At 39.8% G+C, this 206,387-nt stretch overlaps 7 protein-coding genes and 2 long non-coding RNA genes across 12 annotated transcripts; 4 read left to right on the top strand and 5 right to left on the bottom strand.

The window, feature by feature from the left end:
- Positions 1-24,565: 24,565 nt before the first annotated feature.
- Positions 24,566-34,452, bottom strand: LOC311087175 (uncharacterized protein). The gene is made up of 2 exons (XM_084120448.1): positions 34,019-34,452; positions 24,566-27,627 (listed from the first exon to the last, which is right to left on the bottom strand). The coding sequence occupies exons 1-2, from the start codon at positions 34,128-34,130 to the stop codon at positions 26,393-26,395; spliced, it is 1,347 nt and encodes a 448-aa protein (XP_083976574.1). The 5' UTR covers positions 34,131-34,452; the 3' UTR covers positions 24,566-26,392.
- Positions 34,453-39,520: 5,068 nt separating this feature from the next.
- Positions 39,521-40,917, top strand: LOC311087178. 2 transcript variants are annotated; one of them, XR_014607178.1, is made up of 3 exons: positions 39,521-39,607; positions 39,753-39,853; positions 40,270-40,917. It is a non-coding gene; the product is annotated as an uncharacterized lncRNA (long non-coding RNA). The 2 variants fall into 2 exon arrangements; XR_014607179.1 differs by having other exon boundaries at positions 39,753-40,496; positions 40,646-40,917.
- A 145-nt stretch (positions 40,918-41,062) lies between these two features.
- Positions 41,063-46,187, bottom strand: LOC311087176 (uncharacterized protein). Its single transcript, XM_084120449.1, has 2 exons — positions 45,772-46,187; positions 41,063-45,557 (listed from the first exon to the last, which is right to left on the bottom strand). The coding sequence occupies exons 1-2, from the start codon at positions 45,866-45,868 to the stop codon at positions 44,554-44,556; spliced, it is 1,101 nt and encodes a 366-aa protein (XP_083976575.1). The 5' UTR covers positions 45,869-46,187; the 3' UTR covers positions 41,063-44,553.
- Positions 46,188-49,989: 3,802 nt separating this feature from the next.
- Positions 49,990-53,904, bottom strand: LOC311086971 (uncharacterized protein). 2 transcript variants are annotated; one of them, XM_084120216.1, is made up of 3 exons: positions 53,844-53,904; positions 53,424-53,592; positions 49,990-52,143 (listed from the first exon to the last, which is right to left on the bottom strand). In XM_084120216.1, the coding sequence occupies exons 2-3, from the start codon at positions 53,476-53,478 to the stop codon at positions 50,987-50,989; spliced, it is 1,212 nt and encodes a 403-aa protein (XP_083976342.1). In that variant the 5' UTR covers positions 53,479-53,592; positions 53,844-53,904; the 3' UTR covers positions 49,990-50,986. The 2 variants fall into 2 exon arrangements, with proteins under 2 accessions (XP_083976342.1, XP_083976343.1); XM_084120217.1 differs by having other exon boundaries at positions 53,809-53,871.
- A 629-nt stretch (positions 53,905-54,533) lies between these two features.
- LOC311086883 (uncharacterized protein) lies at positions 54,534-66,891 on the bottom strand. Its single transcript, XM_084120070.1, has 2 exons — positions 66,021-66,891; positions 54,534-57,926 (listed from the first exon to the last, which is right to left on the bottom strand). The coding sequence occupies exons 1-2, from the start codon at positions 66,103-66,105 to the stop codon at positions 56,746-56,748; spliced, it is 1,266 nt and encodes a 421-aa protein (XP_083976196.1). The 5' UTR covers positions 66,106-66,891; the 3' UTR covers positions 54,534-56,745.
- LOC311086884 (uncharacterized protein) lies at positions 66,747-70,184 on the top strand. Its single transcript, XM_084120071.1, has 2 exons — positions 66,747-67,254; positions 68,900-70,184. The coding sequence occupies exons 1-2, from the start codon at positions 67,170-67,172 to the stop codon at positions 69,769-69,771; spliced, it is 957 nt and encodes a 318-aa protein (XP_083976197.1). The 5' UTR covers positions 66,747-67,169; the 3' UTR covers positions 69,772-70,184.
- A 9,078-nt stretch (positions 70,185-79,262) lies between these two features.
- On the top strand, positions 79,263-108,660 carry mep1bb (meprin A subunit beta b; the record flags this gene model as incomplete). Its single annotated transcript, XM_084120860.1, has 12 exons — positions 79,263-79,341; positions 79,452-79,495; positions 79,641-79,719; positions 82,019-82,136; positions 82,228-82,406; positions 85,367-85,585; positions 86,344-86,496; positions 87,749-87,964; positions 97,569-98,036; positions 101,054-101,233; positions 104,468-104,723; positions 108,411-108,660. 12 exons carry the CDS (start codon positions 79,263-79,265, stop codon positions 108,655-108,657), a joined length of 2,238 nt encoding a protein of 745 aa, XP_083976986.1. The 3' UTR covers positions 108,658-108,660.
- A 4,224-nt stretch (positions 108,661-112,884) lies between these two features.
- On the bottom strand, positions 112,885-161,000 carry phlpp1 (PH domain and leucine rich repeat protein phosphatase 1). Its single transcript, XM_084118826.1, has 17 exons — positions 159,501-161,000; positions 141,252-141,448; positions 140,421-140,546; positions 136,728-136,876; positions 135,642-135,788; positions 133,557-133,784; positions 131,328-131,530; positions 130,027-130,087; positions 129,811-129,906; positions 124,407-124,562; positions 122,440-122,640; positions 121,726-121,888; positions 120,199-120,329; positions 118,468-118,584; positions 118,187-118,381; positions 117,858-118,086; positions 112,885-115,198 (listed from the first exon to the last, which is right to left on the bottom strand). Exons 1-17 carry the CDS (start codon positions 160,669-160,671, stop codon positions 114,098-114,100), a joined length of 4,671 nt encoding a protein of 1,556 aa, XP_083974952.1. The 5' UTR covers positions 160,672-161,000; the 3' UTR covers positions 112,885-114,097.
- LOC311086109 lies at positions 160,957-168,325 on the top strand. 2 transcript variants are annotated; one of them, XR_014607012.1, is made up of 4 exons: positions 162,231-162,283; positions 162,888-163,032; positions 163,243-163,424; positions 167,151-168,325. It is a non-coding gene; the product is annotated as an uncharacterized lncRNA (long non-coding RNA). The 2 variants fall into 2 exon arrangements; XR_014607013.1 differs by lacking the exons at positions 162,231-162,283; positions 167,151-168,325 and adding an exon at positions 160,957-161,097.
- The last annotated feature ends 38,062 nt before the right edge of the window (positions 168,326-206,387 follow it).

The following is a 206,387-nucleotide window of genomic DNA, read 5'->3' as shown; positions in this document are numbered from 1 at the left end:
CTGGCGCTCCTGCTGAAGCAACGACGGTCCAAACACGGACGCTCAGGGTGTTGTAGAGGAGGGAGACGACACTCTTATCGGACAAGGTAATGGAAAAGATGCCTCCCGCCCCTGCCCCCGGCGGATGTTCCCTCACCCACCCTATGAGTGGCCGTGTCGTCTCGAGCCCAGGCCCGAGTGGAGCGAGACCCGTGTGTAGGGAGCCTGCGCATCGCGGTTCACCGTCCGGGGGCTTCTCGGTTGATCCCGAGGTAAAACGTATGCTTGTCGAATGGTCGGTCTGGATAAACGGCGAAGCGACTCCAGGGGCTTGAGACACCCCTGGAGAAAAAGCGGTGGAGGAAGGTCCTCCGAAGAAAACAAAAACGGACAGTGTCCGTGAGGTTGCAGATGGACGAGATTCCCATGCTGACTTTACTCACTAGCAGGCTCCCAGGGAGAGTGCGGAGCTCCTGTCGGAGTGACCTCGGTCCTAAAACGGACCTTGGGGGTTTTGTCGAGGAGGGGACAAACGCTCCATTCGGACAAGGTGAGAGGGAGAAGGTGCTCCACCTCTTTGCCTCAGCTACTGCACCCTAGGCTACTGATTTTTACTTCCCCTTCTCTTTTTGATGGCTTTTCTACAATGTTTATGACATTAAAAATAAAACATATGTCATGTAATATTACGTAGTAATATGTTTAAGACTAAACTTAACTTGCCTCATGTCTCACTTTACCCCACAGCATTTGTCTCACTTTACCCCACCGCCACATTTTAGAAAAAAACGATCTTTCTTAGCAATTCAGGCTTATCTTCAGCTAGCATCATCACATGGTTTTATATGTTGGTAGTTCATCAACATGTATGATATAAGTTTTTCTACCTGAATCAATTTGCTTTGGCACAACAGTTGATTAAGTTGACAGCAAGAAAATTTACTTTTACATGCAACAAAAAAATGTTTGTGAAAAAAAACATGCTTACTACAGCACCATGAGGTCCTCTCCTTCATGGCCAAGGGGAAATGAGAGGGGCTTGAAAACATAATGGTCAAATGACCGAAATTGTGTTCCATAGCCTAGATACAGGGGGTGTCTCACATTACCTGATGTCTCACATTACCCCATTCTCCCCTAATTCATAAAACTCATTTTGTGTCTTCTGGATGTAGCGTATAATGGAATTGGAAGCAAGTGAACCACCGCAGCTTCATCTACATGGATGACGCTGGCTTCAACCTAACAAAACGCAGAAGGCGTGGGCGAAATATCATCGGACACAGAACTACAGTTGATGTGCCAGGCCAACAGGGCGGGAACATAACCATGGGTTATGAATGTGAATGGTGAATGGCTATCTCTGTGAATGGTGTGCTAACGCATATTCCCATTATTGGGCCATACAATACAGAGCGTCTCGTCACCTTTTTAGACACTCTCTACAGCAGGGATGGGCAACTTCGGTCCTGGAGGGCCACTGTCCTACAGAGTTTAGCTCCAACCCTGAACAAATCACCTGCCTGTAATTTTCTAGTAATCCTGAGGACCTTGATTAGCTTGTTCAGGTGTGTTTGATTAGGGTTGAAGCTAAACTCTGTAGGACAGTGGCCCTCCAGGACCGAAGTTGCCCATCCCTGCTCTACAGGGATCTCATCTCTGAACAAGAGAGGGGTCAGATTGGAGATGACCTGCCAAAGGATGTGATAGTTTAAATCTATCAAGATCTCATCAGAAGAGAATTAAACAACTCCACAAACAGCATTACCACCTTCACTTATTACTAACCAGAATGACTTTATCAGTCATTCTGGATACTTTATCACTGGATATGTCAGACGTCTACAAAGGTTTTTGGTTTCATATTCTGAGAGTGCAAGCATGATGTTGAACCAACATCACATTGTAACATTGACTCAATACCATTACTATTGATTTATCAACATTTTCTCAACATTAATTGCAGGAGCAACAGAGATGTTGATTCAGTGCAGTTAACATTGACACATTAATATTATGTTGATGGTTGCTATCTATCTGGGACCCTAATCAAATGCACTTGAACCAGCTAATCAATGTCTTCAGGATTACTGGAAAGCTACAGGTAGGAGAGTTTATCAGGGTTGGAGCTAAACTCTGCAGAGCTGTGGCCCTCCAGGACAGAGTTTGCCCATCCCTGCTTTAGAGGAACTTGATGAGCTTTTGGCACTCCATTTTGTGCCTGCGCACTGCCATTGGATGGTGAGAGATTTTCTTTTCCATAACAAACATGCCATACAAACACAGTCACACCAACCAGAAAAATAATAATAATGTTAGGGATTATTTCTGTGCCAGGGTTACACCCTTTATTCAGTACAGTTTATGGCGACTGTACTGGGGCATTGGATGTTATGTGATATAGGGACTATTTTACACCAGGGGTACCCTTTATACAGTACAGCTTATTGTGACTGTACTGGGGCGTTAGGACCCACTAAGGCCACAGGTTGATCAGACCTGCTGGCCTCTCTAACACCTCTTCCAGCAGCTACCCAGTCTCCCAGGAGGTTTCCCATCCAGATAAAGACCAGGTTCAACCCTACTTAGCTTCCATGGGAGTGCATGTGGAAGCTTTAGGTTGACCACTGCTGGCTAGTACTGCTTTCTTTGCAAGAGTTAAAAAGACCAACTAATGGAAACAATAATCACCATTATGGTGATTTCAAATGAAACAGAGTTAAACCCCTGTTAATTCTCAGTAACAACTTCTGTCGACATCTGACAGAAATAAAGTAATTCTGGTTAGTAATAAGTGAAGGTGGTAATGCTTTTTGTGGAGTTGTTTAATCCTCTTCTGATGAAATCTTGAGAGATTTATTGTCGTCTTTTATCTTCAGTTGATTTCATCTAAGGCTGTGGCTGAAGTCAGTTGTAGTTGTTGTGTTTATGCTCGTCTCTTTTTCTGTTATCTTCTTTCCTTCAGTGATTCTGCTTGTTAACAGGCTTATTAAAGTCCGCGTGAACCGGAAGTTGCAAACGACTTTTCTCCAGTGTTGTGACGTATTTCCCAGTGAAAAGGAATATTGAACAGAGGGCAGGGTTTTACTCTAGTGCTCCTCCTCTCCATCTCTCGCTCATAACAGACTAACGGTTTGAGGGGAGTGGTTAAGCGTTTCCCAACCCAAGTCCTCAAACCTACGTCATCAGGGAAGGTCCTCCAATGCAGAGGGGAGGGGCATTTTCAGATTTTGATTAAAGATTACGAAGCCAAAAAAATTTTTTGTGTGGATTGACTTGCATGGATGAATTGTTCACCACAAAACGATCAATTTAGGCAAACAAAGTAAATATGGTCAATTTTGATTTCATGTGGACTTTAAGGCTGAGATGACTCAATATTTAATATACACACATTTTGTGGCTCAGATGAGGTCCAGTTCTGGTTTATTTCTTTGCTCTTGGCTGACATGTGTCATTGCTATGGCCTGCTTGTGGCCCAGATCTGGCAAACAGGAGTGAGCCACCCAAGGGCTGTCATTCCACGCTGCATGTGGGTCAGATCATCTTTCCACGTGTGCCAGATGTGGGCTGGATCTGGGACATCAAAATGTTGCTATGTGGGTAAATATGCACATTCTTTGCAATTCATCCATTGGGTTAAATCGACTGAAGCGATCCCTTGATCAAAGCACAAACACAGCGAGTTACGCAATACTCGTTCTCTCATCTCAGGGAACCGAGGTTACGTTAGTAACCGAGACGTTTCCTTTCGAGAGGTCTCTCCTATTGCATAAGTAGCTTAAGATATGGGGAAAACTCCTTTTCTCAAGAATATTGAATGGCGACTTTACTGGGGCATTGGATGAAATGCGATAAAGGGATTATTTTACACCAGGGGTATCCTTTATACAGTACAGCTTATTGTGACTGTACTGGGGTGGTAGGACTCATTAAGGCCACAGGTTGATCAGACCTGCTGGCCTCTCTAACACCTCTTCCAGCAGCTATCCAGTCTCCCAGGAGGTCTCCCATCCAGATAAAGAACAGATTCAACCCTACTTAGCTTCAATGGGAGTGCATGTGGAAGCCTTAGGTAGACAACTGCTGGCTGGTACATATGGCAGGACTTCTACTTTCTGACCCCTAAAAGTCCTGCCATATGTTTATTCCACCCATAAACTCAGTCAGGTGATTTCACTAATTAGTTATATCTCCTGGCTGAATTAGCAAATCCAGGTGATTGGAACAAAATAAAAAGCAAAAGAAAAGCAATAAACCAGAATTGGACCTTATCTGAGCCACAAAACCTGTGTATATTAAATATTGAGTCATCTCAGTCCAGTGATGTAGTACTCGAGTCCGTTCTCGGACTCGTCTCGGACTTGTTCCTTCAAAGACTCGGTCTTGACTCTGTCTCGACCCTTCAAAGACTCGGTCTTGACTTGGACTACAACCACAGTGGGAGGAGAAGGACTCGTAATTTCAGACCGAGTCCTCAAGATTTTTTTTTCCAATGCATTTTTTTTATGTTCATATATTTTTATGTTCATATGAAAAAAACACACAACACATAACAACAATAATAATAAAATGCAATGTTGACGGGCATTATATGAAAATGACATCCCATGGTGCAATGCAAGGATACTGCCGTCAGAGCCGTTTATTTATCTCTATGGCTCTGCTGCCGGTGAATGTCTGTCAGTCGGTCAGTCGGTCAGTGTCAGTGTCTTCAGTTGCTGCCTGGTGTGAGCGGCGGCAAGATGAGCAACGAGTCTGCCATCATCAAATTCGCCTTTCAGGACCACAAACCGTTTACCGGAAAAGATTTGAAGAAAAAGCACACTGCGCGGTGCCAATTCTGCAACACATCGATAACTGAAACCTATGGCACAACTTCTAACTTCCATCGCCACGTTAGAAGAAATCATCCTGACAGGTGAGTGCAGTAATATATTTGTTGAGATATGCTATGCTCGCTAACATATTTGTGCTTCACCTAACCATGCCTGAGTAGAAAGTGTGTTTGACATAAAGCTGTTAGTTTTAGTTTTACATTATAATGCTGGTCTCATTGTTAATACGTAGGTATTAATACGTAATTTTCAAAGATAGAAAGCAACAGACAGACACGTATAATCACAATAATTTATTTATTGAGAAAATGTCAAAACCGGTACCAAAAAACATTCACATGACGATGTGTCGCAGTCCTCTATGGCAGTATATAATAGTTTTGTATGAGGTAACGTTACAGAGCAGAATTAAGTTATTAATCCATGAAAATGTTGATTTGAGGCGCACGCGCTTCTCCATTTCAAATGTAGCACACACGGCATGTCGCAATCTGTGATGAAGCATGCGAGAGCCAATGAGCGTTTGATAACGTCGTAACGCTTCAGGCGCAATTTTTTAATTTGAATTCACTACGAGCGCGGGATTTGACGTTTACGGTCTCTGCTGAGAATGGAGATGGAGATCACTGGATAAAGGGCTGAATTTGGATCTGTTTCTTGCAAACAACGTATGGATTCTAAAGATTTGGATTACATCAAGCTAATAAAATTGATGTCTTTTGTGAATTTATGTTGTGTTGTAGTGTATTATGGGTCTATAGGAGAAAACGCTTTTGTGTCTCACGGTAAATAAACCAAATATTACAAAATGGTTAAACGATTAAAGAAGGTATTTTTAAGGTTTTAAAGTGTATTCTTGTTTAACACCATGTAGGCTAATCCTCCGAAACGAGTTTGCAGCAGAAGGCACGAACAGAGTGAAATGTTATTATTTATGAGTAGCCTAACGTTATTATATGAGTAACGTTAAACTATTAATGAATGTGACTGAAAATTTAATTGATAAGACAATTGAATGCAATAGAGTCAAAACATTAATGCGACGATTTTAACATGCATAAGTTAAATAGGAATACGTACAAATTTGTGTGTCTGTAAAGTTGTTTATACGTAAATAAATTACGTTTTTGTGCTGTCAATACGTAAATGTTATACGTTTTAGTGCTGTAAATACGTCAGTATTATACGTTTCTGTGTGTATAAAACGTAAATACGTCAGTATTATACGTTTCTGTGTGTATAAAACGTAAATAAATGTACGTATGGTAGAACTACACTTTACGTAAAAATACACACATATTTTCATGAGATCGTGTTGCATAATAACATAGAAGAGATGGTATTTTGAGTTGCTAAAACAAACAAAACAAAAAAGCTACGAGCCACCCACCACTGGTGTCTTTTTCTGACGCCCAGAGCTATCGATACGATAGCTATCTAGCCTACTTGACCAAGTAGTCCAACTTGAGAGCAGAGATGTGAACTGTAAGTTGTCTCATTAACACAGTTAGGGGAAAGGCTTAAGCAGGAGAATACCATAAACAAATTTCTCTTAGATGGTGTCAGGGACATTCTATTTTATCAGTGAGAAGTGTTGAATGTTTAATGTCAAGTGGCCATTTAGCTAGCTACTCAATTAGTTTGTTTGTGAATGCTAACCGTCAGCATCTATATGGATTTCTCCATAGGCGTTAGCTAAGCTAACCAATCGGTTTCAATTAATTTTTAATGTGTCTAAATGCACTCAGGAAATGAATACCAAGATATATTTTGTTTGTCTGCTTTACAGTTTTACAGTGAGTCTCAAGTAAAGCTTTGAAGAGAATTTTGGCGTCCTGCTTTTCTTGGGAAACGTTATCTATCTGCCGAGCTTGTAGCCACACACACAAGAGCAGGGGCAAAATACATTAGTTGTTCGTCTGAGCTACACACTTAGTAGTTGTCTTGAATAGGGCACTCAGTGTCGTGTCGAGTTGAATATTACTTGAATTATATATTAGGCTACATAGGGAGGTTATTTTAGTGCTTGTGTGTAAGACAACAAGAGAGACTCTGCTTCCTCTAATGTCCACATACAGTGTTGATTAAAATTAGTCACATCTACAACATCTGCATCTTGTTTAATTGTTAATCTACATTAATATTGTTACATAAAGCCTTTGTTACAACATTCAGCAGTATGTAGACATAGGCTGATAATTTCGAGTAGGTAGCCTAATATAATTTCCACCATTAAGATTGCTCTGCAGTGAAAGGAGTTGTGGGCTGGCTAGGTGGCTACAGGTGGTTACAAATTTGAATATTAATAATTTTGAATAGTAATAATAGGCTGTCCTTGGTCATTTTCTTTCACATCAGGAATGTGGAAATGACCTTGCATGTATTAGCCTAGGCAATTTTGGATTAGAAAAGAAGGTGACCTAGTTCCAACAGACATTAAGAGAGCTTATGCCTTTAAAACGTATAAATGATCTCAACGTATATAGTTTTGCAATGAATAGTTTATAATAGAGAACATTATGAAGTTTAAAAAATGCTGATATATAATAATTTGTGGATGTTCCCTCTCTCTTACAGGTTCCTGGAGTACAAGGCAGCACAAGACCAAACTGACGTTGCACAACCATCAGTATCTGCGTGCTTCTCCAATGTTTTGGTCTACAGTTCTAAATCCCCTCGGCAGCAAGCAATCAATGCATCCATCATTAAGGACTTGGTAATTGGCTGTGGACTGCCACTGGCTTTGGTGGAGAATTGCTACTTTAGAAAATTTCTGAAAGTCATGGACTCAAAATACACCCCCATCTCGAGAAGTACTATCTCCGAGAAAAGAATCCCAGTACTGGTGAACCAAGTGAAGCAGATTATTGTTGAAAGATTGCAGAGTCAACCATCTGTCTCTGTAACCGTTGATATCTGGTCTAACAACAGACTGCGGCCCTTTCTTGGCATCACTGCGCATGCAGTACACTGCTCTAATGGATCCTGTGTGCTTGAACCGTACCTGCTTGAATGTCGGCGGTTTACAGGACGGCACAGTGGTGAGAGAGAGGATTTCTGCAGCTTTTGAGGAAATACTTGAAGAATATGGCATCACGCAAAAAGTTTGTTATATTATAACAGACAATGCCGCCAACATGAAATGCGCTTTCAAAGTGCAAATGCCCCTGCAGCAAGCCTCTGATACAGAAAGCGAGAATGATTTTGATGATGAGGAGTTATGGGAGGACACTGATGAGGACACAGAACTTGGGCTATCGGGGGAGCGGCTTTCTTGTTTTGCCCATTCTCTTCAGTTAGTTGTCTCAGATGGAATGAAAGAGGTCAAATCAATTAGTCTTGCCATTGCTAAAGCATCTCGCTTTTCTACCCTCTTACACACCAGCTCGGCTTTCAAAGACACATTTGAAAGCACATGTGGAACAACAAAAACTGTACCTGCAGCGAACAACACCAGATGGAATAGTACATTTAAACAACTACAAGCACTGACTTCTCTGGATCACAAAACATTGACCGAAATGTGTCTTAACGACTTTTCAGATGTTGTTTTCACGCCACGTGAGTGGAACCAACTCAGAGACTTAACCTCAATTCTTGCTCCTTTTGCTGAGGCTACTAACTTAACAGAGGGGGAAAAAGTCGTAACTATCAGCATCATTGTGCCGACTGTTCTTGACCTGAACACCCATTTAATAAAATGTGAAACAACTCATATCCTGTGTAGACCCATCGCAAGGGCACTACACGGATCACTGAAAAAACGCTTCCAGGGGATTTTTGAACAGTTTGACATGGCTGGGAAAACTGGGAAGGAGGAGCCATTCAACAACAAAATCTACACCCTTGCCACAATGCTGGACCCACAGTTTGGCCTAAATTGGGTGGATCTCGATGTGATGTGCAAGCAGGGTGCAGCATACCAGAGGCGATACAGAGAGGACCTGAAAAAATCACTGAAAGGTTAGTCCATAAACTGATGTATGAAAACTTACTGTAAATTCGTATCATATTTGCGCACCAGAACATATTAAACTGGGTGTATTACATTTAACCACAGAATGCAAGGGTAATAACATACAACAGTGATCAGTAAAAGAGTCAGTATCGTTATTAACTGCATTACACAGTGCAGTTGTGTTTATGTAATGTTTGTGTGTGTTATGGGGGAATAAAGTTTTAAAAGATACTGAATTCGAGTGTATTGTCAAAATATTTAAAATTGGGAAATATTGGAAAATGTTATAAAGTAGCTAAGCCTACTAATTTAGACATGCCACTAGAAAATTTTAATTTGCTCTGCATGTCCTAACTATGATTAAAAAAGTCAGGGTGGGCTTAACATGTTGATGACAGAGCAGCACTGTTGAAGCAGTTTAGAAAAATAGGCAGAAGATGATGCATGTGGTAGGGATTTTTTTAATGATAGTAAAAGCATAGTCCATATTAAGACGTTAAGACTGCTCCTCTAAACAATTACCAATCTAGCTTAGTCTGTAGGCCTAACTGTTGATTATTAACTGGGGTGATATTAAATCATGAATATCAAAACTGACATGTTGAGACAAAATCTCGACTCGGACTTGCTTCCTCAAAGACTCGGTCTTGACTCGGACTCGACTGTATTTGAAAAACAACGGACTCGGTCTCAACTCAGACTCGACCCTTCAAAGACTCGGTCTTGACTCGGACTCGACTGTATTTGAAAACCAACGGACTCGGTCTCGACTCGGACTCGACCCTTCAAAGACTCGGTCTTGACTCGGACTCGGCATAGGCGGTCTCGTCCCCATCACTATCTCAGTCTTAATAAGCCTGTTAACAAGCAGAATCACTGAAGGAAAGAAGATAGATGATATAAACACAAGAACTACAACTGACTTCAGCCACAGTCTTAGATGAAATCAACTGAAGATAAAAAACAACATTAAATCTCTCAAGATGTCATCAGAAGAGGATTAAACAACTCCACAAAAAGCATTACCACATTCACTTATTACTAACCAGAATTTATATTCTGTCAGATGTCTACAGAAGTTGTTTCTGAAAATTAACAGGGGTTTAACTCAAATCTGTTTCATTTGAAATCACCATAATGGTGATTATTGTTTCCATTAGTTGGTCTCTTAACTCTTGTAAAGAAAGCAGTACCAACAAGCAGTGGTCAATCTAAAGCTTTCACATGTTATGCAATAGAGACCTCTCGAAAGGGAAAATCTTGGTTTCTAACGTAACCTCGGTTTACTGAAATGAGGGAACGAGTATTGCATAACTTGCTGTGCTTGTGCTTTGATCAAGGGATCGCTTCAATCGATTTAGCCCAATGAATGAATTGCAAAGCAAGTCCATATTTATTCTCTGGAAGACAGGTTACACAAATAAACAAGGTATGCAAAGGGCCGAAATGGATCGCTGGATCCTACCACCTTGGTGAAAACTTGCTGGGACCCAAGGGCTATATGTGCCTCTTGCAAAGGCTTCAGCAGATACCATTGGGGAACAGGCTTTGACCCCATAGGTGATATATTTTCCCTTCAAGGTTTAGTTACAGAACATCACTGGAAAAGAAAAATACATCCAGACAGAGCAAACTTGAACAAATCTAAACTTCTTCTTACGATTAATTTTCACACTTCTATCATATGTCGATTTATCAAATACAAGTGGCATACATGTAAGTGGCTACATGTGGTGTGATAGAACTTCAAGACCCTAGGCATAGTTGTCTATAAAAATCTCATACAGCAATCATGAGAACAGCAACATGAAAACAAATAAGAAGAACCCTAGAAGAAGTCTAGAACTCTTGATTAGTTTGATTCCATAACAAACCAAAGGATGAATTGCAAAGCAAGTGCATATTTATTATCTGGAGGGCAGGCTACACGAATAAAAAAGGTATGCAAAGTGGAGCAATGGATCACTGGGTCCTACCATATTGGTGAGAACTTGCTGGGAGCCGAGGGGTACATATGCCTCTTGCAAAGTTTTCATATGATTATTTTTCATACCAAGCAAACTTGAACTAATATAAACTTATTCTTATGATTAATTATCACACTTTTATCATGTAGTGACCAGTGGTGTTGTAAATACATAAAGAGTTACATATGCCAAGTACGAAAACATGTAAGTGGCTACATGTGGTGTGATAGAACTTCAAGACGGTAGGCATAGTTGTCTATAAAAATCTCATACAGCAATCATGAGAACAGAAAAATGAAAACAAATAACAAGAACCCGTCAGAGTCTAGGGGCCCGTTCTTCGTACGTTGCTTATTACATCCGAGATCAAATTACACATCCAAGATGATATCATCGTGCGAATCATGATCTGGCTAACTCGATTCTTCGAACACAATTGCTGGATATGATTAGTATCGCTGGATTGAGTTATCTGAGATAACTGCGCGTTCATGCGCTGGTTGAAAAGGGGATATGTATCGATAGTAGAAACATTGATCAGCAACGCTGCTATTGGCTGCTCAGCGTGGCCAAAGAGCGCGCTCAGTTTTTCTCCTCAGCAGAGCAAGAACTAATAGTCGAAGTTTATTCGGAATTTTAATGTTTAATCAAAACGCCAGGGAACACCTCAAAGTCTGCAAAAACCAGGAGAGAGGGCTGGCAAAAAGTAGCAGACAATTTAAATCCGTTGGAAGTGGCCATGTTAGATGTTTTTATCACTTATTAGCCTATATTTTTGTATTTAAATAATTGCATAATTACTTTGTGCATTGTAATGTCAGTCATCACACTAGAACATGGGAACAAATAAAAATGAAGCACAAAAATATTCTACATAATGGTAATTTTTAGTTATATTATAGTCTCTTTTATAAAAGGCACTGTTAAATAAATGGTTGTCTGTTTATAAAAGCAACCAAGAAAAAGGCTGGAAAAAAAAAGATCTTAGTAGCCTACACTGTAAAATAATTTTTGCTGCATTAAATAAAGGCCGTATAGTCATTTCAACTGTTAAATCTTGAGTAATGATGAATTGCTTTGACTTGTGAAAGTGAAAACTGATAAACTTATTATATTTTAAGATAACTTATTGATAAACTTAATATTTTGCCATGAGTTATTGATCACATTTTTCCCCAGTGTAGTTCATTGTAATGACATTGTGTTTTCCTCTTTTGTGCACTTTTACATAATACACCAACACTTGTATCTGTTCATAAGAAAGTGGTGGCTGAAATATGTGCAGTAAGTGGACATTTTCTAACTTTCCAAAGGAAAGAAAGTATAAGACTTTGTAATGTCCATTTGTTTCCATTGCACTGGACAGTGAATAAACCCTCTCAGATAACTGTCATATGGAGGAACTAGCCTACCTGCAAGTGCATAAATAACTTTACTTAATTTATACTTGTATGCTTTATGGCTGCAATATAAGTTGCAGGATTCCACATCTACAGAAAGGCCTACAGAAGAGTCTGCACAGACAGAGGAGACATAGGCCTACAGGTGGGGAGTGTATAGCCAACTTTTCCTTTTTATTTGTTGAATGAGGCATGTGTCTATATCTCTTGTTGCAGGCACTTGACCACTGGCTTTTCTTTACAAAGAACAATTGAAATAAAACTCAAGGAACTAAGCATATTTGTCTTTTATTAAACATTTAATGAAAAGTGTTTTTTTTTTTTTTTTTGGCAATGTTGTGTAATATGGCACATGCAACAATGTCACAGGCCCTGTCAAGTGTGCAACCCTCGGACTTTTCAGACACTGAAATCTTCCCTTTAGTTAGCCAAAGTTAATTTCATTGTGTGCCCTTGTCCTGGCTAGAGCTGCATTGTAACTGGTTTGGGTCAGGGAATGGGGTCATCATCTGCAGGCAGGAACATGTCATAATCACCTATGAAAAAAATGCAGTTCTGTTAGGATCAGCATAAGTGTATGTAATACAGTGAGCTTGATATTTAATTGTGGAACTTTTCTTACCACTTTCAAATAATGTGCATAAATGTGAATCTCTGAAAATTCTTAAGTCATGCACAGATCCTGGCCATTTTGCTTTCACATTTGTGATATGGAAGATTTTAGTCAACTGCCTTTTTTATTTGATATAATATTACTAATCTGGAATATTAAGAATCACAATAGTAACTGGGCTGCACATTTACATTGTGAACCCCCTTTCTGTTCACATAATCCCCTTCATTGAGGCCTTGATGGCAGTCTATGGTAGCCTATAGTCTATGGTACCAATCACGTTAGTGAAGCCTGATCTGTAATCGGCATGGTCATGATTGCATGATCTTCATAAAAAATTATGATAGCCTAAAAAAAAAAAAAAAAAAAAAAAACTGCTTTACAACATTGGGTCTTAAGTGGCTTGGAAATGCCACAAAAAAATCCTGTTTTTTAAACCTAAAAGCGACAAAAAACGACAATCTCACGAATCACGAGAAAAAATATATATCTCAGAAAGTGCACTATCGCGCTGCGCTGGACTTCCCGTATCAGCTCCGCTTATGAAGCCGGGATCTAATCCTGTTAACATGAAATAAGCCTGCTCCTGAGCAGGTTTAAGTTTGCGCACCTGTTGCTATGACAGCAAGTCCCGGATGAGCTTCGAAGAACCAAACAATCCAAGATCATGCCAAATCACCAACAATCAAATCCAGCTAACTGAGTTAGCGACATACGAAGAACGGACCCCAGAACTCTTGATTAGTTTGACTCCATGATAACCCAATGGATGAATTGCAAAGCAAGTGCATATTTATTATCTGGAGGGCAGGCTACACGAATAAACAAGGTATGCAAAGGGGCGAAATGGATTTCGCTGGGTCCTACCACCTTGGTGAAAACTTGCTGGGACCCGAGGGATATATATGTCTCTTGCAAAGGCTTCAGCAGATACCATTGGGGAACAGGCTTTGACCCCATAGGCGATATATTTTCCCTTCAAGGTTTAGTCATAGAACATCACTGGAACAAGTCAAGTCAAGTATATTTGTATAGCGCTTTTCACAATACAGATTGTATCAAAGTATTAAATTAAAATAATACAACAAGTTTTGTTTCTAGTGGAATTTATTGATTGATAAAATTAAATTAAATATCCCCAAAATATCCCCAACTGAGCAAGCCAAAGGCAACAGTGGCAAGGAACCGAAAAACTCCATCAAGTGACCTAATGGTGACCTGAAACTCCATCAGGTGACCTAATGGAGAAAAAAAAAAACCTTGGGAGAACCCAGGCTCAGTCGGGGGCCAGTTCTCCTCTGGCGTTTATGAACTAGAGGCCGGATTGTAGTTTGAACTGTAAGATTAAAAATATTATATGAATGCCTGGCTGAAGAGATGCGTCTTTAATCTAGTTTTAAACTGGGAGAGCGAGTCTGAGCAACGAACAGTATCAGGAAGGCTATTCCAGAGTTTTGGAGCTAAATGTGAAAATGCTCTCCCTCCTTTGGTGGATCTGGATATCCTAGGTATGACCAAAAGCCTTGAATTTAGTGATCTTAAAGAGCGTGATGGATTAAAGGGCGATAGAAGATCCATTAAATAGACTGGAGCTAAGCCGTTTAGGGCTTTATAAGTCAGTAGCAATACCTTGTAATTAATACGGAACTTTATAGGTAACCAATGTAGTGATGATAAAATCGGTGTTATATGATCATATTTTCTTGATCTAGTAAGAACTCTAGCGGCTGCATTTTGGACTAACTGTAGCTTGTTTATTGAGGATGCAGGACAACCAGCTAATAAAGCATTAAAGTAATCTAGTCTCGAGGTCATGAATGCATGAACTAACTTTTCTGCATCAGAAACTGATAGCATATTACGTAGCTTAGCAATGTTTCTAAGGTGGAAAAAGGCTGTTTTTGTAACATATGAAATATGATTCTCAAAAGACAGTTTGCAATCTAGTATAACACCCAGGTCTTTTACTGTAGAGGATAAAGTAACAGGACATCCTACTATGTTAAAGTTGTATTGTGAGAGGTTTTGTGGGCGGTTTTTTGAACCGATAAGTAGTACCTCTGTCTTGTCTGGATTTAATAAAAGAAAGTTACGCGTCATCCAATCTTTTATATCTTTTACACACTCTGTCATTTTGGATAATTTTGCATTTTCATCTGGCCGTGATGAAATATATATTTGAGTGTCATCAGCATAACAATGGAAACTAATTCCATGTTTCCGTATAATATTTCCAAGTGGCATCATATATATTGAGAATAATAGAGGGCCCAACACAGATCCCTGCGGCACTCCATAGTTTACTGAAGTTATGATCGATTTTTCTCGATTTAAATAGACAAAATGGTAGCGGTCAGATAGGTATGATTTGAACCAGCTTAATGCTTGTCCTTGAACACCAGTATAATTTTGTAGTCGATCTAAGAGTATTGTATGATCTATAGTATCGAACGCAGCACTAAGATCAAGTAAAACTAGTATTGAGATACAGCCTTGGTCAGAAGCTAAAAGTAAATAATTTGTGATTTTAACGAGCGCAGTTTCAGTGCTATGGTGCGGCCTGAATCCAGACTGAAACTTTTCATAGATGTAATTTTCTTGCAAGAAAGAGACCAGTTGAGCGGACACCACTTTTTCTAATATTTTAGACATAAATGGAAGATTTGAAATGGGTCTATAATTTGCTAGCTTATTATGATCTAATTGTGAAACAGTACAATACATCCACACAGAGCAAACTTGAACTAATATAAACTTCTTCTAATGATTAATTTTCACACTTTTATCATATAGTGACCAGTGGTGTTGTAAATACCTAAAGAGTTACATATGCCAAGTAAGAAAACATAATAAGTGGCTACATGTGGTGTGATAGAACTTCAAGACCCTAGGCTTAGTTGTCTATAAAAATCTCATACAGCAATCATGAGAACAGCAACATGAAAACAAATAAGAAGAACCCGTCTAGAACTCTTGATTAGTTTGATTCCATAATAACCCAATGGCTGAATTGCAAAGCAAGTGCATATTTATTATCTGGAGGGCAGGCTACACGAATAAACAAGGTATGCAAAGGGGCGAAATGGATCGCTTGGTCCTACCACCTTGGTGAAAACTTGCTGGGACCTGAGGGATATATATGTCTCTTGCAAAGGCTTCAGCAGATACCATTGGGGAACAGGCTTTGACCCCATAGGTGATATATTTTCCCTTCAAGGTTTAGTCATAGAACATCACTGGAACAGAACAATACATCCACACAGAGCAAACTTGAACTAATATAAACTTCTTCTTATGATTAATTATCACACTTTTATCATGTAGTGACCAGTGGTGTTGTAAATACATAAAGAGTTACATATGCCAAGTACATAAACATGTAAGTGGCTACATGTGGTGTGATAGAACTTCAAGATGGTAGACATAGTTGTCTATAAAAATCTCATACAGCAATCATGAGAACAGAAAAATGAAAACAAATAACAAGAACCCGTCACAGTCTAGAACTCTTGATTAGTTTGATTGCATGATAACCCAATGGATGAATTGCAAAGCAAGTGCATATTTTTTCTCTGGAAGGCTACATGAATAAATAAGGTATGCAAAGTGTCGCAATTGCTTGCTGGACCCTACCACTTTGGTGAGAACTTGTTGGGACCCGAGGGGTACAAATGCCTTGAGTGGGCCAGGGGGCTTTTGGTGGCTAAAGCTTCAGCAGATGCCATTGGGGAACAGGCTTTGACCCCATAGGTGATATATTTTCCCTTCAAGTTTTAGTCATAGAACATCACTGGAACAGATCAATACATCCACTCAGAGCAAACTTGAGCTAATATAAACTTCAAGACTCTAGGCATAGTTGTCTATAAAAATCTCATACAGCAATCATGAAAACAGCAACATGAAAACAAATAAGAAGAACCCGTCAAAGTCTAGAACTCTTGATTAGTTTGATTCCATAATAACCCAATGTATGAATTGCAAAGCAAGTGCATATTTATTATCTGGAGGGCAGGCTACACGAATAAACAAGGTATGCAAATGGGCGAAATGGATTGCTGGGTCCTACCACCTTGGTGAAAACTTGCTGGGACCTGAGGGATATATATGTCTCTTGCAAAGGCTTCAGCAGATACCATTGGGGAACAGGCTTTGACCCTATAGGTGCTATACTTTCCCTTCAAGGTTTAGTCATAGAACATCACTGGAACAGTACAATACATCCACACAGAGCAAACTTGAACTAATATAAACTTCTTCTTACGATTAATTTTCACACTTTTATCATATATGCCAAGTAAGAAAACATACAAGTTGCTACATGTGGTGTGATAGAACTTCAAGACCCTAGGCATAGTTTTCTATAAAAGAAAACTAGACTTTCTAGACTTTGACAGGTTCTTCTTATTTGTTTTCATGTTGCTGTTCTCATGATTGCTGTATGAGATTTTTATAGACAACTGTGCCTAGGGTCTTGAAGTTCTATCACACCACATGTAGCCACTTACATGTATACTTACTTGGCATATGTAACTCTTTAGGTATTTACAACACCACTGGTCACTATATGATAAAAGTGTGAAAATTAATAGTAAGAAGAAGTTTATATTAGTTCAAGTTTGCTCTGTTTGGATGTATTGTTCTGTTCCAGTGATGTTCTGTGACTAAACCTTGAATGGGAAAGATATCACCTATGGGGTCAAAGCCTGTTCCCTAATGGTCTCTGCTGAAGCGTTTGTAAGAGGCATATATACCCCTCGGGTCCCAGCAAGTTTTCAACAAGGTGGTAGGACCCAGCGATCCTTTGCGCCACTTTGCATACCTTGTTTATTCGTGTAGCCTGCCCACCAGGTAATAAATATGCACTTGCTTTGCAATTCATCCATTGGGTTATTATGGAATCAAACTAGTCAAGAGTTCTAGACTTTGACAGGTTCTTCTTATTTGTTTTCATGTTGCTGTTCTCTAGCCTAGAAATCTAGATGCAACCTAGCGGCAGCAAAAATTATTTTGCAGCCAGGGTAGTCTAGCAACTGTCCGTTGACTTTCGGAGCTCTAAAAACCTAAATTGGGTCAGGCCAATCACATCGTGTATAGAGTAGGCGGGGCGGGCTTAACATGATGACAGAGTTGCGACGGTTCCCTGCTAACGTTACTTGAAAACAAAGAATGGCGGCTGCTGGAGAACAGTCTTTCGAATCGGCTTTGGCCGCGAATCTGTAGGACTTGGAGTTAAGTTTTTCTTTGAGAAAAGAGCAAAGAACGGCACTTAAGTCATTCTTAAAAAAGGAAGATGTGTTCGTAGGTTTGCCGGCCAGATTCAAAAGTTGAATCTATCAACTAACGTCAGCTGTTGAGAAAACGCTCTGGTTGGTTGAAGCGCTGTCCTATTGCGTGCAGAGGGAATTTGAAAGACAGCTGTTTATCCCGCCCCTCGGATTGAGCCGTGTCTATGGTGAGTTGCCAGACCTAACATCTTGATGTAGGTCTGGCTTGCCAGGCTAGCTGTTCTCATGATTAATGTATGAGATTTTTATAGACAACTATGCCTAGGGTCTTGAAGTTCTATCACACCACATGTAGCCACTTACATGTATGCTTACTCTCACCAAGTCCATCTCTGTATGTGCAGTGAGTTTAACGGGAATTTAGGGAAGGCAATATGACCTATAGGTTTCCTTTATTTACACGTTCGCATTTCGCACAATATCCGACATTTCTGTGGAGAGAAGTTTGCAGCTTTCACCAGTATACTACGGTGGCCGGGAAGTGCAAAGCAACATTACAAAGAATGTGACACTTTTACAAAGCTCGAGACAAATTTACATTTTGGAAAACATTTTTACCTACCATAAAACACAATTACATGGGCAAAACACTTTTACCAAGGACAAAACAAATTAACATTTTAGAAAACAAATTAACATTTTAGAAAACAAATTAACAAGATGCAAAACACTTTTACCAGTCCCGAAACAAATTTACAAATGATAGATTCTTCACGGAAAGGGAATGTATCATATACCGGAAGTGATGAGGTGAAAGCGGGTGATAGGTGTTGTTGGTGAGTGCGGTCAATTCGTGTTGTCAATGTGGAGTAAATGGCGTGAATGAAGTTTATGGTGACCGAACATGGACTGCGGCCGAGGGATGTTTTGCCCGTTTTGTGGCAAACACATGAACAGCTTAACGCGGTTTTGCTTTACGTGTGGTCGGTGTTTGGAGTTTTTAAAGGACGCGGACCAGACGGAAACATTGGAAACACAGGGGACTAAAGGGCCAAACTATGGACTTAACTATGGGCCAAAAGGAAGATATAGGCCTAAAGAAAGAAAACACATCCAGGTAAGTTGTACTGACCGCCCTATACAATTTTGCAATGTTCTATATGTATTTGTGAGTGTGTATATTTATTTTACCCATACATTAATTATATCTTTGTTATTTTACTAGATAAACGTAGGATTGATGGGGCCACATGGAACTGATTTAAAACCTCTAAGAGGGAAAACACTCCTGTTATTTACAGACCCAGAGGTAGCAGCACCTGATCTACTGAAACAAGCTGTCCAGAAAATGAGAACATTTAACAAGGACATGCACAAAGGACCTTATGTCCTTTTGTATCCAGACTGCTCAGAGGTGGTCCATGTGCCTGGGTCAGAAAGGGCATTTAAATTGGCAGAATATAAAAAGGAAATAGGAAAGGCATATTCCAGGATTACTTTTTTCATTTGCCTAGAAAAACACTATAAAAGAGGTTAGTGGATCTCATAATTCAATATTTTTACATATTTAGATACTCTGCTGGAGGATAAATAATGGTTGTTTGATTTTATTTTTTTCAGAGTACGATACCTCAGACTCTGATTCTGAAATTGTCATCACAACAAGGAGCACAGCTGAATTCAGTCGAGCTGACACTTTGGTACATCAGTTATTTCTCTTTTTTAAAACATTTATGTATGTTTGTATTTATTTATTTTCATATAATTTATTAGATGTACATTGGATTTTAAGCATAACATCAATGTCCTGGTCAATATCTTAGTGGAAAAAGGCTTGTTTTGATTATTTTGCAGTTACTATTATTCAGCAACACATACAACCATTCAGCATTGATATATACTGTATGTGGTAATGGGAAAATAATGGAAGCTGTTGAAAGTTGTTGATCACTTTATCCATTTCCTCTCAGGTTTTTGAACCACAAAATAGAAGTACTCCCAAACACAAACTGGAAGATGAAAGGTAGGTGTTGCACACTTGGACACAAAGGAACTTTCAGGCGTGCATGGGTTGAAATTATTTCTTTACTTCTTGACAGGAAATGATAATAATAATTCATATTTTATTGGGCTACAGTGCTTTCACTACCAGGTAAAGTGCAATTTCATTTTTTTTTTTTCATTTAACTCTCAAAACTGATAAAACTACTAGCAGATATTTCCCTACTTATTCACATACACATTATACATTTATATTGCTGCACATAAGCATTAACTTGTGCGAATGTGATATTTCAGTTTTAAATTTTTATTAAATTTGCTACAATTTCTAAAAACCTGTTTTTGCTTTTTCATTATGATGTTTTATGTGTAGACTGACGAGGAAAAAGATTAATATTACTATTTTAAATTGAATATATAACACAACAAAGTTTTGAATAAGTGCATGGGGTGTGTAGACTTTCTGAAGGCGTCGTATGAGTGCTCAAGCCACCCAGCCGTCTGTGTCATTCCAGTCTTTTGTTTCTATGTGTAAGCATCTTTCAGGTCGACCGATGTGAACCAGTCGTTCTGTTTTATGGCGCACACGAACACGAAGGTCCAAGATAGGGCGGAGAGAGCCGTCCTTCTTTGGGACCAGGAAATAACGAGAATAAAATCCCTGATTCATCAGACTGGGGGGCACCACCAGATGGTTAGATGGTCTTCCAGCCGCGGCCAAGGCGGGAGTCGATTTTCCACAGTGCTTAGCAGGCGGTGGGTTATTCTGCCAGGGGGGGGGAGGGGGGGGGGGGGACTGGGTTGTTGCGGGGCCTTTCCTTGCCTTGGTGGAAATGTCGTCCCATGGCAGGTGGGTTAGGCAAACGCGCAGGGGGTGCAACATTCCTAGGAAGGCATTACTTGAAGGCCTCATCCTCCTTCTTTTTGTCGTCACACTGTTGTTGTATCAATGCGACAGCGGGGCCAAAGAGAGCCCGGCCGGGCTCCACCGACGCACCCGCGATGCGCCGCTTCTCGCTGTCAGGAAGGCCCGACAGGTTAAGCCAGTGCACGCGCTCTCCCACCACAGAAAGCGCCATAGAGCGCCCGCAGGCTTGGGCGGCCTGCCGAGTGTTACGGAGGACGAGGTCGTTCACCGTGAGGATCTCCTTCCACAAGGGTAGAGAAGGAGTTCCCTTTTTCAGCTGTTGCCCTAATTCGTCCAAAATCTCCGCCTGGTAAGCGGAGAGGAGTGAAGAAACGTTCAGGACAGCCAAGGTCACTTGTATGCGGCCTGGTGAACTGAGGCAGAAAAACGGTCCATCTTGTTGGGCAAGACCGGTTTAGGGGGAGCGAGCAGAGTGAACCCTGAGTGGGGTTAAGGTGCCTGGCGATGGAAGGCTCGATAGTGGGGGGGTCACCCATACCATGACGCTTCTGTCTGTCTAGCCAGACTTGGTGCAATTGGATGCTTCTGCAGAGGTCAGGTACGGATGCCCTTCCCATAGGTGGATCTCGAACACGAGATGATGAAAGAGAACCTGACCTCAGTCCTTCGGGGAGTAATCGAAGACTTAAAGAAAGTCAAACCATGGCCTACTGGGCAGACTATCTCCTTGATTTTGAAGGTTTGTTAGTTCATTTGTTTTTTATAACTAGTTAAGAAAACACATGGCAATGATGTATCTGAATTGTTTTTCTTTGCAGAAAGCCAGGCTGCTGTGTCTGTGGAAGATGTTTTGATGTTTGCTACTGGGCTGTCTTCACTTCCCCCATCTGGCTTGGAACCACTGCCACAAATAGCAAATAGTTCCCAATGGCAAATACATGTTCAAACTCCTTGAGATTACCACTCCTAGACTCATACACTTTGTTTAAGTCACAAATGGACTTAGAAACAGCCGAATCCTGGATTATTTTGAATCCTAAGCTATATGATTGATGACCCCTAGAGTTAAGACTCTGAAAAAGTTGTTGTTAAAGGTTACCAAAGTTGCCAAAGTTGTTTTTATAATGTTACATTATGTGAGCATGTTCTTTTCTCAGTTAACATTTTGAAAATGTTTTAGATCGATGACTCTCAAACTGGGATCCCTTTGTGAATCACTGTTTTAGATAAAGAAACAAGAACTTTTGTTTTCTATACTACAAAGTGTAATAAATACTCATTACTCATTACTATTTTTGAAACAATTAAGCTTTGGGTACGTGACAGATTCATAAATATTGTGTTCAGACAGCAGTGTTTCACCACTACAAAAAAAATCATTTCATAGCTGAGCCATTTCTTTTAGTTTCATGTACAGTTCTGATGCAGACTCCCAGTTCTCTGGCTTCTGTAACTGATTGTGTTCCATGGCAAAGTCATAAACCTTCTGCGTGCTCTGCTCACACCCTCGAGGATTAAGCTCCCGGAGGAAATCCATCACATCATCTCTCTTCACTCAAAGATTGCACTTTTGTTTAAGTACCTGCCACATCGTGCGGTAGCCAAATAGTTGTCCAGGTCCAAGAAGTTCAGATCTGATGGCGTTACTCACAGCATTTGGAGAGGAATAATCCTTTCTGCGGTACAACCCGGCTTCGTTCAGTTTACTTTTAAGAGTCCTCAAGCTGATGTTTACACCGTGTAGACTTGACATCATGTCCACGATTACAGCGTACGAGTGGCTCTCGTTAAAATATCGAACGCAATGATGCAGTATGTCTGGTCCGCGTCCTTTAAAAACTCCAAACACCGACCACACGTAAAGCAAAACCGCGTTAAGCTGTTCATGTGTTTGCCACAAAACGGGCAAAAAATCCCTCGGCCGCAGTCCATGTTCGGTCACCAAACAACTTCATTCATTCTAAAAAACTACAGCCACTGAATGTTATTCTTGGACTTCTTGGAGATCAGGTGAATTCCCTCCAGGACATTGGTGATGTCATAGATGCGCCATTTCTTGACTTCCAGAACCTGAGAGTTCAAGTACCGCCAAGCTCCATCTCCAGACTGCTTTTTTAAACACAGGCTTCTGGTATTGATGCCCTACCATATGTAGAAGTTCAGACTGTCCTGTCCTGCATCTGGGAAGCAGGTGACAGGCGATGGCATCCACAAAAGAGCACGGAAGGTCCTGGACATCAACAGGTACATTACAGCAACAGAGACTCTCAGGTGTACGGTATGCAGGATCAGATTAAAGGGATAGTTCATCTAAAAATGAAAATTCTGTCAGTAATTACTCACCCCTTAATGTTGTTCCAACCCCGTAAGACTTTTGTTCATCTTCGGAACACAAATTAAGATATTTTTGATTAAATCAGAGAGCTGGATCATTCCTCCATAGGCTTCTAAGGGATTGAAACTTGCTGGCCCAGAAAAGTTATTAAAGACATCGTTACTATAGTCCAAGTGACTACAGTGGCTCAATCTTAAGTTTATCAAGCGACGAGAATACTTTTTGTGCGCTGGGTCTCGAGTGAGTTCACGTAGTAAAACAGCGCAGCGCTTCTGTGTTGTACGTCACACGCATCACACATATGACCAGCGTCGGCCAATAGTGAGCCTACGTGTGATGTACAACACAGAAGCGCTGCGCTGTTACACTACGTGAACTCACTCGAGGCCCACAGGTGTGCTGCTTGCCAAAACCCCACATATTAAGCACTGTTAAACCGTGTAATAAATTGATCATTCATACTGTATATGAGAAATATATTTCCTTTTCATAAGGACCTGAGATTCCTCCTTGAAGATGAAGCTGACTGGAACCCACCTACAATTCAGCCTGCTCATCTCTCATCCCAGTTTGCCTCATTTAAAAAGTCTCTTCACCAAGGCTGTATTTATTTAATTAAAAACACAGTAAAAACAGTAATATTACAAAATATTATAACAAATTAAATGAACTGAAAATCATTCAGTGTGCCTGGGTAAAAACATTATCATTATTATAAATAATATATATATATATATATATATTTTTTTTTTTCTATATATATATCATTAGTATAGCTCATTTTAAGCAATCTCACATTCATATGGGTAATAAATGAATATAAAAAAATGTATCCCATACAATGAAAGTGTTAAGGCATAAAAGCATATGAAATGTAAAATAATGCATATATTTTATGCAGTTTCCAGTGAAATATTAGTATCAGTTCACAAAGAAATTAATCTCGGTGACAAGTGACTTATTTTCATTCACAGTCAGCATTCTTTGTAGACTATTGGGTGATTTCAGCCTTGTTCGAGGTGGGACTCAAACCAACGTAATTCACATCAGCGATTTGCCCTGTGTAATAAAAGGCAATTTTATCTACAAAATATGAATATCAAAGATTTGACATTTTTCCTTCTCCCCTTCCTCAAATTATTGCACATTATATATACATGTATTTATTGTTTCCTTAGTTACTTTTGGTGCAATAAACAATTTCAAGTAGTTGTTTTATCTTGCCTAAATCACATTTCTAAAATTCAGTTATACATATTTTGAATTGTTCCAAGTTTGCAAAAATTTACCAAAAACCTATGATTTATAATCAAAAAGAGTATACACAATTATTTCACACCCACTCTTTGTTTCATAAATATTACAAACACACACAAGATGATTTTGCTCCTTTTTATTTCTATTAACTTCATTATGTACAGTTTGCACACTACATATTTGTGGCCTTGGTTATAATGCACCTAAATAATGTAATTAATGCACCCTATCCAACCATAAACTCACACACACCTGGGCTTGACTGATTTTTGTTATCCAACAGTGTGAATGCTAGTATACTCAAAACAACCTTATTTTATTAGTAATATGTTGTGTTCATTTTGAAACAGAGATTATTTCTTTTTGGATCTGACTGGCTGCATTTACACTGCAAGTCTTAATGCACAGATCCGATCTTTTGACCAGATCCTTTTTTTTTTTGGCCCGACTGTTTACTCTCACTTTAGACAGGACTTGTATCTGATATCCGTGTTTACATTAATTCCCGCCCAATATGATTTTCGGTGATCGGTTTACTATCACACGGTAGCGTGAATGGCCGTGATATTACAATTATTTATGTAATTCATGTTGGATGGTCGTGATTATTTGCCAGCATGGACAGCGCAAAATCTGACAGAACATATATATAGTCCGGAGAATATTTTAGTTTATCTACAGCTCAGATCTAGAATTCTGAAGTGAAATAAAGTAGCCCAATTTTTAATGAATTAACCAGAGAGAGAGTTTATAAAAACTCTCTCTGCCCATGACTTTTATTGTTTATAAAAGTCATGGGCAGAGGTTGAAAACCAGCTCTTGAATGTTTCAGTGTTCGCACAACTTCTTTTCTTTACAAAGATAAATATTAAGTTCCCACTTCAATAAAAAGCTGTGAGCGAGCGCATACAGGCACGTCTGTCTCATAATACAACATTAAAAAGCTATCTTTGTGAATAAATGTGTCTTCCTCGCCTTGTGGTGGCTTGGAATTCAAAGGGGAATCGGATATGCGTGTTTAGACGTGGGTCGGATGTCCAGATATCGGATATCTGATTTAAAACCACATTTGGAAGTGGAAGATGCGAAAAAAATCGGATCTCATGCGGATTTTTTTGTTTACACATGGGCAACCAATTCTGATCTGTGTCAGATGCGAGTAAAAGATCAGATTTGTTGTGCCAGTGTAAACGCAGCCACTGATCATAGGCCTCAGTGATCTGACCTCAATTTTTGAATGAAAAAGTTCACTCGAGTATTAGAAAAGAAAACTTAAACTGCATGAGCGCAGATCACTAGCTATGTTTCCATCCAAAGTTCAATCAGATCCAAAAAAATAATACTTTTAATGACCAAATTTGCAAGCTATTCCAAAGTCATTTTTGACCGGGAACACCAAATTAGTGAAATGATTTTCAGCACAGCACAAGGATTGAAGAAATAGTTAATCCATTGTTTTTAAAAACACACCAGCTGTGCCATTATTTACGAGACATGCGAGAACCAATGACATTTTTGACATCTCTGATGCCAAACCTGATGTGACATGCCATACTCCAAAGGACAGCGATTACTTTAGAGTTTTGAGAGCTACAGTAGAGAAGAAAATTTACAGTAAATAACAACTATACTCTTTAACACTGGGTTACCTTAATGGTGCTTTTTTTGGCTCTTGTTTGGAGCTTGCCAGCCCCAGTTCCCATTATAACAAAGAACACTCTGGACAATCTGCTAAAAATCTCTGTGTTCCACAGAGGAAAGTCTCAAGTTTGTGAGAAAGTTCCCAGTTTTTTGGAAACCAACTATTAAAGCTTCCAACACCATTCTTTCCATGCATCACCTTACAACAAATATGATAAAGTATGTAATTGTTAAGCATATTAATGCAGATATAGAACTGCTAGTCCCCCCCCCCCCAAAAAAAAAGCCTGCAAACAAATCACAACCTTTACTTCGGCAAATTTGGACAATGCTTTTTCTTATGAGTCAGCAGAGTACTTAACCGGCCGAAACACTTCTCACATGACGGGCACTTGTACGGCTTCTCTCCAGTATGCACTCGCTCATGGGCTTTCAGGGAATCAGAAACCGTGAAACACATTCCACATTGTGCGCACTTGTAAGGTTTCTCGCCAGTGTGAATTCTTTGGTGCCTTTTCAAGTATATGATTCTCGTAAAGGCTTTCCCGCAGTCAAAGCACACGTGAGGTTTCTCGCCGGTGTGGATTTTCTGGTGCTCTTTAAAATTGTGGAGCCATAGAAAACCTCTGCCACACTCAGAACAAACAAAGGGCCTTACGGTCTCATGAGTTTTCTCGTGCTTCTGGAGATGTCGATTCTCAATGAAACTCTTTCCACACTGAGAACAGTGGTATAATTTCTCTCCTGAATGCTTTTTCATGTGACCTACTAGGTTCCCATGATAGATGAAACTCTTCCCGCATTGAGGGCATGTGAAAGGTCTCTCTCCGGTGTGAAGTCTTATATGAATCTTCAGGTTTCCTTTATGTGTGAAATGCCTTCCACACTGACGGCAAGTGAAAGGCTTCAGTCCGGTGTGAATTTTCATGTGATGCAGAAGGCTTCCTTTGTGTGTGAAACTCTTTCCACACTGATCACATGCAAAAGGCTTCTCTCCAGTGTGAATCCTCATGTGATCAGTAAGATTGTCTTTATGTATGTAACTCTTCCCGCACAGCTGGCATACGTACGGCCTCAAGCCAGTGTGAACTCTTAAGTGATTCTTAAGGCTTTGCTTATGAATGAAACTCTTCCCACACTGATCACATGGGAAGGGTTTATCTACAGTGTGAAGTCTGTAGTGCTCCATCAGGTGTTCCTTACACAAAAAACTTTTCTGACACTGTTGGCAGGTGAAAGGCATATTGACCGTTTTTTGAGCTCCAGCTCGCACTGGAAACACGTTTGCTGTAGTCTCTGAGCAATTTTCTCCAGAGTGAGTTCTGAAGTGATCCATCAGGTGCTCTTTAGACTCAAAATTCCTTTTACATTCAAGACAGGAGAAGAAAAATCCACTTCTATGAGCTCTTTTGTGTCCAAACCTTCTCCCAGACTCGGAGCAACTTAAAACCTGCTGTCCAGTAAGGACAATCTGAGGCTCCTCATTCTGATGTTTCTCGTCCACATTCTGTTCATCATTTTCCTCTTTCACTTCTGTCAGCCCTAATGTGAACATAAGAAGAAAAAGTTAAAATCACAAACTGATGATTGTCAAGAAAATGGAAATAAAATTATGGAATATTCCATGCTCAGTACAAGATTACTCAATCGACTGAATCTGTGGTGCAAGAGGTATATCCACCTGTCCCTACTTTACTTTTAAAACACCCCCCCCCCCCCCCCCATCCTTTAAAAAAAAAAAAAAAACATCTGGGTTACAGTGAAGCACGTAAAATGTAAGTGAATTGGCAAATTTTAATAACCATTAAAATGCTTACTTTTTTGTAGTATAGCCATGAAACGTAAACCATATGGGGAAAAAAATGCTTCATAACTATTTTCTGTGTAGTTACACGATAAATAAAAGTTGTTGTCTCCCAAAAGGAAGAATCGACTCTGAACCGCCTAAACAAGTCATTTTCCCACTTCGTTGTACATCACTAGAAAATGCATTTGCATAATGGCCCGCCTATGTTGTTCGTTGTCCACCTGCAAACAACTTGACCAGCCCTCAAACATGTCATTTTACTGACAACTGCGGGATTTGCAAAACGCTTGCTCTTGAAAGATGAGTTGGTACATTCCTCCAGTCTTCAGTGTCACATGATCCTTCAGAAATCATTCTAATATGATGATGATTTGATGCTCAAAAAACATTCATTAATATTATAAATGTTGAAAACAGTTGTGACCATTCAAAATAACTTTCCATTCATCAAAGAATCCTGATTTTTTTTTTTTTTTTTTTTAACATTATAGGCTAACTTTTTTCAACACTGATAATAATCAAATGTTTCATGAGCATCAAATCAGTATTAAAATTATTTCTGAAGGACCATGTGACACTGAAGACTGGAGTAATGATGCTGTTGTTGTTGTATTTTTAATCAAATAAATGCAGCCTTCGTGAGCATAAGATACCTCTATTAAAAACATTAAAAATCTTACTGATCCCAAACTTTAGAACGACAGTGAATGTTGAGTTTTGATATCACAGGGCTTGTTTTGGGCTATTTTGGATTGGCCTTCGAGCGTAGTACCCCAGAGTGTAGTCTGGACGATGGGGCGGGGCGACACACAAATGATGATAATTCACTGTATTAAATCGGACAAACCCAAACGCAAGCAGCTAATTTTAAATTTTAAAGCACGACCGTTTGTGTTGTTGATTTTTTTTCTTTTTTACGAGATTTGTTGTCAAATGCTTGCATTATTTGGTACAAAGTGCAAATAAAATGTTTAATGGCAAACTCATGTTTCAATGTTTACCTGTTAATAAAATATGAGGGCCTATTGGTTTTGTATAGGCCTATGTTATAGTGTTTAAAGGTTCCTATTTTCCATTAGGCCTAAAGTGTCAACCGGTTAACATACGTCTATCTGTGACCGTGACATCAGGTATTAAAAATCAAATATTTTATTCATCCACTCCCGCATTATGTGTTCATGTTATAAACTGTGTGTACAGGATTAAAATAGTTTCTAATATTGACACTCACATATAGCTGCATAGTAATAAAAAAATCACTACTGTAAATCTGTACAATATAACGTGCAGTACTTCAAAAAGTTATAAAAATACCCAGCAGAGAAATTATATGAATTTTTATTGCTTAAATAGGCCTACGCTCTTGAGCACATAATAATATTTGCTACAGATCAATATAACATCTGTTTTAGTAAAAATGTTTTTTTTTTTTTTTTTTTACTATTATCCTATAAAATATCTCTTCTTTGCAATGCTAGTAATTTCGTCATGCTCATTGCTCACTAAAAGTGGCACTGACTTATCTGCTGGCTAAATCAATAAATATAACATAGCTAAATCTCAAACAGTGTATCATTTATATCAGAACATATTTCTTTATATCACCCTACCCTAAAACTGCTCAATATTAAAGCTTATATGACTTTTTGTAAAGCTGCTTTGAAACGATGTGAATTGAGCGCTATACGAATAAATTTGACTTGACTTCACTTGATATAGACCTAGCCTATATATATCTTGGCCACGAATGAAGAATTTGTTCCCCATATTTAGCAGCACGTAGCCTATATTACACGGTGTTCTGCCTGAAGCGATTGTTTGTACAGTAAATTCATCTACCTTGATTTGTGTTAAGTTAATCAAAACATTATCCAATTGATCGTTAATGAAATCGCCATAGTTATCAATTACTATAAAACGGACAGTTCCAATCTTTGATTCTGATTGGTCAATAGCTGTGTTCAGTTTTATTCACGATTAAACACGGCTATGACCACTTCACCCAACGGTTCTATGTATCATTACACAACACCCCTAGCAACCACTCTTAGCAACTTATGGCTCATTTCCACTGAGCGGTACGGTACGGTACAGTACAGTTCGGTAAACCATGAATCGACAAGCGTTGCCACCGCCAACAGTACTCTTATGGCGCTTTTCCACTGCATGGTACGGTACGGCTCGGTTCGGTACGGCACGCTTTGTCGCTTTTCCACTGCATGGTACGGTACGGCTCGGTTCGGTACGGCTCACTTTTGGCGCATTTCCACTGCATGGTACGGTACGGTACGGTACGGCTCGCTTCGGCTCGCTTAAATGGTACCACCTCTGTTGAGGTTCCAAGCGTACCGTACCGATACTAAAATGTGACGTAAAAACACTGCAGATCACTGATTGGTCAGACAGAATCATCACTACCAGCGTCATTGTATTTACGACACGAGACACTAAACCCGCTAGATTTAAATAGCCAGTACAACAGCCACCGCTGTAGCGCCTTTTTTAAAAGTATTTGCTTTAAAAAAAAATAAAAAAAGAGTATAAACTTCAAAAAAAGAAATGGCTGAATCGTGGTCAGTGGACGAGGTGCAGACGTTCCTCTCGTTGGTTGCCGAGTAGTGGATGGGGAAACACGGAATGAAAAATTCGCATTTAATATGATGATATCATGGCAGTAGAGACGGCAACTATAACGATCAGTCCCACCCACTTTGAAGCGGTACTAACTGCAGTGGAAAAGCAACCGAGCTAAAGCGAACCGAACCGTGCCGTACCGAGTCGAGTCGTACCACGCAGTGGAAAAGCGAAGCGAGCCGAACCGTTCCGCGCCGAGTCGAACCGTACCGAGCCGAACTGAGCCGTACCATGCAGTGGAAAAGCGCCATTACTGGATAGGTGGTGTAGCCTATGCTGGAAAGAAGCGATCGACATTTTCGTGCAAAGAAGAAAGCGACATAAACAACAATGGATGACATACAGCAGATATTGTTCTTGCTTCTCTGCATGTTTGTCACACAAGACAAGCGCCGACATTGGGTGTTTCTCAATACCAAGTACGCAAAGTTCGGACTTGCCAAGTCCGACTCAGGAGAAAGACTCCCGAGGATGTGAGTCCGGTAATTCTGCAAATGAAACAGCGTGTTCTTGAAAGCGTCACTCAGCTCGCTCTGCTACTCCGGTTATCTCTGTATGTACATTTTAGGCAACAATAAAACGAAATATGTTATAAAACACCACTCTGCCTCTTTACGTTTTCATTTAAAGAAATCTTAAAGCTGCCGTCGGCAAAATTTTTTTGATCATATTCAGTGAAATCGACACTATAATCCGACAGAACAACATAAATAAGGTGGTTTTAGAAAAAAACCCGAGCTTCTAACTCCACCTGGAGCGTGTTATTTGTTTTGCAAAAATCCAATGCTCCCGGATCATCGGGTCCAATCAGCGCAGGGGGGTGTGAGATCTGACTGTCAATCACAGGTCGTGCACACGCCACAGATTCCCCCTCCCTCGCGCACGTTACAATATCACATGCACACGACACGCCTGAAGTTCGCCTGAAGATTGCATGAAGCGTGATGGCGGAGAGAAAATCTACTAACAAGCTTCCAATTCCTCGGTTATTGCTATCTATGGGTAGATTAGGCAGGGCAGCCTACCTCCGAGTCCATGGTGTTGATCGATGCTGAAGAGACGGACGCGTTCACAGAAAATCAGGTACACACGCACTGACGAGCACGACCTCGATGGGAGGGTGCTCGCTGGTAGTGGGGAGGGGCTTGAGAGTTGTAAACATTCAAAATTTTGGCTAAGTCGACTCAATCTGCCAGACTTGCCGACTGCAGCTTTAAACATTATAGCCACACAAATATGGTTCAGGCAACGCGTACTGATTATATTCACTGCATGTAACATGTAACGTAACCTATTTATAACAAAACTAAATATAAAACTCAACCCTGCCTCTTTTCGTTTAAATTTAAAAAATATGAAACATTAATATGGTTCAGGCAATATGTGCATTTGTACTCTGATCATCTTCACTGTAATAAAATTAAAAATGACAAAAACTCAGCCCTGACTCTTTCTGTTAAATTTCAGTTTTATCATTATTAGCCATTATAAAAGTATAAGTAAAAAGTACACGAATCTATACAATAAGAAATAAAGCAAACAATTCAGTCAAACATACGCTCTAGTCAGACGTTACAACATTAAAGTTAAATAGCCTAACGTTAAATATAAAGTTATGAAACTTCACTTAGCCTTCAGCCAAAACAATTGGCCAGGGAACAAATTATAGATTCACGAGACCAAAGATCACCCGTTAGACGAATTATCTCATGTTTAACCACTACAGAGATGTCAGAGTCAGTGGCAAACATCAGAAGGACTAGCCGAGGAAAGGCTGTTCCAGGCGGGGTACATGAGCGCCCGGTGATCGCCTGGAATGGATCTCACAACTTAAATCTTCCAATAGGAAATCTCGAAGATAAAATTTTCATAAATCATAAATTAGAAATAAACCACAGATTTGAGCTTTAAACAACTACATTCTCGCCTGAAAAACTCTTAAAATTACATTTCATGACACAATAACAGTAGTATTATATTTCAGCTGTATATTAAAAAATGGCGCTTCTTATGTTGTCATTCCCCTTGTAGCACGCGCAAGTGACGATTCTCTGTCAACCAATCAACGTCCTGCAGTGAGTCTAGCTCCACCCTTTAGTACCGTACCACTGGGCTAGGTACCCCAGCGGAAGGGTACCGAAAAAGTGGTACGGTACGGTTCGACATTTTGGTACCATTCACAACTTTTGACAGTGGAAACGTAAATAATTGCGTACCGTACCGGTCAGTGGAAAAGAGTCATTAAACATATGTTTGATCTCATTGATATTGTTCACTGAAGCTAGATTAGAGCATTGTGAGAGATCGAGTAAGCGAGTGTACCTTGCATTTACAGTAGACATAGCATTTTCCTTCAGGTCAGTCCTATATTCTTTCATAATAAAAAAAAAACAGTTTGTCCGCTGCGATATCTTGTCCTTTTAACAGTTAAGGGGTTTTCCCGTGCCCTAGTCATTTGCGTCTTACTTCTCCGTGTTCACAAGTTTGAGTCCTTTCAATGTAAAAGTCTTCTCTACTGACTGACTCAGTCATAAAGACAGTTTTTGCCGCCATCTAATGCCGAAATAATGTATGTAACTTCTGTTGCTGTTTACGGTCAGGGACTATTTTTTCCACCGGAAGGAAGGTGTTTAGTGATTTTACTTCATGAAAGTTTATGAAAAATAAACCGCCTGATAAACGCCCTTCAGCCGTGACTTATTCACAATACAGGACAGCCTCTCGTACCTTATTGCTTACATATTTCTGTAGTACGGCCAAACAGCGTAGTAGATCATTCATAAACTCACATAAAGGAATGTTCACGCCTCAAGCGTCTACGCCAATAAGATTACTGTATTATATAAACCAATGAAATTTGGTGTGGGCGGGGCGACACACTCTGGGGTCACTCCTTTGGGCTGTTTTTTTTACACAGACCTGGCAACCCTTGTCCGGTTGTGTGTTTTGGCCAATATTCCATTAGGATTTAATGTTTTTTTTTTACATTCCACCAACAGAAGGCAAAAAAATAACCAGTAGAGACCCAGAGGGACCATTACAGTTTCCATTAAAACCAAAACAATTCCCATTATAACCATTAATTTTTTTTCAGCAGGGTAAGTTAATCTTGTTTTATCAAAATGGTGCGCGTGGGGCTTTTCCTAGGCACGTCGCCGCGAAGTGCTACTCTCATGAACGGTCTATTATTATTTTTATTTTTTTTAATTAGATGATTTGTTTTCCGCCTAATCCTAACGTGTGCCTTCAGAAATGGATTATACTGAGTCACATGGTACTTTCTCGATCGATTATGTCATTCTTGTAATATTGCCGCCAGACCTGGCACATTACTAGCATATAAAACTATAGTCATGTAACGTTATGCCATGCATCTTCCCTCTAAAGTTACATGTCAATGTATGCCATCTAACGTTAACTGTTTATTTCTCAGCCACCAAAACTAGCAGTGAAGCTTTGTTACCGAACGCAGTAAATAATGAAGCATCAAACCTCTTTGTTCATCAGTCTGCTCAGTTTTCACTCGCCATGGCTCTGGGATCGTCATTTCTTCACTCTCCTCTTTTATAAAGTCCATCTTTACAATTGTATGTGACGAAGACATAATGTGATAAAGCTTGAGTTATTTGGGCCTGTTCAAACGCGGGTCTTCACATTCAGAGTAACAGTAATATATGAGATATTTTGTATCCGATTCGCATAACTCCTTCTATTCACTAGATACACGCGTCCTTCTGAGAATATCCAAAGTCAGACGTTGTATATGTTTACTTAATACCTGCTGCTGTCCACTATAAAGTGTGCTGTTGTTGAGCGATACACTCACTGGAGATAACGCTAGCGGAACAAGATGGCAACGCTACTTTCTTCTTCTCGAGTTTCAGTGTTTGTTTGTTGCTGTGTCGCTGCCTACTGAACTGGAGACTGGCGTGAGGAGACATGAAGGCGTGGTGACGCAGGGATGACGCAGACAACCCGAAAGTTAGTAGCGCCATGTTTTTTATTTTTATATAGAAACAGATGAAAATATAAAAACATCTTCAGGGGGATATTAAGGAGTGTCAACAGAAATGTTCACATACAACAGACAAGAGAAACAAATACAATAAAAGGGTAAACACAAGCAAATTTGATTTAATCTAAAAAATAAAATAAAAATAGCTAATGTTACATAATAAGAAATTACCCGTATTTTCCGGACTATAAGTCGCACTTTTTTTCATAGTTTGGCTGGTCCTGCGACTTATAGTCAGGTGCGACTTATATATCAAAATTAATTCAGACTGAGATGAATCAAGAGAAAACATTACCGTCTACAGCCGCGAGAGGGCGCTCTAGTTGGCGGAGTTGTTCAGAAGCGACACCAAGGATGAAGAAAATGATGTGGAATGAGATCGCGGGAGCTTGTGAACTTGTTTACTGGTAACTTGCTTGTTAGACTCCCTGGCTTATGTTAATTTAGCCTATTCAGCCTCCCAGGTATATGTTCTTTATGCTATTGTGTAGCTGAAGAACTGTTAATGTGTTGCGTTAACATACCGGACACCTACTCAGCCTGTTGTTCTGTGTGCTACTGTGTAGTTGAATAACTTGCCTTTCCAGATTAAATGTATTTTCTTGGTCTTGGATTTTCTGGAAAAAAATTCTAAATAAATGCGACTTATAGTCCAGTGCGACTTATATATGTTTTTTTCCTCTTCATGACGCATTTTTTGACTGATGCGACTTATACTCCGGAAAATACGGGTAATAAGAAAGCAGAAACATTAATAAGCAGAGGGAAGCAAACTAAGCCTCATCAATAGAATCATTACAGAAATTATCATATTGTTTCAAGAACCTGTCACATTCTATTTATTTAAATACAAATATTTGAGAATCTCCCTAAATTAAAAAAAGTGAGCCTGAAAATATTGGCTTATAGATAAAACCAATACCAAAAAAAAAAAAAAAAAAAATGAGGCTATATTCCTTAGACTTGTTGTAAGCATTAGTATAGTAAACAATATCTTTTAAATTAAAACGTTGGGCAAATAAGCCCTTTAGTGAACTGGAGTTAAATATTGTTTCACAAAAAAAAAAAAAAAAAAATGAATTATTGGAAATTGAATGCCCTATTTTTTTAACATGTTTGTTTATTAATTTTATTCTTTTAATTATTATTATGTCATATATTTATTTAGATTTTTTAAATTACTTGCTGGACATTTTTTTCAAGGCACGTAAATGCTTTAAAAAATAATGATTTTTTATTTATTTTTCTGTAAGAGCTGTTAAAAACTGGAATAACTTACCAATTGTTATTAGACAATGTCATACATTGACACAGTTCAAGCTGCATTTGAAAATGTGGTTAAAAAGGAGTCAGGTCTGTAATAATTAAATACTCCTGTTTTGTCAAGGTTTTATAATTATGGGGGATTGATTTTGTAATATTATGTGATTTTATAGGATGTATATTGAGATTTTTTGGTAGTAATATTGCTGCATTTATTGTTAAATGATAGACAATAATGTGTCGTATATTTTTCTCTTGTGGGTTATTATATTGTATGTAATGTGATTTGATACTTTCTGCCCAGGGACTGCAGATGAAATTTAGCCCTGTGGCTAATTCTGGGACAGTTTTTTTACTGTCCATTGTCCCTGTCAAATAAAATAAAATGAAATGAAATGAAAATGAAATGAAATGGGTATTACTGATGCATTTGATTTTGCAGAATGAGAAAATATCTTGAGCTTGTGTTCACCTTATATTTCAGACATTTTCAAAACCGACAAATCGACTTCAGGATGGAAGCAGAAAGTCTAAATGCAAACTCGTTTCTGGGTTTCAGGATTCTTGTGGATTCCTGTGGCGCTCTATTACCTTTAGACTATAAATTACACACACAAAAAATACATATGTAATTATTACATTTATATTGTCTAATACAGGATCTCTTGTATGTAACCCCTCTTGTTTTTACCCAATAGATTTCTAGTGGTATAATTTGAATGTTAATAATAATAAATTGTATGTTACATACATTGGATTGCCTATGTCAACTTCATAAGTCCTATCATGATCAAAATGTGAGATATTAACATTTTATAGAATATGATATAATAGTGTGCTTACTTACTCATTTGACAATGTTGAAGTATGGAAATTAGTGGTGGAAATGGCCGATAATTAATAATACTAAAAATAATTAATTAATTAATAAGTAATAAGAATAACAATAATAATTATTTTTATTTAACAATAATATACATAGGCTGCATTTCAGCCACTCATAAAAAGTTAACATTATACACAACTACAGATGCAGACGATCCCACTACAGAATGGATGGAAGATACAAATAATTTTAATTGTCCCCATTTTAAGTGATAGTAGGGCTGAGCAAATGTGGGTGCAGTACAGCCCTCTGTATCTACCGTAATCCCTTTAACAGTATACATGTGAATTGATCATGGAACAATGCTCTTGATTGCCACAGTATGCTAATGCCTATCTGGTGCAAGAGATCATTTATATACGAATTGAGGACTTTTCGTGACCATTCAGGGACAGGACGGTCCTGTCTAAAGAAGCAGAATAACACCTCTAATACATACCTGTGTCACATGCTTCACAATGCCCCATTAACTACTGTGTTAACTTTGACATGTTTGGTCTCATCTGGCAGCTTAAAAATGAAATCGAATTTTTGAATTTCTACAGAGATGTCCAAGAAATGTTCTCATATACAATTTTAGAACTATGGCTTAAGATGCATTGAGTGAGGAGATTATGGTAATGTGTTTCTTATCTCAGTCACTATCCATTTGCCTAAAGGCTTCGTGGTCCTTGTGTTTTTGTTGTTGTTGTTTTCAGTTGGTTTTGTTGTTTGCATTCCATTTTTACAAACTTTCCTGACATATTTTGCTTAGGGTGTAATATGAAAAAGGAAACAGTTGCGTAACGTAACCTACTAGGGGAAAGGCTGTTACTCCTGAACACCAGCACGTTTAAGGGTTTGCTATTATCACTAGAAAGTTAGTAGTACAAGGGAATGTCTCCATCTAAAGGCTTTCAGAATCACAAGACGACGTTGTGAAGCAGTCATTTTGAATTGCCTTTGCTTTGGTATAATAACACTTTTTGAATTTGTGCCACTCTGAAGAGAGTAAAGAGAGTGATAAGATTGACTTTATTCAAGAACCATTTTATGGTTTCTTACAGCATTGCCACCTACTGGCATAGGCCTACAGAAATAGAGTCAAGTCGCGTTTCCACCAATCCGGCCGATCTGTTCTAAGACTGCATGTCCACCAGAGTGTTTTTATCCAGCTGAAAACGCTTAGCTGTGGGCGCTTGAGAGCTTTTTGGCATCGCAGAGTTTTTTCAGTTGAGACGCTTTGCTTGTTATGATACAGAATATCCACAGATGTGTTACTAGTACTAGTTTGTTTCTGTGTTGTTTATATAAAAATGTTGATACAATGTAAAGTATTTGCTCTGGCTCTTGTTTTAAATAATTTAGGTCCGTTATAATGCTTCTTTTTGTCATCTGATGACGTTGTACAAGCAGAATGTGGCGATCGGTCGGTGTTGTATTTGTCACTTATAATAAAATAAGTGTATATTGTCTCTTATGGGGTATAAAAATAACTGTTTTAGTTCCTTTGGCATTGCTGGCCTTTGTCAATTTCCCAATGGTTTCTCTTCCTTCAGTTGCCAAGAAATTTGATCTTCCTACAATGGATGTAAAAGTCTTTGACTCAAAGACAGAGGTTGATGAGGAAGCACTTGAATATCTGCTGACATGACCAGACACTGGTGTCCTAGAAATGTTCATCCCAGGCACAGCAAGCCTTGATGGTAAATTGTTTGACATGCTTATCAAGTTTTGTTTATTCTCAGCTAGGGCTGGGTATTGACAAAAATGTCACAATTCGATTCGATTTCGATTCACAAGCTTGCAATTCGATTCGATTTCGATTCGATTCAATATTGATTATTTTGGATATTAGGTACAATACATGGCAAATTTTCTCAAGGAAAATAAATCTCTTAACTAATGCTGTAAACTATGGGAGTCAGTTGTAGCCTACTAGGCTTCATTAGCCTAATATTGAAGGTAAAAATTAACTGATTTGTATACAAACACTTAAATTACACTTTTATTTATTTTTATAATAATAAAGTTAAATGAAATATAAACATTTAAATGGTGGCTGTCATAAAAACTTGCCAGATTTATTCAAACATGCATTAAATATTGAAGGACATTAAAAATTACAATGAATATGTGATATGGTGCATATATTTAGCAAAATGCTCCTCTCTAGACTTATTTTTTCTCATAAAAATGAAAATCGATTAAAATCGAGAAATCTATATTTTTTACCCAGCCCATCTCAGCAATATTCACCAATATGTCTATTCGACTAATTCTCAATAGCTGTTATAGCATGCAATCAAAGTAGTATAAACAGATCTTCAGACCATTGATATGGTTTATATTGCAGATTCTTTAAGCTTAAGCTCATATTTAGGAGATACTGAGGGCACGTCAGAGTCTGATGACACAGCAATGTTGATTAGAAGTCCTCCTGAAAAAAATCGAGCTGGGGAATGTCGTCTTGCCCAAGTAAGGATCGCCAATCTTTGAATTACATTTATATCTATACAATCTATACAGAATGACTTAAATAGTAAATATATTTGGAACTATATACACTTGTCAGTTGTTAATAATTTCTCATCTCTGCTCAATATTACATAATTAGAGAGGATTGAAGATATCCTAAAGAGCAGCCCTGGGGGTGAGAAGGTCATAAACGAATACACGCGCACTAAAAGTCTGTCAGATGGCAGAAGACGTGACTTGGGGAAAATATTGGTTGCCCAGTTATCAAATGAACATGGGTAGGTTGTTGTTCATACGTTAATTTGTAAATTGATGTTTATGATGTTATGGGTTGTAATTGGTTTGTGTGTGTGTGTGTGTGTGTAGAACAAATCCTTGCCGGCGTTTGAAGGGAGAATATGCAAAGGGAATCATCTCCCCGTTCCCATACTTGGCTGACCCCAGGAGCAAGCTTGGTTATGTAAGTAGCTGTTGCCTCTCAATCTTTTTGATTTACAGGAGGAGGATATACTCTGTATACTGCAGAGTAAAGATTATCTACATTATAATTAATATGGTATTTATTTCCTTAGTTGTGTAATTTATAACTATTGTTCTGGTCATAGGAGCATTATTACAATGCAGAAGATGGAAGTGGATATCTGGCATGGAGAATAAAAACTCTGTGAAGCATCAGAGGGACGGATAAAACGGCAACCACAAACAGGTGCGAGATTTGATGTTTAGTCAGTGCTTTTATTAGCTTGGCTGGAAGGCTTGATAAACTTTTTTATTTATTTATTTTTTACATTTTATTCAACATACAACTTGCTTATTTTACTCTTCTCACTCACATTTGTGACTTGTCTTTGAAGTATTATTTTGTTCCAGATTGGTCTGTCATTAAGTCATAATGTAAATAAGGTCAAGTGTTACATAGTATCTCTTGAAAATATAATTGCTGTTCTTTTTAAATGCACATTTTTTGCATAATCATCCATGTTGGGCAAATTTAAAAGTCACTCTGGGATACTGTATATGCATGTTTTTTCCTGTCATGTATCTAGTTTTGGTATTTGTGTTGTGCTTTTGAAAGAAAAGGAACTAAATATTTGGTTTTCATATTGTCTTCAACACTCTCAGGTGGCCCAACTACTGACAGGGATCCCTTCAAAGAAGACAACTGGTTGAATGATGAACGTCAGTGTCAGTAAGCAATTGCCCTGATGAAGCATACAGCTGTCGAGGCAGTGGTAAAGGAAAAGATGAGGTTAACACTGGCCTATCGCCAGAAGATGCTGCACGACCCTAAAGAGTCATCTGACTCTATTTGATCTATTTTCCCACAATTCATGGATATACCACGCTTGGTATGTGAGACTTCAAATCTTTAAACATGAAAACATACAAATATGAAATTGAGTGCTATTGTTGTTGTGCAGTAACCCAGACTCATTAGGTAAAAAAAGTGAGTTACTACTATGGTTCCTACTTTAAATATCTTTGACATTTTGTACAGATTGATCAAGATTTTGGACTTCTATCTGGCGATGCGACCTCTGCAAAGTTGTTGGAGAAGTGGTCTACCAACATAAATCCAAAGGAATACAGGATGAGGCAATAGCTAATGTTTATATCGATATACAGTAGTTTAATATTATGAGCGAAAATAGCGGAGGACACAAAATGAGCTTCTGCAGTGAAACTGCATAATCCAATTTATCCTAAACATGAAATATGCTTTATAATAAAGGGTTAGTTCACCCAAAAATGAAATTTCTGTCATTGATCACTCACCCTGGTGTCCTTCCAAACCCACAAGACCTTCATTCATCTTCAGAACACACATGAAGGTCTTTTTAAGGAAATCTGAGAGCTTTCTGTCCCTCCATTGGGAGCAACGCACTTTACACATTCAAGGTCCAAAACGATGGGAAAGATTTTTGAAAGATTTTTATTTTTGGGTGAAGTATCCCTTTAAGGGCTTAAAAATAACTTGTGAGACATAGTTGATGTGTATAGTTTAAAGCAGCTTGCCTCGACATGTGCTGTTTATTGTGTTTGAGATGTGGTGTTTTCTACAGTGCATAACTTACATTTCACCGGTATATTCTCCATCTGTAAATGTTAGAAGGTCATGCAAATATTTACTTTTTGCTGTCAGGAGTGGACAAGCCTTATGCAAGCCAAGCAATTCTCCGCTGACCTTCACAGACATCAGTAAATGAGCACCAAACAGGCGGAGCGCAACAGAGTAGGAGCGCAGTAATCCTGACTAAAATCTAATGGGTCATTCCATGTCAAATCAACCAAATTCGGAAACTTCCCCAGCTCAAATTTTAGATTTTGTTAATATTTTTTTTTCTGTAGAAAGACGAACATAAATAGTGAAGAAAGCCAAAATATTAAATGTCACAGATGTATATTTACTGAGTAATCCATTATTTTGTGGAGAGGGGTCAAAATGACAATTTCACCTAAGATTTGGAGCCAAATTAGAGGTGTAAAAATGATTTTAGAAAGATGGCAGAATCCATATTTTATTTTTACACAAGAGATTGGTATGTCTATTAGTTAAATCTGTTTACTTTAGCAATCTTTGTCTCATTATATGCACTTCTTGTGTTTTTTTGCCTCAAGTTTGCATGCTTGTAACTCAAGAAGTATTAAAGATATCTGAATATCCTTTTAGATTCTGGTTCTTAACAAACTTTCCTTTTGTTAACTTCATTTTATGGAGATCTTAATGTGGCTCCATGAGTAAATTGGTAAATTGCACACATTTTCAGTGGTCAAAAACTGTGGGTCACTTTGCATACAGCAGATACTTTTTTCTTTAAAAGAGGAATATCTGAAGAACAAATAATGTTGAAAGTAGAAATGTATCTTTAATAATTCTTGGGTTACAAGCATCCTAACTTGAGGCAAAAAACACAAGAAGTGCTTTTTGCCATTTTTGAACTGTCATCGTTGGCATATAATTAGACAAAGATTACTAAAGTAAACAGATTTAACTAATAGACCTACCAATCTCTGTGTAAAAATAAAATAATGATTCTGCCATCTTTCTAAAATCATTTTTACACCTCTCTAATTTGGCTCCAAATCTCAGCTGAAAATTGTCATTATTCAGCCACATAACCCCCCTATGAGTGAGGGATGGAGAGGAGGCGCGCTACAATAAAACCCTGGCCTCACTTCAATATTCTGTTTCACTTGGAAATACGTCACAACACTAAAGTAAAGTCGGTTACAACTTTCGGTTCACAGGGGCTTTAAGAACATTTTGAAATTGCGATGAACAACAATTTGCATATTTAAAAACATTTGTATGCATTCTCCTGTGTTGGCATAGATTTACAAATGAGTTGCGTTACAAATCTTGTGAAATGGCGCACACTGCGTTCCCTGCGTTATAAGCAAACCAAACTCACAGCATGCAGAGATGGGAGTTTGAGAAACCCGAGTATAATGCTCCACGCATATAAATGATAACAGTGCAACTATCAAACACAAACTGCGTCCGACTTTTTGCATTCACTAACGCACGTTATTGGAAACCTAAACAAACAGCACATGCAGAGACCGAGTTCGTGTGGAGCAGCGTTAACTGTGAACGGATCTGAGGTAATTTTAACGTAATCTGCACGCATGTAAATAATTAAAGTGTCCTGCTTCTCTGTGAAAAAAATAAAAACTATAGCACTAAGCTATATTATGATTGTAAATGCTTATATCGCGTAGCCTTATTAAACAGTGTAATAATGCAGTTCATGGATTCTCGTCCTTGGAAGGCGCCACTTCCGGTATTTTACCGGATACTCGACATGGGTAAATTGCAATCGTGGATTGTTTCAAATTGAGAACTCGACTTTAAAGCTGCCTTCGGCAACATTTTTTGATCATATTCAGTGAAATCGACACTATAATCCGACAGAACAACATAAATAAGGTGGTTTTAGAAAAAAAAGCGAGCTTCTAACTCCACCTGGAGCGTGTTATTTGCAAAAATCCACCGCTCCCGGATCATCGGGTCCAATCAGCGCAGGGGGGTGTGAGATCTGACTGTCAATCACAGGTCGTGCACACGCCACAGATCCCACTCCCCCTCGCGCACGTTACAATCACATGCACACGCCTGAAGTTCGCGCAGTAACGAAGAGTGATGGCGGAAAAGATTCCAATTCCTCGGTTAACCTCAAGAGCTAGGAGGTCAGAGCTTGCAACATTTCTTCTCGACAGGTAATTGTGCTTTATCAACCATTTACTTTATGAGTACTCCATGGTGTTGATCGATGCTGATGAGACGGGCGCGTTCACAGAAAATCGGTGGTGCACACACACTGACCAGCACGAACTCGATGGGAGGGTATTAGTTGATAGTGGGGGAGGGGCATGAGAGTTGTAAACATTAAAAATATTGGCTAAGTCCACTCAATCTTCCAGGGTTGCCGACGGCAGCTTTAATCGAGGAATCGTCACAGCCTTAGTTCACAGTGAATGAATCCAGTGAACTCTATCTGTGCATGTGCTGAGTATATTGTTGACGATTACAGCATTTCACTAGATTTGTAATGAGACGCGTTTGTAAACTTGTTTTCCTCTAAAATAAAAGCTCGACTGCAGTTTACGTCAAAATAAAAGTTCACGGGTTTATCTCTTGCATTTAGCAATTAAGGCAAAACTAATTATGAACGTTTCATTTATTTTTCAGTGCATTTGTTTTACAATATATGGCTATTACTGTCATATGAATAATACTATATTATTAGTAGTATTATATAGTGTAATGTAGACTGAGACACTATGTCACAACTAAGGGTTGTGTCCCATTTAAAGTTCAGGCACAAGTCAATGCACTGACTTTGTTCAAGATGCACAGTGATTATGGGTTGGAGCTCTTAATATCGTAATCTCAAAGTGCACCAGATTTATGAATTTAACTTTAAATTGTACAAAATTGTCTTCCTTTGAGGCCTAGGTCCATCCATCACAGTTTCACTAAATCTTGTGGGAAACGCTGTTAAATGTTGATTTTGTTTTCGGTCGTGATTGTAATGCATTGCAGTTCTTCTGATGATCGTATTAGGCAAGTTATAGCTCACGGCTGGCTATGTGTGCCACCATGCTTGTTTAAACGCTCAAGCTGAACACCCCTATCCACATTGTCAACATTATGTGAAAAAATTATTTGACAACTGTTAAACAAAGACAGAAAACGAATAGAGACAGAGAATGGGGGATCCTAGTGTTCTCAGCAATGTCAAAATAAAAGTCCTGCTTCTAGTGGCCAAACTGAAAAATTATTGGCCAATGAAAAAAAAATAATGAAAAAAAAGGAGCCACATTTTGGCCAGATGAAAATGTAAATGGAAACAATTAAAGCATTTTCAATTATTCATAACAGGCTTATTCCTGAGGGTGAACTCAGTTTTTCAACTTTGGGCAAGCATTTTTTAAATGTTTCCCTAGATTTCCATATCGGCTGAAAGTCTTCCCACATGAAGGGCAGAGGTACGGCTTCTCTCCAGTGTGCACTCGCTCGTGCACTTTCAGGGCTCCTGAAACTGTGAAACTCTTTTCACAGTGTGAGCACTTGTAAGGTTTTTCTCCAGTATGGATTCGTTCATGCACTTTCAGTTCACCGGCTCTAATAAAAGTACTTCCACAGTCCAAGCACTCGTAGGGTTTCTCACCAATATGCGTTTTTTGATGGTCTTTAAACCCGTTAAGCCACAGAAAACTCTTCCCACAAAAAGAACACACGTAACGCTTTTCTTCTTCGTGAATCCTCATGTGTGTCTTTAAGTGAACGGCCAAAAAAAACTTCTTATCACAGCGCTCACAGCTAAATGGTCTTTCTCCAGTGTGAGACAGCAAGTGAGTTTTGAGATTGCAGGCCTCTGAGAATCTCCTGCCACACTCAGAGCACTGGTGTAATTTCTCTCCAGAATGAACCTTCATGTGCCTTTTTAAGCTGTTTTGATGTGTGAAACTCTTCCCACACAACATGCATGCGAAAGGCTTCTCTCCCGTGTGAATTTTGGTGTGTTCCTTAAGACCTTCCTTCTGCGTGAAACTCTTTCCGCACTGAGGGCAGGTAAAAGGCCTCTCACCGGAGTGAATTCGCAAGTGCCTCTTAAGGTCTCCTGAATTTGCGAAACACTTTTCGCACTGAGAGCATGTGAACGGCTTCTCTCCAGTGTGAATCCTTATGTGTCTTCTAAGGTCTCGTTTACATGTGAAACTCTTTCCACACTGTGGGCAGGTGAAGCAGTTTTTCAGTTCTGTTCTTTCTGGTGAAAGATCATTTTCAGATTGGGAGCAATTAAAAGATTTTTCTCCAATTATGAAATAATTAGGTTTCTGAACCTGCTTTTTCTCCTCCACTTCATTCTGTTCTTCACTTTGCTCTTCACCTTCCACCAGGTCTAAAATGAACACACAAAATAGTTAAAAATCAATTAAACTGACTGTTAGAGACCAAGTGTTTATTTTAATTTATGTTTCATGTGCTTAAAGTTATTTATGCCATTTTCATGGTGATGACATTAGACATGGTTGAAAAACAAACTTGGTGACCATGAAAACTTGTTCTCCTTACTTAATTTGTTAATCATGAAAGAATAAAGAATGATCACCAACCTCTTTGTTCCTCTCCATCTTCATCTTTTATTCTGCATGCTTCTGCATCACTCATGTCTTCACTATCATCTTTAACAAACTCCATCTTTCTTGCCATTCACAAAACAATCTCTATTAGCACTTCACATAGAGCTGTGCAATACTACATTTAATAATCTACAATAATTTCACGTTACTAGCACATAACAAACTTAAAACCAAGTCAAAACTTCCTTGCAGTTTTATATACGACCAATGCATTTGCGTTCAAAAGCACAAATCACTCCTTCCGCATTTCTCGAGCCGGAGCCGCGTACGACGCATGCGCGAATGACGCCACAACACCACAACGCGAAAGATCAAAATAAAGGTCCGCCAAAATGCATACTTGTATAGACTTCTTATACGAAGAAGAAAATTTCATCCAATAACAAAAAATAATTGATTAACAAATATATATACTTCTTTTTTGTTGTTGTTGTTGTTGAAAAAATGAGAAAATGTTCAAGATCCTCCAGATGTAGCCTACTGTTTGCACTATTGACATTTCTCTTGCAATATTAAATGCATTTACATTTAATCATTTAGCAGATGCTTTTGTACAAAGCTACTTACAAATGAGGAGAACAATAGAAGCAATAAAACCAATAGGGCAACAATATGCAAGTGCACATACAACAACATACTTTATAAAAAATAATTATATATATATATATATAAATAAATATATAAAGGTCTGCCAAGGCAGAACACCAGGGAACAAATGTGCTCTAAACGGCTCATAAATTCAGCTCATAAATTCAGCTCACTACAGTTTAAAGTCATGAAATCAAAACTGACAAACTCTTATTTGCTATGGAATATTGCAGTGTTTATTATAAGTGAGTTATCCATAGACATTTTATCTTCATATTTCTTTCAGTAAATTATTTGGTCAAGATCTTCTTTTAGACAATGCAAGAATCAAGCACTCTGTAAAGAATGAGTAAGAATCGCTAAAATGTTTTTTTTTTTTTTTTTTTTTTTGTCCCAGAATAAAGAGAGTAGCCTACACAAGACAGCAGAAAACCAGCAGAAGCTGCACAGCAGGATTTACAAGACCAGAATTGGCAAAACAAGCAGTGCAACTTTATGATGCAAATTCTCCATTGGCTGAACTTTACCACTGTCAACTGTTGAAAATCAGCATTTCTTGAAAGTAATGGACAACAAATACACACCCATTGCAAGGAAAACAAATGTGAGAAAATGTCACCACCCAGCAAGCAATAGGCGTCATTTCACCGCCTCGGTTAACTATAGACGCGATATAGTCCGGCTATGAGTAAACCGCTTCTAGCCAAAATAACCTTGAATTTGGTTACATGTCGTTCTTGCCAAAATAACTTGCGAGATGTATGACATTCTGTCATATAAGCAAAGTCAACAGTGATTACAATGTGTTTGGTTTCATTTCTTTGACATGTGCTATGCGTGTGTCTATTCTTGGGATGGTTAGACATCTATACAATTTTCACTGACAGCCCAAATTTTGCCTTGTTTTAGCCTAGACGTCAGGGCTGTGTTTGGACGGCTATTAGATGTCTTTTAAAAGCAAAATTGCTTGCTGGGTATTAGTATGGTGGTCCCCACTGTACTGGATTTAAACACTCATCTGCTCCAAATATCAGAGTCAAGAAGTCACTGCCGGCCATTAGCCAAAGCCCTTCGCCAATCACTGTTAAAGAGCTTCTCTGGGATCTTTGTGAGAACCAAGATGGTTGAGCAAAATGGGAAAGTGGTTCAACCATAATGTCTATTTCTTGGCAACAATGCTTGACCCTCAGTTTGACCTTAACTGGGTTGATTCAGATGTAATCAACAGCGAGAATCCAGTTTCCTGGCAAATGCCTACAACTTCTAGCTCGCTATCGAGCACACAAGCAGCTGAGCCTCTCTAAGGATGCATGCATTTAAGCTCAGACACACATTGATGCCATTCAAGACACAAATACAACAATTCAATTTTGGTCTACAAACAGGGAGAGATTCCCACAGCTCCATTCTCTGGCAGTAAAAGTGTTGTCTCTATACCAGTCTCCTCTGCACAGGTAGAGCGTGTCTTTAGCAAAAGATGCCCTCATCGTGAGACCACATTGTGCACACTTAAACTGGTCACAGCGCTTGTATTTCTGAAAAGCAATATGGCCCTGGCTTAGTGCTTGATTGTGTTCGCCAGTTCATTACAGCATGTTACAAGATCAGAGCTGTGTTCAGAAATGAGTTTGTAGTCATTGATTCATAGACAGATTTAGCACAGTAATAAAGCATGAAGCTTGCTGTTATGACTAGCTAGATTTAACTCTCTCAGCCGATATAAATGTGGGGGAGAGGCGTCAAATAATTGAAATGTCAGCTTGAACTGGAGGACTCAATATAGTGTGATACAATAATAAAACAGGTTAATTTGTATTTTCATACACTTTCCCTTCTTTGAAACCATTTTTTGATGGGAAACTAGTTGCGGTTCTGTTGATGTGTAGTGAAGTGTAAGGTTATTTGGGAGTGTGACCACTAGATGGCATGCTTGTGCAACAGGCGGCTGAATCTCTGAGTTAGCAGTGTCGTTTAGCCATAGACAGTATATAAACTGGACACAGCGACCCCATTGGATTCAACGGAGACAAGTGAAGTCAATTAAAAGCACTCACTTCCTGATGGTCGAGCGTACTGCGCAGACTCAAACTGAGCTTGACGACGTAGATGTGACGTGAGCAACCCGCCTGTCTTCTAGTAGCTGTGCCAAGCGAAATCTCTATCATTCCCTTCCGAATCTTGCAGAGACGGAGAGCGTGAGTATTAGCTGTCCATGAGCTAGGAGCAGGAGAAACTTTTGCTAAGTATTCTGATTAATTACTTTGCCATTTTGCCTCCACGTCCCCCCGACTGCCCGCAAGCTTCTCCTCCTGTCCATACGGTAATCTCCTTACTGTGCGACAGAGAGTCGCGTGGTTATGACGCAATCGTTAGCCTATTTTTACAAAAACTGCTTCTACGGGGCCATAACGTAAGATACAAGGTAATGGAGCCTTTTATACATTTTTGTGTTTCTTTAGAAATAAATAATGGACAAATGGAGTCTTTAAACGCCTCAGATGTAAAGTTATTCGCTGTCAAAGTGACGCCAAAGTGAATGGGAGTCAATGGGATGCTAACAGCAGGTGATGGTCTGCTAATCAATGGCGGCGCACGGGGAAACTTCAACATAATATGAAACGCTGCCCCCCTGCGTTTAGCCCGTGTTTGGTGGCAGATCCATCTCGTGTGTTCCTGTGTAAACATCTCAATAAAGACACCTCAAATATACAATACTGATACAATAATAAATCGGGTTAATTTGTATTTTCATACACTTGTAATATAATAAAAGTTCTACATATACCTCTATATGTCATATTTTCATTGAAACTATTGTTTGATAGGAAACTAGTTGAAGTTCTGTTGACATGAAATAAAAATATTAAATGGCAATGGCAAGATGTATTAGTGGTATTTCTTTTATTTGTTTATTTTTATTGCCATTGGTTTAATGGGTTGAAAGGTTAAAATATTAATGGAAGGTTAAAATTTACAATTACAATTTCAAATCTTTTTTCACTTTAATGACTTTCTGGACTCATAGGACCCCCATGAAAACGAGATGTTTCATCTCATGGGGTTGATCCTCTAATAAATGTTCATAAATAAATAAATAAATAGTTTTTGAGACCTTCTCTAAAATGGTTGGTCAATTTATTGCTCCAGCCATGTAGACAGAAATTTTACGGGTTGTTAGTTGATATGGTAATCTAACAAAATCCCAGTCTGATGTTATCGCTTTCTGATCACTTCTTGCTAGGAGGCTAATTTTGTGTAAATGGAAAGACTCTTCACCTCCAACATACAGACACTGGATTAAAGATGTCATGTAAAGCTAGTGGGTGAACCAATGAACTCAAATGACAACTGGAACATGGTATGTTCTTATCCCAAATATCCCAGTCACTTAAAATCCTGGGAATATCTGCCACCAAACTCACCATAGCAGAAACCCACATAAATCAACACATCAACTACAAAGCCAGTCTTGGTTCGCAAAAGATCAAGCTTACAGAAAGTTTTTATTAAAGTGACTGTCAAATATTTCAACACGAGCCATTCAGAGCAAGAGTCAGAAGGCAAGCAACATTCATAAACACAAGCCACTGAAGAAAGACAGACAAGGCAAACAAATCCAAAAGAGTGCTCTCTCTTCAAGTGACACAGGCAAGATACAGATGACTGTGAATATGACAATAGTAAATCGGATAGTAGGAAACAGCGCGCTTCCGGTTCAGTTTCAGGCTTGAGGTGAGGGCTCCATCTGGTGGTGTAAAGGGGAATTTAAAGGCACATTTATTAAATGGTTCCACTTTACAGTGTTGCAAAAAACCAGCACAGGTTAATTAAATATAAAACGACGACATTTAATGCTTCCATCAAGGCAGGAATCTACAGTATTACAATAAAGTTAAAATGAAGATACCAATGTTAAAAAAACAACTTAATTTGAAGTAAAATTGTGCTCATTGCATGCTCCTTTCTTTAGCTGGTAATTTCATACATGGCTAGAAACACTAAAACTACATCTTAGTTGCTGGTTTATTAGTCCATTAAGTGACAAATATACATGATTAATGTACCCTACTAGAGCACAAACTGACACATTTCAAGCATGCATGTTTTTGCAATAAAAACAAATGATACTTCAATCATTTTCAGTACTGAAGAGCTATAATTTACAAAATTACATTTTAAAGATTTATTAAAGATAAATAAACTGGGCAGAACTTAACAATAAGGTCACACTAGTTAACCTTATGCATTAACTAACATTAACAACGAGCAATACATTTGCTACAGTATTTATTTATCTTTGTTAACGTTATTTAATGCAAATTCAACTGTTCACGTCAGCTCAGGTCCATTAAATTATATTAACAGATACAACTTTTGAATTTAGTAATGTATTAGTAAATGTTGAACTATTTTTTTTTTTTAAATGAACATAATTCCATTGTTAGTTCATGTTAACTGACGTAGTAAACCAATGTTAAGAATAGAACCTTATTGTAAAGTTTTACCGCACACTGATATCAGTATAGTTGATAACTGCTACCACGTGCAAATAATAGTAATAATTTTTTATATTTCTATACAACTTTAAGGAGAACTTGGCTCACTTTCTCAACTTCGGGCAAGCCTTTTTTAAATGCTTCCCTAGACTACCATATCGGCTGAAAGTCTTCCCACATGAAGGGCAGAGGTACGGCTTCTCTCCAGTGTGCACTCGCTCGTGCACTTTCAGGCCTGATGACTGAGTGAAACTCTTCTCACAGTGTGAGCACTTGTAAGGTTTTTCTCCAGTATGGATCCTTTCATGCACTTTCAGTTCTGCAGCTCTAGCAAAGGTTTTCCCACAGTCCAAGCACACGTAGGGTTTCTCACCAATGTGTGTTTTCTGATGATCTTTAAAGCCATGCAGCCACAGAAAACTCTTCCCACAAAAAGAACACACGTAACGTCTTTCGTCTTCGTGAATCCTCATGTGTGTCTTTAAGTGAACGGCCAAAAAAAACTTCTTATCACAGCGCTCACAGCTAAATGGTCTTTCTCCAGTGTGAGACAGCAAGTGAGTTTTGAGATTGCAGGCCTCTGAGAATCTCCTGCCACACTCAGAGCACTGGTGTAATTTCTCTCCAGAATGAACCTTCATGTGAACTTTTAAGGTGCTCTGTTGTGTGAAACTCTTCCCACACAACATGCATGCGAAAGGCCTTTCTCCCGTGTGAGTTTTTGCGTGTTCCCTAAGAACTTCTTTTTGTTTGTAACTCTTTCCGCACTGAGGGCAGGTAAAAGGCCTCTCTCTAGAGTGAATCCGTATGTGCCTCTTAAGCTCTCCTGAACTTGGGAAACTCTTTCCACATTGTCGGCAGGTAAAAGGCCTCTCGCCTGTGTGAATACGTATGTGCCTCTTAAGTCCTCCTGAATTAGTGAAACTCTTGCTACACTGAGGGCAGGTGAAAGGCCTCTCACCTGTGTGAATCCTAAAGTGATCCTTAAGGCTTCCTTTGCATGTGAAACTCTTGGCACACTGAGGGCAGGTGTACGGTCTGTCACCTGTGTGGATTACCATGTGAACCTCAAGGTGTCCTTTACGTGTGAAACTCTTTCCACACTGAGAGCAGGCGAAAGAGCTTTTAGCTTCAGTTCTTTTTTGTGAAACGTCCTTTTCAGTCTCTGAGCAACTTGAAGACTTTTCCCTAATTTTTAATTTATGAGGCTTCTTCTTCACCCCATTCAGTTCTTGACTTTCATCTTTCACTTCCATTGGGTCTAAAATGAACATAGTGGGAAAAAAAGAATAAAAATAAAAATAAAACAAGACGGATAAAAAACTAAACAAAATAATCCCAAATAGATTGACATTTGATGTGTTCCATCAGATCAGGATGATGAATGATTTATAAATATTAGGGCTGTCCAAATGAAAGCGGAAACGTTCGATTCAAGCGCGATAAGACACAGAAGAGAACGCAGTGCAGTATTGGCGCACGTCGGTGAATCTCCTGTCCGTGTGACACACACAAGACTCGTGCGCACAGAAAGCCGCTTCAGACAGCGCTTGAACGGACAAAAACACACAAAATTATTGTTTATTATTATTATTGTTTGCTTCGAGTATCCTCGCAAGCTCAGTCTTAAATTAGTTAAATGAAGTCTTGACTTAAATCAATGTAAAGAGTTGTGAGAAAATGGGATGCGTGTCAGATCCGCGGCACGTCTTAACGTGACATCAGCCTAATAACTCCTGCTGTCTGTAATAAAAGGATAATCAAAGAACAATAGAAAAATAGAAAACCACTCACTGCTCTTGACTGAATAACTTTTGTAGCTTTAATTAGAATTTTAATTATAATCTATATTTAATTTAATAATTTATGCAGTGAAGACTGTGAAGTGTTTGACAACTTTATTCAATTTCTGTTTATTTCTGTTTATAACTGTTAGACCTACCTGAAAATCTTAAAGCACTGTTTAGAAGGTTACATGGGTCAAAAACAACGAAAACAATATATGTTTGTGCATTTTGACAGTTCAAGTAAAAATCTGAACCAGTCTGACTGGGCCAGTAGGAAAAAACCTCAGTGTTGAGCCTTGATATGTTGAAGCTCACAGGTAAATGTGGCATTTATTACAATGGGTTTATGGGAAGATTGTTTTAAGTTCACAAAAATGAAAAGCTGTTATAGTTTTTAAAGCCTAATAAATGTTAAAATGATACTGTCATGCTGAATGTCTAATATACTGGCCTTCTTTCATAAAAGGATACCATTAAACAAACATTTAAAATAGGCTACTGTCTTTATGTTGAGATTAAATGTTAAATTATTACAATATAAAAGTATATTAAAAACTTTAATGTTAGGTGCGATTAATCACAATTAATAACAGAATAATTTAACTTTTATTTATCGATCCATTTTTATGGATTGACAGCACTAATATTTATTTTACACTATAATGGAGGTTTGTTGTATTTTTATGCCATTTTGCCTCTATGAGGCTTTGTTACTTTAATGTTAATAATTTATTAATCAAGAATGATCACCAACCTCTTTGTTCCTCCGTATCTTCATCTTTCATTCTGCATGCTTCTGCATCACTCATGTCTTCACTCTCCTCTTTAACGACCTCGCTTACAGTATGTCAGGAAGAGCTGTCAAAACTCAAGACTTTCGCGTCTTCGTCACGTTTAAAATGATAATATCACTGGTGATATTACTGGTGAAAGAAAATAAACCACGAAATATATCAATCTGTTCCACGTGAGCAGGAATGAAAAATCAATGCAAGTTTCGATATTTATAAGAACTCAACAAATAAAGCATTACAATATTAAAATCGAGAATAAAATCTATTTGTAAATTAATAATCGAGAATAATAATGCATCTTGGATACTTTTCTAAAACATAAATCATTTAATGTCATTTATCCACCTTACGTGCATATTATTCCGCTCAAAAACACAAACCTCTTCTCGACCGATTTTCAGCAGACCTGGCGCAGCCCTGATGACGTCACTGGCAAGCGACCGAGGTTCTTCTAAATACCTTTTAACGGCGGTTTGCAAACTAAAACAGTGCATTGCCGCCACCGTCTGTTAGCCAAGACTAGAAATAGAAGAAGATAGTAAAAGACTAAACGAGATTAAACGAAAGAAATCAGGTCATATTAGTCAAAAATGGAAAAATTCTAAAAATCTACATGCATTTTTTTAAGTTTCCAGAAATTGTTAAAATTCTCCAGAAAATGTCACACTTGATAAGAAAAACATACAAAACCATATAAGTCTATTAGAACCTATGATCAAATATTACCAAAACCCTCTATACTGCTACTTGGTCAGGTGACACAGTCTTAACACAGTGGCAGTGTTTATGCAGTTCTCACTCCTAGTTAGTCTGGTTGGGGCTACAGGTCTCTATGCTTGCAGCTGAGCTGAGTGGTGTTGAATTGTAGGAAACACTGAGTGTATTGCAGTACAAACAGCTTCAGACGGAGCTAGAAGATGCTGATCATAAGTACACTCCTGCAGACTGAACTGCTTGACCACTAGCTGTTGCTGTTGCTAAATGCTACAGCAATTAAAACAGGTCTCTCTCTTTTAAAATAAAAAAAATAAAAAATAAAATAAAATTGAAATAAAGAAGAAACTATAAACTTCAAGGTGAAAGTATTTATTATGCATTTGTTTTTGTACAAAAATGAAAGTGATTGCAGCGCATCAAATCTCTGACCAGCCTCCTATCTCTTAAGTCTGTTGGGTTATTGTGTCCAAACTTGGCCTTCACCTGTAGAATAGATTAAATTAGGCTTGTGCTTTAACTTCAGTGTCAGTGAAGGAGATTCTTCAGTGAGGGAGGGCAGTGTAGTCTTTGTAACCAAAAAATAATCAATCGTCCTTTAACTGCACAGGGAATGAGATTACATATAATTATTTAAAATGCATAATTATTAAAATGCATATTCTTCCTACAGGTAATTCTGCATCATGTATTGATGACCATTTTGCTTCCAAATTTGAGATGCATGACAATTATATAGTGGATAAAAGTAACGAGTTGCATTTTATTGTATAACCATTGGACTATTAGACAAATTATTACATCACTATCCAAATTGATACAAAATGTTATTTTACTATTAGCATTAATAGTAAGATGGAACTAATACATTCACACTTCTGATGATATGTACAGTTCTACATCTAGAATTGCATTGAATTTAATTACAGACATACCGACAAACATCACACATCTAATGAGATTATTTACAAGGATTTACAAAATTATGTAAGAATGTAAATTCTATAGAAAATTTTGCTGTGAAAAAATAAATGTGTGAGATGATGTCAAGCTGTAGAATATTTCTGATGGGAAGTAATGACTGCTGTGTATCATAACAATGCTTTACAGTCATGCATATTCACTTCACACCCATTGGATTCTCATGAAAAGCACAAGTGCGCTGAAAACCTCTGAAGCTTAATGACGTTTCCATTAATTAAATCTCTTCTATGCTTTCACTATTTCTAAAGTGCCTCACAGTTATAGCCTGTATACTATTCTAGACAATGATTGGAACTTTCTATTGTAAGCACTTCTTGTGTTATTGCCCCCATAAGATGAATCACTGTATGTATTCCTCATTTGTAAATCCCTTTGGTCTGCTAAATGAATACAAGGAAGAGTAAATCAGTGAATTGGTAAAAGTACTCTGGTGTACTTCCACAATCCAAGCACACGTAGGTTTCTCACCAATATGTGTTTTCTGATGGCCACAAAAAATATTCCCACATAAAAGGGAGAGAAAAGGATGCATTTGACTGGCTATGAGTCATTCAAATGTCTGATTGTACACATACACACTTTCACATCACTTTTTTCCACCTTAACTATATGCATTTGTCATCTTTCCATGATTTATGCAAATAAAAACAAAATAGGAAAACTGAAGTCACCTCGTTTCCTTATAGACCCTTTTCATCCATACAATAATAGTAGTCGATGGCTAAGCTTACAATAGGACACTGATTACAATAGCACTCAATAAAAAAAAAATAATAAAAAAAAGTATTTTCAGTTCTTCTCTGAAGAACTATGATGACCAAAATGACATTTTAAAGATATGATAGAGGATATAAGAATGAATAACAGGCTTATATTGGCATTGTTTGACCAATGATGTGCAAAAAAAGTAGTCATTTAGAATATTGCTATTCTCTTAAAGCATCCCTACAAATTTTGTAGCATTTCACAGAAATACACTTTGTCCTCCATTAATATTCCTGTCTAAATTTCCAAAAATGCTTTTTGGAGGATATTCTGTCCAAGTATTTGACTTAAAGTTAGAGCTGCATGATTAATCGTTAAAAGATCTACAAGCACCCACGCAATCTCATTCCTAAACGACAACGATTCGCCTGTGTCTATTAAACCTTTGACAAAATCACACTGGAACATTCAGATTTGTGTTGGTGCTGCTGCTGATCCAGAGAGAGCAGTTGTCATGTGTGAAACAGCTTCACAAAGAGTCTTTTCAACCACACAATATTTGTGTTGCAAATTTTCAAATTATCACAGAAGTACTGGGATAAAAGTTTATAATTCAGATATAAACACTTCCGTCTACGGAAGCGATCAGAATAGCGCAAATCAACTTTTGGAAGTAAATAGGCACTTCAAATAACAATTTGTGTCAAACATTTTAAAAAGACTGCAGCAATTAACATTTTGTCAGAACCTCTAGTAAATTACATGTTATTTTGTTATTGTGTTGTATATTTAGAATCGTGATCTCTATTTGAAACAAAAAAAAATTGTGATTCTCAATTGATCAAGAATAGTGCAGCTCTACTTCAAGGTGAACTTTGTTCAGTTTCTCAACTTTGGGCAAGCATTTTTTAAATGCTTCCCTAGATTTCCATATCGGCTGAAAGTCTTCCCACATGAAGGGCAGAGGTACGGCTTCTCTCCAGTGTGCACTCGCTCGTGAATTTTCAGGGCTCCTGACTGAGTGAAACTCTTTTCACAGTGTGAGCACTTGTAAGGTTTTTCTCCAGTATGGATTCGTTCATGCACTTTCAGTTCACCGGCTCTAGTAAAATTGCTTCCACATTCCAAGCACTCGTAGGGTTTCTCACCAATATGCGTTTTTTGATGGTCTTTAAACCCGTTAAGCCACAGAAAACTCTTCCCACAAAAAGAACACACGTAACGCGTTTCATCTTCATGAATCCTCATGTGTGTCTTTAAGTGAACAGCCAAAAAAAACTTCTTATTACAGCGCTCACAGCTAAATGGTCTTTCTCCAGTGTGAGACAGCAAGTGAGTTTTTAGATTGCCAGCTTCTGCAAATCTCCTGCCACACTCAGAGCACTGGTGTAATTTCTCTCCAGAATGAACTTTCATGTGCCTTTTCAAGCTTCTTTGATGTGTGAAACTCTTCCCACATAACATGCATGCAAAAAGCTTCTCTCCAGAATGAATTTTGGTGTGCTCCTTAAGACCTTCCTTCTGCGTGAAACTCTTTCCGCACTGAGGGCAGGTAAAAGGCCTCTCACCGGAGTGAATTCGCAAGTGCCTCTTAAGGTCTCCTGAGCTTGTAAAACACTTTTCGCACTGAGAGCATGTGAACGGCTTCTCTCCAGTGTGAATCCTTATGTGCCTCTTAAGGTCTTCTTGACGTGCAAAACTCCATCCACACTGAGGGCAGGTGAAAGGCTTCTCTCCAGAGTGGATTTTGAAGTGATCCTTAAGGCTTCCTTTGCATGTGAAACTCTTCGCACACTGAGGGCAGGTGTACGGTCTCTCACCTGTGTGAATTATCATGTGAATCTTCAGGTGTCCTTTGCGTGTGAAACTCTTTCCACACTGAGAGCAAGTAAAAGAGTTTTTGGCTTCTGTTTTCTGCACTGTTTCTTGTGAAAGATTATTATCATTCTGTGACCAACTACAAGACTGTTCTTCATTTATGAAATGATGAGGTTCCTCGTACAGATCTTTCTCCTCCACTTCATTCAGTTCCTGATGTTCCTCTTTGACTTCTATCAGGCCTAAAACATGTTTAATTGTCCAAATCAATTCAAGAATGACACATTAAAATGCAATCTAACAATTTCCCAGCTAACAGGGGAACATTCTCAGAACTTTAGCAAACCTTATGGTTTTCTCAAAGTTATGAACAAACGTTCTTCCAGTAACGTTAATAGAACATTCGTCAAAACGCTAGCACAAATATATATATATTTATAAATCGTTAATGGAACTTTAAAAAAAAAAGTTCCTAATTGGTTCAAATATGACATTCCAATAATGTTTGCAAAATTATGAATGCAATATTCCCTTAAAGGGATACTTCACCCAAAAATGAAAATTCTGTCATTCATTTCTCACCCTCATGTTGTTCCAAACCCGTAAGACTTTCATTCATCTTCGGAACACAAATGAAGATCTTTTTGATGAAATCTGAAAGCTTTCTGCCCCTCCATTGACAGCTACTCAACTACCATTTTGACGCTTCAAAAAGTTCATAAAGATATCGTGAAACTAATCCATATGAATTGAGCGGTTTAGTCCAAATATTCTGAAGAGACTTGATAGCTTTATATGATGAACATATTGAATTTAGGCTTTTATTCACATATAAACATTGATCAGCAAACATAAACAGAAGCTCAACTGAGCCTGCTTGACGTGCGAGAATGAACCTCATTGGTTCTTGCTGGAGCTCAAACGTGCTGTGTAACACGAGAATGAACCTCATTGGTTCTTGCTGGAGCTCAAACGTGCTGTGTAACACGAGAATGAACCTCATTGTTTCTTGCTGGAGCTCAAATGTGCTGTGTAACACGAGAATGAACCTCATTGGTTCTTGCTGGAGCTCAAACGTGCTGTGTAACACAATAATGAACCTCATTGGTTCTTGCTGGAGCTCAAACGTGCTGTGTCACACGAGAATGAACCTCATTGGTTCTTGCTGGAGCTCAAACGTGCTGTGTAACACACAAGAATGAACCATGCTGTGTAACACAATAATGAACCTTATTGGTTCTTGCTGGAGCTCAAATGTGCTGTGTAACACACAAGAATGAACCTCATTGGTTCTTGCTGGAGCTCAAACGTGCTGTGTAACACAATAATGAACCTTGTTGGTTCTTGCTGGAGCTCAAATGTGCTGTGTAACACACAAGAATGAACCTCATTGGTTCTTGCAGAAGCTCAAACGTGCTGTGTAACAAGAACGAACCTCATTGGTTCTTGCTGGAGCTCAAATGTGCTGCGTAACACGAGAATGAACCTCAATGGTTCTTGCAGAAGCTCAAACGTGCTGTGTAACAAGAACGAACCTCATTGGTTCTTGCTGGAGCTCAAACGTGCTGTGTAACACGAGAATGAACCTCATTGGTTCTTGCTGGAGCTCAAATGTGCTGTGTAACACACAAGAATGAACCTCATTGGTTCTTGCTGGAGCTCAAACGTGCTGTGTAACAAGAACGAACCTCATTGGTTCTTGCTGGAGCTCAAATGTGGTGCGTAACATGAGAATGAACCTCAATGGTTCTTGCTGGAGCTCAAACGGGCTGCGTAACAAGAACGAACCTCATTGGTTCTTGCCGGAGCTCAAATGTGCTGCGTAACACAAGAATAAACCTCATTGGTTCTCGCGGAAGCTCAAATGTGCTGTGTAACACGAGAATGAACCTCATTGGTTCTTGCTGGAGCTCAAACGTGCTGTGTAACACACAAGAATGAACCTCAATGGTTCTTGCTGGAGCTCAAACATGCTGCGTAACACAATAATGAACCTCATCGGTTCTTGCTGGAGCTCAAACGTGCTGTGTAACACAATAATGAACCTCATTGGTTCTTGCTGGAGCTCAAATGTGCTGTGTAACACACAAGAATGAACCTCATTGGTTCTTGCTGGAGCTCAAACGTGCTGCGTAACAAGAACGAACCTCATTGGTTCTTGCTGGAGCTCAAATGTGCTGCGTAACATGAGAATGAACCTCAATGGTTCTTGCTGGAGCTCAAACGGGCTGCGTAACAAGAACGAACCTCATTGGTTCTTGCTGGAGCTCAAATGTGCTGCGTAACACCAGAATAAACCTCATTGGTTCTCGCGGAAGCTCAAATGTGCTGCGTAACACACAAGAATGAACGTTATTGGTTCTTGCTGAAGCTCAAACGTGCAGCGTAACACAAGAATAAACCTCATTGGTTCTTGCTGGAGCTCAAATGTGCTGTGTAACACAAGAATGAACCTCATTGGTTCTTGCTGGAGTTCAAACGTGCTGCGTAACACAAGAATAAACCTCATTGGTTCTCGCGGAAGGTCAAACGGTGCGGCGTAACACAAGAATGAACCTCAATGGTTCTCGCGGAAGCTCAAATGTGCTGCGTAACACACAAGAATGAATGTTATTGGTTCTTGCTGAAGCTCAAACGTGCAGCGTAACACAAGAATAAACCTCATTGGTTCTTGCTGGAGCTCAAATGTGCTGTGTAACACAAGAATGAACCTCATTGGTTCTTGCTGGAGTTCAAACGTGCTGCGTAACACGAGAATAAACCTCATTGGTTCTCGCGGAAGGTCAAACGTGCGGCGTAACACAAGAATGAACCTCAATGGTTCTTGCAGAAGCTCAAACGTGCTGCGTAACACAAGAATAAACCTCATTGGTTCTCGTGGAAGGTCAAACGTGCGGCGTAACACAAGAATGAAGCTCACTGGTTCTTGCGGAAGCTCAAACGTGCTGTGTAACACGAGAATGAACGTTATTGGTTCTTGCTGAAGCTCAAACGTGCAGCGTAACACAAGAATGAACCTCATTGGTTCTTGCGGAAGCTCAAAAGTGCAGCGTAACAAGAATAAACCTCATTGGTTCTTGCTGGAGCTCAAACGTGCGGCATAACACACAAGAATGAACGTTATTGGTTCTTGCTGGAGCTCAAACGTGCAGCGTAACACAAGAATGAACATCATTGGTTCTTGCTGGAGCTCAAACGTGCTGTGTAACATGAGAATGAACCTCATTGGTTCTTGCGGAAGCTCAAAAGTGCAGCGTAACAAGAATAAACCTCATTGGTTCTTGCTGGAGCTCAAACGTGCTGTGTAACACGAGAATGAACCTCATTGGTTCTTGCTGGAGCTCAAACGTGCGGCATAACACACAAGAATGAACGTTATTGGTTCTTGCTGGAGCTCAAACGTGCAGCGTAACACAAGAATGAACATCATTGGTTCTTGCTGGAGCTCAAACGTGCTGTGTAACATGAGAATGAACCTCATTGGTTCTTGCGGAAGCTCAAAAGTGCAGCGTAACAAGAATAAACCTCATTGGTTCTTGCTGGAGCTCAAACGTGCTGTGTAACACGAGAATGAACCTCATTGGTTCTTGCTGGAGCTCAAACGTGCTGTGTAACATGAGAATGAACCTCATTGGTTCTTGCTGGAGCTCAAACGGGCTGCGTAACAAGAACGAACCTCATTGGTTCTTGCTGGAGCTCAAATGTGCTGCGTAACACAAGAATAAACCTCACTGGTTCTCGCGGAAGCTCAAATGTGCTGTGTAACACGAGAATGAACCTCATTGGTTCTTGCTGGAGCTCAAACGTGCTGTGTAACACACAAGAATGAACCTCAGTGGTTCTTGCTGGAGCTCAAACATGCTGCGTAACACAATAATGAACCTCATTGGTTCTTGCTGGAGCTCAAACGTGCTGTGTAACACGAGAATGAACCTCATTGGTTCTTGCTGGAGCTCAAATGTGCTGTGTAACACACAAGAATGAACCTCATTGGTTCTTGCTGGAGCTCAAACGTGCTGTGTAACAAGAACGAACCTCATTGGTTCTTGCTGGAGCTCAAATGTGCTGTGTAACACGAGAATGAACCTCATTGGTTCTTGCTGGAGCTCAAATGTGCTGTGTAACACACAAGAATGAACCTCATTGGTTCTTGCTGGAGCTCAAACGTGCTGTGTAACAAGAACGAACCTCATTGGTTCTTGCTGGAGCTCAAATGTGCTGCGTAACACGAGAATGAACCTCATTGGTTCTTGCTGGAGCTCAAACGTGCTGTGTAACACACAAGAATGAACATCATTGGTTCTTGCTGGAGCTCAAACATGCTGCGTAACACAATAATGAACCTCATTGGTCCTTGCTGGAGCTCAAACGTGCTGCGTAACACAATAATGAACCTCATTGGTTCTTGCTGGAGCTCAAACGTGCTGTGTAACACAATAATGAACCTCATTGGTCCTTGCTGGAGCTCAAACGTGCTGCGTAACACAATAATGAACCTCATTGGTTCTTGCTGGAGCTCAAACGTGCTGCGTAACAAGAACGAACCTCATTGGTTCTTGCTGGAGCTCAAATGTGCTGCGTACTGTAACATGAGAATGAACCTCAATGGTTCTTGCTGGAGCTCAAACGGGCTGCGTAACAAGAACGAACCTCATTGGTTCTTGCTGGAGCTCAAATGTGCTGCGTAACACAAGAATAAACCTCATTGGTTCTCGTGGAAGCTCAAATGTGCTGCGTAACCATAGACTGTAAAAAAATATGGACGTAGTGTCCGTGACGTCACCCGTAGGTTTCTGAAGAGCATTTTTGAAGCCTAAAGTAGGCGGAGCCGGCCGTCGCCATCTTGGCCTCGCGTCACTCCCGGATAACAGAAAATAGGCAAACAGGCTGAGTGGAGCTGAGGAGCCGAAATCACCTAGCTCGACGTCATAGATATAAACACTGTTTTATATCTATGATATATCTATAAACACTGTTTATATCTATGGCTCGACGTGATCGAGTTAGCTGATGATGTAAAGCCAATTAAAAGTTCCTGTTTTTGCCCTTCGAAATATTATATTATAATATTTAAAAGACACGGCTACAAGTGAGACTGTGTATTGTGATTCTGTACTATTCTGCTAACGTTAGTTGAAAATGTATTATGCAGTAACTTAATATTACTCTGAGAGTGTGTGTGTGACAGTGATTTATGTGCACATGTCAGTCACTCTTTCTTATGGTCCGTCAGCACGGCATCGCTCGTCAAGTTCGTAGAGAGCTTATTCATTCCATTTTAAATTCTGATTTTGGCCGCCTCTCAAATGGGTTATAGATATATTGCCTATGAAGTTCAAGTAAATGCGCTAGAAAATCCGCGCTCATTCATGGATGTGCATTTATAGCATGGACGGAGAAAGCGCCGACGCCTGCATGATTTCATCAGACGGTAAGTTACATACATAAGCATATTATAATCTATATCTGTTCCGTGAGAGCAGAACGAACGAGCCTTTATTGACGTTTTTAAATCTGAAAACTCCAAAAAGCAACGAAATTGTCAGACATCCATTAGTGCATGTTCACAGAGGAAAACTGAAATACAGCGCTGGTTGTTCTCTCGAACGATACTCGACGACAACAATCCTAAGCCGTGGGCAAAGTTAACGTTACTTAATGGGTGTATTCAATTGTATGAAATAATCCCGACAAAACACGCCAGAGATGGCAAGTTCAGCAGCTAACATTTGCTGAGGTGAAGTGACGGCTAGTAACAACAGACAAGCGGCTAGCATTGACATCAGCGACAACCCACCTGTCATTCAAGTGGCCACACCCTTAATTATGCAGAACTTTAAATATTAATCAACTAAACGGATGAGTTATAAAAAAATTCACCCCCCTCACAGTTGTCATGAAGGGCAAAAATAGCTGTATAGACCAAAGCCACATACAGACACCAGGCTGTAAACACGTTTTTTCCTGCTGTAAAATTTGGTATTTTAACATGGGGGAGATACAGATTTGACTCACTTTTGACATCAGCCTCAAGCGGCCAGTCAACGAATTGCAGTTTAACTCACTTCCGTGTTGGTTTCAAGAAAGAGACGGGGAGGTTGCCGCTTCTGCATAACACAAGAATGAACGTTATTGGTTCTTGCTGAAGCTCAAACGTGCAGCGTAACACAAGAATAAACCTCAATGGTTCTTGCAGAAGCTCAAACGTGCTGCGTAACACAAGAATAAACCTCATTGGTTCTCGCGGAAGGTCAAACGTGCGGCGTAACACAAGAATGAAGCTCATTGGTTCTTGCGGAAGCTCAAACGTGCTGTGTAACACGAGAATGAACGTTATTGGTTCTTGCTGAAGCTCAAACGTGCTGTGTAACACGAGAATGAACGTTATTGGTTCTTGCTGAAGCTCAAACGTGCTGTGTAACACGAGAATGAACGTTATTGGTTCTTGCGGAAGCTCAAAAGTGCAGCGTAACAAGAATAAACCTCATTGGTTCTTGCTGGAGCTCAAACGTGCTTTGTAACACGAGAATGAACCTCATTGGTTCTTGCAGAAGCTCAAACGTGCGGCATAACACACAAGAATGAACGTTATTGGTTCTTGCTGGAGCTCAAACGTGCAGCGTAACACAAGAATGAACATCATTGGTTCTTGCTGGAGCTCAAACGTGCTGTGTAACACGAGAATGAACCTCATTGGTTCTTGCTGGAGCTCAAACGTGCTGTGTAACACGAGAATGAACCTCATTGGTTCTTGCTGGAGCTCAAACGGGCTGCGTAACAAGAACGAACCTCATTGGTTCTTGCTGGAGCTCAAATGTGCTGCGTAACACAAGAATGAATCTCATTGGTTCTTGCGGAAGCTCATATGTGCTGCGTAACACAAGAATGAACGTTATTGGTTCTTGCTGAAGCTCAAAAGTGCTACGTAACACACAAGAATGAACGTTATTGGTTCTTGCAGAAGCTCATATGTGCTGCGTAACACGAGAATGAACCTCATTGGTTCTTGCAGAAGCTCAAACGTGCGGCATAACACACAAGAATGAACGTTATTGGTTCTTGCTGGAGCTCAAACGTGCTGCGTAACACAAGAATGAACATCATTGGTTCTTGCTGGAGCTCAAACGTGCTGTGCAACACGAGAATGAACATCATTGGTTCTTGCTGGAGCTCAAATGTGCTGCGTAACACGAGAATGAACCTCATTGGTTCTTGCTGGAGCTCAAACGTGCTGTGTAACACACAAGAATGAACCTCAATGGTTCTTGCTGGAGCTCAAACGTGCTGCGTAACATGAGAATGAACCTCAATGGTTCTTGCAGAAGCTCAAACGTGCTGCATAACACACAAGAATGAACGTTATTGTTTCTTGCTGAAGCTCAAACGTGCTGTGTAACATGAGAATGAACGTTATTGTTTCTTGCTGAAGCTCAAACGTGCGGCATAACACACAAGAATGAACGTTATTGGTTCTTGCTGGAGCTCAAACGTGCAGCGTAACACGAGAACTCGTCTCATATTGACGTTAAAGGGTGCCATGTGCGTTCGATGTAGACGAAATGTCAAAAGCGTCAGTATATGACGCCTTGGGATGAGAACGGGCTGGCATAACACACAAGAATGAACGTTATTGGTTCTTGCTGGAGCTCAAACGTGCTGCATAACATGAGTGAAACTCATTGGTTCTTGTGCCTCAAGCGAACATGCTTGAGCTTCCGTTTATCATAACTGATTTGTGCATTGATGAATGTTTATATGTGAATAAAACTAAGCCTAAATTCAATCTGAAAATCATATAAAGCGATCAAGTGTCTTCAGGAAATTTTGGACTAAACCGCTCAATTCATATGGACTAGTTTTATGATCTCTTTATAAACTTTTTGAAGCGTCAAAGTGTCAGTTTTATAGCTGTCAATGGAGGGACAGAAGCTCTCAGTTTTCATCAAAAATATCTTCACTTGTGTTCCGAAGATGAACGAAAGCCTTATGGGTTTGCAATGACATGAAGGTGAATAATTAATGACAGAATTTTTGGATTGACTGTACGTTTAACATTTATATAACCAAGAAAAAAACGTTTTTAAAGCAAAAATGTTTTGAATGTTCATAGTCACATTCAGAAATAAAGTTTTAAAAAATAAAGAACATTAGCAAAACGTTCTTTGAACATGTTTTTGTTAGCTGGGTTAATGCCATCTGATCTGTTATGATCATTTATATGCATTTTGTAACAATTTTCACTAAAACACCGTTTGTTTGTTTTTTACAGCTCCTGTGAACTGTTCAAGAATTTATTCATTGTCAGCAGTCATTAATGAATAAGAATTGACACCAACCTCTTTGTTCCTCAGTATCTTCATTGTCCATTCTGCACGCTTCTGCATGACTCGTGTCTTCTCTCTCCTCTTTAATAAACTCCATCTTTACAATAATATGTCACTCAGATCTCAGCTGGGGTTTTACTGCTTGTTTGGAAAGGAGACTTTGTCACGTTTGAGACTATAGGAAAATTTGAATGGAAAGATCAAAGCTAAATAAATATACAAAATAAATCCCTGTTCCATAATAACACTCATAAATGTTGCGCCATTTGAAAGAGACCAACAGCACTTTACAAAAAGCATTACAATAACACATATATGGCGATAATCTACGTTCACATTACATTACGCTAAATGCAGCAATACTTCCATGTTGTTTCAGAACATTTGTAAATAACATGAACTACTTTCGAAGGTTTCGTAACTATTTACACCTTAAACCATAAACACAATACAAATTTCACAGCAGTCTGAGTGCGCCGCAGCTCGTGTGACGTCATTTCAACTACGCAGCAAAATAAAGGTCTTTAGAAAATAATACAAACATGTAAGTCAGAGGGTAATTTTGGTGACATATATTTAAAAGCCACATTTTTTATCCAGTGGTATGTTGATATATCAGCGTTATAAGAGCATACAATGTCAATTTAGTCTATACGTTTTTTTTTTTTTTTTTGTTTTTTTTTCAACGTCCTCACTCCATCCCTGTAGATGGCGGAAATGCACCGAGATCAGTTTGCAAACCTCTAAAAATATAAAGAATTAGAAATACGTTTTCGCATATTAGAGGAGGAAGGATTTGCAAAGCATCTCCGATCTGGATAAGCGACAAAGGGTCGATCCGCTTAAAGATGTGACAGTGCTGGATTATCATAAGCTCGGAAGTGAAAAACGTAAACAAACGCGGCACGTGCTTTTAGCGCGTAATATATGTGTGTGTGAGAGTTGGCATTCAATCAGGCCAATAAATGGCACGAATATTTTCATCTCCGTAAACGTGGCAAAGTCTCGTTACCAAACAAACAGGAAAAATTCAGGTGTAACAGCTCATATTTGATAAAGTTAGCATCATTGCTCGTTATTTTCCTGTTTATTACTGTGAATCAGCTTTGAAACAATCTGTATAGAAATAAATGCTGATATCTGCCTGGCATTCTCGTAAAGATGGAGTGTATTAAAGATGAGAGTGAAGACATGAGTGATGCAGAAGCATGCAGAGTGAAAGATGAAGATGCTGAAGAACAAATAGGTTGGTGAGTTTTCACTAATGAAACGGTGTAAAGTTCAAATAGAGCTTGTTTAGAAAACCATGGCAGTAGTGGAGACTGGGGAGTTTTTGTCCATGCTTCTATTGCTCTCAGTGTTTTTGCCAGCTGTCTCAAACTCAAACTTACATTTGGAATTTCTCCTTTCTATTAGTTTTACATGCGTGTGCATGAATACTTTGTTAAATGCACTCTCTCACAATTGTTTTTGTGTCAGCCACACACCCCATTTCAATTGAAGCATTTTAATTCAAAGTAAACAAATGGGAGGAATTCCATTTTAATTTCAGGTTGCAAAATACTGAACTAATTTATCAAATATTTAAAGATTAAAAAACAGCAGTGTTAGTTACTCTCACAGTTGTGGCAAATGTAGAAACACTAAACGTTTTTATTCATGCTTTACGGTTTCAGTAAATGTACATTGGAAAGTGTTACATATTATATCAATCGCAGTTGGTCAACTTAAAACTATATAAAAAAAAATAAAAAAAATAAAGTCATTATCTTAAATTATAAATAAATGCAAATGCACATGCACATTCTGTCAAATAAAAACCTACAATTGTAACATCAAATTATAGCACAGAAGTGATTTTTTACCTCAAATTGAGTTTTGTTCTGAAAATCATTTCAGATACTTACAACATCTGACGTTGTGTATGTGATTTAATCCATGTAGCTCATTTATAACTGGTTAAACTGTTTCACTTTACCATTTGATACAACACTCCCTGGTCACCTACTAAAATAACATTGTTAAAGGGTTAGTTCACCCAAAAATGAAAATTTTGTCCTAATTGGCTCACCCTCATGTCGTTTAAAACCCTTAAGTCTTTCGTTCATCTTCGGAACACAAATGAAGATTTTTGATTAAAACTGAGAGCTTTCTGCCCCTCCATTGACTCTACTCAGCTACTCAACTGACACTTTGACGCTTCAAAAAGTTCATAAAGAGATCGTAAAACTAATCTATATGAATTGAGCGGTTTAGTCCAAATTTTCTGAAGAGACTTGATCGCTTTATATGATGAACAGATTGAATTTAGTCTTTTATTCACCAGCTCACACATCAGTTGTGGGAAACAGAAGCTCAAGCATGTTCACTTGATGTTTGGTTGAGCTTCTGTTTATGTTCACTGATCAATGTTTAATAAAAGCTCAATCTGTTCATCATAAAAAGCGATTAAGTCTCCTCAGAAATGTTTTGGACTTAACTGCTCTATTCATATGGATTAGTTTTACGATCTCTTAATGAATATTTTGAAGCGTCAAAGTGGTAGTTGTGTAGCTGTCAATGGAGGGACAGAAAGCTCTCAGTTTTCATCAAAAAGATCTTCATGTGTGTTCTGAAGATGAACGGAAGTCTTACAGGTTTGGAACGATACGAGGGTGAGTAATTAATGACAGAATTTTCAGTTTTTGGGTAAATTATCCCTTTATAATATGAGGACAGATACTGCAATGATCATTACTTTGTATATTAGCAGTGCATCAATCAGCACATCAAATATCTGATATAAATAGATACGTGACAGCTCTTGCTTGTGCCATTAAGCTTGGATCATTGTTGTTTTTGATTTCACCTTTTGTGAATTGATATTTGACCGTATACTGTTTTCGTTTTAGACCTGGTGCAAGTGAAAGAAGAAGGTCAAGTGAATGACACAGAGGAGACTTGTCTGTATCAAGAAGCTCATAGTTTCAGAAGTGGAGAAAAATCGTTTAGTAGTTCAGAATCGAAACAGAATCTCTCACAAGAAACGAAGCAGAGAACAGAAGCCAACAGTTGTTTCACCTGCCCTGAGTGTGGGAAGAGTTTCACACATAAAGGACACTTCAATGAACACGTCAAAATTCACTCCGGAGTGAAGCCTTTCACCTGCCCTCATTGTGAAAAGAGTTTCACATGTAAAGGACACCTTAAAAGGCACATACGGATTCACACTGGAGAGAGGCCGTACACGTGCAGTCAGTGTGGAAAGAGTTTCAAATGTGCAACGAACCTCAAAGATCATCAGCGCTCGCACTCTGGAGAAAGGGCGTTTAAGTGTGATCAGTGTGGTAAAAATTTTATTTTGGCATCAAACCTAAAGGCCCACATAAAAATTCATACAAATGAGAAGCCTTACGTGTGCGCTGTGTGTGGAAAGGGCTTTTTGCGCTTGGGCTGTTTTAATGATCATCAGAAAATACACACTGGCGAGAGAGCTCACATGTGTTTTGAGTGTGGGGACACGTTTACTAGATCCAGTGCATTGAAACAGCACCAAAAAATCCACACTGGAGAAAAACCTTACAAGTGCTCATATTGCGGAAAGGGTTTCACTCATTCTGGAGCCCTGAAAAGACACGAGCGAGTGCACACTGGAGAGAGGCCGTATCACTGCGCTGCGTGTGGGAGGACTTTCACCCAGTCCAGCGATCTGCAGAATCATATAAGAAAGCCTTGTCCGATGCTGTCACACAGTGAGCAAAGTTCATCTTCCGTTGCAGTTTAAACAGTGAGAAGTTGCAGTTTTGCTGAATGAGCTGTCCTTCTGTGTAACAACTTGTTTGTACATGCTCTACAAAACAAACTTTTCCTTTAGAAAAGTAGGGTGTGTTGTCACTGTCAAATGCCTCAAGTTTGAAGGAACTATTTTCTTCTGTGATGGGAGCAGAAATACTACTAAATGGATTGTTAATGCACCACTGTTCTTTCCTTTCATTTGTCGTAGTTAATCAGTTTGGCTGAAAATATTTCAAGAAATAAAGTTAATTTGGTCATTTCGGTTTTTTAACTGTGGGCAAGGGGTCATGTTTGAATAGGGTAGCCTGTCTCGTACTGCATCTTCTAATTGAAGACAGACACTAACGTGTAGTGTGGTGGTGACTACATGCCATTTCCAGAAATAAAAAAGGTACACTAATCTTCTTCTGTGTGTGACTTATTTAATGAGCACAGAAGCGGTTTATGTCAGTTTTAATCAACATGAATGTAAATGTTGTATCTCAGTTCTGCATTAAATAAAACATTATTTTAGGAAGTGCTCCAGGGCCTGTTTTCCATTCATATAAGATCAGCTTAAATTATTTAACTGTCAATGATTTGACACAATTCTTGTGTCAATTGTTTCGTTATTCGAAGTTATTCCTCACAGACTTGTAGTCGTAGCCCCAGGTCCATCATCTCAACCTGTTTAATGTGAACAGAATTAGGGTATGTTTACATGAGGACGATGTACTAAAACGTACAGACGACAACATTGTCAAAATGATCCCCTTTCAACACAGTATATTGTATTAGACCAAGAAAGGCCACACAAGTGCTTTATTATTTTTGTGAAAAAAAAAAAAAAAAAAACCTGTTAACATTAAATAGTGTAACACAAATGACACTTAAATAAAAATAAACAAAAAAAAGTTAAATATGGTTGGGAATTAATGTGCACACTTGAGTTGTCCACTAAACTATAATTTCCTCTGGTCAAATTGAACAATAATTCATTACAGTAAATGAGTTAAAATAATTGTGGGAAAAAAAACTCAATTGGTTATTCAATACCAATCATTGTAATTTTGGTTTGATATATTTTTTTTTCTAAAAAATAAAAGTATTTACCTATATGCTAAAGTAATTTTTCAACAGAAATGTAAACATCATTTATGCAACAAATTAATTCATAGGATAAGCTACAATCACCTTTAACTAACAATTTGGATGAAACTGTTTCCTTTTAAGGGATGTATGTTTTGTGTTGTGTTCAGCAGAATTCTCTACATCTTTAAGACAGAGATGCACAGACACAGATGAAAGGAAGTTCAAAAGAAAGTTTTATTTAGAAAATATTTGCAGATTCATAAGTGAAACTAGTTTTTGATGCCAAGGGCCCCCAAATATGACAATCCGATTGCAATACCTTCCTAAAACATAAAAGACCCAAAACATTATGAGCAATCACAGGTGAAGTGAACAGTGTTGATCAACTCCTAACAAGGCCACACATTAAGGTCTTCATATTAGATGGTAAGCAAACAATCAGTTTCCATAATCAATGCGTTTGATCCAGGAGAAATGGGCAAAAATAAAGATCTGGGTGACTTTGACAATGACCAAATTGTTATGGCAAGGCAACTGGGTCAGAGTATCTCTGAAACGGCAAGGCTTGTTAGGTCAGCAGTGGTGAGAATTTATCAACACAGGAGGGACAAACCACAAACTGGCGACAGGATGTTGGACGCCCAAGGCTTGATGCACAAGGGCAACGAAGGCTATCTGGTCCGAGCCAACAGAAGGTCAACTGTGGCACAAGTCACACAAAAGTTTAATGTTGGTTATGGGAGGAATGTGTCACAGCACATTGCACTATGAGGCTGTGAAGCCACAGACCAATCTGAGTGCCTATCATGACCCCTGTCCACCGTCGAGAGTGCCTTCAATGGGCATGTGAGCGTCAGACCTTGGAGCAATGGAAGACGGTCGCCTGGTCCGATGAGTCTTGTTGTCTTTTACATCACATGGACGGCCGTATACATGTCCGTCATGAAGCTGGGGAAGTGATGGCACTTTTTACAACAAAAATGAATCATCACTGAACTTACTTAAGCTGGACTATGACACTATTTTCTTCTAGAGCTGCTGTACAGTTGAAACAAACTTTGTTGCATTATTTTTCTGTTATCTCTGTAAAACTGCTTTGAAACAGTCTGTATTGTTAAAAGTGCTATTTAAATAAAGGTGACTTGACTTGACAGGATACACTGTGGGACGACAGCAAACCGGTGGAGGGAGTGTGATGCTCTGGGCAATGTTCTGCTGGGAAACCCTGGGTCCGGCCATTCATGTGGACGCAAGTTTGACACGTGCCACCTACCTAAACATTGTTGTAAACCAGGTAAACCCCTATTACAATGGTATTCCCTGGTGGAAGTGGATAATACACCCTGCCACACTGCACATATTGATCAGGAATGGTTTGAGGAACGTAATGAAGTGTTGTCCTGACCTCCAAATCCCCAGATCTCAATCCAATTGAGCATCTCTGCGATGTGCTGGACCAACAGGTTCAATCCATGGCGGCTCCACCTCGTATCCTACAGGACTTGAAGGATCTGCTGCTGATGTCTTGGTGCCAGATCCCACAGGACACCTTCAGGGCTCTCGTAGAGTCTATGCCTCGGTGGGTCGATGCTGTGTTGGCAGCACACAGAGGACTAACAGAATATTAGGCAGGTGGTCATAATGTTTTGGCTCCTCAGTTATGTTATAAATGGTTATACCCATTGTGGAATAACAAATTTAAGAATCTATTTCAAATATGCTTCCGTACATAACATCACGGTAAAGAATATTGTATTTAGCTTTTAAGGTTAAGATGATGATATCACACGAATGATTCTGCTCAGCAAAGTTGCAATTCTTGTTTTCTCTTTATTGTCTTTAATGGCTCTTGGAGCCAGAGCCACAGCCCCAGACGTTGAATGGTTGGGCTGATTGGATTAGCATATATGCATTTGAATAGTTATGCTGATTGGATTGAGACTGGTAACACGCTGGAGTCTAGGGTGGTTCAATAACCTGTATACTTCATTTACATGCTTTGTTCAACCTCAATGTAAATCCCTCCCCCTAAATGTATATAAAAGTGCAAGGCAACTTTCTTTAGATTAGACTTGAGAAAAAAACTACAGCCGCGAAGATCTCAATAAAGAATTTCTTCTGCTTAAAAGATCCAACTCAAGCCTCCTGGTTTATGCTTCGATGAAGGAATAAAGTTTCCAATAATTTGGTGCCGTGTGACCCGGATGGAGATATACTCACTGGAATCCAGATTTGAAACTTCAAGCTCAAAGATCTCAACAAAGAATGAACTTTTCTGACTGAATTTTTCAGACGAAATTTTTCTGTAAAGCAGAATAAACAAGAGGAGTGGCTAGCCGCACACTGATCCACTCAAGACTAGAAGTCTACAAAAACATATTTTATTTTTCAAATTGCATCGTGCAAAAAAGTGCAAAGTGCATGTGGGTTAAAAACAGAATAGACACCAGCAAACGTTTCAGCACATTGCTATCTTCAGTGCTCATTTAGCAAACAACATTCACCCTTTTTAAGCAAGTCAGCAATTAAGGACAATTAGCTGAATGCAATTATCTCAAAATCTCAATTGTCTCAAGTAGAATTACAAACAAGTATATATATATATGTTTCAAATGAACAGCTTCCAATGATAATACAGCATTACAGACACACACACAAAAAAGAAAGAATGTATTTTACAAAAAACAAGAAAATTCAAGTTCTTCATTCATACCCTCAGGAAATAAAGATTTAAGTTCAAAGATCCAAAAAGCCTCCCTTTGCAATAATTTTCTATCTCTATCTCCACCTCTCCTGTGAGGTAGAATCCTCTCGATGCCCAGGAACTTCATGTCAGACAGAGAGTGGTTAGCAGACTTAAAATGGTGAGAAATTGAAGATGTATCATCCTGTCTCCTAATGGCACTTGTGTGTTCAATCATTCTTGTGCGTAATGCACGTGTAGTTTTGCCAACATATAGTTGTGAACATGGACTAATGATAATGTAAACAACATGTACTCTTACAAGTAATCAGTTGTCTAATCTTATACGTTTTTAGTGTACGAGGATGTGTAAATGATTTACATTTGACATACTTAGTACAAGAAGAGCAATTGTGACATGGAAAATTACCCTGGGCATCGACAAGAGTAGTAGGAGAGGAGATGTGGGTGTCAGCATGGACAAGCTTGTCCCTCAAATTAGAGCTCCTGGAAGAGACAAAAAGTGGTTGTTCACTAAATACATTCAATAACTGGGGATCACTTTGAATAATGTGCCAATGATTCTTGATAATGGTTTTAATATCATTACTCAGTGGACTAAATGTGGATTTTTTTCATAGTCAAATTTCTCTCCTCCTGTTTTTGTAGGATGGAAACCTTCTCAAGTGCAGTATCAAGCCACTGGTTGGGATAGCCTCGTGATTTAAAGTCCATGTACAAGCTCTGGGCTTTAGACTCAAAGTCTTCTCTCCCAGAACAAATGCGGTGAAGTCTCAAAAATTGGCTGTAAGGTAAACCACGTTTTAGGGGCATTGGATGAGCACTGTTAGCATGAAGGAGACTGTTCTTAGCTGTATCTTTTCTATAAAGAGAAGAGACTATTTTATTATCCACAATTGATATAAAAGTGTCCAGGAAATTGACATCAGTGAACCCCACATGATATGTAAATTTAATGGAGGGCCTAAGACAATTCATGTACAAAACAAATGTTTCAAAATCACTTGCAGAACCTTTATAAATGACAAAGCAATCATCAATCTATCTCTTAAACAAAATAATATTGTCCAAGAAGGGGTTATTGTTGAAAACATATTGGTCCTCTAGAAAACCCAAATATAAATTGGCATAGTCAGGAGCCATAGTGGCCCCCATGACGGTGCCCTCAACCTGCAAATAATATTGATTTTCAAATAAGAAATAGTTTTTAGTAAGTACCATTTCAGCCATTTCAGTGATAAATTTAGTCGGAAGACCCTCATCATCAATGCGCAAATCGAGAAAATGTTCTAAAGCCAGTAGGCCCTCATGATGTGGGATGTTAGTATACAATGAGGTCACATCCATGGTTGCTAAAATAGCATCACAACAAACATTTTGCAGAGTTGCTAGACATTGCAGGAAATCAGCGGTGTCTCTCAAATAACTAGGAAGGGAAGTGACTAAAGGTCTCAAAACAGAATCAACAAAATTTGAAAGAGGTTCAGTAAGACTATTGTTTCCTGCTACTATAGGTCGTCCCGGTGGATTGACCAAACTCTTATGTACCTTAGGTAAGATGTAAAAGACAGGTCTAGTCGGAGAACGATTTAGCAGATATTGCTTCTCTTTATCAGAAATTAATTGATGAGCATGTGCTTCCTGAACAAATTTCTCGACCTCACCTTGAAACCGAGTCGTAGGATCTGATGGCAAAAATCGGTAATAATTAGTATTATTGAGTTGACGAAGAGCCTCATTATTGTAGAGTGCTCGAGGCATAATCACCAAACCACCTCCTTTATCAGCAGGTTTGATGACAATGTCTTTATTCCTACACAGTTCATCAAGAGCTTCTTTTTCAGAATGTGTCAAATTTGACTTATGGTTCCTAAATGATGTCTGCTCAAATAAATTAGTCACATCCCTTTCCACTAGCCTACAATAAGTTTCAATAGATGGATTAGACACAGGTGGACAAAAAGTACTTTTAGGCTTGAATTTCTCTCGACCATTGTGATTGTACACATTCAATTGATCAACTTTGTCATTTTTGTACCAACATTTCAATCTTAATGTCCGAAAAAACTTAAACAGTTCAATTTTGGTGACAAAAGGATCTGTAGCTTTAGTTGGAACAAAGCTTAGACCTTTGTTCAGAAGACTTACTTCATGTGGATGTAATTCTTGACCAGTAAGATTGAAGATCAGATTGTCTTTAGGCGAGTCCCCCTCTTCCGAACTGGTTGTTGAGTGACTCCTCTTACTCCCACGTCTCCCACGACGGGTGGTGGTGGTCTTCTGCGAAGTGGGTATTTGCGTGGCGTTCTTAGATGCTTTTCTGTCTCGCTGGCATGGTCTAAAAAATCCACTTCACTATCACCACTGGATGCAGAAGTATGCCGAGCCTCATCTTCAAACCGTACCCTCCTTGGGGATCTTGAAAACGTGCTGTTGCGATTAAGCCAGGGATAAACTCTACTTTCTTTATAATCTAAAGTGTCTCTGCGGAATTTACGGATCTTCTTCTGTTGTATACCTTGTTTAAATTCCACCAAGGAAGTGTCCAGTAATTCCATTTGTTGGTTAAAATTAACTTCACTATGAGATGCTATAATTGAGGCTTTGGTTTCTTCAATTTCTTCTCTCACCTTCTTTAGTTCCCTCTGTGTGAACTCAACAACAAGAAGAGTGAGGTCCAGTGAAGCCTCATTCATGATCTCACACCATTTCTTGCAGAACTCAGAATCTCCATCACCAATAGTGGGTGCCTTTTGTATTCTGAGACCTCTGGGAATTCTGCTTGCTCTCCAGTATTCACTTAGAGTTGAACCATGTAAGGTGTACCGGATCTCTTTCTCCAAAAGGTACTTGTAATGTTTCATTGAGTTTTGAATTGTCTCTGAATGCAAAACATTGGTTTCAGCTCTAGGAAAAAGGATATTCTCAAAATCTTCAGGGTTGTAGGTGAAGGTGGTAGCCTTGGAGTCTGTGATTAAATTGATTTCAGCAAACGACGACATCTTCAATTGGAAGGGCAGCATACATAAAAAATAAAAATAAGATTAGACAACTGATTACTTGTAAGAGTACATATGTTGTTTACATTATCATTTGTCCATGTTCACAACTATATGTTGGCAAAACTACACGTGCATTACGCACAAGAATGATTGAACACACAAGTGCCATTAGGAGACAGGATGATACATCTTCAATTTCTCACCATTGTAAGTCTGCTAACCACTCTCTGTCTGACATGAAGTTCCTGGGCATCGAGAGGATTCTACCTCACAGGAGAGGTGGAGATAGAGATAGAAAATTATTGCAAAGGGAGGCTTTTTGGATCTTTGAACTTAAATCTTTATTTCCTGAGGGTATGAATGAAGAACTTGAATTTTCTTGTTTTTTGTAAAATACATTCTTTCTTTTTTTTGTGTGTCTGTAATGCTGTATTATCATTGGAAGCTGTTCATTTGAAACATATATACTTGTTTGTAATTCTACTTGAGACAATTGAGATTTTGAGATAATTGCATTCAGCTAATTGTCCTTAATTGCTGACTTGCTTAAAAAGGGTGAATGTTGTTTGCTAAATGAGCACTGAAGATAGCAATGTGCTGAAACGTTTGCTGGTGTCTATTCTGTTTTTAACCCACATGCACTTTGCACTTTTTTGCACGATGCAATTTGAAAAATAAAATATGTTTTTGTAGACTTCTAGTCTTGAGTGGATCAGTGTGCGGCTAGCCACTCCTCTTGTTTATTCTATATGCCATTGGCTCTATGCACCTGAAGTACAATAACTTTTTTTCTGTTTGGAGCGCTACATATTTTTTCTGTAAAGCAGAAGAAATTCTTTATTGAGATCTTCGCGGCTGTAGTTTTTTCTCAAGTCTCCTGGTTTATGCTTCAATGAAGGAATAAAGTTTCCAACACCATTTATACTGTGTGAGAAAAACATTTATTTGACTAATGTTTTTTTTTTTTTTTTTAAGAGCACAGAATGTGGTTATATCACATCCGTTGCAATGTCCAAAGTAGACTAGCCATAATATCATCATTTTGACAGGTGTACAGTACCACTTACTATAAAGACTATATGGTCTAGCCTTGATGTTATATCTCATAAGTAATGATGTGGAATAATTATTTTTCATCTTTACCAACCCTCCTTGTTTGAAAATGGTTCCTCAGCATCTACAGCATTACAGAGCCTGTGAGGATCCATTGCACATATAGTTGTCATTGAGACATGTGATCTTGTCCCTTGTGATTTATCTTATCTCAATGAGCAAAGAACAGAGTAAGTCTCATCCATTGCGGTGTGGGAAATATTCCCCACTTCTTCCTATGAATAATATCTTATAGTTTTACATTAACTGCTGAACATAATGACTTTGCAACTCCATCCTCAAGGTAACCCATTGATTCAGAATAAAGTGGCTGTGATATGTCTTTGTCTAGGGTGTTGTTCACTTATGACACAGTAATGCCCTGCACCAAGCGCTCTGGCCTCCAGAAGTGAGTAGAAACGCTCTCTTTCAAATGGACTTTGCTGATATAGTAGTAAAAAGGCCCTCGTGCCCCCCTCAGTCATGCTAAAGACAGGCACTTTCTGAATTAGAAAACAAATGTGCACTGTTTCCGAAAAAAACAAGGGGTTCACCCAACTTACCCACGGGCTCATTTTACCCCAGCAATGTCCCGTCTGATGTCCGTCCTCATCTTTGCCAGATCGGAATGATTCTTCACCAGCCGCATCATTCATCCTTCTTGTAGGAACTGGAACTCAGGACTAACAAATCTGCCTCTTTTTTCCCCAAAAACTAGACTAGACAACCTTCTGTCACTGTTACGTGATTCATTTACATATCCTTGTTGTTAATGATCACCTATACCTAACATTATTAATGTTAATTAACACACGGTCAGTTTTCTCATATGTGCCAGAGAAGAATGGGCTTCCTCTGCTGAATCTTGGTTCTTCATTGAAAGAAAAGAAAACAAATTATGGTGGGATTGTTTTTAGGAAACAAACTCCCTAAATTTATGGTTCTATTTCTTATTTTCTAACAGCCATGTTTTGCAATGCTGTTATCTCTTAAAGTACATACTTCACTCATCTTGTTTCTGATCAGATCTAACATAACTCAATTATCAGATTTGATTTTGAAAAGAGAACCAATCAGATGAACATGTAGCATTTACTGCTCTGTCAATTATTGATCTGCTGTTACTCTCTATCAGGTCCATCATGCTAGCTTTGAACTTTTTTATCATTTTATGCATCTTTTACAACATTGTTGGGCTGATATCAGATCAGAATTCCTCTGTCAGTCGTTCTGTGCTTCATAGCTCAAACATGTTTCGCATGTTTCTTTTTCTTTTGCATTTCTTATGTCTCTTTGGCTGTCAAGGTAGATGTGAGGTGAGTGACTCTTTTACACATATCATTCATGTTATAATGGATATTTCAGTTTTTGTGCAACCAAACAGCAAACAGAAGTTATATTTATTAGAATAAGTTTTGGCATGTATCAATGTGAAGTATTGGTTGTCACCTAAAAAGTTGTATATATGACAATTGATATTTCACCACATATTTTGAATGATTTCTCTTATCATGTTTTGCCTATTAGGCAACACAACGAGTGATCGGTAAGTGTGCTTTCCTCCTCTCTTCTTTGCTGAGAAAGTATTTTAATGTACAGAATGCAAAAACTATGCCTAACTGCATTGACATTGATTTCGCAGAATATAATGTAGATGGTGGAAAAGAAGATCTGTTTGATGTTAATGAAGGTAAGGTGAACATGTCATCACTAGGTCTATAAGTGTTTGCTTTGCTTTGCATGATAGTCAGTCTCATTGACCATGGCCTTTCTGTCTTGTCTTGTTTGTCATGTTTTCAGATGCGGGTCTTGATCTTTTCGAGGGAGATATTTTATATGATGAGGTAACTAATTTGACCTGAAAAACAAAAACAATCTGTTTGTGTGTGGTTTGCTGTTCTCATAGCATTAATGCTGTATGTGTGAATAAACATAATTCAGCAGTGAATTGCATATGTGACAGAATGTAACGTCCTGTTTCTGTCTCAGAAATGGGGGAGGAATTCTATAATCGGGGATGAATACAGATGGCCAAAAACGATTCCTTATTACCTTGAGGATGATTTGGGTGAGTTTCTTTAGTCCATTTTTTGATACAGATACAGTATCACAAATATAGTAAAACAGTACAACAATAAAATAATAATATAATATAAAACATGTTTTTATTGTAATATATTTTAAAATGTATTTTATTCCTGTGATCAAAGCTGAATTTTCAACATCATTACTTGTCTTCAGTGTCACATGATCCGTCAGAAATTATTGCTGAAAATATGCTGATTTGCTGTTATCAATGTTGAAAGCAGTTGTGCGTTTTTATATTTTTGCGGAAACTGTCATATATTTTTTCAGGATTCTTTTTTTATGAAAAGAAAGTTCAAAAGAGCAGCTTTTATTTAAAAAAAACAAAACAATTTTGTGACAATTTAAAAATCTTGGCACTTTTGATAAATTTTAATGCAATTTTAAAGCAATGCAATTTTAAAGGGATAATTTAAATCTACAAATCTGTAATTACTCACCCATCTTTGTTCATCTTCGGAAAAAGAAATTAAGGTCTTTTTGATTAAATCGTAGAGCATTCTGTCCCTCCACAGTTACGCAACTTTGACGCTTCAAAGAGTTCATAAAAGGGATCGTAAAACGAATCCATATGAATTAAGCGGTTTAGTCCAAATTTGCTGAAGAGACTCGATCACTTTATATGATGAACAGATTTAATATAGACTTTTACTCACATATAAACATTGATCAGCAAACATAAACAGAAGCTCAACCGAACCTGCTTGCTGAAGCTCAATTGTACTGCGTAACTCGATAATGAATCTCATTGATTCTTACAGAAGCTCAAACGTGCTTCGTAATACGAAAATTAACCTCATTGGTTCCTTTGGAAGCTCAAACGTGAGCTTGGTTTAAAATGTCTGTTAGAATGTGTTTACACATGGCAGGTTGGGTTTGATTAAAACAAACACTGGTGCGATTGCTCTGTTAGTATGGATCATTTGAGTATGTGTGAACGCTGCCATCTGAACCCTGGTGCGCACCAAACAAGCAGACCTAGACCGCTGAAACGATGAGTCTCGGTCCGCTTCCAAACGAACTCTGGTGCGGTTCAACTGAAATATGAATGCAAAGACAGGACTTGATGTCACAAGATCCAACCCTAAAAAGGACAGAATGCCCAAACACACCTGTTTTTTTCTCGTCATAGTCGCAATGTTGCCCATCACAGTTCGGTACAGGGATCAGAACTGCGTCACCTCGCAACAGATCTTCGTTTGTGTGTGTGATGGAAGGATTCCTGTCGCTGTTTTGACTACTTTAAGCCAGGGACACACCAAGCCCACACACACCGACATTTTTTTTCCCGGTGTTTATTTTTTATTTTATGGCAGATTCAACATTCAGGATTTTCAACATTCGTCAACATTTTCGGCGTCAGGATCGGCATCAGGCCGTCTGTGAGACAGAGAACTCTGATTGGCTGTTCAGTTTAGCGAACGAGTCAGTGCACGAGAATAAGAGCAAAAGTGCTGAAAGCGAGCAAAGAAGTCAAGACGACACAGACAGAATGCTGTTATAATTTTACTTCATCTTACCTGAGCATTCCACTGCGCGAATATTTCATAATAACATGAGCGGAGTGGAATAAAGAATGTGTATTCAAAATGGTAAGCAAGCGCTGCTTTGTTTGTGGTTTACCTGCAGTCTTAGTTTCACTTTCCCCTTTTGAATGATGAATATAGACAAATATATCTGCTTAAGTAGACAGTTATCTCTTTTACACGCAGGCGCAGACCGCGTGTGCGAGCTGACAGTCGGTTGTAGTCCTTTCGGAGTGTTCAAACACAGATTTTCTTCCCTGACCCACGCTTTCAGCAGCGCTAGTTCTTTATTGTCAGTTTGGTGTGTCCCTACCTTTACACATTTTATAAGCTCTTCACAAGTTCTCAGCTGGTCAAAATACCATCAGTTGTAGGCTACGCACATACAACGAGTGGATTTAGCCCAGCACACAGCATAGTTTTCGATGTTCGGTAAGTTCAGTCGCAAGATAAGGCAGGGAATGTATCCCTATGCATTTATGTTCGTTATCTTTAGGTTCTGGACCATACAAACCAAGTAAACCGAACTACAAGTGTGAACACACCCTTATTGAAGCAACATTTACCTGCCCCTATACATGACGTTGAACAAAACAAAATGTTATAGGTCACTTTACATGTCAGTCAGATGACCTCTTCCTGTCTAAGTGGACAGTCATTGGTATTGAAGCGGCCGGAGAGGCCATATCTTATGTTGTCAGTCAAAGGCTATGCCATATTAATTAGGCCCTAACAAATCAATTTCTCTATGGACAGATATCAATGCAAAGGGGGTTATCCTGAAGGCCTTTGAACAGTATCGGTTGAAGTCATGTATCGACTACACACCATGGAATGGAGAAGAAAACTATATCTCTGTATTTAAAGGCAATGGGTGAGCAACTAAACACTTATATACATGCTTCTCCACACAATATGAGCTGTGTAGAAACCATGATAAAATATATATGTATGTGTGTGAATAGCTGCTTTTCATCAGTTGGTAACCGGCGAGTTGGCAAACAAAGGCTGTCCATTGGCAGCGGATGTGATCGTATCGCCACCATTGAGCATGAGTTTCTCCATGCATTGGGCTTCTGGCATGAGCAATCCCGCTCTGACCGTGATGACTATGTCTCCATCATCTGGGACCGCATTTCAGAAGGTATTTTTTGATTCAATATATCCTATGCACAAAAAATATTGTATTAGGTCTGGTATTCTGTCACAGTATTGGTGGCTGTAATGACCAAGGAGTAAAAACCCCTTTAAATAATAATTCCAAGAGGAAACACACAGGAGAACAGAATAAATCAACCACATCCAACATAAACAATACCAGACAATGAACAGAGGAAACTAAAGCCCTATTCGGACGGGACTAGTTTAACATGGAGAGGTGGGGTAAATTAATAATTACCAGAGCTTCTCTGTGATTTTAGTCCCGTCCGAAAGTGCATGTTAGTAATCATTATGGACAATGCCAGTAAAAATTACGGCGAGTTTTACCTCCAGTAAAAAGGTCTGGAAAAATTACCTCAGGTAATACTAATCCCATGCGAATAGACCCGCTGTAAATATGTACATAAATATTTTGTCATTTCCTGTTTAAAAGTAGTTTTCCGCGTTTTTTCAAGTATGGAGATGCTTGAAAAAGCATTCAGTTGCGTTCTAGACGCTGGGACAAGTCTGTGGCAAAACTCAAGTGTTTTCCACATACCATTCAGATCAGAAAGAAGATCGAAAGCACTTGTTAGAGGCACGAAACACTTTTAGCATTAGGTAAGTGCCTATTACCTACACAATCCAATCTGAAGTTAATGAATTAATCGTTCGACCGGACATAACTGTTTTATAAGTATAGGTTATGTGTTTGTGCACGTGATATCAGAAAGCAACGTAATCCGGGTGACGGTGACGGCGATACGCAAATCGAGTTACTCCTCCAACTTCTGCTAGTTTTACTGAGATATCTTATCCCGTGCGAATTGGCCATTAATATTACAGACATCCTGTGGTAAAATTACATTACTCCGTCTACCCTTGTAAAGTGAATCCCGTCCGAATGGGGCTTAAGAGTTTAAATACAGAGAGATAACGAGGTAACTAAATAAACAACAGGTGAACATAATCCAATCAGAAACCATAGAAACTAACTAGCAAACAGAACTCAGGCAAAGCACAACAGGGAACAGAATGAAAACGAAACCAAAACAGAACAGACCAGGGGTGCGTTTCCCAAAAGCATTGTTATATGGTCGCTAGTTCCGTCGTTATCAGCATAGTTCAACGAGTCTGTGTTTCCCGAAAACATAGTTCCAACGAACATTCGCAAACAGCAGCGTAGAGTTGTGAGGCTGGAACGACAGTCATTGTTTGCATGACATGTGGACTCAATAAATCTTTATCTTGAGCCTAATAAGCAAACTGACATTCAGTACAATCTATATATTTTATTTAGAATGCATACAAATGTAATTTACGTCTTTTAGTTTGTCAAGAGATTTAAAGCACCGTTTTTGAAAAGTGTGCATGTGCGAACGTGCTCTAGTACGTAAGAACGAGCCTATGGATGAATCTGGAAATAAAGCAAAATAACTGAGAAAAATGAGAAATAGTCCTCAGATGGCATGTCTGTAATTTATAGCAAAACATCTAGCATTAATTCGATCTCAAACAGATTCATTAAAAGGAGTTATTACTCCACCACCTGTGTGAGGTCAACCAACATGGTTGAACGACCTATTTGCGACCAATTAGCGAGTTACGTCGTTTTACGGAAAACGTACCCCAGAACGATACCGTTACAGAAACAATAGAGCATGTAATAATAAAATGTAAAAAATATGAAAAATAAAGATTATAACTGGAGAAAGTAAGAAACATGGGTGAAGAAGCATTCAATATGCAAAGTCTTCTGAAAGAGCATGCAAAACAATGTAAAAAATATAGAATATAGAATAAAATATCTTAAAAACAGGACTAGAATCTAGTTTTGTTTTTTGTTTTTTTTACCTGCTCCACACTCTAGTCCAGACGGTAGCGTTAGTGACTGACGCTGGTAGGTCACATGATAATGACAACATCTCGAATATAGTACGTCCAGATTACACTCATACTACACACATTCATACTATATAGAACATACTTTTTTAGCGGTCGTGAAGTAATTACTTATTCAAAATAAGTACCTACTCAAGAGAGTATGCGATTTCGGATATAACCAGTGTTTAAGTGAAACATTAGAGACCTTATTCCTAAGTGAATTATTCCCAATATTATTCCCAATTTTGGATTGGTGGTACCAATCGTAGGTGTCTAGAAGACACAACTTAAGTCAGGTGTACATAGGGGAATATCTACCACACCACACCATCCCAACCCTTTTCTCTTTCTTAATTTCGACAAACAACAATAAATAAGACAAAACATTTAACATATAGCACTTCCTGAAGACAAAGAAACTGATGACGTCTAATGCAGGCACAGTTTTATAGTCATAATGGAGTGCCATTTCACATCATATGACTGCTGTCGGCCAATTGAATTGGTTCAATTTCACACATACTTCAGAGGTCACGCTGAAGCTTTGAGTTCCCTTGAAGGGGAACCACACTATACATGATGAAGAATACACACTCTATAACAGACAAAGAACTGAACTGGTGGTATTATTACACAGGGCAAATGAGGGAGAAAATGAATAACTATAACAAATAGTCAAGTCAAGTCAAGTCACATTTATTTATATAGTGCTTTTTACAATACAGATTGTTTCAAAGCAGCTTTACAGAGATAACAGTAAAATAATGCAAAAAAGTTTGTTTCCAGAAGAAAATAGCATCACAGTCCAGCTTTTGTTTTTAAAAAAGTTATTAATTTAGTTCATATATATATATATATATAGCCGCTCTGGAGTAAACCGTGGTTAAGAAACTAAACTCAAAGAACCAAAACACAAACAATATATGACATTTACATTGTGTATCACATGTGTATTTACAGTATGAAAAAATCATAATTTAGAAGATTATTAACTAACAGATTATTGTTATGCTCGTTTGAAACAAGGAGATATTCTCTGGGATGGATTTACAGTATTTTCGAAACACTTTCATTTCACAGACAGGAAGCATAACTTCGTCAAATACGACGACACTACATCCAGTGCCCTGAACGTACCTTATGATTATGGTTCCATGATGCATTACAGCAAGAAAGCTTTCCAGAACGGCACTGATCCCACCATAGTCACCAAGATCCCTGCCTTCAGTGACGTCATAGGCCAGCGTATGGAGTTCAGCGACAGCGACCTGCTCAAACTCAACAGACTCTACAACTGCAGTAATGCATTTTACACACTATCACATCTAAAATGAGACAAAACCTCTCTCCTTCATAAAATGTGCTGTTTAGTTTATGTCAGTGGTTCTCATCCCTGTTTCTGGACCCCCCAACACTGCACACATTGAAGGTTTCTTTTGTCTGACACACACATTTCAGGTCCTGGAGTCTCTACTAATGAACTGATGACCTGAATCAAGTGTGTTTGACTAGGGAAATGTGCAGTTTACACGACACCATTTTCATCCAAAAACTGAAAACTTTTTTTCACATGTGTATTACGTGTTCAGTCTATATGCATGTAGTGTTTTTTTTACAAAGTGACATCGCCAACTACTGGCCTGGCATGAATGATATAGTATTTTTAATAGTTTTCGTGGATTCGTGTGAACGGGGATCGTTTTGACAACATCGTAGTCTGAAAACGCAAACGTTTCCATTTTTAGTACACTGTTGTCATGTAAACGTACGCTAAGTAGGGCTCCAGGAACAGGGTTGAGAACCACATCACAGTCATGAACCTGATGTGCTTTTTGCTTAGGGCTGGGTGTAGATACAAGTTTCAAGATTTGATTTGATTCCAATTCTTGCTGGTATCAGCAGGAGGGACGTTCTCAACATTAAAAAGTTGACAATGGTCAAGTGTACTAAATACCTTGTTTGCAACAAGATCGTACAGAAGAAAATTATGAAATGTAGGAATGTTTAAAGTTTGCCTGTACTACTGGTTCACCTGACAGCATGTGATTACTTCACAGAAAGCTCCTCCACATTTCTGGACTCCTGCAACTTCGAATCGGAAAATATCTGCGGAATGATCCAAAGCCATGAAAATGCTGCAAGCTGGCAGCGTGTTTCCAAAGCTACAGGTGGACCAGACACTGACTACACCAACATGGGACGTTGTGATGGCAAGTCTTGTTGATTTTTAATATTTAAAAACTTCAATGCATTCTTTATAATTGACAAGCTTTAAAGGGATAGTTCACCCAAAAATTTAATTTCTCTCATAATTCACTCACACTTGTATCATTCCAAACCAGTTTGGCATTATTGATGTCAAATCTATCATTACAGCAATGACCATTTTTCATTGAATAACAACTTATATTTTAGTCTATTTTACAATTTTAAAACTGTTATGGTGCTTTTTAGTTCACTCATTCACTCTGGTTGTATGGAAAAGAGCACTTCACTTCGGCTTCATTTTTCTTCATCTTTTGTCATACAGAAATGTATATATGACAGTGCAGTATGGCATTTGCAATATCAGTTTCATTTGTAACAATCCCTTTAAAACAATAATTTGTGCATGAAGATTAATGGAATGCAGAATATTTAATCGGTTAAATTAAGTGTTTTGCAATGTGAATGACCACTCTGAACAGGGTGCTGATGTAGAACACAGATTAAAGACCCTTGCACACATGGACATGTGAAAGACACTTCCGTTTCAAAATCCAGCAAATTTATTCGGATAACTTTGAAAATTTTGCACATGAATAACTTACCTGGCATGTGAATACTGAAATCTCTCTTGGAATGTGATGATTTTTTTAATGTTTTCACAGATATATATATGAATGTTATACGTATAATGTTAGTTAAAATATTTGGCATTCACAAACAATCACAATACAATTTACTACTGTTATTAATGAATGCCAGTGAGATGTTAACTTCAGCCTGGTACACACTTAACGACTGTCAGGCCAATTATGAAGTACTTTGATACTTACGACTGGATCATGCCCAAATGCGCAGAGTCAGAGACAGTTGCGTTCGATCAGTGTTCACAGTCGGTGTTTAAAATCTGCTCCAGTCTTCTGTAAGTGTGTTCAGTTCAGTCTTAGAATGTTTCAGCTAGTCGTAATGATAAACAACTCAAAAGTTGAACGATAAAATCAGCTGCTGCAGAATTTCACGTTAAACATTTTCAGGTACCAGGTTTACTACATGGTTAAACAGGTAAATGTGTTAGTTACATTAATTATAAAATCTCTAAAACTCTAACAATGCAGAAAACGTTTTCAGTACAGTCATACACTCCTTTACTTTGACTACAAACACCTCTCATAATCACTCAACTTGAGCATTTTTGAAACGTGGAAGGCTTTGCAATTGTCAGTTCATATACTATCTGTATAACCATCATGTTTTCAGGAAAGGGTTATTTCATGCACTTGAGCACAGCGGTTGGGATGGAAGGGAGCAAGGCGCTGCTGGAGAGCAGGATTCTTTACCCCAAGCGAGGATTCCAGTGCCTGCAGTTTTTCCTCTACAACAGCGGTCATGCAAGTGACCAGCTCAGGATCTGGACGCGAGAGTTCGACATGGCAAACCCGAACGGGACCCTGCATCTCATTCAGCAGATTGAAGGTACAAATGTTCAGCCTTGGATTAAGGAATATCAGACGTTATTTTAAATGTGACTGTTGTCAAAGATTTTTTATTTGCACCACACAGGTTTTTATTTATTTATTTTGCATTAGTCTTATTCCACACCTTAAATGTCTTGAATGAAATTTGAGCGTCTCATTCCATTTTCAGGGAACTGGGGTTACTTGCATAGCCCTAAGATGTTCCCTTTTAGGGCTAAGCTGTGAACTGTGCACAATCATAGTGAGCTAGGTATAACAACTCTACTGACAAATTTGGAGGTAAACGTCAACACTTTACAGGGTGCATCCCCTGCGACTTGTATAACAGCCTCTTTCCCTAACAGCCAGTGACAGTAGGTGCTAGGGAATACATGCTTAGCCATACACCAAGCCAAAAGAGGAATTTGGAGTATAACTCTACGAAATACTCTTTTTCTCTGCTGCGGAAAGCAACTCTTAAACAGGGGAGCATAACCCTACTTAAAACCGTATTAACTTTAGAGGAGGGGGACGAAATTAAGGAATGAAAACTGGAGAACCCTCCCAGATAACTCTCATTCTTCCAGCTCTAACCACTTTCACTTAGGGAGTGGCTCTACAGACTGGTGTGCACAAGACATATCTCTTTTTGCCTAGAAAGATGCCATATACTGTAGCAACCCATCCACAGGGGAGCATAAGATCCTACTTACAACGCAACAATAATTTGGGAGGAAACAGAATGAGAACTTGGGACAGTATGAACATGCCCAAAATAATTCCCATTCGTCAACTCCAACCTTGGGAAAGAATAAAGATACATACGAAGTAAAAGTATCGTTATTGACGAGCGTGACTGTTCCCGGTGCTCCCTGCATCACTGGTCAGCATCGCATGGCTTTCACATTCATGCGAATCACACCAAAGTTCCAGTGCAGCCGAACCCAGACAAGATGGTCTCTGCATAACAGCTTTCACATTTAAAATTTTGAATGCGAATCATACCCCGTTTTAAACTAAACTGCCAGTTTAGCTTAACTTTTGTTTGCTTTAGCTCTAGTATTATCTGAAGTGTTAGCAATGAACTGCTGAAGTTGGAGTTTATTAAAGGAGTTTTCGCAGTTAGATGATGTGACGCGCTTTACAAGCCATAGAGAGGGCGGGCACCTGTCCTGCGATAGTCCTTCTCACATCTTCATCATAGCCCTCCTGGCGAGCAATTGCACTCACATCCTGCTGGAGGGAGGGCAATCACAACAAAGAGGTAACATAACAACCGTACCTTCTGTTAAAAGATCAAACTACAATTTAAGGGGTTGCATCATCTCACTGAGACCACTCCTTCAGTAGGCTGCCACCTCACCTCCATATAGAGGGTGAGCGACCGAAAGTGAGGTGGTTGTAAGGTTCTACTGCCACCAACCCTATTAAGAAATAGTTGTCTCTCAACAGTTTCTCCAGCTGAGCTGTAAGAAGCGCATCTTAATTGTGAAGGGGTCACATCATCTAACTGCGAAAACTCCTTTAATAAGCTCCGACTTCAGCAGTTCATTGCTAACACTTCAGATAATACTGGAGTTAAAGCAACCAGAAGTTAAGAGGTCGCATCATCTCACCGCGATCACTCCTTCAATAGACTGCTGCCTCAGAAGTTCACTGCTAACAACTCCAGTCAAACCGGAAGGAAGGCAACCGCAAGTAACAGGGTCATATCGTCTCACTGTGACAGCTCCTTTCATAAATGTTTGACCCTCAGCAATTACTTTATGCTGATTTCTAATGCTAAACACCTGTGCTGAAATAATGAAGTGAAAGTGAAGGGGTCACATAATCTCACCATGGCCAATGATTCAGTTATGCTGAAAACCAAATAAAGAGGGGATTGGATCATCTTTATTCTTTTTCACGCAACCACACCCTCGAATGCAGAGCGTTAGCAACAAAAGAACGTTCTACTTTAAGACTGTGTCTGCTTTGACCTCCAACTGGAGAGGGAAACAGGGCTACTTTTTTTTACTCTGTCTGCCTCTTACTGGCACACTCGGGGTTCGTAAGCTATATACCAACATCAGCTGATTAATGCTGGAGGAAGGAGGAGGAGCCTTAGCGCTCCTGCCTTTACAAAACTCCCAGGGTGTGTGCCAGTGGCATTCACTCATACTAGCATGTTAAGCACAAACGATCTAGCTTGTCCCTAAAAAAGCCAGAATGCAAAAGCAAATATAATAAGTTTTCCACTAATGATTCTGCTTCAAACAACCTACTGTGCCCCAACACCGTCCTCTGAGGATGAAGGAAGGTAAGGGAGAAGGGAAATGGTGGAGGTGGCGGGAAGGTGATGAATTATATATTTACTTTTTAATCCTTTTTAACCAGTCTTTCAGACAGTTGTCAATTTGTACCTCCCTCAAATCTTGGCTCCTTGTCTCGTCAACGTGCCACCTTTGTCCCTAGCTCCTGGATTTTTAACAGAAGGAGAGGGGACCTGGCCGAGTCAGGGATATATCGCCTGAATGCTTCTGACTGCACCTACGCCTCTCTGAAGTTTCCCACCACTGTCTCAACGGCAGTGTCGAAAAGTCTAGAGGGTGATAACGTGGCATCAAGGAGAAAAGATTTCTCCCTCTCCTTGTTCCCTAACAGACCGAGCCTGAGATGCCTCTATGAAACCACCATAGTCACCATAAAGCAGCCAATGGCAGCAGATGTCTGTTTAGTTGCCTAAGAGAGACAGATCCGCAGTACGGCGCAGTTCAGCAACTGCTTCAAGCGACAATGTCTGCCCATTATCCAGGTCCTTCAGGAGGTCAGCCTGATAAGCCTGCAACACTGCCATTAGCCGTGTTTCCACTGTCGGGCCAAAAGTGAGCGTGCTAGTGCATGCCAGGGCTTCTGGGCCAATGGCCAGTGGTTTTTGGCCCGCTGAATACCTTGGTCCAAAGCGGGCCAACTGGGAATTGAGGAGTGGTCATGAACAAAGGTGGTGTCAACACTGCTGTTCATTTCCCATGTTATCATATCAGGCTACCAGCTAACCCTTAGCATTTAAGAAATTTAAAACAATTTTCAGCTCAAAACTCACTTTCAGACACCAGCAAGTGTTTGAAATAACTTCCGATTGTGAACCCTTGGGGATTGTGATCACCATATGAGGAAAAAATATACCTAAAATATGCCAGCGTCAGTATCTGCGAATGTAGTAATGGGTTATAACCGGACTTATATCCTCCATATGTTGAGTAATGATTGGCTAGATTGGCTTTTCCGGAATTCGAATGCGCATGCGTCGCGTCTGAACGCGTTGTTGTCTTTGGAGCTCTATCGATTTGATTTATAATTCTTGATTTTTCCCTTTAAACTCACTTACAACGAACATTTTCTACTTTTCCTCACTGAGAAGCACTACTGCTCAAACCTCATAGTTACAACGCGGACTGTTGAGCAGACGCGTCTCAAGCCTATTAGTGATCCAACGCCGGATACTCTTATAGGTTACGTCCGTGGATCACGGCTGAACGCGTCTTCTCCACACTCACTTACAAACAAACATGGCGAATATATCAGATGTAAGTAGTCTACCTCTTGGTGCAGGTGAAGATACATTTGAGCTGCACGCGTTGCAGTCTGAGCTGGAAGCTGTTGAGAAACAAATCCACGACCTTTTAGTGAGACAAGCCGAGCTGATAGACCAGCGGTTAGCTCTTGAAACATCACGCGCCGATGCACACAAATCAGTGATTAACATTACTAACCCGCTGACTCCGACCTCGCCTACTCCGTGCGTTACTCAGCATCGGTCCCGAGCGCCGAGGTCGCGATCAGCCATGGTCTTGTTCACTCCGGCTCCAACACGCCACCACGAAGCCTGGATGGTTCCGCAGCGGAAGACGCGAGTCAGGTCTAGACCAAGAAGACTCTCTCCGACCCTCCCGGTTTTCGAGTTATCCACACAAAACCGCTTCTCCCCTCTTCGCGAAACCGAACGCGATGCTGTGATCATCGGCGATTCCATCGTTCGGCACGTACACGCTACGTTAGGTAAAAGTAAGGTGCACAGTCACTGCTTTCCTGGTGCTCGTGTTTCTGAAATTGCTGCTCGCGTTCCCGAGATTCTGAACGGTGACGAGCACGTCGGAACTGTGGTCTTGCACACGGGAGTGAACGACATCAGGCTGCGCCAGACAGAGGTTCTGAAGAAAGACTTCAGGAATCTGATCGATACGGTACGCAGCACATCGCCTGAAACAACGATCATAGTGTCAGGACCGCTTCCCACGTACCGACTAGGACATGAAAAGTTTAGTAGACTATTCACGCGCTAAATGAATGGTTAATGTCATGGTGCAATGAGCAGAAACTGCTCTTTGTAAATAATTGGAATCTGTTTTGGGAGCGTCCTAGGCTTTTCCGTGCTGATGGCTTACACCCAAGCAGATTCGGAGTGGATCTTCTGTCGGATAACATCTCCAAAATGTTAAATACCATTAAATGACTAGTAACCAAAAGTCCAAATCATAGTCTCTCCTGCACCAATTTAAATGATATAAATACTAGTGTAGAACATTGCATAGAAACTGTGTCTATTCCTCGTTTAGTGAGATCAAATAATAATTCTACTGCAGGATCTAGGAAAAATCTAATTGTTATTAAAACAGAAAATGTTGCTATTAGTAAACAAAAACAATTTTTAAAGCTAGGTCTTCTAAACATTAGATCACTCACACCTAAGGCAGTTATTGTAAATGAAATAGTCACAGATAATAACTTCAATGTACTTTGCCTTACTGAAACCTGGCTTAAACCAAATGATTATTTCGGTCTAAATGAGTCTACTCCATCTGGATACTCCTATAAGCATAAACCCCGTCTGATTGGTCGTGGCGGCGGTGTTGCAACAATCTATAGAGATATTCTCAATGTTACTCAGAAAACGGGTTATACGTTTATTTCGTTTGAAGTACTTGTACTAAATGTTACGCTCTTAGATGTTAGAAAAAAATCCATATTATCTCTAGCCTTGGCTACCATATATATAGACCGCCTGGGCCTTACGCTGATTTCCTAAAAGAGTTTGCAGATTTTCTCTCAGATCTATTGGTCAATGTAGATAAAGCATTAATTGTTGGAGATTTTAACATACACGTAGATAATTCAAATGATGCGTTAGGGGCTGCGTTTATAGATTTATTAAATTCCTTTGGGGTCAAGCAAAACGTCACCGGACCAACTCATCGTCTTAATCACACACTCGATTTAATTATATCATATGGAATCGATCCAACCAATATAGATATCATTCCACAAAGTGATGATGTCACTGACCATTACTTGGTAACTTGCATATTACGTACTGCTGTAATATGTCATGCTGCGCCGTGTTATCGACCAGGCAGAACAATCCTTCCATCCACCATAGATAATTTCTCAAATTGCTTATCTAATCTGTCTCAGCTGCTGCCTGAACCCAAACAAACAGATGAACTAGAAGAACTAACTAGCACTATGAGCACCATTCTCTCTAGAACATTGGATGTTGTTGCACCCATTAAATTAAAAAAGATCAGAGAGAAAATTAAAGCACCATGGTACAATAATACTACGCATGTTCTAAAGAGAGAAACCCGTAATTTAGAGCGTAAATGGAAACAAACTAATTTAGAGGTCTTTAGAATCGCGTGGAAAGACAGTATGTCACGTTATAAAAAGGCCCTAAAAGCGGCCAGGGCTGAGCACCTCCGCAAACTAATAGAAAATAACCAAAACAATCCTAGGTTTTTATTTAACACCGTGGCTAGACTAACAAATAAACAGACGTCACCCGAACAAAATATCCCGTTACAGTTTAGTAGTAATGATTTCATGAAGTTCTTCACTGAGAAAATAGAACACATCAGAACCACAATTGTAAACGTTCAATCCCCAATCGCGCCTTATAATTCAGCCTCAATTATCCCCCCGCAAGAACAATTACAGTGCTTTACAACTATAGAACAAAAAAGTTAAATAAACTTATCACTTCATCTAAAACAACAACATGTTTATTAGATCCTATACCAACTAAACTACTGAAAGAAGTGTTACCTATAGTGGAAGAGCCTCTCCTCAATATTATTAACTCATCTTTATCTTTAGGTCATGTTCCAAGAACATTTAAACTGGCAGTTATGAAACCTCTCATTAAGAAACCACAATTAGATCATAATAATCTAGCAAATTATAGACCCATTTCAAATCTTCCATTTATGTCTAAAATACTAGAAAAAGTTGTGTCCGCTCAACTGGGCTCTTTCTTGCAAGAAAATTATATCTATGAAAAGTTTCAGTCAGGATTCAGGCTGCATCATAGCACTGAAACTGCGCTCGTTAAAATCACAAATGATTTACTTTTAGCTTCTGACCAAGGCTGCATCTCAATACTAGTTTTACTTGATCTAAGTGCTGCGTTCGATACTATAGATCACACAATACTCTTAGATCGACTACAAAATTATACTGGTGTTCAAGGACAAGCATTAAGCTGGTTTAGATCATACTTATCTGACCGCTACCATTTTGTCTATTTAAATGGAGAAAAATCGATCATAACTCCAGTAAACTATGGAGTGCCGCAGGGATCTGTGTTGGGCCCTCTATTATTCTCAATATATATGATACCACTTGGTAATATTATAAGGAAACATGGAATTAGTTTCCATTGTTATGCTGATGACACTCAAATATATATTTAATCACGGCCGGATGAAAACGCTAAATTATCCAAATTGACAGAGTGTGTTAAAGATATAAAAGATTGGATGACGCGTAATTTTCTTTTATTAAATCCAGACAAGACAGAGGTAATACTTATCGGTTCAAAAAACCGCCCACAGAACCTCTCACAATACAACTTTGACATCGTAGGATGTCCTGTTACTTTATCCTCTACAGTAAAAGACCTGGGTGTTATACTCGATTGTAACCTGTCTTTTGAAAATCATATTTCATATGTTACAAAAACAGCCTTTTTCCACCTTAGAAACATTGCTAAGCTACGTAATATGCTATCAGTTTCTGATGCATTACTGTAATGCTTTATTAGCTGGTTGCCCTGCATCCTCAATAAACAAGCTACAGTTAGTCCAAAATGCAGCCGCTAGAGTTCTTACTAGATCAAGAAAATATGATCATATAACACCGATTTTATCATCACTGCATTGGTTACCTATAAAGTTCCGTATTAATTATAAGGTATTGCTACTGACTTATAAAGCCCTAAACGGCTTAGCTCCAGTCTATTTAACGGATCTTCTATCGCCCTATAATCCATCGCGCTCTTTAAGATCAATAAATTCGAGGCTTTTGGTCATACCTAGGATATCCAGATCAACCAAAGGAGGGAGAGCATTTTCACATTTGGCTCCGAAACTCTGGAATAGTCTTCCTGATACTGTTCGTTGCTCGGACTCGCTCTCCCAGTTTAAAACTAGATTAAAGACGCATCTTTTCGGCCAGGCATTCATATAATATTGTTAATCTTACAGTTCAAACTACAATCCGGCCTCTAGTTCATAAATGCCAGAGGAGAACTGGCCCCCGACTGAGCCTGGGTTCTCCCAAGGTTTTTTTTTTTTTCTCCATTAGGTCACCTGATGGAGTTTTAGGACACCATTAGGTCACTTGATGGAGTTTTTTTCGGTTCCTTGCCACTGTTGCCTTTGGCTTGCTCAGTTCGGGATATTTTGGGGATATTTAATAATTATTCTATCAATCAATAAATTCCACTAGAAACAAACCTTGTTGTATTATTTTATTATAATTTAATACTGTGAAGCTGCTTTGATACAATCTGTATTGTGAAAAGCGCTATACAAATATACTTAATTTGATTTGATTTGATTAGATCTGTGGTTAATGAATGACGTGACTTCCCGGTAGAACTTGCGCTGGAGCTCCCATTTCTGGCATTAAACTCTAGATGGGGCAGGCTGATAAGTCTTTGACTCATTTGGTAGCGATCCCATTATCTACATGGCACAGCTGATTGGTTGCTGTTGCATCAATGATAAATGAGCGTTTAATTCATGTATGTTATATGTGCAGCAGCAGCAGCAGCATGTCTTACCTGCTCACAGCAATGTCTGTGAATGTATTGGCAGTAGTAAGTCTCGGTATTTGCCCTGCAGCAGCAGCGTAGCAGATCTTTTCCACCAAGACCAAATACATTAACATTGCATATCCATTACCATGCCAATCTCTATTACCAGAGATTTGTAATGTCCCGAGAGTTGTCATGATAGAAATGAGATATTAACTCATATAACTCCTGTATTCTTCTCATGAGCTCCCTCTGTTGCTCTGGCTGAAAGGATAACATTATAGTGACATGGGAGAGATTGCTCAAACCTTGCCAGATCACATAATATCGTGGAAAATTAATAGAAATGCTCACACTTTCTAAATAAATTTACAGTAACAAACATATGATATTTGATCAATATTTTTCTAAATGTGTAAGCCTTTGGACTTAAGAGACTTAATGGAGTTGTTTTGTGCATTCCTCTGATCACAAATACATGGCAGCAGGTGCAACTGAATAGGTTCTCTTTTTATGTAAAATGGTAAAGACCAGTTTTATTCAACATAATTGATGTGCACTCCTGACACAAATTAATAAATTACTGTCACTGGCTCAAGGTCCGAGGCTATTGGCCCAACCTGGCATGTTGTTAGTCCTGGCTCTCACTGGCCCAACAGTGGAAAAGTGTGCAGGGCTCCACCAGCCTGACCTGCTGATATGCTTGGCCATGACCTGCCCTGAAGCGCTCATCCAACCTTAATCCTAATCTAGCTGTGGCACAGGCCATGACCTCTAATAATTTGTGTGTTGTGGCGTCATTACCAGGAGATGGGAAAATCAAAGTAAATTTCACGCTTTTAGAGATTTCCTTATTTATTTTAATCAGAAAAAACATCTACTTTTAAATGGGTATCTAACCAGCTGATGCATCGTTTTCACAAACTATAGTTGTGAATGGAAACTATATTTAACTTTTGTATTCCCATTTAGCAAAAGAAACAATCCACTATAGCTGGATGACTTGGCAAAAAAGGAGGAAAATTTCGAGAGATTGATTACATTGGCCATAATACAGATATATGTCAAGTTTGCAGCTGTATTAGAAACACCCAGGAAGCAGTATTAACAAGTTTTCTGTAATTCAATGCTAAGCCGCCAGTATAACACAAAGTACAGTGTAATGAATGCATGTACTGTACAGAACTTTTTTTAATAACTGTGGAAATGTATCATCAGTGTCTGTGAAAAGGGTCCATTGGTCCTGAATACACAGGAGCTTCTCAACAGAAAGAACAGCACAAGAAAAGTGACTTGTTGTTTTTATAAAACAGATACTAACTAAGAAATCTATTTAGGAGAAAAAATGTTGTGAATCAGATAGATTGGATTTGTCCTTCCACTAGCAGGTATAAGGATAATAGTTGGGCTCTATGAGTGCTATGCAGTAACATACTGTACAGGGTAGCTGTTACTAGATAACCACTGGGACACTAGGTTGACTGAATTAACAACACAACCAGCTGCTTTATTCATTAACAGTGACTCTTTTATGTCTTTTATTTGAAAGCTCCTCCCGGTGGCCTGTGGCAAATCCACCACGTGAGCCTGAACGTCTCCAAAAAGTTCCGTGTGGTGTTTGAGGGAATTAAAGGGAGTGGAAACACAGGCGGACTCTCACTAGACGACATCAACCTATCAGAGACGACTTGTCCTGAACATGTATGGATGATCAAGGACTTCAGAAGCATTCTGGAGAACACGCCAATGGACACTGCTATTTATAGCCCGCGTTTCAGATCTAAGGATGGCTACACCTTCCAAATGGGCCTGTATCCCAATGGCACAGCTGGATACCCAGGCGAGTTGGGAGCTTATGCTCACTTAACGTCGGGGGACGATGCCGTGAATGACAGTCTGGTCTGGCCTGCTCGCTGGAAGCAGATGACCATGATGCTGATGGACCAGAACACAGACATCCGCAAACGTATGTCCAACCAGAGGAGCGTAACAACAGACCCCACAATGAAAGTGGAAGGTGAGGTGTTGTTGATTTGGGTATATGATTCCCATCAAGTCCTGCTAGATTTCTGAAATGTTTACATGCCAAATTTAGTGTTTCACATTAATTACATAGACTAATCTAACCACAGTGTCCCACAACAGTGTCATAATGAACTGACAAATATATTTATACTCCCCATAATAACATAAAAGATCTCAAATATTGTGTTTTGCTCAGTTGAACCAAAATCAAAAGTGCCTTGTGGCTTAGTGCCCTTATCAAATCAAAAGATTTAATCAAGTGAAGTAAAGTCATCTATAGCACTTTATAGATAGAAATAGAAATTGTTTCAAAGCAGCTTCACAATAATAATTAAAAAAGCTAATGATACAAACGTAATCAAACATGAGAGAAGTTCAAATTCTACTGTAAAGCAGCTGTAGCAAGACAATAGTGAATTCAACTCAATAGTGTCGGTCAAATCAATAATATCACTGAATATTAAGTCTCACCAACTAAGCAAGCCAAAAACAACAGTGGCAAGGAACCCAAACTCCATCAGGTGACAGAAATTGAGAAAAAGAAATGGAGAAACCAGGCTCAGTCAGGAGACCTGATCTGCTCTGGCCTAGATGAGCATACGGTTCGTCACATAGGCATTAGGTGGGAAGGAAAATTTGTAGTCTGTCCGGCAGGTTGAAACCGTTTAGCCAGTAGCACGATGAGTTTAGATTCCAGCTGGTCCTGACATGACACATTCATAGCTGTCCATAGGAATCTGTGCAGAGGGCTCATCCAGTTGCCCTCTAGTTGAAATAAATGTATACAGTCATTTGAGAAAGAAAGTACATCCTCTTTGAATTCTATGGTTATACATTCAGGACATAATAAAAAATCATCTGGTCCCTAGCAGGTCTTAAAATTAGGTAAATACATGTGTCATTATTTATTTAACAAAAAATAGGTCAAAATGGAGAACCATGTGTGAAAAACTAAGTACACCCTTACTGCTTCCATAGGAATTATGAGAGTAAGTAGCATTCAGACGCTGCTAATCAAATGCCGCATTGATTGATCGATCATCAACAAATGTGATCACCTCTATAAAAGCAGAGGTTTTGGAAGTTTGCTGGTCTGGAGCCCTCAGGTGTGTGTTAACACAATGCCATGGAAGAAAGACATCAGCAATAATCTTAGAGAAACAATTGTTGCTGCCCATCAAACTGGGAAGGGTTAAAAAGGCCATTTCCAAACAATTTGAAGTCCATCATTCTACAGTGAGGAAGATTAAGACAATTGCCAAATCTTCCCAGGAGTGGACATCCCAAATTCACCTAAAGATCAGACCATGTAATGCTCAAAGAAACTGCAAAAAGCCCAAGAGCCACACCTCAGAATCTACAGGCTTCCATAAACATGTTAAATGTTAAAGTTCATGATAGTTCAATTAGAAAAAGACTCGACAAGTTTGGAAGGGTTGCCAGGAGAAATAATCTTCTCTCTAAAAAGAACATGGCAGTACGTCTTAGGTTTGCGAAGTTGCATCTGAACCACAAGACTCCTGGAACAATGTTCTTTGGACAGACAAGATCAAAGTGGAGATGTTTGGCCACAAAGCTCCACGTTTGGGAAAAACTAAACACAGCATATCAGCACAAACACCTCATAGCAACTGTCCATCACGCTGGTGGAGGTGTGATGATTTGAGCTTGTTTTGCAGCCGCAGGACCTGGGCAACTTGCACTCATTGAGTCGACCATGAACTCCTCTGTATATACCAAAATGTGAGGCCATCTGTCCGACAGCTAAAGCTTGGCCGAAACTGGGTCATGCAACAGGACAATGAAACAGCAAATCTACAACAGAATGGCTGAAAAAGAAAAGAATCAAGTTGTTGCACTGAGCCATCCTTGCACTGGCCCAATCAGAGTCCAGATCTCAACCCAACTGAAATGATGTGGCAGGAGTCGGGACCTTAAAAGAGCTGTGCATAAACAGATGCCCACAAACCTCAATGAACTGAATCAACAGAGAAATGTGGGACAAAATTCCTCAACAATGATGTGAGAGACTGATAAAGGCATACAGAAAACGATTACTTCAAGTTATTGCTGTTAAAGGTGGTTCTGCAGGCTATTGAATCATGTGGTGTATTTAGCTTTTCACACATGGCTTCTCCATTTTGGCTTTATTTTTGTCAAATAAATTGACACGGTGTAACATGTAATGTGTTTTTATTATGTGCTGATACGTAAAACCATAAAATTTAAAGAGGGTGTTCTTTCTTTTTCACATGACTGAAGTCTGTTGCACTGCATGTTTTAAAGTAAAGTGTGCACTTTGCTCACGCGATCAGCTCGTGATCCAGTGTTATCAGAGTGGCTGCAGTGAACTCCATCTCTGCATGTGCTGTGAGTTTAACTTGCATTTGGGAAAGCAACGGGCACCAGTTATGCATTATTTTCGCATTATATCCAACATTTTTCTAGACAGATGATTACAGCATTTTACTAAGAAGAAGTTGTTTTATTTATATAGCACCTTTCCGTAACTCAAGGTCGCTTTACATTTTGTGGTAAAATAAAAGCTTGAAGGTTTAACTCTAGCAAGTAAAGAAAAAAATAACAGTATTGTAATTTTACTACTGTAATGTAAAGAAAAAATATTAATATACTTATGAGAAAATAATTATTTCGTATTTACATTTATTTTACAGTGCTGTTGTATTAAAATAGTAACATATTAGTGTCTTAATATAAAATTATTATTATTATATAAAATTGTTTGGCTTCCTAAAACAGCAGTGTGAATATAATGTGGACTGAGACACTATATAACAACTAAAAAGATAGTCCATTTTAAAATTCAACTACAAGTTAACTCAAAACATTTTACTCTGTTCAATTTGGTCACTGAAAAGGGGTTATATGTCTTAATTTGGAGCTCTCTTGATCCCAAGGTGTAGATTATCAGATTAATGCATTTAATTCTGACAGAATTCTTTGGAGAAACCCAGAATCATCACTCTTTTGTTCAAATTTCCTCTTTAGGGACTGAAGATTTCTTCTGGGATGATCCACGTAAAGTTGGGATGAAAGTAACAGAAGACGACAGGACAGAGTACTTCCGTGGTCCAGGTGCCGGGACCCCTGTTTACCTCACCCAGGCCAGAGCCCTGAGCCGAGACTTCATCAAGGGCGGAGATGCCATCTTCCTCCTTACAATGGAAGGTGAGCACTGAGAAACACAGGGCCATTGCACAACTCAGTGGAACTTATTTCTCATTAGCTGATAATGTATTCAAAAAGACTTTAAGTGCACAAAGGAATAGAATTAAATCTCGTTTACTTACTCTCATTTCGATCTAAACCTACACTCTTAAAATAAAAGGTTCAATTGAGTTCTATATAGACTTTACGCCAAAAAGGTTGCATATAAAGAGAAATGTTGTAAATGATTGCGTATACTTTTATGTTTAAAGTTTTTTTTTTTCTAGTTATAAAGTATGTTTACAAGCTTTTTAATACAAACAATGTAATCAAAATCAAAAAAAAAAATCAAAACTAAATAATTAGTTTTAATCTAAATCCATAAAATTATCCCATGATGGGAACCTAATTGTCATGAAACTGCTATGACAGGGTTGAGTATCCAAATGCAGTCGTTTAATAAAGGGAAATCCAGAATCGAAAATCCATACAGGCAAAAGGTCAAAAGCACAAGGTCAACAGTCCAAACAATGACAAAGTCCAAGGTACAGGCGAAAAGAGAAATCCAAAACAACAGGAAAAGAATTGAAAGCCAAGACACTGGGAAACAGAAATGCAGTACACAGAAATGATATAGAAAGACTAAACCAGTCTTTTAAACTCCTTGATTTCACTTTTCTAACTTTAGTTAGTGTGTAATGTTGCTGTTTGAGCATAAACAACATCTGCAAAGTTACAACGCTCAAAGTTCAAAGTAAAGGGAGATATTTGCTTTTAAAGAAATCACTTTTTAAGGACTACAACAAACGGCTGGTCGGGACTACACAACATTCCTCCCGGGTTAGTGACATCACCAACCCTAAAATTTACATAAACCCCGCCCCCGGGAACACGATTTATAGATTATCAAGACAGAATATGCTAATCAATGACTAGAAGATAACTACACATCAGCTACATAAATTCATCAACTATCCATTCAGAAACGTCCCGTTGCTTCTACATGTCACTTTTTCTTGAGTCTCTCCATCATTGTCTGACTCCGGCTTGAACATAAAAGGCTAAAAGTTTTTGAAATTTCCAGTGCATGTCTGTGTGAGGTAAAAGGACATGAGCTGTTGAAGCTCCGCCCCCTGTGCTGGGAGCAGCAGCTCATTTGCATTTAAAGGGACAGACACAAAACGGTGCGTTTTTGCTCACCCTCAAAAATTTACAATTTTAACATGCTATATAAAAATATCTGTGGGGTATTTTGAGCTAGAACTTCACACACACACTCTGTGGACATCAAAGACTTATTTTACATCTTGTGAAAAGGGATTTATACCACCCATTTAACAATTTAAAATATAATCTGAATGCACAATAAACTATAGAAAAATGTATTTACATCTCTCGACAGAAAGGTTTTTGCAGGTTTAAAAAAATGTTATTTAATAACAGTAACAATAACAATAACAGTAGTCATAATAAGCATATGTCCAGTACGTGCCTCAGGCTTGCATAGTATCGCCAACTCACTCATCAGACTCCTCAGTAATCCTCGGCAAACTTCGACAGCTTGTTGAACCAACTCATTCGGTTCTTTTTGAGTCAGACGTGCTACTTCGGCTTGTGCGTCTTGCGTCATCAACCCAGAACTAAAGTTCGATTTAGTTTGATTAATGAATCGGCTCAACCGGTTACTTCCTATGAATCAGCTCAAAAGAAGGATTTGTTCAAGAACCGAACATCACTAATGTGTGCTGGAGCAGGGTTGGAACTAAACTGTGCAGGGCTGCTGCAGCTCCAACGTTGGCCAGACGTCAAATTTTGGTTGAAAATTAAAACTGGGTTGACGTCTAAACCCAACATTTGTATCATGTCAAGCAACATCATTGGCAAGGCATGAAAGTTTTATTGAAAGTTTATATTGATTTGATATCAAAACCTGATGTTGTCTTTACATCAAATTCAAACGTTGGGTTGGAATAAACACCAGAGATCTATCAAACCCCAACCTTAGCTGTCAATTCCAACTTTAAAGAAAGATGATTACATATAGTTAGTATGGAATTTGTTGGCATGACACCAAACTTTTAACCAAATTGTAAAGGAAAAATCAGCAAACTGTGAAACTTGAATACCACAGTCAGACAAATGTCAAGATCCACTGTCAGCCTGACCCAAAGTATTTATTTTAAGACATCAGCAGAGAAAGTGAATGACCCAACGTCTGCTAAACGTCATAACGTTAATGTCCACACAACGTTAAATTAAAACATCATTACACGTTGATATTTTGTTGGTCTTAAGTTGTGGTAATAAGGAAAATCCAACATCTTCCAAACCCCGGCGACATCTAATTGTCTCATGCTGACACAGTACTGACAACAAACACTGACCTTCTTCTAAAATTCTCATAGCAACGGCAATATGTCATTTGCATGAGACATTTTGAAGATGTTGGATTTTAATTACAATTTGATTACGATCACAATTAAAAACCCACATAATATCAATGTCTAATGATGCTATAATTTGACGTTGTGTGGACGTTAGTCTTGTGAATTTCAGCAGACGTTGGGATTTGGTTACTTAATACCCTAACTTAATTAACTATATTCAACCAATTTGCAACGTCTTATGATGTCCATTGCCTGCTGGGTATGAAGGTATTTCTTCCATGGAACACAAAAGAAGATGTTTAACAGAATGTTCACACTGCTCTATTCCATACAGTCAAAGCTGACAATGATTGTCAAGAGGCACCAAAAAGTATTGTAACATCCAACGTCACGTTTTTAGGGCAGTCGTGGCCTGATGGTTAGAGTCAGACTGGTGACCCGAAGGTTGCAATACTCTCAATACCGGCAGAAAATGACTGATGTAACCTTGAGCAAGGCACTTAACCCCCAATTGCTCCCTGGGCGCCACAGCATAATGGCTGCCCACAGTGTGTGTGTGTTCACTACTCCTAATGTGTGTGCACTAACTTGGATGGGTTAATAGTTCACTTCAAAATGAAAATTCTGTCATCATTTACTCACCCTCAAATTGTTCCAAACCTGAATGAGTTTCTTTCTTCTGCCAAACAAAAAAGAAGATTTTTTTGAAGAATGTCTGTAACCAAACAGTTGATGTACCCCATTGACTTCTATAGTATTTTTTTTTTTTCCTACTGTGGAAGTCAATGGGGTAAGACCTCAATGGAAGTCAACTGGATGCTATGTTACTTGTGTGCTTACGTTTGTCCATCTGTTTGTGTTCTTGTAGATATCTCTCATTTGGTTGCTTCACAGCCCTTCCCTTCCACAACCATGACTCCAACAAACTCAACTCTTGGAACACCCGGTCCAACAAATCCAGACAACAACACGTCAACCAACACAACTACTGAGACCTCCCCTACATCTGCCACCACCACTACATCTGCCACCACCACCACTACACCTCACGACCCATGTGTGTCAGTAAAATGTGAAAATAATGGCGTGTGTGTGCTGAACGACGCAGGAGAGGCGATGTGCAGGTAATACATGAGAGGCCAGTTCACTGGACTTTTTTAGTTTTTTTTAAACATTGATTAGTGTGTGGTACAGTTATAAAGTGGAGCCGTGACCAACCACTTTGGTTCTTGGAAGTATTTGTCCAGTTCATTTTTTTCCACTGGGTTTTCCAAAAATTCTACACTAAATAGTGTAAGCCATGAATGAAACCAACCAGCTCTCAAAACATGAAAATAAGGTTTAAATAAATCAGACAAAAAGACACTAAAATAAAAAATGACAATATGAAGCTATTATAAAGTATTGTTTTTTATGAAGTATTTAATTATAAAGTATTTGATTTTCTGTATAAAAAAACACTAAAAGATAAATGAGACACTAAACTACACAACCCAAGAAGCGCTGCAAATTAAGTAAAATAAAAATATAAAAATATAAAGCTATTATTTGAAATGTTATTATTAATTATTTTATTGATAGTATAAAGCAAGTATGTGATTGTAAGAATAAAACAATGTATTTGCAGTTGATTTCAAAATAGATCTCAGTGCTCAGATCTGTTGCAGTGATTCTCTGTTACCAATGCACAGTTTATATCGCTGCGTCTCAGTTGATATACTTACACATAGTGCCCTAAAGGTATGCACTGCTTTTAAGAAAAAGTACATTCTTTTGAGTGTGTAGCACAAGAGTAGGCAAGCTTTTGGACAAACTACTTTGTCATAATTTCATCTTTAACGGATCGCTCTGCATCTTAGTTACATCCTGTCACCGTTTAAACTGCCGTCAATCATCTTGTCAAAGTTAAAATCCTCCACATTCAATTTAATTTCCTACCGTTTCGGAGAGAAATGTAGCAGCACGTTGATCTGCCAGTCATGGGAGACTCTCCCCATGTGTTTGCAATTTACATGATGATGCATTTTAAAGTTAATGACCAAATGTATTTTTACAAAAGTCCACCAATCTGTTGCAGATGAAATATTATGTGGATAGCATTGAATACATATCTTTTCATCAGGTTAGATGCTGATTATTAATCACTCAAACCCCTTTATCTAAACCCCTTTTTTTTTATACGTTTTTGTGTTTGTAGTTCTAATCGAAATCGAATCCAGGGGGATGCGTTGTTGCTAATACAATGCTATATTAGATATGTACAAAAACAATTGTAGAAAAAGTAACATTACGACATCCAGAAATCAATTTCAATAGTACATTTTGTTTAATGTATCGACATTTCATGTTTAATGTATCGACATTTCATGTTTAATGTGAGTTTCATTCTTACATTTACTATATCACAACATATCATTAGTCCCGAAATTCTTTACGTTAGTGAATGAATATATAGACACGCAATCAGTATTTGTATTCACTAATGTCTGGTGGTGGAACTTTTGGTAGACGTTTCAGAGCGTTTTTCCTCATTAAGATCAAAGATGTTCATTAATGATTGTATATCGAAAGCAGTCATGTCCATGTTGTGTGCATTTTGTTTTGTGATTTCACCGGAAAGAATAGTACGGTGGCCCAGTAGTGCACAACACAACAAAATTTAAAAAGCATACATAAGTTCACAACACAACAAAATTTAAAAAGCATACATAAGTTCACAACACAACGAAATTAATCCACAACACAACGAAATGAATCCACAACCCAACAGAAATAAGCCACAACACAACGAAATGAATCCACAACCCAACAGAAATAAGCCACAACACAACGGAAAATAGGGCTCTCTGAGCGCGATAAAGTTAGTTTTCCTTGCCACTGTTCTATAGAGTCAGCAGTCTAAAAAAATATATCAACAGCACGATTAGTTTTAACAGTATGTAGCTAACCATTGTATATCGACATTTATTAATTCAAAATCACCTACATGCATTATAGCTGTATATTTATAGTCTAGAATGCTTTGACACGCTACCACAGCTTAATTTCGTTATGTTGTGAAATTTGTTGAAAATGAGTTTGCTTTTTAAATTTCGGTGTGTCGTGCACTACTGGGCCACCATAGTATATAGTCTCCACAGCGGCATTAGGCGATAGATTGACGCGCTCGTCTGTGTGAAGACTGCGCACGAGCCACAAGAGAACATTCGTCCACTGATAACATTGGCAACTAACACTCAGCATGATTTCAAAAACAACACATTTCATCGCCGGATCGCCTCTTATTTAACACAAATGAACGTCAACTGGACATGTTTCGTTTGCATTAGATGTTTAAAAAAATGGTGGGGATAATATTGACCCTGGCAAAAAGTGCTGGGGACATAAAAAAATTACCATTTGCCTGAAGAAGACCCAGTAGGGTCGAAACGTTGCTTTTTTATTAAAATATGGGAGTAAGTAGCAGTGTTGCGGACATTACAATCTTTTCAATTCAGTAGTCTTTTTTGTCCAGCACCTGCCAGAAGGTGGGATGGGATGGGCAACTTTTTTGACATAAATTATCCCTATGCATGTTGTCACATCATGTGACCTACCAGCGTCAGTTACGTCGCTTCACTGCCGTTCATTAATCCTCTCCTGTGGCCTCATGGGACAGTAAAGTGTTCATCGTAAGCACACTTCAGAATCTTGCTGAAAGTAGTACGTGATCCGGGTACTTTATGCCTTCTCTTTTATGAGTACTATGAATTCAGACATACTTATTTTGTCACATACTGTTTTTTGCCTACTATATAGCAGGGAAGTATGCGATTTCGGACCAGCCCAGGATCTCATACGTGTGTTTCCTGACAGTGGAGTCAGTCTCCAGGACTGGTTTGGAAAGCTGGACTAGACTATACCTCAGACTACACTGAAATACATGAACGCTTTCAATACTCATTTCCCACAGAATAGACACACAATACCAGCTGCACTTTCTCATCTCTCCAACAGTGAGTTACACACAAACCCGCCTCTCCACACTCACTCGTTTCATTTGCTCCGGATGGATATTGTTGGTGTTAAAGCGCTGGAATTTCAGTGTGGGATTGCGCGTATTGTGCATAAATTGACTCATTCCTGCACCCAAAGTGTGAGACCATAAAGCCACCTCTCAGTACTAAATTTAATTATTTTTCGCTGCTTATTGCGCTTAAACAGTCAAACACACACATTGGACATGGCGAGTATTCACAAACACATTCAGTTGTGTTTTAAGTTTAAGAAATTGCATATGTAACAGTATAATGAATCCGTGAGTCAGGTCAGTGACAGTAGCCTAATAAACCTGCTGCCAAATTATGAGATAATATTAAACATATCTATATGGCAGTTTTCCCCCCATGGTATTAATGTCACTAGTAGCAACTATGGAAAACCACTAGCCACAGTGGCTGGTGAGCAAAAAAGTTAATGTCAAGCTAATGTTTGCTAACATGAACTCCAAAGAATCTGCGCATCACAACATCATCCATGTACCAGAAGCATGTGCACACTTTGGTCAGAGCGGAATAGATGCAATTAAATATTTACATGCTTATTGTTTTTTTTGCGATTAAAATTAGCATACGCCACATATTTACGATTATGAGTTCAATCATATCAGTTTGATCAAAGTATTGTGTTAACATGAGGTAAAGTTTAAATGCAGTATTGCCTAAATCTCATTATAATCGCATTATGACCTGGATAATTGAAAAGGGATGAGTGTTTATGTCATGATTAGTTTAGTCTTAAGTAGCAGAAGATGTTTTTGTTGTCACGAGCAGCGTGTGTGTTGTGTCTCCCTGCAGGTGTGCGGTGGGTAACGACTGGTGGCATTACGGCGACAGATGCCAGTTTAAGAGCTCTGCCCAAAACAACATCATCACCGCCGTTCTGGCGTCTGTCGTGGTGTTTGCCGTCATGCTGATCGTGACGGTAGTCAGCGTGGTCTGTGTGAAGAAGCACCAGAGAAAAGCACAGCTTAATGGAGAGGGAATCACCATGAAAAACATGCACTCGTTCAAAGCATGAGGATCTGATGTGTTCTCTAAAGGCCCATTCACACCAACACAGAAGACTATACAGATAACGGTGACCATAACTGCACTAGCGCACACACTAGCGGACGACGTCGGCGTACGCTGCAGTTTTGTCACCTTCCGCTTTAAATGTTCAAGCTCTTTAAATCACGAAGGATTCTGAATGGCTGTCAATGTTTTTATCGTTCATCAGTAGGAAAATGCTGTTATAGTTGTGCTGTGGACTCTGATCCTCGTTTATATTTAGAGTGATTTTTAAGTCAAGTCAAGTCATGTTTCTACAGCGCTTTTTACAATACAGTTTTTTTCAATGCAGCTTTACAGAGATAACAGATAAAGTTAGTTCAGTGCTGATTCAGTTCCACTGTAAAGATCATCAATTATTAAATTAGTTCATTTCATCTATAAAGCAGTTCTGGAAAAATTATGTCATCGTCCAGCTCAGTTCATTTCTCATACAACAGTGTGTCAGTGCAGTCAGATCAATAATATCGTTGAATATTAAGTTTCCTCAACTAAGCAAGCCAGAGGCGACAGTGGCAAGGAACCAAAACTCCATCAGTGACAGAATGGAGGAAAAAACCTTGGCAGAAACCAGACTCAGTCACTCAATTATCCTCTGGCCAACGTACGACAGAGTATGATTATGATTCAGGCTGCTTTTAGAACTACATCATTATCAGTATAGTTATCGTCCTTGGTGTGAACGGGCCTTAATGTGTGTCTTACACAATAATGCTCTGAGAATGATTCATGAAAAATGCTTTTATAATTGATTCGTTGATGTAATTAATAGGGCAAGACGTGGTTTGTTCATTGGCCCCAAACAGCATTTGTTCACTGTCTGAATGTCATAACATGCATGAACACACTTATAATAAAACGTCTGATAAAGAACCAGGGTAAGTCACTATTAGAAACACATTTCGAAATCCAAGAAACCTGGTTGATTGACAATAAGACCGTATTAATTCTTGGTGAGGTTTAATTGTGGTTTTCCAAATAAAATAGAACAACTAAAGTTTAAGATGTTTCACATCTGTTCCATTGAGACTTGTAACCAAGTTTTGGTTACACTTTATTTTAAGTTGATACATTGTACTTACTCAAATAAGCACTGAGTAATATTAATTAACTTCAGCATGCTTGGAATAGACCGGAATTAAAAGAGTAAATGTTAAATTATGTTATAAATGATTATTTTATGTGTTATGGAGTAAAGGGGAAAACCTGTTCGTTTTGAATGTACAATTATGTTTGACATTTGAAAAAGTTTCTGTTATTTTGATGTTTTTGTGGTTACCAAAGAGTAGAGGGAAAACAAATCATTATGCACCAAAAAATAAAATATAATTTGTTACAGCCAAATTTATTAGTTCTCAAATTATATTGGTTCAGACATTAAATTGCTATGTAATATTAATAAAAAACATTTTTTTCTAAAGACAAAGAATTACATTCATACAAATTATAATCAAGAAAATAAACTGAAAAAAGTGTTTATTACATAATTTAACCATGCACATCAGTAACAAACAATGTTTCCACGTACCTTCAATGAATTAAGCTATTATTAAGTGACCAAATTAAGTGTATAATTCAATTAAGTACATAATTTAATATCAAGGAGATTGCAAATTTTAGAGAACAACATTAATTGAAATCAATCAAGTTTAGAAGAAAAACAATTTTGTTGTGTATATCACAGTATCAGTAAATCAGACAACCTGCATGTGTTTTTCCATTTTCTCAGTGTATTTTCTTTAGACATTAGCTAAAATGTAGGCCATTATGACTTTTGGGGGTTTTTATAAATTAATTTCACTATAAACAAAAGCTAAATATGAACCTTGATTTTTCACTTAAGATATGTCTGTTCTGCACATCAGCACTCTTGTGTCAAGCCTAAATACTATTTTATTTTGTTGTTGTTGTTTGTATATATTTTCTCTATGGGGACTGTTGTTTGCTTTTAGATAAACTGAACAAAACAGTTTTAAACAAGAATGATTTATATAAAAAAAGACCAATATAAAACTTTAGATGACACGGTCATTAACTTCATGCTTCAAAAACTTCAACATACCTCCAGAAACTCTTTTAAATGTCCAACATATAAACATTAAACACTACCCAGACAGCAACATACATGTAGTGTCGGCCCAGATCCGGCCCACATCTGGTACGTGTGGATTCCACTTGTTCCAGATGTTGGCCGGATCTAGGCCGACACCATGCTGCTGTCTGGGTAACCGTCCTTGTTGCTCTCTGTAGGGCACCAATTTGACCAGCGTCATTGATTGGATCAAAAATTGTGAGTTGTTGAGGGAATATTCACACAAAAAAAATCAAATCAAATGAAATTGCTGTGATCTCATTTAAGTTTAACATTTTTGCTCATCAGTACAACTCACCTATGAGTTCAGATTATTAAATTCAACGGTGTATAAATGTGTCATAATTTTATTAATTTAGAACAGGGGTCTTTTTTTAGGTGACAGAGACGTGTCAAACAGAGCTACATATTAACCATATAGCACTTCAATATAAATAGAAACCAACCATTTCATGATAGTTATATTATGTTAAGACAGTAGATTGGAACTATGCACGTTATTGTTGTTGCACATGCATCATTGTCTGTATATTACTTGTTATTATTACAATTGAGATTTAGGCATCATAACAAGCATACGTTACAATAAAAATCACAATTCATTAGTCATTCACAGTTGTTGTTATTTTAAAGGATTTGCAGATCCATACATTTTGATTTTACTAGTGTAGTCAGATGGACAATTAAACATTTACTTGAACTTTGGATTCAGGTTTATAAAAAAATATATAATTTTAATTTTGGATGGACAATTAAACATTTAATGGAATATCAAAAATATATTGATACAAATATTTTTCTATTAGTCTGCATTTAGTACATTGCGCGCATTTTGACATTCCATATTTTTCTCCCGCAGTAGTTATCTCTGTCAACTGCAATTTCGAGCGCGTATCCCGCATTTATATGCAGATGTCACTTACGAAAGCAGCATGTAATTGACAGATGTTCCTCTTAGCAGCATGAAAAACAAAACTTAAATTCAGTGGATTATAGAGGCTATAGCTTCAAAGCGTGCAAAGAGTGCTCCCTTTCCAATCACTAGAAAGCTGTCACTCATCTCAGTTCGCGATCTCACAAAGTTCCATTAAAATCAATGAAGTTGTCTACACTGCAAAATGTATCTCTTTCTTGCAAATCATGTCTTTGTTCGCTATTGAGAGGATTCGCGAGTGTGCAGAACTTTGGCGAAAACTTTGGCGTTTTGAGCGGTAAGTGGATTCTAACTGAAACATCTCTGATGGACCATTGCGTCCAAGAGATCAACAAACATTGGCGGAGCCCCTGCCATACCGGTGCAGACCCCCGGTTGAAGACCCTTGATTTAGACAAACCAATTATTTTTTAACGTACTTACCTCTGTATATTACAGTTTTTACAATCACTAGGACACATTTCTCAATCATTTTTCAAAACTCTTCACACAGTTCTCCTAACCAACTTTTAACTTGGCAGAGCAGTTAATTTCACATTCAAAATGCACTAAAACTACCAAAACACTTCATACACACGTGTCTCAAATCAACTCATTCTTCTATAACACTAGCAAAAGTTGTCACCCAAAAAATAATGACATAAAAACACTGACAACGGGAAGCATTACGCAATGTTTTCTTTCGTAAAACTTCTTTACAAAACAAGAATTGCACCTCTCTGCTGTTTAGAATTCACTACAGTTTCTGTTACATGATGTTACATGTTTACATTACAGTAATTACAGTACATTTTTCCCCTTTTGTATAGATGGTAATGAAATTAAAAGATTGATAGGATTCCATTTTATGGATTAGAAATATACTGCAATATGGTATTTCTGTAGAAATGAAGCAAATTTTGTAGTTGTGTCGAAGTAGGAACAGAATGAATGTAATTTGAAAGATGTAGTCATTGACTGCATTTTGTGCCAAAGCAATGGAAAATAATCCACAGATTGGCTCACAAAGACTGCTGTTGTGCTCACTGTGTGAAGAGTTTTGAAAAAGTGAGCTAAATATTGAGAAAATGGTCCTAGCGATGGTAAAAAACTGTAAACTGGGATACATGGAAAATTATATTATATATGTTAAACACTCATATCAGAAAGCACCACAAGAAAAGCTACTGTAGAGTCATAAATTTAAGATTTATTGTAACAAAACCAGGAACTGTTTGTGTGGTTGGTTTGAGCATAATTTCTTACAGATAAATTGGATTGCATTACAGGACTTGACACAGTCATGCTGGTGTAAAGAGGCGGATGAGTGTGTGTTTATGTGTGTGTGTGTGTGTGTATGGCTCATTGATCAGCAAGTGACGACAGCACTGGGCAGAATGCACAGTTCATTTACAACTGGTGTGTGTGTGTATATGTTTCTGATACATATACATCTATTGGCATGTATGCATAAAGGGTCATCTTGATCTAGACACACAGTTCCCTTAAAAAGCATTGGTATACAATATTTTTCTTATTTACAATCATTGGAAAGAGAAAAAGAAACAAACAAAAAAAATCACCATTTCTCGCAGAGAAGATTAGTAAAAAGTGACGAAGTCACCATAAAAGAGTAAGCAACTCCTAGGAGTTAGTCTTTCAAATTTCCACTAAATTTCTAGTTTGTATACAGGCCCGAAGCCTTGATTTACTGAAGAGATACAGTATTACTTTAAGTGCCCTATCTACAACAGTTAAGTGTGGTATTACTAGTGTGTACCGTACAACACAATTTAATGTCAATGCAATCTTCTGTTTTTAAATCAACTTAAAGTCTGTTGTAGCTTCTCTCACATATGGTAACTAATAAACAAAATCAAAATATCCAGAGACTTGATGTTGGTAATGACAAGTTAACATCGCAATAATAGTGTTGAATTATATAGGTATCGGTTTAAGGTAAATAAAAGTTAAAACAGTCAGTAATCAGTAGTGAACTGCTCTTAAAACTCTAGTGAAATGGGTGAGGCACGGTAGAGCACACTCTTGTGTTCTCTTAAAGGGATTGGTTGAGATCCTGGTGGACTTCGTGGGAAGTGGCGTCATAATACGTTGCCCGTTTGGCCCAGTTTCGTGACCTTTCAGAGCCGTTGTAGGTAGATTACTCACAGCTTCATATTGGTTGACTGCAGTAAAGCAGAATATACTCCACTTGAGTATTGAGTGAACATTCAGTCATCATCCACTCAGCCTCATGTCGTTCTAACTGATTTACTCAAAAGTGGCGGCATTGGTGCAAGAAATGCTGTCAGAGTATGTCAGTATTGGGCAAAAGACCAAGAACTGCGTAATAAAGCCAACGACATGAAGGTGAGTAGATGATGGCAGAATGCAACGACTCCTTCAGAGCGGTGTGTCATAGTAGTCCGCAGGTCGCTCACTCTTGGCCGGCCTCTGTTGGTCCTGCTGATGTTGTTTCATGATCTCCTTCACCTCCTCCTCCAGCTCTGGAGGTATGATGAACTGGTCGTCGGGGTCGGGTTGAGCGGGGGCCGTAAAATAACCCCCAGATTTCTTGGAAGGAGCCTCGGCCACCTCAATCAAATTGTGGCTTTGCTCCTGCGGCGCCACCGAGCCATTCCCCCTCCGCTTCCCCAAGGTCTTGCTCCAAGAATCAAAGTTCCCAATTTTGTCCGTCTCCAGCACAGGCTCCGGAAGCTTCTCTGGGGTTTCCGGTGTGCAAGGTGGAGGTGGCGGAGGTAACAAACAGTGGACGTCAGCCTCCACTTCCACTCGACTGCCGTTAGAGAAGACGCCAGCAATGGGCTCCTCGTCCTCGCTGTCCAGGCCGTTGTCCGAGAGTGCACTGGAAAAGGTGGCGCTGGAAAGTTGCCTCTGGAAGGAGCCGCTGGCATTGGGCGCTAGGTGGAGCGAGCAGCAGGGCAGGCGCGGGTTCAGCTGTGGCACGTGGCTCTGCGGATGGAGGTGGATGTGCGAGTCCTGCAGGAGGAGAGGCGGCTCGTCCGAGGACGCGGTGGATCCCACTTCGGAGCTCATCTCGGAAGCGCTGACCTCGGAGCTGATCTCGCTGCAGGAGGACGGGGGCACCACCGCAGAGGCGGCCGGGTACAGGCCCGGCCCGGGGCTCGGCGGGGGCTGTGGCGGCGCGTGGATGCTTTCGGACGCCGAGCAGCAGCAGCAACAGCAGTCCTCAGCCACGCTGAGCTGCACCACCACAGCGCTCAGGCTGTCCGTGCAGCCGTACGACTGCGCCAGAGTGCACAGCTTCTTGGCAGCCGCCAAAGCGTCGGGGACCTTCCGAACGGCCTCCACCGCCTCGCTGGGGTCCATGACGTCGAAGAGACCTCTGCTGCCCAGGATGAAGAACTCATCTCTGGGGGTAAGCGGGAGCGTGTTGACGTACGGCCGAGGCAAGACTGCCGGGTAGAGGAATGAATAGCCCATGATGCGGGTGGAGTCTGTTACGCCGTTCACTTTGTTGTCCTGTTTAAGAAGAGGAATTCGCCGTAGTGGCGCACTTTGGTGAGTGAACATAGCCACTTTGTTAATTGTTATAGTAAAACGATGTTCAAAGACTGTGTTTGTGTGAGTTAAAGGAATGGTTCACCCCAACAGTCAGCCTCAAAGCTGTATTGTATTTACTTTCTTCCGTTTGACGAATCGTTTAGCTGTTTTATGGGATTCAGCAGTTTCAAGCCCCAAGAAGCATATGCTATAAAAGTAGGGTAAAAAGGTTTAATCCAGGTCATCTGAAGGTATATGATCACTCTGCATGATGAACAGAGCAAAATTTAAGTTGTTGTTCAGTATTATTCATTTGTTTCAAGACGTGAATAATTAAATTTTACTTTCACTGTTACAAATTGATTGCTGCTTCAGAGGAGTTGTGCGTATTTATTTTACCTTATCATTATGTCCCTTTGGAGCTTGAAACTGCTGGACTATTATTGTACATACAAAAACAGCTGAAAGATTTTTCAAATATCTTCTTTCGTGTTTCACAAGAAGGAAAAAAATTACACGAGTAAGGGCATGATAAATGATAACAAAATTTGTGTTACTCGGTGAACTATCCATTTAACTTCTATAAAAGCAACAGATAAGCAGAATCCACCTTAGAGTCAACATGAAATGGCATTTCACTTCCTTAATGTGACTTTCTTCAATGAGAAAAGACAGGATTTTAGTTTCTCACAGTGAGTTGGTGTGCTGATGTAAAATGGGCATTTCATATCAGAATGGAGTCAGAGCTGAATGTGAGCAGCCACGTACCCCTATGCTAACGCTATTTTCAAATCTATCCTTATTAACCAGCATTCAATTACCGCAGTAACTATTGGCGAGATTTTACAAAGGCAACAGCCTCAAACTAGCGGTGTGCGATATTGACAAAAATGACATCTCAATACTTTTTATATTCAATAAGACACTATAGTGCTGTTACCAATCAAATGAAATCAGTCTCAACAAAATCCATTTTTGCACTGTAGCAGTGGCACAGAAGCTGCATGTAAAGCAGCATTTATTTACACTGCAATTACATTATAAATAATGCTATGAGATTCATTTATTAAATGAAACTAAAAGACCAGTAGGTGGCAGTAAGTCATGTCTTAACTTAGTGAGTCGCTGAGTCATTCATTCAAACGATTCCTTCAAAATGGCCGATTTATTCAGGAATTAAGCAAGTGTCGCATGTCGCCCCAATGTGCATGATATACAGTAGTCAACATTTGAAATGGATCAAAAAGTTGTCCTAAGACAAGAATGGGCATTGTTCAAAATTCATGTATAACTTTGATGAAAGGTTTTGATCCACTTCAAATGTTGCCTACTATACATTTTAAATAGTATATGTGTTTTTCAATGCATAGTATGTTGAAAAGTGTATGCCAAAAGTCCCCGGATGGTCTTCTATTTACGGTAGATTTTCAAAGTGTGGATCCGTGCAAACTCGGCTAATATCGGCCACAACCCATTGCGCTTTAAAGGAGGATTTGGTTCAGAACTACAAAAATTAATAAAAAGAACTACAGGTATGGTGGATGTGCGTGAGACCAACGGTTAAATAGTGACACCCTGAAAGGGGTTTGATTTATTTGATTTAGCAATATCTAACCTGATGAAAAATATTAGTGTTATATTTCATCTGCAACAACATTGTGAACTTGTATTAAGACACAAATAGCACAATCGCAAGATGTTTGTAGATGCATTTGACAATTAACTATTAAATGCATAATTTTGCAAAAAGAACATTAGCAGAGTTCTCCGAATGAAAGAACCACAACTTGCAGATCAGTAGGAAGTATTGTGTGAGTAGTATAAATGTAATTAAATAAAATGTGTAAATGAGGATGTTAACTGTGACAGGATGATTGACAGGGCGATTCACGGTGACAGAACGCACATAACTCTGCGACGGAGGGCAATTTTATGACGTGGTAGTTTGTCCCAAAGCTTGCCTACTCTTCTGCAACACACTCCAAAGTATCTACTTTTTCTTCACAAAAAGAGTACATACATACTTAGCATAGTATACGTAGGTAAACTGGGATGCAGCATCTGTCTTTATGAATGGATTGTTGAAACATTGATTCGTTCAAAAACTCTGATTCATTCAGGAATGAAACACCAGTGTGTTGATCGGAGACACAAAGAGTTCTTTTGTGAGTGTGTTCGGAACTATTTTCTATGCCAAGTTCTTTACTGAACTGTTGTATAAAATCAATATCACATTTGCAATCGTGCTGATATTCTGGAAAACAGCACGCTTGTTCGTGTGATATTGCTTAACTATATCATATATAAATCTAAAAGGACTCGTTATGGCGTGTTTTTGTTTGTTTTTTTGCAAAGTGACATACTCGATAATGCCAGCTTCCACATGATTAAACAACAATTACATTAAATTAACATTACCATATTATCGTAGAAGATACGCACACCTCAACCTCAAACAATGACTAAAGAACTAATCGACTGTGCAGACTCTTATGACATTTTTGATGCAAAGAGACATTTTTTTTTCTCTGGAAAAACGTGCACGGATGAATAGAATAGTTCACAATAAGATCGGGAACAGTGAAACAAACTTTCATTTCATGTTGACTTTAATGCCAGAGGTAAGCGTTCCTCATACCTCAGTGATGATGGCTTTATGCTGTCGCACGCGGTCATATTCCTCCTTGATGCTGATGTTGTGCAGCAGCGACAGGGGGAGCGCCTTGCCGTCGCGACACAGCACGGCCTGACACTTGCCCACGTTGGCGGAGGTCAGGGTGAAGCAGCCAGCGGGGTCTGTGGGGTCGTGACGGATGTGACAGAGTGCTGCCGAACCGCCCAGCTTCTGCCCTGCAGTGCCTAACTTACTATTAAATGGAAAGGGAAAAGGACAGACATGTTTAGTATTAATCAAAATCTCTCCATACCGATTGTCACCACAACACCGCTTATTACGCGTGCATTTACCGCTGCATGACCAGGAAGGTGTTGGTCATGTAGTCTTCCTCGCTCTTGGTCCTGTGCAGTTCTTCTGCCAGTATGTCGTTCATGGTGCACTGGAGTAAATACGGCACTTCCACGTTCCTGTCACCGTCGAACACACCGTACAGAGCTTCTCTACTGCCGCAGAAGCTGTTCACAGACAGCGCAGCCACACACAGTCTGTGTAACGCAAACAGCACACGTCAGACACTCAGAAACCGTTCACACAGAGGATCTCTGAAGTGTGTTATCCAGTGGTCACTCACTTGTTTTTGACGCCTGAGGCTTCGGTGTAGCCGTGACTCCAGACAGCTGGCCCTCCTGCACTCTCATTGGCTGAGAACGACGAGGGAGGCGGATCGATTCGGAAACAGCGGATGTTACTGTAAGTTGAAAGATGTGGAAGTGAAAATATGAATTCTTACAGTAGGTCGAAAGCAGACGTCAATTCACTTTTATTTCTATACAATACAGATGGTTGCAAAACCATTCACAGTAATGAACACGAAAATAACGATACACTTGTTTGTTCACAGTTTGAACGTTCTTGATTCCATTTGTTTAATTTCAAAATCTGAGGTGAATTATCCATTGTTGCTTTTACAGCTACAAAGCTGGGAGCACTAAATGATATTCAAAGTCACATTACACACTTTTAACATTAAATAAAGCACATAAACAGTACCTTTGATTATAATTGCCACACTTTGTGTTTGTTGTTCCAGCGCGATGTCGCAGAAAAATAGAAAACATTTCTAAAATAGAATCGTCGTGGTTAAGACAAAAACTCTGATTAACATGGAAAAGATACCTTTTATCGCGTGTCGCAGTGTGTGTAGTTAGGACACAGTGTGATGATATCTCCCAAGGGTAGCATGTACAGAGTGAACAGCAACGGTACTAGTGCTGAGCCTTGTGGTACGCCATACTGAACTTGTGATCGATAAGACACCTCTTTGTTTAGACAAACCGATAACGGTCAGATAAGTATGATTTGAACCATGCCAATGCAATTCCACTAATGCCAACGCAATTTTCGAATCTGTTCAAAAGAATGTTGTGGTCGATGGTATCAAATGCAGAACTAAGATCCAGTAACACTAATAGAGAGATGATCGAATGAAACCACGATCAGATGATGAACTCTAATGAGAGCAGTCTCAGTACTAAGATGCGGTCTAAATCCTGACTGGAAATCCTCGCAGATATCATTTCTTTCTAAGGAGGAACATAGTTGTTAGGATACTGCCTTTTCTAGTGTCTTTGACAGAAAAGGTAGATTCCAGATCGGTCTGTTATTGACTAATTCTGTAGGATCAAGTTGCATTTTTTTAATAAGAGGTTTAATAACAGCCAGCTTAAAAGTTATTGGTACGTATCCTCATGACAATTATGAATTAATAATATTAAGAAGCGGATCTATAACTTCTGGAAGTATTTCTTTCAATAGCTTAGTCGGTTTAGGGTCTAACATACATGTTGTTGATTTTGATGATTTAACGAGTTTAGACAATTCTTCCTCTCCTATAGCAACGAATGAATGGAATTTGCTGTAATTGGACACTTTTGAGCTTCAAAGGTGTTCATCATAAAAGTATTACTGAATTTGTTTGAGGTCAATCAGATGAAATAGTTGCACATATCAATATTTGCTGAGAATGCCCCCAATGTGTCAGACAAAAACATTAGATATTTAAAAAAGTGGCTTTGCACGCTACATCAAGCATTTTCTGAGTGAAGGAACAGGTTTCTAGAATTTGTAGGAAAATCCCATATTGCAGAATTTATTTCGGAATTTGTACATTTAATTTTTAAATTACATTATTAATTGTTGTACATCATCTTTTGCAATTAATCTCACTAAACTATTGTGTTAATTTCAACAACACTCAATTTAGGAGAGAAAAAAAATCTGTTTCATAGTTGCTGAGTACACCTGGGAAAATTCTCATTTATGACACTGACAGAAGTGGAAGAACATGCAGGTTTCCCCTTACTTGAGCTGCTCCAGGGTCTTGTGGTCCAGATTCAAGCGCAGGTTTCCCGTCAGATCCAGCTCCTGGAGTTTGGGAGGTAGACTCTCCGGTAAGGTGATCTCACTCAGCTCATTACAGCTCAGATCCACACACTACATACACAACACAAGCGCAAATATATGAATGCCATACAAGCAGTGTAGCGCACAGTAGGATGTTTGATTAATCGTCTGATAGTGGTTATTCGATCTAACTGCAGTTATTTGAGATCAATTTCAATCACATTTTGCTAAAAAAAAAAAAAAAAAAAGTACATAAAAGATAGTCAAGGGTCTTCCTTCATACAAAATTAAGGTTTGTGGGTTTAATCAGACTGCATTATTCACGTATTAGGCTTACACTAGCTATGTTTCCATCCACAGTTGCAAAATTTAACTTGTGCGCAAAATTGGAATATTGCATAAATGTTTGCGAATAAAGCACCGTTTCCATCCAGTGAGTCGAAGAGAACAAAACCGGCAGTTCCTGATAAACTGGCGCTAAATATCACTAAGTAAAGTACGAGAAGCCACTGTATATAATAAATTAAATGCGTCTTAGAACGCCCAGACGAACCGCAATAAACGTGTTATCTTGCTTTGGGAGGCAGATTTTGCTGTTTGGGAACACAAAAATCAGGGAGGGAATTATCCTGAACCACTTTGACGACAGACTTTGCTCAGGCATTTCAGAATGACCAAAACAGCAATTAAATTGTTAAAGTCCCCCTGCAGTCAATAACTGTATCCTTTAAAACTCATCTTTGATCACCAAAATTACATTTAAACATTTTTCCTCATGCCTTAAAATAGCCATGCCTCTACACCCTTGCCTCATTTAGTATTCGCCGTACTATGAATATGCAAAATAGCCCCGCCTCCACTCACTCACAGCAGCTCAGAGGTCCATTCGTTGATGATCACACGTTGATCTGATTGGTTACAAGGTAGTTTGTGACGTCAGAAACACCAGCGATTTTAAACTGTGTTTTTGAGACTGTCTTTGGTTCACTGCAGTTTTAAGGCAAATACTCAGCAATGGTGTTGACTTTTTGAATTTGCAAACGGTTTGTCTTAAAGCATATTAAAAACACCACATAGACATATAAATTGATTTTCACCACAGGGAGACTTTAATTGCAATAATTTGTATGACAATTAATCGCCAACACAAAATTCATGATCATGACAGGCCCAGTGCTCGGTGAAATCTCACTAGTCCAAAATAATCCATAACATAATTTGCATAACTGCATATTAAACATCACATAGGAAAGTGTTGGTGTCCTGCAGTATTTTTGCTTCTAGTGTGGACAGTAGGGTTGAAAACAGAGAAAATCTCGCAACTGAATGACTTTCGGCACGATTTGTTTCCATAAACAGTTGCGCATACATCATTCTGCCATACTAAAATACATGGACAAAAATGAGTGAATTAAAGCCAGTTTTGTAAACTGAAATGTAGTAATGTGAAGAACACTGAAAACAACCACAGCGTGAGTGATCTGACCTTCATCTCCATGAGCTGCATGACCTCGGGGAAGACCTCAATGCAGTTGGAGTGAGCCACCAGCGTGTGCATGCGCCTGCAGTTCAGGATGGTGGTGGGCACTGCCTTCAGCCTGTTCCCACTCAGGTCCACCTCCTCCAGCTCCTCCAGCTTGGCCATTTTACTGCACAGCAGACAATATTGATTTGCTGAATATACTGAATATAATATACTGCGCATACACACATTCTATGAATCAGACTGAATTTCATTTGGATGAGCTTAATGTGTGTGTAAGTGAAATTTGGCATGCGTCACTTCTGGTAATTGAGGATTTTTTTTAAATGAGTAATCAAATTTAATCGAGCAGATATTGTATGTAGTACAATACCCGTTTACACTGGGCGAATGTGTTTTCATCTTCCTCTGGAAGTGGTCGAAAGTGGACAAGCTCAAAATGTTTTAGACCCCGTTTACTCCTGTACTTAGCGTCGTCCACTTGTGATCCGATCGACCAAAATGCATCTTAATACCAGGTGTAAACAGGGTCATAGTTGTGATCTTAGGCTATCAACAGTATTTTCAAGTGTGCGTGTGTGTGTGTGTGTGTGTGTATAGTAGCTTTAGTCTGGGAATAAATTTGTCACAGTTTTGGACACCTCCCTTTGGGGACGTCTTCAATTATTTGTTATTCAATTATTGATAAATAAATAAATAGATGTTTGAGAGTGTCACCTGGCTGGGAAGGTCTGCAGGTGATTGTAGGCCATGTGCAGGATCCTCAGGTGTGTGTGTCCCGTCAGCTGAGGCACACACTTGTCCGTCAGGTGGTTGTTGGTCAGATAAAGCTCCTGTAAGATACTGCTGCTCTCTTCTGACAGACTGGATGCTGGGAGATTCTCCAGCTTGTTGGCTGACGCATTCAGACACCGTAAACTGAAGACAAATCACGTTATTGACAGTGAGTTACTGACAGTCTCACTCGAATGCAATGCGTTCAAACGCTAACAATCAACTTCTGAGACACAAAAGCCCTTAGTAATGGCGTTTTCAAAGTTTTCAGCGGTGGAGTTTTATTTTACTGCTTTAGGGGGCGTTTACACGACACCGCTTTCAACTAAAAACAGAAAACTTTATACGCATTTTGGCTGTTCATTTGCAACGACCAACTTTTGAAAACTGGTTTGTGTACGTTTTTGAAAACGATACCGTTATCGTCTCTATAACAGTAAACTACAAAAACGCGAATTTGTGAAAACGTGACATCATGTGCATGTGTTCAGTCTATAGGCATGCACGCGTACTTGACAACCAAATCAACAATGGCGGACTACAGGACTGTGTTTGTGCTTCCTCTAGATACTGAATTTATTAACGCTTCTTCATCAAAGTGTAGATTTACTGCACCACTTCTACGACCAGCAGAGACATATTATTTACATACGTAGAAGCATTTATATACGTAGTTTGTTTACAAAGTGACACCGCCAACTACTGGCCTGGCAGCATAATGCAGCGTTTATAGTCGTTTTCGAGGATCCGCTGTGAACGGGCATCATTTTGACAACGTTGCCGTCTGTATGCGAAACATTTCACAAAGTGCAAAGGAATTTTTTTTTTTTTACACTTTTAGTACATCATTGTCATGTAAACATACCCTTAGTTTGCAGTGCACACGGGACCAAACTAGATCCTCCCATTCATAACAGATTACAAAAAAAGATTAAAATTCAAAAACTACTGTTCAAAAGTTTGGTATACGTTTAAGTTTTTAAAAAAAAAAATTATTTATTTTTTAAGAAATTAATGCTTTTATTCAGCAAGGATCCTTTAAATTGACCAAAACCGACAGTAAATACATTTATAATGTTACAAAAGATTTATATTGCAAATAAATGTTGTTCTATTCAACTTTTAGTTTATCAAAGAATCCTGAAAAATATGTATCATAATTTACACAAAAATATTAAGCAGCACAACTGGTTTTTCTGGTGAAAATTCAGCTTTGATCACAGGAATAAATTACATTTTAAAATATATTCAAATACAAAACAGTTATTTTAATAATATTGTAATAATATATTGCAACATTACTGTGTTAACTGCATTTCTGATCAAATAAACGCAGCCTTAGTGACCAGAAGAGACTTATTTTCAAGTAGTTTAACTGATTTAGGACAGGTTAATGTATGCAGCGAGTGAGAACAGCACATCTAAACTCTGATCCAAACTCCTGTGAGCTCGTACGTCTGATGGAAAAAGTGAGGGCTTTGCATCACTGCGTAGACAGTAACTCCGACGTTAACATGTTGCTAGTCTAATAACATGAGCTGGTTTGCTGACCTCAAATGTTCGGCTGGTCTTCTGGTTTTAGAGGTGTCTTGGAGACTTTTCAGCTGGTCAGGACAGCTTAAACCAGCGAAGACCAGCAAACAAGCTGAGGCGGGTTGAATCGTTTATTTTTTTAGCAGGCCACATACAAACATTGAGTAAAATAATCAATGTTTAACTAGATCACCCCTGTTTTGGATATTTTCAGCACGGAATGGACTGTAAATATTTTTACAATCAACGTTGCACAAGGAACTTGTCGCACTGCCTTCTGGGATTGTTTTCAGGAGCATGTTTATAATGTGGCGGCTCACTAGTGTTTGGAAGAGAGCTCTGATGTGCCGCCGCTCTTCAGTGTGTTTGTGTTTCACCTCTCTGATTTCAGGAAGAGATTACAGGGAAGCTCGATGAGATGATTGTGCTGCACATCCATCACCTCCACGACGGGACGCTCCACTCGCTCCGGCAAACGCTTCAGCTGGTTGTGACCGGCCAAGATCTTCCTCAAACTGCCACTGCACAGCAACCTGATGGCGGAGATTACAGGGAGGTCAGTGTAGCAGTGCAGAAGCTCACATCAAACACACACACACCTTGTGTTTTCATGTTTTATGGGGACTTTCCATAGACATAATGATTTTAATGCTGTACAAACTGAATATTCTATCCCTTAATAAAAAATTAAAAAAACAAGACAATAAAACAAGAATCAACATTGGCTTGGCTTTTCAGAACTGAGGGATTTGAAATGTTGTAAAAAAGATGCAGAGATGGCATTTTTATCACTCAACAGGTGAGTAAGGTATTTTATTGAACAGATAAATTGCCATTTGTAGCTCTCTAACAGAGTTTATTGTAAAGCATTATCTATTGTGAAGGCTCATTTCATTAGGGTTGTTGTGTTGTGTGGTTGCTGTGCTGGAATTTATTTTCAAGGAAGTGCCGTGTCTATTAATGGGTAAAGCTACAGTAATGTTTTCAGCTAGTCAGTTTGAGATCCGTTCCATCTAAACTGATTATATCTCTTAAGCCTAGTAGTGAATGCCGAAGCGAAACAAAAACAAAGTTCTTCAGCAAAATGCATGCCATTTTGTTTTTTATCTGCTAGCTAGAGGGCCAAAAGTTATTTTGTGAACCTTTAATTGTTTATTTCAATAATAGGACCCTCTATAAATGTATTATCAAAAACGGTGGTAATCAAGTGAATAAATAAAACTTAATTTAATCTTTTGAAATGTAATCAAATGAAATTTTAACTATTACATTTATTTTTTGTGCTGCACAACAGAGATTTATAGTAGGAAGCAGGAAGCAGACAGACTGGCTAAACCGACCGTCTGCTAGCCGTCTCACATCACTGAGGTCAGATAAATCCCATCACATAGAGCCTCTTTCATCTAGATATCATCATATAGAGACTGTGTCTGTTCCCCGAATTAGGAAATACAAAAAACTCCTAAACCCATTTAAGGGGTGAAAATTAAATTGATGTTCAACAAATTAAAAACAGATATAATACAGATGAACAAATGATAAAGCTTGGTTTGCTGAATATTAGATCCCTTTCTACAAAAGCAATTTTTGTAAATGATATGATCACAGATCATAACCTACAGTAGATGTGCTGTGTTTGACAGAAACCTGGCTAAAACCAGACGATTACATTACTTTAAATGAGTCCACCCCACAAGATTACAGTTATAAACATGAACCTCGTCTGAAAGGCAAAGGGGGAGGTGTTGCTGTAATTTATAGTAATATCTTCAGAATTACTCAGAGGTCTAGTTTCAAATATAATTCTTTTGAAGTGTTGGTGCTCTATGTAACGTTATCTAGTGTAAGGGATAAATCCAGTTTGACATTTGTGCTGGCTACTGTATACAGGCCACTAGGGCACCATACAGACTTTATCAAAGAATTTGCTGACTTTCTCTCAGAGTTAGTACTGGCTGCAGATAAAGTCATAATTGTTGGTGATTTTAATATACATGTAGATAACGAAAAAGAGGCATTGGGATTGGCATTTAAAGACTCTATTGGAGTTATACTCGAATATTGCGTAGGCAACACGTGTCAGGACCTACTCGTTGTCGTATTCATACTTCATATCATATATTGTCACATGGAATAGATGTTGATGGCGTTGAAATTCTGCAGCAGAGCGATGACATCTCAGATCATTATCTAGTCTCGTGTGTACTCCATTTAGCCAAGGCTGCAAAACAAACTCCCCGTTAGAACTATCACTTATACCACTAAAGATTGCTTTATAAATAATCTTCCTGATCAGTTTCTACTCTTTGGCATACCAGATAGCTTAGAAGAACTCAATGTTGCAACAGAAACTATTGACTCTCTCTTTTCCAGCACTTTAGTCACGGTTGCTCCTTTGTGCTTAAAAAAATATTGAGGAAAATAGTCCAACGCCGTGGTACAACGAGCACACTCAGGCCCTTAAGAGAGCAGCCAGAAAAATGGAGCGCAGCTGGAAGAAAACAAAACTAGAGGTATTTCGCATTTTGTGGAAGGAAAGTGTTATCGTATACAGAAAGGCCTTAAAAACTGCTAGATCTGCTTATTTTTCGACTCTCTTAGAAGAGAACAAACACAACCCTAGGTAGTTATTTGGTACAGTGGCTAAATTAATGAGAAATAAAACTTCAACTTCAGAAGTTTCCAAGCAGCACAGCAGTAATGACTTTATGAACTTATTTACTTGCAAGATTGATAATATTAGAGAGAAAATGATATACCTATGCAACCGTCTACTACAGTATCGCATCAGGCAGTGCATTGTAGTGTCCCTGAGGAAAAATTCCATTCATTCGTTGCAATAGAAGAGGAAGAATTGTCTAAACTCATTAAATCATCTAAATCGACAACATGTATGTTAGACCCTATACCGACTAAGCTACTGAAAGAAATACTTCCAGAAGTTATAGATCCTCTTCTTAATATTATTAATTCATCTTTGTCACTAGGATATGTACCAATAACTTTTAAGCTGGCTGTTATTAAACCTCTTATTAAAAAAATGCAACTTGATCCTGAAGAATTAGTCAATAACAGACCGATCTGGAATCTACCTTTTCTGTCAAAGATACTAGAAAAGGCAGTATCCTAACAACTATGTTCCTTTTTAGAAAGAAATGATATCGGTGAGGATTTTCAGTCAGGATTTAGACCGCATCTTAGTACTGAGACTGCTCTCATTAGAGTTACAAATGATTTGCTCTTATCATCCGATCATCTCTCTATTAGTGTTACTTGATCTTAGTTCTGCATTTGATACTATCGACCACAACATTCTTTTGAATAGACTTGAAAATTGCGTTGGCATTAGTGGAATTGCATTAACATGGTTCAAATCATACTTATCTGACCGCAGTAAACAAAGAGGTGTCATATCGATCACAAGTTCAGTATGGCGTACCACAAGGCTCAGTACTAGGACCATTGCTTTTCACTCTGTACATGCTACCCTTGGGAGATATCATTAGGAAGCACGGCATTAGTTTTCACTGTTATGCTGATGATACTCAGCTCTATATTCTTTTGCACCCTGACGAAACATACAAATTCACAAAATTAACTTAAAAAAAAGAAAAACCCAGAGGTTTTAATTATTGAACCAAAAACCTCCACACACAATAACCTAGAATACTGTCTAACAATTGATGGCTGCTCTGTCAAGTGTTCGTCGTCGGTTAGGAACCTGGGTGTGCTCTTTGATAGCCATTTTTCATTTGAAAGCCACATATCTACCATCTGTAAAACCACACTTTTCCATCTTAAAAAATATATCTATATTACGACAAATGCTCTCAATGATAAATGCCGAAAAGTTAGTTCATGCATTCAAGGCTAGATTATTGTAATGCTCTTATGGGTGGTTGCCCTGCTCGATAATAAACAAACTACAGCTGGACCAAAATGCAGCAGCTTTCCTTACCAGAACCAGGAAGTTTGACCATATTATCCCGGATTTGCAGACAGACTCTGTCAGTTTAAATCTAGACTAGAAACACATCTCTTTAACCTAGCATACACATAACACATTATCAATTTCTATTATTCAAATCAGTTAAATGATTGTTAGGCTGCATAAATTAGGTCAGCCGGAACCAGGAACACGTCCTATAAAACCCAATGTACTTGTTACATTGTAAGAAGAATGGCATCCACATTAATATTAGTCTGTCTGTCTCGTCCTTATCCCGAGGTTACCGTAGTCAGACGGATCCGGTCCATATCCAGATCAGATGGTGGACCTGCACCAAGACACGACCAAAACGCAGCCCTGAATGTCAGCAGAGACCGTGTCTACTAGACAATCCCCTGTGAAGGCATGGTCGCCACGACAGCCATCGGCACAGATCCTCAGCAAAGACCACGAGAACCAGACAGGTCCTCCACACAGACCCTATGGCCAGCTTTGGCTCCATACCAGCGTGATGATTCGATCTTCAAGCAAAAGGAACTGGATGAATATTTGAATGCTACCTGTTACGTGGGAGTGTGCTAACCTGTGTTTTGTTGCAGTTACCTGGTAGCTCACCTGCAATCAACCGGTTAACTGGTATCACCTGATGGGCGCCATTTTAAATCCAGGACACATGCTCATTCTCTCTCTCTGGTCTTGCAGCCAGCACTGCAGTAGCAGTGTTGTTATCTCTACAGACCCCTTTTTCTTTTATAATTTAATAAACTTTATTTTTGATTGGCAGACTTCAGTCTTTGTGTCCTTTATGTTGCTTCCCTAGTGCCAGGTTTGTAACACTACTGATCCCAATCTGAATTCTGACTTGTGATGCTTCCTGAATCATAATCACACCGTGTTTGATGCCCTGCACTGGAAAAGTAGCCTAATGATAATGAATGTATCGGGAAAAAATAGCAAGGAGACATTTTAATTGTTTTTTAATAAACTAGTGTAGATGACCATGCTGACTTGTCATCTCCGCAGTATAGTAAACGCGTGCGCCTATAGAGAGAAATGCACCTTTCATTTGGATTACATAATCAGAGAGTATTTGTTTCCAAATTGGTTCGTTTAAAGTAGACACTTCAAGCTTTCTATAGGCTATTTCTCATATCTGTGAGGCAAGTATCCTATACGCTGAGTTTCGGTTCATTTGTGACGCGTTCCAGTTCTTCTTGCTGTTGAAGACGGAGCAACTTTCTGCTTGTAATTTTATTCCGTGCACTGTCAAGTGCTTCATCAGATTTGTCGTGTTGCCGGTCTTGGCAGCAATTATCTTGTCGCAAATATTTCACGCTGTTGGCATCGAGCCTGGTGAAATATAGCCACACTTTTGATCTTTTCCACTTCTTTTACATCTATGGGGGTTGGGACGCTTGCACACCACAGCCTCACGTATGAGCCACGTATCTGTGGGCAACCACGTAACACTAGTGTTTTTCCATGATGCCTCGCCACTCATTGGCTCACTGACGTTGACGAGATTAACCCCTTAGTCATCAATACATTTTTTGATACTCTATGGTATCGAGGCAATTTGGTTGGTGCCTAAAAAGTATAGAACACAATATCCTGTCCTACCCAGGATTTTCTGCTTTGTGGAAATCATAGGGCCCTACATTTTGATTAAAATTATGCCGACTTTAAATGGCTTAAAGTTGTTAAATTGTCATTAACTATTGGCATCAATGTTAGTGTTTGCAAAATCTGTTGCTATGGCAATGACTATGTAAATCAGCAGGAGTACATGAGTGACTGAAATGTGGCTGAACGCATAAACCACTGACACTCACCACGGAGGAAGTTCAGCGATGTTGTTGTGACTGACGTCTAGAACCTCCAGTTTCTTGCTGTCACTCAACCAATCAGGAAGAGACGTCATACAGTTCCTGTAAGAGAGCGAACACACACAGCTGATGACACACGCAAGGAAACTTAATGTCACAATGTGGGTTTGACCGCAGTGATCAGATAGTAACAAAGATACAAGTGAGAGAGATCAAACCCACCTGGAGATGTCCACGTACGTGAGGTTAGAGGCCACAGGACTCACTTCTAACTCTTGCAGCTCTGTGGAACAGATGTCGTAAGGCATCAAGCGAACAAATGGATGTTGTGTGTTAAAGGGATAGTTCACCCAAAAATGAAAATTAGCCCATGATTTACTCGCCCTCAAGTCATCCTAGGTGTACATGACATTCTTCTTTCAGGCGAACACAATCGGAGTTATATAAAAAAAAATGTCCTGGCTCTTCCAAGCTTTATAATGGCAGTGAATTGCTGTTTCTGTTTTGAAGTCCATAAAAGTGCATCTATCCATCATAAAAGTGCATCTATCCATCATAAAAGTGCATCTATCCATGATAAAATGCATATATCCATCATAAAAGTGCATCTATCCATCATAAAAGTGCATCTATCCATCATAAAAGTGCATCTATCCATCATAAAACTCCACCCATCATAAAAGTGCATCTATCCATCATAAAAGTGCATCTATCCATCATAAAAGTGCATCTATCCATCATAAAACTCCACCCATCATAAAAGTGCATCTATCCATCATAAAACTCCACCCATCATAAAAGTGCATCTATCCATCATAAAAGTGCATCTATCCATCATAAAACTCCACCCATCATAAAAGTGCATCTATCCATCATAAAAGTGCATCTATCCATCATAAAAGTGCATCTATCCATCATAAAACTCCACCCATCATAAAAGTGCATCTATCCATCATAAAAGTGCATCTATCCATCATAAAAGTGCATCTATCCATCATAAAACTGCATCTATCCATCGTAAAACTCCACCCATCATAAAAGTGCATCTATCCATCATAAAACTCCACCCATCATAAAAGTGCATCTATCCATCATAAAAGTGCATCTATCCATGATAAAAGTGCTCCACAGGGCTCTGGGGGGTTGATAAAAGCCTTCTGAAGCGTAGCGAAAATATACATAATTAACATGTTAACAAAGTAAAATTCTAGCTTCTGGCCAAACGCAGTCTACTTACACCTAAGGCGCAACTAACTCAACTTGTGGCGTCAGAAGTAGCGTAGTGCATCATGGGGCGTAAATACCAGCAGTATGTTGCATTACTCGCATAAGTTGCGCTTGATCCGTATGTTCATTCGTTTATATCCGTATGTTATATTTATTAATATAACTCTGATTGTATTCGTCTGAAAGAAGGATGTCATATACACCTAGGATGACTTCAGGGTGAGTAAATCATGGGTTAATTTTCATTTTTGGGTGAACTATCCCTTTAATGTGAGGTAAAATGGTGTGTGCGCTACCGTTGTTGGATGCATAAAGAGCCTTGAGCGCGCAGCCACGCAGACGCAGGCGAGCGATGCGGTTCCTCTGACAGTGCAGGACCTCCAGCCGCGGGAACATGGACACGTCCAGCTCAGACAGGCGATTATCGCGCACGTCCAGCTGCGTCACGTGACGCAGAAACTCCGGCTCGTCCGGCACCACGCTGGAGATCTGGTTCAGACTGAGGAGACGGAAAAATTCACCAAAACTATTGTAAATACATTACGCAATCATGATCAACATGATTAAAATGTTGCTGAAATATCTGTAGTAAACAATCTACTACATGATTTCTGTCGTCTGATTGGTAGTTTATACTGTTTTAGCAAGGAAAAGGCATTTTAGAATAATTGTAAAATTGTCCACTTTTAGCTTGTGGTTCTTTTTGCTGTAAAACCTTTAATGATTTTTATAAAGTGAATGTAAGAACTTTTATATTGTTAGTAATATTTTAGCTTTACTTGATTACATAATTTCAAACAAATCATGTTAAAATGTGAGTTCAGATTTGTTCCATCAGCCTTCTGAGAAAGGTTTATTTGTTCATCTCTCATTCATCATTGTATTGCATTATATGTTGTAAAACTACAGAGCTTTGATCATAAAACCAAGCATTAAATATCATCTTCTTAAGACATATTATTGGCAGATATAGAGTAAAGACGGCTGTCTGTTATAGTGTTGATTCATTCATTCAAATAGCATATTCTTGCTCTAAATATAATTGAGCTGTTTTTTTCCTCCTCAAGTATGAGCTCCATATTCTCACTAGGCTATATCATACTATATGAGCCATAAGAGCCCGGTGTAGCAAATATTATCCTCAACAAAAGCTCCTAATGCAAACCTTTTTGTTTGCTATTTTATATTTTGTCTAAAGGTTCAATAAACTGTTACTTTAAAAAATAGATTTTTCTGACTATTATTTCATATGTCAGGCTTTACATGGTTAACATTAGATAATCCATTAGCTAACATGAAGTAAAAATGAGCAATGATTTTTTTCAGCATTAATGATTTTTGTTAATGCATTTACAACTGGGCATCACACACTATTTAGACTGAGAATCACACATTAGTAGACGTTCAAAGCAAGCTCACGCGGAAAAATGGGCCTCGTTGCCAGGAGACCAATGAAAAATGAAAACAACGTGTTCTAAAATGGGCTCAAAATATCAAACATGTTTGATTTCATCCGTCTGAATGGAATCACAGTCTGAACCTAAAAATAGAGTCTCTGTGCTCATCATACACTACGTGATTTTCTGTAAAATCTGTCGACTCTGACTGCCGAATATATGCAGACTGATTCTGACTAGCATTGACTCGTCCAGGCTGCATATCAGGGCAAAAAATCTGGGTAAAAGTATTCAAGCTTGTGAGATTAGAGATTACAACACAGTTTCCACTTGTTTTTTCATGTTAATTCAAAGAGCATCAAAGGGATAGTTCACCCAAAAAATTAAAATGTTCTCTCCCTCAAGTTGATCCAAACCTGTATGAGTTTCCTTGTTCTGTTAAACACAAAAGAAGATGTTTGGAAGAATGTTGGTAACCAGACAGTTGACGGCACCCATGGACTTCCATAGTAGGGTGAAAAAACCCTATGTGAGTCAATGGCTTCCATCAACTGTCTGGTTACCAACATTCTTCCAAACATCTTCTTTTGTGTTCAACAGAACAAGGAAACTCACACAGGTTTGAGGTTGAGTAACTGATGACAACATTTTCATTTTTGGGGTGAACTGTCCCTCTAACTAATGTTACCAGACACAACTTTTGATTTTAAAACTGTATTAGTAGCCTAAATGTTGAAATGAACATAAACTAAGAATATTAAATGCTGAAGAATTATTGTTCATTGTTAGATAATGTTCACAAATTACAGTTGTGTTACCAATATACTGTATCTCTGATGCATTCTCACAGAGTAAAGTAGGAAAAGTAACAAGTGTTTGAATGTCTAAATCAAACGTAATATGATTTCAATTCACTGTAGATTTCACAGCCACGTGAGATACCAGACGAGTATTGGCCAAAAAACGAACTCCAAAACTTGAAGGAACATTTGAATTATTACACATTAAATTCAACTAATACATTAAATAACTGAATAGAGTTGAGGCAGTGATTTCCCCACGGTTCAGTGTGAGGTGTAGGCTACTATCACAGCTAGTGTGTAGTCTGTGTGATGTGCTTGTGCTCACCGGAGGTCGACGTGCTTGAGCGTCAGCAGACGGAAGGCCTGTAGCGTCAGCACCGGCACTTTATTTCCAGCCATGCAGAGTCTCTCGACGGCGGGCAGCCGCTCCAGCACCGACGGCACCTGCGTGAACTCATTGAAGGACAGGCCCAGGTAGGCCAGCCTCTGCAGAAAGCCCAGCTCCACGGGGAGAGCGCACAGCAGGTTCCCGTCCAGGACAAACGTCTGCAGACTGACACAGAGGCGGACATGAGCTCAACAACAACAGCAACTACACAGCACACAAAAATAAGTTCGAAGAACGCTTTGCTAACATTCGCGTTATGAATGTTTTAAAAACATTTAGTTTTCTTGGTTAAGAGAATGTTAAGGAAACATTCCATGTTTTCATTTTGCATACATTATGAGATCTGAATGTTTTCTGAACCTTCTGAATCAAGTAGTAACATTTAAACAATGTTAGATGAACATACATACATACATATTTGCTTGTTTCCATCTGCTTTTCTGTTTGTTTGCTTGATATAGCCTAATAAGCTGATTGCTTGTTTCTTTTGTCTGTCTACTATTTGTATTATTTTGTGAAGCGACCTTGGGTTCTTGAAAGGCGCTATAAAAAATAAACATATTATTATTATAAAATAAACATATTATACAACTAAAGCGCTTCAGGACAACACGATGCATACGTTTTAGTGCTAACATTTTGAGAGCACTATTAATAACCAGATAACCCAATGTAACGTACATTCTATGAATGTTACTGGAGGAGCGTTTGTTCATAGCTTTGAGAGAACGTGGGCTAACGTTTCCTGTTGGCTGGGTATTACTATGCAAAGCAAGGAGGCTTTTCTGCAAGGAGGCCATCGTTTATTGTTACTACAGTAAATTTCTGGAAACTCGACACTTGAGAGGCTGGATGAGCACGAGTGTGTCCAGCAGGTGGCAGTAGTGCAGTGAGTGTCACATGACTGCCTCATGACTGCCTGACTCCACATCACATATCTACTGTAAGTTTGGCTGCGTTTAACTCCACTTTTAGATTGACACACACACTTCCCTAAGCACTTTCCCTCGGGGGAATCCTTACTGTTCAACTTTGTGAAGGAGGGAAGCTTATTTGGACAGATCATCGACCCCTCAATTTTGGCCGAGGGAACGAGTCTACTCAACATGTACACTTCAGGCCGATCCATAGATCACAATGCACCATGATTGTGACGTCACAGCAGGCCAACTTAATTTAGCCCCACCCCACACAACTCTACTGTATGATAATGGAGTTATTTTGACATTTAATCACGTTCAATACTTGTAAGCTGACTGTATTTTTTTTCCACTGTATTATAATTTTAGGGTTTTTTTTAATTATATTTTATATAAATAAATTAATTCATAATGATTCATAATTTGTTTATATTTAATATTTTAACAGCCCAAGAATACATTATGGCCATATGACATTATGCATAAAACAAATTCATAAGGAAAAAAACTATAAATCAGCTCCATTGCGGATTCCAGGTGATCAAGTTGTGGGCACTCGTGCAAAGTAAGTCCTTGGTAAGTAAAACAGTCCATGTAAAATAATGTATTTTCACTGGACTGCGATCCTTAGACTTAATATTATTGGTTAATATTGTTCATAACAGTAATACAAGGAAAGTAGCAAGTTATTACATATAATATGTAACATTTGACATTTTGTTTAGACTAAACTACACTGATGAAACAGTCACAATAAGACCAGAAAAGTGTGACTAACGCGTTACATGGGGGAAAAAAGGGTTACAGAAGCGCAAGCCAAAGTTTAGGCCTTGAGAGAACATGTCAAAGCGAACAGGGTGTTGTGATGCTACGATGGACGCTTCGATACCATACAGCATCATCATCCACCCATTCAGTTTCTATGATGCTTGCGTTTGCTCCTTCACAAGCACCCGTTTGAGTTGTGTTGTGATGTTTGTGTTTGGGGAAGTGCAACTCGCGAAAGGGGCGTTTGCAAGGACGTTTGAATGTGCGCTATTTTTGTAGTTCCGCAGAAACGACACGCTTCACCTTCAAACACATCTGCGGCGGACACACTCACTTGGTCATTTTGCCCACGTCAGGATGGATGGAGGTCAGTTGGTTGCAGCTGAGGTTGACCTCCGTCAGCGTGCTAATGGAGCAGATGTGCAGCGGGAAACTTCCCAGCTGGTTATTAGAGAGATTGAGACTCCGCAAACGGGAAAATCTGCAGGAGAAGAGAGGAAATTTGGCAACTATTAACCTCACATAGTGTCCGTCTTATAGAGGAACCATGACATTTTAGCTTACTTCGTTAAATCCAAACATCCACATCGTGTCCTTAATAGTTTTAGCATGAAGCATGAACCTCATTACATCAGTATTACATAAAATTCACACAAAAAAATAAATAAATCAAAACTAAATGTTCATGTTCTCATTTGACAAAGCTGTCGATAGATATACTGATACTGACAGTTCTAAGAAAGTGCGTAAATCCTAAAGTGACTAAATATCGTCCTGGCCTAATCATACAGAATCTCATCATTTACTAAATACTGGCTACAACCGTACAGTTAAACACTGTTTAATTTTAAATGATTTGGCAACACAAGTTATACGTTTTATCTCCGCTTCTGGTCAGACGGGATGCATTTCCCATTTCCAACAGTAGATGACAGTAGATTCTACTGAGTGGGGCGGTAAGTCATTTGATTATTATCCTCGACTATTAATTTCATTCACTTTAAACAATTTATTTTAACTTTGAACTTTTCATTTTATATAAATTGCAGTGTATTTCTAAAATGTCTAAATGTCTGCAATAAAATGTCAATGTTGACATTGTCCAAACACCTAGGCACAATGAATTTAGTTTAATTTCCCAAATTGCGTGTTTTCCGGATTTTAAATGGTTCTGGATTCTACTGTAATGGTTTAACTTTTTTAATTTTAATAATCCAAAAAATGTCCAATCGATTGAATTAATACAAATAATAAAGGTCTATGAAATGTATGGTTTTTAGAAATGTTCTGTTTTCTGATGTATTATTAAAAATGCTGGAATTCACCAAACTTTAGATTAATTAATCTTTAAAAATGTAATCAAATTAAAATGTGAACAATTTGAGGCGGGGGAAAGCTGATCTGTGAAACACACACTGACCTCTGGAGCTGCAGCAGCGTCTGGTCAGCCGGCAGAAAGTTGTGTTTGAGGTTGAGATGCGTCAGGTCTTGACTGTACAGCAGGTTGGGCGGCAGGTTCTCTAGACTACAGCAAGACAGATCCACCGAACTGATCCTCTGAGACACCATCTGACGGACGGGCAGACAGACAGACAGGTCATTCATCGAGGTATGGGGTCACAGCAAGATCAACAAGGAATTGTGCATCTGTGGGCGTTTTCTGCAGGGTTATTATAGTTAACCAAAACTAGTTAATACATTTTTTTTTTTGTTGCTCAATATTTGGTCCAGATCTTGTGTTGTCAGTGCAAGAGTCCAGCGCTCTAAAGTCTCCTCCAGAACATCCCAAAGACTTTCAGTGAATTTAAGATCTGGACTCAGAGGAGCAGATTCATGTGTGAAAATTATTCTTCAAGCTCCTCACAACCATTCTTGCACAGTTTGAGCCTGACGAATCTGGACACAGTCATCCTGGAATATGGCCATGATGTGTTTTCCTAAATGGTAATTTAAGAAATGAAAAGCTACACACTCCATCAATTAGGTTAGAAGAACTGTTGACAAATGTATAACATGCTAGAAATATAATAATCACAGCAATAATGATCCAGTCATAGACATTTGCATATTTAAATCAAAACAGCAACTTTTTTATTTTTGGCCGGGCAGTGTATAACATCTCGCTGATACTGAAATAACACTGGTTTTCTGGTCCAGCAGGTGAACATGGTCACTTAGTAAAGTAGCAGCACACTCTCCTCAACAACAAACTATCATGACTTAGTGAACCAGCCTTCATTAATAACACAGCACACGTCGCTCATAACATGACACGATCACATTAACACAGCAGCCTGAAACCTCTTGTGAGGTTTTTCTAATCTGAGGGTCCCGGTGGGCAGGACGGCTCTCACGGCACAAGGTTGTCTCTGGGAACGGCACAGTAAAATAGGCTGGCCAGGCTTGCCCTACTTGCGTTTGTTTAGGATGGTTCGTTCGTAGTAAAGTATGCTAAAGTAGGACTCCCAACTAGGGCTTTTCACACTCTTTCTGTGATGGAATGATGAGGTGTCATTTTCAGGGCAAATATAGCTTAGATCAGAACAATGAGGAGCTCCAGAGTATCTGCGTTTCAACTATGTAAAGAGGTGAGAAGGTGTGTGTAAACGTGCTGCAGAAGCACAGAGGTCTGAAGTCCACGAGCAGAAAAACACACGCTGATTTACAGCAGGGGAACGAGTGCACTTCTGCCAGATCCAACCAGTTTATTTCTCAAGAGCCCTTTACAGTATGTTCAGGGCTGAAATGAATGCACATCGGTAGATAAATGTTAACGGCAAGAAAAAATTTGACTGGGCAAAGTTCACCATACTGTGAGAACCGAGTCACATCATAAATGTTTAACAAACATCCCCAAGTCCAGGTGTGATTCAGACATGTATGGTGATAACGCTTGTGTTAACGGTTGTGTTGCCAAGCTTAATGTAGTCTATGTGAGTAAATGAGCCCTGACATTTCAATCGTTCAGTCTTCAAGTACACACAGAGTGATCTGGAAGTTGAGTACGGATCACAAGATTCTCTTGATTCATTCTGTGCTTTGCTTCAGTTGTGTTCGGGTCTCACTACATTCCCCGTTCACACTGTTAACAGAACGCAGCCCATTACAGTAATGGATTATTGCTCAGTCCCTCCAGGATTTTTAACAGAAACACCAAATATATAATATCAACTATCATCTTATGTACATTATGTATTATGACAAATGCCTGCGGAAGGTGTCAACGGCCTTGTGGTTGTTGTTGTTAATCATACAACATGATTAAATCCTTTAATATTTAATATTATTGGCCAAACAACATTTAACTCAAATGTTCATTTAATCTTCAATATTTGGCCACTTCTTTAACTCAGAGCGAGAGTTTAAACTTCTATTTTGAAATGTTTTACGTGACAAATCTGATAAAATGGTGTACATTGCGTTCCCAGATGACCGTTATAAGCAACTCAAACTCCACACATGTAAATAATAAAAAGATCATGTTCATGTGAAGCAGCATTTACTGTGAACGGAGCCACTCTGAAACACACACAACCTACACACATGTAAATAAATAAAGTGCATTATATATATATATATATATATATATATATATATATATATATATATATATATATATATATATATATATATATACATATATACACACACAGTTGTAATCGAAATGATTCAACCCCCATTGCAAATCAGATTTATTGGCAAAATGTACAGACTTTCAGATGTTTGCAATGAACAAAATCAAACAAAAGTAATTGAAATAGCTCAACACAACAGATGTTTCAAGAGGTTTCACCAAATTCAACTGAAAATGCAACTTTTAATGACTTCTGCAGTCTCAATTATTCAACCCCTTCATGGCAAGCATTTTTAGTACTTAGTAGAACAGCCTTTTGCTGTTATGACCTGCTGTAAATGAGATGTATAACCAGACACCAGCTTCTGGCAGCATTTCTGATGAATCTGAGCCCAATCCTCATGAGCAATGACCTCCAGTTCAGTAATGTTCTTGGGTTTGCGTGCCTCAACCGCCTTCTTCAAAATCCATCAGAGACTTTCTATGGGGTTCAAGTCAGGTGACTGTGATGCCACTGTGGAATCTTCCAGGACTACTTCTGCAATCAAGCCTTGGTGGAATTTGAGGTATGCTTGCATTGTCCTGTTGGAAGGTCCAATGACAGCCCAAGCTTCAGCTTCCTCACTGACGGCATGACGTTTTCTCATAGGATTTCCTGATATACAAAAATGAATCCATCTTGCCTTCCACACGCTGCAGGTTTCCAGTGCCGAGGATGCAAAGCAGCCGCAGAGCATCACAGATCCGCCATGCTGAACTGAGAGACAGAGTTCTTTACAGCTAATGCTTCATTCTTCTTCCTCCAGACATACCGCTGATCCATAGGGCCGAAAAGTTCTGTGGCTTTATTTATATGATTTTGAGCAAATTGGAGCCAACTTTTCTTGTGCTTTTGGGTCAGTAGTGGTGTTCGTCGTGGAGTTGTGACATGGACACCGCATGCATTTAGTATGTGCTTTACTGTGCAAGCTGAAACCTTTTTCTGGTTGCAGCTGTTGATAGCTTCCTTTTTCTGCCCCGTCCAGGTAGAGTAACCACTGTTCCTTAACTTTGAACTCGCAAACTATGCTTCCAACTGTGTCTCCAGGAACATTTAGAGCCTTCTTTTTGTATCCTGGTCCTTGTTTGTGAAGGGCAATCATACCTTCTTTTAACTTTTTGGACAATTCTTTTGACTAAGCCATATTTCTAACATGCAGTCAAACGTGACACTCAACAAACCTAGTTATATTATATTATATTTCAAACTTATTACACATTTTTGTTGTTTGAATTTTTTCACAGACCGAAAGCATTCAAACCCAAAGCCCTGAAGTCACTGATTTGGGGAAAAAGCAACGAAAGGTACCACATTAGTTCCATGGTTTTTGGACATTTACCAATGATAGAAAGATTCAGGATCATGGTCTATATAAAAATATTGGCAAGTAAGGCAGCTCACTAGAGTTTGGATCAGCTCTAGTGTGTCAGGTCGTATTATTTCTACAAGGTGGAAGGAGAGAGGCGGTCACACACACACACACACACACACACACACACCTTAGCAGCCTGTCGGTGCCAGCGCAGGTGTTCAGTGAAGCTGTCGAAGCTGATATAGTAGGTCTGACTCTGAGGTCCCGCTGAGCTGAAGGCCAAACAGTGACTGTGTTTCTTCACCTCTTCCACCTGAACACAACAGAAACACACTCAGACTCACACATGAACAAGACACGCTCCCCATGCAGTGGGGTGAAAACACATCATCTTCATTAGTGTCAGAGGTCTGTCTACATCAAGAACTCAAACTATGAGCAACAGCAGCAGTGATGCTTGATGTGGCAGACAGCACTCGATATTTAGTCTAGCGGTCTAGAACATAAATGAACACAGACAGAGTACGAGACTTTAAACGCACCTCTGTTTGTTTAGCACTTCATCAACTCTCAAAACCACCATAAAACTTTACAACTCACTAACCAATGTCCACTATGTCTGTCCTCTCACTGAACTCTTGTTGCTCGTTGTTAAAGTAACTAGGATCTTGGGAAAGATGCTTTATAAATATAGCCTGGGGTTCAACACACACAGGCAATATAAAGTGTGAATGAACTCTGTGAATATTGAAGTCACCTTAAACATCCCTTGTTTATTTTAATTATATTTATACTGTACAAGTTCCTACATAAAACATTTACATTGACTTACACCATGGTCTATGTGAACATTCAGTTCTGATCAATCATTTTAAGTCATGCATAATGTCTGAAGAATATAATTTTTTTTTTTTGACTACTCTTGTCCAGTGCACTTCAGGAGGGGTGGCTGTAGGATCATTGGTTTGGAACACACATTCTGCCTAATGAGCATATGAGATAAGCCTGGGTTCAGTACCTTTCCTCCGATCAGTGGCAGGATGTGCATCTTGCCCGTATGGCTGGCCTTCACCGAGGAGACCATGAGACAGGTGCCACATAAAATCACCTGCCGTCGACTCCAGCGGTTCACCGGTAGCTGCAGCTTTCCTTTCCGTACGTTATACGTCCCGGAGAGCTGGATGCGCTCCGAGCTCTCGATGCTGTGAGGTTTTCCTGCAAAACAGAGAAAGATATGAGCCTGACATCTCCGCTCCACTCCTGCTGTCAACATATCCAGTGCAGCTTCAGATGCACATCACATTTCACACTGCAGAATTGTTGCTCTACACAGGGAATGAACTGAGTGAAGTCAATTACTATCAGTCACAATTACTAGCAGTAGCCTAATTTCTAGTAAAGGTCAGATTTCAGCAGTCAGACCTAGAAAATATGGAGTGACGTTCAGCAGTCACTACTAGTAAAGAGAAGAAATCGGCAGTCAGTACTAGATGAGATAAAGTGGAGTTCAGCAGTCACTACTAGTAATGAGTGGAATTAAGCAGCCAGTATATTAAGAGTCAGTACTAGTAAAGATTACAATTAAGTAGGGATGGGCACGAGTACTCTCAACTCAACTTAACTCAGCTTTATTTATACAGTAGCACCACTAAAAACAACAATTATTGACCACGGTTCTATACACTATATCAAATATGGTCAACATTTAACACCATGTACAACATAACATTACAGAACAGACCAGACACAGCACAAATCACAATCGAAAGCAGAAGAAAAAAGATAGGTTTTGAGTTTTGCTTTAAACTCCTGCAGTGTCCAGGCTGTTCTAAGGTTTCGGTGCAGCAACGGCAAGCGCTCGATCTCCTCTCGATTTCAGTCTCGCGCCCGAGGAACATTTAACAGTCTCTGGTCGGATGACCTAAGAGACCTTCCAGGATTGTGAACAGATAATAAATCGGAAATATATACGGGAGCTCTTCAAAAACCAGCGACTTTAAAATCAATTCTGTAACGAATTGGGAGCCAATGCAGAGATTTCAGAACAGGAGGGATGTGCTCTCGTTTACACACACCGGTAAGGTGCCTATAGCAGCTGTATTGCAGACGGTTAAGAGATGCTTGGTTAATACCCATATAAAGGGAATTACATTAGTCAAGCCTTGTTGAAATAAAAGCATGAATCACCCTTTCAAAGTCCTTAAAAGAAAGACATGACTTTACTTTAGCTAGGACTCTGAGATGAAAAAAACTGCATTACTACCGGTAATCTGTTTGTCAAATTTGAGACCACTATCGAAAAACACACCCAAATTCTTCACTAGTGGTTTCACACACAGAGACAAATGGCCAAAATTTAAGCAAGGAGAGATAGCAGCTTCTGAAGATTCAAAAACTAGTCTCAGTTTTGCCTTCATTGGGTTGAAGAAGATTGAAGAAGGGACATCCAGGCCTTTACATCCGCTAGACAAGCCAACAGAGTATCAAAACCCATGATATTTGATCCCAGGGGCAAATAGATTTGGGTATCGTCAGCGTAACAGTGAAATGAGACGCTGTGTTTCTTAAAAATCGACCCCAGAGGAAGCATATAAGGAGAATAAAATCGGAGCAAGAACAGAAGCTGAAGGGACCGCACACATAAGAGCAGCTGCATCTGAAGTAAACTAACCAATACTAACAGAGAACCTTCCACTATTAAAATAGGATTGAAGCCATTTAAGAGCATTTCCCCGAATGCCCACCCAGTGCTCCAAACGAGAGATCAGAACCAGGTCAACCGTGTCAAACGCAGAGAACACAGCAGACTTGCCAGAGTCAAGTCAGTACAGTATCGTTTAAAACTTGAGGAGTGCTTTTTCCTAAAACCTGATTGGAACTTCAAAAATCGTGTTTTTATTCAGAACGCTCTGTAGTTGGCTAAACACTATTTTCTCTAAAATTGTAGATATCAAAGAAAGATTTGAGACTGGACTACAATATGTCAGAACTGCCAGGTCTAAATTTGGCTTTGTGAGAAGTGGATGGACAATGGTCATGTCCTCTGGTCCCGTAGCCGTTTCAAGGCAGCTGTTCATACTCTTTTGAACTGTAGGTCCAATCACCTCAAAAACGTGTTTAAAAAAACGTGGGGGAAGAACGTCATGGGGGGATCCAGAAGGTTTGAGCTGACCAAGCAGGAAGAATACTCGAGTACTCGGACGTGAAAACGATGATCCGACTTTTAGATTGGGAACTGCATTCACACGTGCAGATTCTTTGAATAATTCAGCAATGCTCCATATGGACTGAGTTTACATCCGCCATAGAGAAACAAATGTCCAATATGTTAAGCATGTTCTTGACTAACTATGCAGCAACATTTCTGCTTTCGCCTCAGAGACAGAGCGAGCGAGATCTGACCCAAAAGCAGCAGTAGTACAGTATGTGGGTCAGGACCCCACGGTACGCCACATGGAGCGCTGAAGCCCACTTTACAGCGCCACCATCAGCAAAGGTTTAACATGACACCCAGGCCTATCCACACACACACACACACCTTAGATCTGCAGAAGAACATAACAGTACAAGACAGACACTGATGTTCAGTAGTAGAGTAAGTGGCAGTCTGCAGGAATCAGCTTCATGATGGTGAACACAGTTATTACACGTCTGTATTCATGAAGGCTTCTATTGTTGTTGTTAAAAAAAAATGACCAGCTACTTGATCAGATAATAATCTCACTCAAAAGCTTTAGTTACAGTGTTATCTCTAGTGACCTGTTACAGTGAAGGAAATAAGAGAATTACAGACAGAGAGAGAGAGAGAGAGAGAGAGACCTCACATGGATCTTAAGCATGATTTAGGCGTGTTGTCTCTTTCCATGGGCGAAAGGAAACCACAGCCCTTCCTGCTCGTCTCTGACTGACATTCACCCTGAACTAGGGTTGTCACTCGTCACGGTACCAACATTTCAGCAGTCGGTCCCAATACTAGTCACATTTCAGTTCAAATCGCAACAATTTTGGTACATGGCAAAAACTTTTGTAATTATTTAGTTTTTAAATTTAACTATTTAAAAATAATTATATTAAATAAATGAAATTAGTTCATTTTTGAATGCTATTAATGATTATAAGTAAATAATACAGTAAACAGCATGCAGGCTTCATATTGTTCTGTTTGCATTAAAAAAGTCAAATTAAAAGTTAGTATTAAAATGAAATTACATTTTATTACATTACAGATAACAGAAGAACAACTGGCAGGTATATTACACTTTAAAGGGTTAGTTCACCAAAAAATTAATTTCTCACCCTCATGTCATTCCAAACCTGTAAGACTTTCGTTCATCTTCGAACACACATGAAGATCTTTTTGATGAAATCTGAGAGCTTTCTGTCCCTCCACTGACAGCTACGCAACTACCACTTTGATGCTTCAACAAGTTCATAAAGAGATCGTAAAAGTAATCTATATGTATTGAGCGGTTTAGTCCAAATTTTCTGAAGAGACACGATCGCTTTATATGATGAACATACTGAATTTAGGCTGAATCTTTGATTTCGCTGAAGAGCTCAATAAACACCTGTAAACTAAAGAGCAGGTTATTTAACTCATCGAAACATCCTATATGAAATTAATCAGATATTTATACAAAATAAACATATTAATACAACTTAAATCTGCACAAAATGACGCAATGACATTCTTTTACAGTAATGTTCTCATTATGATTTTACGTAGCCTATATGACAGACTTGCGCTGCACATGTTGCACTTTGTATTTTTTCTTTTCAAAATGGATTTCAATCATATTTCAAGAAATTCAAAACCATCATGTTGAACATCTGAAGTGTCTCAGCTGAAGGAAACAATCCTTTATTTATCGGGCTTTTATAGTATATAAAATTGACTTTCTGGGGCGATAAGATAACATTAAAAATGAACATGTTATGTTATGAACATGTTATCGGCCGGTGCCGATATGTCTGGCGATATTTCATGCATGCCAACTGTAAACAGAAAACCTTTGACGTGTTTGAAAGCAGATTGACCCGGTCGATGAAGCGAGTCCCACATAACAGAATTCATATGAATTTTCTGCATTGCTGACAGTGACTCACTCCAGGCCGCAGTAAACGGGACGTCCCACTCACTCGTCTCCCAGCCCTATGGATGACTCCGAGTTTGCCACGGCTCTGCTTTTACACGCCTCATCCTGTTTTGAGTGGCTAGGCAGATCCAGAGCTCTGGGTATCCGGCACAAAGCAGAAGAGGGTGTGTGTCCAGGCTATATTTGTCCACGTTCTGCTGGTGCGCTCTAATGCACCGGAGAAACCGCCTGTATGACATATTGGGGCTAGAAACTCCTGAATAATTTCTTTGAAGAGTTTAAAAGGCTCGTGACACGTTCTGGAGAGCTTCGGCTCACCAACGCAGATCAATCTAACCATTTTCAGCATTCGTCAAAGCATCTTAGAGCCGATGCCTCCATACTGTTGATTCTTTGGATGAGATTTTAGATATATCTTGATATTATTATCAGAGGAAGCATCATTTCAACCAAACAGTTGCTCAAGTCAATGAGATTCAGAATGCAAGGGAAACACAGTAAACTTATGATCATATTTTCACAGTCTGTCACTAAATTCGCACAATAAAAAGACAAACACACGGAGCTCAGTTAAATAAAAGTTAACGTATGGCAAATTCAGATTATGTCATCCAATCTAACAATACCACCTGACCTGACAATATCAATTCAATTGAGCCCCCTTTTTTAAAGTATCTAAACTATTCACTGAAAGATATTTATTTTTCTGACAGTAACTTTGTTGAACTTATTGCTAATTTCTTCATTTTGCACTAAAATTGTTTTCAATCACAAGAACAAAAGTTGTCAAATCTTTCTTGCTGATAATTTCCAAACTGTAAAATCTCTTAAACTCATAAATAATAGTAAGAATCACACATTTCTTAAACACTATGTCCTTCTCTTTCTTGCAGACTGATGTTTCCCTTGTTTACCTCTTTGTACTTATTTTCGCCCTTCCCTTTCCTTTTATGTTATTTGTATTTTAAATGCAGTGCTGTTTCTTCTTTGCCATATAAAAAAAAAAAAAAACCTGGTAAAAATGTATTTTGATAGTCCACTAGACATTTTACTAACTAGGCTATACTGTACGTAACTTTGCAAATACAAGTCAACTAGCAGTCATCAGAGTATTAGTAGACTGTCTGCTTAATATCCGCTAACACTTTATTCTGATGCTCCCCAGCAGACATTATACTGACAAGTAACTTTGTTAGGTAATGGTAAGGGTTAGTACAATAAGTACTCTAATGAGAGTTCGTTGACATGTAGTTGCAAAGTTACTTAAAGTTAGTAGAATGTCTAAAGAGGATCTTTGAAATAAAGTGTAACCAAACATTAATATGAAAAATAAATCAACATCAATTTAATTAAGTGTATGAGGTCAAACCTGTTTACCAACAGCATGGAAATAACCTCAGACTAATAGGCACTACTGATGAAAGAATGAACGAGTTGTGCTACACGAGCTTCATAATACAATAATTTAAAACTCAAAGCAACCTCTAAGCAGTTTCAAACCCATCAAATGAATGAATACCACTGTAAACCAGTGATACAGCAAAATTATTAGCAAACAATGACTTCTATTCACTTATTTTTCTGTGTACGGGATTGTCTGCACAAAAAAAATGAAATGTTGTTCAAAAGCCTTCTTTTCATTTCAGAACAGAAAAGGAGAAATAAAACATGTCCTGCTCACGCAGACAATGAATGGTGACCTTCCTCAAAGTAAACTTTAAGAAAGTATATAATATATAATCTTATGCAACTCGGTCTGTATATTACAAGTGTTCTGAAGGCATGTGGAAGGATTTAGCAAAAAACTAATCACAAATGTTTATTTATTCTATTCTAATTCATTCCAAAGTTAAAATCTTGACCTTGACCGTTGCACTTCTGTGTCATTCATGAGTGCACACACAGCAGTTTCACACCCAGTTCACTGCGACCACAAGCATGAACGAGATCACAACACAAAACACAAGGCCTATAAAACTCCGAAAATCTGTTCTCTGAGGTGAACGTCTCTGTTATGCTCCGGACAGAATGAAAGTTGTCGCGTGAACAAGGCCTTGAGCAATATATTATTAATTCTTTGTGTTATAATTAAAATTATTTAATTTACAACTAATTTAATCATTTAAAAAAAAAAAATCTAAAAGCATGTTGTTATGTATGAATTATTGAGCATTTACTGCCATACACACTGGATGGCTCATAGCCTGTAAACAGCTCTCTCTGACACACACACACACACTACACATCTCTGAATGAAACCAGCGACAGAAAGCATCGCTGTTTAATTATAACATCACACGTGTGCGCAAGGGTCTCAAAGTGAATTCACATACATTATAAATCATAAACGAAAAAAAAAAAAACATGTTACATGCTGTAACATCTAACAGGGAATGATATACTGTAGATGTGTTGACTTAAAAAGTAGGACTGGAACGACGGGTCAACCAAATCGGTCACGTCGATTACGCTCCGTTTATGTTCATCCCTGTCATGTTTCACACAAAACAAAACTCTGGAGCAGATGCTAAAGGTTCGTATGGCAGCGCCGCTTAATACGGTTGCGTTCATACAGCGTTTTGTTTTTTCACAAGCGTGAACCGTATTCTATAACATTCTTTTTTACACGGCTCTGTGGAATACTTGATTCTGATTGGCCAATCGCTCCATCCAGCGGTGTGTTTTCCCGGATAACAACCGCTGAGAACAGAAACACAGGCTCATCCGGGTCACTGGAACCCCAGGAACGGTTTTTCTTTGTGGAAGTTTTGCGTTTGGTGAGCTAATATCAATATTTTGTGTACAGTTATTTAATTATGCCATCCAGTATCGTGGGCTCGCTCTCTCTCGTTTCATTCAAACGCAGCGGCGGCCATTTTGAGACTATTGTCTCGTACACTGTTGGATTATAGGATAACAAACAGGTACGATTTAAAAATGTTTAAAATACAAACGTCCGTCTAGTTTGAACTTGCCGCGCTAGCCACTGCTCTCTCCGCTGGAGCTTTGCGTTTAAAGACCTAATAAAATATTTAGACTCAGATCAATATTTCGTGTCTAATTATTTACTTATTACACGGCTATTTGCCACATAAGCGGGATAATGTACATCCAGCCGGTTGTTATCTCAGAATAAACCCCTTCAGGCGGGCGGAAGACCCCTCCGCTCCTCATCACCCTGTCGGGTTTTATTCTCAGATAACAACCGGCTGGATGTACATTATCCCTTACTTATACAACAGTTCGCTTCGCACTGGTTCTCGAATCTGATTATCCGAGAGCCTTTTCCAGCTGTGTGATATTCCCACAGTATCAGCAACTGGAAGCGTTTCACCGTTTGTATCACTCCGCTTGCCACATTTCTCACAGAGAACCACTATAAACCATGATTTTACAAATACTAGCCTACTGTTGTTGTGTCACGGTATGTAGAAGAGTTTTTTAGGCAAGAACGTAGTTATTTAGACCTCAAATAGGCGACTTATACGATAGGCCTAAACATAGTGCAAATTTGTTTCGACGTTTTCGCAGATTGAGCTCCAGGCCGTCAGCGGCCATTGAGCGCTCATGAACCCGCAGAGTAGTGTTGTCAAAAGTACAGACTTCGGTACCAAGTAGCGGAATCGCAAACGCCTCTGATTGGCCATTGTGTTCACGCTCATCAAATATGTCTGTGACTACAATGATCTAACGTAGAGAACAACTAGGCTAATCTCGGCCAGTCCTTCCTTACAGTGTTTAAACATGAGGTATAATTCATTTTGGGTATATCAAAGGGGCAATTTTTGGTCTTATTCACCAATTACTTGTTCCAGAGCAAATGTACTGTACTATAATGCTGCTTATAATCGCTGCTTTTACAAATGAAGAAATGATTTGTCAGCACCCACCCTTTTTCAAGTAAAAGCTTTAAAATATCACTGGGGATATTACTGATGTATTTTATATTGTAGAATAAAATGTGAAAACATCTTGAGCTTGTGTTGTTCACCACAGACCTTATTTCAAGCATTTCCAAAAACTCATTCAAGAAACCCACTGACTTCAGGTAGTGCTAAAATGCTAACTCGTTTAAGGGTTTTGGCCTACAAAAACATGTCATCCCTGGACCACTCTATTGAGTAAGCACTCAGTACTCACAAACTGTATTTGTACTATATCATATTGTTTTTTTAGGTTCTTTGAGTCTACGTGGCACTTTTGTCATGTTCCCTTAACAAAACATGAAACAAATGCTAATTTAAAGCAAGCGCTGTCTGGTTTCAGCTCATTCAGATGAGTTCACCGTTCTCACTCGCAGCTATGCTTCAAACTCAAGAGTCAAAGGACGTCCCACCACCAGAAGACTAATGAAGACTGATGAAAGTCCTGCTAGTTTGGGACTCTCTTCAGAAAGATCTAGATGTTCAGAGCGACAGTGTCGTCTGTCCAGAGGATTTACTGCGTAAGTAGAGTCAGATCTTCAGCAATATGTGAGTGTGACCCTGGACCACAAAACCAGTCATAAGTCGCACGGGTATATTTGTGGCAATAGCCAACAGTACATTGTATGGGTAAAAATTATCGATTTTTCTTTTATGCCAAAAATTATTAGGATATTAAGTAAAGATCATGTTCCATGAAGATATCTTGTAAGTTTCCTACATTAAATATATAAAAAATGTATTTTTGTGAGTGGATACAGCACAATCGCCAACAGAAATGGACAACTTTAAAGGCAATTTTCTCAATATTTCGGTTTTTTTTGCACCCTCAGATTCCAGATTTTCATATAGTTGTATCTTGGCCAAATATTGTCCTATCCTAACAAACCACACATCAATGGAAAGAAATACCCATGCTTTTGTGGTCCAGGGTCACATATGTGACTTCAGTGCTTGCAACACAGATCCTAGTTTCATCAACCACACTGCTGTAACTTGATATTACCAAAAATATGAATTGCACTGTATTATTACTGAGAAATATGCAAAAAACGATTTATTATATAACTATATCTAAGATGTGATGATGTGTATTAGGTCCTATATGTTGTAACTGTTGGCCTGAACAGTGGCAGCAGAAATTAAAACACTAACTGGATTGACAGACTATTATTAAATGAAATTAGTAAATTTGTTGAGGTTATGATGAAGGGTAGGGCATTTTATGCATGCAGATCAGTCGCCAGCTCATAACAGTGTCTGATATGGGACTGATAAAGTTCAGTTATTAAACTTTCTAATCTTTAGAAAGTGATTCAAAATGAAGGATTGCAGGTGGCCAATAAAATGACAAACGATGCAGACAGAAATGAACAAGACTGACTGTCATCACTGCAACTCACATGACTCTCGATTTGAATGAACATTTAATCAGGTGAGCGCTGTCCGGTTTATGATTGGTTGTTTGATGGTGCCTAAATTGTTTCACACTGTGAATATGATATAGGATGATGTGCAGAGTGGCGTAGCGGTTAAAGGTCAGGATTGGTCCAGTAAAGTGCCGCCATATTCATATCACTGTGCCAAGATAAACAGACTGTGTTCAGATAAGCAGCACTATCTAAAAAGCGAATATACTTGACAAGTTAAAAGACGTGCTTGCTGTGCCTATTGTGTTTCTGTTTTCACATATTTAGTAATGGTCAACCAGTTTGTCTGATGTCTGAGAGTGCCACGTGATCTCATTAGTATTCTTGTGTATTTTTACGTAAAGTGTGGTTCTGCCACATATACATTTACTTACGTTTTCATACACACTGAAACGTACAATATTGACAGCACTAAAACGTAAATTATTTACATATGTACAACTTTTAGACTTACAAATGTGTACGAATCGTTATTTTTCAATATTAAATTCGTGGCATTCTGGACTTTCAAGGCCCAGAAAGGTAGTAAAGACATCGTTAAAATAGCGACCAGAATATTTTTCGTGCGCAAAAAAAAAAAGAAAAAAAAAAAAGACTTTATTCAACAATTTCTTCTCGTCTGTGTCAGATCTCCTACGCAGTTTCCATTGTAAATACAGTGCAGCGCTTCGAGTTCTGCGTCAGACTGACACAGACGAGAAGAAATTGTTGAATTCGATTTGTGTTACGAAGATGAACGAAGGTCTTACGGGTTAGGAATGACATGAGGGTGTTATTGTTTAATGTGTAATATTTATTTTGTTTGCCATGGGACCCAAAAGGCATTTGCTCAGTATAGTCCTACGCTGTGACTGACAGAAGCACCATGAAATAAAATAAAAAACGCATAAAAAATCACCAAAGTAATCACTTTTATGTGTGCGCTGTAATCCACATCTTTAAGCCGGGTTCACTTCATACTGTATGATTTTGGCCACGATTTGGCCGTCTGAGAACAATTTTGCAAAACCTATAAAAGATTCCTGTGTTTGATCGTTAGTTTGACGTGTTCACAGACAGTCGATTAATGACCGTTGCGATCAGTGTCAGAAGATTTGACAGTGTGACTTCTCCTACGACGACCATCAAATTGTCTTTGTTTTTTTTTAAAGACAATTTCATGACCAAAATTAACGTTAGAGATTTCTTTGTCGCCACCATTTCAATCCGCGTGTAATGCAGCTCATAGCTCGACTGTCGTACAGTCTGACATCAATGACAACTGAGATCTTACAGTAGAAGCGTTACTGTAACTGCAAAACTTTTGTTTGTTTTTTCTAAATAACGATAAAAAAAACTATTGCAAAATCGTATCTTTTCCATTAACCGATGTTATGAGACTAAAACGTAATTTTTTCCTCTCACGATAAGTCATTCCAAAAATCATGGCAACGGACATTGGTAGGTTTATATATATCACAGCCACGTACCGCACTAGACATTATTATTATTATTAATTATTATTATGCGTGTTATCCAATCATTAATGGCGAGGAAAGACCCTTATACTTGAGAGCGGCTCGTATGAGGTGTATCTCTGGGTGTTTCTCACTCATTTCTGCTTCGAGGTCTTGACTGTGGCATTTCTTTGAGGTTTAGAATCCATTATTCCTGTAATTCTTTTGTCTTTTATGAATTTAATAAAGAACTCTGTCTCGTCTTCTGTCCAAACATACCGTCATCTATGTCAGGTGACTGTAAATGTGCAAAAACTGTTTCCATTGCAGGAAAACATTGTATTTTCAATTCGCAATTCGTAATTTGAAGGGTAATGGAAACGCGGCAACTGTGAAATGACTTACAGCGAGGATCATGTTAGTACAGTCCGACAAGCAACAATCGTAAAGGACTTTTATAAAATCGCACAGTGTGCATCCGGCTCTAGAATCCATATGTGTGCGAGGAACAGACCCAAATCCCAGTCTTTATTCAGCGACCTTCCTCTCCATTCTCAGCAGCGACTACAAACGTCAAATCCTGCGTTCATTACAAACTCAAAAATTGCTGCCCCAGGAAGTTTTACAACACGTTTTACGGCAGTGATCTCAAACGCTCAGTGGCTCTCGTCTGCTTCGTCACAGAATGTCAAATACCCTTTACATACGGTTATAACTTCAGACACCTGTCCTGATCTGTGTCCGTTGATGTGCGTTTTTAGGGCTGTGAAACGATTAATCGCGATTATCCAAAATAAAAGTTTGTGTTTACATAATATAAGTGTGTGTACTGTGTATAATTATCTTGTATATATATAAATACACTCACATGCATGTAGTCACATCAAGTGACTAACTCATATTTAATGAATTTTAAATGTAAATATTGCATTAAATGAATGCATATTACATATCAGACATTTTGTGTATTTGCTCTTTTTGAGCAAAGATCTAAACTTACATGGTAATGCTTTGAAATACAGACCTAAGGCTGTTCTCTTTTTAAAAACCTTTTAAATGATCATTTATGATGATTACTAAAATATGTGATAGGGGAAAAGGCGCCAAAACAATTATGCCTGAACTAAGGTTAAGCTTCAGAGGTGGTGTGATGGCTGTACGAGGACAGTCGCAATTACAGTGCATTTATATTGATGACAGCCAGTGGCTTCAGATCCCGCAGACACACGTCGTGTCCTCTAGAGTTTCTCACAGACAGCTCAGCACAGTCACAGATGCTGCTGAATCTCCTGAAATCTCATCTGGATCCAGATGCTCAGTACAGCAGTTACACACACACAAACACATCTGAGCCTCGACTGCAGAGCTTCACCAGCGCACTGATCAGAATGAAGCAACACTTTAACCATTAAAAGAAACGATTCTGGCTTGACAGCAGAGTGTTGATGCAGGGCTGTTTTATTAATTTATTATTAATTATTGTGGGTTGTATGATTTTTTTCTGGTGTTTTTTCCCCCTTTCTTGCTAGTACGAAACAGAAAAGATAATGCCTGCTTTAAAAAGACATCACAATAAACATAACGGTCTTTCAAAGTTGTTATAGTAAGTAAATGAAATAAAATATTGAGTAACAAAATGTTCTTAGTTTTATCTTAAGTGAAAGTTCTTTCATATTACAGCTAATTTGGATTTTTTAGTTTATGGTGAAGTAAAGTTGTAAATATAAGGTGTAAGGAGTGTGTTTTCATTACAGTTATAGAGAGAGTGAGTGAAATCTCCTGTAGCGCACAGTCACATTAATGCTACACAACAGGATTCAAGAGAGCGGATCAAGCCGCTGGAGCTCAGAACAACCTACAACCTTTTTATGAGACACACTGTAAATGTCTGTACTGTACTGACTCATGACACACTGCAGCACTCGTTTCTGGCAACCCATACTCGGAAATTAGTGCACGCATATTAGGAGTGGTGAAGGGTGAACACACACACACTGCAAAAAAAAAAAAAAAAAAAAAAAACGTGTGTGTGCAGAAAATGAGATGCGTGAGAGTGTTAAAGAGCAGGATGACACAGTGTGTGTACATGACAAACACACACACACACACGTGCCTGAGTGGGTCGAGATGTTCGTCAGGAGACTAACACAGTTACGTAACAGACAGAGTGAGTATGTGTTGGTGAAGAGACCGCGACAGAGAGATACCAATTAAATATGTCAAAAAAATACTGCAAAAATAAATCAAGAACTAGCTTTTAAAAAATTGTCAAGACAAATGCTGTCAAAAAGTTGGAAGAAGTTTTATAATCTTGAAGTTTGAAGGCGGGCAGTGGAGTGGGGGGGAAACACAAGGTCTCGAGGCGTGTTTTTTAAAAAAATAACTTATTTTGGGAGCACCACTTTTTTATGACGCAGTGTCATGCGGGAGATGCTGCAAAAGATGCGAGACGCGAGTCCGTCTAGCGCGGTTTTACATTGAAAAACAATGGAAAAGTAGAAAAATGCATTCTGTGTGAACCAAGTTTAAAGCTAGAATTTTGAAGATATACAGACAGAGAAAGAAAGAAAGAAAGAAAGAAAGAAAGATGTAAGCAATAAGCCCCTTGAAGCCACTGTAAAACACGGCTTCAAGGGGCTTATTGCTTTTATAAAATGGTTACTCCATAAAAATATTCATTTTAATATTTATTTCATTCATAATAATCACCAGCAACAAAAAAATATAACGTTATAACACATTTATCCCTCCGCCAAGCAATGTAGTTTCAAAGAGGTTGCTAAGCAACACATGCAGCAACAAAGCATCACAAACGGCAGTTGCACAGTAACACTAATGTAATGCGGTCACAGTGTGTGTTTGTTGAGTCATTTACAACGGCTTCGAACGCGGCTCAAGCTCAACCAATCAGAATCAAGGACTGGAACTATCCGTTTTATAATCACTTAATCGATTAATCGTTAACCATAAGTTTGGCTTTACAGTGAATATAGGGAATATGACCATCACTTTAACAAGTGCTTTTAAATTTGCTCGATTTTCATAGCATGAAAAAATAACTGCTTTTCATAAAAATGTGATCTGTAAAAAACAGACTCGTGTCATACATCATTGAAAAGGACTCAACTAGCAGAATACAACAAGTATATTCGCACGGCGCACGTGTAAACCGTAAACACATGATGCTTTGCGCCATGTTTTGGTTTGTAACTTCCTGAAACATTAGTAAAGCAGGCCCGGCTCCATAGGGCCGCCACACCACATAACAACCTATCACGAAGCTGGTGGATTTAATTAAACCAGATAACAAGCTGGAAAACAGTCAATAACCTGTTAAATTCATCGGGATGATGTTTCACTATCTATGGAAAGCACGCTCTGCCGCTCTTGCACACACATGCGATACAGAGACGTATACACACAACATTCATGTGCACAGAAACTTCTCGTCAGCGCTGCTCCAAGACTTTATAAACTATTTATCAATATAATAGTTTTGCATATGCACCCATTGGCGACAGAATGTGAGCGTCAAGTGTTTCTGTTAAGAACAATTAAACTTTATTTCGTTTTTTGTTTATGTTCCTGTAAAAATTTCATTCGTTTCCGTTTCTTGAACCGGTTCGGAGCCCTTAGATATTATATGTCTAATAATCTAACACAGTTGTTTTACAGGTTGACAAAAATCCTGACGGCGCTTCTGCTTTATCAGTCATATCTCAAAGAAACCATGACACGACTTTAGACTATTCATTCAACTCAATTGTTCCTGTTCTTGGGCTCATAAAACAGCACCTTGTTATCAAATACAGTATCAGCATTTGAAGTGGATCAATAAAGTTCATCAAAGTTGTCCTAAGACAAGAACAGGTTTAGTTCAGAATTAATGTCAAACTTTGATGAAAGGTTTTGATCCACTTCACATGTTGATACTGTATATTTCTTAATATAGAAGAAAGACTTAGAAGAAAACCTATAGCCATCAGTCATTTATCATATCATTCATTTTTTGGCAGATCTGCAGGATAAAAAGTTACTTAAACTGATGTAACACATGATGTAATACACACTTCAGTGAGCCGGACATGCCTGACATTCCCGAAGAGTCTGAGTACATACTTCACATGCCTTCAGACGGGGGGAGGGAACGAGGGAACGAGCCTTCGGACACCTCTGAACCAAAGCCAGGAATGAGGAAAGCACTGGAGGAAACACTGTCCGTTACACAGACTGATGATTGATGGGTCTGATCAGGTGACCGGCCATTAATCCTCATCACATGAGCGCTGCAGCTTTAATCCAGCCAACATCTGCCAAGATCCCAGTCCAATGCAAACCTTTACGTCAGGCTCAACCGAGATTATTGTTATCATTATCTACTATCATACCTTTTCCATGCCCGCACACTTAAATGTTCTTAATTTCATAGAGTTATTATGCAAAAATATGGCGCCAAGCACAAGATTTTGTCATTTTTTTAAATTGAACAGATTACTTACATAAAAAGTTCCCAATAATATAATATAATTAGTTCCCAATAATATGTATTAGTAAGATGATGTGTTAATAAATCAGGTTTATGATCAAAGCTCTACAGTTTCCAAACTTATAATGCAATGCAATTACAACAGCGATTGAGACATGAACAAATGAACGTTCCTCAAAAGCCGGATGGATGTTTGAAACATGATGTATTGATCTTCAAGTAAAGCTATAAGTTGCTTCAGTCCAGCAAGTGTTCATCTTGAAATCACAACATCAAAGTTATTCTTATGTTTGCTTTATAAAAATCAAAAAACAAAAACAAAAAAAAAGATTTCACAGCAAAAAGACTGAAAGTGGTGGACATTTAATTTTTACAGTTAAACTAAAATGCCTTTTACTTGCTAAAAACGTATCAAATCAGACGACAGACAGCATGAAGCAGCAGAATGTGTGCAACAGGTTTTCAGCAACATTCTGATCATTTAGAAACGTGCGTATCAAATAGGACACAGTGGGCTTTATAGGGTTAAAGTAAGTGTAGTCTCTGGTCAACACTGTAAAAGTCTGCAGCTCATATTAAATCAGCTCTTAACCCTAAGACAACAGTTGCTAAGATCCACTCCTGCTCCCACAACCCTTTCCTTCCCCCATGCGTGTTCCTCACAGCCTGTTTTTCTCAGCGGCGTGAATGAAAGCGCTTCCTGAAGCCCCACTGTTGGCCGACGGGCCAATGGACGCTGGCGTGAGACGGTGAAGGGAGCGTGAGCCAAGAACAGGCCGGGTGAACAGCATCTAAATATCCCCAGCCCCTCTCTCTTCACCCTCCACTGCACCAACACAGCATTCAGCCTTTCATTTCAATGATAATGAGCAGACCGGAACAAGAGCGCCGTCCAAACGACAAGAGCGGCTCACAATGGTTTTGTGGCCATGTCATGTGCATCCGTGGGAGCAGAGAACGCTGCCATGTTTATTACCAACGAGAGAGAGAATAAGAGAGAGAGAGAGAGAGAGAGAGAGAGAGAGAGAGATCCATGGGAACATAAACATGGAGAATCATTGTGAATTCATGTTGTTCTTCTTACGGCTGTTGAAGTTTTAAAGACAGCTACTGCAGGGTCATGTTCGGCAGTGACAACACATCAACTCATGCTAACTTTACAGTATGTGTTTTTAAAGTTCGTTAACACTTCAGTAAGGTTACATTTGCAAGGTTGTTCGGTCCAAAATTATATTAAGACATTTAGGCCCTGTTTACTCCTGTTATTAAGATGCGTTTTGGTCGATCGGATCACAAGTGGACGACGCTAAATACAGGAGTAAACGGGGTCTAAAACGTTTTGAGCTTGTCCACTTTCCACCACTTCCAGAGGGAGCCGAAAACTCATTCGCCCGGATTGCTTTCGTACAGTAAACGCTCATGTGGTCGAATGTGTTCAAACAGCCACAAATGACCAAATCTACTCTCCACCTACTGACCTAATGCGTAAACATTATGGGAAGCCAGACGGGTTTAAACTTTGTCTGAAGACCCAAGCTTTGAGGACGAAAAACGTACCAAACACAATGTTCTCTCACCATTCCTGATTTCTAACACACACTCAGAAACGAAAGCTGCTGCTCGCCGTATGTTTTTCTGTTTTCTCCTTTCACGTTCATATGTACATTTTAGCTTATTTCAAGCTTACTTCATCCACTAGATGGAAAGATCTGAAAAAGCCCATATATTTCCCCGCCCATAGACCCTCCCCTCGGAGAAATCAGTCAGAAGTGGTTGAAAGAGGACAAAAGAGACGGATTAACACACCAGGTGTAAACAGGAATGTGTCTCACTCGTCTGCTTATGATCGACCAAAACAATACCAGGTGTAAACTAATCATTTAATTAAATGTAATGTGTGTATTCATGTTTTACATTGTACTGTATATACAAAATACCAGCATGTAACTAATTTCTGTAACTGCACATTATCCCTTGTCTTGCCCCATTAGCCTATCCCTGTCCCTAACTTTACCCCGTATCCCATCGCAATAGCAGCAAGTGTTTTGCAATACAACACAATAAGACCATTGTGCATAACATTTTTTTGTCAGTCCATAATAGTTAAAGAGACACCTAATATAAAGTGTGACCAGTCATTCATTTGTAACATACGTTTCTGAAGTAAATAATTAAAGGGTTGTAGCTAGCACTATTTTTGACATGCACGTGTCATATAATGACTGCTTGACCGTGACGTCACGTGACCTCAGTGTCAGCGAGCTCATCTCCCGAGTCAAATCTTCCGCATGCACGTGTGTTCAGTGTTTCTAAAACAAGCTTGTGCAATATGCAAAGTAAGAAATGTGTATAAGGAGTCATTCAAAGCCATTCCTATCACAACTAAAGATCTCTCTAACAGCTGAAACTGCTCCTCCTGAGATAAAGCCGTGTCTCACGTGTGTCTCCTCTGGACTGTCAGAACCTCAGATTTGTGCCAAGCTGCCAAAGTCTGCAAATCCCTCTTTGAACTAAAACCCTTCTTAGATGCTCGCCACGATATTCATTTAGCTGACAGCTTTTCCCAAATCGACAAATACAACTCAATGACAACTACTACTTTGGGCGATACATTTCTCTAGGCAGTTTGAAAGGGATTTGTCAGTTAACTAACAGCAGACTGTGGCTTCTCATACACAGAGAAGGTGAACCGATCTCGCCTGCGTCAACACGCAGAGACTTGTGTACATGAGCCACAGTCGCTGTTTCTACTCTAAATTCAGGGGTCGTTTCCATGAACACACACATCAGCTGACAGCAAACTCTTCATGTGTGGACGGAGGACGATGTGCCTCTCGCACGACTCTCTCACACAGGCCGTAAACATGAAGTAGTAGTACATGCATCAGTCATTTACCTGCGTAGAAGCGCAGGAGAGATCCCAGCTCAGTGTTCATCCCCTCCTCCTGGACCCGCCACGGGTCCTTAAATCCCAGTTTAAAGAGAAAATCATTCTGGATCTGTAGGGGCCTCTCGTCGGGGCCCAGGCGCCGGGCGGCCTCGCCGTGCAGCTGAACATACAGGGCCGGGCCGGAGTCCGAATCGGGCGGTGTGCCCGCTGACCCCGGACTGTGCCCGAGAGCAGGCGGTGGGTCACCGGTCACGGGCCCCGGCAGGACGGGCTCCGTGGGACAGTCCAGCTCCAGCTCGTCCGAGGAGCTCCCGTACGTGTCCAGGCCCTCGGCGGCGCTGCTGTCGAACGCAGACGCATCCGTGCCCAGGATCATGTCGTCGCTGAGCGAGTCCCGGTGCTGGCTGAACCGGGCCCCGGAGCTCAGCTCGTCACAAGCACTGCTGGTCTCCACATCGGACCCCGCAAACCTCTTCAGGGAGTCCTCGTCCTGAGGGGACGAGCGGTCCACGCTGGCCTCCGAGGGCGTGTAGATGTCGTATTCCTGCGGGTGGTACGGATGGTCCTTCTCCAGGAGCAGGAGGCGTAACCGGTCACCGGGCTGATCCGGGAGGCTCTCGGTACCGGTGTGAAGGTGCCGGAGCGGGCACTCTCCATCGCAGTTCCCGTTCACGTCGGTGGACAGGTAGCTTTTAGCGTTCAGCCTCAGGACGGAGCACGTTTTGCCGCCGGCCTGTTGCAGACGCTGGGCTATCTCGGTGGCGGTGCTGTCCACGGTGCACAGAACGGGCCGGGCCGGGTGAGACCACGCCAGCAGCCGGTCGTGAACGTGGATGGAGCCCCGGCGCAGGTCCTGGCGGACCCACTGGCGGTCTGACAGCTGTAGTTGAGGACTGGCTCGGTGTCTCAGCAGCGTCTGTCGGTCCAGACTTCGGCTGTGAGATGAGTTTATACCGGACACGTGCCTCTTCACCCTCCTCTTCCTCAGCAGCAGACTGGAGCTGCCTTTACAGGCTTTGTTTACCATGTTGAGCTCAGCTGGGCTCTGGCTTCTGGTCCTGGGCTGGTCTGAGCTCGTCTGGTTCGATGCTCTCTGGCCTTCATCATCTTCTTCATCTGCTGTGCTTCTCAAGGCCACACTCAGAGCACTGCTCTTCTTCAGTTTAACGCTCTCCATCCTCACAAGATCATTCCTAGTCCATTTGAGCGGAGATGTGAGCGCCGCACGACGCTCCTGAACGCGCGCGGAACACGCAGTTATGATCGCGCCGCTCCGCTCGGGATCAGATCATGGAGTCTGAAAGCGAATGACGCGCATCTCGCGAGATGCGCGCGAGAAACACGCGAGAATTCAAGTCGCCCTGAATGCTGTAACGAAAGCGGAGGGTAAACGTTGTTGTTTTTTAATCATACCATGTAATTTCTATCGACATGTAGTATTTCTGTGCTCGTCTTTGGATGATAAAAAAAATGAAAAACAGGAAGTCTCTGTAAGCTCGAAGGAGTGGCAAACCATCGCGAGAGTTCACGTCCTCAGGCTGACACTCCAGAGATGTGATGTGAAACTAGCGAGTTGGCTGGAACTGGTTGTATTCAGAAGCTGGTAAGCTGTGTGCGTTTGTTTTAAACCATTTTCTCATTCGTTCTCACACCATCACTGCTTATTGTTCAGTAATAAATAAAAAGAACGTGGAGACGCCACACTCCACGTAAATCTCGCGAGAATAGAAACACAGTTAACGCCCATGAAGCTTATATTTTGGAGCATCACTATTTTGAACTCATTCAAACATGAACATATTTGATTATTTTTCAACTTAATTTTCACGTTGGGACACTAAATTTATAGTGTCGCTGACTCGCTGTCACCCTTTATTTTTTTGGGAAGAGAAATATTAGTAAACTCTGCAAGTAAGTGGATGTGCGTATCTTCGATATACAACTCCATTTCCCGTGATGCGCTGCGGCGTGTGTTTTTATTGGTGCGTCACAGTCATTCATGTTCAACCGTTTATGTTTCTGAAATATAAATCAGTCGCAGTCATCAGTTAAATTACAGTAACACTACTATATTCAGTAAGATGAACACATAACCAGATTTATCACATATAAAAAAAACAACAACAATGTATTATTTCTGCATAATTAAAAATCAAAGTGATTTATTGTGGTCGCTTTTATTTTAACAGTCTATGATTGTTGCGAGTCCTTTTAGTTGATGTATGTTGTTTTTGATGAATACAAAGTGAAGGATAAGTACGTGAACTGATTTTAGATACGCCATTTCAGGCAGTTAGAGCAGCAGCAGAAGTGTTTTACTGCCCTCTATCGATCACACAGGGTCACAGACGAATAAACAGTATCAAGTTCAAAATACGGACTAGGGATTTATTTTACATCATACAGAAACGTTACGTAACCATCGAAAAAACATATCTAACAACAAAATACAATACAAATAATGGAAGATTGAAGTATGCCACTGATGCAAGCTAGTGAAAAAAAAAACATGCTAGCAAAAAGCAAAACACTGAAAGCATCGTTCAGTTAATTATTTGTAGTAATAAATTAAAACTTATTGAAATAAGTTTATTCTAAAATGTATTAACATTTGTATTTAATATATAGTATTATATAATTGTAATTAATATAATAATATATAAAATAATACAATTATGAAATGAAAAAAAAAAAAAAAACACTCTCTTCAACATCGCGCGCACAACTGGAGCATGTGACTGCGCGCGCACATATCCATTCCGCGGCAAAGAACACTGATCTTTTTAGAGGTGAGGTAATTATTAAATTACAATAAATTAAATGAATTAATTTTTGAAAAAGTTACTCTAGACACCAAAATAACTTGACATCCTTACGTAAATTACTTAAAATCATACATAATTCATATAATGACCAATGACGTATATTTTGACAGGATAGTCTGACAGGAAACTTTTTAACGATTAGGCCTAATTATGAAGATTTTATGACAGTTGACAAAATACTAACGTTACCTGGCAGGATAAAGTGTTTAATAAGATACTTGACTTTAGTTTTGATCTTAAAAGGACTTATGAGACTTTGAAAAGGTTGACATAAAATTGTATGATAGTCATTTATGTGAAGAAAACGAAAATAAGTAATGTAATGTAGGCTACAGTAATATAAATATAGAAAGAAAAATATATTAATAGTAATAATATGTTTCGATGCAGTTATGTGGGTACAAAATGTGGTCAAAATCAATTTAAATCTGTCCTGTTAGAAACTGTCAAACTATAATGGCATTAAGTCATTTCTGTCATGATATCTTAATGTTTTAAAAAGTCATTGAAAACATAATGAAAGTCATAACTATTAAAATGTTTTTTTGTTTTTGTATTTTTGTGTAAGTGAATTTAAGACACCATTGGCTGTAACAGAGGAGGCAGAAAGAGCCGCTAGGAGGCCCTCTGTCCTCCTTCCCCATGTGTGACTGGTGAAGAGGAGGACATCATCAAACGCTGGTTATCTGAGTCTGCAGGGAAAGAGGAAAAAAGTGAGAGAATTTAAAAGCATAATTGAATATTTAGTACTTTGTCCTGGTTTACTTAACCTAAGTAAATGTAAGCTATTGTACCCCCTAACACTCTTATTTGAGATACACAATTTAGGTGAATTAACCTTGATTGGGGAAACATAGAAAATATTCAGTGTTAGGGATTCCTGGACCAGGACTGGGAAACATAATTTTGCTGTCATTTTCCAGGTGCAAGTGGCCAGGATGACTCCGGCCCAGATTCCCATCCTGGACCTTTGTCTGTGATGTGGAGCCAAACTCCATGATGTCTCATTATGGAGAGAAGAGGCGTTGGTGTACGTAGGAGACAAGGTGGAGGTTACCCACCTAAAGGCAAACATTAGACCAGATGGCATTGGAAGACTGTCCAGGTAAACAATATGATGCACAAAGCATAGTTGCTTCTCCAGAGAGGTGTCATGCCCATTCAAAGATTTTTGAGCCAAATGGATTTTGAATGCAAATTTCAAAAACAAAAATCAATAATATTTATACATTTGATACGATCACACGGGTGTGATTAGAACATTCAGTGCGGCACATCATCAACTGCTAAATTCAAATCTGCGTTCACACTGAACCAGAGTAAAGGGCCCTTTGAAATCCATTTTATTTTTTCCCAAATTCTTTTTTTTTCCATTTAAATTTTTCTGGATTTCTTTTTTTTTCTGAGGTCGGCAAACGCGCCGGCGCGTTTTGCGTGATTTTCTTCACATAGTAGCACAATAAACTTAAATTACTCCGTCATTTATGGTCATACAGAAAAAATAAATATGAAAAAAGAATCTGTGATATTTCTACTTTTGTATGTGTCCACTTACAATCAAATCAAAACATTGTGCTTTTGTAAAATAAAGAAAATAAACAGGGTGTGCTTTCTGCCTCTCCGTCTCGGTGAACTTTTTTTTCTTGAGCACGTCTCTAAACTGAAACAAAACTCAGCGAATACCTGTCACACATTTATGAGCCATATACCTTTATAAACATTTAAGTGTGTACTTTTAAATGATCGGATTCAAACTGAAAACAAATATTCTCTGTTTAAGTAATTTGTATAAAACCAACAAGATGTCCAGTATCTCAAACCCTTGCTCATTATTTTTAATTTGACCACGCCCACGCGCTCAAAAGAGATTGACATGCAAATTGTCCACATGGAACGCGAACGCGCTTGTTACCTCAAAAAAAATTTTTTAGTCTAGGCCTATAGTAGGCTGTGTTATGTATCCTGATTGACTTTGTGATTAGTTAAATCTGTTTTGCACATGCATCACCACAGAGTTAACCATTTCAGACAGTACCGGACAGCCTCTGTCTCGTTCGCTTCACGTCTGTGGGCGTTACGCACAGCTCAGTGTGGCCGCTCCAATTTACCTTCAATGAAATCTATGTCAAAACGCGTCAAAAGAGGCCCATGTGTGTCTGGAGTTCAGCGAGCTCCACGGAGCACTCCTTCAGTCTATCCACGGAGCGCTCTAAAGTCGGACAGAGGCTGGTCACTTCCCCGGAGCAGGGCGTGAGCTCAGGGCCTTGCTGAGCTTGGTTCATCTGGTCGTACTCGTGCGTAAAAACATCGGTTCTGAGAAGCAGTGTTGTGCAGTGTTGGGAGTAACGCGTTACAAAAGTAATGCATTACAGTAACATATTACTTTTTGCTGTAACGCAGTAGTGTAAGGCATTACTAATCAATTTTCAGTAATATTTTACTCGGTACATGTTCAGTAACGCTTGCGTTACAACACACTTTTAACCCAAAATGTAATTGTTCAAAAAAAAAAAAAAAAACAGGGGAAAAAACAGCAAGACCGCGAGACATTAACGAATGAAAAGTGCAAGCAAGTTACCTGTTCGTGGTCAGTCAATAGCCGCGTGTGGAGTCCAAGTTTGTAAATAAAGACTAAATGACAGCTCTGCGCTCGCGCTGGCCAGTGGAAAAGCGGCTAATGGGAGAATATGGTAGAAGAAAAGTGTACATTCGTATGCGCATTAGCCTACTCTGTTTGTTCTGTGTTTTCTTTCTAACCAGTTAGGCTATGTTTAGGTGGTGTTTTTCATCATGTTTTCATCACGCAATCATGTTTTTGATGCGGTGGTGACGCGTACGTAAATGGGTGGCGCTGGCGCTGCCAATAAAAGCACCTAAAAGCTGTCACAAAGAACCGGCAAAAGTTATGATTATGAATATGTCAAATATAGCAAGGAGACATTTTAATTGTTTATTAATAAACAAGTGTTTTCTGTGTCGTTTGCTGAAAAAGTTGATGATGCTGACTCGCAGTAGTGAACGCGCCAGAGAGAAATGCACATTTCATATGGATTACATAAGCAGAGAACAGTCTGTTTTCTTTCGTTTTGAATTGTTCTGTTTAAAAGTAGACATGTCTGTGAGGCAAGTATGCTGAGTTTCGGTTCATTTATGAGACGAGCTACTCCAGTTCACGCGCCGGCGCCTCCGTGTCCTGATTATCTCTTGTCTACTATATTTACTTCTTATTTATTAAATCATTGATTGAAACATTGATGAAACATTGATTAAAATTAAGATACAATTAATACAAAACGAAATTCACTTTAAAGAAAGGCTTTGTGCTTTCTGTTTGAGGTCTCTGTGAGTTTTAAAGTAGTCTTTTAGTGTCGCTTTCAGAGTGCTCACGTCCGTAACTGAAAACTGACTCGTCCGTAACATTGTTTTTTCCTCATAAATGCGAACACAAAAAATATGTTCTGTGGAGAGCCAACCCTTCTTCATCCGGTGGGTAGTATTACTTTTGGTATGCTTAACCTTAATGTAATTGACAGAATTACTAAAAAATATTTTGCTACTTAAAAGGTAAAGATTTTTTGTGTCACGCATGCATGCATGTCCATTTCCATTTCCTTTATTAATGGAGTATATAAACAGACGTTTCAATATATTGGTATTAAATGCATTTTCTGAGAATTTATATTTTGAGTTTTTACTGCAAATGTCGAAATGCGCGCTCTTTGGTCCATCAGTGCTTGAGTCACTGATCACATTAGAATAAAATATCTCATAATAAAATACAAAATTGACTGATTTATGAATGTATATGCATCAGTCGGAAATACAGATAAACTCTTTCATTTGTATTTTTGATCCTGAAAGAAAACAGAACAACAAAAGAGCGAATCATAGGCCTACATGGAGTCTGTACGTGTTATGCTTCTTACGCGGACTTTTGGGACTCTGAAATGAACGAGGGAGAGCTGTGTTTTATTTTCACAACATTTCATATTGTTTGGAACATGAAAATTCATAATATCAAGCCACTGAACAAACATATAGAGCCCTATTGAAATAGCATTGACAGTCAAAACATTTAAAGCTATGAACATGCTAGTAGACACATACGCTACTCAAAAAGTGCATTAAACCAAAAAAAATAATTCATGCATTTCCAAAGGTGGATTTTCTTTCAGTTGTTCAACTTATAATTTTTTTTATCAGAGTCGAGACATCGATTTCATCCAGGAGATCACTGTGGGCATTCATAATGGCCAAGTGCGTTAGTCTCTCCTGTGACATGGTGTTACGCAGCCAGGTTTTCAACCTGCGCAAAGCCGAGAAGGAGCGCTCTGATGCAGCGACAGATATGGGCAGGCACAGGCATAGTTTGATGAGCTTTTCCACCTCTGACAGCATGGAACGGGTTTGTGGTTGTGTGGTTTAGAGAATGGACACAACATCCCGAACATACTTCCTTCAGTTTAGCTTGCACCCCATTGAACCTCCCTGACATGTTACTGGCTCCATCAAAGCAGTAGCCCTTCAGTCGCTCCAGTGGCAAATGGAGGTGCACCAGGACATCCTTTATGCACAGAAATAAGATTTCAGCCGTTGTGTCAGGGGCGTTGTAAAAGCCAAGATAGAAATTTCAAGATAGGTCATTGCTAAACTGCAGACTGATTGAAAATTGTTCTTTGCCACTGATATCTGTTGTCCCATCCGACTTTTTTAACCCAAAAAAGTCAGTTTTTGATGCTGTTGCTCCAATTGTTTTCAATATGTCATGCGCAAATAGCTCCAGAATCTCATTTTGGATGTTGTTTGACATCCAGTTGTCTCTCCTTTTCAGCCACTTATCGAGGTCAGGATCATCGCGCACTCGCTCCTGCATTAGCTGCCATAAGACTCCATCCTGATTGGCATCCCCTCTCAGTGGAAGCCCCTGGCGCCCCAAGAATCTTACACAGCTGAAAATAAGTTCAAGGATTTTCCGCGCTGTTCTCTGCTCCTTTGCCTTGGCTTCAGAGAGTAGTGCATTTATTGGAGTGTTTTTCAACGCTGCCAATCTTTGGGTTGCATCTAAATGAGTTTTAGATTTCTCGTGGTCTCTGATTTTCTCTGTTGCTTTTTTCCAATTTGAAAATCCCTTATCTTTTAAAAACAAACTGTCGGTGGTTGGGCACAGCAGTTTACTTTTGACAGCCGATCTACACACCCCACACACAATGCCATCACTGTCCGAAATATATTCCAGCCACTTCCATTCTTGGAACCAGGATGCCCTACAGCTGCGTGCGAAGCTCTCCCCACTTTTTTTTTTGACTGGAAAATTGTAATCAGGCGGAGGCCTGAAGGACTGTGCACCTGCATCTGCTTTTTGACTATCCGCGTGTGGCGACGGGGGATGAGGGTGGCTCGTAGTCAGGGTGGCGGTGGTGGGTTCACTCACTTGGGTCAGCTGCCGCTGCTCATCCCGGAGGCTTTCTGCCGGTGGTGCTGCACATAACGATGAATCGGATGTCAAATGCAGTGATGTTGCCCCCCCTTCTCTTATTCGCTTTGCTGTGGGAGCTTTTGAAAAGAAATTTGAAATCCGTTTTTGTGTCATTACCGGAATGTTGCTTTCTTCAGATCAGCTACTAAGAGGATAAAATCATATTCTTGCGGGACTCGCGCCCTTAAATTATGTCTCCGCTGCGGCTGCGCATACAACATATAACCCTTTCACACGTAAATTTAAAATAATCTGGCTGACCCCCCAGCGTGAGTTTTTCAAGGCGACCATTATTTAGAATGTGTCACTTTATGGTTTCCATGGTGACAGGTCATTGCTTGTCACGTGACACACTTCAGCAGCAACAGCGCTGAATGAATGATGATCTGCTTTTATGTCATTTTTCCTTTTTTATTCAGAATATTCACAAATGTGTTAGCTATGTCAAACACGTGTGTTAGCTATGTCAAATATGTATAGCTAAATCAAACACATTTTAATTCAGATTCTGTATTTATATATATATATTTAAAAAAAAACGGAAAACAAAAACAACGAAAAAAACAGCTGTCTGACCCCTAGAGGGGGGGGGGGGGGGGGGGAAAGGGGGGAAAGGGGGGAAAGGGGGGGGGGGAGGGGGAAAGGGGGAAAGGGGGGGGGGGTGGCGTCTCTGTACATGAACATGGTAAAGTGAAAATCAAACACCTTGGAAATGAAAGGTATGTACAATGTTTTTAGGAATGGCACAAAGGTCTCTTTCTTTGGATCATTGTTTTCAGTAATGTGCTTTTTTGTCATTTGTTGTGTATCTTTGGATTATGTTGTGTTGTAAATAAATCCAAACAATCAAAAAGCCATTCTTTTTTAAATCTCCTCATTCTTTGTGCAAGGGGTTAGGGTTAGGGTGGGGGGTTAGGGTTAGCTAGGTATTTGCGTGCGTTCAGCCAATCAGCGAACACTAACGTCACTGGTAGTTCCTATAGTGCTGGTTCAGACCCGACTCTGAAGTAGGAGCTAAATTAGTTCCTCCAAAAGGAGATCCTAGAACTAAAATCGTTCCTGAAAGCAACACAATTTCTACCCTGGAAATCCAGAGTTCTCGCGAGAGCACAAGTTGAATTTGCTCAGCGAGTTACTCTGGCGTCAAGTAATGATGCTCATTAAATATGCCCTTGTATCCGAGCTGCACCAATCACATTGGGTTATCTGATATAGGTGGGCCAGAGGCGAGCTAAACAGATGACGACAGCGTTGTGACGTCGAAGTCATTAGTAAACATTGCAAGATGGCTATGGATGAACACCAGTTATTTGAAACGACTTTGGCCGCTACAATGAACGAGTTAGACTTGGATTTTTATCTAAAAGAGGAACAGAAGACGGCGCTCTAATCGTTCCTTTGCCAGAAGGGCGTTTTTGCTGTTTTGCCAACCGGATACGGTAAGAGTCTAATCTACCAGTTAGCTCCACTGGTAGCTAAGGTATGGGGCTTGTTGTGATTGGTCGTAGTGTTATCCAATTGCGTGCAGTGAGATTTTCAAATGCATGCTTGGTGCCGCCCCTCGGGCTGGTCGATTTTCATTAGTCGATTCCAGACCATTAATCTTTCAGATTTGGGTCTGGATTTCCAGGCTATACAATTTCCAGGTTTAAACGGGAAACTAGATTTTTTTTTTTTTACCTTTTTTCTAATACGATGTTATGGTTCCTGGATTAGTATTGACAATAAATATTGCTGAATTTATACATTTTTTTTTTTTTCTGGCTTTTTTTTGTTGAAAATATATTATTGATTTGTTGATTCTGATTTGTATTGTGATAGAAATATTTTATGTAATGGGTATTTTCAACATTTAATGTACAGAGAAATGCAGACTAAGGATGCTTAAGGTCAAAGGCCATATATACTTAACCAAAAAGTGCTTAACACAGTAGAACTAACAGTCATATGATTAGCTTAGATCATCACAAACCAATCACCAGAACAAATCACAGTGACTTGAGTGACATTGTTTTTTAATCAACTGTATGATATAAATGTACATGCATCTTTCTATTCAGGAGACTCACTTGGTTGTTGTGGCCAGTGATCTCCCGGCCATGAATAAAACTTAATTTCTACAAAGAGCAACTTGTGAGTCGTGTCAGGTATATGCTGGTTGTATAGACAACAAAAGAACATCTATGTGTGATTGAGGTAGTAATAGAAGTACTAAAGATTTTATGCTCAAAAGACCACCGCAGAGACAGTGATAGTGTTGGAAGACTATAGAGCCGCCCTCGGGGTGAGGCTGTAATACTCTGAGTTAGTATTAATGATCTTGTGTCGGACCAGCGTACACCTGAGCAGGACGGGGTGAGTGTATAGATGCTAAAGACCTGTGTGCTCATGTGTGATTGAGGTAGTGATAGTAGCTTCTTGACGGGACGCCGTCTCCTTACTTCAGGTAAGTATTGTATTGTATTGTATTGTAAGTATTCAGGTAATTCAGGGAATTACCTCAAGATACTGCAGTTATTATTTTTAACAACTGCAAGTTGTTTAAATTGTCCGTGGTGAAGAAGTGTTCAGTGTTAAGGAGACTTTCTTCAATTTTGTCAAGCCAGAGGAATATAGCCCTCTCAAACTTGGAAGAGCTGGAATTCCCTTCTTTAAATAGACAACACATAATATTAATCTGTATGAATGTCATACTTCAATAACATAGTAATGTGTGTGTGTGTGTGTTTTTTTTGTTTTTTTTTATATACACCTGCCTTTGCCTTGAGTCTCAATAAACATCCCTTCCACTGTGTTTCTGCCTTCTGTAGCTGGAGTGTCAACAGGAATGCCTTTTTAAAAGAATAGCAGATTTTTTTTATATATAATTACAACTTTACCCTCTAATTTTGTAAACATAATTGTTAAATTACCATTATGATTTTGTACAGAAGAGACCAATGCACTTTCTGTGTTGTTGTCAGCTGTGCTTGAGTGTAGCTAATCTGTGGGTGGACCAAAAACATCAGAGTTTGTGTTAGCTGTGATGTGATTGTGTTTAAACTGTGATAAGTAAATTTAATTTGAAGTGTATTACTATAAATATTACCTTCTATTTTGTTGGAATATATTCAGGAAGGAATATCAGCAGCATATATCCACTGCTGTTGACGCATTGCTCCAGAGCCACTTGGCAATTACTGACTTTTCTTCCACTTGAGATGTGACTTGCATCTTATTCTGCACTCATTTTCTGTGAAGAGGAAGAAATTAATGTTTATGTTAATGTTTATGTTTCACAGACATCTGGCCACAGGAAATGCAGTCATAGCAATAGCCATCCACTATCGTATGGCTAAAGCCATCAAGGACAATGTGCTGCAATTGACAGGCTCATGATGGACACGCACCTAGCAAGACCTACTGAGCAGGAGTGGAGGAATATTGCCTCAAAAGTTTTCAACTAGGTGGAATTTCCCTGAATGCATAGGAGCGATTGATGGGAAGCACATCCTCCTCTTGCACCATCACATTCAGGCAGTCTTTACTTTAAATATACTTAAATATTCTCTGTAGTATTATTTGCTGTGGTTGATGCTGAATATCATTTCCATCTTGTCCTTATTGGAGATTCCCATTAAAACCCCACCTGATGCAGCCTTACCCTGGTCAGGACTTATCTACACAACAACACATCTTCAAATACAGATTGTCTCGAGTGCGCAGTGTGGTGGAAAATGTCTTCGGCATATTTTGTCATCTTGCTTGAGGACCATGACAAAATAAATGCCTTATTTTGTCAGCATGCATCCTGCCCAGCTTTCTTCTCAAGCTAATGGAAGTAGAGAGGTGGCTGAATACCAGTGCTCCAACTACTGAATCGATGGAGAGCATCTTCACTGTTGGTGGACATCGTGGGGAAAGGGAGGCAAGGGATAATTATTATCATTATTCGGTATTAGCCATTTCAACATTTATCACGCTGTAGCTACTAATCATTTGTTTATTCAATAAAACAAAGTTGCTACATATTTTTCACGTAAGCTATACTTATGGTCATGAACTGCTCCAAGACACGAAGGTGGAGAATCCAAATGCAGATTTTATTAAGGGGTAATCCAAAGAACAGGCAAGGTCAAACACAGGCAGGCAGTCCGTACAAACAAACACACAAAACAGGCAGGGGTCAGGGGCAAAAGAGTAATCCAGGGAACAGGGCAAGAAAACGTACTCGGTTACTAACGTAACCTCGGTTCTCTCTAGAAGAGGGAACGAGTACTGCGTTTTTACTAAAACGCTACGGGAAAAGTCTCTTTTCACGAAACACTGAAGCAAAAAATTATCCTTTAATTTTCATATATGTAAAACGCGTTGCAGCAGCAGTCAGCTATGGCGAGACGGCTTGCTCGCTCATTGGCTGCTCTGCGGCAACTGCATAAGCCTATCGAGCGAGGCCTGGGGTGACGTCAGGCCAATGAGGGCGCTTCGCGCCCTCCTCGCCACTTCCCGCCGAGACGGGCGTGGCTTACCTCTATAAAAGGAGCTCGAGAAGGCTGATTCACTTGATTTTGATCGCCGAAGCGAACCAGAGTGAACCATACGCACAGCAGAGAACGCAGTACTCGTTCCCTCTTCTAGAGAGAACCGAGGTTACGTTAGTAACCGAGTACGTTCTCTTACGAGAGTTCTCTCGTACTGCGTTTTTACTAAAACGCTACGGGAACCCCTTGTAAAACGCTGTGCGTGCTGGGATAAAAACACCGATCACCGGAAGCTATTTCAGGCATACAGTGCATAATCACCAGATAGACTCACACAGAGTCAGGGAATAAGGGAGGGGAGCCTTAATTCCCTATACTGTAGCGTCCGCAGGCTTAACGCGACCTCACAGGGAGAGTCTAAAGACAAGAGGGGATTCCCTCCGTCCTTATATAGACATGTCCACAGACGCGAATATGACATCACATAGACAGGGTAGGGAGCCTGAACTAATGTGGGAAATGTGGGTCTTACACAGTTCTGCCCAAGATAGTCGGTAGCGCATTGCGCCTGCGATTTCAGAGGTCTAGCTAGACAGCTGAATCGACTACACCGACAAAAGCTTAGCCTGTAAGGCGGGAACCTCTAGGTTATAAAACCTGATAAATGTAGACGGAGAGGCCCAGCCTGCCGCCGTACATATATCCTGTAGGGAAATCCCGCTAGACCAAGCCCACGAGGAGGCAACGCCTCTCGTAGAGTGCGCTCTAACTCCCAACGGGCATTGAATGCCCTTGACAGTATAAGCCAGCGCTATGGCGTCAACTATCCATCTGGATAGACTTTGTTTCGAAACAGCCATTCCTTTGGAACGTCCGCTGAACGAGACAAAGAGCTGCTCTGTCTGTCTGAAGACAGCAGAGCGGGACATATAAGCTCTTAAAGCCCTAACAGGGCAAAGAAAACTCGAGTCCCCCTCCTCACTCGATGCCGGCAGGGCAGACAGGGAAATAACCTGAGCCCGAAAAGGCGTGTTGAGGGATTTCGGCACATAGCCGTGCTTAGGTTTGAGTATGACTTTAGAGTCATTAGGACCAAACTCCAAGCATGCCGGGCTCACGGAGAGCGCGTGCAGATCGCCTATGCGCTTCACTGAAGCGAGAGCCATCAAAAACACTGTTTTGAAAGACAAATGTTTGAGGCTAATAGACTGGATAGGCTCGAAAGGGGCACCTTTCATGGCCGCCAAGACCGTAGAAAGGTCCCACATAGGGACTGAAGGAGGTCTGGGTGGATTCAGTCTCCTAGCTCCCCTGAGGAAGCGGATGACTAAATCGTTCCTTCCCAGTGACTGACCCAGCGTTGAACCGGAGAACGCTGAAATAGCCGCCACATATACTTTGAGCGTGGAAGGGGATCTGCCCTTATCCAACAGCTCTTGTAGGAAGGAGAGAACCTCCGTTACCTCACATTCGAGGGGTGATAGGCTCCGAGCTGTACACCAGCCGGAGAAAACCGACCACTTCGAAGCATAAAGCCGCCGAGTCGACGGTGCTCTAGCCTGAGTGATGGTATTCATGACTCCCTCTGCGAGACCAACGGATATCCGTTGAGCGCCCACACATGAAGGGACCACAGCTCCGGGTGTGGGTGCCAAATCGAGCCCCCGGCCTGCGAGAGGAGATCTCTCCTCAACGGCACTGGCCATGGAGCGATGTCTGCTAACTGCATCAGGACTGGGAACCATGCTTGGTTCTTCCAGAACGGTGCTACAAGCAGCACTGGGCATTTTGTTTCCCTGACCCGTTCCAACACCTGTGGCAGGAGGGAGACGGGGGGAAAAACGTATAGCGGGCAGCGCGGCCACCTTCGGGACAGCGCGCTATCGCTCTTTGAAAAGAACGCAGGGCAGTAGGCGTTTTCGTGGGACGCGAATAGGTCCACCTCCGCTCTGCCGAATCTCTCCCACAACAGCCGGACTGTTTGTGGGTGTAGAGACCACTCGCCCGGGGGAACGTTGTTCCTGGACAGTCTGTCTGGGCCCACATTCTGAAGCCCAGGTACATGCACTGCTCTCAGCGAGCGTAAGTTGTGCTGAGCCCATATTAGGAGGCGTTTCGCCAACCTGTACAGGGATGTGGATTTCAGACCGCCCTGGCGATTTATGTAGGACACCACAGCCATGATGTCCGAACGGACTATGACGTGTTGGTCCTTGATGTGGGGACAAAAACGCGTCAGCGCGTTGTGCACTGTCAGCATTTCTAAGTTTTTGTGTTGGAGCTTTTCTCGTTCCGACCACAGGCCGAAGAACGGTCTGCCCTCGAGCAGCGCTCCCCATCTCGAGGTGGATGCGTCTGTCGACACCATCCTCACTCCCGAGGAAGTCCCCAGGCTTACACCTGATCGGTACCAGTCGTCCGCCATCCAAGGCACCAGGGCTGTAACACAGTTCTGATCAACCTTGAGGCATAATCGACCGGACACCCGCGCTTTCAACCAGAACTGCAGCGGGCGCATGCGGAGCAAGCCCAGCCGGAGAACTGACGATGCTGAGGCCATAAGACCCAGCATCCTTTGAAACTTCCTGAGCGGGGTGAAAGCGCCGCGGCGGAAAGACTTCGCCACGCGCTGAATGTGCAGCACGCGCTGTGGCAACAGCCGCGCTGTCATAGACTGCGAGTCCAGAACGATACCCAGAAACGAAATCGTTTGACTGGGGTTCAGTGAACTCTTCGCCCAATTGACCGTGATACCAAGATTCTCGAGGTGATCGAGTAAAATGGTTCTGTGCTCCACGAGCTGAGATCGTGATTGGGCTAGGATCAACCAGTCATCCAAATAGTTCAGCACTCGCATGCCTCTGAGTCTGAGAGGAGCGAGTGCTGCGTCCATGCATTTCGTAAATGTACGAGGTGCCAGGGACAAACCGAACGGCAGGACTGTATACTGGTATGTCTGACCCTCGAAGGCGAATCTCAAGTATCGCCTGTGATGTGACGCTATCTGTATTTGAAAATACGCGTCCTTCAGATCTATTGACATAAACCAGTCTCCTCGGCAAACATGCGCGAGGATTTTCCTGGTCGTGAGCATTTTGAAACTGCGTTTCACTAATGCTTTGTTCAGCCGTCTTAGATCCAGTATGGGTCTGATACCATCGTCCTTTTTGGGGACTAGAAAGTATCTGTTGTATAGCCCCCCTTCGCTTTGAGCTTGGGGCACACGCTCTATCGCCCCTTTGCTTATCAGTTTTGATATTTCGGCGCGAAGTAGGTGTGCTACTTCTGAAACCACCGTAGTTGGACGCGCGCTGTGAAGCGGGGAGGGCGTCGACAAAACTGTAGCGAGAAGCCTCTCTTTATAATGCCTAGCACCCAGTCCGAAACCCCTGGAAGCGCTGCCCATGCTTCTGCATGGTTGGCTAAGGGCTGGATGCGAAGCGCGCTCTGTTCGCCGTGCGACAGAGGCGCTTCGGGGCGCAATAACGTAGGCGTTATGCCTGTGGCATTCGAGGCGGGGGGCGCGCTTATTACAGCGGGCAGAGCGCTCGTCCTCGACCTTACTACAGCGCTTGACTGAGTGAGGGAGGGCTGAGCGGGTCCCGCGGGACTCATGTCTGCGAGTAAATGTGGGCGGGAAGCGGGCACATTCACTGCTTTGGGCGCGCTGTCTGACTGAGCAGAGCGAGCGCGCACAGGTCTCGTTTTTACAGAGAGCCTGTGGTCTGTGAGACATAGTGTTTGTGCGGGCACTTTCACTATGTTGGAAGCGCAATCGACCAGAGTCGATTTTATGTGCGCGAGCCCTAAGTGTAGGGCTGTGCTTGTGTGTAGAGATGGGCACTGAGGAGTGGGCATCGACACTACACTTATAGCACCATCAGCCGTGGCCGGGACACCAGAAAATACCGTGAGTAAGTGTGGGCTTCGGTAGAAGTCCGGCCATGTACCACGTGCTCGTGGGCTGCAAAAAACACGTCTGCAGTTGCCTCTCGGGAAACAAACAGAGTGATTGCATTCGGCGGCATAATATTTTCTGTCGGCAGGCCTGGGATTCGAACCTCGGATCCCCCGCGCGAAAGTCTAAGAATCTACCACTGGACCACAGTGAAGATACATAAACAAAGTCAGCGCGAGTATTATCCACACTGGCGTTTGCTTGCAGGCATATACCACGTGCTCGTGGGCAGCAAAAAACACGTCTGCAGTTGCCTCTCGGGGAACAAACAGAGTGATTTGCATTCGGCGGCATAAATATTTTCTGCCGGCAGGCCTGGGGTTCGAACCTCGGATCCCCCGCGCGCAAGTCTAAGAATCTACCACTGGACCACAGTGAAGATACAAAGATATAGTCAGCGCGAGTATTATCCACACTGGCGTTTGCTTGCAGGCATATACCACGTGCTCGTGGGCAGCAAAAAACACGTCTGCAGTTGCCTCTCGGGGAACAAACAGAGTGATTTGCATTCGGCGGCATAAATATTTTCTGCCGGCAGGCCTGGGGTTCGAACCTCGGATCCCCCGCGCGCAAGTCTAAGAATCTACCACTGGACCACAGTGAAGATACAAAGATATAGTCAGCGCGAGTATTATCCACACTGGCGTTTGCTTGCAGGCATGTACCACGTGCTCGTGGGCAGCAAAAAACACGTCTGCAGTTGCCTCTCGGGGAACAGACAGAGTGATTTGCATTTTCAGACGCCTGCAAAATGCCAGAATGTGAGAAGAGTGGATATCGCCCAGTTTCAGCGGGGCTGAAAACACTCCATTCTCCTTTCGCCAGTGACGCACGGGAACCGTAGAAACGGTGTTCGGTTGCAGGCAAGCGGGTACTACGCGCTCGCTGGCTGCAAAATGCATCTCTGCAGTCGCCTTCAGGGGACTGACAGAGCAAAGCATTGGCGGCATAAATATATATGCCGCTAGACCGGGATACGAACCCCGGTCCCCCGTGTGGAAAACGTATAATTCCACCACTGAGCCACAGGGGGATACAGGCTTTTGAAAGCGGCGTCAACATGTATTCTTCGGCTTTTGCTGGCAGGCAAGCGTGTAACAGACTCACTTGCTGCAATAATATTTCCAGTTGCCGAACAGGGAACTGAGAAATGTGAGAGAAAAGAGGTCAGACCGACCAACGGTGGGACTAAGAACACTCTTTTCTCCTTCGCCGGTGAATGACGCGTGCAGAGGCAGGGTAGCTTTTCTTGTAACGTAAAGAAAAACTAATCCCGCCATCCGCTTCCAGGAAGGGCAGCCTCGGAAAGGATGCCCGGCGAGTCCTCAGAGTCACCGTAGGCAATTGGCTCGGAGTGAAGGCGTTTCGCCGTCAGCGAGCGCGAGCGCTGCATGAGAAAGCATCTTGAAAAAGACGCAGCTCTTTTAGGGGTGCGTGTTGCAAAAGCGAACACACACACACACACATACACAAGAACAAAGAATGTAAAGGATATGGCGTCGGAAAGCGCAGCAGGTACGGCGGTAGAAGGCGGCGTTGGCCAGCGGCTTCAAGGGCTCGTCCCGCTGAAGTGCTTGCATCAGACGACGCGTGCTTCCTCGTGATCCAGCGATGCGTGCGCTTCGCTGAAGAGATTAAAATCAAGTGAATCAGCCTTCTCGAGCTCCTTTTATAGAGGTAAGCCACGCCCGTCTCGGCGGGAAGTGGCGAGGAGGGCGCGAAGCGCCCTCATTGGCCTGACGTCACCCCAGGCCTCGCTCGATAGGCTTATGCAGTTGCCGCAGAGCAGCCAATGAGCGAGCAAGCCGTCTCGCCATAGCTGACTGCTGCTGCAACGCGTTTTACATATATGAAAATTAAAGGATAATTTTTTGCTTCAGTGTTTCGTGAAAAGAGACTTTTCCCGTAGCGTTTTAGTAAAAACGCAGTACGAGAGAACTCTCGTAAGAGAACCGGGAGAATGCTCAGAAATGCAGTGTGACACTAAAACAAAACTTCACAGTGAGTGAATGAGTGAACATGAAATAAATAGGCTGAAACTAACAAGGTAATGAGATACAGGTGAATGCAATCAGTGATGAGTCCAGGCAGTGAGTTCTGGGAAATGTAGTTTGTGAGAGTGACAATAGTCTGGTGTGGAGTGCCCTCTGGTGGCTCTCAAGGGCACTCCAGCTGGTGACCGTTACATAGCCCCCCCTCATAGCCCCCCTTCCAGATGCTCTAAAATTGTCCAGGAGGGAGGTGGAGTGGAGGCGGACCCGGGGGCGGGATGGAGGGCCAGACCCGTGGAGCGGAAAAGGACCTGGAGACTGCGGCAAGACGGGAGGCCAGGGCGGAGCAGGCAGTACAGGCGACCAGGGAGGAGAAGACCCTTCAGTGCGGCCTCCATGGTCCTATCAAGGGACCTCCTGCCCCCCCCCCCCCCAAAAAAAAAATTTCCTTGGGGGCGGCTATGGCGTTATGGGGAGGAACAGACACCGGCTCAGGAACAGACACCGGCTCAGGAACAGGAACAGACACTGGCTCAGGAACAGGAACAGACACCGGCTCAGGAACAGACGTGTCGGCGGCCATCTCTTCTGAGGGCTCAGGTTCAGGCGTGGCAGCGGCCATCTTGTCCGGAGACACTGGCTCGGCGGCGGTCATCTTGTCCGGAGACACTGGCTCGGCGGCGGCCATCTTGTCCGGAGACACTGGCTCGGCGGCGGCCATCCTGTCCGGAGACACTGGCTCGGCGGCGGCCATCCTGTCCGGAGACACTGGCTCGGCGGCCATTCTGTCCGGAGACACTGGCTCGGCAGACGTGACGTGAACAGTCTCTGGATCGGCAGACGTTACGTGAACAGTCTCTGGATCGGCAGACATGACGTGAACAGTCTCTGGATCGATGGAAGTGATGTGAAGCTCAGGCTCGGCAGGGCTGACGTGAAGCTCAGGCTCGGCAGGGCTGACGTGAAGCTCAGGCTCGGCAGGGCTGACGTGAAGCTCAGGCTCGGCAGGGCTGACGTGAAGCTCAGGCTCGGCAGGGCTGACGTGAAGCTCAGGCTGAGGGGATACTGTCGGTTTGCGGGGCTCCTCTGCAAAACCCAAAGTGAGAGGTGAACCGGCCAGCAAAAGAGCATTGACAATATACTGTTTAAGACTCCAGCTAGGGTGATGAAGTGGCATAAGGGAGCTGAGCGGCTCGGATAGTCCTCCACGGAAAAATATCATTAGGCAAACTTAATCAAAAGATGTTAAATGTGCCAGCTTAATAAAGTCAATGATATATTCCTCAATGGGCCGGGCTCCCTGACGGAGACGCATAATCTGTGCTGCTGGATTCATCTTGGTGAGTTCTCGGCTGCTGGATCTATGTTCAGCGAAGTTTTCTGTCACAAACTGCTCCGAGACACGAAGGTTAAAGGAGAAGTTCACTTTTAAAAAGAAAATTCTGTCATCATATACTCACCCTCATGTTGTTTCAAAGCTGTATGAATTTCTTTCTTCTGCTGAGCAGAAAGGAAGATATTTTTAGAAGAATGTCAGTAACCAGACAGTTTTTGGGTCCCAATGACTTCCATAGTAGGAAAAAAATATACTATGGAAGTCAATGGGACCCAAAAACTGTCTGGTTACTGATATTCTTCTAAATATCTTCCTTTCTGTTCAGCAGAAGAAAGAAATTCATACAGCTTTGAAACAACATGAGGGTGAGTATATGATGACAGAATTTTCATTTTAAAAGTGAACTTCTCCTTTAAGATCCAAACGCAGCTTTTATTTAAGGGGCAATCCAAAGAACAGGCAATAGGTCAAAACACAGGTAGGCCGTCCAAACAAACAAACAAACAAACAAACAAAACAGGCAGGGGTCAGAGGCAAAAGAGTAATCCACGGAACAGGCAAGAAATCCAAAAACCAAGAGACATGCAACCAGGGAAACCGCTCGGAAATGCAGTGCAACAACATACAAAACATCGCAGTGAGTGAATGAGTGAACATGGTATAAATAGGCTGAGACTAACAGGGTGATGAGACACAGGTGAATGCAATCAGTGATGATGAGTCCGGGCAGTGAGTTATGGGAAATGTAGTTTGTGAGGGAGTGATAATAGTCTGGTGTGGAGTGCCCTCTGGTGGCTCTCAAGGGCACTCCAGCTGGTGACCGTTACACTTATTTGTTAACTTAAATTATAATCATATTCCTGTGGTATAATGAGGCAACACATACAATCTATAAAAACTATATGTAACAGTTAGGTCTGATCGAATGATTTTTTAATTAAATTCTGATTGGATTCTGTTGGTATAGGCACTTGCCTGAAGCTAAAAGAAGTTTTGTTGCCTCTAACAAGTGCTTTCGACCTTCTGTTTGATCTAAATGGTATGCGGAAAACACTTGAGTTTTGCCACAGTCTTGATGTCCCATCACCTAGAACGTTACGTGGGAAAATTCGTTTAAACAGGAAGTAATGGAATATTTACATACATATTTACAGTGGGTCTATTCACACGGGATTAGTATTACCTGAGGTAATTTTCCCAGACCTTTAGAGTTACTGGATGGCTTTCAGAGAGGAGCAGGGAGAGGGAGGCTGGGCTTAACTAGCGATGTCTTGGAGCTTAACCAGCGACAACTTGGAGCCGGGCTTAACCAATGATGACTTGGAGCTGGGCTCATCCAGCGATGACTTGGATCTGGGCTCATCCAGCGGTGACTTGGAGCTGGGCTTATCCAGCAACGACTTGAATGACTTGGAGCTGGGCTCATCCAGCACTGATTGGAGCTGGGCTCGTCCAGCGATGACTTGGATCTAGGCTCATCCAGCAATGACTTGGAGCTGGGCTCATCCAGCGATGACTTGGATCTGGACTCATCCAGCAATGACTTGGAGCTGGGCTCATCTAGCGACTACTTGGAGCTGGGCTTATACAGCATTGGTTTGAACAACTTGGAGCTGGGCTTATACAGCGATGACTTGAACGGCTTGGAGCTGGGCTCATCCAGCATCGACTTGGAGCTGGGCTCATCCAGCAATGGCTTGAACGACTTGGAGCTGGGCTCATCCAGCGATGACTTGGAGCTGGGCTTATACAGCGATGACTTGAACGACTTGGAGCTGGGCTCATCCAGCGATGACTTGGAGCTGGGCTTATCCAGTGATGACTTGGATCTGGGCTTATCCAGCAATGGCTTAAACGACTTGGAGCTCATCCAGCATGGGCTTGAACGACTTGGAGCTGGGGTTATACAGCAATGGCTTGAACGACTTGGAGCTGGGCTTATACAGCAATGGCTTGAACGACTTTGAGCTGGGCTTATCCAGCAATGGCTTGGAGCTGGGCTCATCCAGCATTGGCTTGAACAACTTGGAGCTGGGCTTATACAGCAATGTCTTGAATGACTAGGAGCTGGGCTCAGCTGGGTGATGGATGCTGTTGCCGGCTTGCACACCTGTGTTGGCCTCAGGCTCCTGGGTGAAAACAGACTCTCACTCATTCTTTGTGGCGTGCTCGGGCTCCAAGTCAGCGGTGGGTTCCGCTGATTTTAAGATTTTAATTTGGGAGTCAACCAATCATGAATTCAAACTGTATGGCCTATGCAAATGTGACGTTGACGCATCCAAGAGTGAAATGCCTGCGCTCAGTTGTCAAGTCATCCTAAGTCGCAAGGCAATGTGCTGGCATTAGCTGTTGGATCGCAGGAGTTTATCCAAGGACATGTTACCAAGGCAGGTTATATCCAGCATGGTGTATTTTGAAATCAGCAAAAAATTAAAGGTTAGTGTAGAACCTCTGCTATTCAGGACACTTAAAAAAATCTGTATTTAATTTAATTATTAAACATCTTGTTGTCAAAGTTAGTATTGTGGCTTTATTGTATGGTCAGATACTTGGGTGTGTCATTATATTATTGGCATTTTCCCCAAAATCAAACCCAACCAGAGTTATGAGGGTTTTTTTTTTACCTGTGAATGTCAGAGATTTGTGTTATGAAAAAAAAAAAAACCTTGTGTGATCTTCGAGGGAGCCATCCCCCAGGACAAGGAGGAGGAGGACTGCGGGGATATCCATGATATTTTTGGCATTAAAAAAACTTGTCTTGAGGTCTTGTGTTATGTCAGAAGTTGCATGTATTAAATCCACCAAAGAGTTGCATGACAATGAATGAGAAATGTATTTTTAATAAAAACAAAGAGCGATAGCATTAGGGCTGGTCCGAATACCATTTTTTGAGCTTCGAAGCTTCGGTAGTAATCAACACCGAATATTCGGAGGGAGGGGGCTGAACAAATTCTTCTCTCTAAAAAAACCAGGAATCTCTGTGTGTCTGTCTGTCTGTTTGCATTTTGATTATGTCGAGAACTGTTCATCCAATCGACTTCACACATGACGGGTGTGTTGCTGCGGACCCAAGGGAGTGCAGTGTTGCATTTGGCGCAATATGGACACGTGACAGGGTTCAGAATGAATAAACTTTTAATGAACTACAGAACAGCTTGAGCCGGAAGTGGTGCACCTCACGCTAGCAGGGCTTATAATGCTCCGCGAACGGACACTGCACTAGTGATACAAAACACACAGGTCTGTTAAGAGCAATACTTTTAAGCATAACATTTTTCTGACAAACCACTCCCAAATCAGAAATTAGCAGCACAGTAATTACTGACACAGTAAAGGGTTGGCTATTTAAATAAAATAAGAATACAACAAACTGTAATAGGCTAAATAGAGCAAGGTAAGGTTAGGCTGGCTAGCGCAACTCACATTTAAATAAACAAACTATATTACAAAGTCAAACTTTCAAATAAATCACAATCAGGTTGCAAGCTACCTACTTAGTCTAGCTACACTATCTTCATGTTGTGTGCGAGGAAGATGAGTTTGTCCACATTTTCAGGTAAAAGGGAACTTCGGGTCTTATTAACGACGTAGCCAGCTTTTGAAAAAATACGCTCTGACGTGGCTGGAACGCAATGGAGGTGTTTGGTTGCAAATGCCAATTTAGGGTAGCGGTCACTGTTTTGCTTCCACCATGCAAGTGGGCCCAACTGTACTTTAGTAGTGTCTCTCAAATATTACTCCATCTCTTTCTTTGCGCTGTCTCCGTGTTCTTCTTCCTCTTTGTCTTCGGACTCAGACTGCATCAGCATTGAAATCTCCTGCTGTTTTTTTGTTTTTTGGTGGTGGCTCGACAGTCTCCTCTTCTACATGGCTTGCTTACAGCTGGTGCATATGTTCAGCTCGGCAGACAATCTTAAAATCAAATAGCATTTTCTTAGTCAAATCTATGCGTTGTGCACAAGATAGTAGTAGTGTGGCATAATCATATTAAATTACATTCAAATTATTTACTAATTTAAATACAAAATATCAGTCCAACCTCAATGTAGACCAGGTCCTTCTTCTCTTTGGTGCTTGAATCTTTGGTCTAGTGCTGAAGAAAGGAGGTAGATGCTGCTGGGTTCCAAACTTAACAGTTGCCATCTGCTCTAGATCTCCGTGAGGAGGGTCTTCATTTCTCTGATGGCAGGGCTGTCATCCTCCTCCGGTGACAGCTGGTGTTTCTTCAGGTTGAAAAGCTTTGGCACTGTTGCAGACAACGACAAGTTTGCCTCCTGTGAGAGTAGTTCTGTGAGTGTTCCCCAGTACTTCTGCTGTCTCCTGTGCCAGTTTCCACTGGTCTGCTGTCAAGTCAAGGGTGCAATCTCCTTTCTTCATGATGCTGGGATCTGACAAAACAGCTGTCACTGGCCATCGTTTCTCCACCAGTCAGTTAAGCATTCTACATGTAGAGATCCAACGAGTAGCAACATCTTGAATGAGTTTGTGCTCTACAACGTGTCCTGAGCAGCAGACCCCTTAAACGTTGCCCCATTTCTCCGTTTTTTCCTTCAGCATCTCGGTGCTCAGCTTCATATGACTGGCATTGTCGTGAACAACGGCTACTCACTTATAATTCGGAATGGCGAAGGTGTCCGCCGCGTCTCCAAGCTGTTGTGCAATGTTGACTCCTGTATGGCTCAGCTCAAATGCTTTGGTTTCCAAAACAAAGGCAGAGAGTTCCCACTCCTGAGTTATAAAGTGACAGGTGACAGCCATGTACACCTCCATACTCACTGAGGTCCAAATGTCCCTTGTGAACTTAAGGCCGTTGAGTTTCCAACAAGAGCAGAAATTTGGCCTCACAGATCGTACTTCAGAAACAGGGCGTTTGAAATACTGGAACGGTTTGGGGCAGTGTAGTCGGGCTCCATCTTCTTAATTAATTTTCTGAAGCCTTCGCCATTAACTAGATTAATGGGTCTCATATCCATAGCGATGAACTCCACTATGGCATCTGTTATCTCTCTCTTTCTTTTCTCCGTTATCGGTTTTCGGAATTGTAGGATCTGCTGTGAAGTTTTGGGTGTGGTTGAGGATGTTGATGTTGATGGCTGCGATACCTGGGGATGTACCTATAGACAAATTCTTATTAGGCTGGGCTGCTGTAAGTTTTTTTATGTCAATAACTGCCATATTCGCCAGTATTTTCCAAGCAAATTAAGTGCACATTTTTATCATGTGTAAAATTGCTGATTAACATGGTGGATAAAAGCAGCTCGTTTTTTTACACCAACAATATGCTATAGGCATACTACTTACAGAACTCAGGTGATTTTTCAAACTTGATGTGCTGTTGTGAAAGGCCAGTTTCAAATCGCATATTTGGCACGCGGCCTTTGTCTTGTCATCACTCAATTTAAAGTGCTCCCACACAGCTGAGGTCTTCAGCATTTTTGTCTTCTCTTCCAGATGAACTGAATCATGACGTTCACTCATGGGCGATTTTACTGGGGCACGTGACGACGTCCAGTAAAATCTCACGTTTGAGTTTTAACAAGCTCCTATAGTTCGCAGTAGATTCATTTAGATTGATAATAACGGGGTAAAATGGCTAATACATTTTGTTTCTATTATTCTATTTTCCACAATGTCAAAGCAACGCAGCTTAACCCAAAATACAAGCTCAGGCATGCGCTTCTATCCATACAAGCTCATGCAGTTGTGCGCTCTAGACAGAGCATACTCCAGTTGCAGGGAACACTTTAGTAGGCTAAGAAGGAGCATATTAAGTATAACAAAGTTGGGTTCCTTCAACTGTCCATCCTATTAAAAACAGCTAGACTAGAAGATAATTGTAAAAAATATATATATACAGTATATATTGTATTTCGCCAGATTTTATTGTGTTAACATATTCAAGCGCGAATGAGAACCATTTTGAGGGGGATGCCAGGTGTGTGAAGAAAAAATAATAAGAAAAAAAAAGAAAAATATTCGAAACCCAAAATGAAAAAAAAAAAAATCGAGTCCAGCCCTAGATAGCATACAAATACCAACGTAACGTTAACACGACAATGAAGTGAAGACACAGAGGGCTTATACACACAGAAAGATGGCAATCAAAGAAACAGGGAACAGGTGAGAACTACTGAGAAACCATGACAACTAATGAAGAAATGGGACAGAGGTAAATACAGACAACGAAAAGCTTAAGACAAGAAACTAAACAAGAACGTGAAACAGAACATGACTGTGACAGGAGTACAGTTACAACACAATTGTCTTTACTCTTGGAGAGAATTGATCTGTTAGATGGGTGGGTCTCACGAAATATTTGTTTCAAAGATTTCAAACATGACATTTTAAAAAAGGTTTACATCAACAAATTTCCTTTACATGCATTGAGAGCAAGGCCTGAAGTGATTGAGCATTCATTTTAAAAGTTTACTGACAATTAAACACCTTTTTTAGCATATTTTCCAAGATAAGTTCTTAAAAATATCATTACCGCAACTAGGACTGAACGATTAATCGCACTTTACATGTAATCGCACTTAAATCGAGGTCGCTTATTGCGATTTTAAAATCGCAAAGGCTGCGATTATTTTTTATGCGCAGCTTGTCATTGATGTACGGCTCTGTAAACGCTGCTCCATCTGAAAGCACTGTGAGTTTGAGTCACTTATAACGTGCATTTGAAAAAACAACACGCGTCAAACATCTTTCCAAAACATGAGAAACATTTATGAACCTCTTGTCCAACAACAGACAACATTTAATAACATGCATTTACTCCAAACTCACTTCATGACGACAGCTGAGCTCCTCCTTCTGTGAGATGATGTGCCTTCTTACACAGAATAAGGCAGTCGTGTATTTATAAATCATATTTAATCAAAGCGTTTCAGTCTTCTGTTTATTCAGCTACAGCGATAGGGATTTCCTGGAATGATGCGCATTATTGTACTTCTGCGGCGGGGCATATTTATCGTGTTTGTGTGAGAGCGCCCTCTGGTGTTCAAATGGGGCAGTATTTACTACCAATCAACCGCACTCCACTGACAAGCTGCGCATAAAATAATCGCAGCCTTTGCCAAATCGTGTGCGGTTTTATTGCGATTAATCGTTCAGCCCTAACCGCAACAGTCTGAAAACATCTACACCATTAGGAAAGCTAATACATTTTGACTGATTTTTATCATTACCACAACATCTTCCACAATTTGCAACCTAATATTTTTAATATTCAAAACACTTTCAAAACAATGTGGCAAACCTGAATGAACAATGTTTTAACGTTTATACACAAGGATGAAACAATACCAGACATTGAACAAAAGGAACTTAAATACACTAGGTGACGGACTGAATAACAAACGTGTTCTTTTTTTGAAGGTAAAAAAAATCCTTTTTGGAAGTAGTATCATAGCAGGTAGCACAAGAGAGTACCAGGGTGGATCAGATGGAGAGAGGAGATGAATGCTGGCGGAGGCAGATGAAAGCCCCAATTACAGGAGGCAGAAGAGAGAACCAGGTTGAATCAGATGGTGAGAGGAACCAGGGAGGAGGCGATGGTAGGATGACGCAAACCGCTCCAGTGTGACCGAGGACCAAGACGGAGTCAGAGGGAAGGTAGGGTCTGACGGAGCCGAAGGGGGTGGAGGGACGAAGCACAGCCAAAGGCCCGGAAGTCTGTGGCACAGGTAAAGCGACGTCTGACCAAGGTGAAGCCAGAAGAACGAGGGATCCTGACTGGAGCCGACTGGTCGACAGCCGAGGTGGAGTTACAGGAACGGCAGCCCAAAGCGAAGCCAGGGGATCCACACTCCAAGGCAGAGCTGGTGCCCAGCAGACCTGAGGCGGAACAGACTTGCAGTGTTAATCCAAAAGTAGAGCCGTGGGACTGAAGGTGCCAGCGAATCGGGGCCGAAAGACCAACTGCTCTGAGCAGAGGAGGTGGGATAGGGATGCAGGATGGGTGTGTTCCCAACAACAAATGTTTAAAATTGATTTTTAAAACAGATCCTGACCAATATAATACAAACAAACACAAACAAAACAGTGTGCCAAGCACAAACAATACCATACAATGAACATAAGAAACAGAGGAACTTAAATACACTAGGTGATGAACTGCATTACAAACCGGTGTGCTCTAATTAGGACACAAATAACCATGACAACTGATTAATAACGTCCAAACAGGAACATAGTTTCATTTTCATGGACTTTTATTAGGTTTCTCTTTGTTGCCAACTAAATGTGACAAACTTATAGATTATGCACATGCATTTAAAAGCAAACTACTATTTTTCCATGTATTGAATAATCATTAAAAGAACACCTGTTGCAGTAATGATACATAGGTCATGGAAATAAAGTTAATGAGTTCGGTAATGATAATAAGTATATTGAGGGGCCGTTAACACGACACCGTTTTCAACTAAAAATGCAAGACTTTGTATGCATTTTGGCCATTCATTTACATGACAACAGCGTTTGGTGGCCTGAAAACGCAATCTTTTGAAAACGGGTTGCAAAGTGCAAGTTTTTTAAAACGACACCCTTACATCTCGATGTAAACTACAAAAACGCGAATCTGTGAAAACGGTGACATCATGCACATCCGTAGGCTATTCTTGTTCAATCTGTGGTTACAGATATTAACAGTAAGAAATTAGGGGGGCGTAGAGACATCACAAGTGGTTAGAATTACAAAAATCAACACAATATAACATTTTGTCATGAAAACTTAAAGGTTCCTTACAACAAATTCAAGGATGATATACGTTTTCGAAGCCTTTGTGTTAATGTTTTGACATTAAAGGAAGTAAAAAGGGACTTTTTATCAGAAGAGAACATTCTCAAATTGGGATTAAAGTGAATGTTCCTGGCTTTGTGAAGATGAAATTTACCCAGAAGAAGTAATACAGTATTATATAATATAATATATATATATCCGTTTTTAGCACATTGTGTTGTGAAAAACGTATCCTAAGAAGGATGTATAGCGTAGTTAAAAATAATATAAAATGTAATGTAGAAAATAAATTAAATCAGTGGTTATGTCAAGGAAACAGACTCAATGGCGAGAGGTGAGTAATAAATGGAAACAGTTTATTGACAGATGGTAAGTAAGGGCAGATGCAGAGAATAAACAACAACCAAAGTGATGGAAGAGTGAATGAGTCCAAACAGGTTAGTAGCAGCACACAACTTTGAATCGCTGTTGTGATTGACAATGATAATGTACTGTAACTTATCCTTGCAGGAACAGATCATATGGAGGAGATGGAAATCCAGTGAAGCAGGAGCACAGGGGAACAATGCAGGTCAGAGACACAGACACTATATCAGTCCTAGTCAGCGAAGAGACCAGACAATCTCTGTGTGTGTAGTGCTGGCTTATGTAGAGCAGTGGATGAGAATAAAGGCAGACAGGTGTGTTGATTGAGAAGAGTGTGCAGGTAATGTAGAAGTGTAGTGCACATAGGTGACAGGCATGGTGATGATAGGTGATCCCGACAGGTTATTAGACGTTCTCATTGTACTTCATTTTTTTACTGATTTTAATAAATGATTTACTGATTTTAATAAATTATTCAAATAATATTGTCTCTTTAATTTAATTGGACAGCAATGTATTCAGTCAATACATGACAAATATGTTTTCAATATCATTAAGAGGTACGTAGTTGTATAGAAATGATCTTTAAGTATTTTGGAAATCACACATTTTTTTGCAAACTAATTCAAATTGATTAAACAAAAACTATTATGAATTTCAGGATGCTTTATTTTTATTTATTTATTTATTTACTACAAGTCAATATACACAGATTGTAATCTTTGAGATCTACAAGGGCTTCTTCTCCTGTGGCTCCTACTGGTGGACATTAACAGTATTATGGCCTTTATAATTCCCATTGATATAAATGACTGATATTTTAGAAATTTCTGTTAATTTCTGAATACACAGTTATTAGCAAAAAAAAGTGGAGTCTTTACTAACAAGCTGATGTGTTGAATCAGGTGTGTTTGATTGTATTAGATTAGATTGTATTGATGGTTTTTAGATTTGTTAATTGCATTTAATAGATATTTAATAGATGCTTTCAATAAAACATTTGCAATTGGTTTGTAAAAGGTGTTTTTAATGCATGTATGGGCTGAGTTTTCGCTGCATTTACACTCTTTTGACCAGCAGGGGTCACGAGCGCTTCGAAATACTGAATCATTTTGTGGTTATTTTAGACCTCTTTTATTCGTGTTGTGACAAGAATCACTGATTATTTTGTGAGATCTGGGTCTACAAACTCCATCTGATCCTGTTAAACATCTCCAGAATATCCTGAAGACAGATTTCCAGTCAGATGGTATGAATAGTGTCACCACATTCCAAAAATGTTCTATTGTCAAGGCATATTCATTTTACATTTTTTTTATTTTTTATTTTTTACTTTTGTCAGATTTAATTGCAAATTATAATACACATTTTCATTGCTGTACTTTCTACAGAAAGAACGATTACAAATGAATATCACAAAATGATTATTGGTAAAAAAAAATCTAAATAAAATCCCAAATTACATTTCAGCCACTTCATGTTGTATTTGTTTTCTTACAAATAATGCCAGTTGGCTTTCAATAAAACCTTTCTATGACAAATAACATAAAAAAGAACACATAATAGAAAATAAATAGAAATGGGTATGTCCTTTCTGTGTGTTTTAACTTATTCAATACAACATATTTCTTCCTTTTATCAACAAAAAAGAAATAGAGCAAAACTTTCAAAAACCTTCTTTCAAAGCAAAACTCAAAACATAAGGCACATCTCTCTGGCCTAAAGGTTAGTTTTCCACAAATGTGTTTCAAAGGGTATATTGAAAGCTGTGGTGTACTATGGTGTTTTAAAATGAGGAGGCAATATATCAAATGTAAATTTATGTCCCTGTTACACTTAATTTCCTGGTTAAATAAACATCATATAAAAAAGAGACCAAATACAATTCTATTTTCTATTTTTACAACTCATAACTATGTAATGTTCTATTAATTAAAACCAATATAAATTTCATCAAGGTAGTGTTTTTAAGCATTTTTACATTTATTCTAAAATAATAACTAAAGGCAGTAACAATTTAAACGATATATATTATTTGTGAACTAATGTTCAGCTTTTTAATAGTCAATTTATTACTCTTCTTAGACAAGAAAATGTACCTTTAATTTCCCCAAGCTGACTGCTCACTAAAACCCCCACAGTCAACATGTTTTCAGTCCATTTCAAATTAGATTTGAACATGACATAAAGTGGTGATATCTAAGTTGTTTACTTACTTAAATTAACGGCATGTCTTCATTCAGGACGATTCGAGAACGCGCATGAAATCAAGAGGCGGGATTTATTGCACAAATCAATCATAACCAATCCCACTCAATCATAGCGTGATGGAGGCATTGCCTCTTCTCACATGACTTTTTTCCCCATTCATTCTCAGTTACTCCCCACTAAACCCAGCGCTGCTTTAGGGGGTAAGGCAAGCCTCCCGCTGTAACTTTACCTGCGGATGTCGCTGTTGGACAGTTTTACTTTATAAATACGAGTGACTGTTACACTTTTTAATGTCACATTATGTTGGTAATTGGCAGGTCCAGCACAGTCTGGTATCTCTTAAATTGCCCCTTTTATGCTATTTTAAAGTTTCCTAATGTTGTTTTGGAGTCTCCTACAACAGGTTTACATGCATCTAAGGTCAAAAAACTGTTTAATCTCCTCATAATATACATTTGCACATCATCACATTTTCAATGACTCTCAAACGACTCGTCAGATGAATCAATCTCTCTAAATCCCTCCTTTCCGCGAGCTACTCTGCTCTGATTGGCCAGACAGCTCAGTCTGTTGTGATTGGTTTACCGCGTACAGCGCGCGTGTCGAAAACAAAAACACCCATTGCCATTACAATGTCAGCTCTGATTGCCCTGAGGCTTCCTACGCCGTAAACTAAACACAGTAACGAACAATGACGTCGATTTGACCATACCAATCCCAGCGCGAGTCCAATGATGATACATTGGAAGAACTAGTTATTGAACCCGAACCTACATCGCAAGGACGACTCGAGCAGGACGTTTCTCAGTGATACGCTACTTAGTTTGAGGTACATTATGAGATGTTGCAACTGTAATTCCTCACCATCAGCATTAACAAGTGCATGTCCATCAACAAACCTACAATTTTACTTGTACTTATTTATTTACAGAGTATTTTTCTAATTTATTAGCGGTTTGCGAATCCTGCATTGAACCCCGAGATTTGAGAAGCAGTCGTCAGTAAAATAAAGGGAACACAGCAAAAGTTTAGGATTATACTGCTATTGTCACGGTTCATCGATCCGTGTGTTCATTTTGTGTATCTGTTGGTTGTTGTGGGTGTGGGGTCTGAGTGTGTAGTGCTTGTTTGTTGCTTAGTAACCAGCTGATCACTTAATCAGCCCGCAGCTGCAGCTAGTTACTTCTGTTGTTAGCTGCCTATATCTAGCGGGAGTGATTATTGCTTGGTGTCGGTTCGTCATTCTTGTTTGTGCTCTCTTACCCAGTTCCGGTGCCTGAGTTTCCTTTCGGAGTTATTTCCTCGATCTTGTCTGTGTTTCCAGACTTCTGGAGATCGTTTGGAGTTTTCTTCATCCAGTTCCAGTTTGGCATACGCACTGGATTTATTCATATCACTCATCCTCTCCTGTGAATTTGTATCCTGGTCGCCCGCCTGCTATACGTGGTGTTTTGAGTATACCGTATTTTTCGGACTATAAGTCGCTCCAGAGTATAAGTCGCATCAGTCAAAAAATGCGTAATGAAGAGGAAAAAAACATATATAAGTCGCACTGGACTATAAGTCGCATTTATTTAGAAATTTATTTCACAAAATCCAAGACGAAGAACAGACATTTAATATGGAAAGGCAAGTTATTCAACTACACAGTAGCACACAGAACAACAGGCTGAGTAGGTATCCGGTATGTTAATGCAACACATTAACAGTTATTCAGCTACACAATAGCATAAAGAACATATACCTGGGAGGCTGAATAGGCTAAATTAACATAAGCCAGCGAGTCCAACAAGCAAGTTACCAGTAAACAAGTTCACCAAGCTCCCGCGATCTCATTCCACATCACTGAATCCATTGAATTTTCTTCATCCTTGGGTGTGGCTTCTGAACAACTCCGCCATAGAGCGCCCTCTCGCGGCTGTAGACGGTAATGTTTTCATCTCAGTCTGAATTAATTTTGATATATAAGTCACACCTGACTATAAGTCGCAGGACCAGTCAAACTATGAAAAAAAGTGCGACTTATAGTCCGAAAAATACGGTAATCACTGTTTCAACCTGTCTTCAATAAACTGCTTGCTTGCATTTGGATCTACGACTCTCATTCTGACAGAACGAACCGACCATCAATGGATCCAGCAAGCACGGCGGAATTGCAGAATGTACTGGCCAGGAGCGATGCTCGTCTCCAGCAACAGGAGGAACAGACTATGGCCACGGGTCGTGCTATACAGACGCTAGTCACCCAAGTTTCTGAACTAACGAAACAGGTACAGCAATTAAGTATTGAGGCTGCTGCTTCTCAACAACACACACTGGCAGATCCACCGACTCCAGTGATCCAGTCCATTCGTTCCACTGAACCCCTCCTTCCGCCTCCTGCGTTCTACTCTGGTGAGTCCCAGTTGTGTCGTTCCTTTTTGGCCAAATTCTCATTATACATCTCGCTTCAACCTTCCGCGTTTCCAACGGAGGAATACAAGGTGGCCTTTGTGATCACTTTACTCGTGGGAAGAGCGGGCAGCTGGGGAACAACTGTTTGGGAGCAGAGACTTCCGTGTTGTGCGTCCTTTCAAACTTTCTCTAATGAACTCAGAAAGGTTTTTGATCGGGCAGAGACGCGCCGCGTCTTCTTGCAGAGCTGCGACAGGGGGAACGTACGGTAACAGACTATTCTATTGAATTTCGTACGTTGGCGACAGAGTGTGGCTGAAATGCTGAAGCTCAATGGGACATGTTTTTACACTGACTTTCTGAGGACATAAAGGACGAGATTTACTTCTTGGAATTACCCGCCGGGGTGGATAAATTGATTGATCTGGCGGTTCAAGTGGATACCAGACTGCGTTGACGAGGTCGTCGGTCACCGCGAGTCAGTACCAACGTTACATCTACACCTAATCCTACTTTTAATTCTCCTGACGAAACTACAGCATTTCTTCCTGATCCTGAGCCCATGCAACTGGGCAGGTCTCATTTATCATCACAGGAGAAACAGAGGAGGAGAGAGTGGGGATTATGTTTGTATTGTGGAAACGCCGGTCACATTGCACTGCAGTGTCCAGTAAAAGACAGCACCCGTTAGTAGGTAAGAGGTTACTGACGGGTGGGATTGCACGGACTGAATCCTCTTTTTCTGCCACTCATCTTCCAGTAAGTTTAAGACTGCAGACTCAGAATTTCGACTGTGAGGCTCTAGTAGATTCAGGAGCTGAGGGTAATTTTTTGGATATTGATCTGGTACACAGACTCCAGATACCAGTGGTGACGCTCTCCAAGCCCATTTCTGTGGTTGCACTTAATGGTCAACTTCTACCCTCCGTCACACACTCTACTGTCACCTGAGGTCGGCTATCGCGCCGGCGCGATAGGCTAGTTTTTTTCCTTATCAGTGCAAAAAAAATAAATATTTTTTTTTTTTAATTTTATCTTATATGCTTGTGTTATACATCAATCGATCCTGTTAAGTGTGTATTATTTTTGTGTATACTCACAATAAAAACAAAGTGTTGTGCTTTTCGCCAAATAAAGAAAAATAAACATGATGCGAGTTCTGCCAGAGAGGACTCTGTCAGTGAAGTCCATTCTGAAACGCGTCCGAAAATGAACCATAACTCAGCGAATACTCAGTCAAACAGACATACAGACACACAGGCATGAAGCTTCTCTTCTTTTAAATGAAGTATTTTTTATAAAAAACAAATATTCTCTGTTTATGTAATCTTTATGAAAAGAGAGAGATGTCAGTCGTTCTCATCTCAGCTAATTATTTTTAATGTGACCCCACCCACGGAGAGCACGCGCTATTCAAACGCAAATGACTGAGGCGATCCGTGCAAACTGTGAACGCCCCATATCAGCTCGAGAAAACACATCAAGCTTATACAGATCATTGTACTTGTTTACACCGTCTCGCAGCGCTGTGAGGAATAATAATAATAATGGAAAATGTACCTCAGAAGTGCTGGTATTTCGAGGAGCAGATGCAGCTGAGCTGAGGAATACTGTAGTAAGTTTTTTTCATTCTCAAGTGAATCGCGTTTCTGTGTGAATGAATGAACGGCAGAGATGCGCTGTTTACCACAGCTTGCAAAAAGACAGTTTAAATTTGAATCGCGTTTCTGTGTGTGAATGAATGATCTGCTTTTAGCAAACTGTATTGCTATACTGAGATGAGTAAAAATCGACTGAAATATGTTGAAATAAAATGTATTTGTATAAGCAACATATTAAACTGCAAATTAACATTTATATTCCTTATAATAAAAACGAAAGACCTATGTTACAGACATATGAAAGACAACATTTCATTGACTAGTTTTGGATAGATTATATATTTTTACTGTAAAATATCTGCCACCTCAAATAAGCTTTTGTTTGCCAATTTTTGCTAATATGTTAAATATAGTATGTTTTGTCAAAGTAGGCTATATTCAAAGTAATGAATCCTTAACTTTGAAATATGTATGATAAAATGTATACTTTAGTTTTTACAAAGAAAGATTACACTTGAATTGTTGTTGTAATTGTAACCTTTTTAATAAAAAAAAATATATATTTAAAAGGTAGATGTAAACAAATGTTAAAAGGTAAATATAAGCCTTTTCTTTAAATAATTTTTATTGTGTTTTATTATTGACAAATTTGGGGAGAGGATACATATTCCAAAACTGAAAATACAGTATGAGAATTAACTGCACAATTACTAGACATGTTTTCCTTGGATATTATACAATTTGCAAGCACAATTTGTGGAAAAATAAAAAAAAATTGAGATGCTTCCAACTGTGAACCAATGCTCTTGCATTCTTTCTTGTGGCTATAGGTGAACCACTAAATATGCATGATGGTGTTGAATCGTTGACGCCCTTTGCGCATATTGCCTTTCCAAACAAAAAGTGTTTTACAAGATTTAAATCAATGTATTGTGTTATGTGAATTATTAGGCAGGATGATTTTCACATCATTTTGAAGAAAAAACTCTAAAAAGTCAAAAGTCTTATTGACACATATTTAGTATGTGTTTTGTGGCCTTATTTCAGAAACTTTAGTTTTTAGTTTTTTCAATAACCATGCATAAACATTATTCTCTCAAAAATACAAACATGTACATGCACGTTGCTCACATATTATGGTAGCCCTGTTTGTGCTAAATATAGTGTAATTACACCTTTGCCATTAATATGTTTATAAGCAACTGAAAAAAGCACAAATGTCAGGGCATGTCAGAACATCTCAAGGACCCCAAAAACCCCTTAGACCCCAGAGGGTTAAGACTGATCACTTCTGGTAATCATTCAGAGAACATTGACTTTCTATTGAGTGACACTCCTTCTACTTGTGGTGCTTGGTCATCCCTGGCTGGCACTCCATAACCCGCATATTAACCCTCTGGGGTCTGAGCTGTTTTCTGGCCCTGGAGGTGTTCTGATATGCTCTGACATTTATGCTTATTTCTGTTACTTGTGACATTTTCATGGCTAAAGTCTGATTACACTGTATTTAGCACAAACGTGGTTTGTGAAAAAAAAAAAAAAAAATTGTCACTGAAATAAGGCCATGAAACCCATACTGATTAAGACTTTTGAAAATTGTATCACGTAGCCTAGAATATTTGCTCCAAAACTATGTGAAAATCATCCTGACTGCTCATTCAGATAAGACAATATATTGATTTAAAATTTGTAAGACGTGTTTTGTGTAAGAAAGCTTTATGCGAAGAGGCGTGATCACATCATTAATATGTATGGATTTCACACCTGAGAAAGACAAAGACCCTCCCTAATGGCCCTATTAGGAGCTATCAGGCCCTGTCATTCTGAGCAACCTTGCACAAAGAATGAGGAGATTTAAAAAGGAATGGCTTTTTGTTTGGATTTATTTACAACACAACATAATCCAAAGATACACAACAAATGACAAAAAAGCACACTATTGAAAACAGTGATCCAAAGACAGAGACCTTTCTGACATTCCTAAAAACATTGTACATACCTTTCATTTCCAAGGTGTATGATTTTCACTTTACCATGTTCATGTACAGAGACTCATGTGAATGTTGAAGTCAGCAGGACTCAGTGGCATCTGGTCCCTGTATAAAAAAATAAAAAAAATAAAAACTGATATCAAGAGAAACTATAGAGCTGTACGGTTCAAATGTTTTTTTTTTTCTGGTTAAAATTGCTTTTTAAAATTCACAGAATACACACACAAATGTTTCCAACAATATATAATGAACACCAGGTTTGTTGTGCCTTGTAGGCATAGGCTACACGCAGTGCTACATAAAATAATAATAATAATAATAACAACTTATAGCAGCCTATACATCTTTCAAACGGATCACTTCAGTAACAACTACTAGAACAAAATTATATTGATTATCATGTTACTTCAAATGTTTCCATTCGTTATGATGATATAATATGAAAAATTCAAATGCACAGCGCGCTCCAAAATATGTTACATTCAAACGCTGAGCGCGCTCCAAAATATGTTACATTCAACCGCAGAGCGCGCTCCAAAATATGTTACATTCAAACGCTGAGCGCGCTCCAAAATATGTTACATTCAAACGCTGACCGCGCTCCAAAATATGTTACATTCAAACGCAGAGCGCTCCAAAATATGATACATTCAAACGCTGAGCGCGCTCCAAAATATGATACATTCAAACGCAGAGCGCGCTCCAAAATATGATACATTCAAACGCTGAGCGCGCTCCAAAATATGATACATTCAAACGCAGAGCGCTCCAAAATATGATACATTCAAACGCTGAGCGCGCTCCAAAATATGAAACATTATGGTTACTATATTATACATATCTACGTTTGAGCAGATATCCACAAACAGTATTTAACAGTAAACATGGGGCTAAATATTATAATATTCACCATATATCTAGCAACAGTTCAACTGCAATGTGAAGTTTATGCAACAATAATATTCAACTAATATAATTAAGAATTTCTTACCTTACATCTTTCTTGTCTTCAAATCGCGTTCTTCTTCTTCTGAGGTAAATCCAATGTAAGCTCACAGCGTGTCTTCCAAACTCGACGAAAAGCAGAGACTTGTGAAGTTTTTTGGTGCTTTGTTTTTGAGGTAACGAGCGTTCGCGTTCCACGTGGAGATTTGCATGTGAATCTCTTTTGCGCCCATGGGCGTGGTCGAATTAAAAATAATGAGCAAGGGTTTGAGAAGCTGGACATCTTGTTGGTTTTATACAAATTACTTGAACAGAGAATATTTGTTTTCAGTTTGAATCCGATGATTTAAAAGTACACACTTAAATGTTTATAAAGATATATGGCTCATAAATGTGTGACAAGTATTCGCTGAGTTTTGTTTCAGTTTATAGACGTGCTCAAGAAAAAAAAGTTCACCGCGACGGAGAGGCAGAAAGCACACCCTGTTTATTTTCTTTATTTTACAAAAGCACAATGTTTTGATTTTATTGTAAGTGGACACATATAAAAGTAGACATCTCACAGATTCCTTTTTCATATTTCTTTTTTCTGTATGACCATAAATGACGGAGTAATTTGTTTATTGTGCTACAATGTGAAGAAAATCCAGCAAAACGCGCCCGACCTCAGAGGGTTGCCGACCTCAGAGGGTTAACTGGCGCGGGAATTCTGTTTTCTCCTGGAGTGAATTTTGTCATGTTTCTTGTTTAATGTCTGCGTGTTCTTCTGTGTCTTGTTCTATGTTTCAGGATGAACAAGCGGATTTATCTAACGTGCCACGTGAGTATCTTGACCTGAAGAAAGTGTTCAGTAAGTCCCGGGCTGCTTCTCTCCCTCTGCATCGTCCCTATGACTGTGCTATAGATTTACTGCCAGGTATGTCTCCGCCTAAAGGCAAGTTATACTCACTTTCTGCTCCAGAAAGGGAGGCCATGGAGAAATACATTTCTGATTCTCTGGCATCCGGGTTCATTCGCCCTTCCTCTTCTCCAGCGGGGGCAGGGTTCTTTTTTGTGGGGAAGAAGGATGGTTCTCTGCGACCGTGTATTGACTACCGAGGGTTGAACAACATCACGGTAAAGAGTACCTATCCTTTGCCGTTGATGTCTTCAGCCTTCGAGCGGTTGCAGGAAGCATCCGTCTTCACAAAAGTGGACTTGTGTAATGCTTATCATTTGGTTCGCATAAGGAAGGGGGATGAATGGAAAACTGCTTTTAACACCCCCAGGGGGCACTTTGAATATTTGGTCATGCCTTTCGGGCTGTCTAACTCCCCTGCAGTTTTCCAGGCACTCGTGAATGACGTGCTGAGAGATATGGTAGATCAGTTCATATATGTTTTCCTGGATGACATATTGATATTTTCTTCTTCTCTCCAAGAACACGTTCAGCACGTCAGACGAGTGCTCCAGAGGCTGTTAGAGAATGGGCTTTTTGTCAAGGCGGAGAAATGTTCGTTCCATGCACAGTCGGTTCCATTTCTGGGTTATATCATCTCCTCCGAGGGTGTGCGCATGGATCCTGACAAGGTTAAGGCTGTGGTGGATTGGCCAATTCCAGATTCCCGTAAGGCTCTACAGAGGTTTCTGGGGTTCGCCAATTTTTACCGGCGTTTCATTCGCAATTTCAGCCAACTAGCCGCTCCTCTGACTGCCTTGACCTCCACCAAAACGACGTTCAGGTGGTCTGGTGCAGCTGAGGCTGCATTTGCCAACCTCAAGAGCCGCTTCATTTCAGCTCCCATTCTTGTAGCCCCTGATCCATCACGTCAGTTTGTGGTGGAGGTCGACGCATCAGAGGTGGGGGTAGGAGCGGTTCTTTCCCAGCGCTCACCCACGGATGATAAGATGCACCCTTGCGTGTTTTTTTCTCATCGTTTATCGTCTGCTGAGTGCAATTATGACATTATTATTATGTATTATTATTATTATATCATTACATATAATTATGTGCTGAGGGGGTGCTAGATCATTGACAGGGGGAGCTGTGCAAAACTTGGCCACTAAATATTTTATATTCAATTATTTTAATGATCACAATTAAAGTTTTAATTTTATTAAATTGAACAAGCGCAACATTCAGCATTCAATCAAATATTCTAAAAGATGTAGGCTATTATTAATAATAATGTTATTTCAACATAATATCTCATTATTTCGACATAATATGTGTGCGTGCAACAAGCAAGACGTGCATTGATTTTTATTAATAAACTAGTGTTTTCTGACAGTGTCGACTGCAAAGATGAAGTTGACGATCGCCATCTCCGTAGTGAACGCGCCTATACAGAGAAATGCACATAATGGATTACATAATCAGAGAGTAGCCTTTTTCTTTTTTCGTTTTGAATTATTTCGTTTAAAGACATTTCAAGCTTTGTGTATTTGATGTATTTCTCATGTCTGTGTGAGGCATACACTGAGTTTCGTTAAGTTAGGATGAGATGCGCTCCAGTTAACGTGCAATGCAAGTGACCACGCGGGCACCTCCATGATTATGTTGTCTGTTATATTTGCTTCTTATTCATTAAATCCAGGCAATTGGTTGATGAAAAATTGATTAAAATTAAGATACAATTTATACAAAATGAAATTCACTTTAAAGAAAGGCTTTCTACAAAACAAAAATTAATGAAGTGGTCAAAATCATGTCTGACCCACTCCATGTCTCATATTGCGCATCCTATCTTACTCGTGCTGTTCACTTTTCATAATCAACATAAATGAAAAAAAAAAACCATTATAATATTTTAACAAATATGAAACTAAATGCGCTTATTTAATGGCTACAACAGTATAGTAGGCCTGCAGACTCTCTATTTGTACAAATTGCTGCACATTCATTTAATTCTGAATTTTGCACACACAAGTTGAAAGGCATTTGTTCAAATCAAGTTCACGGATAATTGTGCGTACATTTATTAATCATTATGATACTAAAATCATAACAAAGTAGGCTATGCTATGTACAAAAAAATCAGATGAGCCCAGAATATGAACGCAATTACACGTTAAGCATTTTCCTCCCATAGAAAACCATTATAAGAACGCTTAATGTGGCTTAATGCAGATTAGAATGTCCCCTTATTATGTCGAAATAACGAGATATTATGTCGATACTACTGCTGTGTCCACCGTGGTCTCCACATTCTTGATCAGCGGAAACGATTTTTGCTTGTTTGGGATCTGACTGGCCAGCGTATTTGAAAAAGTTAAGCAAACTTTGCTGTCTTTTTGAAAATTTTCCCCTGAGTGAAACGATCGAGGCTAACAGCAATCTCAACTAGCACAACAAGCGCGCAAGTCATGTGTCACTTAGTGTCTCCTCCCCCCTCTGTCTTACCCTGAAAATTCACCCCTAAACGCATCGAAAATGCAAATGTAGAACTTCAATGGGGAATAAACCAGACAAATAACAACATTGAACACTACACAAACAGTAATTTTATTTTTTTCATTTAGGCAATTAATTTTCCATAGTGACACAGGAGGTGCCGGATCCAATAAAAAAGGTTCCGGATCCAACGTCGGAGGTGACGGAACATGTTCCGGCGTGTTCCGGCTCAAATTAAGCCCTGGCATACGCGCTGGATTTATTCATATCACTCATCCTCTCCTGTGAATTTGTATCCTGGTCGCCCGCCTGCTATACGTGGTGTTTTGAGTATAATCATTGTTTCAACCTGTCTTCAATAAACTGCTTGCTTGCATTTGGATCTACAACTCTCATTCTGACAGCTGTGGTATCATGGTAAAGATGATTTTTAACCACTGATTTTTCACATGCTCGTCCTTGGGCAGTGAAAAAAAAAAACTGGCTTTACCTTCACATTGTAGAGCACAGTGCCATCTTCTCGTCATGATGCTCTCCAGTATCCACAGGAATCAGCTGCTGGTTTGAGGTTTAAGTTTTCCCTGGTGTCTGCGTGCAATAAGTGGGCGGGCAATATGCTAATGTTTCGTCTTGACGTCACAACGAAATGGCTTATGACTCATTTGAAAAACGATTCATTTCACTGACTCAGAGTTGACTCTTACTTTTGAAAGACAATAACTTTATATACGGTGCACTTTCAGATTTAAAACTTTGCAGGATGTTTTCATTCACTTAGAGCTATGTTACACACTTCATGAAAGGTCATTTTCAAAAGGCAGAAAGCGAATGAGGTTGGAGCTGAATGCGTGACAGAGGAGAATTAGACTAATAGTGTTGGCCCAGGTCTGGGGTCCCAGGGAGGTAGTCAAACGACAGGGACATCCAAGGACTATCATTGAGACCATTATTCATGTGGTTGAACTTTAAGCCTATTAAGGCCTTCTTGTTGTTGTTGCTCTTTGGGGGCATAGCGGTCTTTGGTCTCCCTCTTGCCTGCTTGGTAGCCACTTTTGTTTTCCTTCAGAACAACATACCTGATAGCCATCACCATAAAATGATTAGAACCTCAGTGGTTATAAAGCTGATCAATATTGCAAGGAGAATCTTACTTTGCTGGTCTTGTGCTATATGTGGGATCCTGGGCTGGTGCGGAAATCCACAAACTTGTATGAGGAGTTTGAATGCTTGGTGATGTATGGACTCCAGAGCATTGCCATTCTCATCCAGGACATTACTGGTAATGCCAACGTAGGAAGAATGTGGTGGGTCACATTCATCAGCTTTAATTCGGAAACAGTAGGTGCTGTCCCAGATAGCAAGCAATCATTGAAACAATGTTGAGTCAAAGTTGATGTGGCAATGCTAATTGCATTGAATTAATGTTACAAAGTGATGTTGATTCAATATCACTTTTGCACCCGCAATTAATGTTGAAACAATGGTGAGATTTCAAAATATCAATGACAATGTCATTGAATCAACATTATGAAGTGATGTTGGTTCAATATCACTTTTGAACTTGCAATTAATGTTGAAACAATGATGAGATTTCAACAACAACAACAAAAATCAATGGTAATGCCATTGAATCAACGTTACATGACTGATTCGACATAATCAATGCCGAAACAATAATGAAATGAACAAAAATAATCAATGGTAATGTCAGTGAATCAACGGGTTACACTAAGATGTTGATTCTACATCACTGCCGTTGAATCAAAATTGAAATTAACAAAAATGATCTTTGGTAATATTGTTTGATCAATGTTACAATGTAATGTTGATTCTAAATTACTTTTGTTGAAATATTGAAAATACAACTGAAATGTAACGTCAACATAAAACAATGTTGCCATCTGATATATCAAGTTAATGTTGAAACAATATTAGTATTTCAACTACACTTCAATGGTGTCAACAAATTCCTGAGCATTTCAAAATTTGGTGAAAATCTTTTCAAATATAAATGACACCTTTCCAGCAGTCGAGTCAATTTATGTTATTTAACAGTTTAACAATCAATGACAAAAAAAAAAAGATCATTATTTAAAAAAATGAAAGAAAAAAAATGAAAAAGTGGGAAAGACAAAAGCATTACAACTTTTAAAAAATAAAACAGAAGTCTGATGTCATTATAACTACAAGTGTTCAAATGGTTCAGATTTTTAAAAATCTGGCTTTCATTAGACTACTGCCTCTTTTCCTTTCTTTGGGTTCTCTGAAATCTGAAATAAAAAATAAAAAAATATTCTAACTATGATCATAGTATCATTAAATTGTGTTTATTTAATCTATTTTTCTAAAAATCGGTTAATGCTTCAATATCAAATGAAAGCCCTATGGCAGGGGTGTCCAAATTTTCTAGCCCAGTTTATATCCAGCCCTTATTAAACACACATGAACCAGCTAATCGAGTCATAAGATCAATGTAAATTTCCAGAATGGTGTGTAGGAGCTAAGGGGAATAAATACCTCTAAGCTATGGCCATTACTATAAACTAGATCTCAGTTCATTTTCCATGAAACGACATACCATTTAAGTGACAAGTTTATCTTGAAGAATAACAGAGCTAAGTTTTTTTTTTTTTTCCTCAATGAAAATTTCTTTAAAGGACAATTCCGGTGAAAAATGAACCTGGGGTAATTAACACATCGTTACCGAGTCGATCGTTCTCTGGGATGCGTTTTCATGATAATCGAATGTAAAGAGTTTTATCTCTAAAAACAGATTAGCTTATAACGCTAGTATATGGGGCACAGAATAAGTAAAAGTAAATCGCTAGTTAATACCACTAACAAGGCTCAAAATAGCCTCACACTAACACGGTAACATAATGAGGGTCCCTACATGCAAACCGAAGCATTGAGAACTTTGTAAGTGTACAGACAGTTTAATAAGAAGATACTTTATAAAAACAGTACATTACGCGTATACAGGCAGGAGCCATCTTGGAAAACAGTCTCGACTAATCGAGCCACGAACGCCGTGCTAAGTGAGCTGGTCGATAGGAATTACGTTTGTGAAATCTAATTACATGGAAATGCATGAATGCGTTCAGTGCTTTCTTCCGGAAACAACGGACCATATGAGATTCCAAGTCACAGTTTGAAAAAAGTGGAAGAGGGCCTGGAGACTGAGGCGGAGCCGGCGTCCAGGGCGGATGCGACACTTCAGGGGGCCAGGGTGGATGCAACGCTTCAGGGGGCCAGGGCGGATGCGACGCTTCGGGGGGCCAGGGCGGATGCAACGCTTCAGGGGGCCAGGGTGGATGCAACGCTTCAGGGGGCCAGGGCCGATGCGACACTTCAGGGGACCAGGGCGGATGCAACGCTTCAGGGGGCCAGGGTGGATGCAACGCTTCAGGGGGCCAGGGCGGATGCGACACTTCAGGGGACCAGGGCGGATGCAACGCTTCAGGGGGCCAGGGTGGATGCAACGCTTCAGGGGGCCAGGGCGGATGCGACGCTTCAGGGGGCCTGGGTGGATGCAATGCTTCAGGGGGCCAGGGCGGATGTGACGCTTCAGGGGGCCAGGGCGGATGTGACGCTTCAGGGGACCAGGGCAGATGCAACGCTTCAGGGGGCCAGGGCGGATGCGACGCTTCAGGGGACCAGGGCGGATGCGACGCTTCAGGGGACCAGGGCAGATGCAACGCTTCAGGGGGCCAGGGCGGATGCGACGCTTCAGGGGGCCAGGGTGGATGCAATGCTTCAGGGGGCCAGGGCAGATGTGACGCTTCAGGGGACCAGGGCAGATGCAACGCTTCAGGGGGCCAGGGCGGATGCGACGCTTCAGGGGGCCCAGGGAGGCGCCGACAGTTCAGGGGCAGAAGTGGCCATCTTGTCCGAAGACCCCGGCATAGACACAGGCGTAGAGGCCGCCATCTTGTCCGAAGACACAGCTTATAAAAGCTCAGAACGGGCGATGAATATACAATTCATTAATAGCCTGATTCTATGTTTCGGTGTGTGCGCTCAGGGTACTGGCAACATGTGAGAAGTGCCGGTGTGAAGTGCAGGGACTGCGTACCGGTGCGTACCAGCCCACTTCGAGGAGTGTCAATAAGTCATAAGTCAGAGGTCACTCTTCTGTCGGAACTAGACTTGCATATGGAAGCCAGTGATTCAAGTTTATAAAGTCATAAAAATGTAACATTTTCTTACAAAAACGCATAAGGCAGCCCTAAGAAGCAGAAATGGCCAAATAAGTATTTCCATCATGTCTAGACCTTATGCAAATGCAGCTATACCTTAATTCCAAGTAAGATAACCATCTCATGTGAAAATTTGTATAAAGAAACAATTTATTGTGACAATGTGTCTTTTGACATTTGTGTTTATTCTAATGTGAACATTTTGGAAAAAATATATATAACCCAGCAAGACTGGAGCTTATCACACACACATTGCTGTCCTTTGTTTATTCCACCAGTCCACAGATTGCTGGGAACACCGGATACTGAGACTGCTAAAACGTCCCTGCTACAATCCTGTATGTTAACTCTGCAATAGTCCCACTGTCTGCATCGGTGTCTTCCACATCCAAAACCTTGTCACCTGGCTGTCACCTTGTCAGCAAATTCTATTACATACAAAGTGGATAAGAAAACCAGCGAGTTGATGCATTCATTCATGTCTGTCACTTGCACCTTCAGGGAGTTTGTGCTTGACAGTACAGGGTTGCCAGAATTCACTGCCACGATTTCAATCCTGTAGTCTTTGATCCACTCATAGTCCAGTAATGTAATTGTCTGGAGGAAGTTATTAATCTTGCAGTTGGAATGGGACGTCCCCAGTGACCACGCAGGTCACAACTGCATTTTCACCCTCATCACGATCTGATACATCCACCAGAGGCACAGTTGTGCCCACAGGCATGTTCTCTGATATTTTAGCGATGTCATCTTCATGCTTCACAAGGCCGATGCCCAGGATCCTGATCAAGGGTGCATTGTCATTCTGATCTGTCACTGTGATGGTCATAAGGGCTTTGGAGCTTTTAGATTGGGGACCATTGTCTTTAGCTTGGACGTTAAACTTGAGCATGTTGATTTCTTCATGATACACAGAGCCTTTGACAAACGGTGCCTGTTTTACAGTCAATGCTTGGAAGAACTTGTAGGTCACCTCTCCATTGGGCCCCATGTCAGAGCCACTGGCCTTCACTTGTGGAATAGT

This window comes from Abramis brama, assembly GCF_963993115.1.
Source record: "Abramis brama genome assembly, chromosome: 7".
NCBI lineage: Eukaryota > Metazoa > Chordata > Actinopteri > Cypriniformes > Leuciscidae > Abramis > Abramis brama.
The sequence above is the reverse complement of the archived record's forward strand: the minus strand, read 5'-3'. Positions and strand labels throughout refer to the sequence as shown.

What these genes read in the sequence shown, in the direction of transcription:
- LOC311087175 (XM_084120448.1), bottom strand. Translation starts at nt 34,130, where the DNA reads ATGTCTTCGTCACATACAATTGTAAAGATGGACTTTATAAAAGAGGAG. An exon ending in GCAGACTGATGAACAAAGAG is followed by an intron (nt 27,628 to 34,018) that starts GTTTGATGCTTC and finishes TGTTCACATTAG; the next exon opens with GGCTGACAGAAGTGAAAGAG.
- LOC311087176 (XM_084120449.1), bottom strand. Translation starts at nt 45,868, where the DNA reads ATGGCAAGAAAGATGGAGTTTGTTAAAGATGATAGTGAAGACATGAGT. An exon ending in AGATGGAGAGGAACAAAGAG is followed by an intron (nt 45,558 to 45,771) that starts GTTGGTGATCAT and finishes TGTTCATTTTAG; the next exon opens with ACCTGGTGGAAGGTGAAGAG.
- LOC311086971 (XM_084120216.1), bottom strand. Translation starts at nt 53,478, where the DNA reads ATGAGTGATGCAGAAGCATGCAGAATGAAAGATGAAGATACGGAGGAA. An exon ending in AGATACGGAGGAACAAAGAG is followed by an intron (nt 52,144 to 53,423) that starts GTTGGTGATCAT and finishes TGTTCATTTTAG; the next exon opens with ACCCAATGGAAGTGAAAGAT.
- LOC311086883 (XM_084120070.1), bottom strand. Translation starts at nt 66,105, where the DNA reads ATGGAGTTTATTAAAGAGGAGAGAGAAGACACGAGTCATGCAGAAGCG. An exon ending in AGATACTGAGGAACAAAGAG is followed by an intron (nt 57,927 to 66,020) that starts GTTGGTGTCAAT and finishes AACATGTTTTAG; the next exon opens with GCCTGATAGAAGTCAAAGAG.
- LOC311086884 (XM_084120071.1), top strand. Translation starts at nt 67,170, where the DNA reads ATGGAGTGTATTAAAGATGAGAGTGAAGACATGAGTGATGCAGAAGCA. An exon ending in AGATGCTGAAGAACAAATAG is followed by an intron (nt 67,255 to 68,899) that starts GTTGGTGAGTTT and finishes TTTTCGTTTTAG; the next exon opens with ACCTGGTGCAAGTGAAAGAA.
- phlpp1 (XM_084118826.1), bottom strand. Translation starts at nt 160,671, where the DNA reads ATGGAGAGCGTTAAACTGAAGAAGAGCAGTGCTCTGAGTGTGGCCTTG. An exon ending in CTCTTCCTGAAATCAGAGAG is followed by an intron (nt 122,641 to 124,406) that starts GTGAAACACAAA and finishes ATTTGTCTTCAG; the next exon opens with TTTACGGTGTCTGAATGCGT. An exon ending in AAGACCCTGGAGCAGCTCAA is followed by an intron (nt 118,585 to 120,198) that starts GTAAGGGGAAAC and finishes TTCAACTTACAG; the next exon opens with TAACATCCGCTGTTTCCGAA.